Source organism: Macrosteles quadrilineatus, unplaced genomic scaffold (genome assembly GCF_028750875.1).
Source record: "Macrosteles quadrilineatus isolate MER2022 unplaced genomic scaffold, UCM_ALF_1.0 Scaffold_4__1_contigs__length_99947679, whole genome shotgun sequence".
Classification (NCBI taxonomy): domain Eukaryota; kingdom Metazoa; phylum Arthropoda; class Insecta; order Hemiptera; family Cicadellidae; genus Macrosteles; species Macrosteles quadrilineatus.
Genome location: NW_026542597.1, coordinates 13,312,796 through 13,597,025, shown reverse-complemented (window position 1 = coordinate 13,597,025; position 284,230 = coordinate 13,312,796). Strand labels below are relative to the sequence as shown.

General features: G+C 35.1%; 12 protein-coding genes across 20 annotated transcripts in view; 5 read left to right on the top strand and 7 right to left on the bottom strand.

Annotated features, from left to right (window-relative positions):
* Positions 1–23,919: 23,919 nt before the first annotated feature.
* On the bottom strand, positions 23,920–72,767 carry LOC128991901 (putative sodium-dependent multivitamin transporter). Of its 4 annotated transcripts, none has more exons than XM_054415173.1 (12): positions 72,274–72,767; positions 35,909–36,030; positions 32,809–33,030; positions 32,207–32,431; positions 30,770–30,885; positions 29,468–29,572; positions 27,638–27,775; positions 27,140–27,314; positions 26,580–26,804; positions 25,902–26,071; positions 25,452–25,650; positions 23,920–24,780 (listed from the first exon to the last, which is right to left on the bottom strand). In XM_054415173.1, exons 2-12 carry the CDS (start codon positions 36,023–36,025, stop codon positions 24,724–24,726), a joined length of 1,749 nt encoding a protein of 582 aa, XP_054271148.1. In that variant the 5' UTR covers positions 36,026–36,030; positions 72,274–72,767; the 3' UTR covers positions 23,920–24,723. The 4 variants fall into 4 exon arrangements, with proteins under 4 accessions (XP_054271148.1, XP_054271150.1, XP_054271149.1 ...); XM_054415175.1 differs by lacking the exon at positions 72,274–72,767 and adding an exon at positions 42,258–42,306; XM_054415174.1 differs by lacking the exon at positions 72,274–72,767 and adding an exon at positions 37,248–37,574.
* Positions 72,768–76,623: 3,856 nt separating this feature from the next.
* On the bottom strand, positions 76,624–83,234 carry LOC128993314 (U6 snRNA-associated Sm-like protein LSm6). 2 transcript variants are annotated; one of them, XM_054417131.1, is made up of 3 exons: positions 83,215–83,234; positions 78,723–78,829; positions 76,624–76,824 (listed from the first exon to the last, which is right to left on the bottom strand). In XM_054417131.1, the coding sequence occupies exons 2-3, from the start codon at positions 78,811–78,813 to the stop codon at positions 76,673–76,675; spliced, it is 243 nt and encodes an 80-aa protein (XP_054273106.1). In that variant the 5' UTR covers positions 78,814–78,829; positions 83,215–83,234; the 3' UTR covers positions 76,624–76,672. The 2 variants fall into 2 exon arrangements, with proteins under 2 accessions (XP_054273106.1, XP_054273105.1); XM_054417130.1 differs by lacking the exon at positions 83,215–83,234 and adding an exon at positions 81,362–81,447.
* Positions 83,235–83,259: 25 nt separating this feature from the next.
* LOC128991785 (facilitated trehalose transporter Tret1-like) lies at positions 83,260–92,087 on the bottom strand. Its single transcript, XM_054414972.1, has 3 exons — positions 92,006–92,087; positions 85,196–86,343; positions 83,260–83,304 (listed from the first exon to the last, which is right to left on the bottom strand). The coding sequence occupies exons 1-3, from the start codon at positions 92,064–92,066 to the stop codon at positions 83,260–83,262; spliced, it is 1,254 nt and encodes a 417-aa protein (XP_054270947.1). The 5' UTR covers positions 92,067–92,087.
* Positions 92,088–92,658: 571 nt separating this feature from the next.
* On the bottom strand, positions 92,659–94,931 carry LOC128992494 (facilitated trehalose transporter Tret1-like). Its single transcript, XM_054416086.1, has 2 exons — positions 94,836–94,931; positions 92,659–94,124 (listed from the first exon to the last, which is right to left on the bottom strand). Exons 1-2 carry the CDS (start codon positions 94,894–94,896, stop codon positions 92,782–92,784), a joined length of 1,404 nt encoding a protein of 467 aa, XP_054272061.1. The 5' UTR covers positions 94,897–94,931; the 3' UTR covers positions 92,659–92,781.
* A 5,612-nt stretch (positions 94,932–100,543) lies between these two features.
* On the top strand, positions 100,544–111,481 carry LOC128991784 (facilitated trehalose transporter Tret1-like). Its single transcript, XM_054414971.1, has 4 exons — positions 100,544–100,589; positions 107,992–108,224; positions 108,908–109,068; positions 110,349–111,481. The coding sequence occupies exons 1-4, from the start codon at positions 100,544–100,546 to the stop codon at positions 111,355–111,357; spliced, it is 1,449 nt and encodes a 482-aa protein (XP_054270946.1). The 3' UTR covers positions 111,358–111,481.
* A 3,082-nt stretch (positions 111,482–114,563) lies between these two features.
* Positions 114,564–133,889, bottom strand: LOC128991783 (facilitated trehalose transporter Tret1-like). The gene is made up of 3 exons (XM_054414970.1): positions 133,798–133,889; positions 123,814–123,971; positions 114,564–115,981 (listed from the first exon to the last, which is right to left on the bottom strand). Exons 1-3 carry the CDS (start codon positions 133,887–133,889, stop codon positions 114,591–114,593), a joined length of 1,641 nt encoding a protein of 546 aa, XP_054270945.1. The 3' UTR covers positions 114,564–114,590.
* On the top strand, positions 120,814–142,033 carry LOC128992714 (facilitated trehalose transporter Tret1-like). Of its 3 annotated transcripts, none has more exons than XM_054416433.1 (3): positions 120,814–120,842; positions 133,824–133,942; positions 139,497–142,033. In XM_054416433.1, exons 2-3 carry the CDS (start codon positions 133,888–133,890, stop codon positions 140,828–140,830), a joined length of 1,389 nt encoding a protein of 462 aa, XP_054272408.1. In that variant the 5' UTR covers positions 120,814–120,842; positions 133,824–133,887; the 3' UTR covers positions 140,831–142,033. The 3 variants fall into 3 exon arrangements, with proteins under 3 accessions (XP_054272408.1, XP_054272409.1, XP_054272407.1); XM_054416434.1 differs by lacking the exon at positions 120,814–120,842 and adding an exon at positions 132,140–132,207; XM_054416432.1 differs by lacking the exons at positions 120,814–120,842; positions 133,824–133,942 and adding an exon at positions 138,270–138,339.
* Positions 142,034–143,995: 1,962 nt separating this feature from the next.
* LOC128992188 (facilitated trehalose transporter Tret1-like) lies at positions 143,996–156,585 on the top strand. The gene is made up of 3 exons (XM_054415648.1): positions 143,996–144,079; positions 146,953–147,077; positions 154,970–156,585. The coding sequence occupies exons 2-3, from the start codon at positions 147,026–147,028 to the stop codon at positions 156,295–156,297; spliced, it is 1,380 nt and encodes a 459-aa protein (XP_054271623.1). The 5' UTR covers positions 143,996–144,079; positions 146,953–147,025; the 3' UTR covers positions 156,298–156,585.
* Positions 156,586–158,412: 1,827 nt separating this feature from the next.
* Positions 158,413–181,517, top strand: LOC128993578 (uncharacterized). Of its 2 annotated transcripts, none has more exons than XM_054417554.1 (13): positions 158,413–158,735; positions 160,259–160,393; positions 162,743–162,790; positions 163,488–163,675; positions 164,812–164,932; positions 166,499–166,752; positions 173,054–173,167; positions 173,812–173,972; positions 174,821–175,026; positions 175,970–176,210; positions 176,528–176,661; positions 177,613–177,868; positions 181,053–181,517. In XM_054417554.1, exons 2-13 carry the CDS (start codon positions 160,272–160,274, stop codon positions 181,155–181,157), a joined length of 1,950 nt encoding a protein of 649 aa, XP_054273529.1. In that variant the 5' UTR covers positions 158,413–158,735; positions 160,259–160,271; the 3' UTR covers positions 181,158–181,517. The 2 variants fall into 2 exon arrangements, with proteins under 2 accessions (XP_054273529.1, XP_054273530.1); XM_054417555.1 differs by having other exon boundaries at positions 158,413–158,800.
* A 9,097-nt stretch (positions 181,518–190,614) lies between these two features.
* On the top strand, positions 190,615–269,670 carry LOC128992154 (regulating synaptic membrane exocytosis protein 2-like). Its single transcript, XM_054415592.1, has 23 exons — positions 190,615–190,919; positions 200,973–201,177; positions 206,747–207,350; positions 210,824–210,993; positions 222,445–222,667; positions 227,822–227,998; positions 233,303–233,439; positions 234,337–234,467; positions 235,121–235,286; positions 236,646–236,732; positions 237,500–237,660; positions 239,977–240,103; positions 241,335–241,432; positions 242,683–242,845; positions 247,394–247,469; positions 248,314–248,539; positions 250,082–250,200; positions 251,010–251,171; positions 251,646–251,796; positions 260,443–260,654; positions 261,708–261,847; positions 263,712–264,358; positions 268,881–269,670. The coding sequence occupies exons 1-22, from the start codon at positions 190,747–190,749 to the stop codon at positions 263,916–263,918; spliced, it is 3,915 nt and encodes a 1,304-aa protein (XP_054271567.1). The 5' UTR covers positions 190,615–190,746; the 3' UTR covers positions 263,919–264,358; positions 268,881–269,670.
* Positions 269,671–272,887: 3,217 nt separating this feature from the next.
* Positions 272,888–279,150, bottom strand: LOC128992013 (S-formylglutathione hydrolase-like). 2 transcript variants are annotated; one of them, XM_054415349.1, is made up of 6 exons: positions 278,973–279,150; positions 278,125–278,195; positions 276,041–276,228; positions 275,499–275,688; positions 274,599–274,818; positions 272,888–273,138 (listed from the first exon to the last, which is right to left on the bottom strand). In XM_054415349.1, the coding sequence occupies exons 2-6, from the start codon at positions 278,193–278,195 to the stop codon at positions 272,956–272,958; spliced, it is 852 nt and encodes a 283-aa protein (XP_054271324.1). In that variant the 5' UTR covers positions 278,973–279,150; the 3' UTR covers positions 272,888–272,955. The 2 variants fall into 2 exon arrangements, with proteins under 2 accessions (XP_054271324.1, XP_054271325.1); XM_054415350.1 differs by lacking the exon at positions 278,973–279,150 and adding an exon at positions 278,699–278,710.
* A 4,915-nt stretch (positions 279,151–284,065) lies between these two features.
* The window catches only part of LOC128992140 (probable arginine--tRNA ligase, mitochondrial), a 16,671-nt gene continuing 16,506 nt past the window's right edge, over positions 284,066–284,230 (bottom strand). Inside the window, exon 9 of the mRNA XM_054415573.1 lies at positions 284,066–284,230. This exon is cut by the window's right edge and continues 107 nt beyond it. Coding sequence (XP_054271548.1) covers positions 284,187–284,230 — 44 coding nt within the window. The 3' untranslated portion in view covers positions 284,066–284,186.

Genomic DNA, 284,230 nt, shown 5'->3' with positions numbered 1-284,230 from the left:
GCTTTGTGTTTGCAATGAGGGAGGACACAGTTTGATAAAATTTGCTTCTTTAAATTTACAGTATTCTATATTATTACACATCTACCATCGCCATAATGTTCTACCACTTCACCTTATAGAGAAACATAAATTATCAAATATTTTCAAAATATCACACATTTTTCATGAAATTAAAAACATAGGCATAATTGTAAACAATCCTACTTTAACAATTAGTTTTCATTGTGTTTCACAGTAATAGTGCAAAAAATATAGTGCTGCACCCTGTTGGTAAATGTTATTACTTTTTAATGCTTTTCCATAATCATAGAACCAATTTTGTTGGTTGAAACAGCTGACTAAATTCTTTATACCCTTTAAATATGAATACTCATAAGGTTAACATGGGGAACTACAGAGCCACTGGGGCGGAGCCCGAAAGGATTTTTGAGATAAGAATATGCGTATATGGTAATCGGGAATGTGAGCTATCATCATACCAAATTTAAGCCCAATCCGTCCAGTAGTTAGTGCGTGATTGAACTTCAAACAAAAAAACAAACAAACACACAAACTTTCACATTTATAATATTAGTAAGATTAATTTAGCGAACAACAGCTGGCCAATGCAATTGACAATATAGTTTTGTTTGTTTACATTTTTGTTTACTTATTTTATTATTTACTTTTATGTTCTTAAAAGAAGTGCGGCGAATGGACAGTGAAGCTACCTATTTCTAGCTGTTTGATACAAGTGAGTGATTAAAGGTGTTCGAAACACGATGAATATGAGATTAACACACCATATATATTGTTCGTTCCAAGAGGTTGTCACCGATCTTTAACAGGTCACAATTTCATTGAAAAGTATTAAAGTAAAGTATTAAAGACGCCGTGAAAGAGAGCTGCGAGTTCAGGTACAACCGTACCCACCTCGGCCATCTTAGGACGTAAGGTATGAAGGTTCCACTGCTTTTAACATCCTTTCAGATGACAATTTATCGTACTTGGGCCATTTAAATGAAATGTAAAGTCAAAGTTGATTAAATTAATTTAATGATGGCTTCTGTTCACCCGTGAATTTGCGGGTAGAACCTCTTGTTATAATTATAAATACTAGTGTACATGTTGCTCGAAATCGAGCAATTGCAAATAAGTAAAGAAAGTAGTTACAGTATTTAAAAACCAACAACTTATTAAAAAATTAAAAAAGTCATAATTTCCGATGAGTTTAAGAGACTCAACTCATAGATTACGTACCTATCAGTATCATATAATCAAAATGTTTTTGTAAATATTTTATTATTTTTAAAAAGCTGATCTGGTTTTTTAGTGTATTCTACAAATCTTTCCAACTTATAGCCGCATTAGGTTGTCCATGTTGATCTTCGTCAATGATAATGTAGTCTGCATGGTACTACCCATTGTCGCCAGTACGTTTACAAATTTCAGTCATTTTTTATAGTGATAACATTTTATTTACATTACTTAAGAACTGCTTGATTTTCTGCATAACCTCTCTGTCACAGTTTTATTTGCTTCAATTGGCATTTCTTTGGCTAGTTACTGTTATAACGTAAATTATATTTACCTGAAAAAATGCAGAATTGAATGACCTAATGTTGTTTAAATGGTTTTTTTGTTTCCCTTAAATGTGAATGAAGCAAATCCTTCAGTGAAATTTTTATTACGGTTTCTTGGATGTAGTCATATTATTTTAAAATCACCTGGCTTTTATCAAAACATATATTTAATGTCCTTGCCGTACAGATTAATTCAGCCTTTGAGTGTTTTCCTTTGCCAATCATCATAAAGTTAAGTCCACCCCGTCAATTGATTTTTATTTTTTGGTAAAATATATCAAATTGCCCAGGCTCTCTCGATTTTTTACACTGTAATATGTACGAATGTAAATTTAAGTAGTGAATATTTAATTCAAACAAAATCAGTAAATTTACTCAATGCGTTTCGATGAATTGAAAAATAAATAACAGAAATTAAATTATACAGCTGATCAAAATGTAAACAATTATGTTCTTCATAAGGATAACATGGGAACTTTCAAAGCCACTGGGGCAGAGCCCAAGGGACTTTTTCAAAAATGTAAGGCCAGTTTGCAAATCTACGCGACACGCTCTTTCCAATGAGACGTCAATGGATAAAATCGGTTAAGAAATGTCGGAGGAGTTCAACCGACAAAGTTTCATGTAGCGTATTAATTATATAGATTAGAATCACACAATGTAAAAATATGCTACACAATGTAAAAATTGTAAAGAGCAATAAATAAATAAATTATGTCTCGTTGGTAGGGATCATATTGGATTTCAAGGATGGGAAAATAAAAATTCACTAAACACATATTTTGTTGATGAAACTAGTGAGTTATGAGCCTATTGAATCTTGTAATTAAAACTGACTTTATATAACAGTTTATCACATTAATTTAACTTAACTTTTTATTGGAAGTAATTATTTTTAAAAGGCCTTTTGCAAAAATATTACATAAACAATAAACATTTGTATTCGTTACAACTGAACCTAATAAGGCTTTTAGAAAATCATTTCTACCAGTCATGTGCTTCTGAGGCTACTTGCTCTCTAAATGTTGTGTCAAACTAAGTAACACGGTTTACTGAGGTAAAACAAATCGGAAGAATTAAGGAAATTTATATTATCAATGGCTGATATAACATTTTTTCAAAGTACATTCAAACGGAATTATAAAGTTTTTATACTCAGTTACAAAGCACTAATAATAAAAATGTTATAAATTCAACTTAGTGAAGTTAATCCATCAAACAACCTTTCTAAAGGGATACTCGAGTTTACAACACTTGTTGTGACAAGACTGACTTGTCAGTTGAGAGACTTCTGGTCAATTGTTAAGCGACAAGTCTGTTTAAGCCACTTCCTGTCAGTTAAGACAACGGAGGTCAATTGAGCCAAAGTTTCAACCGAGGAAGACACAGTCTATTGTCGACAGCTGGGTCAGGTCTATTAGTCAAAGAACAGACTATAGAACCTTGTCTATTAGTCAAAGCCGATCTTCACTAGTCCATATCGTTTTGTGATCAGATATTCAGTATTTGATTTGACTTTAGAATAATGAAGTAGACTTTTCATCTATGAACCAGCTGTTCCCAAATTTTTTTTAGAAATTTTCCAATAACAGGGATTAAGCTATTACCGTAGGTCTCATAGTACGACCTAGACCCATTTTTATGGGGTAAAAATAGGGGTTACTCATTTTTTCCCTCAAAATATAAACATTTTGTTTAGTCTGCAGGTTTGCTGTGGTGGGGTATTTATGTTGGATAAAAAATTGAAAATGAGACTTTCACTTAGTTTTGATACTTTTAGGTTGAGTAACCAAAAATATGCTAAAGTTTGCAATGAGTTTGGTTCTGTTACAAATTTGCATATGCGACTGAGAAAAAAAAACTGTAATTGATCGCAGAACATTCTGTCGATTTTTAACTCAACTGTGATTATTTTTTTACTGGATTCAAGTTTCAAATGGGAAAGAGATATCACAGTCAAATGTGTTAGTTAAAAGGGATTTTTAATACATTTTGGTAAGGATTAGGTTCATACTTAAAATTAAATTATTAAATAGTTTTATACATTTCAATTTTTCCATTGAAATACCAATAATTGCAATCCAATTATATTTGCGGAAAATGTGCAATATATCTAACATTATTACAGTAGTTATTGATTTATTTACTGAAAAGTCCAAAATAAAATACTTTAATAAATCATATCTGTATTGAATCGATAAACTTTCAACCTAATGAGCTCGTTTTCTCGATAAAGTACTAATTTTCCTGTTAAAACGCGTGAGACAAATACTGCAACCACTGAACGTTATTTGGACGTTACTGAATAACACAGGTTTATTTCACAGGGACCTGTAATATAATTACACATCCTTTGGTAAACCTTCACAAGGAAAATGTGTCATAAATTATTGTATAATTTATGTCTTTGAAGAAGAGTGGCATTGTTACCACTACTTAACTTTGCCTCAATGTGTCAACCTTGTTAGAAATTGTTTGCTTAAATAGTACTAGTAGGCCTTCGTGCTAATAAAATTAAAATACGTATTACAAAAATGGATATATCGACTTCCATACTTAAACTCGTCCAAGGCAGTGGATATAGGCTATAAAACCCCCGCCACAGCAAACCTGCAGACTAAGCGAATTTCCATTAGCCTGATAGGATTTACACTAAAATGCCTCCTTAAAAATATCACATTTTATTCCCTATTTAAATAGAATTAGTTTAATGAGTACTTAAGTTTGGTGCAACGGGGAGGGTATTTCGTAAAATCTTAATAGTTTAGTAAAAATTGAATTTACTTTTAAAATTCGATCAAAATATGTTCATAAACAAGCAAACTACATCAGTTGACTTATTCTCCGTAAGAATAACATGGGAATTTTAAATTTACAATTTTTGGAATTTTCTCCGTAACCATTAGGCACACAATAAAGCTTCAATATACAAAATTATTTGTTTTTACACTTTTGTACCAAATTTCATCAAAATCGGATCATTTTTGCTCGAGTTATCGTGCTAACGGATATATTTTAACCAGTCATTAAAAATTCAAATTACAAACTACTTAAGTAATAAAACGATCGTCGAAAAATCTGTTATTTGCTATAAAATTAATCAAACTTATCAAACATTTGCAGCAACTAAAATGTTGTTTTAATTTGCAGATTCATAACATTATTTAATAGATTTTTAACATGAATTGAATTTAATATTTAAAAATTATTCATAAATTTTTATTTGTTACCCTTTTTGAAGTAGTTAAAAAAAACTTAGTTTCATACTGGTTTAAACAGTATCTTGTATAACTTACGTAAGAGGATAAACTAAGTTGAGTTCATAGAACATACATTATCAAACTTAGACTTACTGATGGAGTTAGAAGCACTTAGTTTGTACCAAAGTAACTTCTTGTGTTACTTTCCGAGATGTTATGGCCTACATGGAAATTAAAACAAGTATTGATTTTATTCCATTATTTTACACAACATGACACTATTCAATAAACTAATTTTTATATTTTTTTATATTTTTATTATACATAACAGTGCTTGTTTTGTGTATTAAGATATTAATAAGTATACAATTATTAAACAAAATAGTTTCATTAAGCATGATATGATTTAACAAAAAAACTACAAACAAAATAACTTTTACAAGGATTACCGAAAGAAAAAATGTAGTTTGACTTTAATTTTCATAAAAAATTTGCTTGTACGTAACACTTATTGCTTATGTAGGTGTTGCAATTCTTGTGTTAAGGGTTTGATTTAGTTTTATTTTCAATACATTAAAAACACTTTGAATTGATATGGAAATGTCTTGTTAATTGCAATCACAGTTTGTGTTTGGGAAAAATCGTTTAAGGACAAATATTAGTTTGAGAGGGTATGTAAACATAAATTTAGTACATAAAATAATGTACTATTTTGAACTCGTAAGTCAATGCCTTTGGGTATATGCCACTATCAATAAAACTGTTTATTTTTCATTCCAATCCAAATTAACGTAGTGAATTTACAGGTTTAAATAATAATAATAGATATTGTAATAGTTCTTACAAACTCTCCTAAAATGTTTATCATGAACTCATGAACTCCTAAAAAATCGCAATTAAAAAACAAAAATTTAGCTTTTTCTAATTTATTGCTTGTATCTCAAATGTATAAATAAACAATTATTAATCTAAATAGAACTAATTCATTTGTTATATAGGTTAGGAATAAAAAGTAAATATATTTCAGTAAAACCAACTCATAAACTTATTTTTAATCATTTTACTTTGTTCTCAACCCTGGACCACCGTACCAGCAATACATTTTTTCTCGTAATTGCTTCTTATCCAAAAGAAGTATTGTTGCAATTTGTGAGCTACAAATTGCCAACTTCAGCTGCAGATTGTTAGTGATATTGCTTTTATCTTCAAATTGTGCAAAACTATGACTAAGTAATGCAAACTTATTCCAAACTACACAATAGCACATTCAACATAAACTTTAACTACACAATCATAATAAAAACTTAGCTCCTTACTAAACAGTCTATCTCAATGGCTTTAATATTGAATGGTTTAGTTCATAATTAGTTCTTCAATTAATTGCGTATGAATATCATTGTTAGTTTAGGTAAATTAGTTAACCAAAAGGATCAATTTTTTAAGCGAAAGATATTCTTATTCAAAATTTAATTCAATCATATTACGACTGCTCCGTCTTATTTCAGTTGGTTTCGTATGCATGGTTCGGTTTATTTATGACGTTTATATGACCTTTACCGCATGAAGTTGTACTAACTTAAGTTCAATACTTAGTTCCCTTGAGCCTAAAGTCACTTTTCTAGCTTAACCCTGAATTACAAAATAATATGGATGAAAAACTCGGTAAATTTAAGTATTTAAACTTAATGAATCCCGAAACCTTTATTGGTTTGGTCATACTATTTTGCCCTAAGTTGTGTACATTTTATACAATATGTTTAAATTGCATGGTCTGTACATTTTATACACTGTAAGATATGTAAAAATATGTTTAAATTGCACGTAATTTAAATTACGTTGACCTTAACAATTTTTTCTATAACTTAAACTCGAACGTCTGAATAAAATTAATGGGGTTGAGATATTTTGAAATATTTTGAGATATTTTGAGATAATTTTATGTACCGCATAGGTAGGTAATGGATTATTAGAATTGACCACATAAACTACAGTACATCGTCAAGATATGAACTGGTTTGATATTTTATAAACAGCCACCATTTATGATTCTTACACTCTAAAACAATAAATTAGGTAACTACATCATTTTTAACACGTGCCTGGTTAACACTTGGTTTATACGCAGCGTACCTAATAATCCCCTAAAATATATTAACACGCATTTTTTACTAAAATATCATTGGGAATTGCTCCCATTTAGCTGTACATTCTAAAACTTGTTTTAATGAAATTTACTTACTTCATAGGTATTTATAAAATGAATGTTAAGAAACTGCCCAAACCACGTTTACTATCTAACGCTAAAATTTCTTTAGTTAACATCATTAATATTTATATCCCAACTATAAAAAGGGGTCAACAATTTTTCCTACCGGTATTGAACCCCGCAACCTTAGGATTTGAAGGGAAGCACTATTATCCACTCGTCTCCTCAAAAAAATACAGAATTCAATTTATCTTCGCTAAAGAGTTGAATGTGTCAAATATCTTGCTGTCAATTTATTTGTAGTTTTATAAAATGGTATACACAATCAAGTAAATATATATCTCAAATATTTAACAACTCGACGTTCGTTTTAAGCTCGATTACATTGAAGTGCGGTGATTTAAACTTGAAATGTTTCGTACTAAGGTAGATATTTCAGTAATTTTTGGTTTATCAATATGTTTCATCTTACATAAAATTAGTTTACAAGTGTTTGAATGCCTTACCGTCGTAGACACAAATGAAAGATAACCAAGCCTTATTTCTAGCAAAGAAATCCACACACACTGGCACGCTATACATCCAACGTACACAAATAAATCTATAAATGGTTATATTTAATTCATATAACACTACCTTGCAACACCCCGACGAGTAAAAGTCCTGAAGGTATATTGAGAAGCATCTCGTTCTACCAGATCACCACAGTATCCATGTAGAAGATAGAAAACACGTGATCACCACGGCGCTAGGCTTACAGCGACGCTATAGATACGTACACGCCGCGACGCCACGGTAGACTGAGGCGGTGAAACAGCGCGCCGCGGCGCTACGGGGAGAATTACCCTGCAGCGGGGGATTGCGTGGGAAATAGGGTATTTTTGTATATGTGTATTCATTTGAAGGTGACGATTTTTTGTCAACAGTGCTGTTTACCAATTCAATTTAAACAGCTGGTTTTTGTAAATTGGGATTGCTATAGTGGCATTCGATATTGTTAAACCATATTCAGATACAAGGTTTTAAACGCAACCCAAATAATTACAACTACAGTGAGACACGTTTTACAACAAAATAGCTCATTGATTGTATCCCTGCTGTCTTTACTTAATTTCTGATCAGCTAATATGCATTGTTACATAGTTAGTTATATCTGAGGTTTAGTGTTAGTTTGAAATCAACTATGTAAAGAGTTGATTATATCGTTGGTTGAAATTTATTGTCAATAATATTCATAGTGTTTTTACAAGCTCCAATACAGTATGCATTGTAGGTATAGTTTTTTTTGTTTACTACTGATCCGGTTTCCTTAGTGCATGTCAATAAAAGTTGATTTAGTAGATACTAAAATCACACCTGGAAAATTAAACCTTTTTTTAACTAATGATTTACTATTATCGTACTCTTCTAACCCTATGAGCTTACGAAAACGACATGTGGAGTCTTACAACATGCCTAATAACACTAAACCTCATGGATAACTATGGGAAAATGTACACAAGGTGATTGGTAATGAAGTAAAACAAAACAGGGATGACAAAATAACCTTGTTTTGTCATTATAATGTGCATCACAGCACTTTTAATTTGCGTAAAAAAGCACCCTTTTTTGACTAGATAAATCCTTACTTAAACTCTCAACGTAGGCTACAGTTTGAGAGTTGTTCCCCATTCCCCAGAGCCCTCAATCAGAAGGACCGTGTCTGTCTACAACGTTTTTGCCGATTTTTGTCCCAACTCGTTACGTACTTTGCCTTGTGACCAGACAAACTTGCAAGGTTTAACAACGTAAGCACTTACAAAACTCGGGAATTGATTGCGGTAAACATTTTGTTTCAGTAAAATGTTGTACTGATACATTTGGAGCAAATAGGAGCTACAGTAGTTTGTAGTTTTATGTAAGACTAGAGGTCGTTCAGTGGTCGAAAACTCGACCAAAAATATGTAATGTATAAGACTTTATCTCTATTTTCAACCCCACGCTGTAAATAAAACGTGATTGGAATTTCTTCCATTTATTTTTATTTTCTGTTTATATTTCGTTGTTATTTTGTCACCAGCATGGCAACCCTATCAGTCCCATGTTATTTTTTTAATTTTAAATTTATTTTTGTGTTTATTTTTTAGCATATTTTAATTTATAAAGGGATTCTGCACATCTACAAAAAATATCTTTCTAAAAATATACATAGATTTTCCCTACGATGCACGCGAGCTGAGAAGAAAAGGTTTTAAAGAATCATGCTTGCCTAATAATATATAGATTTTTTGTGCTTATTAGGCCTATTTAGCCTATTTTAGTTTATAAAGGGATTCTGCACTCTCATTGCCATTGACAGTGATGTAGGCAATTGTATAGGCTTTTCTTTTTATCAAAACATACCTAGGTATCTATAAACCATATACAGTAAGTGTTTACAGGATATAAGTGTTATAAATGGTTAATGTGTAGTAAAATCTTCAGTTTCTACGATAGGGGAGGAGACTCAATAAAATAAACCTTTATTGAGACTAACCGGGTCATTACAAATGCCTACATTGGCTCTTAAGATCAAGTATCCTACACTATTTTATAGTTTATGAGGGTAGATAGTTTTATCTCCGGCCTACTTAGGACCATCATTGCAACACCATGGTTTTAATAGTGGTTTAAGATGGAGTTAGCTTTTGTAGCACTATAATGATCAGTTCTCATATATGAAGCACATGCAATATGGAGCATGTACAATTTATGTTACACTAGCTGTACCCGCGGGCTTTGCCCCGTTTAACTTCTTAATTTTCAAGATGATCTCGTTCGCATGGCTCAATCACGTCCTGGTTGAAGTTCGTTCGCTACGCTCACTCACCTTTAGGTTGGAGCTCGTTCGCTGCGCTCACTTGCCTTCAGGTTAGCTCGTTCGCTACGCTAACTCGTCTCCAGATTGAAGTTCGTTCGCTACGCTCACTCACCTTTTGGTTGCAAATTAGCTGTTGTCATAAATTAAAATAAATAATAGTGCTGCACCCTGTTGGTAATCATTGTAACTTTAATGCAATTGAACATCATAGAACAGAACCAACTTGTTTAATTGAAACAGCTGTTAAGATTCATTAATTCCTTTTAAATATGAAAAATCATAAGGCTAACATGGGAAACTCCAGAGCCACTGGGGCGGAGCCCGAGAGTCCGATCAGAATAAAAACAACTTAGTTTTCCTATTTAATGCCTAAAGAATCAATGTACCAAATTTCAGCCTCCTAGGTAAATGGGAAGTGGGAGAATTAGTGATGAGTGAGTGAGTGTGTCAGTGAGTCAGTGAGTCAGTGAGGGCTTTGATTACAGTAAATTTGTAAAGATAAAGTTAGATAGCTCACAAATCTGAATCAATGACAAGTAATTTATGTTGTTAGCGAATTTCCCATGAGGAAATAAGCTCCTAGACCTGGGACTGATTTACTTATTATTTGTTTTGATGTCCCAGAGGGCAAAATCACCATCAGTTCAAGTTCATATATGGATATAAGTGCGGGTATGTGTCCACGATAAATTGAGTAAAGATTATCCTATTTTGAATAAATCCTGTACTATTGTGTTAATCTACTTTAACTCGATCAAGGACGAAGGAAGTGAACTAGCAAGATCGGTCTACAGGAACCAGGGATTTATGGGGTAAAAATTAGGTTTTCCTTCTTCTTTCTTAAACATTTTGTAGAGTTTAAAATCAATTAATTTAGTATACTGAGGAGTTTTTTGTGTGCCTAAATAGTTATGAAGAGAATTTTTAACTACTGTAAATTTAAGATTCTTATGTTATTCTTACGAAGAATGGAAACTGTTGTAGTGATTTTTTTTTCATTACTTACATTTCAGTAAAAAACAAACGGTACTCATTAAGTTATTTAAATAGAAAATAAAACTTAAAATTTTAGGGGAATATTTGATTAAAAATCCAACCAGGTAAATGGAAACCTACTCAGTCTGCAGGTTTGCTGTGGCGGGTTTATTTTTCATTGCGTCATTACAATTCAACATGACGTGCTAAAAAAGAATGTATCCAACAAGCACTAAAAGTAAGGACAAAATGGTAAGCATTAAGTATTACACTTTCCAAAACAAGAAATGGAAATCGTATTCCATTTCTTGTTCCATGTTCTCATAGGTGAAAACTTGACATGAACACGGACAAAATAAAAAATAAAATACAGAGGAAGACGATCGTTCGTATTGTTAAATTATTTAATAACACAAAGCACTTGGAATATACGGCGCCATCCTTGCCGCTCCTTACTTCTAGCTGGAATTGAGAGAGGTTTTGTATTTTACAATCGACATGTTGTGGAGTTGAATAAAAAAACACTTGTACTTTGTCGCTATTATTTAAAAAAAATATTTTTTGAGCTATAGTTAATGTACAGGATGTCCCGAAAAACCGTTTCAGGATTTGCGCATATATTATGATTCCTCATATTAAGAGAAAGGAAAGATTCGCATGTCTGAAAATGCATAACCAGATATCAGCCATTTTGTTTTTACACGAAATAGTATATTTCTTACCTAGGGCCGAAAATGAGGTTTTGCCGGCTTGAGATAGTAAGTTCGAGACGAAGTCGAGAACTTAAATCGATCGAGAGCTGCAAAACCATTTCGGTCTGTGGTACGAACACAATTTTTCACCACACTATACCCTATTACCACTATTCACCACTATAAAAATGCACACTGATAGTCAACACAACTACAACTTAAGGTTATGTGAAGAAATCATTTGAGGAATCAGCAAAAATAAAAATAAATAGTTGCTAGGCAACGGTGACAATAACACAATTCTATTGCAAGGCTATGGATTTTGATTGTGTATTTAAAATGCATTCATGTTTTAAGTAAGTAAGCGGACAGCTGATTTTGCGGCCCCGAGCTGTAAAAACCTGCTCGGTCCCCAAATTACGATGACAGCTGGCATGGCCAGCAAAACTTAACTTTCAGCCACCAATTATAATAACGTATGTAATACATCCAAAAACATCATAGTGTGGTGAAAACAGCTTTATCTTTAAATTTTTCCAACCAATTGTTATAAAACTTGGTATGTTTATCATAGTTAAAGAGATATACAGAGGGGGGCAAAAGTAAGTATACAATAACAAAACATTTTATAGAAAATGTTTATTAATTCATACAAAAACCAAACTTCCAATGTATTTAAAGAGTATTAGCATTGAGTATAATACTCAATATGGTATTAGCAAGCCTAAATTAACTCTTAAAAATGTTGTACTTGACCAAAACACTCATTTTCTTTTGTGTTTAAACGTTATACCTTCACAGTCATCAACCATAAATGTAATGATAATGTAATGATGATGCATTGATTCTAGATACTAAGCAAAGCGGGAATGCATAGTTAATTTAATCAATAACCAAAATACTAATATCATTGCTTTGTCTATTGTCTCATAAAAAGTTGTTGCGAAAATCTGCACAAAAAATTTGGATAAAACTATACTGTAGTACAAAGTAGAAATTAATAAAACATATAAGTATAATGTGGATATTATTTATAAACTTAAAGCTTATGTTTATAAATCAAGCATTCTGATAATCCATAAAACAAAGTCCATACAACTAAAATCTAACGATCTAACAAACAAATATTTTTTTTTAAATTCATTTAAAATACAAGAAATTTTGTTGAGGGATAGATAACTGTATTGATTTATTTTTATTTTTTATTATTTATACCCAATCGATTAATATTTTATAGCCAACTTAACATTTTTGGGTTTATATTACCAGTTACTATATCTAGATAAAAATTAAATCGATATTCTTGCCGTAACATTCAGACATAACTAACATTCGAGGGAAAAATAAGAATCGTAAACAATATGAGTGGCTTCATAAAAGTAGTTTATTGTTTCTCAAAGTGCCTTGGCAGTTTATATGAGGGCAGAATAGTAGGGAAACATTTTGTGGGCTGGATTTATGTTTTAAGTGTATCTTTTCTATACCGTGTACTAAAGGCACCATAGTTACCTATATTTTACGTAATTATAATAGGTAAATTAAGTTATTAATTATAGTAGGTATATATTATAATTCAGTAGATAAGATGAAGACCTATAACTTTGTCGAGAAAGTGTGTTAATTTATGAAAAATGTATGTAACATGTAAATAGAAATTTTCAAAAACGAATAAGAAATGTCAATACTTTTCTTGACTCTTGACATCTATTTCCTGATGCACAAATGCAATAATTCAACCCAGCATAACCCAATCACAACCTCTGTCGCAATGTGTGTATTTGACGTTCACTTGCTGTTGATTACTCATGCCACTTCAAAATGTATGTTATGTAATTTCCATACTGTAATAATTACTTTAATAATTGAAAACTCCAACAATTACCAAAATCACTTTAGTATGTTTTAATTTTAATTACCATACCATGTGTAAGATCCAAAACAGGTACTGTATTGCGAACACAACAAATCACATAGCCTAGCCTAAAGAAAGACAAAGAATAAATATAATATGGAATTTGGCAGAAAATTTAAATTAATAATACACGTTTTTATTTAATTAAAAATAGTAACTTTCCTTGTAATGAAATATAATTTTTAATTGTTGTACACATTAAACATAAGTGATTTTTAAAATAAAATCCCTTTTTTGTTGCATTAGCTTTAGATCAATTTCTTTGATTCAGACAGTTTACTTAAACCATAGATAAAAAATGGAGTATGTTTTATCTATGCTTAAACTAACAATAATACATGTAGAATTCTATCAAAGTATTATAAAAATATCTGTACAGAAAATATTTTAATATAATCAAAATTGATTAATCATCATAAAATTGTGGATAACAAGCAATATTGTTAATTAAGTTCAGCTTAGTAATCAAACATAATTATAAGCATCAAATGAAAATGTGTAGAAGCGTTTGTCTGATAGTATACAATTGTAGCTAGCAAGCAAGAGAATCATATAAAATCTAATTTTATTGCAGCTCTTCCCACTTTCAAGGAAATTTCCCGTTTTACAACACACTCGATTCCAGTGCAATGTAAGTTAGTAATTGTTGCTTTTGCTTGTATTTCAAACATTTAGACATAACCTTTCATTAACATTGTATATCAGCAGATATGTAGCCAGGGGATTAGGGGCTGAAGCCCCCCCCCCCCAAATATCTAAGGGGGGAATAATTATGTTTTGCAACTGCAGAACTGCATATCTTATTGTAAAAAATCAGTCATCAATTTTTTAAGGATCCTTACCCTAATGAATTTGGCTACTAAATAATTAAATAATTATTCATAAAACAAATTCAATAAGCACTTAGCCTATAACAACGTTATACGATTTTATCTTCATCAATTCCCATATAAATAAATAATAAAAATGCCTTTGTTTACGAGCGTCTTTCGGTACAAGAACTGTTTTACAAAGCAACTCATGTCAATATAACTAACTTAAAAAATATACAACAATTATGATACAAAAACAATGTGTATGACAAAACAAAATTATAGGACATATATAGCAAATAATGTCTATTTGACATAAAAATAAGGTAATTGACATCCTGATAAATCAATACAATCATATTGTCGCTAATTCTTCAATGGAATTTTGCACAAAAATGTTTCCTTACTATTTACTAACCAAGTAACGTATTTGCATTAGTATGATTATCAATACCCCAACTTTATAAATACACGTATGATTGTGTTGCATCATTTTCTAGACAGTCAAACAAGGTTTAATTGAAACTAGTGTTCATGTTGCTCGAATTCGAGCAATTGTAAAGTATTACAGGATTTGCAAACCAATAACAATCATACTAAGCTATCAACATTTCAACAAAAACACACCTACCTTCCCTGTAGCAGCAAACCTAGGTACTCATATTAAAATTAACTTAATGTTTTTTAAATAGGAAAAAATGACAATTTTCAGGGAATATCTTTGTAGAAATTAAGCCAGGTAAATGGAAATTCGCTTAGTCTGAAGGTTTGCTGCGGATACACAATTTTAATAACAGCAATGATTGTAGAATCTAAATTATCACTTATTTCCATGAATTTATATAACAATTATTTCCTGTAAAATATAATTACAGCAGCTCAAAAATATTGGACAGACTCGGTCAACAAATGACGTAACTGAAAGAATCCAATACTAATGACATTAACATATAGTTTGATAGTTCCATTTTAATCAATGTTAAATTTTTACATTCGGGCGAGTGACATATTCTATTTATGTTTATGATCCATACCGTTCCTGTTCTAATAATCATGCAGTATTTAATATATTTGGACCAGCTGTGTGGAATTGTGAAATCAAAATTAATTTGACAGTTAGTTCTGCTTGTTTACATTTTTAAATTTTGTGGGTTTGTTCTTTGTTACTATGGATACCATCAATAAATATTTCACTTTTAATTTCTGACAACAGTTGGAGTTCCATAACAAATTTTGTTTCCCATGTTAATCTTATGGATAAATACGAAACTTTAAAGGGTCCCAGGGCTTCACTCTCTAATTGTTTCCCTAAAAAGAAAGTTTCCTGCACAACTTCACGTTACGCTCTTTCCAATGACACCAAAAACATGTCAATCGGTTCAGTAGTTTCGGAGGAGTAATTGTCACAAAAAACCTGCTTGCGTATTAAATAAGTACTAGAGGTCGTCCAGCGGTCGAAAACTCGACCAAAAATATGTAAATGAAATTAAATGAAAAAATTAAAATTATATGAAATGAAAAATTATATATTTATTCAGACAAAGTTAGGGCCACATGGCCGTTTCTTACACTATGTCATGTACAGTGTAAACCCCACACTGTAAATAAAACATGTGATAGGAATTTGTTTAGATTTTCTGTTTATATTTTGTTGTTATTTCGTCACCAACATGGCAACCCATAACTCCCATGTTATTTTTTTAAAGTTTTCAAATTCATTTTTTGTGCTTATTTTTTAGCCTATTTCAATTTATAAAGGGATTCTGCACATCTACAGGAAAATATCTTTCCAACAGTATGTGTAGATTTTCCCTGCGATGCACACGAGCTGAGAAAAAAGGTTTTAAAGAAACATGCTTGCCTATTAATATATAGATAGAAGATAGATAGATGAGAACCTACAGCGCCAAATACAAAATAAATCCTGTACCAACAAATTCCATAGCTTTTAGTGCCAAAAGTACAAGACATAGGAAAATTTGTTGCTGTGCGATTTTAAACAACAAATCCGATACCATAGTATTTATTCATAGCACCAAATTATTTTACCGAATCAAAGTGTTAATGGCAATACCGAATAACTTAGAAATTCTATTGTACCGGTCGGTATATATTATTTTCATTTACAATTCTCAATTTAAAGACAGTAAGAGAAGAAACATCATTTGGCGGCGCTAACACGATGTCTGGCTGCAATAAAATAAAGTCCTTCTACACTCGGATGAGCCATTCCGCCAACTTATACTACCACTTGTCTTTATATCGTACACCGAGCCTTGGAGCACTAGGTAATAAGTACTATAAAAGTCTTTTGGGGAATCTAAACTAGTCGTTGAGTATTGCAAGGAAACCTACATAAATGTATCTCAAATTATCATTGCTACTTAAGTTTATTCAGCAATAGTGTTTTATAACTGTTTTGAACGTGATTAAAACCCAGAAGATACAAGGCATCTTTCACACAAGTCACTCTTTAGCCGGAACCATTTAAAAGTTACAGATTTTTAAGGATACTATAGTTGCTCTGCCTGTGCTTTGCTACGGGGTGAGAATACAGGAGAGAATAATTTGGTTTTTAAAAATCTACGGAAAATATTATTGAATTCTGATATTTATTTACTGTGGGTGTTATGCTGAATTTGTTTGTTTTGTATCCAGCCCAATACTTGTTTTATATTAAATCATGTGTTGTTTGTTTTTACACATGACATGACAACATGTACGGACATGACACAAAATATCTTGACACTTGACAAATTCCACTATTGAAGTAAGATTTATTAAACAGCTGGGTTGGTAAATTTTCTTCATAAGAAATACACATTGGGATTTTGATGGCCTGTGGGGCAAAGCCCTAGGACTTTTATTACAGGAATTGGTGAAAGGGGGCATCTACTCCAAAATTACCTACTTAATTTTGGCTGTTTGTAAAAATCCCACCATTATTAACAGCAGATTTAATTGTTTCATAGAATATTTCATACAATCACATGCTAAATCGGGGGCTAAATCTTTAGTGTGACTTTGAAATACAGAATCAATCAGTACAGTTTAATTTTGTCTTGTGGCGAAAACTTACCCCTTGCTTTCCAAGGTATTCTCCATACATGTTCATGGTATTCTCCATTGAGACACATGTTTATGGTTAAATTTTGTGTCAAGGTCCACCAACCTCTCAAAAATGACAAGGGATGCAGAAACCATTTTAAAAATAAATATGGGAACCAGGAAGATTTCCTTAGTATAGTATGAATAAACGTTGAGTACAAAAGTCATGGAATTTTACGACATAAATAAATTAAAATCCCAATGGTGCTATGAGCATGCAGCTATATAAAGCTGGTTATGACACATATATCTTGGATTTGGCAGGCGATGCGAAGCCTCATGTATAAAGTTGGATGGATTCCATAAAACATACTTTATTGATTCATAAAACATACATTTTATGTAGCTACAATAGTCTATTAAATAACTCACAATTCTCTAAATTCCTTTCCATAATCTTCAATATATTTTTTTTTGCCGAGTATAATCAATAAAAGATTATTTACGAGATTGTTTCAATGCAAGCTACTACTAAGAACACTAAAGTATCATGTGCAATATGTATACATGAATTAAAATATCATCAGTAATAGCTCAGAGTATTACTCTGAGGTAATAGTAAACAATTTCAATACTTTTCAGTATTTATTTTTTTCCATAAGCCAGAACATTTTGGGAACCAAGAGATTCCTTCAAAAGTTTTAAACTGAATTGAAGCATATCTAATCACTCTTATATCATGTAGTAAACTGTGATATTATAGACAATTGTACTACACTAAGTTTAATACTTTCAGTTTTAAACTAAAAGTTCAATTAAAATAAACATACTGGAAATGATTCTTTCCCCAATGTAGGTTATTTTACGTGGTTTGACGTTTTACTGAGACGTCAGCTAGAGTCAGTCTTTTTGGTCAAATTTGTCTTTTTAAGACTAAAATCCAACAAGACATGAGAAGTTTAATCGAGGTATTTTGAGTGACAATAAATGTTAGTTCCTAAGTAAATACATTTTGTATGTATTTTAGGAAATCGCTCATTTTGGATGGTTAAGATAAAAAATCTATATATTAATTTGAAACTGTTTTTCTTTGTGACAGCTATTTTGAGAGAACGGCTGGGCGTAGAAACTCGGTAGAGGTGTCTAAAGAAAGGTCCTGGTCTGTAGATGAGCCATCAAAAGAGAAACATGGAGAATTCCCTCGGGGCTCTGCCCCAGTGGCCTTTAAATTCCCATCCCTTGTTATTCTTATGGAGGAAAACAAGGTTTTTGTCACAGCTAATTTGAGAGAACGGCTGGGTGTAGAAACTTGGTAGGGGGGCCAAAGAAAGGTATTGGTCTGTAGGTGAGCCCTCAAAAGAGAAACTAGGTAAATTTCCTTGGGGTTCTGCCCCAGAGGCCTTTAAAGTTCACTCAGCAATTTTGTTTACATTATGACCATATGGATAATTTTACACTACTTTTAATGAACCAGCTGTTTATATTAAAATTGTATTCAAAGGTCTACTGAAACTGTCAAAATTAAATGTTTACATTATTATTTATGATTTTAAATTGATTCTCCACTGTATGGCAAGTTTTTTATAGTTTCAACAAAATGATGAATACGTTTTAAATGTTTTGTTCAAAAATCTATGCTTTATTGATCTTAGAAAATTTTAAATTATGAAATAAGTGTGACATATCATTTTCAAAGGAACATATAATTATTCCTTATCGGGTTAGCTTATATATATTGTAAGGTTGGCACTTGCCTTTTTTTTCCTACTTTCAATCACCATTTATTTTTGAATTCAAGAAAGAACACCAGAAATTCATTTATTGGTATGAAAGTTTTCGATAATCGGGTTGAAAATTGTGTCATAGATGAGTAACTTACGTTGAGGATGAGAGCTGTGTGTAAGTTTTGGAATAGACTAACTACGGAGTATGTTTCATCTATGGTTTTGGTGAAGTAGGTGAACTAATGTCAATTCAGGTATTTAAAAAAAATGTGTAGGCCTACAGGGTTTTTACTTTGATGTACACATGTAGCTAGGTCGAAAAACGCATCTAAACCTCACTACATACACATACAACACATTCGGAAACACAACAGTGTCATCACATCTCATCGCATTTGCATAATTTGTTACCAAGGCTGGACTAGGTTATGGATTTGGTTCCACAAATGTTCAAGATTTGTGATCAAATTTCCTACAATTATGGTTCATTCCATCCACGAAAACATGCACAGCTTTATGTGGTCGGTATGGCCAGGCAAAACTACCCCATAAGTTAATGAATTATCAAGTAAGAACAGGATGATTAAATACATGGGTCGATGTGGCAAGAGAAGGAATTAAAATTCCTTAGATCGAAGTAAGAATGTTACTGCTATCTGGAAAATCAGATATTTTTATCAAATACAAAAAAAAAAACTTATTTAAATGCTAAAAAAATTCTGTATTTTTATGACCAAAGATGAAGATTTACTTATAAATCTGGATACAATCTGAATGATTTTTCTAAAGCAGATGGAATTAATTAGTTGTTAGTAATAAATATTGACTCTTTCCGTAACATGAAAGACTAATTATATGAAGGAACTCATTCTCCCATATAGTGAAAGTGGCTTTGACATGAAACAAACTCATGGACAAACAATTATAAAGACTCCTAAAAAACCTTTTGGGCAACCTAAAGCCGATTAAAAGGTAGGAAATATTGTGTTAAACGAATTCAACAATCACGTTTTTTAGGGAACACAATCGTCATACTTATTATTATGCTTATCCTCCCTTCATTTAACTAAGATTTTCATGACTTCACTCTATCTATCGCAGTTAGCGATTTACATTAAAATAAATTTACATAAAACCTCAAGATTAACCGTCGATTTCGACGGGGTTCCACTAGTCTATATATTAATTTGAAACTGTTTTTCTTTGTGACAGCTAATTTGAGAGAACGGCTGGGTGTAGAAACTCGGTAGGGGTCTCTAAAGAAAGGTCTTGGTCTGTAGATGAGCCATCAAAAGAGAAACGTGGTAAATTCCTTTGGGGCTCTGCCCCAGTGGCCTTGAAATTCCCATCCCATGTTATTCTTATGGAGGAAAAACGGGGTTTTGTCACAGCTAATTACAGAGAAAGGCTGGGCGTAGAAACTTGGTAGGGGTCTCTAAAGAGAGGTCTTAGTCTGTAGATGAGCCATCAAAAGAGAAACAAGGTAAATTCCCTTGGGGCTCTGCCCCAGAGGCCTTTAAAGTTCCCTCTTCAGATGTGTTTACATTACGACCATATGCATACATTTACACTACTTTTGAATGAAACAGCTGTGAATATTTAAATTGTGATTTTCTAAATTTGTCAAAATTAAGTATTTGCAATGGGTTTTTTTCTGATTTTAAAATTGATTTTCTTCTGAATCGTGCCATGTTTTGCAATATAATGTTCTATTACCAAATCAGTGGAAAATCCTAATATCACAGTAACTCTTAAAATTATTTCTTATGGTGTTAACTTATATCTATTGTATGGGTTGGTTTCTGCCTTTTTTACCACTTCTTGGAGATTACACGTAGACGATATTCTTTGGCATATTGCATCTGTAGTAGACGATACTTGGTTGGAGTAATTTTTAAAATTACAATGGAAAAAAGTGAGAAACACTGGACAATTTTATATACTAAAAATAAAACTGAATTAACACTGTGCTACATTTCTTGAGCAATAATTGAAAGAGCCGATTTGCAAACAATGGAAACAGGAAAGTCATAGAACACAACCAAGTACAGTAGGAGAAATAGAAATAATGTTTGTTTTTTTCTTTCATTTATAATCGTTATTATAGACAACTTAATGCGGCTATGAGTGGGGAAAATTTGTAGAAAACACTAAAAAACCAGGTCAGCTTTTGAAAAAAGATAAGATATTTACAAAAATGTTTGATTATATCTAACTGCTGTGTACATCTTGAGTATTTCCATAATCTTTGAGTCGACTCTTATAAAGTCACTGGCAATTATGACTGTTATTCGGTTCAAAAAAACGCCTGTAATGCTTCACAATTAATTGCTCGAATTCAGCAACAGGTAGTATTATTGAATTCTGATATTTATTTACTGTGGGTGTCATGCTAAATTTATTTGTTTTGTATCCAGCCCAATAATTGTTTTATATTAAATCATGTGTTGTTTGTTTTTACACATGACATGACAACATGTACACATGACACAAAATATCTTGACACTTGACAAATTCCACTATTGAAGTAAGATTTATTAAACAGCTGGGTTGGTAAATTTTCTTCATAAGAAATACACATTGGGATTTTGATGGCCTGTGGAGCAAAGCCCTAGGACTTTTATTACAGGAATTGGTGAAAGGGGGCATCTACTCCAAAATTACCTACTTAATTTTGACTGTTTGTAAAAATCCCTCCATTATTAACAGCAGATTTAAGTGTTTCATAGAATATTTCATACAATCACATGCTAAATCGGGGGCTAAATCTTTAGTGTGACTGTGAAATACAGAATCAATCAGTACAGTTTAATTTTGTCTTGTACCTGCGCAAACTTACCCCTTGCTTTCCTAGGTATTCTCCATACAGGCTATTGAGACACATGTTTATAGTTATTTTGTGTCAAGGTCCACCAACCTCTCAAAAATGACAAGGGATGCAGGAACAATTTATCAAAATAAATATGGGAACCAGGAAGATTTCCTTAGTATAGTATGAATAAACGTTGAGTACAAAAGTCATGGAATTTTACGACATAAATAAATTAAAATCCCAATGGTGCTATGAGCATGCAGCTATATAAAGCTGGTTATGACACATATATCTTGGATTTGGCAGGCGATGCGAAGCCTCATGTATAAAGTTGGATGGATTCCATAAAACATACTTTATTGATTCATAAAACATACATTTTATGAAGCTACAATAGTCTATTAAATAACTCACAATTCTCTAAATTCCTTTCCATAATCTTCAATATATTTTTTTTTTGCCGAGTATAATCAATAAAAGATTATTTACGAGATTGTTTCAATGCAAGCTACTACTTAGAACACTAAAGTATGAGGTGCAATATGTATACATGAATTAAAATAGCATCAGTAATAGTAAACAATCTCAATACTTTTACAGTATTTATTTTTTTTCATAAACCAGAACATTTTGGGAACCAAGAGATTCCCTCAAAAGTTTTAAACTGAATTGAAGCATATCTAATCACTCTTATATCATGTAGTAAACTGTGATATTATAGACAATTGTACTACACTAAGTTTAATACTTTCAGTTTTAAACTAAAAGTTCAATTAAAATAAACTTACTGGTAATGGTTCTTTCCCCAATGTAGGTTATTTTACGTCGTTTGACGTTTTACGTTTGAGACGTCAGCTAGAGCCAGTCTTTTTGGTCAAATTTGTCTTTTTAAGACTAAAATCCAACAAGGCATGAGAAGTTTAATCGAGGTATTTTGAGTGACAATAAATGTTATTTCCTAAGTAAATACATTTTGTATGTATTTTAGGAAATCACTCATTTTGGATGGTTAAGATAAAAAAATTGATTCTTTTGTTATAATTTGTAACTGGTTAATACTTTAAATTTGACAGTTCAATTACAATTTTCAATTATTGTTGTTTTGAAAATGTTTTTCAATACAAAATTCTCCCTATACTACACACATTTAAAATTGATAAGAGCTTCTGTATAATGCCTGGCATAGCTGAGTTGGAAATATTACTCTATAATAAAACATTTCTCTTCCTTCTCGCCCGGGACAGAATGTTACGATGTACTCCGGTTGTATATTCCAAGCGTTTTGCGTTTGTGAATTATTAAAACCAAGACACGATCTACTTTCTCTGTATTTCTTTTGTTTTTTTAACAAGAAAGTCTGCATTTGAATTTTACATGATCTTGTTTATTTGCAATAACACTCACTAGTTTGAAAATCTTTGAATATTATGTTGCAAAATTCTTGTAAAATGTTCACTTGTTTAGGTGATATTAGGGGAAATATTTTAGTTAGTATAAAGAGTGGTTGGGAATAAGTGAATATGCAAAACAAAAACCTGTATCAGCAAACTAACGCATTCTTTCTCCCATTAGCCTTATGTTAAAATTGAACACCTTTCTAATTAGTTTTAATAGGAAAAACATCATAATCGGCAACCAGAGGGAGTAACTATGGGTTTTTATGGGGAAAATCACAAAATTGCAATAACTTTTGCACCAAAATGGGGTGTGTACCATTCTGTTTAGAGTTCAAATTACCATAACATACTAAATTTTAATCAAAATCTTTCTAGCCTTTTTTATAAAAATTGAACTTTTTCTTATTTAAGGGTTTTTATGGGAAAAATCACTATACAAAATTTAAATTTAAAATAATTATAATAGCCTGGATATATTATGCATTAGTACTCAACTCATAAGCCAAGTTTCATAAAACTAGGACAGGTTTAGTCAAAATTCTTGTACACATCCACACACAGACGTCCCTTTGAAAACCATCTTTTCGGTTTCAGGGGGAACCAAAATGGATATTTTCACCCAAAACTAAAAAAGTTAACAAAAATAATGTTGTCTCCATTCTATGTATAAAAGCAATCGTAATACGAGTAATTTATCTGTGTGATAAGGAAAGGCATGGATTATAATTCATAACGAGATGTACGAAAATATATATTTATTATAAACTCAAATGCATTGATAACAAAATAAAAAAAATTACAATGTTAGCCTATAAAATACTTGTGCATAGAGGCCCTTTCATGTTGTGAATAAAATACTAAAGTTCCTTTGTTCATTTAAGTACATTTGTGTAACAACAATAACACAAAAACCTACTCCTTAAAAATTGTTTACATAACCTAAGAATTACACAGTTACATTTCTATAAATACATTTAACTAAAATTAACAGTATTCAGCTCAAAGACCAATAGTTTAAAAATGCATTTGTACAAATAAACTTTACATGTTCAATGGGAAATTCATAAATTACCTTATCTAATTTCTCGTTTCAATTGAACCACGATCACACAATTTCATCAATATTGCAAATTAAATTACCCATTCAATCAACTTGTACAATCAACAACTTTCATTTCAACTGCGTCATTATTAAAATAAAATAAATTACTAAATTCATTCCATTACCAGTATTAGCACAACACTGCCACTAATTGCACATGAGTTACGGTAATACCAGAACCAATATCAATAGCCCTTATGTTCGGAACAATTTTTTAGATCACAGGTTAGTAAAACTGTTACAGGATAAAAATGCAAAGTACGGCCTTACTCATGGACGTAGGGCAGAGCTCCAGCCGCACTCTGAGCAAATGGAGTATAAATCACATACTCTGAACTTTTGTAATTCTCTCATCCTACAATCCCCCTACCACAACCATGTCGTATAACTAAAGAAATGGAAGACATCTTGGAATGACTTGATGAACAGGTGAATCATGTGATCATAAATGCACAGAGAATGTATATTCTGCTTCCTTCTTCTCTTCTCTGTTTGATTTCTGAAAAAATAACACTTTTGAAAACATAGTGTTAAGGTAGGGGTAAAAGGGAATGTTTTATTAACAATTTTTACACTCCGCATATAATGTTTACCAAAATCATGTACAGTGTTTACTTTTTTATATGCCCCATATTCATCTTAGAGTAAGGCTCTAGCACAAAAGTGTTGTACACATGACTTCAAGCTAGTGCTAGAGAGTAGGAGCATTATCACTGAGAACATTATTGAATGGAATGGCTAGATTTGAGCTTGGGACCTTGGGGACCAAGTCCTGCGCTCTACCACTAGACCAGCTTGCCCCCTATAAAGTTTGATTAATAGCAACATTGACTTTTCACCAAGATAATGGAAAATGACCTTGATTTCGTTGTGACTGCCGGAAGATTTTTGATACGTTTTAACTTGAAGCAATAACAGGATTGTCTTGAATACACTTGTTAGCAGTACTCGATTTGTGGGGGAACGCGGTGAAACGGAGTTCCATTACCTCTATATCGGGAAGATAAAAATATTTAAAAGGTACATAAATAGGTACAAATCACAATAAATAGGTTACAGTTCCGCGCCTCATTTTTCACCAATCGAGCGCTGCTTGTTAGTATAAAATATTGACCAAACTTAAACAATTTAACACGTTAAAACAACAGAAAAATTCTCAAGGTGCCTTACCATGTCTTTTTCAAGTTTTTTGCGTCTGAGATATTTTGCGACAGGAGGTACAAAAAGATCAGGGTTCAATTCCCCAGGGGGTCTTCCACAGGCTGAGGCTAACCAGCTGACTACCAGTCCTACCACCATTGCAACACCAAAACTTATCACAATGTAGTACAAGTAGCTCACTCGGTACAGGTAGAAGTATTCCGTTGGCCTAAAACATTGAAAAATCATGGTATGTGTGGATGTAAAAATAAATACTCAACTGCTTTTATTCATTGGGGTATTAGAGTAGTTGGCATCATCAAATTGTCGTATGAGGTTTGACCCAATATTGCCATTTTTTTCTTTTAATTTAGGTTATAAATTTGACTAGCCCCTGGAATCAAATTTCCCTCTCTTGAAACAAACTCTTAATCAACCGCATGGCCTTTGGTGATTAAAAGAGATAAAGATTAAACTTACTGGCTTGTGGGGGTGACTGTGGCAGCTAAAACAGGAGATGCAGCGTAGATGGTGAGGTTAGTAGAACACCCAGCGGTGCTGAGAGGTAGTGTATGTAGAGGAGGCTTCGGACCTCCAAACCCTAAGAGTAGAGAAGAGACTAAACCTACCAGTAGACCTAGGACTGCACCCTGCAACATCAGAGACACAGTAGATTATGAGGTGAGTAGAACATAAATGAGTTTACAATTTTGGAATGCATCATGCACTGTCAGGGTCCATGTGTAATTTGCTCTAGTGTGAATCTAACTCCTAACAAGAAACTCAGCTGGTTTTGACATTGCAGTACATCAAAGCAATCTGAAGAGTCCCATTCCTCTATTTATACCGCTGCCATCATTCCTCTGAATTGTTTCTTTCGGAGGACCTCTGCTTGTGTCTCACATCCGAAATGAAGAACGGAGTGGACAATGGACATCAGCACCTGCCATTTGCCACCAGTCCACCAAAATTTCTCATCAACTTGTTCAAATTGGATTCAACCTTTCAAATTTCTTGTTGAAACTACAACGATAACTTCACATCAATAACATGTGTTTAGGTCAATTATACCTGGTTTGTGAAAGCATGAAAAGTCTTTGGGCATACTAAAGACCAACACTGCATAAGATTGCAAACATTGCTCTCAAGAACACTTACCGGTTCATTAGCACAAGGACAAAACATGCCGAGTGTGAAGATTGCCAGAAGTGGTCCTCCCACCATGCCAAAGATGGACAAGGATGCTTGCAGCACTCCGCCCAGCAGACGAGAGAGGAACGCGACTGCTATGCATATCACTCCGTAGGTGAGAGCCAACATCTTGGACAACTGAGCGCTGTAGGCTGCTGGTACTTCTTGGCCTGACCACAACAAGTAGAGAGGCTGGAACATACCTGACATGAGACAGCAGCAGAAGTAGAATTGTTCCTTTTAGTGATGTGTCGAAACCCAACATTAAGATGAATTCAAATTGGAGTTTTAGGAATCAATCCTCAAATCTGATATTTAACTCTTTACATGCAAGAGATTATCCCATGAAATGAAATTGAAAACACTTCAAAACATTGTGATATTCCGTATTCTCACCTGAATATTATCCACACTTAACACACTTGTACTTTTTTTGTTAAAAGATAAATGCAATGTATTTAAAAAGTTAAAGAAGGTCGCATAAAAACCTGAATTGGACTGTTAAAAATTAAAAACAACCCACTCACCTTGATATAGTCCTCTAGAGTGACGGCTGCCAGAGAGTTGAGACATGCAGACACTGTGCTGAGAGCTGCAGAGAAGATACCAGCCACAAATAGACCAGACAGTCCCGTCACATCTCCCATAGTCTCCACAACAAACAGCGGCATCAGCTGATCCCTGCTACTGATGCGGCCTGAACTGCAAAAAAAGTTTGCATGCTTTACTGTTGTGCACTTTCCAAATAGCAGATTTTCTCGAAGGAAACCCTTCTCTGGTTTAATAATATAACTGATTTAAGAAGAAAGCTGAAAGATGTTTTTGAACTGTACATGATATGCATTATCTTCTTATTTAATGCTTTTGCCAACTTACGGACTTGATGTTCGTGTAATACAAAATTACTATTAACGGTTATTGTCTAATTTCTTATGCTTAGGATAAAACCAGTAATCTTTTGATTATTCTTAGCAATATGTTATAAATCCTTACAGAACAGAAGCTAAGCAAGATCGTCCACTTACAGTACAGGATCACAGTTGTAGTACTTTGAGTATATGGCCAGGCCAGAGAATGCAGTGCATCCAGACAACAGGATGAGTATTGGAGTAGAGATCCACAGGGACCTCACTGCTGTTTTGTAGTCCTTCATGGTCATGTATCTGAAGTGAGAAGCAAGCAAATATATAACGAGGTAAAAAATACATTAGTCAGTACAGTGGATTCTATTTTGTCAACTAATTTGCAAATTTGTCAACAGGATTTCTGCTCTGCCAGATTTTTGGAGTAACCTCTAAATAAGTCATTATAGAATATTATAGAACAGGTGAACAATTGATTCAAAGTTTTTTTTACTAACATTCTACTCCTTCTGCAGAAACACCCTTGTGGGGCTACATATAAAATAAATTGTGTTTTTGTATTTGTGTACTATCATTGACTATTGGAAACTGAAGTAATCATAGCATCTATATGGAGCTGTCGTCAATTTCTGATTGAACATAAATCTGTGAGCCAGTCAGAGAATCTAGCTAATGTTTAAAATCCTATTTACATCTTATTTTTTGTTTCAGACCAAGTTGATGGGTCATAAAAGTTCTATAGCTCACATAATTCACTCCATTAGTTTGACTTGGTAAAAAGGTTTGTGTATTGGATATAAAATAGTAATTTAGATCAACACAATCTGTTGGTGGCTCATATCAACTACGACAATTTTGATAAAAAAGCTGGCAACAACTTTTAACATGCAGATGGGTTGTCTAGTTGTATCAATAGTCAAAGGTTATCAACTGACTGCTAATATTTTCTTGGATAAGTTAGTCGTGTATCTATTCTTTTGACTTTGATCAGTCCCCATTGGCGCCGACTTACGAGCGTTACTTGTACGGCCGCTGCAGGCCCGGCGGCCGACTTATGAGTGCCGCTTGTGTCACCGCTAGGCAGCGCCATTAGTTATTTAGTTATTATTATTTTTCGCCCTTTTTGTTTCTTCTTACTATTATAATGTTTATAAATATCTTGCTTCTTGATTTGCGTATTTACTCATTTATAACAAACAATAACAAACAATTTTGTGTTGCCATGGAAACCACATATCACCAAAAATCAGCTGCGGTAGGGTAACAAACAATTTAAAAAAATGTTATTACTTATAAAAGTACACAACTTTTAATTTTTCTACGTAGGGAATTGATTGAACTTTATAATAGTAGTGTTATTTGGTGTCTGGATTAATCTTGGAATTTGTATATCAAGTTTACTTTCAAAATATTGTTTTAAAAATTTTTATTTTTATAATCTTTATATATATATTTTTTTTAGTTAAGAACTTTGACTATCCAATTACCACTTTTCTGTAGACAATTTTACTGTGAACAAAATGGTGAAAGAATTATTAATTTATTGCCTAAGGTTTTCTTTCTAGCAGTTAGAGTAAAAGTCTACAAATTCGGTAAAATTAATTGCCGCCAGAGGGTGCTGCAGGTAGCGCATTAATTCCTTCCCCAATGGGTTAATAGTCTCTTTAGCTTGATGCCAGAGAATGGAATATCAGATCCAGATGCAAGATTATTGGGGTTTTGGAAGTTGTTTAGTCATCAGGATGGGATGCATATCTATCAGCATTCTTGTAATCTCTCATGGTCAAATAATATGGCTAGGTCCCCTCTTGTATTGCTGGTGCATGAGCAAATGCAAAATTTATTTTTAAATAAACTGCAAAGTGTTTGATTTGTTTATATTTTAAAGTTCAACTCCTCTCTAATTATATACAATGAATTAACTGATTGTTATTAACAAAAATACTTGCTACAAATATCCATCAAATGTCTTCCTTTCAGTACTTGACTCACCTCTGTACTTGCGTCTGATTGACAGCGTAGAGAGACAAGAAGGTGAAGCCTCCACCAATCAGCAGAGAAAAGTACGTGAGCCTCACGGTAGGGTCTGGGTTGATGCTGAAACATCGGCTACGTTAGACTGGACTCTGGACTATCCTACAGAAACAATTATTTTATCTATGTAGTAGTGGATTTGCCTGACCACATAGGACTTGTGTGCTGAACGTATCAAGGGGTGAGCTGCTAAGGTACAAGAATTAACTATGTATTTATGTAGGCGTTGAGATGTAAACCCATGACTTGGCTATCTTGGATTAGTAGTTACACTACAGACTGAGCCACCAACTCACCAGTCTAAGGTATTGAGTTCAATTAGCTCACCTGTGGAAATCCACAAGTTCACAGGCGTATATGTATACCACAACACCGATATTTCATCTTCAGACTTCTTCGGAGGTTGGTGAGATATTGAACACCATGGAAGTACCCTGATCATTTCAATAACTTTCCTAATTATTTGAGCAACAAACGAATAATTACAAAATTTCAGAGTGAATATTTTTAAAATTTACAGTTCATCCAGTTACCTCTGCTTGATTTTAACTATTATAAATATAATCATTGTCGTATGGGAAAACTCCGGATTGCAAAGAATAACTAATGATAGGGGTTTAAATACCTGATCCTGGCAATCCAATTGTTGTATTCCACAACTAGTTTCAACCTAGGAGGTCATCATCAGGTGCTTACAAGGATGATGACTTCACATGAAGGTCATCAGGATTGAAAGTTTTTTACACACATACACAAAAAAAATTAAAAATTAAAACGAAGAGCGGACCGGTGTTGGTAATGCGGAAGTTGAGTCTAGTCTAGACTGTAGGAATTTAGGATACATTGTCTCTCCCCTCCCCTCCCCTCACCAGTATTTCTATTATGGTGTTGTAGGTAATGTTTGAATTAAAATAAAGTTGGTCGTTAAAAACATTATCCTTATCTGATTTGAGATTTGAAGGCTCTATATATCTCGAAATTCTTCCAGGGTGTTAATTTTAAACTTATCTTGTACCCTATGTACAATTTCCAAGTTTTCATTAACGCTGCTGTAATTATGCTGATATGAAACAAGATGACCTCCTAGCAGGTCGAAACTAGTTGTGGAATACAACAATTGGATTGCCAGAATCAGGTATTTAAATCATTATTATGTTATTATAATCAGCTGATATAAACAAATATAATAAGCAACAAGCATTTCTCATGAAAAAAACAAAAACTTAAAAGAACAAAAAAAATTTGGGTGCTGATGCTTACTTAAAAAACTGTATTCGGTCTCCCTTCTCAGCAATCTCCCATATCTGACTGAGACCTCCTTTCTGCTTTGCTGCTGTGAAGATTATGCTGATCACTGCTGCGAACATTAGCAGCGACTGAAACATTATCACATCAATAATCATCAGTTCAGTTTCACAAGTATGGCAATGCTGACAACACACACAGTAGAACTTCTTTAATCCGAACTAATTGGGACTGGGGGTTGTTCGGAGTAGTGAATAGTTCGGATTACAGAACATATTGTTGTTCTTGCATAACAATAGCTAAAATGGATCGTAATTGTTTCGGGAAAAGTGAAAAATGCTTTATAAAGTAAAATACAGTGTTTATTTAATACAGTAGTAAACATAGTGAATAAACAGTACTGTACATTAATAGAAACAATTACGTTGCATATATAAAAAAATACAGTATACAATAAAGAACTACTGTACTGTGTATAAAGTACAGCAATTAGGTGTTTGAATTAGTGGACGTTCGGACTACGGGGGTGCGGATTAAAGAGGTTCTACTGTATATAATAGTTATTTGTGCAACCAGTGAGCAAAGGGAGCAATTGACTCACTCGAGAGAAATACTTACTCACGAGCCGTAGGCGAGTGAGGAATAATTTCTCGAGTGAGGCAATTGCACTTTGCACTCGAGTTGCACATTATATTTTTCCTACAGTTACCATAAAACAAATAAATTGGTAAACAAATATTTTTTACACAGAAGTGAACTTTTAATATTACATTTAATGATACAACAGTACAACAGCTGACCAGCTGATTTACAACCAGTGCTAGCTGCCAACGTATTTCGCGCGCATGAGACCTCGTCTGCATGTTACGCGCTCACTATTTCGTGCCTTAACGTTGCAAATCTGGAGTGAGTGAGACAAAGTAATTTAGAGTGAGACAATGTTAACATGTGTTAACATGTGAGACATTGTTGCTCACTGATGAGCGAATTGGCCATTTTGCTTTCTCAAATCAGTGAGAGAACATGTACATTGTTAGGTAACTGTAGGAAAAAAATATTTTCCTATTGTAAGCCAGCTGGCAAACACAAATTTAATTTTTTGCAGATTTCATTGTCAAGTGATTTATGTCAGATTGACTGTTCATCGCTCGTACAGAAAGTAGTAGCTACATTTGATGACAGCGGATATAAACTATATAATTAATTCTCACACTCTAATTTAGAACCAGGGAAAACTATAAGCCAATTTTCTCTAGCTCCAAATTTTCTTTCAGTTTTCAATAGCTCTCGATCAGTTCTCCATTTGTCCACTCAGCAAGCTAGTGTTGACATTATTATATTTCTATTACTTAAATCAGCTGTTTTTATTATTTAGCAGTCTAAAAGTAAAAATGTTATTCTGTATATGGGTATTTTTAAGTCAAATGTTTTTTAACAAATCTAAAACCGTACCTGGAATACATCTGTCCATATGACAGCCTTCATTCCTCCCAGTGTGCAGTAGAACATACACACAGCTCCCACCAGTATGATGGAGATGTTCTGATTGAGTCCAGTGAGAGCCTCTAATGCAATGGCTGGAGCATACACCACAATACCCATGTACAGCACCATCTGTAGTGAGTACATGAGCGAGGCACAGGTACGAGCCTTGCTGCCAAACCTCAGGTACAAGTACTGCAAAGAGCAATCAAACTCATTTTTACTATTGACTGCACTAGGCCTACCTGTATTTTTTTAACTAGATATATTTTGTTGATTTAATTTTGTGTAGTTAACTACACTATTGGCATTTTTTACAATTTTGCAATAGAAATGTCAATACTCTGGTCTAGGTTTTCATCCAACATTGAACTTTTGTTAGCATCATTTGATGGCCCAATGACAATTGGCTTCTATGTCTGGTAACAATTGCTTAGTATCAAACCATCAACACTGTAACCACTCCACTCGACTACCGAAACAATTAAAATTATCACAATAAAGGACCATATCTAATATTTCTGGATTTGGTAAATAAAATAAAACACAAACCAAACAAAAACAAGTCATACCTCATAAGCAGAGGTGGCTTGCAGCTTATAGAAGACTGGGAGGTAGAGGTAGGCGGCCACTGGAGTCCACAAGAGGTACGCAAAGTTGATGATAAAGAAGAGAGTGCTGTACATGTAGATTTCTGCTGACACTCCTAACAGGGAGATGGAAGACATGAAACTAGCCATCAAAGAGAAGGCCACTGGTAACATACCTTGGTCCTGGCCTCCTAACAGATACTCCTGGACAAGTACAAGAAACATGTGTAAAATAATTATGTTAAGTTAATGGGTGAAGAAAAGAGTTCTGTACATTTAAATCTCTGCTGATACTCCAAGTTGGGAGATGTCAGTATCTTCGAAAACTCAAAGAACTTAGTAAAGCATGCAACTTTAACCCTTTGAGTGCCAACGTCCGGGGAACCGGACGTTTTTAAAACGAGCCAAAAGTGCCGACGTCCGGCCGACCGGACGTTTTTAGAACGAGCCAAAAGTGCTAACGTCCGGCTGACCGGACGTTTCGTAATGATCGAACAGTTGTCATAACAACCGAATGGATACTCGGATTCTTTTAACCCATATATTAACATTGAGTCGAAAGTTACTAGATGCAATACATCGATTTTCGTTGGTCGAAATATCGAAAATTCGATTTTTACGAAATTTTAACCTAAAAATCGCCAGATCGCGCTTGGCATTTTTAGCGCGACCTTCAAGAAAAATCATCGGCATTTTTTGAGCGTTACTTTTATTTCTCGCCTGGCACTCTAAGGGTTAAACATATTGAACCACTGCTAATGAAAATCGTAATGATTTTCTCCAGATTCCTGTCTTCTAGTTGCCAGTTGATTACGTGAATATACCTCATTAGTAAGCTTTATAAAAAGTTTGTCAAGAAAAGATATAGCCTTGGTATAAGAATCAGCCTCTGAGATTATTTCATAGCCTATATGTTGTAGTCCACAAAGCTAGTTAGAAGTTTTAGTTGATCATCTTCTGCAGCACATAACTTATTTCTTCCATGAAATTCTTGAAAGTGGTTTTCCAATGTTTCCACTGACGATCAGAATGGACGGGTCATTAGTGTCCAAAGATAGGCACTCCGGCTTGAAGAATTTATCCATTTAGATTTCTTGGAATAAACTTGAATAGAAAAGATAGAATACAACTTGTATAGAAGAACTTGTAATAATATAGTTAAAAGATTAAGTTGAATAAATTGTTATGAAAAGAAATGTTTAGAAACCAAATTTATATGGTTTTATTCAACTTAAATCAGCTACATTTGAATTGAGAGAATTAATACAAAACTGTAAACATTGGATACATAAACAAAAACAGTCTTAAATAAAACAGCTGAAGAAATATTTGACAGTACAATAGAAATCATATTACATAACACTGTGCAGTAAGTAATGCCACACGTCGGCTCTGGACCCATGAGCGGGCTTTCAGCTCCTTTGTTTGCCCACTTGTCAGCTCCCTCATTGCCAGCAATACCCCTTTGTGCCCTGGAACCCAACTAAGGATGATCCTGTTGCTCATTCCCAGGGCTTTCATGGCCTGATGACAGTCCCATACAGCCTTGGAGGAAAAGTCAAAACTGTCAAGTGCCAATAGTGCTGCTTTGCTGTACGAGTTCATGTATAGGCCTACAGTGTGGCCTGTAAGACCACGCTTCAAACACACTCTTGCACACTCAGACAGGGCAACAACTTCTGCCTGGAATACTGTAGCCATTCTTCCGAGGCTTACGCAAAACTGCGCCTTCGGCCTGACTCTATATATTCCAGCCCCCGTGCCCGTTGGCTTTTTTGAGCCATCCGTGTACCAAGTGATCCCCCTTTTCATGTATTCAGGTTCACTCTTGTCCCAGGCATACCTGTCAACTTGGTTTTTCTAGATCTGTGATCTTCACCATCCTGTCTGGTAGCATTTCCAAGGTGTTCATCTACACCTTGTCCACAATTCTTTTGTGCTCACTGGAGGCATTATACTTCCAGTTGCCACTGCAAGCCATTCTGTAGGCTGCCATCCTTGCCTCTCCTTTCATAATAATGCCGAGAGGTGGCAGGCTTAGCAATACTTCCAGGACTGTAGTTGGAGTGCCTCTCATGGCTCCTGTAGTGCTAAGGCATGCCACTCGCTGGATCTTTTCTAGTCTCTTTACAGCAGTAGTTTGCATTACCTTGGTCCACCAGACCACCGAGCCATACACCATCATCGGTCTTTTGCTACCCTAGTGTATAGCCAGTTAGTCATTTGTGGGCTTAGACCCCAGGTCTTCCCAACAGCTTGTCTCAGCATCATAAGTGTGGTCTGAGAGCGCTGCGTTATATGTGCCAAATGGCTGTTCCAGGTGAGCTTGTCGTCCAGCCTTATTCCTAGGTACTTGAACTCCCTCTTAACCTGGATCTGATTACCGAAGAAAGTTTGTACTCTAGCGATATCAACATTTCTCTTCCTTGTAAATGGTACCTTTATGGTCTTCTTGCATTGAGATCGCACAGGAGATTGTCGACCACCAGGTTCCACAGATTAGGTGACAAGACGCCACCCTGTGGACACCCTCTTTAAGCATGACCTCTCTCACCAACTTATTCTTGGTGGAATTAACATCATATTATCTTTAGACTTAGGACAAAACTTAGCTGAGAACATCATTAACGACTAGGTACCTGTATAGAGGGATGAAAATTCCACAAGTTTTATATCATTAGCAAACTAAAGAAAAAGGATTTTGACAATGAATATGGAGATCTCTTTATGTCATGAATGAATATGCAGATCAGAAAATATCTGATCCCTACCTATACGCCATTCAAGATTTTTTTTTCATCATAGGCTAATCAAGAAGTAGGTAGGTACTCTTAACATGGGTCTGCTTTTCTTTGGATAATTTGTAGAAAATAATGACTAGAATATAGGGCTATTGCCCCTACAAGCCACTAGTTGGAATATAGTTTATAAAGAACTATCAATAAAATAAATCCGTGGTACAAGAATCAGATTTTTTAATGTAATAAAAATCCTTTTATTAACAAAGATTTTGCATGACATTTTTTAAACCTGATACTGAGGACTTGACTTTGTTTCGTCCAATAAGTGTATTATTCTCTACCTTGTTTGTTTTTTGCCGGCCACCCGTCAGTCTAAAATAGATCCCAATAGAGGCAGACACGGACAGAGTAATGGCCAAGACAACATAATCTGCCCAACCCAGTGTCTTAGGCTCCATAATACCTGCAAAAAGCCATATATATATATATATATAATAGACTGGCAGATTTTTGTGAACAGAACTATTTTTGTGAACAGAACTCCTCCCACATTTTTAGTCCGATTTAGACGATCAAGTAGCAAAAAAATGGCCTTGATTTGTACTTTTGCAAAGTAGTTTTCATTTTTTGAAATCTTTATTAGTTTGGGCAGGATCCTCATCAAATTTGGGTTTTCTCCCATAAGGTTAACATGGAGGTATCTATTTATTTAATTGGAAACTTTGTCTCAGCTAATTTGAGAGAACGGTTGAGTGTAGAAGCTTGGTAGAGGTGTCTAAATAAAGGTCTTGGTCTTTAAATGAGCCATCAAAAGAAAAACAACGTAAATCCCCTTTGGGGCTCTGCCCCAGTGACCTTTAAAGTTCCCTCCCCAGGTTTGTTAACATTATGGCCATATGGATAATTTTTCAATACTTTTTAATGAAACCGCTACAAATATTTAAATTGTATTTTAAACAACACAAATAATTAGTCCAGGATCTGAAGGGGCTTGAGTATGCATGGAAAGGCTGACACAATTTTATTTCTGATTGTTGTTATAGGCACTATAGTGATCACGAAAACGCATGTTGTCGCCCCCCAGCGTGGTCGACATCCCATGGGGGAGGGGGGCAATATGGCGGGGGGCACCGTTTACTAAAACGCCTATAACTCGAGAACTATTCTAGGTAGAACATTGCATTGAACGTCAATTTACTCATAAAGCTATGATCTTTAAAAATGTTAATCTGTTGAAGTTCGTATCTTCAAATCTTTCGTAAAAACATAAACAAACCTGTTAAAACAAATAAAACATAAAAACTCTATCTCCGTTTGACATTTCCGCTTGACTCTAGCGCTACCTATCAATGAATTCTACAACTCTTACTTCTAGTTCCCTATATCTCCGCTAGGTACAGCACTTTACGGAACCTCTAATAAAAACAACAACTTCTATTTACAAAATCTGTTGGTTTTTTAGTTATTTTACTGTATATTGAAATGTGTATACTGAAGTGTTGTTGTATGCCTAACGGTTGCGGAGATAATAAAAAAAAAACGTTAAATTCAAAATGCCCATGTTATTCTTACGGAGAATTATTAAGCTAATGTAGTTTACTTATTTATGGATACATTTTAATGAAATTTGGCAATTTTTTTATTTTATACTAAGCTATCAAAATTTCAATAAAAACTCACCTCAATACCTTCCTTGTAGCAGCAAACCTAGGTACTCATTAAAATTAATTGAAGGCCCCACTCTTCGACCATTTTTTTAAAACTATGCATTGAGGGATTTTCATTGGCACAGAAGTACACTATGATGACTGACGTGATTAAGGAAACTCCCTTTGAAGTTCTTACTACATTTTACGTTCTTACGCACCGCCTCAACACACAGATATTTTTCCTCAAAAGAAAAGCGTAGATTTAATTTGTATTACAATGATGAAATTGCGGAAGTATTTACCACAAAAAATCCACCAATACGATTTTAATAATATTTAAAGGTTCATCCAAAAGAAGAGAAACCAGTTAACGTAGTAATAATAAATCCAATAGAAAAAAAGGTAAGGGAAATATTATTTATTCATTGAATGATCAACCATATTTTGTAACTATTTCCCCAACTTCAGAGTTGATTATGTTCCAGACAGTTTTCTGAATATTCTGGGAATTTCCAATTTTTTTTTTGAAATATCTGTGTTTAGCCTTATTTAATTCTCTTTTATAAGTAATCTTTTCCTGGTGTAAACAATCTTTTAAACTAATACTTTTTTTACTACGATATTCCTTAGTCAGTTGAATAATATGCTGTTGCTTCATCTTCTTTAGTTATCCATGTACGTTTTTTATTTCTCTTTGTAACCAATTTTTTTGGAAAAGCCTGATCAAAATAGATAGAAAAAATTTAAAAAAAGACATCATACTTTGTTTCCACGCTGGAATTATAGACATCGAACCAAGATTCATTGGAAAGCAATTGTGTAAAAAGATTAGTGTCTTCTAGAGAAAATTTACGCAACTCTTTTTTAATTGGCAAATTTGCAGTTTTCATAGAATTTTGGCATTTTACTTTTAATAGCTGTCCATCATGGTCAGATAAGAAAGTAACCAGACCTTCAACCATCTATATATATAATACGCTAAGCCGATTTTTGTGAACAGAACTCCTCCCTCATTTTTGGACCGATTTTGATGATTAAGGTGTCAAAAGAATTGCCCTGATCTGTAGTTTTGCAAAGTGTTTTTCGTTTTTTGATATCTTTATTAGTTTGGGCAGGATCTTCCATCAAAGTTAGGTTTTCTCCCATAAGATTAACATGGGGGAATCAAAATATTTAATTGGAAACTTTGCCTCCTCTAATTTGAGAGAACGGCTGGGCGTAGAAACTTGGTAGAGGTGTCCAAAGAAAGGTCTTTGGTCTGTAGATGAGTTATCAAAAGAAAAACGAAGTAAATTAGCCTAGGGCTCTGCCCCAGAAGCCTTTAAAGATCCCTCCACAGATTTGTTTACATTTTGGTCAGGTGGATAATACTTTTTAATAAAACAGCTGGTAATTTTAAAATTGTATTTTAAACAACACACATTTATTGGGAGTTACTGAATTGTCCAAAAGAAGTATTTGCAATGTTATTTTCTTATTTTAAAATTGATTGTCTTTTGTATCATGTCATGTTTTGCAATATAAAGTTATTTTACGAAATCAGTGGAAAATCCTTTTATCACAATAACTCTTACAATTATTTCTTATTGATCATTTTAAATCTATTTTACGAGTTGGTGTCTGCCTTTTTAACACCTTATTTTCCTTATATTTTTTCACAGTGGCCTACATTACGGACCATGGCCCACTGGGTTGGTAACATTATTGAAAATAACACGACATTTTAGCTGTAAAAATGGCCCAATGAGTAAATACTATCTAAGCAGCTATTGTCATGACTGAAAGATCATCCTTTTAAACTAGATCACATCATCATTTATAAGATACGTTGATTAACAATGCATGTAAACATCAATATTTACGTAACAGCCAATTTACATTATTTTTAGCATATGAATGAGGAGGCCCCTAACAGTTCAAGAATAAAAGCCAACTTCACTTAAAGTATATTCAACTACACCTAACATTCCGTAGAGAGATTATATTGACAACTTGATGTAACTGATAAGGCTGAGACAACTTACTGACATCCCCCATATCAAGGACAGCTTTAACAGTAACCTCACAACCAATTTCTTAAAACTGTGCTAGAGGGTTATTCATTGGCACAGAAGTACGATATGAACTGACGCGACGTGACGAAGGAAAAATCAAACTTGCACTGTAACGGATGTACCTCCCTTTGAAGTTAGAACGTGTCTTCCCAACAAACAGATTTTTTTTTTTTTCAAATAAAATCATAGATTAATTTGCATAACACTGATGAAATCACGGGAGTGTTTAACTACAAAAGATCCACCAAAACGATTTCAATACTAGGTATTTAAAGGTTTTTCCAAAGGAAGAGATACCAGATAGCATACTCACAACTCCGATGACGTACAGTATGGGAAATATTTTATTCGTGGAATGATCAAAAATATTTACTAACTAACGCAATTAATGGCATTATTGTTTTTACACTCATTAATATTCAAACAATGCTAAATGCTCAAAATATGTATAATTTCACTCAATTTATCGCAGTTAGATTAATTATCGTAAGCCTGGAAAGTAACCGTCGATTTCGACGGGTTTCACCTAGTTTAAGTTAGATAATTTAATATTTTTATCAAAAAGTTATCTATTGCTGTCTCCGAACTCTTGTTGGGAAATCGACAAGGTACCTCATGCTTTTTCTTTCTAACATCTGTTGTAACAATCTATGTCTGCTATCCAATACTAAAACACTAATATTGAGGTCACCTGCTACAATTATCTTATCTTACTAATACCATAGACAAAAAGAATGAAATATAGACTGTCAGCCGTGCTGCGGTTGCCATGGTTACCATAGGTTCCGGCGCACACCGCTGTAGTTTACGTAGCGCGTACACCGTAACTACCGTGGTGCTCCAGGCGGTGTGCGCCAGAACCTATGGTAACCGCAGCACAGCTGACGGTCTATATTTAATTCTTTTTGTCTATGCTAATACTGTATTATAAATGTTAAAGTTTGTGTGTTTGTTTGTTTGAAGTTCAATCACGCATAAACTACTGGACGGATTGGGCTGAAATTTGGCATGATGATAGCTCACATTCCCGATTAACATATAGGCATATTCTTATCTCAAAAATCCTTTCGGGCTCCGCCCCAGTGGCTCTGTAGTTCCCCATGTTAACCTTATGAGTATTCATACTCAAAGGGAATTAAAAAATTTAGTCAGCTGTTTCAACTAAAAAAGTTGGTTCTATGATATGCAAAAGCATTAAAGGTTAAAAGATTTACCAACAGGGTGCAGCACTATAGTTTTTTTTTGCATTTATGAAAACAGCTAATTTTAACTAGGTAAGCAGCAACAAAAAAACTGTGATATGCAATAATAACTGTCAAAGTAGGATTGTTTACAATTATGTTTATATTTTTAATTTTATGAATGCTTTTTTATATTTTGTGAATTTTTGTGGTGAAGTGGTGGAACATAGCTATGGTAGATGTTTAATACTATAGTGAACCGTAAATTTAAAGAAGCAAATTTTATTAAAATGAGTCCATTCTAATTGCAAACACAAAGCTTTAGTTGAGTATAACTGCAATAAGCATTTTATATTTATATGCTAACCCCGTACGAAGGACGGGTATTCTGCTAGTAGTTTTATCATATTTTTTATTAAAATACAATAATTAATTAATAGCTATTTACCCTACAAGTGTAGTAAGAGCGTTTTTACATCACGCAGGTGAATGTTGTGCAACTAGCGGAAGCGAGACTTTATTACCTTTGGATAGAAAAATAAGGAAAGATTGAAAGTCACAAAATTATATCTAAGATATAATTTACCAATACTTATGAATGTTGTGAACAATTTGAAAAACTTGTAAATAAAAAATGTATATTAGCATTCTAAATCCCAGACAATTACCTATTTATTTAATATTTACTGCTGAGTTTGACACGTTAATATCCGTTACTATCTTGACTATTTCTCTTCTCACATATTCAATCTGTTCGATCGATGTTAAATTTTTCTGTAAGAACCCCTCAAATTCACGAAACTCCTGGACCAACTTTACTTTTTCTAAATACAGCGTTGTATCATGATCTTCGGTGTAACTGTGAGGTTCAGAGGCAACATTATCTCCTGCTTCTCCGTTGATTTCTTGAACGATGCCTTCTTCTATCACCACTTCATTTTCTTCTATCACCACTTCATTTGAGATTATGTCATTGTCTCCAATTACTGCAACTATAAAAGCGTTCTCTTCAACATGTGTTTCTTTTATTTTTGATTTTTCTCTTTCTCTTCTTTCTCTCATCGCTCGTTTGTACTTTTTACCACATCCGAGACCTCCAAGGGATATTCTCAAGTACTTTGGATCTTTTTCGTGACCCACATGTACTGGTAAATATTTAACAACAACACTGTCACTTTCTTGATTTACTAACATAGCGGATGGACAGAATCCATTTATTTTACATGAACCTGAAGACTTCGGTTTCCTGACATTAGAACCTTTACTGACATAGTTTCCACTTCTGTTACAAATGTAGAACCGGTAAAAATCCTTCTCAGACTTACATTTTGACATGTAATACACAGCATTCTCTTGTTCAACACTCCTTTTCCACAGCTTGAAATCCTCCTGAGAGTTAAAAGTGTGTGTTTGCCAATTCATCACTATGTTGTGCTTTGTCTCAAAATGTTTGTAAATTACTGATCTCCTATTTTCATATGAAATATACTCACACAACGGACATTTCCTCTTGGTATACTTTTTTGTCCCGAGCATATGCTTAGTTTTTTCATGGTACTCGAGGGACTTCAGGTGACTAAATTTGGAAGAACACATTGAACATTTAAATTGTCTATTTGGATTTTCGTTTTGGTGTTTCTTCATTAAATGACGTTGCAAATTACTTTTGTAAAACGTTTCGTAATCACACTGATCACATTTTAACTTGAGCAAGGATTTACTGCTGTCTACATTGTGAACAACGTCATTGTGCCGTTGTAGTGAGCTTTTCTGATTGTACTGTTTTCCACATGTAACACAAATTACCTTCTCTGCTGGTTCCGCAGGCTGGCCAATGGTGTGAACGTTGTGAATGCGTTTTATATGACAGTTACAGTACTTTTGGTTCATAAAATCCTTGCCACAGATGTAACAAACTGGTTTATCCGCTCCACTCATCTGCAACCCAAGATGAGAGGATGAATAGACTTTATGCGCAAGTAAAACAAAATGCTACGTTTCATCAACAAAACTGAGAAGAATATGATTTTCAGTGCAGAATTATTCACATCAAAAATGTTCGCAAAAAAATTTGAACTTTGAATATATAGTCCATTGGTGGTAGAGTGATATTTCTTGACGCTTAAACTAATCAACAATCAGAAAATGTATAATAATCATTGGGTATAACATAGTATTTAACATCAAGAATCATGGTAAACAGCAAACACACACACAAATACAAATTGGTAAAAGAATCATAAGTCTAATCTATTTACAGGTTTCCTAACGCGTTCAGGATTGCGTCGTGGTGGACTTTGACAGGTGTTATTACTATTACTACTATCACTACTATGCATAGCTGATTTTACGCACGCGGATACGGGCATAGTACTACGTATAAGGGAAGGGGGGGGTGACTTCCTGGCTGGTGGTGTAGGTTTAGATCGCCGCGCTGGAGAAGCGGGGAGTGACCTCCTACCATTTGCTGGGGTGGTTGCCATGCCAACCGGCTTGCTGACTACGTCCTTGGCGGGGGAAGAAGTACAATGCCTCTGGTATTGCGGCGTTGCCAACTCTGGGTCTGAGCTAGCGGATGTAGGGGTTGCCACGTTTCTATGTACAATATTTTCAGCAAAACTCGTATCTCTGTGTAGGGGACTGTTATTTAAACCGATCAGCTGATCTATGTGACGCTTAGTAACAATGCCTGAACTTAACTCTATTTCATACATAACAGGACTGATTTGCTTGTGTACGGTACCCTGTAACAATTTGTTGTTTGACCTGTAATCTCTCATTAAAACAGTTTGACCTGGATAAACTATCCTAGTACTCTTTGACTTAAAACTATTTTTACATTCTTCTTGTTTCTTATTTACAAAATGTGTAATGTTTGGTCTCAATAGATCCAAAAGAGTGCGCAGTTTCCTGCCAAACATCAGTTTACTGGGTGTTTCATTGGTAGTTGAGTGAACAGAGTTTCGATAATCGAACAATATTCTACTCAAGGCTATGTCAACATTTACATTGTCATGAAAAGCTCGCTTTATTTTGTCTTTAGCAAACTTAACACTGTTTTCAGCTTGCCCATTACTTTGAGGATGGTAAACAGGACTGAATGTGTGTCTGATACCTTTCATTTCCATGAAATGTTTGAATTTAGCTGACGTAAATGGAGGTCCATTGTCAGAGTGTAGATTAACAGGTAATCCAAACCTACTGAATAATTCTCTTAAGAACTGTATAGCTAGTTTTGCGGAAGTTGAACTAACTTCATCTACTTCCAACCATTTTGAGTGAGCGTCAATAACGATCAAATACATTTTATTTTTGAAAGGCCCTAGGTAGTCAACATGAATGCGTTCCCAAGGAGCGGATGGGTAGTGCCAAACGTGTAATTGGCTTTTGGACGGATTGTTCCGTTCCCGAAGACAGGAAGAACAGCTGTTAGCTATGTTGGTGATGTGTTCATCAATACGCGGCCACCAGACATAAGATCGAGCAACCAACTTCATTTTCACGATGCCTAAATGGCTAGAGTGAAGCTCTTTAAGTACATAGTCCCTTAAAGTTACTGGTACGACTACTTTATAACCCCACGGAATAATCCCAAATTCAACTGTCAGTTCATTCTGTCTTTGGAAATACGGAGCAAGTTCTTCGTTTCCCTCTGGAATGACATTAGGCCATCCGTTTACAATATAACCATATATTTGACTTAAAACTGGGTCTTTCTGTGTTTCTGACTTTACATGTTCAAATGTCAAAGGTAATGAACTCTCCTGTAAACAATGTAAATAAGTACCTTGCCACGCTAACTCATCAGTAGCATTGTTGTGATTAAATCTCAACGGCAATCTAGATAACATCTGCGTTGTTTTGATCCGATTTTACATATTATTATTGAATGTCAAATTCGTAACCGGACAAGAAGAAAGCATATCTTTGCATGCGACCAGCAGCAAAAATAGGCAATCCCTTTAGCCAAAAATACTTAGAAGTGGTTTGTGATCAGTATACAAAACAAACTTTCTCCCATACAAATATTGATTGGATTTTTTGACTGCAAAAACAATAGCAAGAGCCTCTTTTTCTATTTGTGAATAGTTTCGCTCAGCTGTTGAGAGTGTGCGTGACTGATACGCTATTGGTTTCTCTACGTCATCTGGTGAGACAATACTTAACACGGCGCCTAGGCCTACTGAGCTAGCGTCTACGGCTAATTTTAAAGGTAAATTGGTGTCATAATGAGCCAAAATAGGAGTATTAGAGAGTAGCTCTTAAAGTATCTTGAAGTTTGGATAGGAATAATAAGAAAAGATTGAAAGCCACAAAATTATATCTAAGATATAATTTACCGATACTTATGAATGTTGTGAACAATTTGAAAAACTTGTAAATAAAAAATGTATTTAAAAAAGAGAGGGAATGCTTTTGATACAAAAAATAAAAAATATCATATACACTAATAATTATATACACAAAAATATCTATGAAACCACAAGTATTAAAGCAAGTGTGACAAAGAAGAAAGTGAAAATAAGTATCCATGAGTATGAAAAAGCCTAGCATGAGGTGCAAGGCCTAGATTTTAGTTTGATTTGATTGTAGTCTTAAGGCAGACATCAAAGATTAGCAACAAAGATGACACAAAAACCAAACTCCATATTAGCATTCTGAATCCCAGACAATTGCCTATTTATTTAATATTTACTGCTGAATTTGACACCTTAATATCCGTTACTATCTTGACTATTTCTCTTCTCACATATTCAATCTGTTCGATTGATGTTAAATTATTCTGTAAGAACCCCTCAAATTCACGAAACTCCTGGACCAACTTTACTTTTTCTAAATACAGCGTTGTATCATGATCTTCGGTGTAACTGTGAGGTTCAGAGGCAACATTATCTTTATCTGCTTCTCCGCTGGTTTCTTGAACGAGGCCTTCTTCTATCACCACTTCATTTTCTTCTATCACCACTTCATTTGAGATTATGTCATTGTCTCCAATTACTGCAAGTATAAAAGCGTTCTCTTCAACATGTGTTTCTTTTATTTTTGATTTTTCTCTTTCTCTTCTTTCTCTCATCGCTCGTTTGTACTTTTTACCACATCCGAGACCTCCAAGGGATATTCTCAAGTACTTTGGATCTTTTTCGTGACCCACATGTACTGGTAAATATTTAACAACAACACTGTCACTTTCTTGATTTACTAACATAGCGGATGGACAGAATCCATTTATTTTACATGAACCTGAAGACTTCGGTTTCCTGACATTAGAACCTTTACTAACATAGTTTCCACTTCTGTTACAAATGTAGTATAAATCCTTCTCAGACTTACATTTTGACATGTAATACACAGCATTCTCTTGTTCAACACTTCTTTTCCACAGCTTGAAATCCTCCTGAGAGTTAAAAGTGTGTGTTTGCCAATTCATCACTATGTTGTGCTTTGTCTCAAAATGTTTGTAAATTACTGATCTCCTATTTTCATATGAAATATACTCACACAACGGACATTTCCTCTTGGTATACTTTTTTGTCCCGAGCATATGCTTAGTTTTTTCATGGTGCTTGAGGGACTTCAGGTGTTTAAATTTGGAAGAACACATTGAACATTTAAATTGTCTATCCGGATTTTCGTTTTGGTGTTTCTTTTTCATTAAATGACGTTGCAAATGACTTTTGTAAAAAGTTTCGTAATCGCACTGATCACATTTCAACTTGGGCAAGGATTTATTGCTGTCTACATTGTGAACAACGTCATTGTGCCGTTGTAGAGAGCTTTTCTGATTGTACTGTTTTCCACATGTAACACAAATTACCTTCTCTGCTGGTTCCGCAGGCTGGCCAATGGTGTGAACGTTGTGAATGCGTTTTATATGACGGTTACAGTACTTTTGGTTCATAAAATCCTTGCCACAGATGTAACAAACTGCTTTATCCGTTCCACTCATCTGCAATCCAAGATGAGAGGATGAATAGATTTTATGCGCAAGTAAAACAAAATGCTACGTTTCATCAACAAAACTGAGAAGAATATGATTTACAGTGCAGAATTATTCACATTACTTACCTTTTTTTAGCGAAATTACCTATAGGGAAAGAGAAAATTGGAAGGCCTGATATAAACACATGTTAAAAGTCTTATTTACTTATTCCTTTTTATTTTATTCAACCAACATAGTTACCATGTAACTCCCTTACGGCCAATGTAAAAATTTTAAATTTTCAAACGAGTTGTGTAGCAAAATACAAATTTGCCTGAGGTAGTGGCTGTCTTCAATCGCGTTTTTTGGCCAGAAATAAATTATTTACAACATTTGAAGGAAATCGTCGAGGCTGTTTTCAAGATGTCTTTACAAGCACACAAGCATACATGTACAAGCAAATATTGCTATTGAGTATAGGATATGTGTGTGTGTGTCAATAAATACAATAGCTTGAGTAATTTTGGTCTGATTTTGATGAAATTCTGCATGAATGTGTATAGAGCTGGAAAAACCTAGATGAGTTTGCAAACTACCAAGAATGGGTCATGGGAACGAGGTGTTATGGAGTTTTGAAGTTTCTCAAAAATTGGTTTTAGCGAATTTCCCTATAGGGAAGTAGCTATTACCGAAGGTGGCACGGTAAGACCTAGGCCCGGGACCGATTTACTTTTTCATATTGATGTCCCCAGAGGCCAAAAACACCATTCGTTCAAATTTTTATATATGTATATATATATATATATATAGATTTATATATATAAATATACTAGCTGAGTACCCGTCCTTCGTACGGGGTTGGTATACAATGCTTATTGTAGTTAAATACTCGTGCTTTGCATTTGCAATGAAAGAGGACACGTTTTGAGAAAATTTGGTTTACTATAATCTACGGTATACTATAGTTTATAGAATATAAACCATAGCCATAATGTTCTACCACTTTACTTTAACAATAGAAAGAAGTAACGTTCTCACACTCAGGTTTTTGTTGCTGCTTGGTTCAAATTAGCTGTTGTCATAAATCAATGTATAAAGAACTAATGGTGCTGCACCCTGTTGGTAAACCGAATAACCTTTTAATGCTATTGAATATCACAGAAACAAATTGTGTAGTTGAAACAGTTGGCAAAATTATTTAATTCCTTTTAAATATGAGCGAGGTGTTAGCCCGTCCTACGTACGGGAATTCAGTAGTCAGTTAAAACCGTGTACAATTCAGATCGGCTAGTTTACACATATAAAGACAAAGTTTCTTGCAGTTTTAATGTGAAAAATCATCTTTTACACAAATGTTGTGTGACCAAATATGTTTTTCTTCCATCACAGGCCTATCCGATAAGCATTTTAAATCCGATAATTTTACAATAAAACAGCAATTCTGCAATTTTTACGATGTGAAAAGCGTTGAAGTGAGATTTGCAGCCGATTCGCACAGACGCACACTGATTATAAGTAGCCTACAGTAGAGAGAGTAATAGTCAATTGAGAAGTGTATAGACCTAGTCAACGATACCCTTCCATAGCATACCTGCCTCTTCTATAATTATTATCACCACAATACAACTACTATACATAATTTCCAGTAGGTCTGAATAGAAACAACCTAAAATAAAACGATAATCTATATAAATAAATATCCAATAAAATTCACAGTACACTTAATTTAGCTTTGGTGTCTTAACATCAAAACTAATCGTCACATCTATCCTTTATATCAATTTCACTGCATTAATTGCCAAATAAATAAGCGTAAACAAAGAAAAGTAAAAAACAATAACAGTTGAACAATAACATCTGTTTGGTTCAAATAACATTCATTTGAAAAAAAGAACTGGTCACATGTAGTAGGAATATAAAAAGTAGGGATGGACGAGATTGGATTTTTAGTTCGAGACGAGACGAGATTTTTTATTTCTCATAAAATTTCGAGACGAGATCGAGACGGGATATCCCTTCTCATACACAACGGGAAATGCACGTTCAAAATTTTTACCTGATTTTGTAACATTGTTAGATGACTGTTTAAATACAAAAATAATGATAATAGGCAAGAATATTTACAATCTTTTATTAAAAACATCAGCAAAAATTTTTTTTTATTAATCACGCCTAACTAATTAAAAATGCCTACGATTAGAAAACAAAGTGATATCAGTTAGGATAGAGTTCAACTTATCCTAAAATAAAATAAATCATCAAATAAAAGCAAAATTAGTTTTTATAAAATAGTTACTTGTTTTGTCTTTTTATAGTAATAAAACATTCCTCACACTGCTTACACTTAACAAAACTTCTCAAATGTTATTAAAGTAATATTATTAAAATAATAAAGTAATATTTACATTTAAAGAATTAATTAAATGAGAACGCCTTCGCAAAGGAAACGCAACTACAACACGCTCCTGTATTGCGGGTATTGCATTGACTTTCTGCAGGCGTTTTTAATTTTTTTTTTATTTTTTATTATTATTCTCGTCTCGATAAAAATCTCGGCCAAAAAGAAATCTCGTCTCGTGTAACGAGATTTAAAATTTCCCGAAAATTTCCCGAAATTTCGAGACTTGACCATCCCTAATAAAAAGTAAACACGCTAGTAAAGCTAATGACGTAATTGTCAATGTTTATTATCCATACCGTTATCAGTTCTATCCTTGATAATTATCCACCCTCATTGAATAAATGTGCATCGTAATTTCCCATATTTGTTAATTTAAACTATAATATATTCATAGTTGAAATAAAAGTGATATTTTCACGTTTGGGGGCGCTGATATAGGCACCCCCAAACGTAACCACAACTGAACACGATTTCATAAAAGGATGGTTTGTCTAATTGCAGTATCCTAGGTTAATGTTGACGTTGTGTTCAATCTATGTCATCCATCTGTTTATCTATGTATAAAACCCGGCTGAGGTTGTGGTAGTAATTTAAAATCGTGTTTCCTGATTATTCTTTATCTTCTTTTTATGACATCAATATTTCCAGGCCTAATCAAAACAAAGTTAAAGCAGACAAACATTAATTGTAAACAAAAAGCTACCATGAAGAATTAAAACATGTAAACCTTGTTATTTATCTAATCTCTCCTTGAAAAGTGTAGCAGTAAAATAATTTGCATTTATCCTTTTTTATTAAGACTCGTGTACATAGCCTCGATTTGTACTGTGGTTTAATTAATTTTGGTTAAAACTGTGGTATAATTATCTCTACTAATCTTACTTATTTCCTATAATCAATGACAAAATAAGAGTAAATAAAATAACCTCATAGTTCCGTAGTTTATATTTAACCAGCTGTTAGTTAAAACGAATTATATTGCTCTAAAAAAAATCGAAGATTACAAAGATTGCTTTAAAAAATAATTTGAACATCCTAGTATGTTACTATGTATATTTAATAATCTGTAATCCTAAGAATTGAACGTATCAATGATTAGCATTACACATAGTATAAATAAGTCAACCCTAAGTATGTCTTTACATTTTTATCCAAATGCTGAATTTGTGACACAAAAGCTAAATGTTTACAGTTGTTATGTTAAGCAAATTATTTTATGCCAAAAGCTAGTTTAGAATCTTAGCGTCGGCTGCTAGACTTTTTCAAAATTAAAACTTAATTTCTAAAAAACTGGGGCCCTAAACTAAAATTATGGCTTCGACATTCCCTAGTTCTCAAAATTATCTTTATTTCAACAAAAAAATCATGAAAATCCGTCAAGTGGTTGATTCAGAATCGTGAAATAAAAAAACACCGTTTCGTTTTAATATTATAGATACTCATAAGGTTAACATGGGAAACTCTAGAGCCGCTGGGGCGGAGCCCGAAAGGATTTTTGAGGTAAGAATATGTCTATGTTAATCGGGAATGTGAGCTATCATCATACCAAATTTTAGCACAATCCGACCGGTAATTAATGCATGATTGAACTTCAAACAAACAAACAAACAAACAAACAAATAAACAAACAAACACAGAAACTTTCACATTTATAATATTAGTATGATATATATATATATATATATATATATATATACGTCCGTGAACGCAATAACTTGAGTAATTTTTGTCCGATTTTGATGAAATTTGGTATAAAAGTGTAAGGCGGGATAAACTTGAGTTCACGAACCAGCATGATCGGACCATGGGAACGGGGTTTTACTGAGGGTTTAATGGGGTGAAAAATGGTTTTTCTAATTTTTGACCCCCAAAACACAAAATTTTCTAATTTCTCTCTAAATAATTTTAAAGAGCTTAAAAAACAAATAATTTAGTATATCAAAGTGTTTTTATACGGTTATTGGTAACGGAGAAAATTAAAAAATATGTAAATTTAAAATTCCCATGCTACTTTTATGGAGAATATTGTAAAATGTTGTAGTTTGCTTGTTTATGGATATATTTTGATCAATCTTGGCAAATTTATTTATTTTATACTAAGTTATTAATATTTTCCAAAAAATACACTTTATTAGTTTCTTTTTGGCAGCAAACCTAGGTACTCATTAAACCTAATGTTATATAAATAGGTTTGGTTAAAAATCTATTCAGACAAATGGAAATTCGCTTAGTCAGCAGGTTTGCTGCGGCGGGGGTATTTTCAAACTTTTCCTCTCAAAACATGTAAATGTCAAATTTCTATCACATCCGTTGAGCAATATTGTATATTATAGCATTGTTGTGCAGAAAATTTCAAAAACTGTAAGCTACATTTAAAATTTTCCATGTCATTCTTACGAAGAAAAACAACTGTTATAGTTTTCTTGTTTATGGATATATTTTGATCAAATTTATTTCATCCAAGTATACAGGGTGTCCCGGAACTCTCTACCAATATTTTAGGGCATTGCTCCTGGGTAAGAAACATACCTAAATATCATATTTAAATTGTCCGGAAGTCCTTAGTTACTCACACAGCCGCCATTTTGTTTTTTTTCAGTTATTATTTTTTTTCTAAAGAATGGTTAAACATACAAAATGGAAACTTTGCACAAACATTTATAACAACTAGACAAAGCTACAAAAAAATTATGACGATTTTTTTAATTCACAAAACAAAATGCCGGCCATTTAAAATTTTTATAAAATCAACGGTTTTTGAGTTTATTAAGAAACAAAATTTTAAATGGCCGCCATTTTTTTTTATGAATTTGAAAAATCGTCATAATTTTTTTGTAGCTTTGTCTAGTTGTCTATAATGTTTGTGCAAAGTTTCGATTTCGTATGTTTAACCATTCTTTAGAAAAAAATTAATAACTGAAAAAAACAAAATGGCGGCTGTGTGAGTAACTAAGGACTTCCGGACAATTTAAATATGATATTTAGGTATGTTTCTTACCCAGGAGCAATGCCCTAAAATATTGGTAGAGAGTTCCGGGACACCCTGTATACATTTGATCAAAGAACACTTTTTTCCTTCCCCGTAACAGCAATCCTAAGCACCGATTAACATAAACTCCTTAACCAAATCATATATCATAAGCACTGGTCTAATGTTATTTAACACACTCACTCCCGTGTGGAGAGAGACTTTACATACAGAGGAGTGTGACGGCTGGAACTGAACCTACTAATATGGAATAAATAATATGTCTTGTTTATGGCAAGTATTTTAATTCAAATCCAATCAGAATTTAAACTTACCTAGTCTGCAGGTTTGCTGTGGCGAGGGTAAGTTACAACACATCACTCACAGGCAAAATGTATTTAAAAGGCATAATTTTAAATGTATCTCTGTAGATACCTAACTGGGTTTGTCCCATTCAAATGTTTGACTTAGTTTTAGAATAAATTGGTTTGGATGAGCCAGTGACCGAGTTTACTGCTATAAAACATTATTTCTTTTCTTATACAAAAATTTTCAACAACACCAACTGAAAGATATGTTATTGTGAACGATGACTTCTTTTATGTCTAAATCACAGTGTGGAAAACTGAAAGAAGACATTAAACTTCTATAGAGGGTTGCCACCTTTGGTTAGGGAAATATTAAGTCAGTTCCCCTTTCCCTACAGAACTAACACAGGTAAAAGGGCCCAAAGTTGAGACATACTCAGTTATTCTTTTTTTACAAGTAAACTGGTTACAGCTGGTTTGACAGATAGGATGTCTACTTCATTATTAAAATCAATGGTTATATACCCCCGCCACAGCAAACCTGCAGACTAAGTGAATTTCCATCTACCTGCCTGGAATTCCACAAAATTATTCCCTTAAAATTGTCAGATTTATTTCCTATTTAAATATCATTAATTTTAATGAGTACATAGGTTTTGCTGCTACAGGGAAGAAAATAGGGGTTTTTATTGGAATACTGATAGCTTAGTACGAAGTAAACAAAATTTCAAAATGTCTTTAAAATATGTCCATAGACAAGCAAAGATATAACAGTTTATTTAGCCTATTCTCCATAAAGAATAACATAGTAATTTTAAATTGACACTTTTTTGGGATCTTTCCCGTAACCATTAGGCATACAACAATGATTCAATAACTAAATTATTTGTTTTTTTTTTTAGTTCTACAAAATAGTTTGGAAAGAAATTGCAAAATTTTATGTTTTCAGGGTGAAAAATGAAGAAACCCCATTTTTACTCCATAAAACCCCCCATAAACCCCTGTTCCCATAGTTCAATCATGCTGGTTCGCAAACTTGTTTGAATACATGTAGGTTTACACCTTAACACCAAATTTCATCAAAGTCGGATAATTTTTGCTTGAGTTATCGTGCTAACTCGGTCCCGGGCACAGGTCTTACCATGAGACCTACGGTAATAGCTTATTCCCTATATGGGAAATTGGCTTATAACACTCAAGATATATTAAATACAGCATTTTGAACATGGAGGTTGTTGTACGAGAACTAAATCCTTTAACTAAAATTTTATTTTAAAGTGCAACTCTATAAAGGCACCTTGTATCAACTTCCACCCTAGCTGACCACATTTGTTTAAAGGAAGGCCACCTCCTCAGGTATGTAGGCCTGAAGTCCTCATAAGTTAGATACACTAGATCAGACCAAGACAGGATTAAAACCTTTAAGACTGCTTGGCCAGGTAGACCTATTGAACCCTCTGACTGCCTAGGGACTTGGAAATGGTTTAACGCCAAGGTTAGTCCCAGATAGACCCAGTTAAGAGACAGGTTTCATTATACAGACTGTAACAACACTGCAACAAGCCCCAAGTTGTTTTTAACTTGTTTGTAGTTCTTCTACTACAAGATTGTATCAAAAAGGTCATGTAGGTTAAAAATAGTTTAAGTACACGTCTCACTGCAAGATTTATGGAATCTGACACATTAACATTTGGGGCTTAAAGGGTTTTGAGGTTATGTTTAATATGTAAATATAGTTAGACATTTTTGAGACTTAATTACAGCTTTGGGTAGGAAAAATTAGGAAAGATTGAAAGACACAAAATTATATCTAAGATATAATTTACTTGAATGTTGTGGAAAATTTGTAAACATGTAAAGAAAAAAATGTATTTAAAAAAGAGAGATTAAAGCAAGTGTGACAAAGTAGAAAGAGAAAATAAGTATCCATGAGTACGAAAAAGCAAAAGAACAAACATCGTGAGGTATTAGTTTAACAAGGCCTAGATTTGAGTTTGATTTTATTGTAGTTTTAAGGCAGACATCAAATATTAGCAATAAATATGACACAAAAACCAAACTCCATATTAGCAATTTTAATCTCCGACAATTACCTTTTTATTTAATATTTACTGCTGAATTTGACACGTTAATATCCGTTACTATCTTGACTATTTCTCTTCTCACATATTCAATCTGTTCGATTGATGTTAAATTTTTCTGTAAGAACCCCTCAAATTCACGAAACTCCTGGAACAACTTGACTTTTTTTAAATACAGCGTTGTATCGTGATCTTCAGTGTAACTATCAGGTTCAGAGGCAACATTATCTATATCTGCTTCTCCGTTGATTTCTTGAACGATGCCTTCTTCTATCACCACTTCCTTTTCTTCTATCACCACTTTATTTTCTTCTATCACCACTTCATTTGAGATTATGTCATTGTCTCCAATTACAGCAACTATAAAAGCATTCTCTTCAACAAGTGTTTCTTTTATTTTTGATTTTTCTCTTTCTCTTCTTTCTCTCATCGCTCGTTTGTACTTTCTACCACATCCGAGACCTCCTAGGGATATTCTCAAGTACATTGGATCTTTTTCGTGACCCACATGTACTGGTAAATATTTAACAACAACACTGTCACTTTCTTGATTTACAAACATAGCGGATGGACAGAATCCATTTATTTTACATGAACCTGAAGACTTCAGTTTCCTGATATTAGAACTTTTACTAACAAAGTTTCCACTTCTGTTACAAGTGTAGTATAAATCCTTCTCAGACTGAAATTTTGCCATGTAATACACGGCATTCTCTTGTTCAACACTCCTCTTCCACAGCTTGAAATCCTCCTGAGAGTTAAAATTGTGTGTTTGCCAGTTCATCACTATGTTGTGCTTTGTCTCAAAATGTTTGTAAATTACTGATTTTCTTATTTCATATGAAACAAAATCACACAACGGACATTTCCTCTTGGGATACTTTTTTGTCCCGAGCATATGCTTAGTTTTTTCATGGTACTTGAGGGACCTCAGATTACTAAAATTGGAAGGACACATTGAACATGTAAATTTTCTAAGTATTTTCGGATTTTTGTTTTTGTGTGTCTTCATTAAATGACGTCGCAAATTAGATTTGAAAATAGTTTCATAATCGCACGTATCACATTTCAACTTGGGCAAGGATTTCTTGCTGTTTACATTATGAACAGCGTTATTGTGCCGTTGTAGAGAGCTTTTCTGACTGTACTGTTTTCCACATGTAACACAAGTTACCTTCTCTGCTGGTTCCGCAGGCTCGCCATTGGTGTGAACGTTGTGAATGCGTTTTATATGACGGTTACAGCACTTTATGTTCATTAACTCCTTGCCACAGATGTAACAAACCGCTTTATCCGCTCCACTCATCTGCAATTCAAGATGAGAGGATGAATAGATTTGGATAGAATTGGAAGGCCTTTTATAAACACATGTTAAAAGTCTTATGTTAACTTTTTTTTTTTATCAACCAACATAGTAACATGGCCAATATTAAAATTTTAAATTTTCAAATGAGTTGTGTAGCGAAATTCAAATTTTCCTGAGTTAGTGGCTGTCTAAAATCACGTTTTAAGGCCAGAAACAAATTATTTACAGCATTTTAAGGAAATCGTCGAAGCTGTTATTGAGATTTCTTTGCAAGTATACCAGCATACATACATGTAAAAGCAAATATTGCTCATATAAGAGTATAGGATATGTGTGTGTGTGTCGATAAACACAATAGCTCGAGTAATTTTGGTCTGATTTTGATGAAATTCTGCATGAATGTGTAGGGCTGGAAAAACTTAGATGAGTTTGCAAACTGCCAAGTCTAATGGGCCATGGAAATGAGGTGTTATGGAGTTTTTAAGTTTCTCAAAAATTGGTTTTTTCAAACTTTTACCCTCAAAACATGGAAATGTCAAATTTATATTAGGCCTACAGCTAATGAGCAATTTTGTCTAATATATCATTGTTGTACAATTAAATTTGTTATACAAAAATTTTCAAAAACTGTAAGCTACATTTAAAATTGTTTATGAAATTCTTAAGAAGAAAAAGAAAACTGTTTCCATGTAATTCTTAAGAGGAAAAAGAAAACTGATATGATTTGCTTGTTATTGGAAATATTTTCATCATATTTATTTATTTCATCTAAGTATATACAAGTTATAAAAAACACACTTTTTCCTTCCCCGTAACAGCAATCCTAAGCACCGGTTAACATAATATAAGCACTGGTCTAATGTTATTTAAATAGGGAATAAATAATATGACTTGATTATGGAAGTATATGAGTTAAAATCCAACCAGAATTGAAATTCACCTAGTCTGCAGGTTTGCTTTGGAGAGGGTAAGTTACTCTACTACACATCGCTTACAGGCAAAATGTATTTAAAAGGCATTATTTTAAATATCTGAAACATACCAAAATTCAATTAAATTAAAATTATCTACAATGCAGTTGTTTGCTTGTAATATTGAGCAGAGCTAGCGGAGACTAGGACGGTGGCAACGTCCTGTAATCCAGCTACTAGGTCACAAATTGTGGATTTTTATAGGCATGCACTGTGGATACGATACTCCCTGAGTGGATTAACGTCCGCACTAGTGAGTACTACGACTATCTGCAGCACTATCCTGATAATAAGACCCATTTGTTAATACCAAGGCAAAAATGTGGTTCGGATTCCACTAAAAACTGTAAGTCCCTTAGTTACCATTAGCTGTGTGGGCTATTAATTAACAGCTGTGTCTAAGGAATATGACGGCCTTAGTCACTAACAAGACTACAAGATCGCGCCACTCATATTACACTCATCTCCATTCATACTTGGCTTAAAATACCTACTTTGTAAGGTCACCATTTCATTGAAAAGTATTAAAGTAAAGCATATTACTCCAATAATTTTCTAAAGTAAATGCTACATCTGTTTCTTGTAAATGAGATATATACTTGCAGTATTCAATGTCAATGGTATATTTGATTCACATAAATGGAATTTCCATTTGCATTATCCAAAATCAATCATAAGTCTGGTTCATGTAAATGAATTGTCTACTTGCATTATCGAATGTCAGTGATATTTGGTTCGCATAAACAGAATGCCTATTTGCAGTATCCAAAGTCAATGGTACGCCTGGTTCACTTAAATGGAATGTCTATTTACAGGTTCTAAAGTCAATGAGTTTGATTCACGTAAGTGAATTGTTTCCTTGCAGTATCCAAACTTAATCGTACAATTGGTTCACGTAAATGAGTTGTCTACTTGCAGTATCCTAAATCAATGGTACACCTGCTTCACATAAATGCATAAATGAGATATATACTTTCAGTATCCTAAGTCAATGGTTAATTTTTTTTTTATTCACGTAAATGGAAAGTCTACTTCCAAACTCAGTGGTAGGTCTATATTTGGTTCACATAAATGGAATGGCTATTTGGAGTATTTGAGTCAATGGTACATCAGCCTAGTTATGGGGACCCTTATTATTGGTTATTCATTTTGTGGTAAACTATGCTCAATGATATTAATCCAATTGTTATTCTCTTTTTCTCTCTTCGGCATTTATAATGTGCTATTTTAGATGATTCGTTGACTAACATATGTTTCGACTCTTGTTTACCTTTTTATTGTTATCCTGCAAATAATCATGATGACCAATTAATTCATAAGGCCCATGTTAAATTTCTAAAAGTTTAAATCCATGTAGGGAAAAGCTTTGTGGTCCGATTTGTATCATTTCAGATCTATACCTTCCCGTGGTTGGGTAATGTGACTGTGTTAAATTTTGTGCAGATCGCTTCAGCCGTTGTAAAACAAAAAGCAGGAGTGTAGTATACACGCATCGCTCTGCTCAATAAATTTAGAATATATACTTTGATCAGTAGGGAAAGAGAAGTAAATTACAATTCATCAAATGAATTAAATAGTTTTGTTTTTAAATTTTTTGATATTTAATTCTGTTTGTATGTCCTTCGGAAGTTTGTTAAGGAATTTTGTATCGGCGTATTTGGGTTTCTTTTCAAAAAGGTGCAATTTATGAGGACTTAATGCTAAGCTGCCTCGATTTCTTGAATGTCCACTATTGACAGGGCCTTGCAAGCTGCGAGTTCCCACTGTGGGCCAGAAAGGCAGGGTTACAAAAGGCAAAATAAAAAGTTTTAAAGAGAACTAAAGATGAAGACCACATTAGCTCAACCCCAATATCAGGGTAGGGTGCGACAAAACGGCAACTTGTATGGGTATAAATTGACCCTTGATCAGCTGGCTTTAGCGGTAAAAGGAGAGGCAATGAATTTTTACAGGAGAGGCAATGTACAGTGTACTCAAATAACGCTTCTATGGGAAGCTGTCTAAACCGATCATATGTATTGTGGACGTGCCGGGAATCGAACCCCACCCTCCAGCACCAAAATCCAACCACTAAGCTAGCAACACCCCCTAATGTTATTTAAATCGGGAATAGATCTGACGTGTATTACAACTAATCCGTGTATTTTATCCTGATTCTTCCATGTTAGTGTCACTATAAACAGATGCTGAAGGATGAAATTCTGGCCACCAACATGTGTAAGGCCTTTTAATCAGGATTGTTTGCCTTATGGAGTTCATTTACATTACAGGAACAAAATATTTCTAGAATTATTTACTAGTTGGGAGTAAAATGTAAATCGTAGGAATCGATAATTGTACTATGAACACTTTAGATTAGCTTAATAGCAACAGTTTTTAAAGATACTATCACAGTTAAGTGTCCATGTTATTTGTAACATGTTTGATAAAAGAATTTAGCAATACAACTGTAATTGTATTCTCCAAACCGTGTGCGCCGGAACCTATGGTAACCATGGTAACTGCAGCATGGCTGACAGTCTATATTTATTTCTTTTGTCCATGCTCTTAAGCACGTGTCACACTAGGCTGCTTGTCAGCCGCTAATGACCAGCGTCCGTGGGACCTCGTAATGAATACTTAAGTGATTATTGAGGATATGTGAGAACTGGTTTTGAAAATGCAACAACTCAACTGTAAGCTGCTTCTTGACGTTCCTACTACTATGATGAAACGTCCCACAAGCAGGCATAGTTTTGGAATAAATTTAAGAAATCAATAACCTGCTTCCCGACCACTTAAGCTCAGTCATTTCTACGCTACAAATTTCTACTTTTAATCGCCTAGTTTAAAGCTCAGTTCTTGTCGCCATTTCGTGCTTGGGTCCTCATAAACCAGTACTTAATCCATTTTTAAGGATGTGTGTGAAAGAGAAAGAACTTTATTTAAAAATGTTAACCGCGAGAAGAGGCGTTAGTGGACCAAGCCTTGCATACCAAAAAAATAGAGCAGTTAGGAGCTTCTGCATGCCGGTTGCAAAAAATAAAAAAGAGGAATCAGAGACATAGGCCTATAAAAATGTTTTACGAATGTCACCACATACATTCCAAGAATTGCTAGAATTATTTAAACCTCGAATTAAAAAAGGAAAAAAAAACACACACACACACACACAGGTGCTTTTGTATAAAATCGAGTTGAAAATTATCTTTGGTTGCCGCTGGCACGCTTCTAGAGGTGGTCAGACTACGCAGCTGACTGGCACAGCGAGTGCGAGTGATCACGTGAACTCTAGTCGCCGCCGCCTCACTACCAAAAGTTGAACATGTCCGACTTTGCCAGCCGCTGACAAATACACGCTGGCTGGCAATGTCAGCTGCGAATGTTGTGGTCCCATTAAGCTGACAGTAGCGGCTTCTTTCAGTTTGCCGCTGATGCTAGCTTAGTGTGACCCGAGCTTTTACCTAGACTATCAGCTACGTCAGAAATTTTTGATTTAATAAACTTTTTAGAAATTGACAACTATGAGAACATTGAAAGTTGGGCAAAGGTCAATATATCGGTTGGGTACCTAAAATGGTAAAACCTGGTGGACTTTCACTCATGATCTGTATATTCAAAGGAAGCATGTGACTATTATTTTTATTAAAGTCGTATGTTTTTATATTTGACTAGTTAACCGCCCGTGCTCTGCCAAGGGAATATTGTCAGCAATAAAAGACATAATAATTAACAAATAGCCTACTGTTTATCTTTGTATTTTATTTAGGGGCTGCTTAATTTATTACATGAAATAGAACTGATAGTTTGCCTGTATAAACTATTTTATGTTAATCAAACCGATATATTAGTTTAACCAAATGAATGGTTAATATTAATTCGAGTTTCACGAGTGTACATGTTGCAAAGTATTACAGGAGTTATTTCAAAACGAATAACAGTCATAGTTACAATGAGTTTAAGAGAGTCAACTCAAAGATTACCGGTGTGTAACTCAGACCATGTTTATCTTCGTTATTGATAAACCTGCTGTGGGGCCAGCAGGGTGTTTACTTGGCAAAGAAAAGCCCTGAGGATCATGTTTGATATACCAAATAAAGTCAACTGCAAACCTTTCTTTATAAATAATAATATAATGACACTTTCAAGTATTTATATTTTTAATAATTTAGTCTTTGTTAAACAAAACATTACAAATTTTACTAAATGCCACTCAATACATAACCACTCAACTAGACAATCAAACAACCTGTACATCCCACCAGTTAGACTTTCAAAATTCACAAAAAGCCATAAATATTTACAATTACAACTTTTTAATAAACTTCCCATTTCATTTAGAGAAATTGATAACATAAACCTTTTCAAATCAACATTATCAAGATGGCTAATTAGCAAAGCCTTTTTTTCTATAGACGATTTTTTAAACACAAATAATTACTCTGAACTCTTAACACTATTGGCCACTAGGAGGCAGCCTGCATGACCAAAAATCTTTTTATAAATTTCCTGAATATTTACAAATTGTTTAGTTTTGAAGCATTATTTACTTAAGTTTTGTATAAATTTGTGTAAAGCATTCAATCTTAGAATTTTAAATTTAAATATTTAGGCCTGTATGTACAGTTTATGCAACAAAATGTTCAATGTTTCATAGGATGATGTATAGATTTAAGCATGATGTCACATTTGTGTCCTGACTTCTGACGTTGTCTATTGTAATTTTATGTTGCTGAATGACAATAAAGATTATTATTATTATTATTATTATTATTATTATTATTATAAACCTAAAGCATTCCGGCCGGTTTTCTCCTTCTCAAAATGCCTCGCTGTACAGGCAACACAGGTCATTGATAGAGGGCCAATTGAGAACGAAAAGTCGTTTTGGGGTAGTGTTAGGGTGCATTTGTAACCTAATAGTTGAGATTGTCCAGGGTCAAGTGCTGACTGTGAAGGGGACGATGTCGAAGTTGGACAACGTTAAACGTGGACTACGATAAAAACAGACACCGCCTCAATCAGACAACGATAAAAGCAGACAACGATGAACCTGGACACATTCAAATGTGTCCAAGTTTAACGTTGCACACAAACGACGAACCTGGACACGTTTTAAGTTGTCCAGTGTTGGCGTTGCACGACATGACGAAACTGGACACATTCAAAAGTGTCCAAGTTTAACGTTGCACGCAAACGACAATCCTGGAAACTTAATCTGTCCAACCTTATCGTTGTCCGCGTGTGTCGTTGTCCAACTTCGGCGCGGTCCCCTGTGATGAGTTAAGCCTATTACGCCACTGTTCTGTAGCTGCGGTCGTTATCACGATTACACCTCCTGTCTATATGTGTCGTTTCGTCACGTCGGAGGCATTTAAAAGAATAAAACAACAAATAAACAAATTATAGCTACACAAAACAACGATAAATGCACAAATTTAAGTTACGATCATGCTAACACGATCCGTCATAGCGACACAAAACATCGATAAATACACAAATTTAAGATACAACCATACTAACACGATCCGTCTTGGGGGTTATGTTTACACAAACTCAAATAGTAAATAAATGTACTCAATGCGTTTCATTGAATTGAAAAATAAATAACAGCAATTAAATTATACAGCTGATCAAAATGTAAACAATTATGTTCTTCATAAGGATAACATGGGAACTTTCAAAGCCACTGGGGGCAGAGCCCAAGACACTTTTTCAAAAATGTAAGGCCAGTTTGCAAATCTACGCGACACGCTCTTTCCAATGAGACGTCAATGGATAAAATCGGTAAAGAAATGGCGGAGGAGTTTAACCGACAAAGTTTCATGTAGCGTATTAATTATATAGATTTGAAAAATAAATAGTAGGCTTATACGAACTGTGCAATGCTGATTACCCAAGAAGCAGCTACTTATGATAAGGAGATAATTTGTTCAAATATATTCCTGTATTCGTTGTTTTTTTTTCATTACATTTGTTGTATGGAATAAAGATAGTCACATACATACATACATGTAAATCACACATCAGCAGTTGGTCGCATTTCACGAATCTTTGACCCATTCTGTGAGTAACAGCAGTGTTTACATCGTATATATAAAGTTGGGCATACTTTGTTCAATGTTAGAGGGTATTAACGGTCCAATCCGATGGTAAAAGGAGTCCCGGATCTTAAAATGATATAGACTACCAGAAAGATGTTGATTCAAGTGAGACTTAGAACTCGCCATTTCAAATGCAGATTTGTATGATATTATATTACTCAAATATTTTTTTGTTTCTTTTGACCCATAATACTTTGTTTATAGTCGCTGTTGATTTTCCATAAACTCAAAATGCTGATAAGGAGCTCATTTTACCTTCTCCTTCCGACAACATAAGGAGAATAATTTATGCCTGGTTAATGATTACTTTTTCTTTTTCTTTTTGTACTTTTCACACCCTGGGGTTATTGATAAAGTTTTATAACGCTAATATTACCCGAGTCAACATTGTCATTAAACATCAAGTCACATACTTCTTTGCCAGAACTGAAATCGTAAGTCACAGTTTCTCAAGCAACTTCCCTGTGTACTTGAAAAAAAATATATAAAAAGTAGTTAGGGTATAGTTCACTGAATAATAGTAGTTTGGTATTCCTGCGTACCATATCTAGAGAAGGTAAAATTTGGTAGGTACTGCTGAACGTCAAACACTGATCTTGAGTAAGATTAATCAGTTACGATAAAATGTTTGTATGTTTCTGTACAACTTGCAAGCGGATTTCCCTATGATTGTTCTGGTGGCTATAGAGAATAAATTATATTGATCAAAACAATAAGATTCCGTCCCCTACTATGGGTAGGCCTATTATTTCACATTCCATACTCAAACTTAAACACAATTACCACTTTCCTTCAGATTACTTCACAGGAAAACTAAAACATTTCAAAAATACAATATTTACACCAAAACATACAAATAATGATCAAATACGTTTATAAATAATACATTGTGTTATGAAAAGTTAACAAATACACTTTTCCTTGATCAAAAACGTGTGTTTATAAACAGAAACTCCTAGATTAATAATTACATACAGAAAGTGAGGTTATCAAAATAATAACAAATGTCTGACAAACATTAAACAGCTGACGAATAATTTATAAACTGTGTATTATATTCTTCAATAAGAATTGTATTGACTCGACCTTTGCAGGGCTGTAGGTCGTAGCCCTTAGAAAAAACGTAAATTCTAAGGAAGTTCGGCAAATCTACACACTATCCCCTTTAATTTGAGACATAAATCTTGTGTCTATATATAGAGGATAGTGTAAATATATAGCGTAAATATATACAAGATTATTGTCTTAGTGTTTTTACTTGATTAAATTAAACACTAGTTTTCTATTCTGTCTCAATTTAATTTGATATTCATGAGTTTTAGAGTCAATTCTACATTTAATATGCTTTCCCCTTTAAAACCAAACCTACATGGATCTTTATATCAGAGTAAGACTCAATAAAACACAAGAAGTTAAACTAACATGCTTTGCAACCAAGTCAATCAGATTTTAAACTACTAAGCTTCTGGGTTTTTTTACCAGTTAGTGCTATAGACTGTTTGCTGTTAAGTGACTGATCAAGCGGTCCGAGGCCAGCACTATAAATTGAGGGTTTAAATCCTATAGCACCACTTAGTTCACCGCTAAGTGCAACACATGAGGAATCCATCCCTCAGGTAGCTCAGTTTTGTGGTAGAGACACACCTAATACAACATTAAACCTCTCTGATGATAGTTGGCGAGATAGGTGGATTCTTTGATAGTCAAACCTTAAATAATGCACTTTCCTACTTTTAACCTCACCTTATGATACTGTGTATGCCCCTACCCAAACCTTGTTTGAATATTTTTGATTCTACTGTTTTTGAAATAAGAGAATGATTCATAAAGGCATTATTAAGTCAATGAAAACACAGAGCACGACAGGTCAAACAAAGAAAGGAAAAAAATTCATAGGTGGGCTCATTTTTGGATGGTTATAGATTAAATTGTAATATTATCCTGATTGTAATAGAATCGGCACTTACATAAAATCTGGTGAGAGTCAACCCGATTCAAACACGAAAATAAACTTGGCTACTTATAAATATTTTTTAACACATACTTTCACCAAGATAGTATCACTTTATACTCCTTCGAGAGGCAGATAATTTACTATCAGTAAGAAGTCGGTTATAAAAGGATAAAACAATTTGCACTTCAAACATAACAACCTATTGTAAAGATAAGTTCATCAATCTTCAAAATGTCAAGATTGTTGACAAAACCTGTATCAGCTACTTTCCTAACAATCAAACTGAATAGTTACAGGAGAACCTTGATAGTTCGACACTTTGTGGATGTCTAACTATCGAAATGTCGAACTATAGGGAGTAAATGGAGTTATACAGGAAAGTAAAAACACAAGTCTCATAGGCTACAGAAATTACCCAAATTTATTAAGTACTAAAAAGCTTCATAATTTGGGTTGCTGGAATTTTATCCCCATGGAATTTTACCCCCTGGGCAATGCTGACGTCACTATGACGTAGTAACCAGAGTGCTCAAAAGTTTGTTCGCGGGCGGAATTTCATCCCCGCGGATTTGGAAGAAAATAGATGGAGCGTTAGCAATAAAAACCTGAATTTTACCCCCTGTCCATATAACTAGCGTTTAGACAACTGATGATGTACGGGCCAGATTTATACGCCTGGAATTTTACCCCCCGGAATTTTACCCCCTGGCTGGATATAAAAGTTATTAGGAATGATTGATTTTCCTATTTCTGTTTGTATTTAATTGTAAACATTTTATTATTAAGTAACCTATCTTTATTTATTTATTTTGTAACCTCTTCTAAGTAAACAGAATTCGCTGTTTAATTTTGATGTTCGGGATTTGCGTTTGGGGCCAACTGTTGGTTAATAAGTATGTAAAATAAACTGAGTATCTTATTTAAATGATAATTGGGTGAACATTTCTTCGTAAAGAAACAATAAGGCATATTTTGTTATTGTTACAATATAAACAAACATTGTTCACGACGGTTGTATAATAAAACGTTAAAGAAATCTTCGAATCAATTACCATTCTGATGTTTGTTTATACGTCATATTAACCAAAAGTTAGCTTCAAAGGTCGAATCCTGATACTTGAATCTCAAAATTAAAATTAAAAACCTCTTTCATTAGTTAATGTTAGTCTACTTAATAATGAAACGTTTAATATTAAATAAAAACTGAATGAAGATAACTAACCATTTTCACTCATTTATATATCTGGCCAGGAGGTAAAATTCCGGGGGTAAAAATCCAGGGGGTAAAATGACGGGGGTAAAATTACAGGGGTAAAATTACAGGGGTAAAATTACAGGGGTAAAAATCCGGGCTGTACATTTTGAGCTTACCTCATGAAGGAGGTAAAAGTCCGGGGGTAAAGTTACAGCCCGTAAACTCTAGGTTTTTATAATTTGATGTGTTTTGATTAAATTCACAACTGTGAAAATATACGTTTAATTCCGCGTTTAATCCATCGAACTGATGTCGCGAAACTAAAAAGTTCGCAGCCGGAATTTTACCCCCTGGTTTTTGTGATGTAATGATCGCCCAGGGGGTAAAATTCCAGGGTGATAAAATCCGCCACCCCCACAATTTCACTGTTCATTAGTTAAGTCTCTAGTCAACAATAAATGACAAATTAATGTTCAAGTCAGCCCACATCACAATAGTAACCATTAAATATCACTTGACGAAATAGATCAGCCCGTGTCGAACTACAAGGAGTGTCGAACTATCGAATGTTCAACTATTGAAGGTTTACTATAATAACATTATTTTTAGGATAATTTTTGTTTTATATAACCTCATTTTTAATAGTGCCAAGGTCTTTAAACTAGAAATTGAAATACAATGTGCTTATTATTTTGGTTCATGCCTACCATTAAATTTCATCTTGGTTAGCTTATCAAATCATTAGAACTTTTTTACTCATTTTCTCTCTGGTTATCCAAAAAAGGAATTTTAGTTTTTAGATGAACATTAGACACACACTCTGATAATTGAAAAAGAAAATAGTATCTCGTCCTATTGGGAGATGGGTGATAATAAGGTGATTGGTTAAGAAATTTCCAACGGGAATAGGCTACAGGAAATCCACATCATGTGCATCGGATTAAGGTGAATTTTAACTAAGGCCTAATTAATTTGAAAGTAGGGATTTTAGTTAGTAAAATTAGTGAGTAGACTAGGTGGAGTCGGGGGAGGGGTGTATTGAATCTAAAAGAGATAGGTACAGGCTGAATGTTCGGACCAGCAAAGGGTACTTTTTGCTAGTACAGTACTTTGCTAACTCACTGAATAAAGGAGTGGTCTCAATTTCCAGGATAAAATATGAGTTAGAGTTGTAATCAAATTTTGTCAACCTCTGACAGAAATCTCAAACTGGTAGAACTTAGGACCAAGTAACAGGTAAAAATAGTAAAAAAATAATATATAACCTCATTTTAAAATGTGAAATACCAATGTTACTTTATTCATAAAGTTTAAAATTACAATGTACCAATATGAAGCCCTTTCAAACCCTACAAAATATGATTTTAAACCAATAGGTAGGCCTACAGTCAGAATTTTCAAAAAGTTTTAAAAGTAAAGCATAGGTTTGACATGCCTAATTTATTTGATTGTTGGTCGCAGACAAATATGTGTATCAGATGGTTTCCCCAGGATTTCATCTGGATCAGAAGTCAATGGTTGTATTGTTCTTTCCTTCAGTGGTTTTGACTTTTGACATTTTGAAGTATTAGCTCCAGTCAAGTTAACATTCAAATCAATGCGGTATGTAACTCCAGCATCATTGGATGTTACTTTCTCTCTTTTATTTCTAACCATGGATGAAGTCTGAGATTTGCATTGAGAAAGTTTAACGTACATTTCTGCTATCGGAGATCTTTTCTTGGACTTGTGTTTTTCAGGAGATTTGGGAATTTCTTTCAAATTTGAAGTTCCTTTAAATGAGGATAGTTTATGGTATTGCTTAGTTTTATGTATGTTTCTAAAAGTTGTTGGAGTAGTTTTATCTAATTTAATGTCACACTTTGAATTTTTATCCACGGATCCAAAACTAGTGGCTGAAATAATATGATAAGAAGAGAAAAAACTGTGCGAGCCAGTGCTACTAGTTGTAGTTCCTGATACACTTTCTAACAATGTTCCGCTTTCGGTGAAGGATGAAGTTAGATCGCTAAACGGGCCAATTGAGTTTGGTTGTTTACATGCAAGTTCACCACTGAAATACTCTTTTAAAATCTGTATCTGTTCTTTAATTGGCTTCAGTTCTTTTTCAAACTCTGCTATAGCCACTTCTAATAACCTACTTTCTTGAGCCTGATTTGTAGATTGTTCAAAAGAGCTGGAGACATCGCTATTCGCAAGACTGCTTTTTAAATAGTTTTGCAGTTTTTGTATGATCTTGTCCTCATCAATTTGGCTTTGGAGTGAATCATCATTGCCCTCAAGTTCACTGATGATTTGTTCAAGCTCCGATTTGAGGGTTTCCGACTTCTTGGAGCTTACAGATTTGAAACTGTCTGAAGAATTTGTCGTTTTGATGACTTTTTCTGGTATTAGATCAAAAGATAACAATTCAGGACAAGAATAGTCTATTTTCATTTTTGGATTGATAGTTATATTCGTTTGCACTTCACAGGAAGAATTTCTTTTGCTCAGTTTCCTAAGGAAGTTTCCCAGATTCAGTGCATTTTCAAACTCAGAGTCGCTCATCATATTAATTTTCATTTCACTAAGTGAATCAAAAACAGCCCTTGTGGGATTATCTGCCATTCCCAGAAGTGTTTTCAAATGTTCAAACTCATTCCAAATTCCATCTCCAACCATTTCATCTTCAATTTTACTGTTCAAAGTCACTCTGTTTTTCTCATTTTTACACCTCTCGTTGAAAACGATGGAGTATTTTGAGCTAGGCTTAAAGTTAGATTTTTGTTTATAATAAGCATCAGCACGCTTCTTTATATGTGGGTGAATCCATTTAATGACGTAGAACAGTGCCATACCAATCATATAACTAGCAAATAAAACATGGACCAAATCAGTAATCTTTTGTTGAAATATCTCTTTTGTATTGAATCCAAACATTGTAATTTGAAAAAGTAAAATTAAGTTTTTAGGTTTGATAGAAGATTCAAAATTCACTGAACAACTCAATGGATACCTAAATTTTGTTGTAAGGAATATGTTGTTTATTATTAAATTAATAATAAACATGGGCACAACTTGGAAAATAATGACATATGTTAATTACCTTACTGTTGGTTCAAATCATACCAACTTATGAGAGCCAATAAGGTATGGTATGTTATTTTTTGTACAACGAAATCATATCAATCAAAAAGTGTATCTTCTAAATCCTACTGGGTTTAATTTTACAATAAGCGCTACTTGATGACGATTAAGATTAAAGTGAATTTCAAGTTGCTTTATTGAAATTGTATACAAATAGATATGTAATGAAAGGAAATGTAGGTAGTATATCATACTAAAATGTAATAATATTACTAGGTGTACAAGGCAGCTGTCTGCTTGCAATATTGAGCGGAGCAACCTTATTAATCTAATATTCAATTCAGTCAATGCTAAATACAGTTCATGTAAATGAGATGTCTCCTTGCAGTATATAATCAATGGTACACCTGGTACGTACACATTAATTAGATGTCTACTTGCAGTATCCATAGTCAATGGTAGGCCTACGTTTGGTTCAAGTAAATGGAATGTCTACTTTTAGCATCTAAAGTCAATGGTATTATCTGGTTTGGGTCAATGGGATGACACTTGCAGTATCCAAAGTTAATGGTACGGTACGGTTCACATGAATAAGATGTCTTCTTGCAATGCAATATCTAAAGTAAATGCTAAATCTATAGGCCTACCTTTTCCAATTTTATTTTGGAACAGTTATGTTTATTTAAGAACACATCAATTGTTTTTGAGGTTAGTCAAATATATTTGAGAAAACATCAAAGGAAGTTCAATAAAATTTTTGATATTCAAACAATAGGACAAGATTTTATTTTTAAGTGCACAATTAACCAACTTATTAAGCTAACTGCCTCTTTTTAATGTTTATAAAAATGTACAGTATTGTGTTTGTATGTTTGTCATCCCCAAAAATAATATCTGAGATAACAGAGAAGCCGAATTGAAAATTCGTAAAAATTCAACCGTAGGAGTTAACTTAGCCAACAACCTCATATTCCTTTTGTTTGGAAAGAACAGGAGATTCTAGAAATAGGCTAGGCTAGTAATATAGGCTAATAATGATTTAGAATTTTTTTTTTTTTTTTTAGTAAAGTGAAAAGAATAAATAAATTTAGAATTTTCTTTTTAAAATTTCAAAAGCAGTCTGGGTAAAATTTTTTTTTACAGATTTTTTGATGGGAATTAATTATATAGATTTAGTCAACAATCTAATTTCCTACATAGAAATATATAACATGTTAGGAAAATATTTCTTCTTTGTAAGTTTTGTGGGCGTAACATAATAACAAACGGAGAACCGGAAAAAACTGAAAACCGTACAGTGTTAGTTTGTGTTGTATATTTATACTAATATTGATATTTGCATATTTGTAAAGCTAATGAAGTAAGGAATCCAAAAAAGTCATAAAAGTTTATGGTAAAAATGATTTTTTATTTATAAATAACTTAAAATAATGTTTTTATAATTTAGCGATTTCGTAAAAAGAAAATTCATAGTATTAGTAAAAAACTTTTGTACCAATGTTTTTACTTCAAACCAACATAATCATCTTGTGTAGTGTATTCAATTACATACATAAAAAATGTATAACACGTTAGGTAACAACTTTTGTTTTTAAGTGTTAGGGTCATAATGTACCGTAATATAATAAACGGAAAACCGCAAAAAACAACCGCAAGAAAAATACAACCATTTATAAACACAATTTCACACTATTCAGTAATTCATGTATAATAAAATGCATAAAGATTACTGTTTTATATACACACACACATTTCTCTAGCAATACGAAATAATAACAAATTTAGTAATAAATCGCAGATAACACGAGAGCGAAAACTCACCGGCAACAACACGCAATGGCGAATACAAGGCACTTTGTGTATGAGACCTTGACAGTGAGTGACGCACTTTCGTCATCTTCCTGAGAGAAAACGGAAATAACCCTGAGCGCAGTGCTGCCACTATCACAAGCTACATTTCTTTCCTCGTGCCGCGCCAAAAATTCATTTCATTTCTAATAGTAGTAACATTGTTATATACCTGCTACAGGGTTTGTTTATATAATAAAATGAAAGTTCAGAATGTGATCTTTTGAATGGTATATCTTGTTCACATCAGAGTTGATTATAAGCAGTTTTTGGCCGTTAAAAAAATTTGGCCCATACTATTGTATTACGCTGGTGGCCATTCTAGGCGTCACCATCGAGAGTTATTATACATCGATGGGCGTCACTGCAAACGAGCGTATTACGATCGTTGGCCACTGCTAGGGTTAAACAAATTAAAAAGTAGAAAATAATTTATAAATATGTGGAGAGAATTTTTCACATAGATAATATTTCAATTGGTGAAGATTTCAGTTGTCGTAAATTAGCTATTAAGCATGAACCCCGAATTTTTTTTATTCTCTCCACACTTTTATAAATAATTTTATACTTTTTAGTTCGTTAAAAAACGTGGCAGTATAAAAAGTTGTTTTTATTTATAAATTATTTGTCCATGAATAGAGCCAATGTATCACAATTAGCTTAATGGATTTTTATAGTATTTTTTTTATTTTAATAGACTACACTTCTAGGGCCCTGACAGCTTGTGAAGTCTCTACATGCTATTTTTAATAAGTTTTCTTTTAATAATATGATTGCTTAACTTAAATTTATATAAGCCACGTAGTTCTGTTGGTACTTTATCCAAATTGTGGACATTTATTTATGAGTTAGGTCTGATTAACTTACATTTTTATTGCCTACAGAAGATCTTTAGAAAATGATTAAACTTAAGTTAGGCTACTCTCTTTAGTGTTTTCTTCCCGTTACGAGACACGGGAAAGTATTGGCGGCTAGTCATAATATTATTTGATGTTACCGTAGGTACTTTTAAAATAAGGCGTTCACGAAAGTTTTGCTAAAAAAAGTCACAAGGGACAAGCGGTAACGGGTGTGCAGCTGTGCAAGTAAATTTTGGTTGCCTCACTTAACTGGTGAGACCTAGATGATGTAAATCTACTTTTATTACTACCGTAGGCTACTTCTATTTAACTAGGTATTTTCACAAGCAAAAATGGTATTGTTGTACAACCCGTTGTTCCCAAGGTCCAACGGATAATATGATAAGATAATAAATAATATACTGGTACAAATTATAGATATGATAATAAGAAACATAGGCCTAAGTTAAATTAGGCATAGGGAGTAGACTTTCCTAAGTGGGGCCAAAAACAACCGAATGAAAATAACTTATCATACTATTGATTATGCGATATGATATAAGGCTGCACTTTACTTGACGTCCTACACTCATTCGATTGTTTTTTTTTATTCGATATTTTCATTCGATTGTTTCATTCGATATATCGTTTGGTTAGTTAGGTTAGGTTAACCTTACCTAACTAACCAAACGATATATCGAATGAAGCAATCGATTAATCGATATATCGATCGATATTTTCATTCAAATGAGTGTAGGACGTCAAGTAAAGTGCAGCCTGATATAACTTAGTCCTATCGATTATTTAATTCAGTTAGTTAGGTCCGGTTAACCTAACTAACCAAATTTGAACTTCAAATTCAGTGTTGGGTTGTCGACTTACCTTTTTAGAAGATTTAATTTTTCACAAGTTGGTTTCTCTAACACCTTAACTTCCTTCAATCTGAAATCTCACTTTATAGGCCTACGCTGTCATTAAAGGGATTTCCAATATATGGCCTTAAGTTAGGCCTAGACCTAGGCCTATGCCTATTTTATCATGACAACAAATATAAATGTCCAAGTTGTAAGTTATCCTTCATAAATCATGTCAAGCTGAGCAAGGTAATCTTCAGTTTGATTACTTCTATAAAGTTAATCTGATTTGTAGTCCTATAGGCTAGATTGACTATTCACCAAGTAGTAACTTCAATGTTTGTTTACCTAGTTAAGGTTAGTTGTATTTCACTTTCAACTTTCCAAGTTGTACTTGTGAGATAACTGATTTTATCAAGGCTAACTATTAAGTTTAGGAGATATTACATTAATCTATAACTACACAAAACAATTAATTGTAACCTTTAACTTCTTGCCATCTTTCTGATATTATTCTCTATTATTTATGTTATGTTCTGTTTCCAACCAAACCCAACAAACAGCAAATTAGCCAACAACGACAACACCACTCTGAGAGAGAGTGAGAACTGAACTGAACTGAACTGACTGAAGAACCGAATGACAGAGCATTGAACCATAGGGGCATTAGGGAGTATGCTTAGACTTTCTTCAACGGACTAAGATTGAGTGAGTGAGAGTACTGAGCTGAGGCTGAGTGTGCTGAGACAGTGGCTGAGGCTGACTTGACTTGGGCACTGGCACTGAGCACTGAGCATCTGCATAGATTATAGCGCTAAAGCACTGCTGCTAAAGATATTTTAGAGTATTCATTCATATCTATGAGTTGTACAGTCATTTTAGCTCAGTTGACCATGGTCATTGAGTAGGGTTGCAACATTTTAACATAAAAAAATAAATAAAATAATATGCTACATTAAAAACAACATCGAACTAAAAAACCAAATCAAAGCTTCAAAATTTAACCCAAAAAGAATCACTTCAAGGAAGCAACCTTGACCCCTTCTTTTTATCAAATATAGGGGGCCTATGTCGATTTTTCTTGAAACCCTTCAGAAAGGAATGGATTGTATATTGTATGATTTGTGCCGATGACAAGAGTACTAATCCCTCAAGATCGGACCTTCTTTTAAGTCTTCATCACCCTGCGTTTTAGGGGTAAGGAGTTAAGGACAGGAGGGTATCTCGGGGTCACTATGCGCGCCTTTCTGAAAACATTGTAAACACACGACTACTAAGACACGTCCGTGAATCACCTGCTGCCGAGACAAGTTTTGTAAAAGGTTAGTAGCGCAGTAGCCTCCGACGAAAAATGATACTTTCGTATTTGTCCCCCGTTTCGGTGGCCGTTTTTCAACAGATTTTCTTGAAATTTTGTATCAATGTAGTTGAATAGTTATATTAGAGCTCTTTTTATACCTCAAAAATTGAAAATAAAAATAATTAGTTTTATCAGGGTTTAAAAGTGACTCAATTTATTTACTTTAAGATTTTTTGTAAATACTACTGTATTGATTTTCTTTGATATATCATGTATGAGAGCCCTAGAACTAGCATTAAATCTGTGAGGGGAAAATTTTAACATATTTTCTCAAATTCCTTCTGGAGCGAGGGACGTCCAAGGCTTGTTTGGATTGTTTTCGCAGGGGTGAAGACTCTCTCTCTTCTGCAACCCGAACTCAAACAAAGCTCCAAAAGATAAATAAAACCTAAACAAATCAGACCATACTGTACTACATTTCTAGGAATCCAGATGACAATCTAAAATAGAACTGCCATATATTTAATTACGCATGGATTATCTACACCAAATTTACACCCTTAGAAGAGTAACAACTTTAAAGACTCTGCTATAACCAAAATTGCTTACCACGCTCTTATAGCGAATCACACATGTCTTTAGAGGTATTATTGCCTGGGAATCTGCACAAAATGTGCAGACCTCTCCCAATCAATTTTCGTACTACATAAATAAGCAATAAGAACCATAAATAAGCTCAATTATCATAAGAACGTTACAAACGTTGCTTTAGAAGCATTTTGTTGCAGTAACATCCTTATATCTAATGAAGTAATAACACTCCAACAATAAAATTGGATCCTACATCAAAACGATTTGAAACCCATAACACCAGGAGGAAAAACGACCTAAATCTACCCCAACATAAACTAAATAAAAAACTCCAGAACCCCAACATATGGATGAGGTATAAAATTATACAAATTATTACCAAACCGCCTTGGAAAATATTCAAGATACAAGAAAATTCTCCATTTAACTAAACAATTTATCATGGAACGCCCCTTCCCTACAACTTTTGGAACGAATTGTTGGAAGATCATACCTACAATGGAAGACAATATAAAACAACTAAATAACTGGAAAAAAGTAAAAAGATTAGATTACTCCATTGAACAGCAGTAAGCAGTGATTGTGAGTTGTTGTTAGTACCCATACAGTCAAATAGTAGTACAGTTAGTAAAATAATGGATTTTTGGGCCTATCAATCAAAAATGCTGGTTCGATCCAGAGAAAAGTTAGTAGCTTTTTGATACTGTAGTTTTCATCTGGACCCAGCTCTCCCTGATCATTGGGCTTTTAAAACTAGCCTGGCTACTGAAACTAAAAACAACTCTTATGGTCAGTAACAAAGCTACACACACAGGCAGGTCATCTCACACCATTCTACACTTTGCGATTATATTAATGATAGTTAAAATTAATAGTACCAGGTGATTCAAAATGAATGACCCGGTTTTAACACTTTATAACTTTTATACTACCTATTAAACTTACCGCTATAAAATACACATCAAACGAAAAAAACAACTCAAAGAGATTATGCCTTCCAAGGGCACATTATTTAACTAAATCGATCCAGCAGAACTGTAGATTTAATTGTACAAAGTTAAAAAGTAGTAATCTCCAACTTTTTTACCACTAGAAATTTGGAGGTTGCTTGACGTTTTTGCAAATAACTTTTAAATGGTGAGGAAATCGACCAAAGTGGAAGGCAATATTCCGAAAGAGAATACAATTTCCTACAATCTACTATTATGCATTTCTTGAAAATACTCAATAAATGACGTAGCCTAATTTGCCTTAAAATAAAAAAGTGTGAAATTAAATGTTTGCTATGTCAATTTTTTACATGACATAGTTATGACTTAATAGATACTCACTCTCATGGGGTTAGTTTTCAAATTCCATAGCGCCACCTTAATGGGTTTCAAATTTTCTATGCAATCTGAGAACAACTTGTCTTGAATCCACATGAAATAAACTCATTGACATTTGAAAACTAAGTAGAACTCCCATTTGTATTATGTACCAGATATAGCAAATTTTTATATTATAGTTGAGCGAGTTCCTCGAGTGCGCCACTGTCAAAATAATAAAATTTGTTATCATAAATTTGATTGCATTGATAGTTGGAGCGTTATCATATTTAAATTTACAATAAGCAGGTCTTACAGTTCTACTTAATCATTGGCTTAATTCAACCATCTTCATTTTTATTCCAACACTGGCCTCAGCTTTATCAATGAATACAAGCCCTTTAAGAAGCGCCTTTGTAAAAAATTCTGGAAATATTTAAATTTTTGATAGTTCCTGCGGCGGCCACTAGGTAGACTATAGCGAGCCCGTGGCCAAGTTAGCTGACTGAGTGAGACAAAGAATCTGCTTAGAAAGAAAGAGAGATAGAGTAGCGAGGCTGCCATGTGAGCGATCGTAGCGGCCGTCACGCGAAGCTCATTTAGGCGGCAAAATTCCAGTCTGACTATTCTCCAGAAGCATTTCGCTTCTTAAAGGGTTTGTATTAATTGGCTTTAACAAGAGAATGGGATGTCAACTTTAATCATCTGTCATATGATATTTCCACTTACTAATATTTTGTTTCTCCCAACAGAGTATTATCTGCACAAGACACTACCTCATCTGTACACACCTGTAATATGGTGTTGGAAAAAAACATTTAGAAGAGACAGGAAGAATGACGGACCTAGCAATGACCCTTGATGATATCCATGGCCAGACCAATCCTTGCATTGGTATGCAAACAATTATTGAACTAATTGTGCTAAAGTTTTACATAAAGATAGCTACAGACCGACCCCTGTTTTGTTATTTAACAATAATGGATTTGATTCCGCAGAAATTAAATAAATCACTGATCTCTTAAGAAAATTAATTATTCAAGAAAACATAAAATGTTAAATATTAGATGATAAAAGTGCATCATTGTAAACAAAATCATTCTAATCCAAGCATTACAGAACTGTTCAACACAAAGGAAATTTAACAAAATATAAAAATCTTATTCTTTAATTAGCGGAAATAAATTGTACGTAACAAAATGAAATTCTTAAAGTAAAATGTTAAGACATTAAGCTCCTCTTCTTTTCTGCGTGCTGATATACAGGACATTATTTCCTCTGATGAAGGCATCTCCGTATTTGTTTTTGAGTTGGCCATTGACATACTCCTCCGTCTGATCCAATGCAATGTTCATGTATCCGTCGATGCAAGCCAATACGCCTGCAAAGAAAAATCATCGTTGAAATATTTCAAACTAGGTTTTCCTAGACACGGTAGTGGAACATGAAGTTGGCTCTGTGTAAGTGACTCATTGGGATTAATCAGTGACGTTAAGATTTCCTAGACACAGACTTTATCTCGGAGAGCGAGACAGTCCCTCATTTGTATACTGGGAGAGATGTGGTGAGATCAATAAGTATTTAGATATAGACTTTCTTCTTACAATTAGAAATGGAGGAGTAGCAGGAGTTGACTACTACATTTTGTGGAGGACTGAAACTGAGAAGTGACATATTTAAAACACATATAAATGAGGGAATGTTTCTTTACATGACAAACTTGGATTCAGACATCTTTCTGCACAACATTTTGTATTCTAAATGTATTAAATTGCATAACTATATAATAGAACCTCGAACAAACTCAGAAAGTTGTTTCTCTTTGCAGTGGCGGATATAGAACAGTCACAAGGGGGGGGTTTGGGAAAAATTGGTATAAACTAAGTCTCCAAAATAGCAGTTTTATACCATTAAGATAAGTTAGTGTGACAAATTTTCTTACGCAATGTGTATGCACTACTACTGTATTACATGCAGTAACTGCATGTATATAAAATATATATATATATATATGTGTGTGCCCGAGAGGGGGCAGTCGCCCTCTTCGCCCCCCCCCCCTCCGGATCCGCCACTGTCTCTTTGGAACACACCCTTGTGGTCCGTGGTGCACATAATATACTTAACACTTTTACCGAAAACCCGGCCTAACAGGCCTACAGGAATTTTCACAAACGCTTGTTTGCAACAATGTTTACTTGGGGAATTCCATTCCCCCAATACCTTTCCCCCTTTTCCTCCCCTACCTCTTGATATATTGTTTGTTAATTTTGCTTGGGTGCCGGGACCTTGACAGATCGTCTGTTCATAATATGACCGTCTCAGAAGCCCAGCGTTAGTGTATTTTAAAGCGGGATCTCACAGGCCCAGGGTTTGTTTTGTGTTTTTCTAAGCGGGGTCCATTGTTTTCAAATGGGGTCTCACAGACCGGGGGGTTTGGTTAGCGTCAGCCAGGGTAGGGTTTCGGTATTAGTGTTAACACCCTAGGGACATTATTAAATAAACCACACAAAACATGAACAGACGATCAACCACTAGCTATGCCAGAGGACTACTCTGCTCTTGGAGCAGAGGAACATGGAGGAGCAATTTCCGCATATTCAGCATAGGTCCACTGCGATTCTAGGAAAAAAGTACCATTTAAAATTACGTATGACCAGAGGAGAACCGAATCCCGCTTTCGTGCCAAGTAAACCTAGGTTTAGGGTATTGGTAAGAAAGTTAAAACTTAGAGATCGAGAAAGTTTTAAGTTGTAAATTTGTCAAACAAACATTCAAAGAGATATTTTTAGGCACTGAAGATGTTTGATAGGTGAAAAATATTTTTTAAAACAGCATACCTATAGAATAAGTTGTATCCAGCAAAACCTCCATATCAAATTTAAAATTCTGAAGACTCTTTTGGCATTTGTTCCGTCATGGACTTCTCTAATACAAGGTAGCGATTAATAATCAGACAACACCACATTCCCCTTTACTAGCCGGCCTATTCATCTAAGTCACTCCACGACTGCAAATGTGCATCACCACACAAATCAGCCATACTTTCTAGCCTATTCCATATTAGTATCTGTAGGGGGGACTTAATTTTACTACTACAGATTTTATTCAAAAACTAGCAAAAATTTAACTCAGTGACAGAATGTTTAGTTCTATCAATAGTCAATGATTCTATGCATAAAATATAAAATCATATGTTTAACAATGAAAATATCAATAAACTATGCAATATAAATAAAATAAATAATTAATGCACTAGGTAACTTAAGAACGCCTATTTACCTCGATAATCAACACCACTGTTAAGTTTCACTACAACTGGTCTTCCATGGATCTGCTGAATGAATTGAGAAAAAACTTCTTTACGGCTCATGTTGAATCAAATTTATCTGAAAAAGGTCAGTTTCATTAAAACAAACATTGAAGAGGGACCAACTACATTGTTACTTGTCTTGTTTTCCAACGTTATTTCAATCCAGATTTCCGTTTATGTTTTGAAATCTGCCATTGTAAAATCATTTGTATTTAACTTAAGGTAGCCTACCGGTAGCCTAGGCCTACTGATTTACCGGTAATGAATTTTCTTCTCATAATCTCCTAACCTCTAATAAAGCATCTTCTGGCCTATCCAAAACGTTACAGTATTGGAATGATTCCATTGTGCATTGGATCGTAACTTAACCCTCCAAAGGTCCATAGTTTAGGCCTTAATGTCCACCTATTTTTGGCCCCTTTGCAAGGTTTTATTAAAACGGATCTGAGAAGCTTAAAACAATGTTAATTCTAATGTTCTATATACCATTTTGTTTGGAAAATCATGGGCTTCAATATTATATATAAAACATAAGGAACATTTTTTCAAAAAAAATTTTTAGGTAAAAAAAATATAATTTCGAAAATTTTCAAAAAAAAATAAGTTTGCGCTCAATGAAATTGTATAAATTATAGGCCTATAAATATTTGAAAATAGCCACTTTGTTCTAAATTTAATGAGGATTACAAATATATAATCATATAGCGAGGTAAGTTATCAAATAAATAAGTTATGAGCGAAAAACGGATTTCAGTACATAGCGTTTAGCTAAGAATGCATAGCCTAACCATAGCTAGGAATCTGGCTGATAATTTACATCAATATCACTACCTACTTCTTCAGGATCATCAACCAGCACTTCAAAACCACTTAAATCTTCTTATAATGCACCACGTATATCACTACTTTTGATTTTTAACACTAAAACAATGATAAACATAATAAAACACATCAGTCATCGGTCCGAGGTTAAGTAACCTGTTTACTAATATGCACGTCAGCTGTCTGCTAACAATTACGATCGGCTCAGAGAACAAACAGCGCTTAGAGACAAACCTTTAGAAAGCTTAGAATCTAATGAAAAGAACGATACCTAACTCGATCCAGTTCAATCCGATTCAGTCAGTCATAGAGCCTTCGCCGTAAACGATGTTTGTGCGTCTTAAACTAGACGCGTGACCCTACACAAAGTGTGTTGTGCATCTATTTTTTGACGCGTGACCCTCGGAGGGTTAAAACTTTGATTTTGTTTTTCAGACACTTGACTAAGATTTTTTCTATAAAAAACTGGTTGTTTTTTGATTCAGCACTTAAGGATACTGTATGGACATAGGCCTAAATAAAAATTGAATATAGTTTGTCACGCTACTGAATTGCCTTACCAACTCACCACACTCAGCTAAGACTATAATTTAAGTGTATACTTAACAAACAGCAACGTTCATTCTTTAATTTACGTTGTAAAATAATAATGAAATGATATATTGAAACTTATATGGATGGCTTCAAAGAACAGTTTGATAAATAATCATTTAATAAGTTATGGCATTTACACTCCATGATGAGTTGATGTAGGTTAACAGACGGTATAGTAGTGATGATAACTTATTTCATTTCATGGGATAGGCCTACTAAGGATTGCTAAATATGTTCATACCTAACTTAATGTTTCTAATAGTGTATTTATACATGGTTTGTAGACAATATACGATTTAGTGTGTTTCAGTTTAGGCCTAAGCATTGACTAAGTATTGGATACTGAAGTAAGGACGTCCCATCTATATGGACCAGCTGTAGCCAATTTTTTGTGTTTTTTTTTAAAGGACGTAGTAGTGTGAGTCAGTCACAGAATATGTGCAAGTGACTAAAACTCTATTTTCTAAGTTAAGTTACCTTATTTTTTGTTGCTGGCAAAGTTGATGGGTCATAACAGTTGCTATAGCTCACAATAAGTCATTCCATTAGGCTAGTTTGAATTGGTAATAAAGATTGTGTATTCGACAGAAATTAGTGATTTAGATCAACGCAATCTGTCGGCAGGAGGCTCACATCAACTACGACGATTTTGATAAAAAAAAACTTACAAATTTAATATGGGGATGGAATGTTTAAGTTAGTTAAGCTTAAGTATTAATAGTCAACAGTTTTTTAAGGCTTGGCCTATCATCTTTGTAAAAATAATGATAAAAACTTCAGTAGGCCTACTTGAGTTGAAAATTAAGCCGCTTTACTTACACTAGGCCTATAGGAGGCCTAACTTAAGAGTTACCTAAACTTAAGTTAGGCCTAAGTTAACTTTTACATTTTTGTTTGTTAAACATAAAAACGTTTTAAGAATGACAAGTGCCGACTTTGGGTAGGCCTACAGTTTTTTAACTGGGCTATGCTAATATCGATTGAAACTAGGTCTATGGATTCGATTAGTAAACCTTCATGCAATTTTTTAACCACCAGCAAGTTTGGTTGGTTAGGTTAGGTTATGATTGTTTTATTTTATAATAGATATATTAAAAATATCGATTATTAATCAATATTTTCAATTTGATAGTTTCAATCAATACAAGCATAAGTTAGCCCAGTTAAGAAACTGTACCCAATTCTAACTTACCTTTTAATAAATGTTTGAAGTCAAAATTAACCTCACTTCACTTCGCGAACGATTCGATTTCGATTACAATAACAAACAATACAGTTCGCTGTAAAAAAACACACAAAGACACAAAATAACAATACTATAATATAATGCCGGTTTTGCCGGTACTCGCCACTCGGTCGGTATCGGTACTGTTGATACATTTTTTATGTTGATCTTGTTCCTTATGATGTGTTCGAGGCAACGTTGTATGTCATGTAGTTGTAGAAATTTAAGCTTAAGTACTGAAAGCGGCATTGTTTATGGAGCCTCATCCTTCAAAATAACTTCTGGATCGACATCATACAAAAAATACGTATGATGCTCATAGCAGCACCATACAGAATCACAACGGAAAAGGAGTGTCGTAAGTGCATGCAAAATAATATTGGAGGATATTGAGACAATGTCATATGAAAATTGCGTTTTCCCAACTGTTGACCAATTCAGTAGTAGTGCAGAAGGAATGGTACTTGAATCACTTCGGGCCTTTATGGAATGCTCAAAAAATAAAAGATCAGACCAAAGTAGAAAAAAAGTTGATTGCCATAACTGCTCTGATCGCTGCGATTCGCCCACGATCTTTTATGTCTTCTCTCCTGCACATGTGTTTCTGTATGTACACAGAAAGTTTTGGTGTAAAAACCTTGTTCAACTGCTCGCGAGTTTGTGGTTCAGTGGATCCACACAACAATTATCAGCTCAACAGCTAGAGCTATCACTCGTCTACCACCCTAAAAAGCCTGCTCCACAGGAAATATTTTGTCAATACGTCTTCGACAATGCCAATTTTAATATGTAAACCATCGGTGGATTCAATACTTTCCACAGCATGGGTGGTATGCTACCCCTGCTTCAGCTCTAAACAACGAAGCCTCAGGAGGACAAGAAAGTCCATAATGCATCATCTGCCACTGAAGTAGGCCATACAGGTGCCCTAGATCTAAAGACATGGGATGGTTCAATGAATGCACTTCAACATATTACTCTGCTTGACCTGAACGAGATCTACGCACTCCCAGCCGTTAAATTGACTTCAACAATGTTTACCACCAGTTGGTCTCTCATCATCTTCCAGCCTTCCTCTTTCATCACTTTTTACTACAACTGTATTGAATATACGAGTATTTACTACATTTATTATCAGTTTAAATTCCTTGATGTAATATAAAATTATCACTTTACCACAATAAAACTAGTTTTTCTGAAAGTTTTTTTTTATACCTTGTATCTCGTTAAGTAGGTATTGATTGTAGGTACAAAATGCTTTTTGTTGAAAATTTAATGCTCTTTATTTTGTACATTTACACTTTTCCTCTAGATAGCGCCGTTTTCCTAGATATTTACAGAAAACTAAAAAATGAGCATTTACAACCCCCTCCCCCATAGCTCATTCACACCCCACTGGTCAGGACTTTTAGTATGTTGTTCAGGAGGGTCTTACCTACAATTGTGCAAAAATCCGGGACTACATGATTTTTTCCCACTCATTTATCTTTGTTGACTGGGCTATTACAACCCCACTTGCGACGTTGCCATTTCGAAGGACGCGGCATGGAGTTAAAAGCGGCCGTGACCACAAGAATACATTAATATAGATTATGATCATTCGTTTATGGGTCTGATGATGATTGGAGTATCAAATTAAAATCGATCGACACTTACAATATTTTATATGTATTCACCGTAATGTGAGTCAACAATATAAGTGTAAATACATCATCAAGTGTTATTAGACGTATTGTTTTGTACTTTCATCCCATTCTTAAGCAAGTCGATTACTGTTTTAAACATAATACAGTATGTTTAAATACTTTGACTTTACTAACCTACTTTAACGAACTAATAGATCGGAACGGAACAGATTAACCCGTCTAGTCATACCTGGATCTCGGCTCGAACTGGCACATCGTCTCGCTCTAGCAGGGGAGGGGACTTGGTTACCTCCCGCTATCTCCGCGTCCCGCCATCTCCGTGTACCGCTACCTCCGAATTTCAGAGTGACCCCTATAATCCTCGGTTACTTCCTGCGTTAAGATTTTCCGTCCAAACCTAACCTAACCTAACTTAACTTAATTTAACCTAACCTAACCTAACTTAACCAAACATAACCTAACCTAAGCTAACCTGACCTAACCTGACCTAACCTAACCTAACCCACGGGTTAAATTTTCATTAAATCTTCCATCCACGGGTCTTCGCAGCCGTGGATGCAATGACAGCTAACAACGCAGGCAGTGATGGGATTATAAGGGTCACTCAAGAATTCGGAGATGGCGGGACAGATTTGGGTTCGGAGATGGCGGAACGCGGAGATAGCGGGAGCACACGGGGGACTTATCTCAAAACTCAAGTTCCAAAGTTCACTAATTAATTGTCCTTTTACATTGTCCAAATAATAACTTAGGCTAAATCTCTTCTTATTTACAACAATTAATATCGACGTATATTATCAATGATGTAACCACGGCCACCTTTAACTCCAGGCCGCGGCCATCTAAGTGGCAACGTCGCAAGTAGGGTTGATACTGCTAATTTGTTTGGAGGCAGCTAATGGTATTAATTTTTTAAGAATATGAAAGCTTTGGTTTCTCAATTCAGTTTTCTTATTTGGTGAAATGTATCAAATTGCCCAGGGTTTCTCACTTTTTCCATTGTAATATGTGTAAAAAGCCAAACTCAAATGATTAAATATTGAATTCAATAAATATTTCATTCAAGTCATTAAATGTATGTAGCAATCGTTTCTTTGAATTACTACTTTGTTAACAGCAATAATTTAACTATCCAGCGGATCATAATGTAAACAAATAATGATAACATGGTATTTTAAAAACCAACTGGGGCAGAGCTCAGGGCCTCCAAACAAAACAGCTGTAACAACACTACATGTGACGTTGCCTCTTCGAATGCCTGGAGTTAAAGGTGGCCGTGGCCGTGACCCTATAGTGCGAACCTCTTAGTTTTTGAGCAGTATAGTGTCATTTGCCCCTCCCATTCAACAGCGAAGAGGGAATATCAAGATCATATTGGACACGATCATAAGATTATATTGTTCTACGTCGAAAGGCGACAGCGAAACAGCTTACTACATATGATTACAAAACATGGAATTCATTGATACTTCCCAGATTGCCTGTGCTGTTTTAAAACAGTGCAGTTTATTTAACTATCAATTATCACTATATCGAGTAATAGGTAAATGTAGTCAACTAATTATTTACTCGACTAAACTTATCCCAGGTTTGTGCATAAATGATCTTTTTGTTGTGCACATTTATTATTTTGAAAAATGGTATACATCATGGTGGAAGGAAAAAATGTTTTTTCCTTCCACCATGGGTATACATAATATATATTGGGGGTAGCTTAAAAAAATCCAAATGGAGTAAAAACTAGTTAATTTTCATATGGTTGCCATTTCAGTTAAAAGTAATAATACAAAAGTTATCCAAAATAAAATTGAACAAAAATAAATTAGACATACATTTACAGTTTTTAAACTATTTAGAGATACACTAAACATAACAATTTATTTAGTACACATAGAATATGAAAACATAGAAATATGTTTTTAGTAATCATGCATTACATTTCAATAATATTAACATTTCATTTAAAAATGATAGTCAAACTGTGACAAACTTTTTTTGCTCATCTCTGTTCTAATTTGAACAAAAGATTTACTTTCGTTTCGGGTGCAAAGAAATAAAAGTAGACGGAGCCGAAAAACAACACGGTAGAATAGAAATAAAAGTTAGCATACAAACCTATATATTCTGTAAGTGGCAAATACAAGGCTAAACTAACCCAAGAAAAGAATGTAACATTGATAGTTCCAACGCTGGAGGCTAAACCTCGCATGTTGGAGCTGATAAGTTCCGATGTGTAGGCTGAACAGACAGGGTACATGCCAGCTGTACAGAGGCCCGAGTAGATCAGGATACTGACGGGAGCGATCCAGCTAAAGTTCGAGACAACAACTGTCGTTTTAAACAACAAGAAGAAGTATGTACCAGTAAACGCTTGGCAGATCAAAGAACCGATGCAGGAGATTAACAATAAAGGCCTTCTCCCCAAAGTGTCTGTTGTGACGGACCCGACTATACCTCCTATCAGCATCACTACCCCAAACACGATGGTGATCACATCTGATGGAATCGTTAGGTGCGGAACCATGTCAAATATCTTTGTCGCATAAACCATAATAGCTCCTGTCCCACTTGTGATTCTCACACAAGTCAGCACAAGCAGCATGCAGAACGCTTTTCGATCGATGGGAGTCGCCACTATGTCCTTTACGCTGGCTTTCTTCTGATTTTCTTCCACGCTAATTTTCATCTGAACCATCTCCTTATCTATTTCTTCTTCCGATTTGTCTCTGAACCACATCAAAGTACTCCTCGCCTTTTCTACATTTCCCATCATCATGTAGTAGTACGGAGTCTCTGGCTGGAAGGCGAAGATGACGATGAACGGAATGTTGACGGCTAGTGTGAACCACGTGAACGCTCTGTAGCTGATGAAGGGTCCAACGGAGTAAGAGATCAAAAATCCAACCCACCATGAGTTGAAGAACAAACTCGTTATAACTCCACGGGTCTTGTCTCCGGCTATCTCGCCGAGGTAGATAGGAGCTGCTGTGAACGCAAAGCCCATTCCCAGTCCGTGAATGGTTCTAGCGATTCCCAGCATGAGAGGTGTGGGGAAGTAGAGGATGATGATCCAGCCCAGGATATACACAGGTCCTGTGGCGAGGATGACGGGTTTGCGGCCGATGTAATCACTGACAATGCCCGCTGGCAGGGGACTGAGGAAGTTGCCTAGTTCTATGATGGAGACCACCCAGGACATCTGAGTGGGGGTGATGTCTATCTCGCTGCCGGGGCTGAGCAAGTCTGTCAAGATGGGGGTGATCCAGCCGTACATTGATCCCGAAGCCACCACGCTCATGCATGCTGAAACACACCCGAGTGAGATATAAGTAGTTAGGGTTGACGTTGGTGGCTAAAGGATTTTAAAGGATACATTACAAATATATAATGTAAAAGAGCACCATATTTTTAACTCTTCTATTAAGTTAGATACCGGTTTGTAAATTAGTGTGTTTTAACGAGTAGTTACGAATGAATCCGTAGTTATAGCAATGGAAAATAAATGTGCCACATCAAACAGTTTTGTTTGTTGATTAAATTAAGTGGATAATAATCACTGGGATTACTAGGTAAACAATTAAATATCACATCACTCGGCTGTATAATGACAGCTATTGTTTGGTCGCCTTGTTGTTTGTCTTTACGACCAACCGATCTGACACCATTGCTTTATATAATGCTCATAAAGAACAATTGTGACACGATCGCATTAGATTATGAAATCTCGAATTGTTTCGGATACACTAATCAACTTTTAGTTCCCTACTGTTTACTATACCGTAATTTTAGAGTGTAAGTGTAATTTTAATACCATGTTTCAACTTGCAGTATAAGCAACGACATTCTTTAAAAAAAAAAACCCTCCATGAAAAGTAACTTAATTATTTTTTGTTATTTTTTTGTAATTTCCCATTTAGGCCTAGGTAATAAGCTACCGTAGTTCTCCCGTAGTTAGACCCAGGACCAGTTTACTTTTACTTGTTGATGTCCCCAAAGGCCAAATAAGCCATCCGTTCAAATTCATACATTAAATAAGCTATCAAAAGTATTTTTCCTACAGTCACCCGACAAAGTTGGCTTTCTTGTACTGTTTATAGTACAGAAAGCTGCTAATTGCTGCATATTTATACTTTGCCGTACGGTTTATACTTTGTCGTACGGTTTATACTTTGCCGCACATCAGGATTCCAACGAAACGACACAAAACAGCGTGGTTCTATTATGCACGTAATCCGTGTACGCTTGGAAATAGGTTGGCAACACTTAAAGATAATAATACTATGAGCAGCTAATTGACTATTATAACTACGATTTAACCTGTCATTTCGTGTTTATAGTTTCGGTATTTCTGAACTTTCTGGACTTTTCTTTTAAACGTTTTTAAAACATTCCTACGATCTTAATAAACAACAAGAAAATACATTTAAAGCATTTTTGTAGACGCGGAAACCACTTCAAATTACAAAAACATCCGGAACTATATTCTCAAAACGCGGAGCACATTTCTTGCCGAGGAAAAATAGCGGAGTGATACGGACCAGGTACTACTTTCTCTAGGCCACCTATTTGTGTTGCGAGCTGAACCTAAAAACGTGTTGTATAGTGTTTGAAAGACAATAGTTATTTGTGTAACTAGTGGTGAAAGTGGCACTTTGCTGCACACGAGAGCAATGTTTACGCACGAGCCGCAGGCGAGTGTGGAATGATCTCGAGTGCAGCAAAGGCCTTTTTCACTCGTGTTACACATTATATTTTTCCTACAGTCACTATAAAGCATATAAATAATTAGTCTTTCAAACACTATGTAACACGTTTTTAGGTTCAGCTGGCAACACAAATGGTGCCCTAGAGAAAGTAGTACCCGCGGTCCATATCACTCCGCTATTTTTCCTCGGCAAGAAATGTGCTCCGCGTTTTGAGAATATAGTTCCGTAAGTTTTTGTAATTTGAAGTGGTTTCCGCGCCAAAAAAAAATGCTTAATAGGTATTTTCTTGTTTATTAAGATCGTAGGAAGGTTTTAAAAACGTTTAAAAGAAAAGTCCAGAAAGCTCAGAAATACCGAAACTATAAACACGAAATGACAGGTTAAATCGTAGTTATAATAGTCAATCAGCTGCTCATAGTATAATTATCTTTAAGCGTTGCCAACCTATTTCCAAGCGTACACGGATTACGTGCATAATGGTACCACGCTGTTTTGTGTTGTTTCGTTGAAATCCTGATGTGCGGCAAAGTATAAACCGTACGGAAAAGTATAAACCGTACGGCAAAGTATAAATATGCAGCAATTAGCAGCTTTCTGTACTATAAACAGTACAAGGAAGCCAACTTTGTCGGGTGACTGTAGGAAATAGTTATTTGTGTAACTAGTGGTGAAAGTGGCACTTTGCTGCACACGAGAGCAATGTTTACGCACGAGCCGCAGGCGAGTGCGGAATGATCTCGAGTGCAGCAAAGGCCTTTTTCACTCGTGTTACACATTATATTTTTCCTACAGTCACTATAAAGCATATAAATAATTAGTCTTTCAAACACTATACAACACGCTTTTAGGTTCAGCTGGCAGCACAAATTCTAGAGAAAGTAGTACCCGCGGTCCTTATCACTCCGCTATTTTTCCTCGGCAAGAAATGTGCTCCGCGTTTTGAGAATATAGTTCCGTATGGTTTTGTAATTTGAAGTGGTTTCCGCGCCTAAAAAGAATGCTTTAAAGGTATTTTCTTGTTTATTAAGATCGTAGGAATGTTTTAAAAAAGTTGAAAAGAAAAGACCAGAAAGTTCAGAAATACCGAAACTATAAACACGAAATGACAGGTTAAATCGTAGTTATAATAGTCAATCAGCTGCTCATGGTATTATTATCTTAAAGTGTTGCCAACCTATTTCCAAGCGTACACGGATTACGTGCATAATAGAACCACGCTGTTTTGTGTTGTTTCGTTGGAATCCTGATGTGCGGCAAAGTGTAAACCGTACGGCAAAGTATAAACCGTACGGCAAAGTATAAATAAATATGCACCAATTAGCAGCTTTCTGTACTATAAACAGTACAAGGAAGCCAACTTTGTCGGGTGACTGTAGGAAATAGTTATTTGTGTAACTAGTGGTGAAAGTGGCACTTTGCTGCACACGAGAGCAATGTTTACGCACGAGCCGCAGGCGAGTGCGGAATGATCTCGAGTGCAGCAAAGGCCTTTTTCACTCGTGTTACACATTATATTTTTCCTACAGTCACTATAAAGCATATAAATAATTAGTCTTTCAAACACTATACAACACGCTTTTAGGTTCAGCTGGCAGCACAAATTCTAGAGAAAGTAGTACCCGCGGTCCTTATCACTCCGCTATTTTTCCTCGGCAAGAAATGTGCTCCGCGTTTTGAGAATATAGTTCCGTATGGTTTTGTAATTTGAAGTGGTTTCCGCGCCTAAAAAGAATGCTTTAAAGGTATTTTCTTGTTTATTAAGATCGTAGGAATGTTTTAAAAAAGTTGAAAAGAAAAGACCAGAAAGTTCAGAAATACCGAAACTATAAACACGAAATGACAGGTTAAATCGTAGTTATAATAGTCAATCAGCTGCTCATGGTATTATTATCTTAAAGTGTTGCCAACCTATTTCCAAGCGTACACGGATTACGTGCATAATAGAACCACGCTGTTTTGTGTTGTTTCGTTGGAATCATGATGTGCGGCAAAGTATAAACCGTACGGAAAAGTATAAACCGTACGGCAAAGTATAAATATGCAGCAATTAGCAGCTTTCTGTACTATAAACAGTACAAGGAAGCCAACTTTGTCGGGTGACTGTAGGAAATAGTTATTTGTGTAACTAGTGGTGAAAGTGGCACTTTGCTGCACACGAGAGCAATGTTTACGCACGAGCCGCAGGCGAGTGCGGAATGATCTCGAGTGCAGCAAAGGCCTTTTTCACTCGTGTTACACATTATATTTTTCCTACAGTCACTATAAAGCATATAAATAATTAGTCTTTCAAACACTATACAACACGCTTTTAGGTTCAGCTGGCAGCACAAATTCTAGAGAAAGTAGTACCCGCGGTCCTTATCACTCCGCTATTTTTCCTCGGCAAGAAATGTGCTCCGCGTTTTGAGAATATAGTTCCGTATGGTTTTGTAATTTGAAGTGGTTTCCGCGCCTAAAAAGAATGCTTTAAAGGTATTTTCTTGTTTATTAAGATCGTAGGAATGTTTTAAAAAAGTTGAAAAGAAAAGACCAGAAAGTTCAGAAATACCGAAACTATAAACACGAAATGACAGGTTAAATCGTAGTTATAATAGTCAATCAGCTGCTCATGGTATTATTATCTTAAAGTGTTGCCAACCTATTTCCAAGCGTACACGGATTACGTGCATAATAGAACCACGCTGTTTTGTGTTGTTTCGTTGGAATCCTGATGTGCGGCAAAGTGTAAACCGTACGGCAAAGTATAAACCGTACGGCAAAGTATAAATATGCACCAATTAGCAGCTTTCTGTACTATAAACAGTACAAGGAAGCCAACTTTGTCGGGTGACTGTAGGAAAATAACTATTTCGTCATACTGCACCAAAAACAGCCGTTTCGGGTTTAGTATTTATACTCTCTAGCTCTAGGGAGTAGCTATTGTTGTAAACCCAGTTGTAAATATCGATTTAACAATCGATTGCATGTATCAAAATTATGTATTGATTGCTTAATCGATTGCAGTTCATTATTTCATTATTGTAAATACTTCGACATCGATAGTATAATGTACACAAACACAATCTTAAATAGACGACACGATTGAATCACTTACTAAACAACTGCTTGTTTCCAGTAGCAAATTAAATTGAAAACGAGTTGGAAGAATTTTTTGAAGTAGAAATTGTCTTTAAATGAAAACTATTTAAGTTTTGTAGCATAGTTTGTAAATAATGGTGCAATATGACGAAAAATGTAGTTAATCACAGAGGCAAAAAGTGACTTTTCAACCCTCACTCATTTTCATGGGTCGATGAAATATATACTACAGTATTTCTTTGATCACATTTATATTCTACTTAGTATTTGCCTTTAATTTTTTTCTACTAAGCTATTGGCATTTCAATAAACCCCCTATTGATAACCTTCCCTGTTGCAGCAAACTTTAGCCAATCATTAAAATAAATGTATTTTAAATAAAAAAATTTAAAGGGATTATTTGAGTGAAAATCCAATTTAGGACTATGGACATTCACTTAACCTGCATGTTTGCTGTGGAGGGGTATAAGATTAAAATTTACCGTTCATACAAACGCATTTTGTTTTGTCGGGAACACAAATAATAGTTAAATACAAGTTAATAATTCGACATAAATCAACTAAAGTACTTATTTAAACTGTTACCATCGGTAAATTAATGGAATTTAATTGTGTGTTTTCAGGTACTGTTGATAATTTGTTTTAACAATTATCGAGCCAGTAGTGAGTAACACTAACAAACAACGCAGATTTGTTTATAATTGCAGTCAAATCTTTTCTTACATCTGAATTAATTTTACAATCTGTTTAATTCTTAGAACAATAAGTAAAAAGAAACTTGAGGGTCAACATGAAGTGACAACAGTGCAGCAGCATCTGCAAATGTAGCAACTGTGATATTGGGGACCATAGGGATGTCTGGTTTGTATATCAAATAGCAAGGGGCCAAGGACACTACCCTGGGGTACTCCAGGAGTGCATTAATCTGAGTTCAGATTAAGAACTTTAAATTTATTTTTCAATCGATTTGTTTGATAAGATTTTGATAGATAACACAGGGAATTAGTCAAACCTTAAAAAATATTTTTACTAGGCCTACAAACAGTTGCAACTATAACTGTTAAGCGGGGTTTTTAGTAAATTTTTCACCCCCTTCAAATGTTTATATTCAGCTCACTTTTATTATTACGCACTTATTAATCCATCCACGTGAAATAGGAATGCCAAACTGTGTGTTTTACCTGAAATAGCAGCGATATACTGGTTGAGAAGACCTTTAGAGACGATCCTCTTAACAGCCATCTACACTCAACACTCTTCAACGTCAACTTCCTAGAGTGTGCTAGTGTTCCTCGTACATGCATTAGCATTTGGTCGACATCTGATAGCGTCAAGGTCGGATAATTCCAAGAAATAATGCAGATCCTATACATAATGCCAACTGAATACATCATAGTTGCCACCCACGAGTGCTAAGCCTCGAATGATCATTTGGGGATGATTTGCTCTTACACTTAACATAGTCTGTTTACATACAAAACTGTAGTAAATTCCGTTTTACTCTCATTCTCATAAAGTTTAAGATACTGTTACTGTAGTAAGCTAGTGTTTCCTGGACTTGACCAATGAAAAATATGCATAGTGTTTTAGTTATGGTAATTTCTTATTTTGGTAAAAGGGTACACATATTTAGGAAATTAAAAAAATACGAAATGTCCAAATAACGTAAAACCTCGTAAAAACAAGTTCGTATATTTCAATACAAAAATAACACTAAAGTACATTTTTACAAATAATAATCATTTTATGTAATACCTATTTACAGTTTTGAAACAGTTTAGAGCTAAACATAAAAATACTGAATTATAAAGAATGAATTGCAAAGTGTTCAAAGGGTCATAATACTACCACATTATTGACATTTAGTCTATGTCATCACGTCCTTTATTTTACACATTTATTGAAGGATGTTTTAGCAAACATTAGAATTAGTTCGTCAATGTGAAATAAGGCCTACTTAAACACCATCGTCCAGATGTGACAAACTTTTCTGGCTCATCTCTCTTCTAATTTGAACAAAAGATTTTCCTTTCGTTTCGGGGGCAAATAAATAGAAATAGACAGAGCCAAAAAGCAATACGATAGAGTAGAAGTAAAAGTTGGCATACAGACCTATGTACTGTGTAAACGGCAAATACAAAGCTAAACTAACCCAAGAGAAGAACGTTACATTGACAGATCCAAAGCTGGAGGCTAAACCTCGCATGTTAGAACTGAAGAGTTCCGATGTGTAGGCTGAACAGACAGGGTACATGCCAGCTGTACAGAGACCCGAGTAGATGAGGATACTGACGGGAGCGATCCAGCTGAAGTTCGAGACAACAACTGTAGTTTTAAACAACAAGAAGAAGTAAGTACCAGTAAACGCTTGGCAGATCAAAGAACCGATGCAGGAGATTAACAATAAAGGCCTTCTCCCCAAAGTGTCTGTTGTCACAGACCCGACTATACCTCCAATCAACATCACTACCCCAAACACGATGGTGATCACATCTGATGAAATCGTCAGGTGCGGAACCATGTCAAATATCTGAGTAGCATAAACCAGGACTGCTCCTGTCCCACTTGTGATTCTCACACACGTCAACACAAGCAGCATGCAGAACGCTTTTCGATCAATGGGAGTCGCCACTATGTCCTTAACACTGGCTTTCTTCTGATTTTCTTCCACGCTAATTTTCATCTGAGCCATCTCCTTATCTATTTCTTCTTCCGATTTCTCTCTGAACCACATCAAAGTACTCCTCGCCTTTTCTACATTCCCCTTCATCATGTAGTAGTACGGAGTCTCTGGCTGGAAGGCGAAGATGACGATGAACGGAATGTTGACGGCTAGAGTGAACCATGTGAACGCTCTGTAGCTAATGAAGGGTCCAACGGAGTAAGAGATCAAAAATCCAACCCACCATGAGTTGAAGAACAAACTCGTTATAACTCCACGGGTCTTGTCTCCGGCTATCTCGCCGAGGTAGATAGGAGCTGCTGTGAACGCTAAGCCCATTCCCAGTCCGTGAATGGTTCTAGCGATGCCCAGCATGAGAGGTGTGGGGAAGTAGAGGATAATGATCCAGCCCAGGATATACACAGGTCCTGTGGTGAGGATGACAGGCTTGCGGCCGATTTTATCACTGACAATTCCCGCTGGCAGGGGACTGATGAAGTTGCCTAGTTCTATGATGGAGACCACCCAGGACATCTGAGTGGGGGTGATGTCTATCTCGCTGCCGGGACTGAGCAAGTCTGTCAAGATGGGGGTGATCCAGCCGTAGCATGAACCGGAGGCCACCACGCTCATGCATGCTGAAACACAGAGTGGGACATAAGACAGGAGTCTAAATTCAAATGTATCTGAAAATATTGTGAGAAAATGAAGAGAGTAATATGTAGTTATATTGCGATAGCCCAACATTATGTAAAGAGGGGGTTTTCAATGAATATCAGTTAGGAATAAACCTAATCATACCTAATAAAGTGGAAGGACAAACCAACTCAAACCATTTTGATTGTTGACGCATTCAAGTGGATAATAATTTTGGGATTACAACGTAAACGATAAAACTTCACACCACTATAAACAACGATATTCATATAAAACGCCTCTTTCTAAACGAATCTTGCTTTTGGTTTTCAACATTTCCTTGTAAGAATTGACAAACTCTCAGTTGGGGAACTCTCTTTGAGGTCAGTAATGAACAATAATTGCTAATATAGTAAAATCCAGAAATTAGTACCTAAATTAATTACTACATGAGTTTTTTGGATTTCTGATCATTTTTTTCTTAATTATCGAGCTAGTGATGACTGACAACAAGATACATATTGTTTGGGTTTTCAATCGAATGTTATACATATTTTGAACATTATTTTGCAGACATGACTGTTTTTGATACGCGCTTCTCAAAACCATTCGTTTTCTCTTTTCTTTTAATTAAATATCATCCTAAAACCTTCATCACTAAATTTATTGTTACATTTTTCTGTCATTAACAAGAATTCTATAGTGTGTTTTACCTGAAATAGCAGCGATGTACTGGTTGAGAAGACCTTTCGAGACGATCCTCTTAACAGCCATCTACACTCAACACTCTTCAACATCAACTTCCTAGAGTGTGGTGTACCTCGCACAACACCCTAAGACTTGGGTCGACCACTGATAGTGTCAAGGTCAGATAAGCGAAGATCTATCATATAAATCCTAGACATCATGCCACCTGAATATCACACACTTACGGCGAGTGATTATAACATCGTATGATAACTTAGAGATTATTTTACACTTGACATTTGAAAATAGTCCATTGTCTCTTTACATGCGGGGAATGCAAGGAAATTGGTGGAAGGGACATCCGGATTATGGGAGTATATAATAACTTTTACGAAAATGAGGTAGAGGTTTTAAAACTATCTGAAGTAAGTGTTGCAATACTTCTCGATATATCTACCAGGAACGTATTTCCCTAACGGCGGACACGGTGGTTGCCTAATGTCTCGGCCTTTATGGGGGCTTTACTTTTGGCCTCATCAGAATTGTTTCTCTTGACAAATTTGTATCATAATGTGTCAGGGGTTTCAATTTTTGAGCTGAGTATTTATTTTTGTGATTGCCATAAGTGTCTGCGAAGATTCCGCACTTGAAAATCACTATGTTGGCGTGAACGGGGGAGAAGTACCGCCAATGAGCCCACGGAGGGCCTCATAGATTCTAAACACGATCCTGACATCTAGACCTTCACTTAGACTATACCGTACCTACATACGTAAAAAATATAAGATATGAATTGGCGACCGATTTCGACCAGTCACAGCGGCCATCAGGACCAATCAGAGACTGAGATAATCAAAATGGAGTTGCCGCTTTTGATAAGGGTAAGATTATTTGGTTACATGTGGGTTTGAGGTATGTCTAGTGAAGTTTTATAGTTTTTGTTTGGGTTTATGTTATTTTTAGGCTGTTTGTTTGTAGGTGAGTCAGGTAGGTAATTGTTACGAGGCTTTTTGTTTGATGGTTAGATGGTTGGTAAAGTAACACTGGGACACCTGTTGCCAATTACCAGCATCTCTGAGCCGTGGACAAGGTCGTGGTAATTTAGGACGTTTAGGTTGAAGTACTTAAAGAATCTATAAATTGTAGTACACAGTGGGCAGCATAATCTTGTTAATGTCCCATGGGGATGATGGGGTTCTAGACTTGAAACTTTTGGTTCGAGGGCTGTCAAGAGGAATGGATGAGCGTAGAGGTTATGTCTGCACGGTCTGCAGATGAGTCTGGGCATGATTGAAATGGAACCGCAAAGACGACAGTTGTTGAGGACACGGAATGCAAGGACTCGAATCTTACAACTTATAACCAACGCTTAGTCCCAACTTATAAAATGGCAACAGTGCGGTAGCTTTGAGACTGATAGTGACTTTTCCATTTTATGCACCGCATGTCTATAGTCACAAGTCCAGAGCTGTGAACCTAGGAACTGCAACTATTTAGAGGTTTAGAGATTAAAGGAATGGATTTAACAAGTTATATTTCAACGATTTCTAGCCTTCGCGCTAAAACCTACTTTTGTACCAAAACCCTTGCTATCCACTATGAGTGTAAACAATTCCAATTACAGCATTGTATTTTACATAATCCGATGTTATCGGAAAAAGGTATTAGTAAAAGAATATTTCTTTAGATAATTTAATCAGATAAATTCACAAATACTGAACAAACACTCGTCGAGCTAATGTCAAGTACCATGACTTACTTCAAGTAAACAAGTTCCGTGTTTCATGTACTTGTCAGGTTATTTTTATGCGATTGTTCAAGAATACTCATAAGAGTTTTTGTATTTATACAATTTCAGTCTTAGTGTTAAAACATCTCAGTAGCAAAAAGATGAACGGTTCAGTTATGGGCGATGTATAACAGTACTGACATGACTTTTTTATAAAGTCAATTAAGACTTTTTAGTATTAAATCCTATACTAAACAAAACAGTGCAACCCCCCATCCTGTTAAAAGTCTGGTTCAAAAGTTAATGCAACTTTTGAGATTTTACCTAAAGTTTATTAGGACTGTATACCCCATTGGTTTTCAATATTCTTCAAATATATGACTAAGGACAGAATAAAATAGTATGTCCAAACAATAACAACGTGACTAGACACAGAATAATGTGTAAACTCTTTTATTCTGTGATGTCCCTTAACCAGAACGTGAGTTTACAAAATTAGAAGTGTACTGTATAAGCTTTATACACAAAAGTGTATTAAAAAAGTATATAGATGAGTGGTTATGGTGCTCGCCTGATGATACAAAGGTCGCCAGTTATATGCTGAGAAAGGTTTGTAGCTTTTAAATGGGTTGTAACTGTACCCAGCTATCCTTGATCGTTTTAATAAAAGGTCCTGTCTGGCTAATGAAACAGCTGGTCTCAACTGGTAACAAAGATTCATAAGGCATCTCACTCCATTCTACACTCATCGTTCACTCATATTTGGGTTACATTTCGCACATAGACGGCGTCCTCCTTTAATGGCGTTTCTTAATAGTAACTATAGTAATACCAGAAACAAAAGAACCCTGGGCCGTTTCGAGCCGCGCAGGTTTGAATGGTACGCCACACCTACCTGCGCGAGCGCGAACCACGTGATCTTTTCGTTTCTGCGCAGGTTGTTTTGATCTTGGTATGTCTATAGTACACGTGTTTCTCGAATTCGAGCAATTGTCAAGTACCGGTATTATACAGAAGTTATCATTATAAAACTACAGTAATAACTGTCATAATTAATTTTCTATTAGTTTAAAAGACCCGACTTTAAGCGTATGTAACTAATTGATGTAGGCCCTACTCACGCTATTAGTGCTTTGAAAATAAACGCTTCTTGTACAAATATTTTAGTATTTTTTAGACCCGGCCTTATTTTTTAGTGTTTTCTACAAATGTTTCCCGACTTAAAGCTGTCACCAGTAAACATTTCTTTCATGTATTTACTGTATTTGATATGACATCAGGTATGTTTACTTTTACCTCTGTGACAACCTGGTAAGTTGCTGATAAGTTGCTTAGCATAACTGGCAAAAATGATTCATCTCTCCAAGTTATTGTGTACCTGGATTCCTTACTGTGAGACCAGGCCTCTCCTCTACTCTTCTCATACGTATAAGATTTCCTATTAATTGTCTCCTCCTCCTGTTTACAATATTTCTCTTTTAAACTCAAGAAATTTTCTGTTCTTCCAACAAAACTGATTAACTGTTGAGATTTGTCTATAACCTCCTAAATATTACAAACATCAATATTTACTCCCAAAAAGCTGGTGAGTTTCATTTTATATACAGCTGCTTTTGTTTTTAAATTTATTCAATGTAATTCTTATGGGGAAAATGCTACCTTTGAGAGCGTCTCGCGCCCTTAAGGTTAAGATTTTTTAAATTCTAAAACCTTAATGCAAAACTACGAATTGAGACGAATTATGTGACACCTCAAACGTTAAAATCGGTTCAGAAATAACGGAGGAGTTTTGTTCCCAAAAACAGCCCTCACGTATTAATATACGAGATAATAATACCCCCGCCGCAGCAAACCTGCCAACTAAGTGAATTCCCATTTGCCTGAATTGGTTTTCAATTATATCTATTTAATTAACATTAAGTTTTACGAGTACTTAGGCTTGATATACTTAGGCTTGATAACCCTTTTATTATTAGTTTTTTTAAACTCTTTAAAAATGTCTGGAGAGAGATTGGGAAATGTCGTGTTTTGAGGGTCAAAAATGAAGAAAAGCATATTGGTCCCGGGTCTAGGTCTTACCGTTTCACCTAAGGTGAATGCTACTTCTCTAAAGGGAATTCGCTAAAAACGGAATGCAATATTAAGAAAATCGAATGATGATTTTTAACAGTCGTTATCATAGATATCCGAAGTTTTTACCGATGGACAGATTAAAGGTAACCCACCAATATTAGACAAACAGTTTAAATTGATTTGAATAAGTGGTCTGCCGGACCTGTTGTAATTGCATTTAAACACAGCAACTTCATAATTTAGGACATTTCCAGTCGGGAGACCCACCCAAATAAAACGCGTTGCGAAACGAACTAGCTAGGTTCGAATTCGGGATAGTATAAAAGACAAATTTACAAGAGAGTAAACATATCGCATGCAAATTAAATTATTTCCGTTGACAGCACATACGCTAAAATTATGAATAATGAATGTACAGTATCTGAAAGATTCAATAGGGAGATGACGCTCTTTCGCACAATACATAATAACCGATTTGCTTCTTGGCTTTATTGATTTAATAAAAAACTGTTTGACAGCCGCAATTTGTATTTTGGAATGCCCAAACGAACCTTCGGAGTATAAACCCGTATAGTGACTAGAGTTTTCTATACTAAAAGGCAGAGAGAATAATTGTAGGTTACCAGTACTATTCTTAATATTAATATTGTGAAACTTTATTTATTTAAAGGTTGTAACCTTTGAGAGAAAAATCAATAAAGAGTGATGATGATGTATTAATAGGCGCACTCAAACGAAACTTTTCTTGAGGCAATACATAAAACATAAAGCACATAAAACAGGCGTCAGCATTTTGGTTATCATAGCAATGGAAAAAGATATATTTTAAATTATACTGGGCCTTAAAAAGTGCGTACAAAAAATACCAGGGTTTGGGTGTCAGTAATATTATACCACGTTTCGTAAATTAGGGGTGTTGTGAAAACCTGTTACTAGGTACGCCAAGAAATCTGACAGTTGAGTCAAGAATAAGATTGTTTAACAGCAAAATTAAGTAAAATAATTGACTAACTAGTGGCCTGTAGGGGCCATAGCCGCTAATTTAGACTACAAAAAAACATATATAAAAGGACAAATATTGGAAATATGTTTTTAAAATTAACAATTTTATGTTACTTAAAATTAACAGACTCAACTCAATTTCCAGCGTTCTTCTTAAGACAGGTTGTAAAACAGCTCCTGGATTCCTTTCACAGTTAGGCCCTACATGACATTCTCTTTTGCATTTCTTAATTCTGTTGAATTCCTGGACACTCTTCCACGTTTTGCAGGTCTTCCCCTACCCTGTCTAGCTGCTTCACTCATTATAAAACGGAAAACAAAAAAATTAAACAGAATTCATTTAAAAACATTATTTACCAACATTGACTTTCGGAATAAATGTAAACATTGCAAATAAATAAGTAACAGCTGATAGAATGCAGACGTTTTTCAGTCCCCATGCATTTCTTATGATGGATATTTTACGTTATATCTCGTTTTCTGGTAACTTTATGGGAATTCTGCTATTTTCCCGAGTCCCTGGGGTGAAGACCTTTAATTTAAGACCCCTCCCACTTTTCTGCGACTTACCGTACCAGGCGTCCACAATTTTCTGGTAAAAATTTGGTCTTACAGAATTATATATATAGATTTTGCAAAACCAATGATTTTTTACAGAGACGCCAACACTTTTGCCTCAAAACCTCCATTTACAAATCACTCCGATTCCATCTGATCCAAGCAATTCAATGGATATTTCCCATTGGAATAATTGACTAGTTACATTACTGGTACAAATTAAGTTGTGACATCACAAAAGCTTCACTTCCCAAGTCCAAGATCAAGGGAGTCTCGAGATGGGTTCCAATCAAAACGCGTCTCGGCCAATTGAATGTTCTCGCCGCAATTCAGTTGACATTGGGCCAATTGCTTGGAGTGTTGAAGACGACCATGTGGTGTCACGGGGAGGTGCGACAGTATGTGGCGGCGTTCACAGGTAGGGGACCGAGCTTGGCTTTGAGAAGGTACCTTGGTGTAATAGTGTAATAGTTAGTAAGCGGGGAAGAGCTCTTCTCGGGGGAAATCATTCGCATACGATAATTTTTTGATTAGTATTCACCCAAAAGCTATGGGGGAGGTGCGACAGTATGTGGCGGCGTTCACAGGTAGGGGACCGAGCTTGGCTTTGAGAAGGTACCTTGGTGTAAATCGTGTAATAGTTAGTAACCGGGGAAGAGCTCTTCTCGGGGGAAATCATTCGCATAAGATCATTCTTTGATTAGTATTCACCCAATATATGGTAATCCATAAGAAACTTTTCAAATATTGGATTGTAAACGCCTTCGTGTCAGCTATGATTATTTAGTTTACATTTGGTTGCTGTTTTTGTGCTTAACATGAAACCCCATTTCACCGATGTTCAGATTTCGATTTGAAATACATTTTCAGGGTGTCCACATTCTGGAAAGTCAGGGATAGTCATGGAAACAAATTCTGGTCATTGAAAGTCATGGAAATAGGCAAAAGGTCATGGGAAGTCATGGAAATCCCCAATGATGGATGGATTTGAAGGGACCTTTCAATGCTCTAGTCGGCCGTAACCCCGATTATTGTAGCATTTATCAAGATTTTTCACAAATATTCAACGATTCAATTTATTACAGTTATATTAGTTTATGAGTTTTGAGTTTGTATTAGTTCATTGTTGTACCTATTGTAGGCCTACTCCATTGTTATCTGCTATCACATATTTCAGTATTTTCTGTGAAATAACTTGTCCATGCAGTGTCATTCGCGTGTGTATGTTTTATTAAAATTTTTGAGTAAAGTTCGTGAGTCATGGAAATCAATGGTAAATGGTCATGGATAGTCATGGAAAGTCATGGAAATTAATCACAAATTTTCTGTGGACACCCTGCATTTTACTTTTAAATAATTTAACTGGCCTTCATACATTGATATGCTACTAGTAGGACCACGATGCACATAAATTGATCTTTAAGAGGTAGTGAACATGATACTTGCGTCTTCATTCATATTAGAGCATAAGATATAATCGTCGATTTTTGACACTGAAACGGACATCCCATTTATATACTATCCTTGATTTCATATTACCCCTAATCATCATGTTTTGCAAACCTCAGTAAAAAGACAACCTTGATAACAAGCCTTATGGAAGACTTGTTATCAAGGTTCTACTTGTTTGGGTTGTCTAATCCAGCGTTCAAAGCGAACTAGAAAGAAGAAAATAAAATGGAATCACTGTGTTCATTGTAGCGTTAACCAAATAAATCTGAAAGCTAGGCTTATTAAATCCTAACATCTTTTAGGAAAACAGAAACCTACGCAAAATCAAAGTTGGAATTCTTCTGTTTTATTGATATAAGACAAATGAATTTATAAATACTTTATCAAGGCATTAAAAACTGTTACCGACGTACAAATTTATTTACATTAACGCAATTCTGTAAAATGTTGAAATCCAATTGGAAATAAGAACGTAAGTAAAGTTAATTGAAATGTGTTTAGACAATTAGTTATTGCATTCATTGAACATTCATGACGTACAACTCAATTACAAATCAATTATCCACCCATTTAATAATAGTCTAGTCGAGATAAACTGAGTTTTAATTCTCAGTAAATAATCAAATGCAAAGTCCGTTTTTTCATTGCCGACCTAGATAGGATACAATGTAGTAGAGTTAAATATCCTAACCTTTTTGCGTAGACACTGATAAAAAGGTTGCATAAAATAAAAAGAATAGTTAAATTCATAGGATAAATTTTAAAACAATAGATCTACAATTAATTATTATTATTTGTTTAAAGACGTTTTTTCACTTTGTGATTTTAGTCTGGATGCTTCAATAATGATTAATACATTACGATTACATGCATAAAGTCTGATACGAAATTAATAAGTATTAACATAGACCAACCAACCACAAGAGCGTATGTTTTATATATCTATGGTGTTAACTTTCGAATTTCTAATCACCTATATCCTAATACAGGGTGGGGCAATGAGAACGCCACAATTTGTTTTAGCTGTCACATGTTAATTGTTGCAACAACGAATGATCAGCTGTGCTTAAAACATCAATTAAACTATGCCATTTTAGTAAATATTATGCCCGAGGCTATTAACACTGAGATTTTGATGTGCAAACCTATTTTTAAAATAGTGGTTCTTGTGCAAAAACCCAGAGATTGTTTGGACCACATTCCATCCTTGGTCAACATGGCTCTGTTCCAGATTGGAAAACAATGGTGAACTGGGTAAAACTATTTAGGATAAACGCTTAAACCTAAAAAATAATCGGTGGGTGCCGCAAAACTCTTTGTACACCAGCAAATGTTGAAAGAGTGCGAGTCGCAGTAACTCTAAGTCCAAAGAGATTTGCCAAGAAGCTGTTGTTGTTGAAAGCTTTACGTTGGCTCCTTTTTTTGGACAGGGGGGGGGGGTTTCTAATAAGCTACTTGAAGTTCGAGGTTTCTCAAAGTCACCCCACAGATTTGCTTGAACCGAAGCTAAGAATTGCCCAAAAACTAAAGTGATTCCTGAAGAAATGCTGGAGGAGTATTTGATGGAGTTTTCAAGTGCCTAATGTCAAGTAGGACAAGGACGTCACTTGCAGGATTTCGTTCTCAAGAAATGGAAAAATGACTTTGTTAAGTTAAAATGGCAAAAGATAAGCTGTGTTTTGATGTGCTATTTATATCCATAGGGTGAATATTATTGAGTTTGTACTGCTTATAAATTGGGGCGCTTTCATTGCCCCACCCTGTATAAATAATTAATTGCAAAACTAATAAAGTTCATCCTGAAGAAAATTCAAGTTTGTCTGTTTTTAAAACGTAAAAATAACAGAAGAAAAACAACTAACTTAAAAAGACTTAATAAAACATAATTGTTTTATTAACATATAATTGGTACCGGTCCTGCTATAGAATTTTGTACGGCAAACATAGAGAATACCTTTTTTAATTGAACCACAACATATTTTCCTAGCTCGAGATTTATTTCTTCATTCACTCTAGAACTTTAAGAATTATTTTTTCATTCTAAGAACTTTTAGAATTGAGCTCTATCAAGGTTTTTCCTGAACACGATATGACAAAGATGGCATCATAAATAACAGTTATTCTGTGATTTTCCTTATAGGATAGTCCTTTTGGTAATATAATTACTCAAAAGACTATCAATTCTATGAATTCCATGCATATTTACAGAGCAGTTTCAACTCTTTTCAGTATGCGAGAAAATTAAAACTCACCCATTATCCTAAGGCACATTCAAGCGTCAGAAAAGGTTATTTTCAAGCTGAAGTGATCATTAGATAATCTGAATTTGTCACACCTAAACGTCCTACATATTCATGATTCACAGGATTGTCCAAAATTGCCTTAAGCCTCGTCCACTCCGTCAGATTTGTTAGCAATCTCATCCCTATTGCTTTTATCGTTTCTTAAAGGTACTTCTAATATTTTAGTTGTAATGATTTAGTTTTTTGTATTTTTGTTTGTTTTTACTATGCCTGAGGATCGTTAAAGTTGTTTTACGTGCATTTTGCTATGGCTGGGTATTTGCACCAATCGTGTGAAGGTGTTTTGATTCTACAGTTAGGTTTACATTGATTCACCAGTGGGTACATTGACGGGAAAATAATGAGATGATAGCGTTGTGACTGCGATCAGCTGGTTCACAAGCCAAGTTAAGAGCCCAACGATCATGGACCGCTGCTGGTCCAGTTTCGGACAATTTATGAAGCTTCTGATTTTGCTAAAGATCAAACAAGCCTTCTGAATACCGAGGCAAGCATTATTATTTAGCTTGTCATAACAGCTGGCTTACATAGCTTTATTTATTAAGCCTGACGATTTATGTTCATCCAGCTTCAAATCTATATGGTCTAGGTTCCCACTTATCTAACGTATAACATGGTATAACTCAAGTCCCTCATGTAATGACTAGTGGGGAGGCGAATGGCCAAAATTCCAAAGTTGGCTCACCCCGAAAGGTAACCGGGGAACACTATGCTAGATGATATTGTATAGTAGTAGAGATGATATTTTGACCGGTGTTCACTCTGTATGAGTGGGACTCTCTTTTCTGGACGCCATTTTCCAAAATGGCGGATGTCACTGTTTGATCTTTGTATAACTCGAGCAAAAATGAACCGATTTTGATGAAATTTGGTATAAACGTTTAAACTTACACTTATTCGAACGGGTTCACGAACCAGCATGATCTGACCATGGGAACGGGGGTTTATGGGGGTTTTATGGGGGGTTTTATGGGGTAAAAATGGGATTTTTTTATTTTTTACCCCCAAAGCACAAAATTTTCCTATTTTTCTCTAAACCATTTTAAAGAACTTAAAAAAACAAAGAATTTAGTATATTAACATATTTTTTACCTTTATTGGTTACGGAGAAAATTCAAAATGTGTTAATTTAAAATTCCCATGTTATTCTTATGGAGGATATCGTCAACTCTTGTAGTTTGCTTGTTTATAGATATATTTTGATCATACTAGGTAAACTTATTTATTTCTACTAAGATATTAATATTCTACTAACATTCACGCTTTATTAGCCTCCCTGTAACAGCAAACCTAGGTACTCGTTAAACCTAATGTTATTTAAATTGAATTAATTTAAAAACGAATCAGGCAATTGGAATCCACTTAGTCTGCAGGTTCGCTGTGACGAGGGTATTTTATTGGTGACAATTTCTTCCTATACCTAGTGGTTCCGGAGATATAAGCAGTTAAAGCTGGGGTTTCCTCCATGTTAATTAGATTGATCCGTTTTAACTGTCACCCTAATGTATCCCGTTGGGCCTTCGCACTTTTCTATATACACAATTTATCTTCTATTTTTAAAATAATGGACCTCAATACAATGAGACATTAAATTAACTTTTATTTAATTATTATCAGTTATTACAATAATATTTCTTTAAACATAAATTCTTTACTGTTTGTACTTAACTTTATTCTGTTAGTTTTGTAAAAATTTCGGATTGAACAGCGCGGAAAATCCTCATTCGAAGGGTTCGGCGGGTGCTAGCCACCCGCGGCTGTTGTAGCATCGCATTCGTACTGAAGTCCAGTCATAACCATCGACATATAAAACTAACTAATGTTATAGTTTTATACATCGATGGTCATAACTAAGCTTATACCCCTCTGATATGATATTCCTTCTACTTGCACGTAATTAGAAGAATTGTTACAGCCAACAGAACCGCATGTTGACATTTTTATGTCAGATTAATTTACTACAATCCAATTCTATAGGTTTTACACTAACACAGTGCAGTCTCTACAACTCAAATTAAATGGTGTAGCCTAATACAGAAACTAATTTTATATCGGTTTTAATAATTTTCTTGTAGTTTATTATTAATGTATATGATTTATTCATGTTGTAATTTATATGCCAAGCCCTTAACAAACACATCTTCATTTAAAAAGGTTGTCGTGTGATACTTCAGAGTAATCTTTGGACTGCTACAGGCATATGTAATGTGTTAGCATAGGTACGGTAGCTTCATGTACAAATTTACCGAAACAGAAAATTAACTAAAAGATTTCCAAATATGCATTTTAGTACAATTTGACCCACAACTTTATTTTTTTTTTATAAATTGGACCAACATTGTACAACGGGTTGTTTGTTGCCTATCCACCAGTATGGTGTAAAACGTTCTCAAACGCAATATCCAATGAATCTTATCTATCGATTTCGGTACATTGCAGTCAAGAATGTACTTTAAATCAGGCTGAGGTAGACTTGTCAAGGCTATTACGTAGAATTGTCAAGATTAAGAACAATTTAGGGCTTGTATGTTGAGCCATTTTCTATAGAGAGAGTGAAAAGCATAAATAAGAGAAGCAAATGGTAAGTAAAGAAAAAAGAGATGGCAATTGCTTATGACGATGGGTTAAATTCATGAGGTTTAATGATCAATAACATTTACTCATGTTTTTATTTTGTAATATTTTTTTATAAAAAGATGTATTTGTAAATAAGGTTATTTGTTTATATCAATGCTCACTCCGCTCATTTGGCAGACAAGAGGCCGCATACCAAGTATTTTAACGCATCGGGCGAATCTGAGATGTGCCTGATAAGCTAGATTTGTTATTATATGTCAAGTCAAAAGTGTAACGAAATAGCACAGGAAATACATTAGGATTAGGTTGACAGTTAAAACGGATCAATCTAATTAACATGGAGGAAACCCCAAATTTGACTGCTTATATCTCCTGAACCACTAGTTATAGGAAGAAATGTCACCAATAAAATACCCTCGTCACAGCGAACCTGCAGACTAAGTGGATTTCCAATTGCCTGATTCGTTTTTAAATTAATTCAATTTAAATAACATTAGGTTTAACGAGTACCTAGGTTTGCTGTTACAGGGAGGCTAATAAAGCGTGAATGTTAGTAGAATATTAATATCTTAGTATAAATAAAAAAGTTTACAAAGTATGATCAAAATGTATCCATAAACAAGCAAACTACAAGAGTTGACGATATCCTTCATAAGAATAACATGGGAATTTTAAATTAACACTTTTTTTAATTTTCTTCGTAACCAATAAGGGTAGAAAAATACTTTAATATACTAAATTATTTGTTTTTTAAAGTTCTATAAAATGGTTTAGAGAAAAATAGGAAAATTGTGTACTTTGGGGGCAAAGAATAAGAAAATCCCATCTTTACCCCATAAAACCCCCCATAAAACCCCCATAAACCCCCACTCCCATGATCAGATCATGCTGGTTCGTGAACCCGTTCGAATGAATGTAAGTTTAAACGTTTATACCAAATTTCATCAAAATCGGTTCATTTTTGCTCGAGTTATACAAAGATCAAACAGTGACAGTCCAGAAAAGAGAGTCCCACTCATACAGAGTGAACACCGGTCAAAATATCATCTCTACTACAATACAATATCATCTAGCACAGTGTTCACCGGTTACCTTTCGGGGTGAGCCAACTTTGTTATTTTACATATTTTAATAAATTTGCCTCCCCACTAGACGGCATCAAATTTGAAGTTGCCAAACGATTGGAAATCCTGTTTTCGTGATGTAAAATATCAGCTGATTCCTAATAGTTTTTCTTTTAGTTGTACGGTTGTACTGCTAGCCTTCTAATTAGCGTCTAAGACCTTGGAGCCAGGGGACGAGTTTGATTCCTAACATTTCCACATAATTTGATGGTTTGAACTACTTACCCTTAAAACATATTTGTGATGATTTTCCTTGTAAATGCCACTAGCTTAGACACTAGCACTAACATAAAATAACACTTACTCACAATCACATAAAATGTACCTCAAACTAAGAGCAGTAACTTTATCTCTCTGATTTCAGCATGCTTCTCCGTGCTAGTGTCCGGGTCGTGTTTTGGCTGGGTGACGCCCATCCTGGGTCTCCTCCTCAGCCCTGGGTCACCCATCCCCATGACCCAGGCCCAGAGTAGTTGGATGGTCGCAATCATAGAGGTCGGCAACGTACTCAGCCCCATCCCATCCAGCTTCCTCGCTGATCGCTGGGGGCGAAGACCGAGCATACTGCTTACAGGCCCGTTGTACTTCCTTAGCTGGGTACGTAGCAAATGTTATGATTGAATTTGGTCAAAGTTTTAACCAGCTATTGGGTAACAACTTAGAGAAATGGGGTGTGGATTTTAACTTTCAAATCCGTTGAGTATGTTTTAGCCTGGCAACTTTTCTTACACATTACTTCAAGCTAGCCTTAGATGATTGCGGCATCATTACACATTACATATAAAAATTCCATTGGTGATTGGCGGGATTTGACGCCGGGTTCTCTGGGACCAAATCTCCACCCTTTACCAGTAGGCCAGCTCACTCCCCATTGCGTGGGGTAATAAAATGCAACTGAAGTTGTAGCCAGTTTTGAATGAAAAGATCTTTGTTAAATTTCACCAGTGACAAAACGATTTGTTGTCAAATATTGTTTTCTCACTTGCACATAAATTCCTTTACCATTACAATACAAAATGAATCACCGTGAACATCATAAATCATTGCCAAGTCTGATCTCAGCCATTTTCCTTTTCAAAGTTTACAAAATGCTTTCAGGCAATAGTCAGCACAAGAAGATTTTGTTCAACACTTTTCACAGAATCACCTATCACTTCCTCTTTACATTAAACATCTCCCTTCTAAAATTACAAAACCTTAATAATACTTTTTTGTCATAACCCCAGCTATTATCGATGATGACGTCATAGCTATCTGTTTATTCAAACACATGTTTATAGCTGATCGTGATCGCGTGGCCTAGCATCCAAGCCCTCTACTTTGCCAGACTTCTCCAAGGAGTCGCCATGGGTATCGTGTTCACCGTCGTTCCTCTCTACCTCAGTGAGATCGCCAGCCCTTCCATCAGGGGATCCATCTCCAGCATGTTTCACAATTGTTGGTCAGTCAGGTTGAAGTTAGATACCAAGCAATAATCGGCATTTTTACCATTTTGTAAATGTTTACAGAAGCGGAGACATATCGTTAAGAGTCAAAAAGTCGTGTTTTGTTATATTCGTGAAATAGTTGGTTACTGAATAGATTTTAATCAAACGCACTAAATTGGATTGAAGCTATACAAGTCTCTGTTTTTTTCCTCTGACTGAACTTGACGAAACCCCCTGAAATCAAAACTAGTGAAAGGTTACCGAAAACATGGGCTCACATAGTAATGCCTGATGTGGTAGGTAATCTTCAACAAATACATATTTGAAATTATATTTGAGGAGTTTTTTTTTTTTAATTTACCTTTATTTCAACACACGTACAGACAAGTATACATTGAAGGTTTTTGGTTGATAGTTCCAAACCACTATGTTTTAGGTAAACTGGTTCTGTTATACAAGACTCTGCCAACTTTGGATAGGATAGTGCTAACTCACGTTACTAATTCAAACGAGTGGAAAGCACAAATTGTCCAACGAGCTTTAAATGTGTTTAAATTTACATTTTGAGCATAGACAAAAAGAATTAAATTTTTGTCTATGATTTTAGTTAGATCTTAACACTAATACATTTACAAGACTAAATTAATCCAATGCATAGAGATATAGATTTAAGTATATAACGTTACGTTACGTTTACGTTACGTTTAAGTATATAACGTACGGTATGTTCATAAGGGGTTTCTCTGTTACATTGCTCTTACATCCGCTATACTTATCCAATTTTTACGATTGAGGTGTCATTTTAGAGCTTATGATCCAGCGCACCTACGAATGGTAAAGGCAAAAGGTAATTTCCTTAATTGCTTTGCCCCCTCTTGTTTCAATTATTTCAAGAGTTAATTTTCAATGATCAGTGTTGCCGATAAACTTTCTTTATAAAGGTTTAATTATGAGTTGTAATCTGACAGCGAATTCACATTCAGATTGTAAACAAGGAGACAAGACGAAACCGTTTAAGAAAATTAGTTTGAAATAGGCTACGTTTTTGTTAATCAGCTACCTGATGCAAAAAGGTACTGTAAATCACTCTTCAGTCTTTATGGTGTAGATATAGATTTTTAAAAGTAAATGGGTATTGTATTATTATTCTTTCCTTTAAATATTGTTTTGGACCCTATTAAAATGCTCGATTTGGGCATGGGTCCCCTCGTCTTTACATAATTGTAGCATGTGATTGTTGATATTCTTTGTGCAAAATAAATACCATTCTGATTCTAACCAAATCTATTTCCAGGTACCTTGGTCACTTGATAGAATACTGTATCGGCCCCTTCCTCTCCTACCACATGTACACCTACGTCACCGCAGCTCTTCCGGTCATCGCGGTGGCCATCTTCTGGAACCAGCCGGAGACTCCGTACTACCTGCTGATGCGGAGGAACGAACCAGCTGCTGCAGCCGCTCTGGCCAGACTGCGGGGACGGTCAAACACCAACGCGGTCAACAAAGAACTGCAGATCATGATACAATCCGTAACGGCAGACGTAACCAACAAAGCATCTTGGAGGGACATCGTCTCAACATCAGCTGATAGAAGAGCCTTGTACATCGTGATAGGCCTTGGTATCATCAGAGTGTTGAACGGTCTGATAGCTCTGATGACGTATCCGACTCAAACATTCTCACAGATACACGCTCTGAACTCTGACAACTCTACCAAAATAGTGGCACCTAACAACATGACCATCTTGTTCGGAGTTGTTTTGTTCATTTCCAGCTTCTTTGTGACAATAATCGCTGATCTGTCTGGGAGAAGACAGCTGTTGATGTTTTCCTGTATCGGAGCAGGGGTGAATTTGTTTCTCGCTGGATGCTATTTCTATCTTGACACACAAACGGTTGTTGATGTCACGCACTACAGTTGGTTTCCTGTCGCAGTCATTGTTGTGTTCAGTCTGTTCGTTTCTCTAGGTGTAAGTCCAGTGTCTGTTATGTACCAGTCTGAAATGTTTCTCAGCAATACTCGAGGATTCGCTTCCAGTATTTCTGCCATCAACTTGACTCTCAATGCTTTCTTTGTCCTCAAATTCTACCTGGTGATCACCGATGCGTTAGGGCTGTTTTCCGTCTTCTGGATGTTCGCGACAGTGTGTTTTTTCGGGTCATTCTGGATATACTTCACCGTCCCGGAAACCAAGGGGAAGACTTTTGCTGAAATAAGGCAGGAATTGAACGCCTCATTGCAGAAGAATGGGAAGCCCTTGGATATTCCGACTATTGAGATTTCCGACGTCCACTTGTGATTTGGTTTTTTTGCAACAAAAATGAAAAGGAGTGCTGGTCATCTTTGCGGTTCTTAAACAATTGATGTCGTAATAGACTTTTTTAACATAATTTCTTGAAAAAGAAAACAGAGAAAAAGTCTATTCAAAAAGACAACTTGTTTCCTACTACCACTGATGAATACTATCACACAAAAGCTATATTATTGTATAGATTCTTTGTGGTAGATTCTTTGTGAGTGTTGTTTAAATTTATAATTTTAATCAAAATGATTAATCATGTAAAAATATTATGTACAATAAATTAATTGGGTTTTTAAAATATACATGATTCAATTGGTTATAAGAAAAATTCTGTTTACTTAATCTCCATCAAAAAGTGAGCACATGTATTTAAATTAATGATTAACTTGATTTGTTAAACAGTAACATTTGGTAAATAAACAATAAAAAATTGCATAAATCAATTATTTTCTACCATATGCTAACCTCCCAACTTAATTTTTGAAATAAATGACGGATCATTAAGAGTTTAGCTTAGTTGAAAATAAAATTTACGTTTGTAATCTTTAAGAATATACCGTACTACTTTTAACTGGTATAGGTAGGTAACATGAAATTTAATACATGTTAAAATTGATACGCGATTAAAAGTTTAGTCAAAATCCCGTATGTACTGACAGACATTCAGATAACTACGTATTTTTGCCACTCATTTATATTGAAAAACTGTTGGTCTGGATGCAGTGAAGAAAACGATAAAGGGTGACCAGTGGGTTTCAAGTAATTTTGTATGATGCCTAATCTATATAAGTAAGTATAAGTATAAATAAGTAAGTATCCCATATAGGATTTTTAAAATCCCTTTACATTTTACCCCATTCACTTTAAAAGTTTAAATTAACAGATATCATTATTTTCTGAATTTGTTTCCTTGTACAAGAATATTTATACGTATAATTTTTATTAACAGGTTTGGACAAGGAACGTTATTTCTTTACATTTCCAACTGCCTTATACTGCTGTTAAAAATACATAAGATAGTCTTAAGTTAAGTTATACGTTTATGCATTCTATGGTTACTAAATTGGTTACAATAAGTACCTATGGTTTTGAATACAAAACCAATATATTTACAAGACAAAATATTCTCGAAATTAAAAACCTATACATAAGAGATTTGGTTGATATTTTAAGTATTTTCCACAAATACTAGAAAAGACCCGGTATGGACCATAAATAAACAAATGACCTTTTTGGTCTGAAAGTAAAGATTATTTAACATTATTTAAATGGAACTATCTAATCCATATGTCAATGCTATTAGTATAGGATTCGAGCCAACGTTATTTTTTATGTTTATGATCCATACCGGTATTTTTCAAGTATTCGTGGTATTTTCTTAAGAAAAGCTCATATACCAGGCCAATATGAACAAAACATATAACACGACGTTTTTGTTGAATCATCAAGCAGAAGCTTATGTTATGCTGGTTTCTACAGATGTTTTTTGTAAACATCTGTTTCCAAACTCAGATGTGAAACATACTTTAAGTAGTACAGGTAGTACCTTTGACTACCTAGTACATTGTTTCCCCTTAAATTTAAAATTCCTTGCAATCTTTTTTGTCAAGAACGCGGAAGACCGGGATTGGTGGGGATTCCAAACCTGTTATCAGCTGAGAATATTAGTGACTTGAGGCAGAAAAGCTGAGAAAAACAGAAGATATCGCTCACGTAGTTATCTAAATGTTTCCAACCTCGCATGTTCCCAATAGTAGATAGCGTCCAGACACAAAACCAAGGTTGACTTTGTAGAAACCATTATGGAATTTATCTAGTGTTTTCACCCGCGTATTAATGTTGGTATAAATAGCTTGATTCCTATAAAACAAACCTTTGTCTTCCTCGGACCTTGTATTTAACTATGTAAATCATACTGATATTAAAAATTTGAACGTTTTTTTTTTTTTTTTTTTTTCAATCACGTATTGACTACTGATCGAGCTGGGCTGAAATTTGGCATGATGATAGCTCACATTCCCGAAAAAAACATATAGGCCTATTCTTATGTCAAAAATCCTTTCAGGCTCTGCCCCAGTGGCTTAGTAGTTTCACATGTTAACCTTATTAATATTTAAAATGGATTAATGAATCTTAACACTTGTTTAAATTAAACAATTAATTCTGTGATGTTCAATAGCATTAAAAAGTTATAAGGTTTACCAACATGGTGCAGCACTATGACAACTCTGTGATTGACAATGAGAACTGTCAAAGTAGGATTGTTTACAGTTATGTTTATGTTTTTAATTTAATAATTTGTGATATTGTTACTGTTTTTGATAATATACTTTTGCAAATATTTAGGTGCAGTGGTAGAGCATTATGGCTATGGTAGATGTGTTATACAGTACTATATAATACTGTACCGTAAATTTAGAGAACACAATTTTTAACCCGTGTCCTCTCCTATAACTGCAATAAGCATTTTATACTTATACACCAACCCCGTACAAAGGGCAGGTACTCTGTTAGTTTTCATCATTTTATGTTTTCCTCAAAAAATGATTACTTAAGTTTGATTCTTATCAAATACATTCCAATAGACAAACACTAAAATAAGTAATTGGTAATAAGGATAAGTAATAAGTAGCAAACAAATTACTTAAACAATAATTTAACTTAAAATTTCTCAACCATCCCGAGTATATAATTTTAGCTATCCTCTTTCATTTTAGAAGACATCGATCATCGCAGTTAATTTATAACATAAATTTGAATTTCACAGAGAATTTCGTAATACAATATGTTAAATTTCGTTACAATTTCGTCTCTTAAGATTTTTAACCATAATGGTCAAGTTATGTTACATTTCCACACACGTTCTTTTACATTATATTTATTTGTATTATTCCATTTTGACCAATGGTTAGGGAAACGATTCTATTTTGAAGTCCATAGGTGACAAATAAAATACATGGTTTATTAAAAAAGTTTGTATTTATCACAGACGGAAACTTAGAACTAAAAAAGAGCACAACGTAAGTACAAAAGTAATAAAATGTATTTACAAAACTACATAAAACGGACTTAAATATTAAGTTAATAAGCTTCCAAAGAGCTGCTACAAAACACGCCTTCAGCGTTGACCCATTTGTAAAAAAATACATCACATATAGAGTTTTGATAATTACTAAACAAATATACTGAAAATATTACTACTATATACGCCGATGTTTGCGTGAACAAGACTAGATGTACACCGACCTATAAACACCTTCGTCCATTTCCCTGATTTCCTTCTGCTTCCTCCTCATTTCAGCGCTCTCCTGCAACTCATTCTGGATGTCCGACAAAGTCTTGCCTTTGGTCTCGATGGCGATATAGTACATCCAAAAAGCCCCGCAGAAACAAACAAGAGAAAACCCGAGATACAATACGTCAAAACCAACGGTATCGGCGACCACTTGGTAGCCTTTGAGTGATATGAAGGCGCTAATGGTGAAGATAAGAGTGTTGATGCTGGCAGCTACTGCTCTAGTGTTTGCGGGGAACATTTCTGATCTGTAGGTCATTGCTACAGGGTCGAGACCGAACGCGAGGAAAAGACAGTAGAGGACGAGAGCTAGAGGACAAATCCAGTTGAAAGCGCGAACATCGATTCCGGTGCGTTCGTCGAGGAAGAAGTAAATACTGACTGCAAGATGGCTGAAGGCGCAACCCACCGCGGAAATCATCAGAAGAGGTCTTCTACCTGTGATGTCTGTCAGAGCCGTGCTGAAGAAGCTGGAGAGGAAGATGACGGTTCCCATCACGATAGTGATGACGTCTGGGGACACCATGTCAAACCCGGTGCGAGCGAAGAGTTGAGTGGAGTAGGTAGGGATGCACACTGAGCCACTCATTATCTTCACCACTCCAACCACATTGACTATCAATAGAGCGTGTCTGTCAGCTGTGGTAGCTACAACGTCCTTCCAACTAGCCTGGTTCGCCATCTCTCTCTTCACACATTCATCGATGGACTCCAACTCCGACATGACTTCTTCCGGTCTTTGCTTACCTCTCAGCCAAGCCAAACTTTTCGCTGCCTCTTTCATCTTGCCTTGCATCACCAGGAAGTACGGAGTCTCCGGTTGTCGAAGGAAACACACGATGAAGATCACAGGAAGAGCAGCACTGACTGCGTTTAGGATTCTATACGAGACAAAAGGTCCGATACAATACTCGAGGAGAAACCCGAAGTAGAAAGCACTCTGGAAGATACTAGTGACAGCTCCGCGGAACTTCGGACTCGGTATTTCTCCAAGGTACATGGGTACGACGGTGTACACGATGCCTAGAGCGAGTCCTTGAAGCACTCTTGCGACGCAGAGGACAGTAAGAGTTTGGGTGTTCATGATTATGATCCAGCCGATGATGTAGAGCGGGCCTGTTGCGAGGATCAGCGGCTTGCGACCGTAGGTGTCCGCCAGGAAGCCGGCCGGGATAGGGGTCAGAAGATTGCCGAACTCCAAGAGAGAGATCATCCAAGAGGCCCCGACTGAGGTCATGGGAACAGGACTTTCGGGACTCAGGAACGTCAACAGGATTGGAGTGACCCATCCGAAACAAGACCCAGCTACCACAACGCACAGAGCCGCTAAAACAAAAGACATTGGTTGGATTAATTATAATAATGTATTTAAATACCATTCTGTTCAAGTAAGAAACCACACTAACTATTGCATTACAATATTAACTAAAATACCGTATAGCTCTTTTGTGTTTTCACGTGATTGGAATTTAATTTTTTAAAGGAACAGTCTCGGATAATGTTACATACTCATTCACGTCAACCAGTCAACCTATTATTAGAAAGCATACTTTAGATGAGAATGTCGTACGGTTTCCAAATCAACCCGGCCAAGATTGAATTTGGTTTTATCTCGCAAATCCTGTTAGCATAGGAAACTGCAAATCAAAGAGTAAAAACTTGTAAAAACACTTCATTGCAGGGAAGTTATTTTGAACCTAATATCAAGAATAAAGTAATGGACCTAGATGTTTAATGATTACACCAAAAATATTTTCACTGATTGCCCTTGGCATTAAATAAAACTCCCGTTTGAAGTGCTAAAAGTTAAAATATCATGTATATTCAACATAATAAAGCATCAAATAAAAAACATTTCTATGATTCACCCTGAATATAATATAAGGAAGAGTTTTATTTGGAGGATGCTCATTTAACGCCTTTCTTTTGTTTTCAAACGTTTTTTTTAACAAGAAATTTATTTCCTAAAAGTCAGTTACTTCATGAGAATTTCTTACTTGTTTGGAAATCATTGCTCTGTTTTTTTGACGTGCCACTGTCTTGTATAAACATACAGTGCCAGAATAGACGTTGCAGCATTACGTAATAACTTTGTAACATGTTTATTAATAACACTAACTTTTTATAGATCAGGGACTGCTAAAATTACTTAGTCTCTCTTAATTTTAAATGCTATGATTGATACATTTAACAATAAAGAGTTGGATTTTCGGTTTAGCTTGGCTAAAAAGTAGCAAATGTAATTGACAGCACAATCTGTGGGAGACTTAATTCATCTACTATTTGTGCATGATTTATATCATAAAACTTGCTAAAACTGTTGACTTTAGGTGTACAGTCGATGCTTCAACTTTAAAAACATAGAAAGTCTAGTTGTATACACAGTCAAAGGCAATGCCTACATGAGCGGTTTTGTTTTTTCATAAAAACCTGCTTTAAAAAATTTGTCAATTTATAAATACTGTACAAACATTAATTTATGATAATCATGAAATGTATCGAGGAATAGTTTGTTATTTGTCATAAAATGACACAGTCATTTAGAGCTGTATATTTTAAATGTTAAAAGCAAGTTGTAATGCAAACTAAAATTAAAATAAAAAAATAAATTTTAATTTTTTATTGCTTGTGATTGAAATTAGTAGGCATTTAATCGATATTCTAAAAAATCGAGAAGAAAGCTCACTAAAGGGCACACCGTTAACTTTAGATATTATTAACTATATATTATTAATACTCCGGTTACAATTAACTTTCATTTAGAAAGTTTTAACAGACTAACGAACAAGCGAATGGAGCGAAGCGAGTGAATGATCTACAATAGTTTCGGTGCTATCTTGGGCATTTTGAATCAGTCCAAACTAGATATTAAGTTAGATTTCTGTTTATCTAAATTAGGGTTCTATTTTTAACATGATGCATCACCTCAGAGTAAAAAGAACAAAAGTAATAGCCTCCATTATAGTGAACAGATAAAAAGGTTTGCACAGATAAATCTTACAAACAATCGGTTTCTTGTTTTAAGAGAAGAATTGATGTCACAGGTTCATTGAACTTTCAATACTACATGGAACACCGTCATGTAAGGGAGGTATAATTTAATAAATGATAATCCACGGATGAAATAGCCGTTGATGTCAACGTGTGGATATCGTGTTTGTCCTTTTTTGATCCCAGAAACTAATTTTTCCCCTTGGAAATAAAATCGGAAAGGAACCTACTTCTGTAAAAATTACGGTTAAAAAGTTATTGTAAATTGTGTTATTTTCCCATGAAAACCCCATAAAATAAGGACAAATAAGATTATAGAAAAAATGCCGGTTTTGATTTAACATAGTATGTTATAAACCTTAAAATGTTGAAAGTTTTTTAATTTTTTTGAAATTTTGATTTTTAATGGGGTTTTACCCATAAAACCCCATAAAATATCGGGAAAATCGGATTTTCTCGGAAATGGCCTGAACGATTTTCTAAAAAATTTAGAATGTTATAGTCCTTTAAATTCTGAACAAAATCATACAGATCCCATTACCGTAAAAATTACGGTTCAAAAGTTATTGTAACTTATGTTATTTTCCCATAAAAAACAAAAAACTGATGTTTTTTGAAAAGCTAGTTTTGATCAAAATTAAAAAGTCATGGTCCTTATAATTCTATAGTTATTTGTGTAACTAATGAGCAAAGGGAGCAATTGACTCACTCGAGAGAAATACTTACTCACGAGCCGTAGGCGAGTGAAGAATGTTTTCTCGAGCGAGGCAATTGCATTTTGCACTCGAGTTGCACATTATATTTTTCCTACAGTCACCCGACAAAGTTGGCTTCCTTGTACTGTTTATAGTACAGAAAGCTGCTAATTGCTGCATATTTATACTTTGCCGTACGGTTTATATTTTGTCGTACGGTTTATACTTTGCCGCACATCAGGATTCCAACGAAACAACACAAAACAGCGTGGTTCTATTATGCACGTAATCCGTGTACGCTTGGAAATAGGTTGGCAAAACTTAAAGATAATAATACTATGAGCAGCTGATTGACTATTATATACGATTTAACCTGTCATTTCGTGTTTATAGTTTCGGTATTTCTGAACTTTCTCGAATTTTCTTTTAAACGTTTTTAAAACATTCCTACGATCTTAATAAACAAGAAAATACCTTTAAAGCATTTTTTTTAGGCGCGGAAACAACTTCAGATTACAAAAACATACGGAACTATATTCTCAAAACGCGGAGCACATTTCTTGCCGAGGAAAAATAGCGGAGTGATACAGACCGCGGGTACTACTTTCTCTAAGTCACCATTTGTGTTGCCAGCTGAACCTAAAAACGTGTTGTATAGTGTTTGAAAGACTAATTATTTATATGTTTTATAGTGACTGTAGGAAAAATATAATGTGTAACACGAGTGAAAAAGGCCTTTGCTGCACTCGAGGTCATTCCACACTCGCCTGCGGCTCGTGCGTTAACATTGCTCTCGTGTGCAGCAAAGTGCCACTTTCACCACTAGTTACACAAATAACTATTTCCTACATCTATACTATTATAAAAAAGAGGTGGTTGCTGTATGTGTGTATGGGAAAAGTAAACTCGAAAAATACTGGTCGGATTGGGCTGAAATTTGGCATGATGATAGCTCACATTCCCGATTAACATATAGGCATATTCTTATTTCAAAAATCCTTTCGGGCTCCGCCCCAGTGGCTCTGGAGTTTCCCATGTTAACCTTATGAGAAATGGAATTATTGAATCTTAACAGCTGTTTCAATTAAACAAGTTGGTTCTGTTCTATGATGTTCAATAGCATTAAAGTTACAAGGATTACCAACAGGGTGCAGCACTATTATTTCTTTTACATTTATGACAACAGCTAATTTGCAACCAAAAGGTGAGTGAGCGTAGCGAACGAACTTCAACCTGGAGGCGAGTTAGCGTAGCGAACGAGATAACCTGAAGGCAAGTGAGCGCAGCGAACGAGCTCCAACCTAAAGGTGAGTGAGCGTAGCGAACGAGCTCCAACCTAAAGGTGAGTGAGCGTAGCGAACGAGCTCTAACCTAAAGGTGAGTGAGCGTAGCGAACAAACTTCAACCAGGACGTGATTGAGCCATGCGAACGAGATAATCTTGAAAATTAAGAAGTTAAACGGGGCAAAGCCCGCGGGTTACAGCTAGTTTACCATAAAACAAATAAATTGGTAAAGAAACGTGACATATTTTTACACAGAAGTGAACTTTAAATATTACATTTCATGGTACAACAGTACATCAGCTGACCAGCTGATTTACAGCCAGTGCTGCCAACGTATTTCGTGCGCATACGACCTTTTCTGGATGTTACGCGCTCACTAGTTCGTGCAAATCTGGAGTGAGTGAGACAAACTAATTAGAGTGAGATGTCTCACTGATGAGCGAATTGGCCACTTTGCTTTCGCAAATCAGTGTGAGAACATGTACATTGTTAGGTAACTGTAGGGAAAAAAATAGTACAACACCCCATTGTTGTAAAAATTACGGTTCAAAATGTATTGCAGCTTTTGTGATTTTTAACAATGAAATATCATATTACTCTCACTACTTACCCATGATAAAGGTTGTTGTCAAGGTTATGGGAGAAAGTATGTGTCAGATTGCTGATTCCGTTTATTTTACTGATGACTATTTACATGGTGTGAATGAAACGTTGGTATCGAAACTATTTAGTAGCTATGAGTAAACTCTATGAATATAAGGCACAACTAATGTAAAAGATGAAAGATTTGTTCACAAAGGAGCTTTATATAGTTTTATTATAACTAAAAGGAGATGAATTTACGACAGGCCACATATCATCATAGTGTTTTATCAATCAAAATTGTTTTCCATTGAGCTAATGAAGTATGTTTAAATCATCAATACTTAGCGTTACAAAAAAAGTACAATTTTAATTAATTATGTTTTTTATAAATTGCCTTTGCGAAAACCTTAATTTCTCCTGGAATAGTGTTATTTTTTTAAGACACCCCCAACTACAAACGATATTTTGCTATCGAAGTTTTGTAAAAATCGAGTGTGAAATGTTTTTGTACAGATAATTCTTATCAGAAACCATTTTCCGAATAAGTTTTGACCTCTGACCATCTCATGATAAGGTGATAAGGAAAATCAGCCCCAGTAGCGTTCCGTCGACGTTACTCGCTGCACTACAAGTAAGTTTTACTTTCTGCTATGTATGATTAGTACGATGATAGTAATTTGTGTAATTAGTGCGCAAAGTTACAATATGACACTCGTTTATTCAACCGTTCGTAAAAGTTTCTCAAGAGCGCAGCAAAGATTCTTAGCATGAATTTCACAAGAAATTTTTCCGATGACCATAAATGACGTAATGATTCATCCTCATTGTTTGTAAGCCTTTTTACACGTAAAGACAACGAAGGTACTTTTGGGTCAGGGGTCAGGGTCCAAAACTTCTTTCCGAGGCAAAATGAATCCTGTGTAATACCCATTTATCTTTTCAAGATTATTTTTATAGATAATTTATTAGGTGAATAGAACTACTAATTTAGTATAAATTTGTTGATTTTATTACTAGACTATTAAGAGTCATTTCCTTCCTTTATCAGGTCACAGTTGTCAAAAAGTAGCTTATTTAAAGTACATTTTCAAAAAAGGTTTAATGTCTTAATTACAATCTGACTGTGGTTAAAAATTCAACTGAAGGAACAGCTGTCAAATTAAAATTCACACTATTGAGCCAATATAAAGAAAGTTGGTTAGCATCACTATCACTGGATCTTTTAAAATACACTCTAGCAATAAATTTAACGTGCGAGGTGAAGCCCTTAAGGAAAATACCTTTGTTATTACTATTCACAGGTGCGCTAGATCATACAGTACGTTTTAAAAATAGCACCTTGATTGTAAACATTTGTTAAGAATGACGGTTGGATAAGGGATAGGGAAAACCCTTACTCTACTAAGTATGTAGATTTATAGTGGCCTATACACTTGTTTTGATTCATTTTGTAAAATTAACTTAGCATTAATCACTAAAATAATCATTTTAATTTTCACTAAATTGACTATAATAAAAATAATTACACCTTTATACGTTGTTGACATTAGAAAGCTTGTCAACAATGACAGCAAAACAGCTGATCTACGGGAATTTACAGCCAGTGTTGCCAACTTTTCACGCGTACAAAACTCTCTTGGCTGTAAAATGCTTGTGTATAATGTTTGTAAATTAAAAATTTGAAGTGTGAAGATAAAATGCATATTAACAGGTATATGCGAAAGAGTGTAGGGTTAGAGTAAAAACTGGTACAAATGAATAGGCTACATTTCATAAGAAATTACCGTGGATTTTAAGGTTAATGATAATTTGAATAATCTCATTCAAATACTAATGATGAGTTCTGTTTTATTGCTCGTAGGATAGAACAATAGAATCTTAAATTTAATTATAGAAAGGTAATTGGTAGGGTAAATATTTCGTTCAGTACCTCCTTACCAATCAATTATCTATCATTAAGATGGGGACGCCACCTACTAGGTAGGTGCCTTTAGTAGGTAGTGCACCTAGTAGGTGGGCATTTTAACCCAACTTAAAATAATCAATCATTACTAACAGTCATCGGTTGGTTACCAATATCTGACTCCCAAACTCTAGTAAGCATCTTGAAAGCATTAAATGTTTTTACATTGATTAACCTACTTATATTTAAATAGCCTTGCGGAGTTAACGATGAAAAAATGCATCGATTTAGTGTCTGGGAACGCTAGTGCGGTTGTGGTGTTTGGACTTCGGTGCGGGAGACGGCTTCAATTCCCGGCACATCGTCAAAACTTTAATGGGTTTGGACCTTTTAAAAGCGTTTAATCTCACGTTGACTTTAATTGAAAAGGCCCTTGGCGTAGGAAAGAATTACAAGAAAAAACGGGCTTAACCCAACTCTGCGCGGTGGTCAGAAACATGTCAAAACCGACTGTCCAACTCCGCGCGGTGGTCAATTTTGGCTCGAACAGCCCTGAGGGCTATGGGTTTGTATTTGAAGTATGAAATTATTATAAATGTACATAATTTAGAAATGTGTGAAACCACAGTAACAAATAAAATAAAGTTAATTAGTAAAAAATAGAATACTTATGTTTGATTTGAATTTACCTAACATTAACCTAACCTAACCTAACCTAACAACCTAAACTAATCTGTCACATGTATAAAGTAGCTATGAACAAATAAAAGTGTAACATTACTTTAGGGGACACATAGAATATTTTATATTAAACACTTCATATCTCATACGAAAGCACAATAAGGTAGCATAGATATTTTGATGTGGCCATCCCGCGGAGTTGGACTGGACCCTTCGAGGGCCATAAAACTTTTCCTTGGCTTAAATTTGACCACAGCGCGGAGTTGGGCTATCCCCCAAAATACTGTAGTTTTGACTAAAATTGAAGAGTTAAGATAAACTGTTTTTTTTTTCATGAGTCCAATTAAAAAAGCTTGACTGAAAATTGTTTAATTTTTACGATACTAAATAATAAGATAATATAATATTCTAGACTTAAATTAAGACTAAATTATACTATAAACGCTTTTTTTACAGAGTTGAAAATGATGTAATTTGTAAAAATTATTATACGAAATAAATTATTTGTTATTTGATTTGAAGAAGCAACTAAACCTAGTAATTAATTGATTTTGATGCAACTCCAAGGTATGTTATTAAATTATTTTGAAATCATATATAAGTAGTGTTTCGAAAGTAAGTAGGTCCACACTATTAAATAATACGAATTAAATCGTAGGGTTACAGTATTTTTAAACACAGATGCACTACTTATACACTGTAATGGATCCTAAAAATTTAAACTCCTCATAGAAATTTATTATTTATTATAAAAATTTCCTATTAGAAGTTTAATTTAAGAAAAGAATTTTGCAACTCGATTAAATTAAAAATTAGAGTAATTCGTTGTGAGACCGTTGGTTGGAATATATTATTGATAAAATAAATTCATAAAATAAACAAATATTTATGAAAATTAGAGTTGTAACTATTTTATACGGATCTAAAGCACAACATAATTCACAGCGTCATTCCCGTTGCGAAGCACTTCATAACAATATATTTAACACACAATTTCACACAACTTGCACTAGCCTACCTGCACTTGCAGCAACTAGTTGACTCCACCAGCCTGTAGCCTTGTCTTCCATTCTATGGCAGGTCCTGGGCTCCGCCACCGGTCTCCCCCTGGTCTTCAGTAATGACATGACGTCCCAGGGTGGCTCTGACGTAGGACTCCGCCCTCCGCTCTCGCTTCTGTTTACCAAGAATTAGAAAGTCGTTTGACTATCGGGTCACGCAGCTTGATAAGTGACTGGTGACACGGTGTACCAGCAAACATGGGGTTTGGTGGCACGTTTTACGAGGGCGACCGTGATTAGTTAAAAAGATTACTTTATGATTTTTTTTATTTATTTAACAAATGTCCCATATATGGAGTTAGATATTACCGTTGGTAATGGTAAGACCCAGGACAGATTTACTTATTCATCTTAATGTCCCCAGAGACCAAAAACACTATTCGTTCAAATTTTTATTCAACCCGTCCATAAATACGGAGTGATTTTGGTCCAATGTTGATAAAATTTGACATGAATATGTTGACATGAATATCAACACAACTTTGTTTTCTTCTCTTTAGTACTAATCTATGTACTCATTAAGCCCAATGTTATTTAAATAGAAAATTAATTTCAAACCCCAATCTGACATAAGGAAATTTGCTTAGTCTGCAGGTATGCTGAGGCGGGGATTTTGTTATTGTTTACGCAACTGGAATTCTTAATTAAAGTTTCACAAACGCTGTTAACGGAAAGTTGTTTAAACCCATCAAGTTTTTGTTGATTCTGAAATCTTACCTGTCCCTCCCGATCTTAGTCTTACACACTGAGCATAGTAGCAATTTTCTCTGAAAATGGTTATTATGTTGTCGTTTCCTTATGTTGTTGTTTGTTTTCGTTAAAACCTACATTATTGAACAATACCGAGGTAGCCCGATTTACGAATTGTTGATTGTTTATACGATAATGGGGCACAGTGGACGATCGGGATCAAATCCGTCCGATCGCGAATTTACTTTAAGCTATGTGATATGTGGACTAGCAGATCCTTTGTAGGTTGAAATGAAGTATCACGATAATGAAAATGCTTCTTTATTGAGGCGAACTTAGTACCGGTCCTATCTAACAGTTAACCTATATAATAATAGTAGTAATAATCTTAATGTACTACCTATGGTGTACCAATGATAAATCTTGCATAATGTTTAGTGTGTAAAATATCTAGTTGAATTTAATTTATTCAAAACTAGCTGTTACCCACGGGCTTCAACCCGTTTGACTTCATAAACATTAAAGCTATTGATTGGTTAAGTTAAGCTGAAATAAACAAAACAGAATACAGTAATACCATAGATAAAACGTTGTTGTATTAATAGTCAAAGATAAAACATAATCCCTGTATGTACTTCTGAATCCAATAGCATAGATAAAACATACTCCCAGTTAACAAAGAATCACAACTGATTTTAATAAGGTAATACATTTAAAGAATAACAAAAAAATAAGTACAGCTGGGGTATATTTAACATTAGGTATATGGAAAGTTCACTTTAGAAAGGAATTACGACCTTAAACGACAATTTATTAAATAATGGATAGTTTTGCGCAAGGTTTCTCGTCATGACAAAAATTTTAAATATATGGTTTATGTGGGGTGTGAATTGTAGTTTTCTCTAGTTCATGGGTACTTTGGGGTGTATATATGGATTGTATTTTAATAAATGGTTTTATCTGAATACCCAGCTGATCCTAGTAACTAGGCTATCCAATCAACTCTCATTCACTTTTACCATAGACAAAAAGAATTAAATACTTTTACTCCTTAAAATAAGCACGTGATGTGTCAGAGTCGTAAAAATATAATCTTATCCAAAGAAAGACGTTTTTAAGAAATAGATTTTTCTTTGTTACACAAATAACACATGATCATTTGTAGAATGCAACACAAATAGTATTGTATTACAGTACATCTGTTAACAAGTCTACAAAAAATATTGTTCTGAGTAGTTTGAATAATATTTCTTAACATTTCCTCATTTAACATATTATCCACCGAGTCGGCCATCTTATTACGTCAGCCCATTCTATTTTAAGGTCTTTGCCCCAGGATAGTATAGTAATTTTAATCAGAGGTGCATTTTCCTTGTACGAAATACGTCACTCACCCTTTTAAATATCCCCTTCTATGTCTTCCCTTTTATTCCTTTTATTTCCTTTTATTTTTCTTTCACGTATTTCCTTTGTATTAAGTATTTATTCGGTATTCCACCCAAGCAAGATTAATATATTAAAATAAATATAATTATAACATTTAGCAAAATTAATGGTAATTACGTGCGTGGACTAAAAGAGATTTGTGGTTGAATCTGACTTAATAAAATTTAATCTAAACACTGTGTTTGTTCAAAATTCAGAAGGATAGTCTTTACTATTTTTATTTGAACTATTCTCTATAGAACTATCATTTAATCAATTTTAACTAATTATTTATTGTTGTCAAAACACCTTTGCGTAAGGAAAAAATTAAATTATCAAAGTAATATACACACTGTAAGTATACACGAGGAAAATAGACTTATAAGAACATGGTCCTAAAAGATGTATTTTTTTTATTTTAATAACTTAATGAAACCTATTTGTTTCAAACTTTAAAAAAACTACTTACTCTCTTCGAATCGAACCAGTGAGCACTATAACCACTCAGCTAACCAGCATCTAAAAAAAAAAACTACATGGAATTTCACCAACATTGCAATAAAATTACTCTGTTTTCATTGTCTACTCTAGGGTGTAACGTAGAGTTATTTTCGCCGGGTTGCAAACAGCGCATTTTCGAGAGCAGTTAGCACTTATTAGCACGGTAGGTCTACTGGTATATAACACTCTGTAGTCCTCTTGTGCAGTTTTAGTTCAGAAATGACAGTGGAAACGGTTAGGTCGACTTTACACTTGCAGGTGATCGGGATGGGGAGGTAAGCAACTGAAATCATTGACTATACACAGATTCTGTGTAAATAGTCAATGCTGAAATCTAAATGTTTGATTGACAATACTTTAATACTTAATACTTTACAATGAAATGGCGACAAAGTAGGTATTTTAAGCCAAGTATGAATGGAGATGAGTGTAAGATGAGTGGCGCGATCATAATCATACAATCATAATGATAACAGAAATTGTCATATTATGAAAATATTTATTACACAAAAAATATAATATTATAACTAGTGTATCTTACTAGGAACTAGGAAAAAAATATTTAACAAATTTATTTCATTTAGTTATTGTAAGAGCTGTACTGGATTTATTCTGGCATTTTCTATCATAAATATATTACATTTTCATTAAACATAACATCAGATTCGACTTTATACGATAGAAATTTGGTACTATAAAAAAACTATTTAACGTCGGCCTTTTATTGGACAGCATAATAAATTGATTACCCAATGACAAAAATTATATCCAGATCCTTCAGATTTCGGATTCAACTTTACGATGCCTAGTGCATTTTAAAGTGCATTTTTAAAGGCGAATATGTCTGAACGGATAGTGTTTAATGAATTAGATTAAATAAACTTCATTCAAAAAAAAATTCTCTGTATTTTTTTCGGGTGTTCTACCTACCTAACTTTTTAACGTCCCACATTCACATCCTAGGTCACTAGGTGGCCTGGAACTGTTTTATATTACTTCAGGCTAGTCCTTGAGGGTTGTGGCATTATCACATATGAAATCCATTGGTAGTTAACGGGATTTGAACCCGGGACCTTGGGCTCTTAAACCCCAGGTTCTACAACTAGACCAGCTCGCTCCCTAATTGGAGGTACTAATAACTGAAATGTTCAATTTGCGCACGGAATCACTTGTAGCTTTTAGTGTTTTTGCATCAGCTGATTCATATGCCATAACTAAAAGCCCAATGATCAAGAACAGCTGGGTCTAGTTTTGAGCCAAAATATTGTGTCTTTTCTTAGGATTGAACCGGCAGCTTTCTGATAGGCGAGCACTAACCTCTCAGCTACCCAACAGCCCAACAGTTTCATCGATATATTGTATCTGATATTCCGTTACAATAAGGGTCACAGTGATCAACTATCGCAATATACTACCCACTACCACGGTCTATGCCTCAAGAGTCCCCAAGACACTATGTATCACAGCCGAGTGACCTCCATGACCCCTGCGACCTTGAGCTCTTATCTCGTCGCGAGACGCTCCGCACGGTTGGTGAGACACTGACCACGTTGTCCCTTATCAGTGCCAGCCTTGTAGTGGCAAATGTTCAACAGATTGGCAGTTTGTAGCAGATGACGATGACGTCGGTTTAGAGCGTTGACTATGGTTAGACATTCCAATCCCATGTGTAGCTGGACGAAGAATGAAAATATAGTTGAATGTGGCCAACCACAGAGTATGTTGATGTTAATTTCTTATCTGTAGTTTACACTGATTTTCTAACCAAGCCGTTTGTAAAGACAGTGTTTTGTAAACAATGGAATCTGTCACGTCAACTGTCACAGTAAATTATTTTTGGCGCATACAGTTTTTGGTTGATGCATTAAAATATGTTATTTACAATTGTGTATTAATTAGTTATCAATTATCATTTGTGATTGGGACGCCACCTTGGTGCGTATTTTAATAATCAACCGGTTTCAAAAATTAAAAAAAAATTACATAAGCTTTATGGGTTGCCAAGTAACTATGTTGGTTGAACAAAATAACAAGGAAAGGGTAAACAAAAGACTTGAAACATGTGTTTATAAAAATCCACCCCCAGTGTATATTACAAAATACAGTACAAAGGGGAAAACAGTTATTACTATTGATCGAAGCTTTCACTGAAGATTATTCATTGAAATTTTCACTGAAACCTAAATAATGAAAGCCAAAATTATTTAAATAAAACGTGAGTTTCCTTTATATTGCTTTTACATCGAAATAACTATACCGAGCTATGGATCGGCCCCCCGGTGCTGTACATGAAAGATGTTATAATGTTGATCGATTTCGACCCAGTCACTCCGATCATCAGGTCCAATGTTAGACTGAAAGATATAGTTAACAATGGTGTCAACACGTCAACGTGATAATGAAGAAGTTGCTCACTAGAACGCGAAGTGATAAGTTTGTAAACAACAGATGTTATGATTCCATAGATGATTATTAATTATGGATATAATAAAGTACACAATGCACATCACTTCAATACACCCTACGTTTGTTTAAATAAGCTCATTTTTCAATATCTTACTTGGTATTATAATTATTTACCACATAGATTAATCATTTCCAATGGTTACATGCTATTGGAAATTATCCAATAGTCTTTATGTTAAATTTATGAAATAACACAAAATAAAAAAATCAACAAAAGACCCCACCCATCTAAACCGAAAAAATAGTTATATTTACAATTATGACATTGTGTTATCACTTGCAGCTCCGAAATGTTGTTTGGAAAAGTTTATGGAATTTAAAATATTTCATCATAAAGAAATTTCTTTGATAAATTCATAAGCTAAAAGATAGATATTGAACAACTTCCTGCATTATTGAAATCGCCTTTCTAGACGGCTTGTTTACTCAAAAGATCTGTGGTCTCTAGTTGATAAATAGTAGTTAGTAGTTTGTTTGTTTACAGTCAGGTAGTCCAGAGAGTAATAACATTTACATAGAGCTTCCATGAAAACAAATCCTACAAACAGGCACGCAGTTATTGATACAGTTTATCAGGGCTACTCATTGATATTTTGTTGAAAACATGTGTAATATTGACTCCAGTCAATAGAGCTGGATAACAATATTGTCAACAGCACTGCATGAAAGATGCAACCAAATCGTTTAAGTCATGCATTACTTCCTCATAAACGAATGAATCCCTTATACAACAAACGCCTCTTATGGATATTTTATTTCTAAGGAACAGCTGACGTCACGATTAACGTATGCATTCGTCTGGTTTTGTAAAGAGGGTAAAGAGTTTATGTGGTTTAGTAACGATTCCATGAAGTTTCACCAACTTTAGTAGTGTATGGACAAAATAAAACGTGTTTACAGAAATATTGCTCGACGTAAAGTCTTTTAATATAAGTGTAAAATTTGTTTTCAAAACATGAAATCATTTACAGCAGTCGACATTAGCATACTCGAACGTCACCTACAAGAAATACACATCAACAGGCTTCATATATTAAAATTGAATTGTATGTTTAATTTTACTATCAAAAGTCAATGATCACGTTGTGTGTACATTAGGGTAGGTTAGTAATACGTGAAATACGATTAGTGAATTGGAAAATTACTCAAAGAAAGTCAAAGCAGACGTAATTGATTGAATCTAACTTGACTAGTCAACTATACATGATTATTTTCTATTTGTAGAAGATTTTACATTAAATAATTCCATAGTTAAAACAAAAACTTTATCAAACCTATCAATATCAGTTAGTATAATTATAGTGTCATAGATAGTACCGGGGGACCGAGCCATGGCTTGGTATAGTTTATTTCGACTGTAAAAGCAATATATAAATGAAAATCAAGTTTTTTACAACTAATTTTGGATTTTATTATATTAGTTCCAGTGGAATTTCAATTTACTAAGAATACAGCTGTCCAGTGTCCAAATTATGCAAACTATAAAAAAAGAGTTCATACAAATTGTAAAACATTGATTTGACGCTAGTGCACTCAACACAAAACACTAATAACACAGTAATCTTCGCCCAATAGTTGCAACCAATGTTTATCACTTTGTATTTTTTTTTATTTTTATTTGCTAGTATACTGTGGATGGATTGTTATAAACACATGTTACAAGTCTTTTGTTTACTTTTTACTTCTTATTTTCTTCTACCAACATAGTTACTTGGCAACCTATTAGGCCAATGTTAAATTTTTACATTTTAAAATTAATTGGGTAGCGTAATACGAATTTTCCTGAGGTGGTGGTACTCATCAATCGCGTTTTTAAGGCCCTTTAGTTCCTAATTCCAAAATTTAGTAGCATTCCTTCTACTGGATTTCAATATATATATATTACAGACAGACATACAGACAAACAGACTTTGCTCGTATTAGACTATAGGATATAATAGTGTAAATGGTCCACAGTTAATAAGTGTATACACTCAACAGTACACAACTATGAATTATAACAATTTATATTTCCCCGGAGTTTTCAAGCTACTGGTATTCCTGAACTTTAATCAGCTGTTTAAACCTCTTATAAACATAAATCTAATTACATGTATGAAAGTGAAGCCCTTTCTCCGCCGGTTTAAAGCCAATGACCTTTGGCATTGACGGTGTTCCATAAATATACACTCAAGCTAGTCTGCCAAGTGTGCCATAGACTTTGAACCGGTAGTTGGTAGCTGTGTTTTTGTTTGGTTGGTTGGCAACACCGATTATGAAGATAATATGAATATTTGGGTTGGTAAGTGTTTGGACTTTGAGCGTGTGCGTGCAATTTTCAAGATTACTAACTTTTTGCAGGTTATTGGCAAATTAAATAAACGACTTTGTTGTAAAAGTATAAGTCTGCAGTAACAGCTGATTAGCATACACAAGTCCACATGATGAAACGTGTTAAAAGTCGTATAGTTTGTTATTATTAAAACATTGGGTGATAAAAAGTGTCATAACTTTGATGTTTCCCAGAGTGTTTTTTATTAAGGTGTCACTAGATTTTTCTTTAAATGCAAACAGTTTTATTATTCATTGTGTTTTTCGATAAATTATTTAGTTTTTTAGTCTAAATAATTCCTCCCCACAAAAAAAATAAATATCTTGTAGATATAGTCTAATTATTAGTTAGATGTGGTGTTTTTAGTCCATCGCCGGATTCCATACTGAAAAAGTCACATTGTAAAGCACAAAAAATAAAATTTACATAGGTTCACTTAATGGATCGTAACGTTTCTCTAATATTTTGCGTGTATAAATTTTAATATATTGTAAAATATGGCCAAAACGTTAGTCAACAAAAACACATTTTTATATCATTGGGATGCAAATTAAGGTTTTTCCGGTTAAACTATATTTTTGTTTCGTAAATTCTGACTTTTTCAAATACTTTTATAATAATAATTCTAAATTATTTTTAGTCATCAATATAACAAAAACATCATTATCATCACAATTTTTACTAGTTTCACCAATGTAAATTAAACTATGAAATGTTGGTTGACAGCTGCAGACGGCAGTAATTATGGCAGACTAACCATTTAGGTAATTACAATGTAACAACTTTTAGTTCGTTTTTGTAAAGAGTGGTATGAAGTTACTTTTTGTGTTGGTTTCATGTTTAACTACCAGTGTTAAGAAAGGAAAGGATTTGTGTTTTTTCAGACACTTTGACCGCGTTTACAAGATCTTTCAGGACGTTTTAGACCCTTGGCTCTGATTACGTACTACATAAATTGGTATGTTAACTTGGAATGGTTTTCTAGTTGTAGCAATTAATTTGGATCAAACAAATTTATCGAATTTTATATTTTAAAAGTATGTAGATTTTGTGTACTCCAGTTTATTACTATCGCTTTTTTGAGTGAACGAACTTATATTTTCTACAGTCACCTGACAAAGTGGGCTTCCTTGCACTGATTATAGCACAGAAAGCTGCTAATTTCTGCATTTACTTACTTATGACCATTATGACGCACTATTTTTACTTTTGCTGCAATATTTTTTCCCACACACCAGTATTTCAACCAAACAACACAAAACAGCGTGCTTTTATTATGCACGTAATTCGTATGAGTTTGGACATTGGTTGGCAACACAGATACTACGACTACGATCAGCTGGTGCAGCGTTTCTCATTTCGTTCAACGTTTGGATTTAACCTAATCCAAAAACCCAATGTACAATGTTTGAAAGACTAATTATTTATATGCTTTGTAGTAACTGTAGGAAAATTATAATGTGTAACGCGAGTGCAAACTATGCTGCACTCGAGAAACTTTCCACACTTGTCTACGGCTCGTTCGTAAACATTTATCTCATGTGCAGCAAAGTGTCACTTCACCCACTAGTTACGCAAATAACTATAGTGCATTAACTACAATTTAAACTGTCATTTTGCTACATTATAACGAAAATTCCGTGCATGAATTTATTAATACACACCTTTAAAATACGAAGGATTACTTTTAATCGGTTTTAACAAACGATTTGTAAGTAAAGTTATCTAATTTACTTTCCAAACAATTTCAACTTATGCAATCACTTTCATGCAATCACTCAAGGGTGATCATTTAAAAATTTCGTAGAATTATCAAAAAAAAAGTGTCCCATAACTTGCCCCAGCTGTTCCTCATCTTTGGGCTAAGGGAGGCTAATGAACCAGCTGATATTAGGCAGTAAAATAAGGTGCACAGATCAACTTTACATTCATCCTTCAATCTACACTCATCCTTCAATTAAATTTGGGTTAAATTACGCACCTAGGTTGCGTTCCCATCTCAATATCTCAATAAATGAATGAATGAATGATTGAGACGAATATTCGAATGTGTCAAACACGGAAATATGAAGTGAGTAAGCTTTCTAATTTGTCTACACAATATCAGCTGATCTTTGAAATGAAAACGTTATCGTTTTTCTTTTAATATCTGTAACTAAAAGTTTTTTTTCTGAATTCCGTTGCATTATCACACCAAAGAATTTTTACAATAAACTGTTTAAGCTATTTAAGATTTGAATTCAGCCTTCCCAAAAACACCTCAAATCAATCAAATACCCAAAACATTCTTTCTCAAAGTAGGTACTCTCTGGAAATACCTATTTTCTCTTTGTTGCTATGTTTCCAGATCGGATTTTACGTATGACAAAACTTGGATCGTTGGTGACAACAGGTAAATATTTTAATTTTATGACAATTTAGTCCATATGGCAGTGTTGTGCGATTGAATAAGAAGTTTCGCATAGAAAGACTTCTTGCGAGGAAGCTGAGAGTACACAGAACGACTACAGTAACCCCCCCCCCCAAGTAGATGTCCGCTGGTCTTCACTTCTCTGACCACTGGTCTGTCCCCAGGTCCGTGGAGGCTCGGAAGCCCAGCTGTACCCAGTCTGACCGGGTGCTTCTCGACAGTCCCGCCATGTGTTGTGGGCTCAGCCTTGCCACCTTGAGACAACTGTATGCCACCGTCTCAGGTAAATATACTCTTATACATCATAGCATATCGTATTACCAACACATAGGGCTTTTTCAGGGGTGGTCAACCGGTGTCAAGGGGTGAGGTCTCTCCGTTGCAAAGAATGTTACAAAATACTTGTTCATTACATATGCGTGGTAGTGACTCACACAGAAGTGTGCATTATAAACTAAATATAATTGAAGTGCGATGCTTTAGAGGCTTATACAACGGTATATACTTACCAGTGCGCAGTTCGAGGTGAAGATGAGTGAAGAAGTGTGAAATTGGGTGAGATTGTTCTTATGGTTGATTGTTGTTAGCTGTTATTGTTAGCTGATTGTTCTTAGATCCAAACCTGAACCTAAAGGAACGAGTCAGAGATCAAATCATTTTTCCCAATCACTATACCACGCCCTTTAACCTTAAGCATAATTAAGTAGTGACAGTTAAATTTTGCATTGGACAGTTTCCAATTAATTGTTGGCTATGTAACTTCCGGTACTCGTATTTAAACGAAATGTGAGTAAAATGCACGTTGGTTTTTTCGTTGGGTAACCTAACCAAACTTAACCAAAAACACAAGTACCGTACCGTGAGACAACTTTTAGTGACAAAAAAAAACTGATACAGTATAGTCCAAACAAACTAACAAAACTTACACAGGGATCGTAAAAAAATTGCAAGAAAACGTTTTATGGTTTTATTTTGTAGTGTTGGGTTTGCAGAATGACATACTAAAAGTTGCCAAAAATCGGTGCACGAGAAAACAACTAACACAATTTAAAATGGTGGCTTTTCCCAACATTGGACAAATTAAAAAAATATATTTCACATGCATTTTTTATGCACATTTTTCGAGATATTGACTTGGGACCACCACCTGTATTAATTAGGTGGTTAGTACTTCATTTTGATAGGGAACACGTTTTTGCTCGCCATCTTGGATCCGCCATATTGGACATAGATAATTTTTTTTCAATGTAATGATAGTGTTGTGACACATCATTACGGACTACATTTTTACACTGATTTCAATGCCGAAATCCGTTTTTCAATATATTTTTTTCATTTAGAAGATATACTCAAACGAAAACTCTCTCCCATACATTTATTATGAACGTTTTGTAGTTTGATATTTTTTTAAATTATTTTTCTTATATCTCCAGTTCTTCTTAACGCTTGCAGTCCGTGCTAGGCTTAAAATATTCAGTAATGTAAGGACTTTCATTTGAGCTCTTGAGTATTAAATTCAAACGAGTTAAAGACTAGCTACAAATCCCAACGCAATATTGAATTTAACTTTTTAGAAATAAGTTTTTATTAAAAGATTTATATCTCTGGTTGTTAAGGCGTTACCAAGTTATTTATTGTCTTTAATGAAATATTTTTTTTTATTTGTCCAATGTTGGGAGAAGCCACCATTTTAAATTGTGGTTTTAGTGGTATTCTCGTGCACCGATTTTTGGCAACTTTTAGTATGTCATTCTGCAAGCCCAGCACTACAAAATAAAACCATAAAACGTTTTCTTGCAATTTTTTTACAATTTTCTTGCAACTATATTTCTCTGACTAGTATGTTAATATGTCTGTATCCTTAGGATCGAATGTAAATTTCAAATGTGCATCATGTACAGTGTTACTGGTCGAAAAACCATTGCTTATGCAATCAGGGGTTTTCAACGAGTTTTTTTCTGTTATTTGGCTGTGTGGACTGTTTCTTTATATCAATAGTAAATGAGTGTAGAACGGATGGAGTACGTTCTTTATGGCGATATGCACATGCCAGTAAGGGATCGTTGTACACCTTTTAACATAACTTCTGGTTTTGTTCAGGCTCCTGTTCAGTTATTTAAGTTCTTGTTATCCATATTTTTATCTGTGTATTTATTTTTGACGTTTATAGCTATCAATCCCCTTACAAAACCTAGTTAACGGTTTTAGTATAGCTTTTTATCAGGCAAAGATACTGTTTTGGGTATGTATTCTGAACTATTCCTTAAGGTTAGTACTTACATTAGTCGTGTTTTAAGCTATTTCTCTGGCCTAGTAGCTGGAAGCACGGCGATTATCATAGTAACAACTGAATTCTAGTGGAAACAAGGCTTAAGTCATTTACATAAATGCGTTGAACAGAGTTTGAAAACAGAAGTTAAACTAGCAACCATGAAAAACATCACAATATTTTACTTGAATTCACGAAAACATCACCAACTGTAACGATAATCCCATCGATCCCATTGATGTAAACAAAATTGTATTATGGCCATCTGTTTTATCGTAAACAAATGTAAAATTGTAAAGTTCAGATGATTGACAACAGAATTCAGCAAAAACACTGAAATTTTTCAAAGCCTATATAACGGAGGGCGGGATATCATAAAAAATGCACATCTAGAGGATAAGAGCTTTAAATTGATACCCAATATGCCTATAAAAATAAATATTTCGGGGTCAATTTGTTGAATACAAAACCCCAACAAATTTTTTTAATAATATAGGTGTAAAGATTTTAGTTTTATGATGCAATGGAACCTTACCATTGTATGTTTTTGACCTTTAATGGGGTGTCCCAATTATTTTCTTTACAATGTATTAAATGTAATCTTCAAAATAAAAACAAAATGTCTGGATCAATATTTTTGTTATATTCACTGACAATTATAGGCCCTATACCATATTTTCTTGTACATAGATAATAAGAAAATCTGCAGATTCATATAGTTTTGGATAGTTTTTTTTTATATTTTATTTTAATATGTTAGGATACCAGACACTGTACTATGATACCAAAAGAGTGTTGCAGAAACATACAATATTCATCCCAAATCTGGCAAATGTTTGAGAAAAACTATAATATCATATATTTTACAATTTACACAATGCACGTTTTTCTCAGTAAAAATTATACAGCAGCCCATTTAATAAAACGTTTATTGCTGTATTAGCTTCAAACCAACAAAAATAGTCATGTTAAAGTTTAGAAACTGATTCAGGGATAAATGGGATTTTATGTTTCAACATGTGGGATATTTTATTATGAAGTGGTGGTAACACTGATGAAGAGTGACTACCGCATGTTAAAAGCACTAGAGAGGCGTGAAGGTTTATCAGACGAGCCTCTTTGTGGGATAAACTTATTGTTGAGTGCCAAATAAACACTTGGAGACACTTGAGTAAATCTAAAAATAAAATGATATTTCATTGGTGTAAATTATTCAATTTACCTACTTGTATGCCTTCTTAAAAATGGTATGCTGTGATTCTAAATTTGGAGTCTAGAATTGACATTTTTTAATTTAGGACATTGATTATGGATGCACTACCGTGTAGTACACATTTTATATTCATGTACTGTAGTTAGTTATACATAGTCTCCTATGATACAAGTCCGCAGGGGGACAAAAGTGGCAAAGCCACATTCTCGGCCTATCGAAACAGCTGTTTAACATAATGGAGCTTCTCCGTTTTATATGATCTATGTAGCTTTGTTACTGACTGACTAAGATCAGCTGTTTCATTAGTTGTTATTTATTTAAAGCCCAATGATCAGGAACAGCTAGCTCCAGTTTCGAAATATCAAAAGCTACTGGCTTTTCGCAGGATGGATCCACGAATACTAGAAAAGAAAAAAGTGTTGTGTAGTATTCGTGGATTGTTCTGACAACCTTTTAATTGTTATGCGAGCACTATAAGAAATCAGCTGCCCCTATAGCATGTTGCATTAATAGTACCGAAAGTGGCATTTTCCGGATTTTCCTGCTCACGCTTAAGTTTCATGTGTGAGGCAAACCGGACAAACCTGAACGCAGAAACATCAAATTTCAAAAGCGAGGCGAGGCCGAGAGCAGCAATAATTTAGCAAGTTCGTGAAAATCGGTTTTGGTACAAGCTATGAACTATACTCTTCGTCAAGATGCAATAATGCTTATTTCTGTCTACAATATGTTCAACAATGGAAAACGCTTATCTAAATTTAAAAAAATGACAGGTAAGGAAACACAGTATGCCTCTCTAGTGGGCAACACTGAACCTTATTCTATAAAAATATAATTTTCTATAAAAGCTAGCCTTAAAGTATTCCAATAACGGCCACTTCAATAAATCGCATTAAAAATCCGCAATTTGGACACCCACCTGACCTTTTGACCTCAAAGGTCACGTTGGTATGTTGGTGTAGGTTATGTACGACCTTGACCTGTTTGACCCTCTTGACCTCTTTACCGCCTCACCACACTCTACATTAAGTAGTTGCAGGTTCTCGAGATAGCGTTATCATTTACCGGCGGGTTTATGTTATCAGTTGTATAAATATTTGAAGATTCACTAGTCAACCTCTAGCACGTGGTACAATGCCGTTGCCTTACCAGTTCTTGACGCAGGGATTCTCGAGGCAGCTTCTAGCTTCTGTGTCAGGTACATATTTAAATAAAGTTTTCCCGTTTATTACGGGGAAATGTGAATATATTACGGGGGTATCATGAAATGACTCCATTTTATAGCCTAAGAAAGACTAAAGCTATACCAATTTCTTTAAACTTGACTGTGTGTATGCGATTCGGTGAAGACCAAGATTACAGTATTAGCTGCATACTCCGGAAAACTAAGACTACGATCAAGATATAATGTTTCCTGTTTTCACATAGCTTTTGAGAATTTCTTTGGGTATGAAACCCAACCCAACCCACTTGTAAGTAAAATAATGATGGTTCAAAATCCAGTTATGCACGATGTTGGACAATATTTTCCCTTAAGTAGTACTTTCACTATCCAATAGTCAATTTATTATTGATAAATTGACTATTGGAGAAAATCATGGTTTTACTAAACTCATACGTCATCCATCAAATGCCAATCTGCTCAATTGGATAATGCCAAATGCCAATATCCTTCAATCGAAATAGATCACCACTGACCATATTTTATGTAAATTTGCCGTCTTGTGAATTAACAGTATAAGCTTAAATATATGTTTTAGGTGTCATTAGAAGTATCTTCTATTTACTTTCCGTAAATTTAATTACAACAATGCTGATCCAGAAGTTATTTATTATCTTTAAAACAACTAAAAAGTGTTTGGCAGTTTTTATAACGATAAATTAAATACTCGTAAAAAATAAACAAGAAACCATCTTGTATTTCTTGTATTCTATTCAAGCCGGGTGTGGTTATTATGAGCTGTAGCTGCAGTTTTATTACTAATAGGTCTATTTACAAATTAAAATAGTAGTTAGCTGAAATAATAGTTTTTTTGGTACGGAATTGTCGTGACATCATTATTTTGTTGAAATACCAAATTATTAAGACATATTATATACCTGCCTGTTAGCCTGTATGTAAAATGATTGTATTTGCCGGTTCGAAGTCAGACGCTTTTTATGAGTCTAGCTAAGGAAACAGCTGGGCTTGGACACAATGAATCTGATTTCATTCTGCACTCATCCTTCACTCGTACTTGGGATAACGTACGGCCAGTTGCGTTCCTTATTAATTGGTAAAAATGTAATAATGCACATGTATTCTTAAAATAGTTGTATAAGATTACATTTTTTAATCCCCACTTTGTGTTGCAGCATGTCTCATAGTGGTGGCCTGCGGGACGTCCTTCGGCTGGATCGCCCCCACCCTCGTCAACCTGACGTCAGACGACAGCGAGATACCCATGACGTCAGCGGAGGCTTCTTGGATGATCGCCATCATAGAGGTGGGCAACCTCTTCTCACCCATCCCTGCTGGGCTACTGGCTGACAAGTTTGGACGCAAACCCCTCGCGTTGTCCACCGGGCCCTTCTACATCATCTCCTGGCTGATCATCCTCAACTTCAAGAACCTCGCGGCTCTCTGCGTCGCCAGAATAGTCCAAGGTCTGGCGATCGGCATTGTGTTCACAGTAATACCAATGTACCTTGGGGAAATCGCCTCCCAACACATCCGAGGAGGCATCACCAGTCTTTTCCAGATAGCTTTCTACTTCGGGTTTCTTTACGAGTACTTCATCGGACCCTTCGTTTCTTTTGATGTCCTCGTCATCATCTCCATGCTCCTACCCATCGTTTTCATCGGCCTGTTCTTCCTCCAGCCGGAGTCCCCTCACTTCTACATCATGAAGGGGAGAGAAGACGAAGCAGAGAACTCTCTGATGTGGCTGAGAGGTACGACGAATGTGGAAGACGTCAAGGAAGAACTTGTGGATATGATTCAAACCGTGCAGAAGGAAATCAGCAATAAAGCGTCTATCGGGGACATCATAGCTACACCGGCTGATAGAAGAGCTCTGATGATCGTCCAGCTGGTCGGAGGTGTTAAGATGATGAGTGGTTTGGCTCCTATAGTTTCATACTCCACAGAGTTGTTCAGAAGAACAGGGTTCACACTGATTCCTCCGTATGTGTTAACAATCATCATGGGACTGGTGCTTTTCATCTCGGGCTTCTTCAGCACCGCTCTAACAGATCTGACTGGTAGAAGGCCTCTTCTTATCATTTCCACAATCGGATGCGCCTTCAGTCTCGGGTGCGTCAGTCTGTTCTTCTACTACTACGACCACAGCGATTACGACCTCTCCGAGTATACTTGGGTGAGCCCGGCCTGCATCATCCTCTACAACTTGTTCCTAGCCTTCGGACTGGACCCAGTCTCTATGACCTATCGCTCGGAGATGTTCCCAGCCAATACTAGAGCAGTAGCCTCTAGCATCAACACCATCGTCTTCACCATCGGCGCCTTCATCACTCTCAAGCTCTACCAAGTGGTGGCTGACAGCATCGGTGTCTACTTCATCTTCATGATCTTCTCGCTCACTTGTTTCGTAGGGTCGATATGGATGTACTTTTACGCGATCGAGACTAAGAACAAATCTCTTTCGCAGATCCAAAAAGAGTTGACCAGAGTTACGCAAACATGCTGATCCGAGTGTTAAGGCTATCGAGCTGTGTTAAAGTTAACAATCTTCCAAGTAAGATTTCATCTCATAAGGTCTGTGATGTTTTACCTGAGAAATTTCTTGAGTATCTGTATTAAGACTCTTAGGGTATTAGTAATCAACTTTATTTTCCTACAGTTGCCTAAGGAATTTGTTATTTAGCATTGTTTGTAACATCCAAAATATATGATTTTCCGCACTCTTTCACTTAGCACTCTCATATTTTCTCTGAATAATTCTTAAATCAGCTTTTGATACTGTTATTGTTTTTATTGCATGTGTTGATATAATTATTTTCTTGATGAGAAGTAACAAAGTTAAAAACTACCTTAAAATATACATACTAAGTTTAAAATGTATTATTATTATTTCATGGTAACTGTAGGAAATGATGAGTTTAATTCTAGCACAAAGTATCTTTGCTTTGAGAATCTATTCCAAGGAATCAACTCCTGCTGCAGTTAGATTAAAAGTGAGAGCAATGAGGTAGGTACTTTGGGTAATATTTACACACATAACTATTTTGTACCAACAGTTTTATACCAACGTGTTCAAATGGAATATTTGTCTACCTAAATGATATTTTAAATTCAAAGTAGGTTTTATTTTAAAATCTAAGTAGTTCCCCTTAGCAAAGTATAACAATATATCCCAGCTACATATTTTTACTTTTTATAAAACCATTTGTTCATATTTTTACTGGTTGTTCAAAATAGAATGGAGTGTACTTTAAATGTATACGAGAGTAAATGAAGTAAATACTGTAAACGATATACATTGTTCAAAGAAAGTTACTCTTCAAATGTATTTGTTTTTGTATCATAACAAGATATATGTTCTTAAAGCCCGTGAGTCAAGAAGATCGATAGAACCTACTCGGTCTGCGTATCCCATAGGATATGTACTATGAATACTTATTCCTACGGTAGGAGTGAGAATGGCCTTTTTTAAATGAGTTAGAAAAGGTATAAACGAAAGCTTCTTCAACTAATTGCCGAGTAATTTAAAATGAAAAACACACAACTCCATAATGTCTTATTACATTTAGTTGATTTTTAAATGGTTCTGTATAAGCAAGATAAATATATGTTATATTTTATGTACATTATTGTAAATACTTTTAGATTTAATACGTTTTATTTAATACGATAGCTAAATAAAATTTGTGCTTTAAAATAAAACATTTGAAAGCTGTAAACACGTATTTTGACTTTTTTGCGATCATGGTTTTGTCAAAAATTAACCCCTAGTGTTAAGTGTTAGTACCAGTACAACATATTTCATTTTACAACTGATGCCTAAATTGACGCGAGTTAAAGTTTTAACCATGGAGGGGAAGCCAAAGCCAAGAAAAGAGTATTGGTAGAAAATACACTTATGGGCTGTGAAACAAAACGTGTATTTGGGCAAAGGCTACTTCATTATTTTGTCAGCCAAAATAAAAATGTTATCTGTTTTTAAAGAAAGTTATTTGAAGAAAGTTAAATGAAGGCTTTAGTACTTTGCCATCTCAATGAAAGGTATCGTTTCATCATTGACTATACACAGAATAGACTTTCCATGAAGTGTAAAAATTTGAAGCAAAAGAAATTGTTCAATCTGTTGAGATGGTCTGCCAACTGATGACAATGTTATGTGTCAAGTGGTAAATCAATCAGCTGTTTGCTATGATACTGCATTGATTTTAATTATTACCAGATGCTGTACCCGTGCTTCGCAACGGGAAGATATTATACCACCCACGATTACTAGAAAGTATTCGTGATACCACCAAATCCAAACCCTTGTTATAAGTAGTTCGAGTTTATAAACAAAAAGCCACAACATTTATTCAAAACATAACTTACATTGTAATTGTCGTACTGTTTACATGAAAATATATCAATAACATTATTTTCATTACTTACGGTTATAGAATCTTTTTATTGCCATAATTATTGACATAGTTTTAGAATAAATTATCTATTACAAAGTGACTAAATAAACCTACCACATAGTTTTGTAAAACATTTTATTTTATTTGTTTGTATCAGCTGTCTGAAATTGTGAGTTAAGCATTTCGCAGTTCTGATTGTTTACATTGAAATGTCTACGCAAAGGTAAATATTGTAAATTATCTCATCTTTCCATGGAGACCAATTATTAATATTTACTTTTGAAAACCTCACATGAAAACTTTGGACATCCGAGGGGCGTAGCCTGAGACGAACTCAGGGAAGTAAATAGGCCTATGACATTCCTAGATATTTGGACCATCTTTGTGCTCATTTTTGGCTATATCGGTTTAGTATTTTAGTAGTGACAGCTGTTCCAGCTATCACCTCCATACAGACAGACACCACCTCAATTTTATAATAGTATAGATTTAACCCAATACACTAGTACCCTCTGGTAAGATGGTCCTGAACTTCATCTATTTTCTTGGCTTCAAATTTTTACGTACATGGGAAGTCTATTCTGTGTATATCACATTTAGTGGTTTCAACTATTGTAAATATTGGCAGTTTGTTCCAATATGTAGTAAAAATTGTCAAATGAATTCTGTTAAAAAATACAGATTTTTAAGTTCACATTACGACAAAGTTATTAGCCTTGGTTATATTAAACAGCTGATTGCAAACAAATAAACCTAGGAGATATCCATTAAAATAATCAATAAGTAAAATTTAGTTTAACCCCTAAAACCAATGGTGGGTTATCTGAATTTTACAGTAGATTATGTTAAAGGCCCGTATTTTTCTGTATTCTAACCCCGTTTCTTAGCACATCGATGTATACAGCTAAACATCTTTGGTATACATCATCGCATATATACATTTATATGTGACATATATACATACATACGCATACATACATCACGTATACATCATTGGCTAAGCATGGACAGAGCAATGGTTTACAGTTGAGGTTTTTTTCTTCAAACAAGAATTAGTTTGTTGAGACTGTGCATGTTTAATTCGACCTTGACCCCTTGTCTATGTTATCTAAATACAATCAATTAATTTAACATTCACTTTCGTTATCAACTGCAGAGAACTGCTATAACATATTATATTGCATAATTTTCATCTTCTTGTTTACATTAGGTGATGTAATATTGACGAAACTTCTATGGTTACTCAGCCGGATATAACGTAATAATATTATGGAATTAGACAATAGTCTGCAACTAGTTTTTTGTGTTGTGCCTGTTAAAAGAAGAAGATATCTGGCTTTACGTATATTATAGTTCAGGTAAGGTTTAGTTTATTATATGGTTAGCAAGTAAAAACATAATTGTTTACATACATTTCTTTCTTCTGTACAACGTGTTTTGCTAGTAAATAAGAGTTTCATGTTTTAGTAAACGTTTTATTATGCAATTTGCATAGGGTAGCATTTGTTTAATACAACTACCGGTAAACGTATAAGAGGTTATTAAAAACATTAGTACAAAATTCTAATACGAATTTACATGGAAAAAACTAGTTAAATTATTGTACAGTAAATAAATGCCCATTCATGCATTACACACATCCGATTATTTTTTCAGATATTATTTTTTCTTTATGTTATTTAGTAAAGGTTATACAGCATAATGTTTTACATATAAGACAAAACTTTCCTTTTACCTTTTTCACCAAGTATGTGACATATATGCAACATATTTTAAATATAAGACAACAGACATTTAACTATTCATCTTTATAAATCAGACAAGAACAGGAATCGGTTTTAGTTGGTACGTGAACCAAACAGCTAAGATCTCTGAACTATAAGTTATAATTGCAACACAAATACATTGTTAACTGTGTTTAAAACTGTTTTCTACTTTTATTGCTTTAATCGAAAATATGAAGCCAGTTTACACATCTATACACTTAAAAATGCACGTTTTAATGTGTAATACGTGAGGATAGGTAATAAACAAAAGCATAAAAAGTTTGTAGAAAGCCTATTAAATATTTAGCTAGATAGTTATATGTGGATAGTTGAATAGGTGGAAATACTTTTTTTAGAGTGGAATTTATTTTATTTGCTTTATTGTTCAGAAAAAAGTAAGAATCGATGGGTAGACTTCCAATCTGTTGGCACAAACAACCGAATGAAAATATCGATTATTCGATTGTTTCATTCGATATATCGTTTGGTTAGTTAGGTAAGGTTAACCTAACCTATCGATTGATATTTTCATTCGGTTGTTTGTGCCAACAGATACGGAAGTCTACCCGAATCGACAACGGTTGTATAAGTACTAAAAATATCCAATACTAAAAATCTTTATAGTCTGTTACAAATTTGACTGTTGGAAAATTATTGTATTTCCTTTGTTTCAAATTTTTAAAATTTTTTGCTGGCCCGCGTCATTGTAGACAATAAAACAGGTATTTTATGACAATGACAAATTGTTTATAAGTACTTGGTTACTTTCTTCAAAATTGAATACATTGCATGTGAAACAGTTATACAAAATGCTATATTTACTTATAATGTGCAGAACAAACAGGTATACTATGGAAACAACTGGCTCTAAAGATGCAGTACTAGGTGTTGTAGTAATTACAGTTAAGTCAATAGTAATTAATTCTTAACATGGCTCAAATTATCGAACCATTTTAATGCGGTCTGTTCTATTATTACTATTCATTTAGATGTGGGTTTTTATAAGCATCATACATATCTCAACATATTTTGCCTTGATTCAAAATAATCTATAGATTTTTTTGTGACATTTATTAAATTTCGTGTTCACTTTGACAATAAAGAAGAATAATTTTAGAGCAAGCCCGTCACTCGAAATCGAGCATTATACATGTAATGTAGAAAAGTAAAAACAAATAAATTAACTTTTCACTAAAACAATAACCTCTTAGTTAAATTAGCCTTTAGTCAATTAAATATTTTCATTCAATAATTGAACATTCTCTATTAATATTTATCAACAAATTAAACATTCTCTAACTTTGTAATACTCTAACCTTTACCACACTTAGGTAATGTGAGCTTTTATCCGATACATAATATTCATGGAAATCTTTCTGAAAAAAATTGTATGTTAACAAAAATCTTAAATTTTGGAAACAATATTATTATAAATTTGGTCCAACTCACATGATAAAGTTAAAGTAGCCATATAACATCGAAACGTGTAATTAATTATAGTTCGATAAGACTTGGAACATACTATAAAGATGGTTTTAGTCCTGCTGATTAAAAAGGTTATGACTAAAGGTCAATGTAATATGTTCAGCACGTTTGATGAACTATAATGTTATTGAAGCTAAATAGCTTGCTGATTTAGAATGTGGTTAAAACTTACCGATGTATTAAAATATTTGGGTGATTTTGGTTACGCAAGTTAGATCTATCACTAATTTCATCAATGCGATAAGAAATCGAAGTTCAAATTACCATTGTATTGGAAAATTGTAATTACTCTATTTAGGGTGGTCATTGCAGTAAAATATAGAATTGAACATGATAATGAACACAAATATATTCAAATAGAGATTTAACATAATTTTCACAACACAACGATGTTTTTAGCCGTTTAACAAACGTTAATTGGAGGCTGAAAACTACGTACGTAGTCCAGGGCCAAAATGTATGCTGTCGTCATTTGGGGGCCGAGCAGGTTTGTACGTCCCTAGGGCCGAAAATCAGCTGTTCGCTTATTCACTTAAAACATTAAAGTATATTAAATACACATCCATATGCATTCCAAAAGACTTGTTTTATTGTCACCGCTGCCTATCAACTATGAACTATTTTTTTGCTGATTCCTATATTTCTTCACATAACCTTAAAGTTTTAGTTGTGTTGACTAATAGCATTGAGTATACAGAATACAGTATTCTTTGTACAGTCAATGCTAATAGTGTGCATGTCCCTATTTTCTCTGTGTATAGTGTGGTGAAAAATGACGATGTAACAAAACAAACGGCAAAATCAGCTGTACATTTACAAAATTACATTTCCCAGCAAACCGTTCAGCAATTTATTCATTGTTCCATTCACAGTTCCTCGCTGGAATTCAAATCACAACCGGTTTACCAACACTGAGCGCTCTATATGCAAGTGATCGCATAAATATTTTGTAAGCAGACTGTGCTTGTTGCTTGTTGAAGGAATGCACATCAACTCCACTTGCCCTTTGATCTGTCCTCGTAGCTTCTAGCTGACAATGCCAGTGTTCTGAGGATGTTTGGAGTCAACAGGTCGACAGCCAGACAGATAACCACAACATTGGCAGGTACTGTTACTGTATAGATAATACATTAATAGAATCATACATTCCATCCAAATAAAACAGTTGGTTTGATTGAATTTGCAGTGAATGCAAAGTTTTTAGCATTTAAGTTCGTTGTAGGGTTAGTTGCAGAAGTATGGATATTTTTAGGTTGATTTTTGCATTTTAAGTTTTTAAAGATCTTCGGTTACCTCTGTTTACTGAAAAGGGCTTTAAGACCTGTTAAATATTACTAAAGTAGTATCAATATTTTAAAATTTTCAGGGTGGGTTGGTTACAAAAATAACAGTAACAAATACAAAAAAACAGTGAAAATAACAGTGTATGCAATACATAAGAATCATAACTTCTGCTATGGATAAAACATACTCCCTTAGTAGATTTCTCGTCCTTATGGATCAGCTGAAGAAAATGTTATTGTTAGTTCCATCCGGTGCACTGTAGAGGTTGTGTTTTGTTTACAAATTGTTTTTTTTGTTATTTCAGTCATTTAAAACCTAGTTTAGCCAAATGAAACGATCTAATCATAAACAATGACTCGTCCCCTAGTTATATAACCTAAGTAAAGCACAAATCATGAAATTGAACCTAAAATAATAGAACAAAATGTCGTCGACACTAGCCACCAGTGTCAGCAACAATGAAAGACAAGAAAAACGAGCTTCATATTACAATGGGATGAGAAGTCTACTTGTAAGTGTTGGTTAGTCTAAGCTTCTGTTTACATAAACAAAGTAAACTGCTGTTTTACTATTTTATTACAAACTAGCTGGCCCGACAGACGTCGTTCTGTCCTAATGTGTTTTATGTCAAATGCTCGTTCATTTTCAAGATGAGCTCATTCGCATGGCTCAATATGTCCTGGTTGAAGTTCGTTCGCTATGCTCACTCACCAGTGATGGTTGGAGCTCGTTCGCTGCGCTCACTTGCCTTCAGGTTAGCTCGTTCGCTACGCTAACTCGCCTCCAGGTTGAAGTTCGTTCGCTAAGCTCACTCTCCTTTTGGTTGCAAATTAGCTGTTGTCATAAATTAAAAAAATAATAATAGTGCTGCACCCTGTTGGTTAACCTATTCACTTTTTTAATGCTATTGAACATCACAGAATCAAATTATTTAGTTGAACCAGCTGTTAAGATTCTTTAATTCCATTTAAATATGAGTACTCATAAGGTTAACATGGGAAACTCCAGAGCCACAGGGGCGGAGCCCTTTTGACGGATCTGCACCAAACTTCACACAAACCATCCTTGAATAATGCTTAATAATGCCTGAAAGTTTCATTACAATATGTCGAGCGGTTTCGGAGTCCATAAAGGACAAACAAACATACATACAAACAAACATACATTGGATTTTATATATTTAAATACTAGGTGAAACCCGTCGAAATCGACGGCAAGGGGCCTCCTCGTTTATATGGTCGTGTGGCTTCATTGGCAACAAATAATGCAAATGAAATAGCAATGTGGTACTTTCAAATAGAAAAACATACTGTAAATTGGCTGTTACGTAAATATTGACGTTTACATGCATTGTTAATCAACGTTTCTTATAATGGATAATGTGATCTAGTTTAAAAGGATTATGACCTTTCTGTCATGACAGTAACTGCTTAAATAGAATTTACTCTTACAGCCAAAATATCATGTTACTTTCAATAATGTTACCAACCCAGTGGGCCACGGATGGCCACGGTCCGTAATATAGACCACTGCAAATAATTTTGTCAAGATAGGTACCATTTAGGCAAGGTTTTTGTGTTTAGATGTTATTAGACACGATAAGAGCACACTGAACTTCTTCTGCAGATGAATAAATGTTGGAGAAATATAAGCCGAATCATGAATGTCACAATGCGAGTTTGAGCATTTTGTAACTATATGAGGAGGTTACATCGTATGTTTTAGGCTGCTGCTCAGTGCACTTTAAGAATCTACAGTATTTTTTTGAGATAAATTAAATTATTTTTGTTGCTGAGTAGCGCTAGTAAACATGCACAAACCTTTTCGTTAGTCTAATAACATTCAAAGGTTCTCTAAGAGTTCAAGTTCTTATTTGTATACATATATATCATGTTTTCACTAAGCTGAATGAATACATCAAAGTAACCTCTCTGAAAAGTCTGCAGTAAATTGCAGTTTTCCAGCTAAATGACTTTCTAAATAATGCACATATTTCTACATAAATATTGTAAAATGTTTTATCTAGTTGCCGTAAACTACTATTAGTTTAACAAAATATGGACACGGCTCAAATGGCCACCGTGCCCTTCTGCACTTACTTGCATTATTTTGTACTGTATACACACTCGAAGATTTTCCCAAAGATTGAAAACCTGTATGACAATAATCTCATGAACCTATGATGATCTGTCTAGAATAATTTGATAAAATATAGGCAAAAGTGGTGAAAAAGGCAGACACCAACCCGTAAAATAGATATAAGATAGTTCAATAAGAAATAATTGTAAGAGTTAGGTACTGTGATAAAAGGATTTTTCACAGATTTCGTAATGGAAGGTTATATTACAAAAAATGACATGATACAGAAGAAAATCGCTTTTAAAATCAGAAAATAACATTGCAAATACTTCCTTTGGACAATTCAGTAACCCTCAATAAATGTGTGTTGTTTAAAATACAATTTAAAAATTAACAGCTGGTTTCATTAAAAAGTATTATCCACATGGCCAAAATGTAAACAAATCTGTGGAGGGATCTTTAAAGGCTTCTGGGGCAGAGCCCTGAGGGAATTTACTTCGTTTTTCTTTTGATAAATCATCTACAGACCAAGACCTTTCTTTGGACACCCCTACCATGTTTCTACGCCCAGCCGTTCTCTCAAATTAGTGTAGACAAAGTCCAATTAAATATTTAGATTCCCCCATGTTAATCTTATGGGAGAAAATCCAACTTTGATGGAAGATCCTGCCCAAACTAATAAAGATTTCAAAAAACAAAAAAGACTTTGCAAAGCTACTGATCAGGGCAATTCTTTTGACACTTTAATCGTCAAAATCGGTCAAAAAATGAGGGAGGAGTTCTGTTTACAAAAATCGGCTTAGCGTATTATACAGGGTGAGTTTTAAATTAGTTTCCCCCCCCCCTACTTTTTTCTACATTTCTTAAGATATCAACTCCGGACCAGGTCAGATAATTGTAAAGTAGTAAGTACTACATTTTGACTGGGTATAAATTTTTGGCCGCCATCTTGGATTCGCCATTTTGAAATGTAACAAATTAATTTAAATATGAAGGTGGTGTTGTGACCCATCATTTTCAACTACTTTTTATGCTGAACTCAATGCCGCAATCCGTTTTTGGTTATCAAGCTTTCTTGATGAAATATTAAAATGATCTTATTTAAAATTTCAATAATTCAACAACTAAACTTGCAAATGAAAAACTGATTGCGGCATTGAGTTCAGCATAAAAAAGTAGTTTAAAATGATGGGTCACAACACCACCTTCATATTAAAATTAATTTGTCACATTTCAAAATGGCGGATCCAAGATGGCGGCCGAAAAAAATACATCCGTCATAACGAAGTGAAAATAGGTCGACAATGAATGGTGGTGTATACTTATCTTTATCTAGTACTATTTTGAGATTAAGGTCTTAGTTTGTAAATGCACAATGTTAAAATGGGCTAAAAATAGAGTTATTAAAAGTCCTTATAACTTTAGAACGGATCAAGATTTTTAGAAACTATTTGCGGCATTGTAATCAGGGTAAAATTCCTGTTTGGAATAATGGGTCACAACCCTACCTTTACATTTGAAAAAAAAACTTTGTATCCAATATGGCGGATCCAAGATGGCGGCTAAAAATTTATACCCAGTAAAAATGAAGTACTTACTACTCCACAATGATCTGACCTGGTCCGGAGTTGATATCTTAAGAAATGTAGAAAAAAGTTGGGGGGGGAACTCATTTAAAAATCACCCTGTATATATATATAGACTGCAAAAGAACATTTGGATAAATGACATTGACCAAAGACTGCACTCACTCATTGTTAATGATTTTCCCCAAGCAAAGCTCGGTCTCCAGCTACTGTTTACGAAACGTGCTGCGTGCTGATCTTCAATATCATTGTGGTCCTTGAAAATAATGATATGATCTTATACTATTGATAGAAGTAGATATTTCATTCAAATCTTAAAGTTGTACATATTTTAATGATTTTCTTATTGTAGTAGAGTTGAGTAAACGACAAAGTCGTCTGATGTTAATTAAAATTTAAATTAGTTTTTGATGGTCCTTATAATTCTTAAAACAGTGCAGCCCTCCATTACTGTAAAAATTACGGTTCAGAAGTTATTGTAACTTATGTTATTTTCTCATAAAGCCCATGAAAAAACGAAAAAATTAATTTTCGAAAATAAAACCGTTTCTGGTTGAAATTTGTCTGTTATGGTCCTTTTAAGATTTTACCTATTAAATATCATAGTTACTCTCATCGCTTACCCATGATAAAGGTTGCTGATAAGCTGATGAGAGAAAGTATGTGTTAGTTGAAGGGCATATGTAATTTTGCGGGATTTTGAATGAAGTAATTGTATGATTAGTAGCGATAGATTGGTAATTACATGTAGAATTGTGTACTACCGGGTGTTTTGTCTGTAAGCTGGTGTATTCAGTCACCATCTTGGATTCGCCATATTGGATATTAATACATTTGTTAATGTAATGATAGTGTTGTGACACATAATTGTAAACTAGATTTTCACGCAGATTTTAATGCCGAAATCAGTTTTAAAAATATCTTTTTTTGTTTGGAGTTTTCAAATGAAAACTCTTCCCCATAAATTTCTTATGGACGTTTCATACTTTGAACATTATTTAAGATTATTTTTCTTATATCTCCAGTTCTTATTAACGCTTGCAGTTCGTTCTAGCCTTAAAGTATTCAGTGATGAGAGTAGAGCTACAAACCCCAACACAATATTAAATTTAACTTTTTGGAAATCTGTTTTTATTAAAAGATTTATATCTCGCGGTGTTAATACGTCACTAAATTCTTTCTGGGATCAAATTACTCAGTAAATGTTTGGTTTTAAATTTTATTAATCGCTAAATGAAATATGACTATTTTTTAATAAGTCATTGGCCTCTATTTGTAAGTTATTTTTATGTCAAAATTTGTCTTTAGTTAAATACATACAGGGCTGGTCATTTGTATTACAACAATTTGTTGGTGTAAGTACTAAGTAAATGAAGTGTGATGATGCATATACGAGGATCCAATTCTAAACATTGGCTTCCCAAAGAATTATTTGAATTTTTTCTAAAATAACCATGAGAAATTGCTGTATTGCGTTTAAAACATCGTTATTTTAGAAAAAGTTAAAATGATTCTCAAAATTGAATAAATTTACGAAAAATGTAGCTCAGTTGGCATTTGATTTTATTGTAATAAAGATACCTGTTTTGCGGAAAGATTTCCTTTGATTAAAACTAACTTGATTTTTGATTCGCTTGTGTGAAAAGTACTGGAGGGACCGAGCCATGGCTTGGTATAGTTTATTTCGATTGTGAAAGTTATAAAAATTAAACTCACGTTTTATTTACAACAACTAATTTTTGATTTTATTGCAAGTGAAACTTCAATTCATATTAGGCTATGGTGGAAATTTTAAGCAGGCAATCCACAGCACATTAATTTATATCCCCTACCACTACATGGAAATGATCACATTGCCATATCTGTAAACTTAATGCAAAATAGCTCATTTACGCTCTAGAGCGGGAATGGATCATTCACGCTCGCTAAATCAGCTGATTTCATTGTTGTCTTTTTTACACCAAAACTGGTAGGCAAATAAAGTAACCTAAAAAAGCAAACATAACCTAAATGACATTACATATATATATACCTATAAAGGTAATCTGTGTGTTATTATAAGCTTCGTGCAGCCATCTACAGTGTTCTCGTTCTTGAGCGGCAATGAAGTACTTAGCTCTTAAATAGCTATTAAAGTCAATGGTAAAAATCACTCGTTTATAATCGTCTATACTTGCAGAAACATCTGTTTAGTTTCTTTGTATAAAAACAGCTGATTGAAAATTTTTGTTTGGATTCTAATTTAGATAAAATTAAAAATATAATATTATTAAATACTTTCTGTTAAACCCAAGTTTGCCATTTGCCTCAGTGTACTTGTAGTATTTGCCTTAGTTTTTGGTAGTCGAGAGCCAAGTAAAATAATCAGTATTTGATAGGAACTATTTTCCCTTATATTGAGTAGGCTCTAATCTTCAGTGTAATCTTTGCTCAAATAGTAACAACTGATGTTTTTCCTTTTGTACTGTATATTGTAATTTGCTAGTTTACTGTGGATGGCTTTATAAACACATGTTACAAGTCTTTTGTTTAATTTTTTCTTGTCATTTTGTTCAATCAACAGTTAAACTACTTAGCAAGCCATAAGGCCAATGATAATTTTTTTAATTTTCTAATGAGTTGTGTAGCGAAATTTGAGGTAGTGGATGTCGTCAATCACGTTTTTTTGCCAGAAATAAAATATCGAAAGCCGTTTTATTTGTGCAAGCAAGCAAGCACACATACATGCAAGAAAACATTGCTCATATAAGAGTATAGGATTAAAATATAGAAAACAACAAAATAATCCCAACGTAAATAGGGTGAAACTATCCTTAACATTGTCTACAGATAATCATCCTTAAGTATGGTAAATCTTTAAGGACTATGTTTTATATATGATAGTTACTTCTGCAACGATTTCAATACTATGATAAGTTATGAAAACCCCGATTCTTTAAGTTTCAAATACAAATTTTTAAGTATTGACTAATATCACAGATTAATGCTTTCTCATGGGTATTGACTCTTTCAGGTTTGTTCAGCCCGGTTACGTAGGAAGGAGTTTGTTTACTATTTGTTTCTTGGTATTGTATTTGACTGGTATTATAACTCAAAAGTAAAACACAAACTGTTCAATTATCAATTAGGCTACCCTTGAAAAAAGAGAAACGCTCAGTTGACATCAGGGCTTAAAACATAGCAAACTTGAAACACACACAACAGATTTTAGATTTGTCAAGTCTACTTCCACTTTTATTCAAAGTTGACTCGGGCGTTTACCTCGTCTCAATGTGGTGCAATCTCGTCCAATCATTCTCCTAGAAAAAGTGGCACATTGTCCACGTAAAAACTTGACAATGTTACAAGCAAACCCTTGTTACATAACAAGAGTGACAGTTACAGTATTAAAAGTTTACATTGTATTGAAATATGCAAATAGAAACACATCTTGACAAGGACCTTTTGCATTTCCAAACTTGAAACGTGTTTAAGATCAAACCTCAAACCTTTCTAGTACAATAAACATTGACTAAGAACATAAACATCAATTGGATAATAACTTTAAACATCGTGGAGTAGGATGATGGAATCTTAGAATTGATCGTGATGAGCTAAAATAACTTAGCAAAATCTACCTTTAAATACCTTTGAAATGGTGTTGTATATAATTTTAGCTTTACACATCTTCTCCTCAAATATGCCCGGGGAGTAATTTTTTAACTGTTAAAATTATAATTCGATCCCTCAATTCTATACGTCCAAATCGTCCATTTGACGATTTATAAAACTAATTAAGTTAAAACACTAATGAAATAACTTAATAAAATAATAGAGGTAGGCTAAGATACATAGGTTTTGATAATGTGGCACTAATTGTTGAAAGAAGAACGTTCTTCATAATTTGGCAATTATTTTATAAGCCATTTTCATCATGTTTCGTTGTGTGAACACACTCCCCGTGATTTTTTTACTCTTCACAATTTGCAATGCATCTTATATTGCTCATCTTACTTTGTCGTGATGCTGTTCCTTCGTCATTTCTTATGTGTCCCGTGTGATGTTCCAGCATGCTTCATCATGATGTCGTGCGGGACGTCCTTCGGCTGGGTGGCTCCGTCCTTCGTCAAGTTGATGTCAGAGGACAGCGTGATACCAATGACGTCATCGGAGGCTTCTTGGGCCATCGCTATAATAGAGTTCGGCAACCTGTGGTCTCCCGTCCCAGCTGGCATTCTGGCAGACAAGCTTGGCCGTAAACCATTAGCGCTTGTGAACGGACCTATTAGTATAGCATCCTGGGTGATCATCATGTATTTCAAGTCTTTCCTCGCATTATGCATCGGGAGGATTCTTCAAGGCTTCGTGATAGGCATTGTTTTCACCGTAGTGCCCATGTACTTGGGAGAAATCGCCTCCCAGAATATAAGAGGAGCTGTTATAACCCTTTCTCAAGCCTGCTTCTGGTTCGGATTCGTCTACGAGTACGTCATAGGACCTTTTGTAAGTTTCGACACGCTTATACTCTTCTCAGTCTGTTTGCCAGCTGCGTTCCTTGTCCTGTTCTCATTCCAACCGGAATCTCCTCATTTCTACATAATGCGGGAGGACGAACTCAACGCGAAGAAAAGTCTGATGTGGCTGAGAGGTGCAAAGAATGAGGAAGACGTCAAAGAAGAACTGGCTGAGATCACTGAAAGTGTCCGCGAGGAAATGAGCCACAAAGTCTCTTTAGCTGACATCATCTCTACTCCGACTGACAGAAGAGCACTGTTGATCGTTCAAGTTGTAAGTGGTGTCAAAATGTTGAGTGGTGTTGCACCTATTTTGGCCTACTCGACGGAAATTTACCGAAGAACAGGGTTCACCCTGATTCCACCTTACATGATGACCATCATCACCGGTTTGGTGCTTTTCATCTCAGCTTTCTTCAGCACCACGTTGACCGACTCAGCTGGAAGAAGACCTTTGCTGATCATCTCCTGTGTCGGCTGTGCGCTGAGTCTTTATGTCGTCAGTGGATTCTTCTATGTGTACGAGTTTACAGACAGCGACCTCGGCGACTTCTCGTGGGTCATTCCATTGTGTATCATCCTTTACAATCTGTTCATGGCGTTCGGTCTGGACCCTGTCTCAATCACTTATCGAGTTGAGATGTTCCCTGCTCACACTCGCTCCACCGCTGCCAGTCTCAACACTCTCGTCTTCACAATCGGCGCCTTTGTAACTCTCAAGTTCTACCAAGTTGTGGCTGACACGTTCGGCGTGTACTCTATATTTTTCATATTCGCAACTTGTTCGTTCCTTGGTTCGATATGGATGTACTTTTACGCAATCGAAACTAAAAATAAATCTCTTGCTGAGGTTCAAAAAGAACTAACAAAAATGTTAAACTAATTTTAGGCATTAGCTTTAGTTTCAATTATTTCATTGTACACTTACAATGTTAATAAAACTGTACATTTTTTTTGTTTTTGTTATGTATTTAAGATTGTTAATCTAATTAATGCACGGGTGTGACATACCAAGAACGAGTGTGTTTCGTATTTTGTATTTCTAGTCATTATGGAAAAACACCTTTGATTTAAATCAATTTGAAATGTCATTGATAATTGTATCTCAAAGATAATGTTTTTGTCATCACCACCAAATCTTTTTTACTACCTTTGAATAAAATCTCATGTTTTCCCATATTTGTTGCTTACTGAAACCTATATTCAATATTTCCTAGTCAACCTGACTCATTCAACCTGTCTATAGACATTATGATATTATGACATTATGACAAAATGAATGACCCAGTTTTAACGCTTTATAACTTTTTATACTATTAAACTTACCGCTATAAAATACACATCAAATGGTAAAGCAACTCAAAGAGTTTATGCCTTCCAAAGACACATTGTTTAACAAAATCGATCCAGCAGAACTGTAGATTTAATTGTACAAAGTTAAAAAGTAATCTCCAACTTTTTTACCACTAGAAATTTGGAGGTTACTTGACGTTTTTGCAAATAACTTTTAAATGGTGAGGAAATTGACCAAAGTGGAAGGTAATATTCCGAAAGAGAATAAAATTTCCTACAATCTACTACTATCTGAGTAGATATTTTTTCAGTAGCCAATGCCGACACCACTTACTTCTAGGTTTTCTTTTCCTCTTTTATTTCCTCTTGAAACTGGTTGCAACTTGCAACACAAATAACGTAAACAGAGACCATAACAGTAACTCATCCATCGTCAAATATACAGGGAGCCACTTCACAACAGGATACATCTGGTAGTGGTTTGAGCTAAAGCTATAGAGAAAAGGACGGAACGTGTAAATGGTCCGCTCAACCTATGACAAAACGTAACGATTAGTCGTTGCAGACAAGTCGCTTTTTTTATCGGACCGTGTAAACCCGGCTAGCTAGTTTTTCTAAATGTTTAAATGGTGTTTGCAATCTGAGTGACGTCACAGCATATGACGGGAATAGCACACATGTTTTTTCCCTTCCACCATATGGGTTCCATCCACTCCACGAATACTACCTACTTGAACAGACACGGCATTGATCATAAACCAAACAAGCAAATGATGTTACGAACCCGATAGTAAACATTATAACATTGCTTAAATCGTTCTTAAATGGAACTATCTGAAACAAAGCCATTATGTTATTAGTATAGAATTCGGGCCAGTTACGTCGTTTACGTTTACGATCCACACTATTTTCTTTTATAATATTCGTGATTCACTCTAAGTAATGTACATTTCGCCAGCTTATGGCATTTTTAGAGGGTTTCTATAATTTTATTTATCTCCCATAACACTAACACTACAAACCCTATTGTCATTTTACACGAAATGTTTACCCTTGTTACTTGTATCGTGGTCTGGCCAAGTGGCCAAACCCACTTGAAAAGAATAAGGCTGTAGCTTTAAGCACCTTCGAATATTAAGGGTGATATCATTAAATATGTATACTGGTTTATTTGTAAATATAATAATCAATGGTGATATCAACCTATTAACGTTTTCGAATCAGCTACCCGGTACATAGCGTAACATCTCACAACAGTTGTGTGCATAGGTGCTGTTACTGAGCATTATTTCAGATTTCTACAATCAGACGTTCTTAAAGATTACCAACACAGTTTTGTCTTCCATAAACCTTTTTGTGCTCTTTATTCCTGTGCTATTTATTTATGCCTTTTCCAAGTTGTCAATGGAAATAAGTTTCTTCATGAAACTGTGGTGTTTGATGTTTAGAGTCTCGATCCACGGCCACCTTTCTCGATCTCTCTAGTCGCTCTGTTTCTTATGTTAGTTCGGTTCGATTGGGTTCGTTCGGTTCCATGGTGGATCGGTCGGTTCTGTATCCATCGGCCATCCACCACCACATCCACCCAGCACCCACCCACACCCACACCCACTTCACTTATTCAGTCAGTTCTATCTTCTATCAATGTCAAGTCAACTCAACACACAACTGTCAGTGCATTATTAGTGTGTGTAATAAAGTACTGTTACACTGAATGTCTCGTGATCATCTGTTTTTTGTTTGTTGTTGATTAATTTTGATTTTGATCGCGCTGTCAAAATAAACCCATTTCTGGATCAAATTATATTATTCGCCTACCGCGTTGTTCTTAATAACAAGTGAATAACCTAATAGCTAGGCCTATTCTGATCATGGTCGTGTAAAGTAAACAGTGCTGTTAGTAGCCTTCATAATTCTTAAATAAAAACATTACATACAACTAAATAATTATGTAGGTCTAGCCTGGTTGTTAAATGAGCAAAAATTACATTCCTTGTCTTGTCTCCTCTTTTTATTCAGCCAAAGAAGGTGAGTAGGGCCTGGACGCAGGATTTTTGAAAAATCACTGTCTTAAGCATAGCCTAAGTGAAGAGGTGAGTTAGGCTATATTTTAATATGATAAGCTTAACTTGTTCTAACAATCTGGGTTGGGTACAGTTTCTTAACTGGGCTACGCTAATATTGATTGAAACTATTGAATTGAAAATATTGATTAATAATCAATATTTTTAAATAGCCTATATCTATTATAACCCTTAGAGTGCCAGGCGAGAAATAAAAGTAACGCTCAAAAAATGCCGATGATTTTTCCCGAAGGTCGCGCTAAAAATGCCGAGCGCGATCTGGCGATTTTTAGGTTAAAATTTCGTAAAAATCGAATTTTCGATATTTCGACCAACGAAAATCGATGTATCGCATCTAGCAACTTTCGACTCAAAGTTAATATATGGGTTAAAAGAATCCGAGTATTTATTCGGTTGTTATGACAGCTGTTCGATCATTACGAAACGTCCGGTCAGCCGGACGTTGGCACTTTTGGCTCGTTCTAAAAACGTCCGGTCGGCCGGACGTTGGCACTTTTGGCTCGTTTTAAAAACGTCCGGTTCCCCGGACGTTGGCACTCAAAGGGATAAAATAAAACCATCATACACTAACCTAACCAACCAAACTTGCTGATGGTGAAAAAATCGGAAAAGGTTTACTAATCGAATCGATAGTTTCAATCGATATTAGGCCTAGCGTAGCCCAGTTAAGAAACTGTACTCGCTGGGTTTTTCTAGGTGAAGAAATGGAACTTTGAGAGTGGTTTGCGGAGAAGCAATTTTCCGCTTGTTCAGTGGCGGTCCACTCCACTTCTTGGTTACTATTTGGTGTTGTAGCCTAAACTTTTACCATTGCATTGATTCTTTTCTATTGATGTTCAATGGTGTTAACATTCAGGTTAGGCCTAACTTAGCTGACCAATGTGTTTGTAAAAATCGCCCTTGGTTTTATAGGCCTAGTTCCTGTATGAGCTGAATTTTAATTAGTGGTGAAACTATACTTAAGCTTATCAGACTCCATTAAATTACAGTATTGAACAATAAAAGTAACTTATAGATTTAATTGATAATAACACATTCTTCAATAGGCCTTATGTTGAGACAATTAAGTTACTGGGTTAATACAATGGATAGTTACAATGAATAGTTAATACAATGGATAGTTACAATGAATAGTTAATACAATGGAGTCGGATATCAAAGTTTTTCCAGATTTGTTTTATAGGTTACTTGAAACCAAAGTTGCTAGCCCTCAGATTATTAGGGAGTGTTAATGTCTTGGAATACAGTGCAAGAGGGGCAGGTTACATATCTGCAGATCCACCATAAGCCTTAAGCATATAACTTGGTGTTCTCAAAATGTTACTAGGTCTAAAACTATGAATAGGATTGGAAAAATAACTAATATAATGGCGTGAACAAGGTTTTTTACCTTTGAGAAAATTAAGTTAGACATAGGCCCTATAGAGCATTTTGGTTTTTAACTCCAAATTCTAACCTCTTTTCTAGATAACATTTAAACATGCTGTCCTACCATACACGTAGACTTTTGTACGCTTCTCTCATTCTTCTCATCATATACTCAGTTGTGCAGATATTTCGGCCGCCAAAATTGATCGATTTACAAGATAGAGAAGCCCAGCTGTAAGTAGAAGTTTCGATAGTTTTTTGGTATTACATTTCTTTTCTAAGCTCATTAATTCTTAAGTTCAGATGAACCTATCATGGTTTTTAACAGTTTAACAAGCATAGGGACCTTTTCTGTTAAGTACCTATGCAACCACCTCTAGCCTACCCATGTTTTTCAGGTAAAAATAGTACCGGTAAGTTACAGAATGGCTTGTAGGTCTACAAATTCTGTTTAGGTTTGGTTGGTTAAGTTAACTTCATTAAGTTAGAATCGAGACACTACCTAAAACTTTAATACATAGAAACCCCAATGAGTCTAACATAAATAGCAAGGCTGTTTTTGAATAAGGAACCTATTTTTTTCAGTTTATTAGTAGTTTGTATTAACACATTCACTGCTAATGATATGTAATACTTTTATAAATGGCTAAAAAACATAAACATTAACATGATCATGTTAATTGAGTGACAATATATCTTTAATTAAATAAATTTTATACTATAAATTGTGGATTAAAATATATTATGTAATTATATACATCATGTATTAACTATGATAGTGGTTTAAATACCTTATTCTTGCAATCCAATTGTTGTCTTCACAACTAGTTTCAACCTGCTAGGAGGTCATCATCAGGTGAGTACAAGGATGATATTACTTCATATGAAGGTCGTCAGTAACAGTTTTTTCACATTCACACAAACACACGACGAATAAACACATAGTGCGCACACATATACGGCCGATAAAAACATTTAACTCGACAAGCGGACCCGTGTTGATAATGCGGAAGTTGCGTCTAGACTGTAGGGTAAACAGCTGGTCAAGCATCACGCGCATTTTCTTATCGCTCGTCGGTTCCATTCCCATTGTCTCTGCCCTCCCCTTCCCTCTCCAGTATTTCTATTGCAGTGTTGTATATGACGTTTGAATTAAAATAAAGTTGGTCGTTTAAAACATTATCCATGTCTGATTTGACGGCTCTATATATCTCGAATTCTTCCAGGGTGTTAATTTTAAACTTGTCCTGTGACGTATGTAAAATTTCCATGTTTTCATTAATGCTGCTGTAATTATGCTGATGAGTAATTAAATGTTCGGCAAAGGTTGAAGTTTGTTTTGAGGTGGTCTTCTTTGGTACGTGCTCCTTAAAGCGTTTGGAGAAAGAGCGGGAAGTTTGGCCTATGTAATACTTATTACAATCTGAACAGTTGATTTTGTAAACACCACTTTTTTCATATTTAAGTTTAGTTGTATTTGGTCTTTCTTTCAGAAGTGGTCCAAGATTGTTTTTTGTTCTAAAGGATACAGTTATGTTATTTTTCCCCATTAATGATTTGAATTTATTACTAAGACACGAATTATAGTCAGCTGATAAGAACTTTTTATTTTGGTTCACTCTTTCTGTTTTGTTTTGGTGTTTCAAAATTAATTTATCTATTAACGTGGTCGTGTATCCATTGGAGACGGCAATGTGTTTTATGATGTTTATCTCTTCGTTGTAATCATCCGTGCTCATTGGAATTGATAACAATCTATTTACAAAACAATGATATGCGGCTAATTTCTGTGAAAATGGATGGTGTGAGTCTGAATGTATTGTTTGGTCGGAGCAGGTGGGTTTTCGGTAGATTTTAAACTGTAAGCTGTCATTATGTTTTGATATGGTAAGGTCCAGAAAATTAATGGAATTATTTTTCTCCTCTTCTAATGTGAACTTAATATTATTGTGAATATGGCACAAATAAGCATTTAGAAGGGATAGCTGTCTGTTGTTACCATTGAACATTCCTTAGTTCAATATTCCTTAATGTTGTTGCCTCTGTTCTTAAATGTTAGCTGTATAACTTAGTTATTATTCGCAATCCGGAGGCTACTCACACCACAATCATGTATTATATATCTGCTAATATACTTATGACGCACAAGTGCGTCATTAGCAGTGAACGTGTTAAAAGGCTATTTCGGTTCAAGAGATCTGCAACCGTAGTTTTTTTTTATGTTATTTTTATTATTGTTATCTTAACATCTTAAAATCTATAGCGGTACACTAAATATATATTTTTTTCAACAATAACTTAATTGTTAGGTAGGTGTTTATCATAACAAATAATTCTCAATATTCCTTAATGTTGTTGCCTCTGTTCTTAAATGTTAGCTGTATAACTTAATTTGAGTTCGGTTCTTGAACCAGAGATAACTAATAAAAATACTCAATAAAACCTATGAGTCTAACTTAGTTTATAGTTTACAATTACTGGTCTTAAGTTTAGTTACAAGTGAGTGATTGGTATTTTACTTTCATAGACCCTTTGAAATGTCTTTTGGTACTGAGGTGAAATATTTTTTACTTATTTTTTCAGAAAGCAAATGGCCAAAATGATTCAATCTGGAAGTAACAGTAAACTATGGTAAGTCTATAAATTCTTTATGTTAACAATCCCTTTGATCACATCATTCTTATGCGGTTTGCATTTTGTTTGTTTATATATTTTGCTTTGGCTGTTGGTTTTTTACTTTCTCCTCCTATACATGGTATATGGAGAAAATGTTGTTTTCCTCAACATTTTTAAATCTGACTTTTTGGTGGATGTAGCATATCCGTTTTGGGTATTGATATCTCATTTCATCCCCATTTCCAGATAAAAGATTTATTAGGATTTTTGTTTTAATTTTTTATAGGCTACTGCTACTCTATTGACTATTGCTATGTTACACCCTAAAATATTACCACAGCCAAACAATTTTACACCGTCTGCAAATCCTTCCTAGTTAAACCGGGCTACTACTGCGACCATCACAGATCGGACGTTCACTGGACTTGAACTCAACATTTTACAACAAAGATACTCACAATATAGAACTGCCAACAGTACAATTCTGGCTCGTAGTTGTGATCTAAATAGTGGGGGTTTCCCTAATAGGGCAGCAGGTTTGGATGCAATGATCTCATGATGCAGTGGGCGGGTAAAATCTGTAACAGGGAAAATCTGTTTATGTCCAATCATCTCTGTGACGGTTGCAGTGGGTGCCCTACTTTCTCCTATTCACATTTAAACTGAACGATATTTTCTTTTTGCTGATGCACATTTTTTTTTATTACTGCAGGAGAGGTGGACAGGCTTGTAGACATCCTAGACTGGAGGTGAACAGTTCAGAGATCATGAGGTTCATTAAACCTCAAGGTCCTCTGCAGTGTGCAGACGAGCCGGACTGGGTGACAATGGTGGGAGGCATGGCCAAGATCACGCAACTGGCTCGCGACAGATACGGCGATATTGAGTGCTCGTTCACAGGTATTACAGTGTTAACACAGTAAATGATCGTTTAAAATATGTTATGTACCTGGACGCTCTTTAGCAATTCCAGACAATTGTAGGAGTAACTTGTTTTGTCTTCTTGGAGCCACCATCAGCACAATGTTGTTTACTTACATTCACATGAAGATCGTAAAATAAACATTTAAAACTGACATATCGACACATATACGGCACATTTAAGATAACTGATCTATGGGCGTCCACATAACTTTTCCATAAGGGGGATCAGAGGGTCTTGATTGTACAGAATTGCTTCCAGCACAAAGGTGGTCCTCCCCCAGAAAATAGTTGAAAATAGTACAAAATGACTGGTTTGATTTTACGCATGTCTCACCTAAACTCCTTGGTCACATGTTTGAATTATTAACTTTTTATTTTTACTCCACAATCTAAATAAAATTAAATAAAATAATTTGGGGCCTCTAGCCCATATTGATGGACGTCCATGAACTAATCAGTTTATAAGGGATGACACCAACCCGGCAGGGTTTGAGTCCCGACGGCACAAAATTAAGCTTTTATTTAAAAAGTTGTTCATTAGTAAACTTTATGCTTGGCTGAATATAGATTTTTCTATTTGTAGAATAACTCTTTTTTTTTTTGTTCTAAAAATACAATTTTATTAAATACACCTGGTTGGATGACTGGTTACATTGCTAACATAACAATCAGAAGGTGCTGGTTTGATCCTGTGCCAGTAGAGATTTATGGCTTGAAACCAGATTCAGTAGTCCTTAGTCATCGTGCTTTATATAAACGGTCCTCACTATCAGGAACAGGTGGACTTGGCAGCGCAAATTTGAAGGTTTTGAACAACTTTCCTTCAAAAGCGTGACAGTATCTCTAAAAATACCTCAGGTGTTAGTATGAAAGTTATTAATTAAGGAATATCACACATCCCACACTTATCATCTATTTGTATCTTATCTGAACTACCCCTTGGTTGCCTCCACTTCTAAAAGTCTGATCAAGTGACAAAATTATTCTTGGTCCTATAACAAAAATAAAATAAATTCCAAACCGAACTTTCTTTGAATAAATTGTTTTATCACATAAAATCACAATTTTTTTCCATCAAAGATGTGAAAGTAACACACCTGGACCTGTTGCAGATATCACAAGGACTGATGATTTCTACACTAGGACTGGCATTACAACAACGACACATACAGAGTTTAATCTCGAGTCTAGTGATGTTGTGCGGGTCCGATGTATCTCAGAATCTGGCAAAAAGTGAGTAGTTTGTCAATTACATAACATTATGGATAAAGTTACTGTCCTTGTAACACTGTTGTTTCTTTTGTATTACAGCCGTAATGTTGCTTACACATTCTGATTGTTAAACACTTACAGTAGAACCTCGGTTAACCGGGGGCAGATCAATCGTGGCCAATAGATGCCTCTTAAGTTATGTTACATTATGCTCATTTGGCAAAAATAAACGGAAGCAAACAAAGAAATACTAATCGAGAGCTTCAAGCTCAAGCTATCCGCTTGCACTGAAACCTCAGCTCCTTACACATCTGTCTGCTGTGCGCTTACTATGCACAACCGTTTGTGATTGGCCGATTGGTAATCAAGGCAACTTAAGTAGCCTGTGATTGGGTGATTAGTAACCATGAAAACTTGTTGAATGTGTGGAGTAAGAAAAACCAAAGAAGGAATAGAAGAACAAATACCCCCGCCGCAGCAAACCTGCAGACTAAGCAAATTTCCATTTGCCTGATTTGATTTTTAATTAAATCTATTTCAATAACATTAGGTATAAAATGTAAAAATCGGACAATCTACCGTATTTATAGACCTATAGACAAAAAAGTACATCACTTTTATGATAAAAATTGAGATTTAGACTGTCTTGTATGACAGCTTTAAATAAAAATAATATTATAGGTGAGAATTTATTTTTTCCTTAAATATAACATGGAAAACAACATTTTGATTGATGAAAAAATCTGTTTACGTTTCTGCATTTGACATACCATACTTATAAAATATTTATGCCATTTCACTTAGTAACATCTTGAAGTCCATTTTATGCTGAATATTTGGTTTTTAATTTGTCCTGATATCTTAAAAAGTAAAAAAGTTATTCAACATCTAGTAAACAATATTTTTTATCAAAAACTCGGGTTTCACACAAAGATTGCCGCAAAAAAAATTCCGAAGGGAAATTATTTTTTTAATACTTGCATGACATTTCTATTGATACAGTTAACATTTAATAAAAGTTTCATCAAAATTACAAATGTTGAGCAACCATGCCTGTATGACTTGAAATGGATTGACCCGCTAACGTATCAATGATAGCATTACACATAGTATTAAAAAGTCAACCCTCTGTACCAGTATGTCATTTTGTTTTTATCCAAATGCTGAATTTGTGTCACACACGCTGAATGTTTATAGCTGTTACGTTGACAAATGGTATTATACGAAAAGCTAGTCTAAAATGTTATCGTCGGCTGCTAGACTTAAAAAAATGAAAACCCTATTTCTAAAAAACTGACTGAAAATTTCAAATTACCTGTAGACAAAGTTGAATTTTACATTTTCAATAATAGTTTAAAGACTCGTTTATTTTATGAGTACACCTTGTGTTAGAAGAGTGATTGGTTTGCACAAAAAAATGCATTCCACATGGGGGACCCTTTCTCTTAATCTCACTAACATCTAAAAATAAATTAAGTGTTGCTTAAGGTGATATCTATAACAGAATTATTGGTGTCATTTGTCCTTAAAATATTACCTATTCAAAAAGCCTGTAAAACCAGTGTTTCTCATGCTGTTGATTTCCAGGTGGAACAGTATTTTGGCTGGTATCCGCAATGACCAGGATGTTATGGATCGCTCCGGATGGCAGTCTCTTGCCCCGGACGCGTTGGGTCTCAACGTGCTCATGTTCGGTTTTGACTCTCTGTCGCGCAACACGTTCATCCGCAAGCTGCCTCGTAGCTACGCATACCTGCACGACCAGTTGGGAGCTACGGTGCTCGAAGGATACAACATCGTAGGCGATGGCACGCCACAGGCACTAATACCTATATTGACAGGTATGTTTCTACTGGGTTCTTTGTGTAAGAAATTGTTTAGGGTGGTTGTAGGCTTTGACCGGAGATAGAATTTTATTACATTTCCGTGTTGAAGATGTAGCCTTTTGTGTTTTTTAAAAAAAATTTGGGTGGTTGTAGGCTTTGACTATCAATAAATAAGACATTCCATATCTGTGTTAAAGTTGTGGCAACTTTTAACATAAAATATAGGTACTAATTGAGCCTCCGGATTTCTATTACTGATTTCTTTAGTAATCTAAAACTTACTAAGCTAAACTGATGTCAACTTATTGTGACTAGAGAACTTTTCGGCATAGCCTTCTCTAATACAAGGCCGTGGCATTGGATTTTGTGTCAATGTTTTACTGGCCTGCCTATTGCCATGGTAATAACAGTAATAAACCAAACCTGTAAACATAAACATTGCACAGACGCTCTTATGTACAACAGCTGTTTCAGTTGGCCGGTGCTGCGGTGTTGCCACTTTTGTCTCGCCGCGGCCTTGTATTAGGGGAGGCTATGATTTCGGCCATCAAATTAACAAAATAATGTTAGTAGTAGAGAAACATTTAGGAATTTGATACCAGCTAAATAAGAAGAATAACAAATTTGATTGGTTTGTAATAATAAATAAACAAATAATCATTCGTCATGGATAAATTTTACTATATTTTCATTTTACGACTCATATCTTTTATTTTTATCCTAGATATGAGTGCAATAATTTAAATACACATGTGTGTTTTTAAGTGTCAGTGGGTCCATGAATTGGGATTGTGTTATGTGATGGTGGAGGCCATCTGTTTGATGATAGTTTTGCTGCTTTAGCAATAAATGTCCTTGATATTAACAAAGTAGGAAGACAATTTATATGATTGTGCCCTTAAGAAAGACAAACTAGTTTAGCATTTTGCTAAACTTGATGTTAAACAACCCTTAATATTCTAATTTTGTTTTTTTTTATTTTCACATAGTTCCTTAATGTTTTGCTATAGGCCTACCTAGTGTTATGTAATAAACATTATTTTAAGTTGTAGATACATTTTTGTGTAAAAGGAGACTGTTGCATGTTATTTGGTTTCAGTATTGAACAAAGATTAGTTGTGATTCATATTTACGGTCTGAAATCATATGTTTAAATAATGCTGTTTTCTTATGACACATGTTTAAATTACCGTATATTGTTTACTTGATGAAATCACGTGTTTAAATTATATTGTTTACTTGATGAAATCACATGCTTTTGTTTAGAGTAAATTGGTTTTTCTGTTACCAGTTTTATCTTCAGTCTTTCTCGATAGATTAGTTAAACACTCTTTTGTAAAAGAATGGTTGTAAAATGTGTTAAATATGATTTTGTATTAATGTAATCTCATCTCTTATGAAGATGCTGATGTAAGCTGCTTAGCCAATTAGTTCGAGGTTTTTCACCTAGCTGTGCCTATTTACCTAGCATGTGCAGATTTCATGCTCTTCAATTTTCAATAAGTTATGCCTGCATTAGAGGTTTAGATTCATGTTTTATTAAGTTACTCATGGAGTTTTGTGAAACAATTTGGCTCAATAAAAGTACCTACTGAATATTGGTCACAAGTTCTTTTTTTTTCTTTTTTTTTCTTACGTTCATGTATGTGAAAATTTTACTAATAATCGTGTTTATGTGTTTTACTTGACACTAGCCTATTACCTCTAGATTTATTAAATATAATAGCCTATCTCATCTAGAATTATGATAACAAGCATGGGATTGATTTAGAAATTAAAGTAGTCCCAAGTTCGTACAACTTAAAATTAATTTGGAACTAAAACTGACCCAGATTCTTATACTTGTTTAACATTTCATAACAAATTTCACTTAAAACTCACTTCTTATCCTTATCAGTGTTATCTTTTAGTCAGAATTATCTAGAGCAGTGTTTCCCAAACTGTGTCCAAATATAAAGAAAGTTAGTCATAACTGGATTTTTGAACATTGACTGTAGAAATAAATTAGACCTGAGAAGGGTGAAGCCCTAAAGAAAATAACCCTTTTCATTGAAATTTGCAGGTGCGATAATTGAGCTTTAAAATGGCACCTCATTTGTAAAAATCGGTTAAGTAGAATGGCTAAAAAAGGGATGTGACGGAGGAAACCCTTATTGTATTACGTTTGCAGATTTTCTATGAATTATCGTTGCATATATTCATAATAAAGTGTCGAGAGCTGTGCACAAATGTAATGGAAGTTTAGAGGGAGAAAACTTGTTCTGATTCCGTAGCATTGTAAAATAGCTAATTTAATTTTAAAATATGTATTATGCAGAGGGTTTCCTCCGCTTGTAAAAAAAAAACCAAAAAAAGAACAATAATACGCAGTTAGGTTTTATGTACCGGTACAAAATAACCAGAGCCTTACCTTTTTTTATTCAGTTCAGATATGGTCTCTGGTAAATAGTAAATTTTAGCTTGATAATCGTCTATAGTTTTGATTCTAAAATAGAATGCGTTTTAGAAAAAAATATTTTTTTCTCAATTCGATGCTTGCAAGATGAAGGGGCGTAAGTACATATTATGTGTGCTTAAGCCCCTTTGTCAAAATGCAAACGATGAATCATACTACCTTTACCTTTACAGTTTTTATTTAGACCCGTATTTCTAAATACAATACTTACACAATAATGATGTTTAATTAATATTATTTGTTAGATGGTTTGCCGAAAATAAGCTTGGGAACTGCTGTTCTAGAGTGATTATGGAATACATCCATAATGTAGCAATGTTTAGTAGTAGTCTTTAAACGTTATTAGCTAGTTTTAGTATACCATATTCCTTGAGGAGACTGATCACAAATGTTATGCATAGATTTTTGCATTTTGTTTTGTGAATGAGCATGATTTGTGTTTTATTTTCATTTTGTTTGTTTCCCTGCACGTTGTTGCATTTGTGCTGCCGCCTCAGAAGTCCAGTTCATGGTAATGGTAAGTAATTTTATTGTTTTCATGGCTTTATGATTGCATGCATTTTGGTTTACAATCGTTAATTTTGTGTTTGTGTGCTTAACATGCATGAATGTGTTGTGAGTTATTGTGTCTTAAGTTAGTTGATGAAATAGTTCTGAACTTGTAAGTAATTAATTTTGGAGTAAATTTTACATTAATCTTTTACAGTTTGTCCTTCCTTAATATGATTGATCTTGTTATGAAGTTATACGAGCAATATTTAGATAAAACTGAGTCTGCATCACAAAAATAGTTAATAACTTTTGCCTGTATCATGGATACCCGTAGTAAAATTACAATCAACTAACTAGCTCCAAACCTGACCTTTTTGATATATCAATGTCAACTTTTTATTGTATAAGCTTGGTCAGCAACTAACTATAATTACATGTAAGGATTATGGAAATTTGTATAAACCATCTGAACCTGATGTTATTTTATCTTAATTTGGGCAAGTGAGACTTAAAAATAACTAAGTATTCTTGATGTTTAAATAAACAGAGTGGTGAACTAAAATGACGTTTACACAAGGTAAGAAATGACAATGTTTGTTACTTAAACTGATTTATACCTTTCAGTTTTAAAATCGATGAATCTTTTATACTAGTACTCTTGGAGATTAACAGGTATAGACTTATCTATTGATGTCCTAACAAAATATATCATACATTTTATAATTCTCAGGTTTGGAAAAATGGCTGCTCTTGAAAAGTTGACTACTTGAATCTGTAAAATTTGAATAAAAATGTAAACTGTTATTAAATCTTTGCCACAATATCATAACATTTCTGTGTAGTTTTATTTATTTTAAAATAAAAAAACTAATAACTTTTATGTGTATTTTTTTGTTTTGTAGTTCTCAATAATTTAATACATCTGTACAGTCTATTTATAATTTTTTTTTGTTTCTTATTATACTCTAAAAAATTAAAAGAAGGCATACTGTGCCGGTATAAGTGGCTGCGCTACTCTGTCTCTCTCTCTTTTTTAAGCCGATTCTTTGTCTCACTCTCTCTCACTCAGTCAGCTGACTTGGCCGCACACTCGCGATAGTTGTTTTTTTTTTGTTTTTTTTTCCTAGGACGCTAGACACAAGCCTGGGATTGTTTTTCACATTCCTTCAGGCTAGACCGAGGGGTTGCGGCATTATCGCTTAGATAAAATCCATTGGTGACTTGGCGGGGATCGAACCCGGGACCTCAGGGACTGAAGTCCCGCGCTCTAACCACTACGCACACTCGCGATAGTAGCGCCTTCGCTACCTAGCGTTCACCGCGGGAACTATTCAAAATTCAAATTTTCCCAGACTGAATTGTTTACTAAGGCATTGCGCTTAGGGTTTGTATTCGTTGGTAATAGCGTACAGTGTTGTAATAAAATGTTTTCAGTTTGTAAATAAATAAAGTTTCACAGCAATTCTGTGGAAACTCAACAGTTTCTTTTCCAAAGACTAGCGCATATTTTTATCTTTATTCACATTAGCGCTGTGTGGTGTGTTGCGGTGTTAGCTGTTCATAAAAATTCTCAGCTATAAAAATTAATTCTATATACTTTTAAATCTGTGTGTGGTGAAATGCAGTAGTAGATATGTTTTTTATCTAACAGTTCGTCACAATCAGTTTTATCAGTACGGTTTATCAGTTTCTCCTCCCATGTAGCTCTGATCACTCTGATTGCTGTGTAGCACATTTTTAAATCAGACCAGTATTATTTTTATTCATATTTAAGTACATATTGGGTTTCTTTTGCAAAGATAACCTCAGAAAGAGCAATGGCACTAGCACACATAAAATACATTTTGATCACCTCTGAACATAAATGCACAGCAAATGTGTTGCTGAGAATAATTTTGACCATTCACTTACATATGTTGTTTATTTTTAAATTCTTGTATAAAATTGTAAGTAATGAAGAATTATAAATCAAAACCAGTTGAAAATCCTCCAAAAAATTGTTTGTAAGAATGGTATTGTTTAAGACATGTATCCATAGCTATTCAGACTACCAGTCTTTTCAATATTATGTACATTCCTCTAAACGGCAGAGCTAAAAAATGTTGTTGATTTATCATCTTTATATTTATGGGGTTTTTGTGAACATTATCTATCACAATAATTAGTAAAAGGCAAATCAGAACAAGTAGACGGATTAAATAAATCAATATAAGTACACAATAATCCACAATATCCACAATAATCCTGTTTAAAAACGTAAACTTCCCATCAACAAAAACGGGCCTCAAACAAAGAAAAGAAGGACATCTTTTTCTGAATTCATACATAGCACAGTGTTTTAACTTCTAATTCTTATGTTGTTCTTATGTTGGCTTTATGTAAATAGTAGCACAAATGTTGGATTTAAAAAATGTCTAGTGGATAAAGGTGTATATATACAGTCTCAAATGCAGTGTTTCAGTAAGATAGTAGAGTTGTAATTTAGAAGTCGTAGCCTAGTGGTTGGTTGAGAGGCGTTTTGGTAGGTGAAGCAGCTTTTTAAAATTCAGTGAGGTCTTTGTGTTTAATGAAATCTATAGCTTTCCTTCATTAGTTTCAGTCAGTTTTAAGACTGTAAGTCTTAGGCTGTGTGCTTACTTTCAGAGCAATGAGTATTTTTAACTACAACATTTTACTTCCTGACAATTCTAATATTTAAAAGTCACTTATCAGTCAACAACTTGAAGAATTTCTAAATATACCTTCTTACATAGTCGTATATTTAGGTAAATGAGGTATAATACATAAACTAGGTATATGTATATTAGGTATAGGAGACTACTGATAGTAGTCAGTGATGGTCTTGAGAATCAGATCCACTTTTTCGTGTCAGACAAACTTGGCATTGGGATTGATTGGCATGCATATTCCTGTAATCCAGCTACTAGGTCAGGAATTGTGGATATTTATAGGGATGCACTGTGGATGCGATGCTCCCTGGTGTGGATTAACGTCCGCACTAGTGAGTACTACGACTATCCGCAGTACTATCCTGATAATTAGACCAATTTGTAAATTACAAGGAAAAAATGTGGTTCGGATTCCACTATAAACTGTAGGTCCCTTAGTTGCCATTAGCTGTATGGGCTATTAATTAACAGCTGTGTCTAAGGAACATGTCGGCCTTAGTCACTAACAAGACTACAAGATCGCGCCACTCATCCTACACTCATCCTTCACTCATATTTGGGTTAAAATACGCACATAGTGGCGTCCCCATCTTATTGATAATTGACGATATATGGACTGTCAAAATCTGAATTTTTGGAGCTACTCTGTAGTTAAGTATTGATTTACTTTGTTCCATTTTATAAACTCTTCGTTCTACAGGAAAGACAGAGTTGGAACTGCCAGATACTCGCAAGAGGATGGGAGACAAGGCTTCTTTTGTCAATGTTTATCCCTTCATTTGGAACGACTTTGCTGAAAGCGGATACGTTACAGGTATATTGGGTTTACAAATCTTGTATTAATAAGAGCAAAACCATCTAAATCTTAAATATGTATGTAACTTATTTACTAGGTGTAAATGGTTCATTTTAAAGTTGTTAGTTCTTTGTTTTAATAAAGAAAGGGCAAATTTTGCATCCATTATTTCCACAGGCTTGTTTTACTACTAGCTACAAACAAACCTCTAGTGCCTGGTTAAGGATTTTTTTCATAGCAGGTTTACCTTTGTGAAAAAAGAGTCCATTACGGCCCAAGAACCTAACATCTAGTACAATAAGTAAACAATTCCAATGTCACAGCATTTTCCACCATAGAAGGTTTGAGCTGATCACTAAACTTAGTGTAAAGCTGGAATTTGTCAAGTATAGGCTAAATATGGTTAAAGGCTTGCTCAATATGGTTATAGGCTAAATATGGATGCAAGTCTGCTGTTCTTGTTCCTACATAGACTCTTTTCCGTTCGAGTAAGCCTGAAATAAACCACAAATTTTTACATCTTCAATAGTAAGAACTTGTGTATTTAAAAGATGTTGATAGTTACCACCACCAGTTGTTACAGTTTAATTCTTATTTTAAATACTTGTTCAGAAATTTTAAATCAGTTTTGAGTTATCTCGTAATTTTGAATGTTCTTAAAGCGTACATGGAAGATACACCCTCCAATGGGATCTGGACGTATCGACTGAAAGGTTTTGACTCTCAGCCCACCGATCATTACATGAGGACTTTCTTTGTTGAGGCGGAGGGCGACTACAGGAAACACAAACCATATTGTATCGGCTCACTGCCCAGACACAAGGTTAGTATCATAGAAATTTGTATGCAGCCTTGTAATTTACCAAGTAGTATAGATGTGTCGAAACTAAAGCTCAAATTTAACTACTACCGAAACTTAGGAAACATCCTCTAAAAGTTCTGGAACTACTTATCTTAAACATTTTTTCTATGGAACTACTATTGTTTTTTCATCCAACAAGAGCGGGTAAAAGAGGCTCTTCATAAAAAAAAATCTCCTATTAGCTTACTACCAACCCTTAAATCATAGGTGAGCTATTGAAAAAAAACAATAATTTTTTAAACCTAGTTTTTTTACAGAATTGAGGGTTGTACCATTTTGTTTAGAGTTAAAAGGACCATAACAAATTAAAATCGTTAATCAAAGATTTTGTTGTTTAATTACAATTTGTCTGTTATTTATTGATTTTTATTTTCATAGAAAAATCACAATTAAAAAATTAAAATTTCCAATGAATAAAAAAATTCTGAACATACAATGAGTTAGTACCCACATACCAAATTTCTTGAAAATCGGACTACAGGTGTAGCTCTGCACAACCCATGCACACACAAACACAGATGTCACTTTGAAAACCACTTTTTTGGTTCAGGGGACCTGTAACGGATATTATCAATTCAAAACTCAAAAATGTTGATGAAAACAATAGTTTCCACATTATACTGAATTTAGGGGGGGAGTAAAATTTTATGGATAGGGACAATAGAACATTATAAAAATTTAACTATATAGTTAATATTTGTTTTAGAAAAAGACAAGGTTTTGTAAACACAACGAGATAGAAATGTAAGTGTCTGAAGTTTGAAAACCCGGTTTACAAGTTATGCAAAGAAAATATTTTCTGTTACCAGATTATGATGGAGTACGCCAAAAACATGTTTGTGGTGTACAAGGACAGGCCCAAGTTTGTGTTTGGGTTCCACGGAGAGATTTCCCACGACAACTACAACCTGGTTGGAGCGGCAGACGAGGACTTGCTGGAGTGGCTGCAGTGGTTCAACAACAACGGACATCTCAACAACACCATGTTGATAGTCATGAGCGACCACGGCCACAGGTGACTGGGTGTATTTGTTCTATTATAAGAATAGAACGAGATGCTTAGGGCTTAGGTGCAATATTTCCTTAGGAGATATAACATTTCCAGATCATATGCAGGGATTTCTTGAAATAGTTTTATTCTACTGCCGACTTAAAGTATTTTATTATATTTCAATATAACTCTTCTGAACAATGTTGCAAGTGACAAAAGTGAATATTTTCAGAAAATACAATATGTTTTGTCTGTGCCATTGCCAACAAAGACAGTATTCCACAGCAATTGCTTGTGAGTGGATTCAACCTATGTATTTAAAAAAGGATAGGCCTACGGTATATCCTTTGCAGTAGAGGATGTAGTTTGTGTCGTCGTTCTTTGAAAAATCTCAATTTCACTAAATATGTTGTTTGGTAGATATTAATGTATTTAAAGTTTAAGACAATTTGAATTATGAGAGCAGTAAAACTTCAACATGCATGGATCGTCTAGGGGGAAATTATTCATGATTGATATTTTATATAGTTATATTTTTAATGAAAGGTAGTAGTAACAAAATAATAAGATGAATACTTGCTATTTAAGAGTTTCATTCAATTACTTGAATATTTGCATGCTTTGTTTCTGATCGGAGGCCCGGAGGTTTTTTTGCAAACTGAGGTTTTCAACTTGGCAATTTCAAAGTTTTGAAAATTTTAAAGGAGGCTGTTGAAGAGTTTCATTGCTGTTGTGAAGCTCTTTAAGGACTTTGAAAATCTGTAATTGATCATGAATGTACTGCACATGTCATTGAATCCCTGTGGAGCAATACAATTTCCACTGTAACTTGGTTCTATAGCACCTATAGTGCATATGTTTCCACCAGTGGTTTGCCGAGATTTGCAACACACGCAGGCTAGTTAGAATTCCCATGTAGTCATGCTTCCACTGCAACAAGTTTCTATTATGTGTGTTTTCACAACAGGTTTGCCGAGATTCGTAACACACAACAGGGCAAGTTGGAGGAGCGACTGCCGTTCTTCTCGTTCGTCTTGCCGCCGTGGATGTCTCAGACACACCCTCGAGCGGTGGCGAACCTGCGGACCAATAAACACAGGCTGACCACGCCTTTTGACATCCACGCAACGTTGGCCAGCCTTCTACACTTCCCTCCAACCTCGACGCAGGGCGATCTCTCTCACCGCTCTCTCAGTCTGTTCCAAGAGGTACTTGCTATTACTTTCATAGTTACCGAAGTGGCCACTCGTACTTGAGTTGGTGCTTGTCTTATTAACAAAGCTTCTCCAATATGTTATGTCCACAGCATCATCCTCATCAAGCATCAACTTCTGAAATATAACGATATAAGTAATTACCCAAATTAAATAGATATTGTTAAGCTTAAATCATAGTATTAAATCATAATGTATTTTCAAATTGTTTGTACACTATTTCCATTTATTTTACAAGCTGCAATTTTAGAGTAAAAACACTATAGCAATCAAGGTTTTAGTATTCCCTAACCCTTGATCTGTTTCTGCAGGTTCCGCAAGAAAGGACGTGTGCAGACGCGTTCATAGAGCCACACTGGTGTGCCTGTCTGGAGTGGGAGAAAGTAGATCCTCAGAGTCACCTGGTCCACAGGGCTGCCACTACGTTTGTTGACTTTATCAACCAGTGAGTACCAACCTTACTGCTTACTAGCCTACTAGTCCTGTCCTGTCCACATCGGCGCCTGTCTGGAATTTACTTTTGCTGGAGTACTTTCTATTGGTTTAGCACGCTGGATACTACATAGTCTGTCAGCTCCTCATACCTGCATATCTAATGTATCTCTCTGCTACCCCTCATGTCTTGGTTATGGTACATATCCTGTGTCTGAGTGGAGTATCGCTTAATCCACACATTAGAGTCCCGCCATTCTGAACCTCACTGTTTTGAAATCTGCCTATTCCAAACCAAAGTTGAGAAATTATTATTTCTATTATTACGAAGCCAACATAAAATCGAGAACTTCTTCGGCAGTCACGGCAGCAAATACAAGAACATCTTCTGCGGTCGTATTACATTATCATGGCAGACGCTTTCTGTGATCTCTAAAAACAAAAGCTTGGTATGGTCACATCAAAATAGTAGCTACGTAAAAATCTTTAGAGATTGAAATTGTGAACATCGTCCTCGATTGTGATGATTAAATACTACAGAAATAAGCATATTCCGAAGAGGATTCTGTCCCAGTCAGATTGGAATAGCGGAACTCAAATGTATTTTATAGTTACAGTTCTGGTGTTTTTACTTTACGGTTATTTTTATGTTATTTGAGGTGATGGTTTCAAAATGGTATCAGTAAGGTGTTTTAACAAAAGACAAAGTCTGAAATATGTTTGGCAATAAAAACATTTTATTAATTTAATGGCTTTAAACATGTCCACTGTGGTTCTATTATTTTCCTTGTTCTGTGATGTTTTGGCCATCCAACCTCCAACCTTGTTCCAGCTAGTTTATGTTGGTTACTCAAAACTCTATTGTATTATTAAACATAATAATTGTAGTTTCATGCTCTGTGCCATTAGTGTATGCCTATTTGGTATAGATTTCTGGAGGAATAACAAATGTTTATTTGTGCAGATACAACGCGAAACACTCTACTCTGTGTTCACTGCTGAACCTGGAGGCGGTCCTCTGGTCGGCACGGCTGGTGCCATCTAGAGCTTTGCGCCGGTTTAAAGACGCAGCAGATCTGGATGGTTTTGTGCCCAACTTCTCCAGCAACACTCCGGTCACCATGGAAACCTATCAGATCAAACTGATCACACAACCCGGCAACGCGATATTCGAAGCTTCCATCTCACATCACCTTAAAGAAGATACATTTTCATTAAGGGTGAGTTTGTGATTATCAAAATACATTCTTGGTCAGGTACATGTTATTGTATTTTATGTTAAACTGGAGGATAAAGAGATAGCTAGCCTTAGAAACAGTCTAGGTACGCCATAGCACACACTTACTGCAGTGGCTCCACAAATCTCACTGCCTCCTCCACCCTACTGTGACTTCTGCCAAGTTGACGTTTGCACCCATCGTCCTGACGTCATTCAATTCTTGGTCAGTCCATCACAACTTCAGCCTTCCCAATGGACCTCAAGTTGTGGCTCTCCAAACTTCATACAGTCTTGTTCCTTTCTCTCTTCTTAACACATGCACTATCCAACTTAGCCATCTTGCTTTAACCAATGCAACAATATCTGGGTCAGTGTAATTCATTTTGTAATTTGTCCAAAACTCTTCGTCTACAATTGACAAACTCCCATAAAGGTCGAAGTGTTGTGCATTTTCTGTGTATGTTTTCTATGCTTACCTGGACTTTTTTAAGGTAAGCTAGCTGCTATAACTTTGTTCTAAAAAACCTGGCCTATAGCCTTAAACGTAACTGACAATCGTTTGATTTGTTCTAGAACAAAGAATTAAATTCTTTAGACAAAGCTGATTCTGATCAAGTAAATACACAAATAATTTTACTCGAACAAGGTGGGGAACATAAAATTTATTTTCCAGAATCACTGTAGCGTTCCTGTTTGTTAAGTATTTTATGGTTTATTTTTCTTCTAGTCTGCCTCCAACACATGTTTTTGGGTTTTTCAATATTTACATGTGATTATTGTTGTTTTTTAAAATAATGTTCTAAATGTTTAAGAAATACATCTAAATTTTGTACTCAATCATTTTTAATTTCATTTTTTTGTGATTTTCTCTTCAGTATTTAAGTATCTTAACAAGTTATAAGGATTTTCTCTCTCTTCAATACTAAAAATACATTTATTTAACCCTTAAGTTGCTAGAAAATTTTTTTGTAATCTTCCAAAAAATGTTAGAGTTATTTATTTATTTCGTCCGAAAAGTGCTAGGCTTGCCACGGGGGCAAAGTCTAGTGTGCAAGAAAAAAATCGGTAAAAATAAAATGTTTCATCTGAAAAGTGCTAAGGAACAATATATCGGGCCGCGATCATATGAGGAATCGAAAGAAACCATCGCTGTTTCGAAATTACAACCGAGTCAACCGATATGCTCATTTAAACTCACGTGATTGAAAGTCGTGCCGGCATGATATATCGTCGCTTAGCGCTTTTTAGATGAAACGTGAACAACACTCACGATATATCGTTCCATAGCACTTTTCTGGAAAAAGACTCACAACGATATATTGTTGCATAGCACTGAAAGGGTTAGCCTCAAGACAAGTAATCAAGATTAGAAAGAATTAATTCAAGGTAAATCTCTATTCCTATTCCATTACTCAAGCTTAAAGCTAAATTCTCTTCTCTCTAAATTTCCTAATCATTTCACTGTTGGTTGATGAAAATTAAGAGTGGCCGTGGTTTAACAATAACAATGGGATGTTTGTATTGGGGGCTTGAACTTTATTTTCATCGATCGTACAAAAAAACCTTCATCTTGATGCAATAAATGCACACTTCCTGCTGAAATAAATTCGCCATTCCTAAGTAGTGTAGAAACACACCATCTTTGATTCCCAGCAACTGTACGTAAAGGCTGTATCTAGGGTGAGTGCACCAGTGAATGACCGCTTAAGGTTGACTTTCTACTTGTAAACGACATGGGAAAAGATACTTCTAAGCTACATTGTACGGAATTGTTAAAATGTATTGCCCATTTTTTCCTGTACTTCCCGATGATACAACTTAATGTATTATGTTAATAAAAAGTATCGAAAAATACAATTTTTTGCCCATAAATCACAGCACCAGTGAATGACCGCATATTATATAACAATTTTAAAATTGTATTAAACCTCCTCCATTTCACCGAATGACCCATGTTCAAGATTTTCGCATCGAAGCTGTAAACCCTGTATTGAAAAATAACGATATCAGGGTCGTTAAAATATTGGTTCTAGTGAAGGATCACTTTTTATCTAGGAAATGACCGTAAGATTTAACTCGCATTCAAACTTTGGTTATAGTGTATCCACATAATTTCTGATGAGATTTTGTGTTTCCTAGCAACCGCTTACTCCATCAGAAAACATTGTCATTAATATCAATAAAGAAAATTGACTCAAATCCAGTTAATTAACGAAACGGTCATTCACTGGTTATACCCTAATTTGTGAACCAGTAACTGACCGGCTGTTTAAATATACGATTGGTTTGGATCTTTATCTTTAAATGAGTACAGAATTATACCTTAACATCTTAACTGTGAATTACATGTAATATACTACAGTTCCAATCAATAATTAAGGAACCATGACAAATTACAACCAACCATGTTTGTACGAGACGCCATAGTGGGAAGCTTAATAATGAACTGCTTTGAAACATCTAATTTTGTTTATGTTACAAAAGGATGGTTGACACTTTCTTTTTTAATAAGTCAAAGAGTGTATATTAATAAGACCTCAAAGTTACTTTTAAAACTGTTTGTGATAGACTAGGAAAAACAGAAAGCCTGATATGATGTTTTTTATACAAATCGGTCATTCACTGGGGGGTGGTCATTCACTGGTGCACTCAATATAAAATCCAATTTATGTTTGTATGTTTGTTTGTTTGTTTGTTTGTCCTTTATGGACTCCGAAACCGCTCGTCAGATTGTGACGAAACTTTCAGCCATTGTTAAGCATTATTCAAGGATGGTTTGTGTGAAGTTTGGTGCAGATCCGTCAAAAGGGCTCCGCCCCAGTGGCTCTGGAGTTTCCCATGTTATCCTTATGAGTACTCATATTTAAATGGAATTAAAGAATCTTAACAGCTGGTTCAACTAAACAATTCGATTCTGTGATGTTCAATAGCATTAAAAAGTTAATAAGCTTACCAACAGGTTGCAGCACTATAATTTTTTTAAATTTATGACAACAGCTAATTTGCAACCAAAAGGTGAGTGACCGTAGCGAACGAACTTCAACTCGTGATTGAGCCATGCAAACGAACTCATCTTGAAAATGAACGAGCATTTGACATAAAACCACATTAGGACATGAGGACGTCTGTCGGGCTAGCTAGTAGATAATAAAAATGTATGTACAACCGACAATTTCTTGTTACAGATAGAAGACGTAAGTCGTATAAATATGTATGGCTCTGCTGCTGCTTGCATAGAGAACACTCAAGAACAATTACGTAAGTTTTGTCACTGTAAAACCAAAACTTAGACTGAACGAGGTACTTTCAACGCACATGGTGGGTGATAACTAATTGAAGTACAGTCGATGATAAGGACATCGTTGGGTGATAATTTGTGATATCTAGACTGTTGAAAGGGTTTGTAATTTGTATTCTTCTTCAAACATTATGTTATTGTTTTGTTACTGTTTTTGTTGGAGAGGTTTCAGGGTGTTTTTGTTACTTTTTGTTGTATAAGGCCTAGTTATAATTCTGTAAAACACTGTTATCCTTAGTTGAATCGTCTTATGAATTTATTATTCTTACTAAATGTGTTTTGTATCGAATTTCATAATATTTTGTTATAGTTAGTCAATATGAACAGTATTTACTCAAATTGATCAAAACAGAATCAAATGATGACTGATGTGTATTTTATGTGTGATATTATTGTAATTAGTTGTAAACTAATCAAAATACGAACCAAGCCAATGAGAAATTGTGTTTTATTAACTTAAATTGAGTGCTTAACTAATAAAAAGTGGAACTAAAAAAATTGTTAATAAACTTTTTATATTTGTGTGATAAATTATGTGTATTTAACTGACACAAAGTCTTAATGATCAAAAGCACATTTTGGCTAAAAACAAAGACACTGCCATGGATTTTTTGTGCATCTTCTCCGGGAATTTGTAATGTGTTGAGCTACAGTCTAAAGAGTTTACTAAAATTGTGTTGTTTTTTTACAAGTAAGTTCAAACTTGTTTTCAAAATATCACTTCCCGAATTAGTAAAACAGGCCACAGTACAATGGGCTATTTAAAATATGAGCCACAGATCAAATATTCATTTACATATAAGTAATATTATTCAAACATTTCAATATAATATAATTCTTATTCGTGATAATAATAGTAAGATATTTATTAAGGTTACTTTGTAAACCATTTCAGATCATTGGTGGTTTTGAATGTTATAATGAGTTTTAAGAACAATCAACTTAAAATTTAGGTTCATTAACTCCCACCATAAATCCAACAAATAGTTTTAAAATTTTAGTTTGTTTTCTTGCTCAAATTAAACTGGTTAAAAATATGAATTTAGTGTATATGTATTTTTTCTCTTTTGCTATAATTGTAGTTAAACACAAATAATAATGATTAGTTAGTCAATAATTTATTATATTATACGCTTGTTAAAGTTACATCTATTTCCGTAAACCCATCAATTGTATCTGTAATTAGGTTATGACCAGAGAAGTAATAAAATACAGGGAAATCATTCTTGTAGTGACCTACTTTGGACTCTTAAAAAAATATTGCATGATTCTTTAACTCAGAAGTTGATAGGAACTGTGGTGTATTTTTACTTTTAGCGAATTTCCCATATTGGGAAGGGACTATTATGGAAGGGTAATACCCGGACGCGGGACGGATCTACTTTTTCATTTCGATATCCCCGGAGACCCCTTAGCACAACAATTTGAGAAATGTTGGTCCGATTTTGATTAAATTTTGCATGAATTTGTTAGACTGGAAATTAGGGATTAAATTTTTAGTTCGGGACGGAACGGGACGGAATTTTTATTTCCTTCCCGATTTTCGGAACGGGACGGGACGGGATTTTTTCCTGTGCTTAAAAAGAAAGTCTTGAGTATTGCAGTTACCAAAAAAGACAAACAAAATCAATTTTTACCATTTGTGGCACTGATCTATAAAAACCAAAATATGGGTTAAAATTTACAGGTATGGAAACTTGTTACTCGCGGTCACGGTGCAATTGTCAAAATGACTTGCGGTCACGGCGGGATCGTCGGTATGACTCCGCGATCATAGCCGATCGTCGGTATGACAACGCGGTCACGGCACGATTGTCGGTATGATTCGGGGCGTGATCGTCGGTATGACTCCACGGTCACGGCGTGATGGTCGTTATGACTCGCGGTCACGGCATGATCCTCAGTATGACTTGGCGGGTACGGCACGATTGTCGAAATGATTTCGCCTCCTGCGTTCGCGGAACTATCGTGAACATCTCTCGCGATAGCGTCATCATCGTCACTCGCGATGCGGCAAAATCGCCGACGATCGGATCAAATTCCCGAATCAAATGTAATCCCGACCCGAAAATCGTTTCCCGAAATTTCGGGACCCGTCCATCCCTATTCTGGAAATACTCAAATGAGTTCACCATGCAGCAAGATAAAGTCATAGAAAAGAAAAAGTTCTAATGGAGTTTTGAACTTAAACATTTTTTTTCTCAAACCCTTAAAACATGAAAATGCCCAATTTGCATTACAACCATTGTACTATAGAGCTTAGTATAATTTAGTACATTGATCCCTGTATTTTAAGCTTCTGAAATGTGATTTGGCCTAAGATTGAGATTACTAATTCTGTGTTTGCAACTTAAAATTAGCTCCAAAGTTCAAAGTAAAAACCAACTCAACAAGATATAATAAAGCATTTCATCTTCTTAGTATTAAGTTTCAGCTCAAATGTTTCTTTATTATCATCTTACGTTTTAGAAAAAGATTTGATAACATCCTACAAAACAGGTAAAGTAATTGAAAGTTACCTTCAGCATTTTTAACAATGAACTTATGATATTGTGCCATGTATGTAATATTCTTGTTTTGCTCAATGAATATTTTATTTTAAACCTAAGGCTTCCGAATTTAAGAGATTTCTTAGAATTGAATCGTGTGTCAACAACAGTGATCAAAGTTTGACAGTTATATAAGAAATCTCTGAAAGCTCATGAGAAAAAAAAGAATAGTCACCACAAGAGCACAGCTGATTTTACTGGTTTTAAAATCAGCTTGGTTATTTTCTTAACACCACTGGCTAAATTGGATACTGAAGTAGACACCCCATCTATATAGACCAGCTGTTAATATATTTGTTTATTAAAAATGAACCTAGTTGTGTGAGCGCTAGTGTCTAAAATTCTATTTGTTACCCTATTTTTGGGTTACTGACCAAGTTGATGGGTCATAATAGTTGCTATAACTCACAATAAGTGCTATAGCTCACATTAGTTTGACTTGGTAAAAAAAGTTCATGTATTCGGCAGAAATTAGTAATTTAGATCAGCACAATCTGTCGGTGGCTCACATCAACTACGACAATTTGATTTTAAAACTCGCGACAACTTTGATAAGTAGAATTTATGTTGTTATACATTACTGCAGTTGCATTTTTTTATAGCAGGAAATAAGTTAAATTTAACCATAAGACTTAATTATAAGCTAGTTAATTAAAATGAAAAAATGAAAAACAAGTATTATACAAACATTTTTAGGTTTGAAATTTTGTGGTATTCATCAAAAGGTGTTATATGAATTAGCAGTTTTATTACAAGGCTTAACCATACTCCCTTATAGATTTTTCATTCTTTTGTATCTGATAAAGACCGACTTCATGGTATGTTCGGAAAACAGCTGTCTGCCACCTGCCTAATCAAATGGGTTCCTGTACTACTGTACGGTAATAAACTTACAAATCATGTTTAAATAAATAATTTTCCCCAATCATAAATTTTACTTTTTCGCACCTACCTAACTTAATTCTCAAGATAAAATCATGAATAAAGTTTGGTACCTAATAACTAGTCTAATATTCTGAAGGCAGTAAGTGGTTTACAAACAAAAACATAACCTCTCAGAGACATAATGTGTAGTGATTGATAAGTCCTTAAATCGGTGGGAACATATTACCGATTTTGACAGTTTTTCTATTGTTAGGTTAGTTTAGGGTAATAATGGCAAAAATATTGTATGTCACTCAAAATATGTATACCGGAATTGTTTGGTACTACCGCACTTGACTATGTCTCCCGCAGAAACTACCACTCTTGTCTGGTAAACACCTATCTTCCAGACTAGTTACGTGATGTACTATAAAGAGTATAATTTATTTGTGGAATCTAGTTCGTCTACTGGTTTTATTACTCAAAGAGAAAAGCGTGTGTTTGAATTCCAGCAGAGTAGAGAAACATCAATGCACTAAAATGTAGCCGTACATGAAATACATCAAAACTACTTTTAGATTTTATAATAGGATAAAAATTCTACTTCTAGTATCCAAAGTCATTGGTTTTACAAAACTATTGGTTGTAAGATAATGTATCTTTGTTTTAGTTTCATTGCTACTCTCTAGAAAAAAAACATCATCTTTTTTTATAAAGAAATTACTCAATTTTTTGTCCATATTTCAGACTTACTAAATATTGATTTATTGAGTTCCAAACTCGGAATGAAAAATTAAATAAAAAAATTATTTGTATAAACTGCTCAAGGTCAAAGACTGCTTTTTTCTTGTGTGATTCCCTAAACTCTGTGTTAATTTACAATGCCGATAATGTATGGAATTTAAAAGTATTAACAATCAATTATTATTTCTTAGTGTTTAAAGCTATAGAAAGGATTGTGCCAAACAGACATGCTGATAAGGTTGGCAATGGAATGTGTATCTTTATGAAACATGTATAATAAAGGAGTAAGATGAATCAAAATGATGATAAAACCCCTGAATTTAAGAATGTACACAGTATTCTATATTCGTCATAATGTGTAAAGATTTAGCATTTATTTGTAATTATTTAAGTGCAGTATTTATTAATGTAGGTGTTGTTAATCTTTCACTTCTGCATATTTCCTGAAAAGTGTCTTTTGTACATAGTTATTTATTTTTTTTATTGTATCAAATAAATTACAGCGGTAAAAACTTAAATAAAGCATCGATCACAAAGTTCTGTCACAGACATGTGGACTCCTTATGAGTTGCCAGACGGGACCGAACCTCCGATTTACGTTGCTGTCCCCTGGCCGAGCTGGCCAAGAGACGTCTTAGACCGCTCTGCCAAAGATCAAACTAACAAAAAAATGAAGATGAGTCCACTACACAGAGCATAGAATATATAGAGGCGGCACTTTCCGTCTGAAGTGAAGCAGGCTTCTCGTACCAAGATGGCGGCCGGCCCGGTCTGCATTTTCATTTAAACCATTGTATTGTTACCATGGAATTCACTAATCAATATTTACTTTTAAAACTCTCGCTTCAGAACTTTGGAAGCCCGTGGGGCAGAGTCCCAGGTCAATATCGAAGGCGGTATAGTTCTATATGTATCCTCGGAGCTTCATCTAATGCATAAAGTAGCATAGAATAACACAGTGGTAATGACGCTGTGTTTTCACAGTTCCGAGCCCGTCTCTCTTACCAAGATGGCGGAAATCGGCTTCACTACTGGTATAGCTGTAGGTATAGGAGTGGTGACTCTATATTTATTCTATGCTCTGTGGTCCACTATCTTTAGTGGTCAAAAATTTACTCATTAGTCAATACTGAAGTGTTAATTTTGATTACAATAGAACCTCGATAAACAAGTCATTCTCAATATAAGTGTCATTTTCAAACAATCTTAATATTCTAGATTACCCCTAATTGCATGTTCTTGCTGACTTCAATAAGAAGACAACGTTGATTGCAAGTCTTATTTATTACGATCAGGGAGGCTATCGAGGTTCTACTGTATGATAACCATTAATTTACATTAATAAGTAAACTTATGTAGCCTAACAACCCTCGTATTCGCTAACTGAAAGTGTTATGTAGCTTTTCATCCTATTTTAGCCCTCCTAAAATTGATAAACAAAAATCTTATAAGAGTACGGTATAAGCAAAATTAGCATAAAACTTTTCAATATTTTCTTTTATTCAAATTACTATCAGTATTTATTTACATAATACTGTAAGTTATTTTTGCATTAGTTGGAAGCATTTTTATTTCATCTTTGTAATTGTAAGACTAAGTGTTCTCAATATTTTTGTTATAGTAACATAATAAAGTGTATGTAGTTTTTAAACTGTACTTTATTTATTCCTCATCAATTATTTCATACTAACCCCAACACATTGTCCGGTGTCATATCCCGACACATGCATCGCCTTGTATCTCAGTGATGTGAAGTAAATAAACAAAAGTGCTTCACAAACTTGTAAATAGTGACATTTATGTATTAATATCAAACTATAGACACTGAAGATGCCTCAATGGACCAAAATGTACATAAGTGACTAAAAGAAAAACATCATCAAGAACAAAAGGAGACAACCAAATAAATACCCCCGCCGCAGCAAACCTGCAGACTAAGCGAATTTCCATTTGCCTTATTGGATTTACACTAAAATGTCTCCTTAAAAATATGTCATTTATTCCCTATTTAAATATAATAATTAGTTTAACGAGTACGTAGGTTTGCTGCAACAGGGAGGGTAAAAAAGTGTTTTTTTTTTGTTAAATGTTTATAGTTTAGTAAGAAATAAATGCGTTTTCCAAATTTGACCAAAATATCCTATACTCTAATACGAGCAATGTTTGCTTGTATGTATGTATGCTTGCTTGCTTGCTTGCAAACAAGATCTCAAAAACGGCTCCGACGATTTTCTTCAAATGTTGTAAATAGTTTATTTCTGGCCTAAAAACGAGTTTACTGCAGTTAGAACTGCCAACTGAAAATCACATTTTTATAACATTAGTCTTATGGGTTGCTAGGTAACCATGTTGGCTGAATTAAATAACAAGGAAAAGGTAAACAAAAGACTTGAAGTTGTAGCATGTGTTCATAATAAGCCAACTACCCACAGTATACTAGCAAATTACAAATACAGTACAAAAGGAATAACATCACTTGTTAATATTTAGCAAAGATTATACTGAAGATTACTCGATACATTGTAGTCAAGTGCAGCAGTGCGAAGTCTGGGATCTGTTTATGACGATTAGATTAAGGTATCTGCAATCCTAAAATGCCATAGGAAGGAAAGGAAACAGGTCCTCGACATAGGAAGTGGTGAAGGAAGTAATAAAGGCAATCATAAAATGCTATGGGAATAGAGGGAAACAGGTCCGTGACATAGGAAGTGATGAAGGAAGGAGTAAAGGCGAGCAGTTCGGAGGGTGAGAACTGTTTATGACAATTAGATTAAGGTATCTGCAATCTTAAAATGCTATGGGAAGGAAGGAATACAGGTCCGCGACGTAGGAAGTGGTGAAAGGAAGTAGTCAAGGCGAGTAGTCCGGAGGGTGAGAACTGTTTATGACGATTAGATTAAGGTATCTGCAATCTTAAAATGATATGGGAAGGAAGGAAAACAGGTCCGTGACATAGGAAGTGGTGAAGGAAGTAGTCAAGGCGAGCTGTTGGAGTGTTGTTTATGACGATTATATAAGGGTATGGGCAATCCTAAAATGCTATGGGAAGGCAGGGAAACAGGTCCGTGACGTAGGGAGGGAGTGGTGAAGGAAGTAGTAAAGGCAATCATAATATAATATGGGAGGGGAGGAAAACAGGTCAAGTAGTCAAGGCGAGTAGTCCGGAGTGTGGGAACTGTTTATGTTGATTAGATTAAGGTATCTGCAATCCTAAAATGCTATGGGAAAGGAAGGAAACAGGTCCGCGACGTAGGGAGTGGTGAAGGAAGCAGTAAAGGCAATCATAATATAATATGGGAAGGGAGGGAAACAGGTCCGCGACGTAGGAAGTGGTGAGGGAAGTAGTCAAGGCGAGTAGTCCGGAGTGTGGGAACTGTTTATGTTGATTAGATTAAGGTATCTGCAATCCTAAAATGCTATGGGAAGGGAGGGAAACAGGTCAGTGACGTAGGAAGTGGTGAAGGAAGTAGTTAAGGCGAGCTGTCTGGAGCGTGGGAACTGTTTATGATGATTAGATTAAGGTATTTGCAATCCTAAAATGCTATGGGAAGGGAAGAAAACAGGTCCACGACGTAGGAAGTGGTGAAGGAAGTAGTAAAGGCGAGCTGTCCGGAGTGTGGGAACTGTTTATGACGATTAGTTAAGGTATTTGCAATCCTAAAATGCTATGGGAAGGGAGGGAAACAGGCCCGCGACGTAGGAAGTGGTGATGGAAGTAGTCAAGGCGAGTAGTCCGGAGAGTGGGAACTGTTTATGACGATTAGATTAAGGTATCTGCAATCTTTAAATGCAATGGAAAGGGAGAGAAACAGGTTTGCGACGTAGGAAGTGGTGAAGAAAGTAGTAAAGGCAAGTAGTATGGAGCGTGGGAACTGTTTATGACGATTAAGGTGTCTGCAATTCTGAAATGCTATGGGAAGGGAGGAAAACAGCTACGCTACGTTGGAAGTGGTGAAGGAAGTAGTCAAGGCGAGCTGGCCGGAGTGTGGGAACTGAATATTGATTAGATTAAGGTATCTACAATCCTAAAGTGCTATGGGAATGCAGGGAAACAGGTCCATGACGTAGGAAATGGTGTAGGACGTAGTAAAGGCGAGCCGTGTGGAGTTTGGGAATGGATTTATGTATATCCAATACTAAGACTGCTTTCAGAGTGAACTAATGATTTTCCCCGAGCAAAGCTCGGTCCCCAGGTACTGTTCATAAACAAGCAAACTACAATAGTTTACTTATTCTACATAAGAACAACATCGGAATTTTAAAATGATAGTATTTTGGAATTTTCCCTTTAACCATTAGGTGCATTATAACGCTTCAATATACTAAATTATTTGTTTTTAAGCTCTACAAAATGGTTTGGAAGGAAATCACTAATTTTTTTTGTTTTTAGGGTCAAAAATAGGAAAAAACAAATTTTTACCCCATAAACCCCTATTCCCATAGTCCGATTATGTTGGTTCACGATCTTGTTTGAATAAATGTAGGATTATACCAAATTTCATCAAAATCGGGTCGTGTTTACTCGAGTTTGCTACCGGACACATATGTACTGTATCATCTTATTACACATTTTGTCTTGTGCGAGTTTTTGCCACTTTCCATCAGATAAATTAGCTGGAAGGTGCTCCCCTAACAATTGAAACCTCACTCATCCTAAATTGTTTTTGATGGGTTAAAACTAGATAGGTAGCTGCCTTTAATTATTAGGCTTTCTGGCTTTTGATACATGTTCTGAGCTTAAGAAATATTATATTATATTAGATGTCTACGATGCCGGCTTACGACGGTTGTAGTAAAGCAATGATAAGCGTAATGAATGAAATGACAGCTGTCTTACTGATAACTTTCAGATGGTTCTTTAACCAGGGCCATTTACTAAAAGTTAGTAACCAGGTACAGATAAGGCCAAATTTGAATCCATCAAAAAAGGTTCTGACTTCTCAGGATCGAACTGGCAACCTTCTCTATTACCAGACCAGCACTATATCCACCCAGCTATTTAGCTATACGTATCATTCGTGTACAAAAAAGTCTTAGTCAAAGACAGTTAAAACAAGGCTTCTCCCAACCGAATCCTCCACTCATAATCTAAATTACGAGATCGAGATTTGGGCAATCACGCAGACACATTCAAGACAGATTTTCGCGGGTACCCGTTGCGTGGGTGTACAGGAAACTAGGTTCGTCGCTTCCCCGCGGCGGCGGCAGAGCGCAGCACGTTCATTCAAAGTGGACGTTTGCGCGCGCAGAGATCAATACACCCTCTGACGTCACTGTGGAGGAGCGCCCCCATTGGCCGACACAGTCGCAGTCCAGCTCGTCGGTGAATGGGTCCGTGTCGGTGGCGAAATGTCCGCGGGTTTTCGCTGTTGCGGTTGACGTTAGCGGTCGCGCGATGATGTAGCGAGATGCCTAGGGCTCGCCATGTGTCACGGCGATTGTGTGCCGACCGCGTGTAGTGCCGTAGACCGTGCTACGATGGCCTCGGACCCAGCGCTGCCCGACTTGTCGCACCTCACACCCGAGGAAAGGCAGATCATCGAGAACGTTATGCTGCGGCAGAAACAGGAGGAGGAGCGCGAGCTGGAGATCATGAGGTGGGTCGTAACTACCAGCAATACCAACATTACCAGCCACCCCACCTATACCACTACCGGCCTACCAGCGGTACCCGCAGATCGATTCGCCTGCAATCGTTTACTTATTTACCAAATTAAACCTTTACCCTAAAACAATTGACCCTGTTTAAGAGGGCCTCTTGAAACCACAAAGAAACATTGACTTCACACCCCATCCAATAGCGTTACATCATCTATTCATCTATTGATTTAGTTTCACACCAAGAACAATTATCGAATTACCGTCTCAATTATGCAATTTTACGTAAATTGGCTTGTCTCTGAAATAGGCTCTAAGACCCCTACTAATAACGCACGGTCGCTATAAATCTTTAATGAAACCACATGACCCACACCATGACCCACATTTCTCAGCCTTGGGAAGAGAAAGACTATGCTGTTATGTAAATAGTTTTTTGTTTTAATTCCTTATATCCAAAGTTCACTTTTTATGTCAACTACGTAACCCTGTATAGTTCATTCTTACCTTTTAATTTTTGATCAGTTTTGTTGAGTGCCCAATTGGTTTCTAAAATACAATCATTAGATATGAAATCCTATTAAACTGTGCACAACCGCTTTACAACGATATTAAGAGTGATTATAACATAAGACACTGTTTTGTGGTCTTTGGTGTCTTTGACAGTCGCAAGGCGTTACTTAGTCAATATGGCTACAGACGTGTGGTGCGGGACTAGCATATCTAACTATTGGAAGGCGCTTTATACCGTTTACTAAACAGTCGGATAAATGTTAAAGAATATAACGAGTTGTGCTAATTTATTGTTCATTTTACATGTTTGATTACCATATTGCTTACCATAAAGGATTCTTAAAGTCTTTGTATTGTTCATTAAACTTTCCATTTTAAGCATTTCCAGTTCAAACACAACAGTGATTACTGTGCTGTAGTAAGTTTAGTAAAGTAATTTAAGCTGTTGAGACAACATGACACGTTATGTGGAACTGTTAATAAACAGAGAAAGAAACACATTTTATCCATTTAACACCCCCCTTGAATCAAACGGAAATCCCCTTCTCCAGATTCAACATATTGGAACATACTCTCCAGGTTGAAAAATACTCCGTTTCAATCATAATCGTTAGAGGTATTTTTGTGAAAATACGTGTTTTCCGTTTTTATGGCTATTTATGGGAAAACCGTAATTTAAAAATCAAAATTTCAAAAACAAACCAAAAACACTTGAATAGACCATGGATTACTCACACCAAATTTCATCAAAATCGGGCCACAGTTTTAGTTTGTAGCTATATGAACACATCTACACAAACACACACTCACACATACAAACACACAGATATATCACTTCGAAAACGACTTTTTGGTTTCAGGGAAACCCGAAACGGATATTTTCTCCTTAAACTCAAAACTCTAACATTTTGACGACAACAATTATTCTCCGTATAGTTACTTAATAACTGTTAATAACGATTATATTAAGGTATCTACAATCCTAAAGTGCTATGGGAATGGAGGGAAACAGGTCCATAACGTAGGAAATGGTGTAGGACGTAGTAAAGGCGAGCCGTGTGGAGTTTGGGAATGAATTTATTTATCTCCAATACTAAGACTGCTTTCAGAGTGAACTAATGATTTTCCCCGAGCAAAGCTCGGTCCCCAGGTACTAGTGTTTTAACTGCAAATAACCAGCTGATCATAGCCATTGACCTCGTAGTAATCTTATCTATTCAACACTCATGCTTCACTAATTTCCACCTTAAAACTTCCATCCTAGTGTGTATGTGTCGTATAGTTCTAATCAAATCGTAGTACTACTTCCCCACGAATATTAGAACAGAAACGGTAAGGATCATAAACAAATTACGTGACTGACCCACCCGATTGTCTATACTAGCCGTAACAGCTGGTCTGCAAGGTTTTTTGACAGTTCTATTAAAATATTAATAACAAGTAGAACGGGTACACAGCTAGTTGCAATTAAATAAATAACAGCTGATTAGAATGCAGACGTTTCAAGCGTGGGGGGGGGATTCGTGCTGGGGTCCCCCATGCTTTTCTTTTGGTGGATATTTTACGTTATATCTCGTTTTCTGGTAACTTTATGGGAATTCTGCCATTTCCCCCGAGTCAATGGGATCAAGACGTTTAATTTAAGACCCCACCCACTTTCCTGCGACTTGCCAGACGTCCACAATTTTCTGGTAAAAATGTTGTCCTACATAATTATAAGGATGTCATGTTTACTTTCGTGCAGTGACATCAATTGTTTATGTTTTTGGTCCATACTGTTTCTGTTCTCGTATTCGTGATACCTACTTCTACTTCCTAAACATTTTCGACGTTTAGCCTAGACGCAAGTAAATTTAATATTGTCTCCAAAACTTAAATCTTCCTGGGTAGGCCTAATTTAATTTCACTTTGTGCTAAATGCTAATGAATGCACCCCAAAATTCATTTTTTATTTATCCTGTGCCACCTAGTACATTTTCCGAGTTCGCCGCATCTGACAACACGCATTTTTCAATCCGTTTTCCGTTTGCATTAGTTGGAACAACCGCCTGCTCTACTTCTCTGTTCGGTACTCTTTTGTAACACCACAAAATAAACTTGAAATCAAATTTAAAATGTATTTGGGAGGTGAAGTTAGGACCAGTCATCTCTACCACTTAACCTCCAAAACATAAATAAGATATTAATTTTACTAATCTTACTAATATTATAAATGTGAAAGTTTGTGTGTTTGTTTGTTTGTTTGAAGGTCAATCAATCACGCTTTAACTACTGGACGGATTGGGCTGAAATTTGGCATGATGATAGCTCACATTCCCGATTAACATATAGGCATATTCTTATTTTAAAAATCCTTTCGGGCTCCACCCCAGTGGCTCTGTAGTTTCCCATGTTAACCTTATGAATATTCATATTTAAAGGGAATTAAAGAATTTAGTCAGCTGTTTCAACTAAAAAAATGGTTCTATGATATGCAAAAGTATTAAAAAGTTATAAGATTTACCAACAGGGTGCAGCAATATTATTTTTTTGCATTTATGAAATCACTTAATTTGAACTAAGCAGCAACAAAACTGTGATAGGCAATGAGAGGATTGTTTACAGTTATGTTTATGTTTTTGATTGCATGAAAAATTTGTGATATTTTGCAAATTAGTATTAGTTTATTTTTCTATATTGTTTAGGTGAAGTGGAAGAACATTATGGCTATAATATATACCGTAAATTTAAAGAAGCAAATTTTATCAAACTGTGTCCTTCCCCATTGCAAACGCTAAGTTGGAGTATAACTGCAATAAGCATTTTACACTTATATTCCAACCCCGTACGAAGGACGGGTACTCTGCTAGTCGTACTAATAGTTCAATTTAATAAATTTGTATAATTTTGAGCAAAATTATGGTTAACGTCATTGGAGCATTAGTAATATTTCGGTACTGTTAAACTGATTCATTTGACTCAAGTAATCTTACCAACATCAAAACAATAAATCTAACACAACAAACAGCCCATGAATGAAGACAATTAGCCGTTCAATCCGAGCTACGCACTAAACTACAAAAGTTTGTTAATAATTTATTTAAATGGGTTACAATAGAGAAGCGGCACTCTAAGCTGTAGAATTTGAAATCGTGGAAAACATTAATGTTATGCATGAATGCTGTAACACAATTTTTGAACCATTTGCTTCTTTAAAAACACGTAAAGGTATTCAAGTTGAGCATTATGTCATCTTTTTCTCAATCTGGATACCGGTTGGCCTGGTTTGAAATTCCAAATGCCAATGTAACTTGTTTGATCGAGACTAGAACTTTGGTTTCTTGAAAGAAGTGAGGTATTACTTGTATTTGTGTTTAGTTCATAACATCATTGGAATGGAATTTGGATAAATTAGTGGACATTCCACTTCTATGGAACATTTAAATGAGCTACAGCATAGTTGAGTAAGTCTCCCATAGAGGTCGCTAGTCGCTACCATTAAAATTCTATTTTCCCTTAACTTTCTTTATGCCTAACAGACCAAGAAAGTTGAGGTTGTATTCTAAAATCAACGAACATAAAATACATATAGTTGTCTGGCGAAAATAAAATGGCCACGTGACATTTGTTTACAAGATATTTTGTTTGGATTAAAATTGTCAGATTTTGTGTTTATCATATTTGGAGAAAACGACAACAACTAAGTTTAAAATCTATCCGTTAAATTGGCTCATTGGAACAAAATCAAAACTGTAGGCCTATAAAAAACAAATTATTGATGTATAAAACAAATAAATACCAATATGGACATACGGAGTGCAACTTTAGGGATTGGCTAGTACCTCAATATAGATATTATCTGGCCAATCGAAAATGCTGAGGAAGATAACCAAGGCACCTTGGTACGTAACCAATAGAACACCTTCATGTAATACCCACGAATACTGGAAAAATACCGGTATGGATCATAAACATAAACAAATGACGTTTTTGGCCCGAAAATAAACATGATTTGACATTGCTTAAATGGAACTGCCAAAACATATGTTCAATGCTATTAGTATAGGATTCGGGCCAACAACGTAATTTGTTTATGTTTATGATCCATACCGGTATTTTTCTAGTAATCGTGGTAATACCTTAAGATACCCACAGTCAAGGACGAAATCATGACCTTAAGTGAAATATGTTTCAAAATTAGAATCTCATCCAAATCATTTAGCATTTGAACTTGCTCAATAACGCAGACACGATTTATAGACTTGAGACGCTCGGATTCTCGACCGACCCTTCATATTTTTGTATTGCAAAGTGGTTCATTGAAGAATATTTGTTGTCGACAGTGTTAACAGTTATTTGTAATACTCAAACGTTACAAAAAATGTATTGTATTGCACAGCTTTTTCTTGTTCATATTAATTTGTAGAGCAGATTGTAAAGTAAACAATTAAAACAAAATGTGTTTATGAAGGATGTGCCGTTGTGGAAAGCGGCTGAAGGGAGCCTCTCGCGATGAAGATGATGACGTCATTGTTTCTCGAGACTCGCGTAATCAAATTCGTCTGCTTCTTTCTTTGCTGGCGTGTGATGTACAGCCATCGGTTTTCGTGGCGTAGTGGATATAGTACCAGGCTGATGTGCAAGAGGTATCAAGATCAAATCCCATCGGTGACACATAACTTTTTGTCAAAGATTTTGCTTAGAATGCCATTTCTTCTTAACTGTACATCTTTTGTTAGAATTTGAGGCATTTATAATTTTATTTTATGAACAGAATTTTACCTTCATTAGATTTTTTCATTATCAACAAGTTTGGTTTGTTAGGTTAGGTTATGACGTAACTGCCGGTGTGATGACGTCATTGTTTTATATTGCTTCATCCAGGTCATGCTGCAGAATCCATGACGTCACACTAGTGGATAGATTTCATTGATAAATTCATTGCAATTGGCATTTCTATATGTTTTAGGTAAATAAACAAGCTGGCTGTCTGTAAGATTTTAATAATGGCAAGAGTTTAGTACAACGTACAACTATCCACCACTGTGACGTAGTAATTGAAGTTTTTATCGAGAAATTTCACATTTTAAAATCAGTTCAATACGAGTTCCATGCAATATAGGGGTAATTGCATGGAGCGAATTGAGCTGCGTAGCTTTGTAGCTGACTTGACCAGCTGTTAATTTAGCCAGGGACATTTTTTAAAACCCCAATGATAAAGGACAGCTGAGCCCAGATTCGAACCATCAAAAAGCTGTTGAACTTTTTCAGGGTCGAACGGTGACCTTACCAAGGAATTTTTTTAAAGTTCTTACTTCACTACCTAATTGGTTTTCAAGACCACCCGTTATTTAATCGAGCTAAATCATCCGCTCCTTTTGAAATTGATCTTTAAAGTATTTTTACGAAAACATGGCGTTTCTGTTTACTTTTGTACATATGTTTGTTATTACGCTCAAAAATTATTATAGTCGCTTTAAAGCATCTTATTTTCTCCATCCGCATTAATTTATCCAAAATTATATCAGTTTTACAACAATTAAATTTTCAAGCGTACAAAGTTTACCGGCCAGGTCGATAAGTAACATAAATATATATTTTATAAACAAAATTTGTGTACAAATAATATTTATAGTTTACATACCTTTATAACATTTTTCAATACTAATAATGCAACTATTGCAACGGATAGTAAAGCAAGCAATAGTACCGCAATATGAGTGCAGTGTACATTGCATCGTGGAAAATGTAGGCAATCGTCAGAACAATTCACCTAGTTCTTTATTAATTTTATCACTTTTTGTTGCTCTTACTATTGCTTTTATTTAAAACGCCGTTTGTCATTAGTCGTTTTATAATATTGAATCAATACAGTTTCGGTCGGCATAATTAGAGCAGCACCTAATGATTGGCGATGGATAGATGAATTACCAGCGTAAAAATCAATGGTGTCGAAACCTAAACTGAATAGAAATAAAAGGTATGGCTATAAGGAAGATGAGAATATACATACAAACCATACAGAAGATAAGGATGGTAATGTAAAACCACCAAAATGACTTGTGGTTTCAAGTAGGCCTACTCAGATGGCTCCTTCTTGGATGAAATGGAAGCAACAGTGGAACTGGTACTACACAGCTTCTGGCCTTGATAGGAAATCAAATGCAGTACAGGAAGCATCATTTATGTCTAGTTTAGGCCCATATGTTATAGATATATTATAACAGTTTTGATTTCAGGGATGATGAAGATATTAAATTAGATGAAGTTGTTCAAAGATTTGATAAGTTTTCTGTCGGTAAATCTAATGAAGTATTTGATCGATTTTTGTTCAACAAAATCGCCCAAGAAACCGATCAAAGTTTTGAAGATTTTTGTACAAAATTCCAAGCTAATTCTTGAAATTTTTAGCAACTAAAAACAGTTTGATTAGAGATAGAATCAAAAATATGCCAAGATCTATAGAATCAAATATGCCAATAGAAATTGGCATATCAGATTCTAGCTTAAGGGAAAAATTATTTTCTACTGAACCTTACTCTAGATTATGCAATTAGTAAGTGTAGGGCACATGGACAAACTAAGAATCAACTAGCAGAAATATCCGCTGACAGCCCTAAAAATGTTAATATCGTTAAAAGGGATGATTCTTTTGTTAAGTTTTGCATGCCCTTTGGTTTGGTATCGGCCCCTGAAGTGTTCCAGTATATTATGTCAGACTTGCTCAAAGGAATTAAGAATGTAGTGTTCAATGGATGATTCAACGCATTCACAGTAACAATTAAAAAGACTTGCAAAAGATCACGAATGAATTATCATTCCTATGTATTCTGATACAGTTTCTCGAATCAGAACAAATGTTGGAAAATGCAAAGAGCTTTCTAAATTGAAGGAAATAATGTGGAAAGGATGGCCCGAAGAAAGAAGCACTGTTGACAAGGAATTGGTCAAATATTTCACTTTCAGAAAAGAAGTAAGTTGCTATGATGGTCTTTTGGTTTAAAGGAAGCCGTTTGATTATACCTGATGAAATGAAACTTAAAGTGTTGCAGAATATTCACCATCCTCACAAATTTGTTAAAAGGTTCAATTAATACAGCACGTGACTATATTGTGTATTGGATAAATATGGAAAGAGATATTGAACAATACGTAGCAAGGTGCAATGTATGCAGCAAATCAACGAGATAAACCTCAAGATGTGATCCTTCAAGAAACAGTACCAGTGAGGCCATGGCAGTTATCGGAGTTGATGTTTTTGAATGTGGAGGTAATGATTTCTTAGTAATTGCTGATAGTTACTCAGGATATTTTGAGTGTGAAAATCTAAGGAACAAAAGTAGCATCACTTCAAAAGTAGCACTTAGTTACACACCTAAAAAAGTACTTTGCAACTCATGGTATGCCAGATGAACTAAGAACTGATGGAGGACCATGTTTTGCTTCTATAGAATTTACTAAATTCGTATCCGAGTGGAAATTTAATCATAGAACTTCATCTCCTCATTTTACCAGATCCAATGGGCTAGCTGAGAGGTATGTCCAAGGAGGGAAAACAAATTGTCGAGTCAAGAAGAACAGTCCGATATTTATTTTGCACTTATTCATCACCGTAACCTAACACACCAAGAAGTAACATAGGTTCCCCAGTTCGGCGACTGATGAGTCGGAGGACAAAGACTCTTCTTCCATCTACGACCAACAACCTTATTTTGATGGTCATAAAAATGTTTAGCTAGAAAATTTAAAAGACGAGAGTTTTTACATGTGAAGGAGGGATGACTGTAGTAGTTAATCAAGGCGTATACGCCTTGGTAGTTAATATGTTAATAACATGGGCTAATTGTTCAACATATGTTTTGTGTTATTGTTACTTTCTCCCCCTATACCATAGTATATGGAGAAAGTATTGTTTTCGTCAAAATTTTCGAGTTTGAGTTTTGAGTGGATATATTCGTTTTGGGTCCCCCTGGACCCAAAAAAGTGGTTTTCGAAGTGATGTCTGTGTGTGTGTGTGTGTGTGTGTGTGTGTGTCTGTGTGTCTGTGTGTGTGTCTGTGTGTCTGGATGTGTACAGAGCTAGGGACTACACCTGTGGTCCGATTTCAATGAAATTTGGTATGTAGGTTCTAATCCGTGGTATCTCCAGGCGTTTTTTTAATTTTTTTGAAATTTTGATTTTTTATGGGGATTTTCCCATAAAAACCCATAAAAAACTGAAAAAATCGGATTTTCTCAAAAATGGCCCGAACGATTTTAATAAAAATTTAGTATGTTGTAGCCCTTTAAATTCTGAACAAAATGGTACAAATCCCATTTCTGTAAAAATTACGGTTCAAAAGTTATGGTAAATTATGTTATTTTCCCATAAAACCCCCATAAAATAACGAAAAATAGGATTTTAGACAAAAATCCGGTTTTGATTTAACAGAGTATGTTATGATACTTACAATTTTGATAGTTTTTGCCATTTTTTAGAAAATTTTATTTTTAATGGAGATTTTCCCATAAAACCCCATAAAAAACTGGAAAAATAGGATTTTCTCAAAAATGGCCCGAACGATTTTGATAAAAATTTTGTATGTTATAGTCCTTTACATTCTAAACAAAATTGTACAAATCCCATTTCTGTAAAAATTACGGTTCAAAAGTTATGGTAAATTATGTAAATTATGATTCATTGCTTTTAAATGCGTTTTTGCCAGGCCCACGTCTTCTCTCTTAGATATTCTTTTATTGCACCTCGTTCTTCCACGTTAAACATTTGATCAGATTAGATTGGAAGTCATGACAGACGAGCATGCTTGGGGCAAACAATATTTTCGTGTACTCTCATTTTAATGTCTCTTTATTACGGACGTCAGAAGAAGAAATATGACTCAGCACTTGAAGCTAAGGATGAGAAGTAACCATTAATGCAACATTTACCATAACTAACTAGAGGATCATACTTCTTAGTTTGCGCACTGCTAAGGGAATGAGGTAAACAGTAAACACTTTTCAGCTACAGAGAATAATTGATACAAGGCTAATTCACAGATATCTTAAAAATCTGCTCCTGAAAAAACAGAAACGTATGGAAATTGTCTTGATGAGAATTGATGTGACGTTGAAAAAGCTCATGGAGATGAGCTACAATCAGCTATTACTACACCTACCTATTAGAACATTTTCGTCTGGTAAAGGCTACCCTAATTGCTGCTATGTTGGAATTAGTACTAACATCCTTTATCATTTAAAAAAGAGGATAGTTGCCTATTCTAACATTGTATCTGACTGTCCAGTCCACATAGGCATCAAGCTTTTAAGTAGAACATATCCAGCAAAGCAAGTGGTAAGCTGGTTCAGTACAAGAGTGAACTGTAGTGATAAAATTTCGTGATGAGCCCACGCGTCTTCTTCCAACTGAGCCACCTAAGTACTTCATCATTCTTTAAACGGTTCTTAAACGTTACTGTTCTGGCTATAGTGACTCCTGGACTATAGTTACACCTCTTACAACCTACTATAGACTCGTGCTCGTATTACATGCAGCAGCTTAACGTTTATTTTATTTTGCAGGCGGAAGCAGGACGAAGTAGAAGTCCTGGAGGAGACGATCCGGCAGCGTTCTGAGCAACAGAAGAAGGCGGGGGTTGAGCTAGACGCTACTTGTCACATCTGCCTCAAGACCAAGTTCGCGGACGGCGTCGGTCACATGTGCAACTACTGCAACATCCGATGCTGTGCAAGATGTGGCGGCAAAGTCACTCTGCGCTCCAACAAGGTAAACACTTTTTATTAATGATTTCGTAGGCTATTTTCGAAAAGAGCCCGTTAGGTTAGTTTGTTTCCGTTTAGTAATGTTTGGTGTAATGATAAGGTGGCCTAGGCCTTTTTGAAAATTAGCAAGAAAAACAGCACACGAATACAAATTGACGTATTTGTAAATTTGTCTCAACATTTCACCTTTTGATTTTGTAAACTTTACCTCGTATGTCATTATCATCAACTAAACTGAAATAAACTAAACTAACCTTACATAACAGAAAGTGCACTGTGAAATAATGGTGGCCTTCTTATTCAAAAGATGCAATTTGTAAATCGTAAATGTGTTTAATATTTAAAATATCGGAGAACAGCAAACTTCTACTGTATAGATAATGGGTTATGTTTCGTCATAGACTAACCAACACACACAGATTTCTCATCCCATCGTAAATTTTGAAGCTCGTTTTTCGTGTCTAGTTCATGTCCGGTGACGCGGTGATTGCAAGTGTTAGTGTTGACGATTTTTTTCTACTATTTTAGGGTTAATTTCCTGGTTTGTGCTTTACTGTCTGGTTATATAACTAGGGACGAGTTATTGTTAATGATTAGATCGTTTTATTTGGCTACGCGGGGTTTTCAATCACTGAAATAACAAGAAACAAATTGTAAACAAAACACGACCTCTACAGTGCATCGGACGGTACTAACAATAAACTTCGACTGATCCATAAGGATGAGAAATCTACTAAAACTACGTTTTATCTATTGTTTAGTCAAGTCAATGACTGGTTAGCTCGATCGTAAAATCTATGGCGGATAAACCGACGTATTTTGCCTGGACAGAGACGGTTAATCCGTTTATAAACCGCTTGTTTAACAGAGGTATGCGTAAAGTGAAACCAAACAAGTTCCAAAATCGAAACGCATGAGTGAAAACAACATTAGTGTGCGTATACACCCTCTGCGGTTGAAAGTTTCAAACAAGGTAAAACGCTGCACTCACCAGCTGATTGGGTTAGGTATAGTTATGACAGTCCATTGCGGAGGAATTTGATTACTTTGGACCTCTGATGTTGGCCTGCGCGTCGTCAGTGTCAGTCAGATCATATTGTGATAGTTACCAGAGGTAGGCTTACATCATAGAAGTCTTGTACTGCCTTGTCATCCAAAGAGGTATTTTACCTTGTAAGTGTCGCTGTTTAGTTTTAAAAACTTTTCAAACCAAGTTATCCTTTTAAAAGGTTATAGATGTCAATTGTTCTCGAAAAAATGTGTCGATTTTTAGTCCTACTGAGTTTGTTCCCTTATCATTGGACTTCTAGATACTGAGGTAGATATTCCGTCAGTAAAGCTGTAACCAATTTTGTATTCAAGAAGAACATAATTTAACTACTCACAGAACGCACCACTGTCTAAAGTTGTTTCTATCTTAGTTTTTATTACTATAATTGATTATGTGACGGTGAAATAGTTAACAAGTAGTCCCGCTACCGAAAACCTAAAGAATAGCGAATTTTCATTTACTTGGTTGGATTTTCACAAAAACAGTCTGATTTTTTTCTATTTAAATAGCATACATATTTAGGTACAATACTAAGTATCTAGAGTACTTAGGTTTGCTGCTACATGGATGTCTGTACGTGTGTGGATGTGTACAAAACTACAGGTTACCTCTGTGGTCACGTTTGATTTTATTTAGTATGTGGACCCATGGTATCTCCAGGCGGATTTTTCATTTTTTTGGAAATGCAGATTTTATTAGGATTTTCCCATAAAACTCCCATAAACAACAGAGCAATAGGATTTTATCAAGAATCAAGAACAATTATCTTTGAAATCTATAGTGTGTCATGGCCCTTGCATTCTCAAATGCTGTACATATTATAGTTCAAAAGTTATGGCGACTTTTTTTTTTCCTCATAAAATATCATAGGTACTACCACCGCTTACCCATGATACGTTGTTGACAAGCTAATGGGAGAAAGTATGTGTCAGATTGCTGATGCCGTTCATTTTAGTGGTTTTAGCGATTGTCTGGGAATTATATGATCGTTAGTCAATTGCGTGAAACATTAGTAGATTTTTGATGATTCAACACTGTTCCCAGCTGTCCTTGATCATTGGGGCGTTTAAAAAATAATCCTGACTGAAAAACAGCTGATCTTAGTCAGTACGACAAAAAGCTACACAGCTTTACAACACTCATCCTTTATCCATTTGAGTTCTAAATACACCCAGTAGCGTCATCATTTTAATTGGCAATAATCTAATAAGTTAATCTTTGTAGTGTTAGTATAATTATCTACTCTGTAGTAACATTGCTTAGTAGAATTGAGTTTCGTTTAATTCGAGCACAACACTCACTTTCTTTGTAGGACCTTAAAAATCCGTGCAAATATTTTTCTTGTCCTATGTACAGAATAGCGCTTTCCTACTCAGCCCATAACATGGTCAAATAAAACAGTATTCACCTTCTGTAATTAATCGTGACTTTTATAACGGCAATCGGACTAAGAGTTCGAATCAACTTAAGATACAATGCGAATCTATTTATTATTTAAGATAATTTTTGTAGAGTATGCAGTTGTCTGTTTGCAATATTGAGTGGAGCTAGCATATTAATCTAATACTTTTCCAAAGTCAATGCTACATCTGTTCTTTTGTAAATAAGATCTATACTTGCAGTATCTAAAGTCAATTATGAACAGGGTCAATGATCTGGTTCATATAAAATGTATTATTCATTATTATTTCTCGTTTAGTGAGAAATCTACTTGCAGTATCCAAAGTCAATGGTATATATTTGTTTCACACAAATGGAATGTATATTTGCCCTATTTAAGTTCAATAAAACGCCAGGTTCACGTAAACAAATTGTTTACTGCAGCATCCAAACTCAATGACACATTTGGATAACGTAAATTAATTTTTTACTTTCATTATCCAAAGGGTAGGTCTGGTTCACGTCAATGGTATCTTTGGTTCACAATAATAGAATTCCTATTTGAAGTATTAAAAGTCTGCATTATTGGTACGTCTAATTCACGTAAAGTGAATGTATACTTGCTGAATCCAAACTCAATGGTACATTTAATTTGCATAAATGGAATGGCTATTTGGAGTAGGCTATGGTGCATTAGCCTAATTCCGGTGACCCTAATTATTGGTTATTCATTTTGTAGTAAATTATGATCAACGATATTAATCCGATTGTTCTTCCTTTTTTCTGTACTAATTTGTAATGTGTTTTTCTTAAAATTAATTGTTGACTAATGTTTTTACTCTTGTTTACCTTTTTATTGTTATCTTGCAAATAATGCCATGGCGACCAACTAACCCTCAAGGCCCATGTTAAATTTCTAAAAGTTTAAATTCACGTAGGGATAAAGCCCTGTGGTCCGATTTGTACCATTTCAGATGCATACCTTCCCATGATTGGCTACTATAATTGTGCTAAATTTCGTGCAGATCACTTCAGTCGTTCAGGAGGAGTATTTGTAAAACAAATGTAGGAGTGTAATAGAATAAGAGCTTCGCTCAATAAACCATTTTTGATAGAATATGGGTTACTTCGAGCTCAATACAGTATCATTACCAATACTTATCGTTACAACTCGTACAATTTTTCTCATCCTGTGTAAAGGAAACTTGTTTATCCATCCATTTCTTGTGTTCATCCCGTTGCTCAAGATCTAAAATATCATTGTTCGTGCATGAATTGCGCCAAAGAGTTCCTTGATTGCGCCAAGCCCTCAAAAGGTCCCAAAAATGTTCCTTAGTTGCGCCGAGCCCAAGCCAGATAGGGGTGAGTTGCCGGCAGAAGGATTGTCCTTGTTTACGTGTCATCCAAACCTAACCTATCCTAACCTAACCTAACCTAACCTACTCAACTATACAGTCAAAAGGGCCGCTACTTGGTTAGTACTTGATTACTTGGCTAGTTAAGGAACGTATTGGGTGGCTCCATGGATTAGTTGGCGCAATTCAGGAATACCCGACTACCTGACTCAGGTCAGTTGGTGCAATTTTAATGCTCGCCCATATCATTAGGTCTCAAAGTAAAGCCGAGTTAACTTTGGCCATGTAAACTCATGTCAGTGAAAACGTAGACCTAGTAAAACTGGAGATGGAGAGTTTTAGTAAGATGATGTACTATTACTATTGAACTTAGTTAACCCAGATCCATCGGATCGAAAGTATAGTCAATTCCAAAGAAATTAATCATACTACACGCGACTTCAATCACATAGGGGTTTGACACTCTGAACAAATGATAAGTTACGGACCTTTGCCCGTATTCTGTCTTATGATAATTAAAGAGCTTTAATTGTCAATGATAATAGTCTGAGGATTAATAGTTTCGGGTCATAGGACTTAATGTCAAATACGACAACAAAATTATGGTTTTCCAAAATCCGATACGTCTTCATCAATGAACATGCACATTGCACACATTTCAATACACGCTCGGCCAGCCAAACTAGAAACGCGGGACAAACCGATGTAGGCTGCATGGCGGCCACGACACAACTTGTGTTTGTAGACGATTGACGATTTGTTTGCGAAATAAATTTAGCAAATAAATTGATATTTAATTCATATTTTTCAGAAAATGTTGCTTTAGACTTTTTACATAGTGCAATGGCAAATATATTATTTCATATCTTACTAGTTTTGGCTGAGTTTTATTTTAAATAGATGAAACTATCTCAGTCTTACGTTAAAATAAAATTGCATTCACCTTCTTCGTTGCCAACCGAACGTGGAATTCGCAGCAATGTCAGAGGCAGGGTGAATGGGCAGAATTACGTCAAGAACCCCTCCTCCCCGCACTCCCAACCACTGCCTTATCGATTGTAGCACAGCCACTGCCACTTGCTGTTTACTCTATCGCCGTACCATGAAGGCTGTGGCCTATGTTACCATTACTGTGCATAAAAAATGTATATACAAAGTCTCCGTGAGAATCTTTTTTTCCATTTTTGCGTTTTATTGATTATTTTTTCGTTCAACACCACTTAAATTTTTTATGAATTAAATTGACACATACACTCTTTAATAGAATTCGATCCAAATCCATTGAAATAGTCTTGAATACTGTTTTTTGGGAGACGTTCGAGACGCTAACCACTAGCTGGCAACACATCTAATATAAGGGAAGGATCGATGTGGGAATTTTATCGCCTTGAAACCAGAAGGTCGTCGGTTCAATCCCAAAGATCGGCCGTTTCTTTAGCCAGGATTATTACACGACGCCCAATTATCAAAGACAGAAGGGGCCAGTCACAAACCAAGTTAAAGGGTCTATTGCTAACCTAGTGGTTGGCATCTCGGACTTTGGTGCAGAAAGAATGGGTTTGATTCCCTACTTATCCACAAAAGATTTAATGTGCTTGGACAGTTTTACCCTAAAAGTGTTTGTATTACCTTCTTTAACAACAGATTTGGCGTAGTTAGACAATACAAAAAAACAATCAAAAATCTACTCACTGTAGTTGGTGAACTTTTGGAAGTGCAATTATCTTTTAGCAATTATCTTGATCGAATTACCTTGTTAAATAACTAACCAGTGAATTTGTCCCCAGGTGATCTGGGTGTGCATCCTCTGCCGCAAGAAGCAAGAGCTGTTGAGCAAGACGGGTCAGTGGATCAACAAGGGAATGTCAGCTGGCGACCCGATCATGCGACGTATCGAGGCGGATCTGCAGCAACAAGACAAGCGGCCCAAGCTGGAGCGAGCGCACTCTGCCGCGGAGAAGGAGAACCAACCGTTGCTGCAGCGGTCTGGCTCGCAGCTGAGGCGACAATACAGTCAGCAGGACGCCAGCCGCGAGGAAGAGGCGCGATACTACCGCGGAGAACTAGAGGGTCTGATGAGATCACACCAGTACGCGACGATGACGGGCGGCCGCGGAGAGTTGAGGAACGACTCGCTCAGCTCCGAGCAATCTTCCAGCATGGACTGTGCGCCCGCGCCCGCTAGTCGCGGCGGAGCCATCACCGTGCTGGTAACCGGCAAGAAACACAAGAGGACCGGGTCCGCGAAAAAACAATCCGGGAGTGGAAGTGGGAGTGCGCGCGGGTACCATCAGACGCCGCAACCGCCCCAGAGATCGTTCTCTAGCTCGGACGACGAACTGAGGTCCACCCCCGACTGTACGAGCTGCGAGGAACACGACAGTGAGAAAGGTAAGGGTCGCAGTACATGATACTTGTGTGACTAGGAGAGTGACAGTTAGGATTAGGCTACTTTAAGTTATAATTTTGAAGCTCAATCAAACTACTTTTGCCAGTTTTCTAAACTGTTTGTACTGTAATGAATGCTACTTTGAGGCGTAATGGACGTCGAAGATACGTAGGATTTATCCAAGAGATTATTTCGGCCAGTTTCCATCACAATTTGGAAAAAAAATAAGTTTTCAAGGGAATCGGACCTCGCTCTGAGGTAAGGAAGTACCGACAGTCCGACAATATAGCAAGACTAGAACACAACTCAGAAAAAACTAACAAGTACGGTAATAATCTTGTCATGTTTTAGGTATTTTCTCACCTGAGGACAGTTTTTCTTTTACCAATCGTAGTGGAAAATCTTCAAACGATCTGTCGTATAACTTTAACTTACTATCTTCAAAAATGGACTTCCAAAAAATAATACGTAGGTACTCACGAAAACCTTCCAAGGGAATAATTATACGTGAAGTGGATATCAATTAGTTTACCTGAATATATGAACTAATTTGAAGGGACTTTAAAGTAAAATTGTAGCTAGAATATTGAATGTTTCTTCAAATAAGTTTAAGTCTGAGGCCATCAACAATAGTATATGCTCTATTCACTCGAAGAGAATGTTTGGAAAATTTATTTTTGGGAAGTCAAGGAATACGCCTACTTAGTTTTTGAAATCAAATCTGTACATCTAACTGATTAGGTACCAGGAAGGAGAGAAACTTTTTTGAACGCTAATGATAGAAACCTCAATTCGTCTACTTTATTAACTTAAAGAAGCTGTATCCCTGCGAATAAAACCTAGAACTTGTTATATACACCCACTGTTTAGCTGTCATTTAATTTTAATTGCAAAGCCACCCATTTGCAAAGGATCCAGATTCAAGGAATCCAGGTCTTTACTATCCCTATTGTTATCTTTCTAAAAGACGAGTTACCCAACGAGTGTGATGGCCCAAGCCTCCAGATCTCACCTCAGAGACCGTGGATATACTAGAATAGATAATGTCCCTTACCTGTCAACAAAACTGTGGCTATCAGTTTTTGACAGTGTTAAAACCCGGTGACTTACAAAACTCTACAGGGAACCAAACGACTAAAGTGTTGTCCTCAAAGTATGTTTCAAATAATAGAAAACACAAGGATATTCTCTTTAACGTATAGGATCTGACAAGTGAGTTTTCCTTAAGTAATATTTAATCATGTTTGTTCTTGCAGTCACCACGCAATTCGCAATACGTCATCGAATCGTAGTATCCTATATTTCAGGTCGAAATTACTTTGCAGAACACCCCAAGACAACTACAAACAGTTTGGTAAACTGGCACTTTTTATAGCTTAGCTTAGTGTTTTCTTCATAGATATTTTACCCTTAAAAGTCTGATTTAGGTATTTATTTGTTTTAAAGTTTTGTTTAATCGGTTAAATTTATTCAGTGACAGTCATGCAGCGAAGTTTTGAACATTAATACATCTAATTTTGGTGCGAACATATTGACCAACGCAGATGATACTAACATATATGTATAAGCCTACCTATATATTACTAAATATATTATCTAAGACAACATCCATGACTAAGTTAGTTTTTGAATTGATAATGTAAATGTATTCGCTAATAAGTGTAAATGTATCAAATGATTGACTTTTTTCAAAACACAGGTGATCTCGACACGTCTGAAAGAGGAGACGAGCGACTGAAAAAACAAGCGATTTTAGACGAAAAGATTAAAAAATTCCTAGCGGTGAGGACATGTGCAGTTTCAGGTGGCAGTGTGCTTGATGTGGCATGGCAGCGCTCTCTTCGCCGGTCTGGATTAATGTGTATTCTTCTTCTTCTCGAACAACCAGAGGCAGTCAAACCTTGAACAGCGCCTCAGTACTTTCCAAATGCCATACTATACGATATTAAATTAAGCTATTCCAGCGTAACAAACAATCAATTGTTGTACAAACTGAATGGTTGATCCAGCAGTTGTGTTCACACTAGTTGATTTGATTTTTCCAAGGTTTAAAACAATTAACCTCTTAACGTCGCAGGTTGCAGGCTATTTGATTTTGGCTATGTGCAAAGTCATTTCACATCATAACATATATGAATAATATTGGTTTCTATTTAAAGCACTCAAATTGAATAATGAAGATTTTGAGTTTGAATAATCCATATAGTTTACCTTTTTGACAGTTTCTAGAAGCTACAGCTTATACATTGTCAAACACATTAATCCAGGGCCGAGCTAACTCTTGTTTCCTAGATTTAGGTCTTCTCTGATTCGTTTTTACTTGCCTAAACGATTGATGTTGGTAAAATATACATTTTTAAATATTTTCAGTCTAACTACAGTGCTACCAACAACAATAGTTGATTTGTATTCTTCAATAATTGGGCATTTCTTTGCTTCTGAATTGTCACTATACATTAGGCCTATAAAGACACGGAATTAATTAATACTGTACTGTCCGAAATCTTATGTAAATGTAGATTCGATTTTAGTTTATGTTTTCATGAAAGCACAATGTTAAATTAAAATAATGTTTTCGTTACACTATTTTGGCTTTGAAACATGACCACAGCAAGTTGCAGTCAATTGTAAAGAACTATTGGACACTATCCGATGAAATGTCTTTTCCTAATTAGTTCATATGAAGAGTTCGACCTCAAATTTAGAGTCGCCTAAACAACTCTATACATCATCATCAATCACATACGTATAAATAGAGAAAAGATTAAATTGCATGATAGGCCTAATTTATATTCGTATGTGATTGTAAAACATCATTGCCTAAGTAGCATAGGTAATAGGTAATATTGTCCACTTTGCGTTTTTTATGATTACATCACGCATGAACAACACTATGGTCATTGTACCATATTTGCCATTTTTGTACCATATATTGCTTGTAGTTCGTTCATTTTCATTGGAATATTTCAACATAGTCTTTTTGGCGATTACACATTTTACCAACGTTTATAAAATAGAAGTTTCCAACAATAGTAAACGTAAGACCGATGGAGACAAAATTTTATTGCAACCCTGCAATCGATATCATAGACAGAAAGTTCAAAAAAACATAATTTTCTTTTATCTTATTTTCTAAAGAGGTTGTTGGTTTCTTTTATTTATACATTTACCCGTTCAAATAGGCCCGCTTCTGTTTGCGAACAGTATCCAGCAAAGCAAGGGGTGATCCGGTACAGTACAAGATAAAATATAAACACCACCTTTATACAATACGGTAAACTAATAACATTTTAAATGAAATTCGAACCAACAAAAACAAAGAAATGCCCAATTGATCGTTGCAACTTGAACTTTGACTTGCCTTTCCTTCGGTGTTCTTTATATGTGTTTGGTTGTTGTGTTTCCTTTTGTCTCTTTGTCCCATCCTTTACCCGTTCTCTTACAACGAATGACTTCTCCCTCGGTATGGATGGAGTCGTCAACGGGTGGCACCCAAGGGACACCCCTCGGGAGGTCAAAGTCACCCTTATCGACACCCGAAGACGCAAGAAGACAGTCAGGTTCGACGGTCCTCAAACCAAGGACTCGGGCATTGACACATCCAGCACGTTCACATCCAGTGAGGATTCGAACAGCGCGCCCAAGGTATACTGTAGTGGCGTAGATAGCTCTGCTAGCGTATTGCTGCACTTGTAACGCTGAACATTGTGTAGAATCATAGCATGGGAGGTTCGGTAGCTGATTTTAAAGTGTACAGTTAAAAAGTCATAGACTAACAAAAGTAGACTTATCATACCATTGTAAATTTTGAAGCTCGTTTAGTCTAGTTGATGTCCGGTGATCGCTAGTGTCGCCAAAACTTTTTTCTATCAGTTTAGGGTTACTGTTTAGTTTTATAACTAGGGTACCAGATATTGTTTTGTAAGAAAATAAAACTCTTACATGAAAAATCTCAATAACAAAAATCGAACATTCAACAATTCAACTCTACCAATTATTATTCGCCTTGATAACCAAAATATCCAAAACGTAAACATAAACAAAACTATTAAATCAGCTGATAGCTCACAACTACACGCCCCCGTGCCACCCGTGTTATAAAAACAGATAATAAGAAAACTGGATGATGTTGTTCAACACTCCAACTGTTTTTTCCTTCCACCATGCCAACGATAGGTACTACGGCCGCCTTTTAAGGTGGCCGTGTAGGTACTCAGGTAGTAAAAGAGGTACATTTTAAAGGCATTGATGAAACCTACATTTCAAAGGTTATAAACATTGTTTGAAGATTTTGTAGTTACTACCTTTTTGCTTTTAAATCTTCCAGTGTATATTTTTAAAAACTCTAATTGACTATTCAGGTGTTTAGCTCATTGAGGTTTTATTATCGTTAGACGTTGGCCATAAGCTTATTTAAGAAGTCCACGATGGATTCCTAAAAGGAAATGACCAAACTGTCCGAAAAGAAAAACGTTAAAAACAATATATCATATTATTAAAATGATACAGGAAAACTTGTGGTCATCGTTTAAGGTCATTAAACAAATAATAATATAGGCATTTGGGACATCAAAATGAAGCTTAGAGTGTGTAGATCTGACGAAAAGTTTTGGTATGAACGAATTTCTTAGGGCTGTGCTTTATACGCAGGTTTTCTAAGTGCTTCGCCTTACATGCTTAAAAAGCTTACATTATCTATATATTAATAGGCAAGCATGTTTCTTTAAAACCTTTTTTCTCGGCTCGTGTGTATCGTAGGGAAAATATGTAGAATCCCTTTATAAATTAAAATAGGCTCAAAAATAAGCGCAAAAAATTGAGTTTTAAATTTAAAAAAATTAACATGGGTCTTATGGGTTGTCCTGATGGTGATGAAATAACAACAAAATGTAAAGAGAAAATCTAATCAAATGTAAGAAATTTCAATCACATGTTTTATTTACAGCGTGGGGTAAAAATGGAGAAGAGTTTAGTAGAATATTGCTCATAGTTTTATTTGTGATTGCTATATTAAGTTCCAGGAAAAGAGGCTTGAAAAAAGTAAGAATTAGGGTAAAACATATTTCTTTTTATGAAACATCAATACTAAGTAATTGATTTTATCACTACACTACGGTATGTTAGATTAATTTTGAGCGTTGGCTTCAGATATGAGTATGGTTTTGAAAGTAGGGGACTAAACTTTTCAATAAGTTTATCTTTTGAATTTCATAGAGGTACAGTATTTTTAACACACATCAGCAGCGACACACACTGCACACACACAGCACACACTGCAGCACACACTGTTCTTGGGTGCCCCCCCCCCCATAAAATTTAAGAAAAATAGTTTTTCTACACTAAGTGAGAAAGTTGATTTTTGTTTTTAAGTAATGAGTAACTATATATAGAACTATTTACACATAGAAACAACAGCATTATTCTCTCTTGTGTCCTCTTCCCGTTTCGAAGCAGAGATATAGCAATTCGTTAGCATAGGATTGAAAAGAATCGCTCTTGTTCTTATTTATTAGTATTTAGTCGGTATATTCTCACTACTCTGTCTTTGTTTGCCACTTTAGAATATTTCCATCAAATATGAGTGATAAAGTGATTTCATCAGTTTATAATAATAAACTGATGAAATCACTTTGATAGAGCCAACATAAATTCGGAAATTGATCCATCGATTTTCTATACGGTTAGAACCATCCCATTTGGGATACTAAAGTAAGCGTCCCATCTGAATATGGACCAAATGTAGCAACATTTTTATTTAAATTGAACATAGTGGATTGAGTCACTCACAGGTTGCGCTTCCATCATCATTCTATTTTACTCCTTAGTCTTTGATATTAAGTTAGTTTATGTGCATACATACGTATCCTTCCCCGGTCCGGTCATCTCTGAGTCTGGGTGTTAATTACGCATCTACATCTTCTTTTGTCCCTCAATAAATCCTCTTCCTCAACATACTGCCACTGCCACTGCACTCCTCTTGCTTCCACATCTCTTCTCACCTCGTCAATCCACCTTGTTCTAGGTCTTCCTCTTGGTCTTCTTCCGTTCATGTGAAGCTCATACTTCATTGGGGGGGGGGATTCTATCATTTTCCATTCTATTTCAATCTCGACTTCTCTACTCGTTCTCTCATACTTTCTTCAACTATTCCTCTTTTAACTCTTCATTCATAATTCTATCCACTCTTGTTTTCCCTTTAATGCCTCTTACAAATTTCATTTCCTCCACCTGAACTCTACCCCATACCCTCTGTTATATTCAAAATGTGTGCACCATAGGTAACTATCGGTGTATAATAAGTTTTATACATACTACCTTTTGAAGTTTTCGTATATCTTTATCCCCGACTAGATGGTTAACACTGATAAAATCCCGCACCTTTCCCCAGTCTAGCCGTTACCTCTTGTGCCATTCTACCATCGTTCGATAGCACCAAAATATGTAAATTGGTCAACTAACTTGCGGTTCTTCCTATACTTTCAAAGGTTGTTCCAACTCTTCATCCCTTAACGATTTAATGATTGACAAGAAGATGTAATTAAATTACAAAACTAGGTTATGTTACCTGTTGTATCGCCCAGTGATTCTGTTCTTGTAGTTGGACTCCCGTGGTTTCGAAGACTTTATGCCTTCATTGTCAAGTCTATGTGGATATTAAATGTCAGTAATCCTCTTCAACCTGGACGGTGTGAAGATTCGTCGTACGAAACACGTAACAGGCAAACATTAAAAATGTATAGGATTACTTGGTGGTATCAGGTAAAAATTTAACCTGGTTATTTTACCGTAAAATAACCTATTATTGTAACAATCTAGAAATTCAGAGGCTACGACGCACAATGAAATTGTAATTTAAGCGTAGTATGAATAAACAAAAAATAATTTGCATCGTCATACTTTGTCACTGGCTTCACTTTTTTTTTTAAACTGGCTGCTTCAAGATGGGAATTAGATGTCACATCAATAATGAAAGGGGCTGGACTTTTTTACGTCCTACACTCATTCGAATGAATATATCGATCGATATATCGATTGTTCCATTCGATATATCAGGTTTGGTTAGTTAGGTTAAAACCTAATCTAACTAACCGAATGAAATAATTGATGTTGCGAATAATCTATATATCGATATTTTTTATTTAATAAGTGCAGCCATAGTGAAATGTAGTACCTTATATTGCCACAAGTTAACTGTGTTATTTCCAGGCAATTTTGTTCTTTGATGCGGTTTTGTATTTGAAACCTTAATGTTACTCAAAAGAAGGAGTATAAAGCCGGGTTTTCCTAGGCGCGTAGTCGGCGAGCGGAGAGAGGAACGCGGAGAGCGGACTCCACATGTCTTAGGCAATTTAATGTTACTGTTTTCCTAGAAGCGGAGCGGAATGCCATGTTAATTTCAACTCCGCTCTCCGCGTTCCTCTCTCCGCTCGCCGATTCCGCGCCTAGGAAAACCCAGCTTTAGGCAATTTAATGTTACTGTTTTCCTAGAAACGGAGCGGAATGCCATGTTAATTTCAATTCCGCTCTCCGCGTTCCTCTCACCGCTCGCCGACTCCACGCCTAGGAAAACCCAGCTTAAGGAGGAAATCTGAAACGATTATACACAATGTTCAGCCCTAGTTAGAACACTTGTAGATAGCGCCACATGACGGTAGATTACATCATGCCATGCTATACAGTTTACGCTGCTTCCCTGAAGTAATTATTAGAAGCTATCGTTACTCGTATTAATTATGTGTGTTTAATAACAACTATTCCAGTGATTGTTTTAGGCTTCATACTGTTAACTAGCAGAGTACCCGTCCTTCGTACGGGGTTGGCATATAAGTGTAAAATACTTATTGCAGTTATACTTTAACCTAGCGTTTGCAATGGGGGAGGACACAGTTTGACAAAATTTGCTTCTTTAAATTTACGGTATACTTTAGTATTATACATCTACCATAGCCATAATGTTCTACCACTTCACCTAAACAATAGAGAAAAATAAATCATTAACAACTTGAAAAATATCAAAAATTATTCATGCAATTAAAAACATAAACATAACTGTAAACAATCCTACTTTGGCAGTTCTTATTGCCTATAACAGTTTTTTGTTGCTGCTTAGTTCAAATTAGCTGTTTTCATAAATGAAAAAATAATAGTGCTGCGCCCTGTTGGTAAATCTTATAACTTTTTAATACTTTTTGCATATCATATAACCAATTTTTTAGTTGAAACAGCTGACTAAATTATTTAATTCCCTTTAAATATGAATACTCATAAGGTTAACATGGGGAACTACAGAGCCACTGGGGCGAAGCCCGAACGGATTTTTGAGATAAGACTATGCCTATATATGTTAATCGGGAATATGAGCTATCATAATTCCAAATTTCAGCCCAATCCGTCCATTAGTTAATGCGTGATTGAGCAACACAAACAAACAAACAAATACACAAACTTTCACATCTATAATATTAGTAAGATAAGGTGATATAAGGTTAAAATGCTCTCCCAAAAATAATTTGAATCTAAAACTCTATAAAACTTGATTTTTGGCTGCTAATAATCTAAGTAGATTTTAATGAAAGTATAAGAAAGCATACATAAAGTAGGCCTGCCATATTACCAATTGAGATGTTTGCGAAACTGGGTGTGTTAAACCAAAATATTGATAATGTAGTACAGAATAGAGTGAGATGATCAGAGATTCCCCAAGGTAGATTTGTTATGAACTATAGAAAGTTTGAAGTAAAACTTTAAAAATGGTGGGTGAATTTTAACGGTTTAAGATAAAACGAAACGACGTGGTGGTTAATTTATTTTACAACAATTGCACACATTTTCAGAAAAAATATGAAATTAAAAATGCGATATGTAATTGTATTATTTTGTATATGTTTATCCACGAATATTGGAACCAAAATGACATGGATCACAAAAATAAATAAATTACGTTACTGTCCCGAAAGTAAACAGGGTTGTCTTATTATAAAAATGTATCATGAATCTGTCAACGTCCACATTACATGGCGAGATTATTAATTTATTGAAATGGTCAGATTTTGTGAGATTAAGATCCGGGTCAGTGACGTCATTTAATTATATTTAGGGTCCGTACCGTTTCTGTTTCAATGTCCCTAATGACAATAACCAAAGAATACTCTCAGGGCATGATAATTATTTGCCTGGAGCAAATCTCGGTCTCAAAGTACTACCTAAATGAATTTTGAAGATACTACTTTAGGGTATCCATTTAAAACCCACATTTTCCTAATGACTTCGCGTATTAATTTTACTTTGTGTAATACCAAGTTAACTGTGCGAATTATAGAAAAATTTTGGTTTATTTACTCCTTGTTAATCCGTTCGTAATATATTTCGATAAACATTTCTAATTGACAGGTTAACAGAAACTTTATGGTTGGCAACCACTTGGTTGGGTCTACATATTCATTTTTCTATACAGCATTCCAAATTACTCTTTGAGTAAGAACAATGTGTATTTGGTCACTTTGCTAAAATTTATTTAATAAGCAAATTTGCGCGTTTTTATTGCTTGGTTGTTTGGTGAGCGGAGACGGTGCAAGCCTGGTTACACTACGCCCAATTAGGGCTGGATAAAGATCACCAAGACTCTCATGTTAATCACGTGCATCTTGTGGAATATCACTAGTCTTGTGATGAACAATATCACTAGCTTTAATGAAAACGAATGATTGACATAGCCATTTTATTTATAAATCTAGCTGTGAAATATTACTGAATTAAGTAAAGGACAAACCTAATATTATGATATGAATGTATTTAATTTGTTGTCCGTGAAAATTAAGTAGTTGCTTATTGGGCGTATTAGACCAGTTCTAGCGTAGTTTTCATTGGAAGAAGCACGGCAATTTGATTTACTGTAGGCTAAATTAAAAATGCTTCCGTAGTAAAATGCAGCTTTGTTTGTGCATCTGACCAAAGCGCTTTTTGTAAAATGTTATTTGTAAGTGTAGATATGTAATATAGTAAAAGGCACCAATTGACAGACAAGTCACTTGGCCGTCAAACGGGATTACCGAGCAAAAGGCTTGTCGGAAATGTAGTTTGTCGTATTTATTTAATTTACAATTACAGTTAACTGGCTTGAAAGGAACTTGTCAGGCAAAAGGTGGCACCATAGTAAAATGTACATAATATTGCTTTGAATATATCTCTCTCATTCATAATAATGATTTGGTAAGCATAATCATCACAGGTGTTAATTTTATACTTAATATTGGTCTCCTTAAACGTTCCAATCGATCTATTTTTTCATATTGTACAACGACTACTAGAAAACTAGTAATCGTGTATTGTACACTTAATGTTTTTTTTAAGTTTCACAACTCGTAAACTGTTGTCGTCTGTTCAAATTCAGTCATTACAGAGCCAACAATTGCCTTCAAATAACTAGTACGTATACCCAAACAATGTTAACTAAATTCCATGAGATTCTATATCTAAATTAGTAAATGAAGATTGAGTTGAAGATAAATCCAGTAATACTGCACATCGATATTACCAACATCATTTTTAATAATTGTATTTTCTGGAAGGACGTATAAAAATGTATGTAAATGTAATTAACACCTATTTTATTTTACGTTATCATTCAAGCGAGGAAAGTTCATTTTGAAGACTCCACAGTTTGTGATTAAATTAAACATTAGGTTGATAAGCCACAATGTTTGTAAAAACTAGCCTGATCAGCTGTTTTCAACAAACAAAAACCTCAGAGAGAGAGATCAGGTTGGCCTTAGTTCAGAGAACTGTTGCCAACTTAAATAAAAAGCCTAGAACTGGAGCAATGAATAATCAAACTAATCCATAATATTTTTTAGGATTATAATGCATAAATTACGTAACAGAAATATATAAGTTTTAATGTTCATACGTAAAAATAATACCAGAATGAAAAACAAACATAATAATAAGAATAATGTAAATGCAGGGCGTTTCAGTAATGATTTGGAAGTTTTAACTAGTTGTAATTTGTTTTACACTAAACTTACTTCATAAACGATACATAAATTACATTATACTATGCGACATAATGTGAAAAACATGTCATACAATTCCGGTCAATACCACTCCAATCTACTTTCTCCCTTTGCTCATCGTCAGGCATATACAGTATTGTATCAATTTATACGTGAAGATGTACCATGTAAGGATAATAATAAACAAACAAAACAAACTGCGTGTGTTGCCCATTAATTTGACTATTTTACCATTTAAAACGTTTGGTACAATAGAGATCTTAAAGGGTAAAACACTGATACTACTTTTAAACACCCTTGGCTGAGTGGTTATAATACTTTCCTAACATTCACGAAATCACCTGTTCGATCCGTTTTGATCATAACTGAGCCCAGCTGATAATCGGGCTTTTAAATGGTCCTGTATTAACAATCAGCTGATCTTATTCAGTACCAAGCTGCACAGGTCATCTCAATTCCATTCTACACTTATGTTGAATTCTTATTCACCTACGCACCTAGGTGGGTTGTAGCCACAAAAGTAATGATTCGTGCTCTGCTCACAATGAAGTAAAATTAAAATATCCTAAATGCATCTGATGATTTGTCCACAAAGTGCGAAACTGCCTTCCAAGCAGGATTGCTCAAATTACCCATTTCCCCTGAAAGCATGTGCCTTTTAGGACTTATTGTATGGAATATATCAGGAGCTTGAAAAAATAAGTCAGTTGTAGATTTTAAGTCTATCAATTGTGTATAAATATTTGTACCCACGTATGTTTATGTGGTTTGTTCAAGATAAGACAAATAGGAAAGTCTTTTGTTAGGGAATTTTATCAGGCTATGTCTGTTATTTACCATCTTTGTGTAGCTTATTATCAGTTGTCAAGTTCATTTAAAGATGTAAAAATACTCTGAATATCGGGAGATTGATTTTGGATACGACAAGTAGACTTGACTTATATTATAAAATCCGGAAGCCTATGTTGATGTTTGTTAGATGTTCGGAAACACTTGAGTGGATTTGTCGATTTAAGTTTTTTTTTTGGGGGGGGGGAATTTTTTCGTTTATTTTTTACCCTACAACATTAGAAAACGAGCAATAGTTTGTGAGTAATCACCTTAGTTCGTTCAAAGTAATTTTGTGTTGGTGCAGTAACAGAAAACAATCGGTATACATCAAAATGTACTCGTCATGTACCAGATGTCAACATAACCTCTTCAGTTGGTCTACAAGGTTAAGGAATTATGTTTAACTGTAGTTAGTTGGTTAAATAATTGAAACCATTACAACGAATGAATATTCTTACAATATTTGATAAGGATTCTCACTGGTCCGATCCCCTATTCCTCTCCCCCGGTCCGTTCCAACTTTCCTATTCCCAGCATGCGCATGGGCATCGTAATATCTGTACTACTGTATTTACTGTTCGCATTCCCTGTTATAGCTTACTTCTTACTTGCTGTTTGGCTTATACTTGTGTAACTCATGTTAGATGTACTGTGTATTATATAAGTGAATAGTTTTAAATCAGTATTTAAGCTTGTCCTATAATATTAGTTGTGTTGAGGTTAGTTTGTTCATTTTTAAGAAATATAGTTACTTGACATTATGTACTTTGGCTTTAAATTAATTAAAATAAAAAAGCTGCTTTAAGTATTACTGAGGATTAGATTTGCAAAGATTTTGGCAAAGTATATTTTGTTGTTTGAAGATTATTTGTAATGCTAATTGTTAACGGTAGTCAAATTTGGAAACTTAATTTGTATTCTAGATAACAAAGTCGATGCATAATTTATTTTTAGCCATTTTAATGTTTATACTGTAGAATATTAACTAAGTCGTGGGTCTTTCTTGTCTGGGTTTTATTGCAATGTATTAACTTTGATATGGTCAAAGCTATTATGGTGTGTTAACATTCTAAAATGCCTTAGTTAAACTAACTCTTAATCACTTGCGATGCCAATAACCATAATACATAAACAATCGTAATTGAGTGAATCAACTTTTGTCGTGATTATTATGTAAATGCGAAATGCGATGGATTTATGAACTGCATTTTTATGTACCAGTATTCATCTAAATCTTAAAACAAGTAATAAAAATAAAAATTTGCATACATATTTACATTCAAAACAGATCAAAACTCTTTAACACAATAGAATTTAAGCTAGATACTTAATTACTTTCATACTTTTTGGCAATACAAAATAAATTTTTCAAATAAATTATTATATCTAATTAAATGAAAAGCTCTGGTAGGCTATTAAGTATGACTATGAGGTAATATAATCTAATCAGGTGTTGTACATTAGGTTTATTTGAATTGGCAAATGTCACCTATTGAACAATTTTTATGTAACACATCAAAGATAAGTTTACAAATATTATTCTAGCATCAGCATCATTAGCATAAATGTTTGTGTATCTTCATAATTATTTATTATTATCCATTAATTATTATTGAAATTGTATCCTACGATTTGAAAACCATCCTCGCAAACAAGCTGTTGTATTTTGCCATGCAAAACGTTGAACCTGATTGCATTCTAAATTTTTTAAATAATAATTTAATAAATAAATGTTAAAAATAATTTCGAACATCATTCAACGAATCAAATCGTGAAGGAATAATATGTTGGACATTTGATTGATAACTGGCCATATCATTAAATTGCACTATAAATATGCCCCAAAAAGAGGCTTAAATCAAATGCATGCAAGAGACAATTTTTATACTTTTAAAGACTAACTCCCCTAATACAATAAGAACTTAGGAGACGTTTCTATGTACTATATGATTATATTCTAATTTTCCAACTATTCATTTTTGAAGGATTAACCATAAATTTAAAATAGTAAAAATCATATTAAGCACACATGTTGCCGTATGTAGTTTAAATTTCTCATCCATCCAAACCCGAAGGAGCAATGGGGAAATTCCAATAATTCAAAAATAAACTTTATAATTACAGCATACGTGTATTCTGTTACATACATATACTGTAAGACACAAAGCAACAATGCTCAACGGTTTAGCGGTCTGCGAGTTGCTGGGAGACTGCCAGCAGACGACGGCCGATGCCCGCGTATTGATTGTAGTCCATTCCCGCCAAGCAACTCTCCTGTCTTGCAGCATTGCGGGGCCCTAGGCTCTTGCCAACAGACTACGGCTCGTATATCATAAAACCCATCCGACCGACATATACAGTAACATTGTGCAATTCTGGATTCATTACAATTTGTTTACGAACAGTTTGATTTCTTAATTCAAACCATTGCATTTTTTGTTTAAATTGGTTGTAAACATATTTGCATACACTGAAACCCGTCCACTTAATTTTAATGCAGAGTATCATACAATTCTTCCAACTCTAAATTAAAAAAGTACTTTACAGGCGAGAAAAACATTGCTAGTGGTGACTTATACATTTTTTCTTCAAATATTTAATCATATTCTGCTTCATAAACATTGGGATCGTTTCCAAAGATTAATCCAAGCTTGTATTTAGCAATTGTTATGCAGTAATTTTTTAATTACAGACTGTTAAAATTGTCTCGCAGTATTTAAAAGTTCTTTGTTTGATGTGCACTACTGTACCACCGTGTACCGCCTATAGTAAATCAACCACATGTTTCATAATTATTCAATGTTCTATGTTGGCAATAAGTAAATATCAATCATATGTTATTATTAATAATTAGAGTGTTAAATAAGTTATCAACAACATTAGACATTTTGTATCAACCAATTATGTATTGTAAAATAAATCTTTCCAAATGAAGCAACCCTAATCAATTATCAAACTCAACTAAATACGCGTGCATAAACAAGGCCACGACGCCGCCACTACTAATTAAAAGTTATTGTGCTATCTAAAGACGAAATAGTTCAAGCTGTTGCCGTTCAAAAGACGAATCCCATTCCTTAGTGTAACACCACATATATTCCCCTTCTACACAAGTATGTCAAAGATTCATGTGAAATTTTTAAATCGACAAGCACATTTTCCGAACTCAAATTTAAACAAGAAAGACCCAAGACGATCAAACTGATTCAGCCACCACTGTATAACTTATGAGCTCCTGTCTATAAAATTGCAGCATCCGTTGTCATGGCAAATATCCAAGGACAATACTCGAATGACGGGTCACATGATCCTGAAGAAGACCCAGCGTGCAGATGGTGGAGGGCCGTCCTCTTCCACGAGTATCTTAGGACTGAAGGTGGTGGGAGGACAACTTCTACCAGGGGGCGGCCGGGGTGCAATAATTGAGAAGGTCAAGAAAGGCAGCACGGCGGACAAAGAGGGGCAGCTCAGGCCAGGTACTGTATCGTGGTTTTTTATTCTTCTCGAACTTCTCAAAAGTCTTCAGCTGAAGTCATTCAGATTCATTCTTTGTGCTTTTGTCCTTGTTGGTGTAAGTAGACGAGGGAAAAGTTGGTCAACCAGAAAACCAAAAATCACCGGTTCATACGAAAATATTGAATTATTTTTACAGTTTTAATCTAAGCGGATTATCTTTGAGAGATTCATCAATAATCCGGTTCACAGAATTAACAACAACATCTATCTGGCAACATAAATACCCAAGGTACGAGGGTAGTGACCCCTGTGTAAAATTAACTGCATCAATTGCCTGATGTGCTCGTCTGTGTGTATGGTGACTAGTTGGAATTGTTGTACAGGACATTGATGATAGGCTAAATAGCTCAGTAACTGAATTGTTATAATGTCCGTCTAACGATAAAAAGATCACCAGTGTGATTACGAGAAAAGTCTTTTGCTTTTTGATCGTTTGAAACAGGATCCAGCTGTATTTGATCACAGAACTAAAAGCTGTCTTTTCCTAGCGACTCGATTGAGCACGTTAACTCGGCGTGCGTCGTGCTCCACGGTTGCCGTTGCCGGAGCCACTTAACACTTTAGCTCTGCGTTCCATCAACCACGCTGTTCCTGTCCGCGCGCGTTCCTTGACATAATCACGCAGCACGTACTACTAGGGTGTACTAGTATAGTAGTAGGGTGGTTACTGAAGCTAGAGGAAAATGCAGCTTGAGAAATGCTCCTGCCGAAAAAACGAGCTACATCTATATATTATTGTGTATTACGTATTACGTTGTTCTTACACACTCCTTGCATTAATTAGTATAAAACCCTGGTTAATAGTAGCATAATCTCATAGTGATCAGGTATCCGAAAATGTTCAGGGATCTTTGTGGGCTAGAACCTAGAAAGTTGGGTAGTTCTCTTTTTAAATAATATGAAAAAAATGTTTTTCCCCTTTTGATTATCCATTCCAAACTTTATTTTACCGTTTAGGATTATGGTCCTCAACATAACCTAAAGGCATCAAAATGTTTAAAGAAATATTTACTCTGTGGTTATAAAGGTCAGGAAAGCATCCAAGCGGATATTGGCAGATCAGAAACCGGGTAAACAGAGATGTTAGTAGTTTGCGTCACAAGATTAGGTTTCAACCGCCGCCGCCGACTGCATTGGAAATGCAAAAAATACTATTTAAAACATATCCAATACGACTTATGGTTTGAAAACAATAGATGGATGCAGTAAGTAGTCTAATAAATAAAAACATAGATTTTAGAGTTTGAATTTGGGGTTTAAAAAATTGCTTTTTATTAAATGTTTAGCATTAAAATTGCTGCCATCGTGTAAGAGCTTCAAAACAAACAATGATGTATGTTGCGTTGTTGTAATGGTTAAAGTTGCGGAGTAATTAAAAAAAAATACTGTGCATTTGTAAAGGAAACTGCTATAGTTTGCTTTTTATGAAAATATAAAATAAATTTAGCAAATATATTTATTTTTTCCTATACTGTTAACATTTGATCAAAATACCCTTCCCTTCCCCGTAGTAGCAAACCTACTGTACTGTACTCGTTAAACCTATTGTCAATTACTGCATAAACATGACTTGGACATAGAAATATTTTAGTCAAAATCCTAACAGGAAATAAATTCGCTCAGGTTTACTGCGGTGGGGGAGTTATCTTCGGATGTAATCCGTCACTTTTACAAGCTCACTCGACTACGACAACCACACTGTGAGTGATCAAAGAGTTTGAAATGATCGTCCCGAGAAGACATTGATCGTTGACGTCAGACCACGCACTTACAGCGATGACGTCTTTCATGTCTGTCCTCCTTTCGGCGCAGTAATTGCATGGTAATGTGCAAGCAGGACTTTTCAAAAATCTGATAATAAAACTGTAATAGTTTGAGAAACATACGTCAGTCAGTGAATTTGCCAACTAGAAAAGTGCCTCGAAGAGGAGTAGGGCCTATTCTTATACTATCAGGAATATACAAACGAAACACGTACCGGTAATATCAATAACACACCCTGTTGAAAGAAATCTCGTTTTCGATTAAATTAATAATTAAAGAGCGCTGGCTGAAAAAATATTTTTTTATTACTCGATGGACCGATGATTTGGATTTTAACCAAAATTCGACTTTTTGTCTATGTGGTATGTTTTACATCGTGAACCAAATAACACAAACGTAATCCAGATTTTAACATTACCTACACCGTAGATGCAAAACTAATTATTCAATTGATTGGTAAATACAATTTTCCAACAATAACACTTAATTGTTGGCAATTCCAATATTCTGTAAACACAAAAGTATTTATAACGTGAAATAAACCAAATAATTGTATTGCAGAGGTGCAGAATCGCCCTTCCACAGTGGTTAGTTATGTAAGAAGATTTAGGTCAGAGATTACAGAAAACTGATACTAGACATCAGCACCATCTCTGTACCCAGCGGCGAACTACTAGCGTTGCAGTCATCCCGCCACATTCAAACTTGTGTTTCCAATAAGGTTCTAAAGTCGAAGTCTGCTGCATTATTTCCCACATTCTCTAATTTGCAGTACGATTTTGATCTGTACGAGTACGAGTACCTATAGATAAAACATACTGGAGTATGTTTTATCTATGCCCATAATGTTGAGGTTACGAGATAATAGTCGTAATACATTACAAAATGCCCTCATGGACAATTTCGTAATGAATTTAATTTCTTAACTCTGTTTTTCGAGGGACTGAGGGAGGCGTACATCTAATATATAAAATTCTCGTGTCACAGTGTTTGTCTGCAAACTCCTCCGGAACGACTTCACCGATCGTTATGAAATTTGGTGTGTAAATTCTGTAGGTATGCGAATCGGACGTAAACTATTTCCCGTTTCGAAATTCTTAAAAGGGCTCCGCCCCAGTGGCTCTGGAGTTTCCCATGTTAACCTTATGAGAAATGGAATTAATGAATCTTAACAGCTGTTTCAATTAAACAAGTTGGTTCTGTTCTTTGATGTTCAATAGCATTAAAGTTACAAGGATTACCAACAGGGTGCAGCACTATTATTTCTTTTACATTTATGACAACAGCTAATTTGCAACCAAAAGGTGAGTGAGCGTAGCGAACGAACTTCAACCTGGAGGCGAGTTAGCGTAGCGAACGAGCTAACCTGAAGGCAAGTGAGCGCAGCGAACGAGCTCCAACCTAAAGGTGAGTGAGCGTAGCGAACGAGCTCTAACTCAAAGGTGAGTGAGCGTAGCGAACGAACTTCAACCTGGAGGCGAGTTAGCGTAGCGAACGAGCTAACCTGAAGGCAAGTGAGCGCAGCGAACGAGCTCCAACCTAAAGGTGAGTGAGCGTAGCGAACGAGCTCCAACCCAAAGGTGAGTGAGCGTAGCGAACGAACTTCAACCAGGACGTGATTGAGCGATGCGAACGAGATCATCTTGAAAATTAAACGTAACGGTACTTTCTTTCCATCGGTCTGTCTTAGGGGAAACCTATAACTTAGGCGATACGAAGTTCGCCGGGTCAGCTAGTGTTCTTATAAAAATATATCTGGAGGAAATGTTGGTAAAAAGAGTGGTACTTTTAACAAGCTCACATGTGAATTTTCACGATTCGAACTGGCAACACTTGATTTCATCATTGATTTTGAAAAGTCAATATTTAATACAGTACACTTTCATAACAACGATGCTTTGTGAAATTATTTGAATCCACGAACACTGGTGACGCAGGACACAACCGGTTACCGGTACTGTACTACTCCAATTCAGTCTGGAACTGACTTGTCCTGTAGGTAGACTGGATGCAGACGCGAAGGTCTGGGTCTGACTGACTCTGAACCGAAATCGGAGCAAGATCAGATTGTAATGAAATGAAATGAAGTGATTAACAAAACAAGTAAGTAGTGATAACGATAATAGGAACCGATTTAACCCAACCGGAATCCGGAATACCGAATCGAATCGAATACTAATGGCGATGGCGGTGAATATGAACAACGTTATGTGCGGTGTTTGCGAAGTTTTGTGTTTTGTCGTTGAAATTTGTGAGGTGAATAAAATAAGATCTATTGGACCTCTTCGTTAAACGGCATTTTCAACAGAGAAACGAGAAACTATGTGGTTTTTGTAACATTTTACCCTTGATGAGTTTCCGTCCTTACAAGAAAAATAGGCCTATCCTATGGCTGTAAGAAGTGCGACCAAAAATGTGTGTTTATTGTGTAAAAGTGCCAAAAAATATACAAGGTTGTAACAAATTTAGGCCATAAAAAGTAGGCCTATTTGATGGAAAAAATATTTTAACCTGAAAGAACACTTGGAAGAATAAAGGGATCAGAAGCACAACATGACAACCGTGCTTACTTCAAATATCAAGCAAGTACAAGTAATAGCTGAATCACAGATCTTTGTAATATAATCTACACTTGGATGAGTTGTCCCATTTGACGTCTAGAAGCATTGATCTACCCATTGTTACTGGCCATTGCTTCCTTGTGCAGGTGAAAAGCCAATAAGCCAACTCATAAACACCAAAATATGACAACAGTCGCAAGTAACTGTTGGAGGGTGGGGGTTGGGGACAGTTTAATTACTTAACAAAGGATTTCAGCTCCTGATGATTTTAAGGTACGATGCAATTTTTAATCCAGGATCGTTATATCACACTTGAAAGGCAATGGCGGGAGGTGATAAACTACAACTCGAGGTATCACACCAGGAGAATCCACTTTTTAGGTTATCTTGCAGAATGTAATATGCTTAAAATAAGATATTCTTTCTCCAGAAGACTTCATTACTGTACTATTTCCAGACCTTCTCTGAGGTTTACATTCAACCTACCGACAGTAACTACAAGTCTGTGTTTTGTTAGATCAAAAGTTTGTTTAGCTTAGTATTTGAGACTTACACCTAATTTAATAATTCTATTCAATTTAATGCCACATTTTGTTCTAATTGTTATTGTTTACATTTTGATTTTTTCACTCAATTTCAAGGATCTGTGTGTTTAGAGATTGTAAGGGCGCTATCCATTCTGAACAATTTACCATCATTCTTTATGAACATTTTTGATCTTGTTCCTGAGAAATCAATTTTTTTCAATCGTCGTCTATTGTCTAATCAACAATACCTTTTTGTGTGCAGGTGACGAGGTTGTCGAGTGGAACGGGCGATCGTTGCAAGGCAAGAGCTACCAGGAAGTTACTGACATTATTGCCGAGTCCAAGCAAGAGCCGCAGGTGGAGCTGATAGTGACTCGGCTGCTGCCCAACAGACGTGGCCGCGGCCAATATCCCCCCTCCCCCACCACCTCCCACAAAGGTTAGGCTTGTTATATGTTGTGTGTAGGCCTTGGTAACCTATATGAAAGCAATGATTTCAAAAATAAATTTTGATATGGTAGTTTTGTATTCTTTGAAAGTTGGCCTCTTAGATGATTACCCTCATCAAATTAAATATGCCGTCATGTCATGAACTCCAAGGGTTTTTTTATGCAACATATTGTATTCAGGACAACGGAATGCATCCTACTACGCAATTTTTATTGTTACAGTATATCCAATTTATAATTTTTTCCAAAGTGTGATTAGGGATCTACTCAGTAAATATCACTATAACCATGGCAATTTACCTTTGACTATTAATTGAAAGAAGTAGACAACCTGTTCCCGATGAAAAAAAATGAACACGGCATAGTTGACGTAAGCTACCAACACAGAGCGCTGATATAAATGAACTAAACATTTTTCTTAAATACCTACGCCAACCTAAATTTACCAAGCCAAGCTATAAATATAACTCATATATATATATATAGCATTATAGTACCGGTAACTTCTAACTAACAGTGGCTAAATTTAGATTGATATATAGAACTTTAAACTGGAATAGATCCTGTGAATGGTTAATACAACTATGTTTTTTTATATACATTACAGCTGCTCCATGTAAATAGGATGTTTACTTCATTATACCGTACACAAGACAATTCGTTTGTCTACTGAAAAATGAGTGATTTGTATATTTTTCTGATATAGTTGGTAAAAAAAGCTTTAAAATGACACTTCATTTAAAGAAATTGGTCAAGAATTAAGGAAGCTATGGCCTACCGACAAAAAAGTACTTTAGAAATTATATAAAGAAATATATATAGATTTTAGGAAATTGACAGGAAAGCAGGCTTACCTTTAAATAAGTCCATAGAGACACATAACACATCACAAAATTAAAAGTAGAAATTTTCGTGGTCACTGACCACTTTTTCAACCACTGGAGATTGGAGAAAATCAGATTTTCTCCAATCTCCAGTGGTTGAAAAAGTGGTCAGTGACCACGAAAATTTCTACTTTTAATTTTGTGATGTGTTATGTGTCTCTATGGACTTATTTAAAGGTAAGCCTGCTTTCCTGTCAATTTCCTTAATAATTCCTGGCAAATGCCCTATCTTTTTATAATATATATAGATTGTTATTTAACATTTACTATCGACTTTCCAAGCTGATGCTTGGGTTGCGAAACTGTATTTGCTGACGACTCGGCTTATGTTTTGATCAACTGTGCAAGTGTATCAATTAATATTTTTGGAAGGCATGGTAGTCTTTGATCATTGTCATAGTTCGTTGAAGATTATCTCGTGGAATAATCCAATTAAGAAAGGTCACTGAGCTTAGGTACGATTCTTCCTGGTCACCACCTGAATGATTGATCAGGGCTGATTGTTTATGGAAGAATAATCAAAGCTGTAGGCTCTTAAACATTACTGCTCGAAACTCATCTTAGTATCAAAGTGATCTTAATCTGTCTTTGTAAAAGATTTGAGTAGGTAATTGGTTAACTGAAGGCTTCAAAATGTACATACTTATTTACTTTTGCATTGCTTGTGTTATTTGTAATTTTAAGTGTTGTCTGTGCCTCACACCCAATTTGAATTTATGGGTGGATAGATTAACATAAAATATTAACTAAACATACCCTCTCGTAGATTTGTGAGAAACATTATGCATCAACCGTGGAGGAAATATAATTACATGTTTCTGCCCTGTAGCCTCTCAAACTCTCTCTCTCTCTCTCTCTATATATATATATATATATATATATATATAGTTCTGTTGTTTGCTAGGACTTATTTATGTTATCTAACTGAATTTAACATTTCAATTATTGCTTGCCATTTGCTACAATAACTATAAAGAGTAAAAGATTTACCCTAAGAAAATAAAACTGTTTGGTCTAACACATTGTAGCATCATAGACATGCAACACAATCAAATCAGACTTCAAGTTTTACAATATTTAACAAGCAAATGAGTAGGTTAAATAATTGGGATAGTGTAGAACCGAACAGTTCCACGACAGTCCCACCCGGGCAGACTCCGAGTCTCGCAGAGCAATCAACCTAACGTTAACGCGATGAAAAATTTCTGATTTTCCAAAAAAGTTACCCTATTGTGAGTATTGTATCAGATATGCGGGAGTATTTCTACTAAAAGCGGGAGAGCGGGAGTGGACATCAAAATGCCTCCCGCAAAATGCGGGAGAGTTGGAAGGTCTGTTTTTGTAGACCTACTCTATTTATTTGATATGATACTTGTGCCAATAAAACTGATGTTTGCACAGTACAAAACTAAAATTTTACGTTAAGATTGTGTTTAGTTTAGACACAAACAAACAAACTATATTTTAGACATTGAGGCACTTTTTTTTCAATTCCAATCTCATTGCCTACTGAAAAAATTTCTAAATTTAATTTATGGATGTATTTTTTCAGTAGTTGTAGTCGAAATAATACATTTTATTCTTGCCAAGTAGCTTAGATTAATTTTAGGCCTATCAAAGTCATATTTTAATATATTTTTAAAATAATATTGTAGGGTAGATATGTTTTAAACTCTAAATGCATGTTTTTCTGTTAATGTAAAAGCTTATTCTATCACAAAAGGTTAAATTAAATGAATTGTCTCTTGTATTAAGATTTAAGGTGCCGGTAGTAAAAAAAAATGTATACACGATTCATACTTTTTTGTACATTTAATTGGGTATATTTCAATGGCAAGGTGTTTATGTAAGAAAATAAGAAGAAATATAATATATGTTGCTTCAATTAATTTACTTTTCTATTCTAACTGCCCTTTAACTAATTTAACTTTAAAACTGTGTCTTGGTTTTGTTTGAACAAAAACCATGAATGCTGTTTCCTTTTTACAAGACTTGCCAAATCATACTACGGTGTCAAGAAATCTTGTGGTAACAACATTATTCATATGTTGCTATTAACACTATATTATATCTATATGTGAACAGTATCGTTTCTCTTTGATAACCAATATCTTAGATAATACAGTTAGTTAATCCATAATTTATTTGTTGTAAGAGCTACAAAGCATATTTATTGAGGCTCTACATATTGAAAGCTGCTTTTATTTGGCTCGCAAAAACTAGTTGTTTCTTTGCTAACATTTGCTGCTTTCAGATTCATCGTACTTTGCCATTCCTTACTCCCTCCCGTATGTTTTAAGTATTGTTCGCTACTCTATTCCTTACTGAAGTTCATTGCGCAGTAACCTTTAGTGTATTTTGCAGGTATCACCGTAGTTTCAATACCAGCAACTTCTCTTAACCTTGACTAACGCTGCTTTTCTTTTTCAGCATTCCAAATAATTCCATGTTTAAATAAGGATTCATTGGATTCAGTTTGTGTTGTATACTTGCTGCTTGATTGGCTGGATTGTGACATTTGATTTAACGCTGTTGTACAAAACTGTTTTCCTTGAATGCTTTAATTGTATATTTACAAAAAGTAATACTTGTAGGAAATTTTGGAATTGTTACTGTATACAGGAATCTAACAAACTTGACACTTGGTCTTGAATAAGTTCTTCATAAGTTTGTCGAAATTATATTTAAGGTAAACGCTGTAAATTCTTCTCATTAAATTCACTATATCTTTTGTTACATTTTCAAATAATAACTAAATTAGTTCAGTTAAATCAAACTCGTACTTTAATGTAAACAGAAAAACTAATACAAACAAAACAAATACAAAATAACAGGTGATCATTAATTCACATACACATATGGTCAAGTCAGTACATCAGTTAAACACATCAATTCTCCCCTCTGAAATGTTTTGGTAACGTTATTTCGCATTTGAGTAGTTGTTCAACATGACGCCTCCAGACAGTTCCATCGTCCATTTGTACTTTATACAGAAGGTTGCTTTCCCTTTCCAATATTCTTCCAAAACACCACTTGTCTTTTGAGTTTGAATAATTTCTCGCTTTTTATCTGTCTCCCTCCTTAAAATATCTTGTTGCTTGCTTCACATGTTCAGTTTCTTGTTTACGTGTAGGATGTAAAAGAGCTATGTGTGTTCGAATCTTCCTGCCAAACATCAAGGAGTATGCATCACAGCCAGATGAATTTGAGGTTTGACAAAACTGCATAAGCATTCTGAAGAGTTTGAAGTCTATCTTTCTGCCTTCTTCAACTGTCCTTTTAATACAGCTCGTGCTTTCTTTAGATTATTCAACTCTTGTCCGTCCATTCTTCATTTTTCTTGTCGCGAATGTTACATTTTCAAATAATAAGTTAATTAAATTAGTTCAGTTAATTCAAACTCATACTTTAATGTAAACAGAAAAACTAATACAAACAAAACAAATACAAAATAACAGGTGATCATTAATTCACATACACATATGGTCTTAAGTCAGTACATCAGTTAAACACATCATCTTTCAATTATTGAACGTATTAGTGCAGTAGTAGAAACTTGTTTCTTGTCCGTGCTGGTGCCCAGGCCTGTGCTTTGCAAGTGATACGCTTTGGGCTCAAGAGACAATTGCACCCCTCTCTACTTACTTTGTGTGGTAATCTTTCTCTTATTTACGCCCCAACAAACCGTAAACCTCTTGATTCCCTGGGCCCGAGCCCATTTATTAAAGCGGCCCTTCTGGTGCCTTGATTGACATTGGATGAGTTTAAATAATTAGAAAAATGAACCGTCCTGATAGAAGGAATCTTTCTGAACACTGTGATTGGTAGCGTGCTTTGTTCGAGACCAGATTGATTTACTATCTCAACGCAGTCACCAATGGTTCATGTCTCCTACACAGCAACAACACTTCACTGTCTTTAAGTGTCCGACCAATTTGGTGCACCGACCAGTAGAGATGATGACGGGTTGTTGAAATTTTTACAAACAGTCACAGTAAACGTTGTAACTACCAACATCATCTATTTACCCTTGAAAAACTTGTATTTTCTTGTAGGGTTAGAAAATTCTTCTTAATGTTTTATCTGAAAATCAGTTTTTCAGTCAGTTCTAAAACAATATCCTAACCATTCTGCGTTTTATCCCTAAAAAATGTGTTGCTACTCAAGTTGTTAGCGTCTCGGACTTTGATTCAAGAGGAACAGGTTTGATTAATGCTTGTTCACTAAATCTTGGATGATTTTCCCTTCAATCGTTTTAGTTTCATGCATATACAAATTGCCACCGGTTTGTGCAATAACATAAATAAAATAAACAGAAATTTAACCCTTGCTGGGATACAAGTGTCATGTTTGTTGGATTTTGCTTTCCCTGTTTGACTGTTTGGTGTAACCGCTGAGATGTTGTTTCAGACACCTACGAAGGCGGAGGTCGCAAAGACAAGCCGAGTGTGTTGGTCACTTCCCCCGGGTCACCGGAGCTACATGCCTCCTCCAGGTCACACCGCATGCCTGCCTTCACCAACAGCAGCGTCGGCGGCCGCATACAGGTATGTGTTTCATCCGTGATTTAAATGTTCTCTTTATTTCTTATTTTGGTGTTCATCTACGTTTTTGGATTTTTTTTTAGTTTTTTGTAAGGGAATAGTCCAGAGCCTGGTTTGTTATTATTTAACATCAACCTTTTGTTATTAATTATTGATGAAGCTCTATCTGGCTGCCACCAAGACCCTAGCCAGATAAGGATTTGGCCAGATAAATTAACCTATTATTATAAAAAAAAGGGATTCCTGTCATTGGTCTAAACATCCCTACAGAATGGTCATGCTTCAGCTCAAATTGAATTTTGTTTAGCATATACTGTACTCATACAAGTTAACTGGTTTTATTGATTCCTCAATCCTCTTCAATAAAATTGTCAACATACCTCTTTGTTAAAAATTTGTTTTTGGTGATGGTAGTTTTGTTTAGTTTTTGGGACTATTGCAGAATCTTTTCATTACAATTAGCGAACAAAGTTTTTACATTTTTATAGGATCTGGAATCCGACCTCTGCTTATGTTTTTTAAAGTACCCTAAACATAACTGAAATAGTATTCAAACTCAGCCAAAGCTGGAAAATCACAAAAAAATATAGACAACTTTATATAGCATAAGTACAAAATTAAAAAACAATCCTGAAAGAAAACCATAGATAGGCCTAGTTCAAATAACAAAAGCAAACATATAGACATGTCAGCATAAGATGGTGGCTCCAAATTGGGATATCGTTTGGAGCTGTGGCTTGTAGGGAAGTAGGGGAGTGAGAGTTTACAAAACCATGGATGTGAGCGCTAAATCATAGACTTGAGCTAAGTATACTCTACAGCACCGGGTCATATCTCCGTCCGGCCAATGGTATTGTCTAAGAGTATATTTTCACGTAGTTATATATTGTTGTATCACAGGTGAAGCTGTGGTTTGACTCGGGTGCGCTACAGCTGGTAGTGACACTAGTGTGTGCGGCTGGTCTGATGCCCCGGAGTAACGGACAGCCTCGCAACCCCTACGCCAAACTCTTCCTCCTACCTGATAGAAGGTATGAATTTGTATCGAACAGTAGAACCTCTTTCAACCAAAACTCGTGTCAAAAATAACGATACATTAAAATAAAAACACTGGATGAACAAAGAAAGTCATGTGACCAAACAAAGAGATGTGGCTCAGGGATCAGGGTTAAGATATTTACGCTCTATAAACTATAAACACTATCCCCCTACGGTAAGATGAAACAGCTGGACATTCTGAATTTTAAATTAGAAAAGTAAACAAAACAGGTAATCAAGTGCTTTATCGCGTTTCTTTTGAGTTTCATGGTTTGAATTGAAAATCTAAAGCTAGTTTGTAAATCTGCACACCCAGATGTGTGATGCAAGTTATGTAGGCGTATGTTAGTCTTCAAACAAAAAAGCCTTATCGGGAAGAAACTTGCCATGTAGAGTATTAAATATATATAAATTTGTCAATGTTATCGTTATCGTTTTGAGGTAGTTTATTGCTTATTTGAAGAAAAGTTTCCATAGGATCTTGGAACTTAGCTTGGATCTTTATTAATATTATTGTATAAAACTCATGAGCTAGCGGTTACTCTGATTTAGGACATGTTAGAGTGTTCAGTCCCTGGTAATCCACAAAATGTTAGAGTTTTCAACCAGTATTTTGTACATAATTAATCATTTGTGTGTGTTTCAGTGAAAAATCTAAAAGAAGAACAAAAACATTAGCAAATACAAACGACCCAAAGTGGAATCAGAGTTTTGTCTACTCGTCGATCAGAAGAGCGGATTTGAAACTCAGAATAGTAGAGATCACGGTGTGGGACTATGTGCACTATGGGACCAACCATTTCCTGGGAGAGGTGGGTTCACTCGTGTTTTAGGAATTATTCAGAAGAAATAATCTCCGGAAAAGGCCAACATTAGGATGGGATATCAATGATTTTTTATATCAGCTAACTTACCTAAGAAAAGAGGTCCAGGTTGTTAAAAACACAGATAAAAAGTTCACAAAACAATAAATTTGATATTTCATCCCAACAAGGAGATTCTTCAGAAGAAAACTTTGAATACAATTACCCTTATTATTTGACAATTACACAATTACAATTAGAGTTATTATTTGACAATTAAGTTATTATACAATTACTTATTATTTGAATACATCTATTCCCTCTTAATATATTCCTAAGCAAAGGGCTTTTACAAAAAAAAACCCCCAATGTTATGTTTTGCGACCTTTTATTGCATATCTATCCTTTGGATTATAATTTTCTCTAGCTCAACCCTCAAAATAGCAAACTTTTCAATATAATTCCTTATTTAGTCACTAGCTTTCTTTAAAAATATTACTCATTCTCCGATAGCCATTACCAACTAACTGCCTCCGTTTCTGATCCTGTACATACTCTTGATTGGCTCACAACATTCGGACATCTTTAGGTATTTCATCTTTCCATTTTTTTTTTCGTCCAGAGGGTCTTTTTACATCATTGGTTTCTTATCATGTCCGTTTTACTATATCTTATCACATGTCCCTCCTCTCTTTGGGATCATCTTTTTTTCAGTCTGTTTTAGTTTTTCAACATCATCATCTTGTCTGTTTTTTGCTTCAGCAACTGCGTCTGGTGCTTGAAACAGATTCCTTCGTTCCCTTTTATGCTTGATTCTCGATTCTCTATCTAATTTTGTTGATACAAAGATATTACTGGTACTGTATGTATAATTTATTTTTAAATATCACTAGGTTTTCTCCATTCCTATATCTCAAAACTAAATACCAATTAGTGTCAAAGTTTGTTATTCAATCTAATATAATGTAATGCCATGATGTATCAGTTCAGTACAGTCAAATTTCATTATGTTGGGTGTTTATGCTCATATAATGAACAGAAAAACATTTTTCACTGTAAGCTATTATATGTTCATTAAATGCATTTTCAATAGTACAGTATAGTACTGATTAAATACACTCTACATAATCAGGAAATACAATTTACCTTGTCCTTTTTTAAATTAAATTCTATTCTATTGTGTTTCGAGTTTCGATAGTAAGCAAAATTTTGTTTGCATAAGTAAATACAGTGCTCTGACTGTGCTAAAACCAACCGATTCTAAATCAAATTTTAAAATGCACCTTAATCAACAACAATAGAAAATTTTTCAACAGGTTCCAACATTTTAGAGCAGTTTATCTTAGAGATTTTTCAATTTTGTTATAGGTTATGGTAGAACTGAGTGTGGCACTTCTGGACAACGAACCTGAGTGGTTTCATCTTAGTCCACACGAAGAAGTTCTAATACCACATGTGAGTATTAACTTTACTGTGGATTATCTCAATTCATTAATTATGTTTCTGAGTTAGATTTTAGATTAGACGCTGACACTCGGTGTAAAGGTGAAGAATGGGAAGATTACTGAAGGATGAGTCTTGATTGAGATTATAGTTCTGTTTCTGACCAAGATGGTTCTGATTCTTTAGCCTGGACCATTTATAAAAACCCCAATGTAGCTGGGTCCAGTTTTGAACCATCAAAACACTTTGGACCTCTCTCAGGATTAAATCAACAACCTTAGTTCTTAGAAACATTTTCAATATTTTCATCTTTATTTTGGATATTGATCTTAAAGCTGTCAAATAGGCTGTATTCTTTAGAGACTAAAAGATTGATTGATTATACAATAGTTTTTAAATAATAGTCCCTGTTTTATTGAAGACAAATATTGAATTGAATTTGTCAGTCACGATAAGCGAATAGCGTGTACTTGTGGACCACAAGTATATACATGAGCTTCTAGCCCAATTAGTATATATACACGAGAAATCTAAATTTTCATTAATCTATTCATGATCCTATTTCTTGTTTTTCAAAATTGCCGTTAGATCAAATCGACACTAGTCCAATTCAATAACCAAAAAAACCTAAAATCAATTATGAAAGTAGCGCTTTGGTTACATTCAGAGTTAGATTGACAAACAGGCGCTCTATACTTTTTTACAAAACTGTTATGCCTGAAAAAATGTCAATCAGTAGGAACATTTTATTAATTTAAACATCTGGAAATTTTACGCAGGCGGTTGAGGATGTTGACATTGCTCTGACGCCCACTGACCACCTGTCGCCACCGAGCACGACGTCACGCCTCTCGGACTCCGACCCCTCTGACCTGGACGACACACGGGAGAGGAGAGTAGCGGACGGAGCCTCTGTCAGCAGTCTCGGTAGCTCTGCCAGGTAAGAGGAACAAGAAATACAAATTGTTTGAGATATTATTGCGGACATTTTTTATTACACAGGGTGTCTAGTAGTCGGGAAAATCGGGAAAGTCGGGAATTAATATTGAATTTCAAAATGGTCTTGAAAAGTCGGGATTTAGTCTTAAATTTGATTTCAAAGTCGGAAATTTTCATGATTTTGCCGCGATCTTCGTCTTGCGTTTACGTAACCGCAAAAGCCAATGATGATGTCTACACGGCCTCGGGAAATGTTCACGATTTTGCCGCGATAGTGGACGACGACGATGACGTTTCCGAAACCACGAGAGACGACGATGACGTTTCTGTGACAGCGGACGACGACGATGGCGTTTCCGTGACTGCGGGAGACGACGATGACGTTTCCGTGACCGCGGGAGACGACGATGATATCTGCTCGGCCGCGGGAAATGTTCATGATTTTGTCACGATCGCGGACGACGACGATGACGTTTCCGTGACCGCCAGAGATGACGATGACGTTTCCGTGACCGCGGGAGACGACGATGATGTCTACACGGCCGCGGGAAATGTTCATGATTTTGCCGTGATCGCGGACGATGACGATAACGTTTCCGTGACCGCGGGAGATGACGATGACGTTTCTGTGACCGCGGGAGATGACGATGACGTTTCCGTGACCGCGGGAGACGACGATGATGTCTAAACAGCTGCGGGAAATGTTCATGATTTTGCCGCGATCGTGGACGACGACGATGACGTTTCCGTGACTGCGGGAGACGACGATGATGTCTACACGGCCGCGGGAAATGTCCATGATTTTGCCGTGATCGCGGATGATGACGATAACGTTTCCGTGACCGCGGGAAATGACGGTGATGTCTAAACAGCCGCGGGAAATTTTCATGATTTTGCCGCGATCGCGGACTATGACGATGAAGTTTCCGTGACCGCGGGAGATGACGACGATGTTTCCGTGACCGCGGGAGACGACGATGATATCTGCTCGGCCGCGGGAAATGTTCATGATTTTGCTGCGATCGAGGGAGATGACGATGACGTTTCCGTTACCGCGGGAGACGACGATGATATCTGCTCGGCCGCGGGAAATGTTCATGATTTTGTCGCGATTGCGGACGACGACGATGACGTTTCCGTGACCGCGGGAGATGACGATGACGTTTCCGTGACCGCGGGAGACGACGATGACGTTTCCGTGACCGCGGGAGACGACCATGACGTTTCCGTGCCTGCGGGAGACGACGATGATGTCCACACGGCCGCGGAAAATGTTCATGATTTTGCCGCGATCGCGGACGATGACGTTTCTGAGACCTCGGGAGACGACGATGATGTCATTGATGTCTACAAGGCCGCGGGAAATGTTCATGATTTTGCCGTGATTACGTTTCTGTAACCGCTGCAGTCAATGATGATGTCTAAACGTACGGTACGTGGAAGATTTCATGATAAAAAAACCAAATTTGCTATTTAGAACTGTTTATTGCTGCATTATTTCTTTACTTGAAAACACCACATTATCATAATAGTACTTTATGACAAAGACAGGGGTTGGTGTAGTATTATTCAGAAAATTTGGTTAAGCTATAAAAATTGTTATCGGTATCAAGAATCGAGAATCGATACATTTTGGTATCAACACCCACTAATTGTTGAAAAAACTAGTCTTGAAAAATTTGGAATTAGTCTTGAAAAGTCTGGAATTAGTCTTGAATTTTGTAATGGAAATAAACTAGACACCCTGATTACAATTAGAGAAAAAAAGTTTTCCTGACATTTGGGATCTGCATTGCGATCCCATCCTCAGGTAAGAAAGCACTTAAAACATAACAAAATTAGTAACCAAACCTAGCCAAGAAAAATTACGCAAAACTGAAAAAAACAAACCGAGGAGGCAAAACAAGGAACATCAAATAGGAAAACAATCAAATTCATTCATTTTGAGAGATGGGTCTCGCTTGAGCCATCTTTGAGTCATCTTGTGTTGGCATGACCATTGTGTGCTGGTGCTCTCATTCTCCAATAGGAAATAATTTGAATTAATTTTAGGGCCTAAGGCATTTTAGAGGACCATGATTACTTTACATTACTTTCATACATTACTTTACCACAGTTCAGACCTTAAGCACGAGACCAATATTACAGATCTCTGAAACAGTTTCAATTTTTCAATAGCACATAAATTGGATTAAAAAAAACTACTGCAAACTAAATATCACATCACATTATGTTTCTGCATCCTGAACACTTTTTACAATTGAAACATAAAATCTCAAACTGAATGATGAGTCTAATAAAGACATGTGTTTTCTAGCCCTCCTCCTGACGTAGAGATGGCAGAGAGACATCGGTCACGTCGAGACATGTCGCCGCAAGGGAGAAAACGAGCCACCGTCGTTCAAGTTAAACCTCACACACTCCCCTACGACTCACAAAGAAGAGTAAGCCTTATTCTTTAGACAAATTTAGTTTTTAAGTTACCTGAAAATACTGTTCAATCTTAAAACAATGTAGCCTTCACGTATTACAGAAATATAAGGTTTGAATTAGAATGGAACTTCAGTCATAGTTAAGCCACTCTGCACAATCGTCTGTATCATCTGTCCTTCCCAGGAGAAACCTGCTGACGACTTATATCTTCTGGTTTTTAGCGAATTTCCCATATAGGGAATAAGCTATTACCGTAGTACTCATGGTAAGACCTGGACGCGGGACCGATTTTTTTTTCGTTTTGAGGTCCCTAGAGGCCAAAAACACCATCCGTTCAAATTCATATATATATATATATATATATTTATATATTTATATATATATATATATATATGTGTCCGTCAGCACGATAACTCGAGCAAAAATGATCCGATTTTGATGAAATTTGGTACAAACGTGTAAACCTACGTCTATTCGAACGAGTTCGCGATCCAGCATGATCGGACCATGGGAACGGGTGTTTACGGGGGGTTTTATGGGGTAAAAATAGGTTTTTCCCAATTTTGACCCAAAAAACATAAAATTTAGCAATTAATTTCCAAACCATTTTGTAGAGCTTCAAAAAACAAATAATTTAGTATATTGAAGCGTTATTATGCGCCTAATGGTTACGGAGAAAATTCCAAAAAATTGTAAATTTAAAATTCCCATGTTATTCTTATGGAGAAAATGAAAACTGTTGTAGTTTCCCTACTTGTTTAGGGATATATTGATAAAATTTGGCAAATTTATTTATTTCATCCTATACTATTGACATATGGTCAAAAACACTTTTTACCTTCCCCGTAGCAGCAAACCTAAGCACTTGTTAAATCTAATGTTATTTAAATTGGGAATAAAAATATGTCTTATTTATAGAAATGTTTTAGTAAAAATGTAATCAGACAAGTTGAAATTCGCTTAGTCTGCAGGTTGGCTGCGGCGGGGGTATTTTAAATAGCTTTGTAATTTTGTCTATTTCTACGACTTTCAATTTTTTTTCGAAAAACAAAAAAAATACAAAAAATTCATAGGAATGTTAGCATTGTTTTACGAAGGGCCACAATTGACAAATGACATCTGGGAGACAAGTATTGACATGCACTAACTTGCATCAAGTGGCTTTACATATTTCTGACTTGTTCTGATAGGGACATATCTGATCCTTTTTTTTCAATCTAACACATTATTTGGTGTCTCTAGGGAGGCAGCAGTCAGAGATCCCACTCTGCTGCACCTCCTCTCGAAGGTCGGTCTCGCTCTAAGAGTCCTCACCGCAGCCTATCACCTCCTGAGTATCGGTAAGTAGTTGGAGGAATTATATAGATGGTGCCTGTAAGTGTTGGTTGGATATAGTCCTAAAACATATATTCTATGCTAAATACCTTTAGTAGTTTGGGTATTACTTATTTTGGGTCATAAGACCCATGGCTCCCAAAACTATTAATTCCCAAACTACTGTTTTAAGACTGAAGACGGAAAAAGGTAACCTATCATATTTTCGTACTAATCAGTCTTGATGGTAAGAATTTTACATGTAGTCTTGTTGATGATGTAAAAGTACTTCTTTTCATTCAGTTGACATACTCTAACAAAAACTACTTTGAACTTTGATAGTAGCCAACCCTTAATTTGAATATGTATACTGAAAAATATATAGGTTTAATGATATCAATAGAAAACCGATTACATTGACATGTTGGAAATATCTTTTGGAAAGTAAGGTGTTTCTCAAGTGGCTTGACTGACATCTTCATCTCCGCCTCGGCAAGTCACTGAGCTTTTCTCTTTAAAACAAGGAAGGACAAACCCTCGGGCAGTAACCTTCAACTGATATAGTTGACATTGGTATCCTCTATGACACTATTTGTGTTTGCAACCCAGCTAATGTAGATCTTTCACCAAAAATTCCAAAGTGACTTCCTAAATGTACCTCAGGTTTGAAACCACCCCAGACTTACATATGAAACAATCTGTAGGCTTCAGATTATCTGAAACTTAATATATGTTTGGATGTGCAATAACTGTTAAATTTAAATTTAAATAATTTATTGGTGAGCATTGTATGTGTTAGGCCTATTCAATAAAAAAAAAACAGGCATTTTTTGTTTACTTCCCGTATCTGTTCCCAAGACGGTTTCTGTTACCAAGACATTATTTTTCATATCATCAGCAACTTGCCGTTTTTTTACCCCTTGCTATTCTACTTTTAATGTGGCTTAACCTTCAGAACATTACCTACTCCTGATTTATGTTTTCTTGCTATTCTTACTTTTTATATTATTTTTTAAAATGAAGAAATATTCCGGTGAAAAACAATGACAGTTTAACAGTAGATTCTTACTTGTAAATATCATTTAGTCTGCTAAGACCTTCTGTTCTGTATCCTCTGATGAAATTTTTAACTTAAGACAAAAATTGCAGTGTGAGTCTAATAAGAAACGTATGGCAAAGTTGGGTAAGATTAGCTCACTGCAATCACAAAAATCGTAAAGATATTGCTATTGCTTTTGAAAGACTACTTTTTCACACAATTGGTTTTCAATTTCAGAGTATACCAGCCGAATGTAGTGCTTCCATCCCACGCGTATGTGCCTCGCTTTTCCTCCAGATCAGCCACCGCTACCCCGATGACGTCTCCCAAGAAACGTCAACTGCCTCAGATACCCCACACAGCAATGCTCAGAGAAGCTCTCCGCGAGAGAGTCACACAGGTCTGTTCTAATTTGTGAATTTTGAGTTACCACTCAACTCGAGATCGAGTATTTGGATAAAGTCAAGTACTCTCCCACCCCTAGAATTTTGTCAAATCGTAACATGAATCTTAAATTGATATTTTGTTTATTGAAGACGGAAGATAAGTACTTTGAGGTGATTTTAGATAAAGAATTAGGCCTACATTGAGTTGTGTAGTACTTGGGTTGGATGAGATTATACTTGTAGTTCCCGGACGAGATATTCCTTTCTGATTTTTCGGACGTTAACAAAAAAGGATTTTTCTTTCCTGCAACAAGAAAATCTTTTTTATATTGAAAAATCTTTAAATTGACCCAATTACAAACAAAATACATAATTAGCATTTATTAACACTGTTTTATTTCATCAAAACATTAATCCTTGATCGCAGAACTATCGTTATTGTTCCTCACAATCCCAGAGACATCTCTCGTAGTAATAGTTGCAAAATCGTGGACATCTCCAGCTAACGCAGGCGCTCAAGTTTGCTATTGCAGTAAAATGGCTAACATTTGTAACAAATTTGGTTCTGGCCTGGGTAAATTCTGCGTTTAATGTAATCCTGACCAAAGATCAATGATATTTTACCAGAAAATTTTCCAAAAACTTAGGACCTGTCTATTTATATATTTAACACATCTATTTCGGTGATAAAATGTAGTTGCTGTTGCAACTAGTTTCAGTTCACATGGAACAATCTTCAGGAATCAAATGGGGAAAATCATTGCTTCTTTGGAACATTATCATAAGGTTGTAAACCAGTACAGTAGACTCCCTCTCGTTCGGCCTCGGTTGGTTCGGCCTCCGGATGGTTCGGCCGGCCGCCTGGATAGAGTTTTTTTTTAATTGTGTATCTATAAAACGGAAGCAGATAAGAATCTGACTTCCGTTTTAGCTCTAGTTCACTGCACACGTGTTCACTGTTCAGTACAGTACCGGACGTTCGTGTGTGTACATTAGTTGTTGTGACTTTGCTTAGTGAACTGATTTAATTGTGTTTTGTTAACTGAACTTTAACTTATAAGTGACTGTACGTACTTTACATTATTATGAGTGCTAAACGAAAACGTACATTTGTGACAATGCAACAGCGGTTGCAAGCTCTAGAGAGAATAGACAAAGGTGAATCGGTCCAAAGTATTTGTACAGATTTGGGGGTTGGTAAAAGCACCGTGAATGACTGGCGTCGAAACCGAAAATCGATCGAGGATTTTTGTACGCAGATTGAATCGGAAAAAGCTCTTTCATCACGTTGCACTTTAAAAAAACCTAAAAATGAATTGGTGAACGATGCTCTTTGGGTGTGGTTTATGCAGGAACGAAGAAGGGGAACGCCGATCAGTGGCCCTATCTTAAAGGAGAAGGCGGTTATCTTACATGGGAAACTTGGTGAGGAGGGGGAATTTGTCGCAAGTGAGGGATGGCTTTCCCGTTGGAAAAAAAGACACGGGGTACATTTTCTTGGGGTGTGTGGCGAAAAGCTGTCGGCAGACCCTGCTGGTGCAGCTGAGTTTACAAAGAAATTTGAGCAAATTATTGCTGAGAATAACCTAAGCCCGGAACAGGTTTATAATATCGATGAAACAGGGCTGTACTATAAACTCTTGCCACGGAAAACATTTGCTGCAGCAACAGAAATGTCTGCCCCTGGGTTTAAGGTCAGTAAAGATAGGATCACAGTGGCACTTTGCTCCAATGCTTCGGGTACGCATAAATTGTAATCGGAAAATCAGCAAAACCGAGAGCATTCAAAAACTTGGACGTATCAAAACTACCAGTGTACTACCGGGCTCAGAAGTCTGCTTGGATGGACTCGTATTTGTTTAAAGAGTGGTTTATTAGTGAGTTCGTGCCTAAAGTAAAAAGTCGTTTGATGAGTTTAAAACTCCTTGTAAACGCACTTCTTGTTCTTGACAATGCGCCTACCCATCCGGATGAGTTAGAATGTGATGGCGAGTCTGGAATAAAACTGTACTATCTGCCCCCCAACGTAACAAGCCTCCAACCAACAGCCAATGGACCAAGGGGTAATAGAGTGCTTCAAGAGAAAGTATCGTCGAAAGCTTCTTTCAGAAGTTTTGTACAAACTGGATAGTGACGAAAACACAGATCTTATCAAAGTTTTAAAGACAATCATTACATTTTACATTTACATTTGTTGTCATGAGAGCCGAAGCCCCCTGACTGCTTACCCGGTACCTATCCTTCAGGACATACCCGGGCCCCATGATGTAGGCCGAAGCTTACGCATCAACCTTTAGCACATCATGGGCGGATGACTTAAGGTCATCAGGCTCGCCGGCTGCCGAAGCAGACCCTTCGGAAAGAGGGTTGCCCCTCAATCCTAACCAGGGATTCCGGCTGCTTGTTTAAGCGTCACTCCACCTGGGTTCCACTAGGTCGGAACCTAGAGGTCCATAGTAGAGCGCCCCGACGCATTTAGTGCAAGCAACACTCGGGACCTATCTAATCCCTGACAGGCAGAACCCGCCATCAATAGCCAGGAGGAAGGGGACCATCAGCACGCTGACGGGGGGAACCCCAACCTCCCATTTACACCGCTGCCCGATCGAGGCCTGACCCATTGCTGGGAACCAGAGATATCCAGAGCGATAGATCCCCAGATACCCCTGGCGGGCTCGGACCCAGCACCCGATCTACTTCATTTGCCCGTCAGACCCAACATCACTGCCAGGCCATCAGGGTTTCCCAAAAGGAGGCAGGTATAGAAGTGGGACCCACCCGGATGAACCTATCCACCAGAGGTGGCGACACCCTTGACTCAATTGAGGTTCCGGGAAGAACCCCCCACACTCAAGATAACCATACCGTCCGTGCTCAGAGACAGGGATAGGTTTGCATAAGTACCTACAAACCGTTGCCCTCACACTGCGGAAAGTTACGTTGCCCTTGAGTGTCCCCGTGAGCTGCGGGTACTTGCCCGTTTTCACCTCCAGGAAAGGTTACTTCCAAAGTCGAGGATTTGCCCACTGAATGCTGGTCGCACACAACAAGCAGGCCGAAGCCCAAAGAACCACAGACACAGGTAGGTTAGAGATTATGATGTACTTCCATCTCTCCTAGAGCTAAACACCCCTCCATCCTGGATAAAGGAATGTCACTGGGACCCGATGCCCAGTCGACCATGTCTGTGGCCAACTTGAAAATGCCGATACCAACACGGAGCATTTACCTCCCCTCTGGGGGCTAGGTATTTCACCTCCCAGGACGAGGCTACTTCCAAAGTCGAGGATATGCCTCACAAAATGTCAGTCGAACACAACAGGTAGGACTCAGTCACAACCACAGTTACAGGTAGATGAGGAGAGGCGGAATTAACGGCGTCACTGAGAGCTAAACACCCCCCCCCACCCTGAATGGAGGGAATGTCACTGGAGGCTCCCCCTAAGGGGCTGGCGCTTACCAGTCGTCCATAAAGACAATCAACATGAAGGACGTGATTTTCATGGTAGCGAAGGCCTATGACGAAGTACAACCTTCAACATTAGTTAAGTCGTGGAGAAAGGTATGGCCGAATGTTGAAGAAGTTGTTGCAAGTGAAGGCAATGTTGTTGATGTGCACAACCTTGAAAGTGAAGCAGACGACCAAGCTTACATCCTAAATAATTTACAGCAATTGCCTCACAGTGAAAATGTTGAGCTTGAAGATGTTTTGGAGTGGGTAACTGTCGAAAAGGAGGTGGACAATGAAATTTTGAACGACAAAGAAATCGCTTAATCAGTTTTACAGCGTCAAGAAACCCAAGAAGGAGAAGAAGAAGAAGGTGGCGACCGTGATGAGGACGACGAGTGTAAAATGAGTCACGCAGAGGGAATGGCAGCCCTGCAACTGGCTACAACCTACATCGAACAGCAGACGAGTTCTACAGCAGTTGACTTAATGCTTTTTAGAAAATGGCGTGACTATGCTAGAAAGAAATCAACTGAAGAAAAGGTACAGCGAAAAATTACTGATTTCTTTTAAACTTTGTCATTACAGTGCAGTACTGTAGTTTAAACATCATTCCTGTAAAATTTCAGTGTTGTGTGGATTCTTTTTTATTGTATTTAGGCCTACATTATTTATGTTTATTGTGTGTGAAATAAATGAATAATGTCAGTACAGTGTCAAGTGTTCAGTACGTGTTTTTAAACAATACCAACATTTCTGAGGGTAAGTTTAAAATCTACACTTAGCCTAAGCCTAGTCTTATTAATTAGGTTTAGTTTAGTGTATAGATCCCTTATACTGTACAGTAAGTCCATTTACGGCAGAAAAAGTAGTCTTCTTTATATATCATCGGTTAGTTCGGCCATTTTTTAGTTCGGCCGGTGGTTCGGTCCCGAGATGGCCGAACGAGAGGGAGTCTACTGTATTGTTGATTTTTGTCAAGCAAGTTTATCACCTTAACAGATCCAACCTTAACAACCTAAGGTACAACCTAATCCCATTAGTCTTTTAACTGATTACAGAGTGTCTTTGTGTCTAACTCTTATGGGTAATTGTCCCTCTGTTGTGTCAGCAGGACATGGAGGAGCGAGCACATCTCATGAAGCAGAGAATGAGGCAGATGCAGTCTAGAGGGTCAGCGGGATACACAGGTAACATTAACTGTACACATTTTTATTTTATACTCGAGGGAACCTGAGAGATTTTACACAAAAATTAGACAAAAAATCTAACAAATTGATCAAATTATCTCCATAACTAAGTTGAAATAGGAGTGTTGCACGAAGTTCAAATGTCACAACGTTTAATGATATAAGTCAGTGTCACGACATTAAAATATAATTTTTGAGCTGTCTCACAACGACCAATATTATTTGACTGTTGCACAACGTCCCAATCTTATCATGTCCAAAAGTACAGTAACTGCAAGAAACACATAAGCTTTGGACGTCATAAGATTGGTCGTCGTGCAACAGCATTTTTTATACTCTTAAAAACTTAGCAGTACCACGTCCAAAGCCGCTGCCAGTTGCTTTCCAATAGCTCAGCGCTGTAGCGCGACGTCGAGAGCTCCTGCAAGGCTAGATTAGGTTAAGTTAGGTTAGAAAGGTTTAAAATGTGGGTAACAGCTAGTTTTTCAAATAAAAAAATCTTATGTATGTACATAGTAACATAGTTTGTTTTTTTTTAATTTGACCTAATTTAAAGATAAATATAAAAGAAAGAGTTGATGAACTTCCAACTTTGATTTGCTTTAATTCTCCATTTATTTTATTGTGGGTTGAAGCTGAGACTTAATCAGGCATACTCGTCTACCATCTATCGAGTCAGTCCGTTTATTCCTCAGTTCCAGTCTCTCAGTTCTAGAATTGATAATGTGAACACAATGGCTCATATGAACGGGTTCTTTAGTCAGTATGATCAGAATAACTCGTTTGAATCGAAATAACCCTGACTGAACGATTCACCTTTATTTCAAAGTGTGTTATTTCCCAGGGAGCATGTCGAGGCACTTCACCGGCCTGTCTGACAGCGACCTGCCGTCGTCTGACATGGACAGGCCGTGGGGTGGCCACATCCCCGGCCGCACGATGACGTCACTGGACAAGGATATCATCGGGACGACGGACCTGGGCGACAGCGACCTTGAGAGTGTCGTCAGCATCACTAGCAGTGCCTTCTCTACACAGAGCGAGCGACCTCGCGGCTCACGGGGCTTCAGGTATACCACTACTACAAATTCATACATTGCCAATACAGAAGTCTAGCATGTAAAAGGCTCTGGTATATAACAAGCAAACGATGTAGCACAGCTCTGAAAGCAATGTTACGACAAGTTTTGTAATGTTTAGTTTACATAACACACTAAAATTTAGGATTTCTGTGAGGACAGCATGCTGACCTAAATGCGGGTCTACTCTGTCCCAAGAAACACAACACTTTACACTATACGCAAAAATTAAAATGTCTTTGTTACTGCAGCATTTTAATCTAGGAAGGTTTGAGTTGGAGAGATAGTTGGACCTGAAGACATATCTTCACTTGGTCTTCAATTCTTAGGCTGTGGAATCCTAACATAAAGATTTACTAAACGTATCTTTATATCCATGAACTTGGAATAATAAATTAGAGTAGATTCATTGTAACAATTCATGAAATTTACTATTCGTTTATTATTGTTCATTGAATCAATGTTTAAATGATTTTAGGAAATGGTCGTGGAGTATACATGCTTGTGTTGATGTTAATATCAGTGAGAACTTTTTAATTCACACAGAATACTTATTTTATTGACTGTAAAACGAACCATTCACTAAACAATCAGTAAAGTTTAACTCGGTTAACCCGATTCCATCTTCCTCACTGCTTACTTTCAAAATAACACTCATTGATAGCCTCTTACCTTTTGTAGAGATTATGAATCATCATTATACTGTGGTAAAATATGGTGATCCCTGCAAAAATTGCTCAAGTGAGTTTTTACTTATTTTTGTTTCAGCACTAAAACGCGAGATTCCTTTACTGGTAGCCCTAGTACTTGTAGTTTGTGTAAAGTAAAGAGTTGTGTAAGCAAACCGTTGTTCCGTAGACAGAACTCACTCCCCAACCCGGGTATCTCACACCCTGTACGAGTAAGGTTGATCTGTGATAAGCATGCCTTGCATGAGGCTCCATATTGCAACGTGCTGCAATCGGACAGTGACGTGTCTAAAACTATTCATGACGACGACGATTCGTTTCACGAAAAATACTTGGAAAGTTGTAAAATTGTTTCAAACTGGGACAACAACTTTAAAGACATAAACTTTGACTCAGATTGTGACTGTTCTGTCCCGGTTTGCACGTTGAACGACACGTCAAGTTCCGAAGAACTGGCGAACGAGAAACCACTAACGGTGTTAAAGAAAACCAGGTTCAAACTCGACGATTGGAGACGAGACTCGGACATAACAGACGACCTTTACGAAGTCGTGGACAATCAGGGGGAAAGTGAGATGAACGTAGAAAACAACCAACCAGGTGTGTGCAAACCCGAGGAAAACAAAAATAGCTCTGAGATAAATTGTGAAGACGAAAAAACAAGTGATAACGTTAAAGTAGAAGTTGACCACCCTCCTGATGACACTCTCCTCAGCCCTTGTAAGACCTCTGACACTCCCACCCCAGACTCCCCCAGTCACAAACGTATGTTTCTCAGATGTAAATCACAAGTTGAAGTTGAAGTTGAACCCTCTGTCACCCCTCCCTCTGCTTTGCCCCCTAGCGACTACGGAGAGCGATCTCACACGACGGTACAGCCGCCACCACAAGGGGGACACAACAAGAGGCCGCCGTTCTCTAGAAGTCTCTCGAACGCGGACGTCCAACCAGACGAACGTGGTGGTGAGTGTTCCGGCATCGTTGAGATTAATAATTTCAATATTTATTACTGACAGTTAGAAGAAAGAAATGTACAATTGTTATGTTAGCCTCAGTTGAGATATGGTAGTGTATGCAATTATTAATTATTAATGCATATCAAAAAAAAATAATGAAGTAAAACGTCAGTAGTTATGCACATTCTCCAAATATGTATTAACTTTTTTAATTGAAATACCCCTGCCGCAGCAAACCTACAGACTAAGCAAGTAAAGCTGTAACAGACTAAATAATTAACACTCAGAAGTTATGCAGACTGTTTGTCAAAATAAAATACTGGTTAAAAAACTCACCTGTTTATGGGGTTTGATAAAACTCACAAAAATTGTAATAATAGTATCAAGTCTATATATTTAGTAGTCAAAAAGAGTCTTATAAAATTTGTCTTTTTACACCTTTGCTATCATTAGTTTATCATATTTATGCTATCATATTTATGAATTACGTTTACTGTTAGATACTGAATCCCATCAAACGGAACAACTGTAGCCAATTTTTATTAAAAAACAAAAATTTTTGATTGAGCCACTCACAAGAGTGATAATGGCTCTATTTTTCCTCTCTTAGTGTTGCTTCCTGCGATAGGAAATGTAGCCTAGATGCTATAGTTAACAATAAGTAGTCTATTCAAATCAACTTGGTCAAGTTGATGCGTTTGACAGAAATCAGTACACACTGCCAGAGGCTCAAAACTGGCTACAACTTAGACATGGGAACAGAATGTCTACTTGAATCCATAATCAAAGATGTTGATCAGTGTTTACCTGTTGCAGACGGAAGTCTAAGTGACACAGCCGTCAGTCATCATCACCATATCAACGGGTCTCGCCGCAAAGCAGCGTCGGGCAGCGGCTCTGGCACGACGAGCGGCAAACAGTCGCACAGTCAAGGCATGGGCAAGAAGAGCAACTCTACCAGCCAACTGTCGGCCACAGGTATGCTCAGACCCACAGAGAATGCAAGTGAAAGTGTGTGTGTAATAGAGTGTGTTGGAGTAACTATATGGTCTCAAGTTGGAATTATAATGTACTGTAGAAATCATGAAACATTAAGGAAAACTGTTTGTAAGCTTTTCCAGCCTAACTGGTTTTTTAGGCTAGCAAAGTCGACTAGCAATTTTTCTTAGTATGTGTGGATGAAACATATGCAAGTTCTATCAAAAGTAAGATTTCCCAAGATTTTTTTTATTTGACTGCTGTTTTTTTTAATTGATCAAATAAAAGTCACTTTGGGATAAAGAATGAGATATCAATTCAGAAAGCCTTATTTTTTTAAATTACAAGTTCTGATATTCGCTTAAGTTTATAAATTATCTAGAGAGTATGGATGAAAGACTGCATACTCTTGGAAGGGTTTCAAGTTTCAATAAAAATGAACATGTTTGACAATCTCTTATTGTGTTGGTTCAGGCCGCAAACGTAGGTTAGGTTTCGGAACAAAAGGCAAATCGTCGTTCACCGTTCATCGGTCCGAAGAGGTGCTGCCCGACGAAGTGCGACATTTGATCAAGCAGGGTTCATCTGTGTCGAGCGACGGGGAGGGCTCGCAGGACGGAGACAGGTCCTGACTTGCACTAACACGTCCTGCCAAACAAACTGCAAACAAAGAGTAAACTCTCACTACCATGACCCAAAACTGACAAAACTGTTATAGTCCTCGCCACCCTAATTTGAGGCAGCCCAAGGCCACACTAGATATACGGCGTGCGGCCTTGGGCTGCCTCAAGTTAGGGTGGCGAGGACTATAGTGTGATGATTATTCGTTTTGTTTGATGACTTTTTTATAAAAAAAAGTAACCAATAGGAATTTTTCATGATGTTTGGTAGGAAAATAGTAATTTTTTATTCACGGTAACCTTCATATAATTCTTAAAAAAGTTCACCAAAATGTTTTTTTTTATCGATGTAGGTATATTTTTATTTTCAAAGAAATTAAACAATTAGTTTTACTTTTTCATTACCTTTTTTTATCAACAAATTTTAATTACTAATTTCATGTGTGAATATATTTTTAATTAAACATAACAAAAATCCTTCCTTTCTCAATCTATAAGTAAAAAAAAAAACTAATCTACCATCCGACCAAAAGTTTTTTTTTAGGAAAACTTCAAAATTATAGTTCAGTTAGATTAAAAAAATATCTACACTGAAATGATGATAATATTGATCACAATATTCAGTATATGAACATCTTTCATGACAATCTTAGTAAAATCAATAGAATTTATGATCTCAGCGTCTAATTTAAATGCCAAATAATCTGATCAGATTGGTCTACACATTCTCAATAATAGATTGTTTGCTATTGATTAACATTGCGGTTTTTTCTGTAGAGTTACAGCCAAAATTGTAATGTTTCAACTTGTTTTGTTTCACTAAAATCAATTGAATCCAAGTATGGTTTCAAATCATGAGTTTGTTTGCAGTTTATTGGTTTTTAAATATCCTTATAAAAGAATGAAGACCAATTAACGCGAGAGCGAAAATCTTGAGGGAAGTTCTTCAAATTTAATTGATCTGAGGACCAATTTTCTTTGTGTGTATCCGTGATTCGTTCTACGTACGTTTTCAGGTGTGAGTGGTTGTATTGTACAGTTTTCTATCATTGTGATGTGATCTGTGTTTGCGATTGACATTTCCAATTACTTTTTTTCTTCTTTTTACTTTTTTCCAGACGGTCAATTAAGGATGATTTCCATTTCTATGTTTCTTTTGTTAAATCAATAAATTGTAAAAACTAATTTTCCAAAAAATACATATCAATTTTTTTAAATTTAAACATTTAAAATTCATTATACATTAAAACTTTGTATTTTCTTTGATACTTGTAAGTATAAAGGTACACTTGAACCTACATTGAACGTTGTTATAAGAAATGGAATGGTTACCTGATAAACTTACTTAAAAAAAAAACGGTTCCAGTTGATACTGTTCATTATCAACATCTTGGAACTCTTTTCTTAGGTGAATTAGTTGTTTATCCATTCCTTCTTTCTTATTGTATTCATAAACCAAGTGGTGTTCCCCCCAAAAATGTAAGTAATTTTTGGCATTTCAATATTTGAAGAGAGTAAATATACTGTTACATATTGGTTACAGCCATTATATGCTCACTAAACGAAAATAGAATACATTTTCTTTAAAACCAACCCCAACTATAGTTTATTCGTTGAAAAAATGACTAACCTTTCTGTTCAACACTTTACCTAAACATTACAAATCTTGCCCTGTAGAAACTGGTAATAATCTATTCATTCGGTTCGGAAGTTAAGTTTTTTAAGTGTTTTTTGCATAGTTGTAGAATGTCCTGTTGTTGCACTTTGTCCATCTCTTTTATAAATTTTCTGATCATTTGTCAAATAAAATTTAAAAAAGCAGTTGTGAACAATTCTATCCGCAAATGTTGTATTTGTAATAAGATCTTTTTTTTAGCTTCTACGGCCAATGAGCAAACTCTAACTAACAGGGTGTCTATCAGTTACCGTACACAAACTAACTTCTATGTTCTATGTGACCCTTTTCTCCCCCAAAGATCACCTGCAATGAGCAGAGTTTATTCAGTTTGCATAAGGAAAATTTGTTAGATTTCAAAAATCATACGTTGATCATCAAATAAATGATGAAAGTGTATAAACATTTGTACAATCTCTTTTACATTCAATATTTGGTTTATGAACAAATATATTTTCTTTTCCTTTGTTACTTTAGGTAAAATATTAAACTGGTTTTAAAATAATACAAAATATAGTTTACCTAAACCATCCTGGTATAAGAAATACACAAAATTTACGCTGTACAAAAAAACTGAAATATTCCACTGTCACTGACAGGATTTTGAAACAAGCAAGTTTTCAACTAAAATTTCCCTTGGTCGAGACAGTGACATATTCTACGTTTTGTTTTTCTTGTGCCAGGATGGAACTTTTCCACTCAGGCAAGCCTAACTGCCTTTGTGCTCTATCTTAAGAGTAACAGAGCGCAACTAAAAGGCACACCAAAAATTACCTTTAGAGTTTTCAGTGATTCTGGTGACTATCATTGTAAAATCAGTGACTTTTCAGTGAGTCTGAATGTAACACGTTAGATTACAGTTGCAATCATTCAATGTTGGAATGTTATCTGTCGGACTGTCTGGATCCTCAATGTATCTGGTTGTTTTCCTCTTGTACAACTCCCTCGCCAGCTTGACTGTTTCATATCCTTCCCACTTTCTGTGTTCATGTACGTGTTCTTACAGGATTCTATCCTCGTTGGTCTGTATGCAATGCTCCTTGGCTCATGAACGTATCTTTAGTTTTGATCGGGGCAGCACTGACTACTGGATTTGGATTAATACAAGTGTGACAAACGAAAATAGTAGAGGCGGCTATAGGGTTTGAGTGAACATGTTTTGTGTTTTTCACTAGGATATTTAACCGAGCTTTTATGATTTTTTGTAAGATTTTAATATTTTTAGTGTAGGTTATGAATTTTTGCAATTTGAAACTTAGTTAAGGCTTTTTGCATTTTGATTGCTAGGAATACAAGTAATTTTGAGTGAATATTTTTAAATACAAAGTATGTTTGAGAATATTAAATGTCTTATTTTGAAAACATGAAAGAGGTTGTGTGCTCTTTCTGATAATTTTTACTGTTTTTTTTAACTTATTTAATGCTTTAAACTGTTAAGTATCCTTTTTCTAACTACATTTATTTTAATTCAGTTTGTAAAAACCTCTCAAATCATTTAAATTAACTTTTTTACATTTTTATGAATAAATATTCCGTTGTGTAAATTTATTGAATGAGAAATTTAAGTGTTGAAATATTAAATTGTTAATGATTGTAATTGCCCTAAAAATTCTTCTTTTCTGTTATTTAATGGCCTTGATTTAAAAAGTATAGCTCCAATTTTAACTTTGAATAAAATGAAGGAGATAGTTCCCCAAACTAAGATTAGAGATTCGTGCATTGAAAGTACTTGTATATTTAATTTAAGTTGAGGGTATACTAACATCAACTTGACTGAGATTTGAGCTGTACCATTGAGTTTTGGATACTAAAGTAGATATCCCATCTATATGAACCAGCTGTAGCTAATTTTCTATTAAAAAATAACTGCTGAATGAGCCACTCACAGATAATTGAGATAATGCTTTCTAAAATTCCATTTCTCTCTTCATTTTTTTATGACATAAACAATCGTATAGTTTACCAAGAAATGTTATTTTAGTTTAGCTTCTAGAGAAAAAATTGGCGTATTTGACACAATTTGAGTTTATTTACATCAGCACGATCTGTTGGTGCCTCAATTTAACCTCATTTATTTCTCTAAAACTGGCTACAACCTTAACATAGAAATGGAATGTCTAGTGGTTATCCATAGTCAATGGTTGTACATAGAGTTATGCTAGGATGAGTGAGAGAGTGAGAGTGTTACTCTGTGTAGAGGGAGGTCGACGGGGGGGATTCGCTCGCTCACATGAGGTCTCCCCCCTTCCCGTTCGTCAATCGAGCAGTCACAGCATTTCTAGTTCTGACGGCTCTTCGTAAGTAGGCCATCGGATCACCTCCACCCTCCCCATGCCAGCTAACTAATACAAACACTGTTAAACCAAATTGTAAACAAATAAAAATAATTAATGTAGACATAATGTAATAAAACAGTTTAAACATAATATTTCTAATTAAATTCACTTTTGATTTAATTTAATAAGTAATTTTAATTAGCTAAAACTAACTCAAGTTGCGTAAATAATTTAAATTTTATAAATAAATTGTACGTTATTTGTCACAATGAATTGACATATGTAATGGTTTTAACCCTTTGCAATCTGAAATAGGAACAATTTTAATCTTTGTCCAGCTGTATTGACAACGTTCTTTTGCACAGTTTGGTTAAATTTCACATTGGCCCGACTCAATTGGCCAGTGGTACTGCCCAACATAAAAACATTCGCTCAGCAACGTAGCTACTCATGGATAAATCTTGTTTTTCAAAAATTTGTTATGAAGTGGTAATACCTAGTGAGCAAACTTTTAACTGTAATAACTCAAAGTTGGTGAGAAGAAGTTTCCGATTCTGAGCAATACACAGAGAAATTTGGCAGATACAGCTGATATTGAAACAATTCAACTCTGTTTACGTCAATGACGAGGCCAGTACGACTGGCCAACTGAATGCCAAGGGTTAATATACCAACAATCACAATCTTTAAGTAATGATATAACTACTTCTAACAAACTATTAATCTTAATATGTGAAGATTGTACTTTTTCGCTTTTGAAAAACATACATAACATACATAAATTTGACGCTGTAACATTTCTTGATGAAATTGTAATAAAGAAATTGTCAATTGTCTAATCAGTTAACTGTAACTAAAGCAAATATAATGCATAAACCAGTGAATGTGCTAACACCTCAACTCCCACAATGTGATATCTTGGTGTAAAGTGGCTGCACTATCGTCAAACGCACTGTGTTCTTGTGTTGGTGGTGGTGCTATGAAGCATGATCTCTATGTTTTCATTATAAGTACTCGTACCTCTTTGTTTTCAATTTTTATATGCTATGTGGCATCGAACACTTCACAGTTGACCTCTCCGCAAAGCAATGTTTCTCGCACTGTATAACACTCACTATTCATTTGTGTAATCCGAACTTTGGTTTTGTAAAGATACCGACGTCATCATGAACCGCAAGACTTGGAAGGTTAGGCATGAGGTTTTGAACTGCCTAAATGGATATGGAAAACGATTGTGAGATTGAAAATGTTTAGAATAAGAGACATTTGAATTTGTATTTCTTATACACTTAGGATATCAAAAAGGGGTGATAAACATCCATACTAAACTGATAAAGAGTTTAACTAACTTTCAAAAAAGCAGTGTTCTCTATTCATTGGCTCTATGTTTAATCATTAGATAAGATTATTAACATAAAAAAATACAGTTACAATTTTAAATGAACTATTATATTATAATACAATGAACCAACCACATTTATATGGAAACTATCCATTGCACATAGCTAAAACTTCAGTCTGATAAATGCCTTTTTCGTTAACCCTTTCCATGTAACCGGTACATCACTAGATTTAAACAACAAAGAAGATAATCAGAAAACTAAATACAATATTTCAGCTCTAAAAAAATAATGTTTTATTCATAAAGAGAAGTGCCAGGGGACCGAGCATTGCTCAGTGGTGTTATTTTTGATTGGGACGTTGCCCAAGCCGCCACAGTTTTGTGCTAGGCCTACAGAAAATGTAATTTTGATTCTAAACCAATTAATTCCAATTATAAATCCACTCTTTAATAACATATTGAAATGTAGTATACCTAAATTAATAAAGTCAAAATAGTTATTAAACACTGAACATAAACCCTCCGAATACTCTATATGGTTTTAGTCTGGGAAAATTTAATTTCAAAGGCTAAACTTAAGTTTGTGAGAGAAAAAATGTCATATCCTCCATTTTTAGCTCTAGAGGTTTGTTTTATGTGCTTGAATGTTTTAGGCCATTTTATTCTCAGTGCGTAGAATGATTTACGTATCGTAAATAGACATACAGTAAATGAAACATAAAAATCACTTCCAGTATTAAATTGATTCAAATAAACTACAACTGTGAAAATTTACAGCTTTGTTGCTTCTGTGGTTTGACTTTTGTTGTTTTGCCTCTAAGTGTTGTTGCATTTTCTGTCGTACAAGTGTGGAAAGGCAGCAGAGAAGACTGGAAGGTTACTAAACCAGACAAAAAACTCGTCAAAAATGTATTCCCAGTTTTGTGAAGGTAGTGCATGAAATTGAACAGGAGTGTTGAAGTTTCCGGTAAACGATGTAGATTAAATCTTAACCCCGAAGCTATCGAACTCGATGACTACCATCTTGGCCACTAGCATCCACAAAATCTACGCTCAACTAGCACGTGAATGCACAATCTTTTCTGTCTATCCCTACGGAATTGGTCTTCATTCTATCTCTATCTATCTTTCTTTACTCTATGTAGTGTCTAGTATTAGTTAGCCTTAATATATCTAAAACATTTCTGTGTATTTTATTCTATAACTTGTTTTTGTGTTTTAGACATAGTGTATTTATAGTGCATTGGATCTGTATTGGTAATGTTTTACTATTACGTAACGCTAAGTTGAATAGGACGAAGTAAAAAATCTCGAAACTACATTGAATGATTAAAAGGATTTTTTTTAATTTGTTTAGTAAAAACTAAGCAAAACTTGCTAATTTGAACTTTTAAGATAAATTAACTGCAATTTATAAGTTGAATAGCATAAACTAAATTATTGTTGGAAGCTATACAAACCCTGGCTAAAATTTATTGCATGACAAATTTTTGAAAAAAGAATTTATCAAACAAAATTTTAATCTCCTTGCTTTTGGCTTCTGCATCCATTAAAACACTACTCACATGCAAATGTATGTTGTAAATTTGAGTCTAAATGATTCATTTACTCGTATGAAATGAAAAACACATATAGTACTATTGGAAGACAAAGATGAGAAATTTAACTATTCAACAAGGATTGTAAGAAGCAGAATATATAAACATAAAAAAACAATAATTTTATGTATATAAAAATTTTACATTCAACATTATATAAAAAGTTGTGTTAAGTATCCAACAAATTGCAATAAACAATTAAATGTAGAAATAAATTATATTAATCATACCTTAAACTCGTTGGTTCCACATTCTTGAATGTAATATATCGATGATACTTTTAAATTATTCATTTTATAAATCTTTTGGACATTTTGTTCAATATTTTTTATTAGTTTTGAAGTACAGTAGTCTGCACAAGTAAAACTTAGAGAAAAGGACATTTTCAAACAAAAAAATAAAATCATTAGAATATAGATGCTTCTCCCTTAAACATTAATCTGATTAAGAATAAGTAAAGGTTTGCAGATTTCCCTCTATCATAATGTATAATTAACACCTTAATTTTAATCTACAGGAAACCCCCTAATATCTGGCCTCGGAATTTCTGGTCCTCGGTTTATCCGGTCACATTCCAGAATCGGTACCAAAAATATTACCCATGGCTGTACACGTAGTCTCCATGATTTTCGCGTTCTTACGGTTTATCTGTTTCCTGTTCATATATATTTTTAGCGGGTTGACTACCCAGTTGAGCTACTAGATTCCCAAAAGAGACTCAAACACTACTTTGAACCAATCACAATAGATACGAATTATCATTTTAATAATAGGTTGGTTTATTCGGCCAGGGGCTCGGTCCCACGTAGGCCAGATATGAGGAGTTTTACTGTAGTAGGTTTGCATAGGCAACTGGCCTGACTGTAGTTTTGTTCAATTAATGTACACCATTATTTTTCTTGTAAAGTTTATTTGAAAGATTGCTGTACTATATACAATGACTGCCAGTTTATTTTGGAATCTTAGTATATAATGTACAGAGTAATAATACCCCATACTGGAGTGATTAGAACCACATCAAATGTGAGTTTTTACAAAAGCTGAAATTTAAGTTAACTTTAATTATTTTCCAAAACATCTTAAAACAATGTTGTGTAATGTGTTATGGTGTTGAGGGAGCAAGCTGGTCTAGTAGATGGGCACTGGGCTTTGGGACTTCACACGGGTTCACAGGCTATGATTTGGTTGGCTATGGGTTGGGACTAGATCTCGGGTTCAAATCCTGCCAACCACAATTGCTTCAGCAATGTGCTATTTCCACGATCCTCTATATTCAATTCTACGTTCAGTGTGCAGTACAGGTCTTACAGAAGATAGTTGTGCTATTAACATTACTGAAAATATCATGCGAGTTGTGTCAACTGAACTGGCTACTCAAAGGCACCAAAGAATTATTTAAGATTTATTTCCGTAAATGCAATTTACTACAATAGATAGATATTTCAACTTAGCAATTTGGATTTTGATTTACTTATAAGTCATAGTAAGTTGTAAATGTACCAGAAAAAAATTACAGTGTGTCAAGAGTTCTGATGTTTTTGGGACGGCTAGTATTGCCGAAACTTTGAAATACATGACTTACAGACAATTCATACCGCACAGTGAACGTAGAACGTATAGAGCTTGAAATCCTAAGATATATAGAGAGTAGAAAAATTGTAAAGTTTAAAAAATAAATCAATCAAAAAAGAACAAAACTACAGTCAGACAGTCTTTGTGTATTACCGGAGGAAAGTGTAACAATTGTTTGTGTGGGATAGTTGGGCGCCATCACTCAAAGGTTCAGACGGAGGTCCTCTGTCGGACTTTATCGAGGGGCTAGGCCCTGGACAGCTGGTGGGCCGGCAAGTCCTGGGGGCTCCGTCCTTGGGCGACATTCAGCTCAGCATGTGCTACCAGAAGGGATATCTGGAGGTGGAGGTGATACGAGCGCGAGGGCTGCAATCCAGACAGGGCTCTAAAGTGTTACCAGGTATGAGACAAACGTACTTCCATACATTTTAGTAGACTAACCTGAAAGAGAAAGAGTCCTCTATGGCGCAAAAATGTTACATGATCAACTTAGATGATTTCTCCGTCACTGACAGCTCTCTCCAAGTCTCCAAGAAAGGATTGAGTCGGAAACCTCGAAGCTTTCCAGCTCATTGGGTCCCATAAGACAGGATACATTCCCACTTCATAAATTCCTAAATACACTAAAAATCATACCTCAACTGTTGGTTGTTAAATATTTAAACCGCCTTCCAACTGGGACCCACCACCGTTGCCAACAGATCATTTGTTTGAAAAGTACACAAATTTTATCGTGCGATCTTTCTCAGACCGTGATTATTTACAGAAACTGCTAAACTCCTAATTTTGGGAATAAGAATGGCAGTATAAAGCTTTAAAAACCTACACAAATACCTCACGAAGGTTGGAGCACTGTTGTAATAGAAAAATCTAAGTCAGACATTCCACTTGAAATGCTGTTCGTAATATTGGAATATTCTATCTACTGTATATTGTTTAATGTTCTTGAGCCTGAATGAACTCTTCCCAATTTAGGAAAGACTCGTATAAAAAGTTCATAAAACCTAAGCCATTGTGCTCAATGTCAGATCCTTAAGATTTTTATTTTAGTGTTAACTAACGTAGTAGCCTAGAGGACATATAGAATCTATTTGTAACACTTTATAGCTTAAGAAAGTTTTAAGTGTTTGTGTCGTAATTGTAAGAGTGTGTTTTGATTTATATTCATTGTTATTTTACTAAGTTAAAAATCACTGCAATTAAATAGAACGATCTTGTAAACAACTGTTTTTCACTCAGTCAATAATTGTATGTACAGTACTTTGAGGCAAACACACAATATTGACCTACTTTATACTCCCTCCTTAGACTGGTTACTCAGTTACTGTAGTATTTTTCAGATTGTTATTTAGTGCTATAGCTTAGTGTGAGAAAGTACATTTTTACTTAATTTTTGATGATCATACTTAACCCATATGGTTGTGTGTGATAACAATATCATTTTTGTCCACAGCGCCTTATGTGAAAGTGTACCTTGTAAGTGGGAAGAAATGTTTGGCGAAAGCGAAAACAGCGACAGCCAGACGAACTTTGGATCCTCTTTACCAGCAAACACTCACCTTCAGGGAACCTTTTCAAGGCTGCATACTGCAGGTGAATGGCTTGATTCTGTGACAAAGGGTGAAACAACAGGTCATATTGTTTAAAGGGATGTTTCAGTTCTATCGTGAATTCTATTGTGAATAAACAGCAATTTGATTTTTTAAATTTTTGTTCGTTGATGGCGAATAACTAAACGGAGAATCAAGAATCAATATTTTTATTCCGTTAGACATGTACATGCATTTGTATACGTCAATAAGGTTGATTACATGCTGCAAAAACAAATCAGGCAAAAAAAAAATCAAATCAATCAATCAATCAATCAATAACTAGTGTAGCTGTTGCTCGAATTCGAGCAATTGCTAAGTATTACAGGCGTTATTTTAAAACAAATAACAGTCATGATTTCTGATGACTGAGGACCCAGTTACCATTACTCTGAATCAATTTAAACAGCAATTTGATCTATGATTTTTTAAATTTTTGTTTGTTGATGCCGAATAACTAAACAGAGTTGATTGTGGACCCAGTTACCATTATTCTGAATCAATTTAAACAGCAATTTGATCTATGATTTTTTAAATTTTTGTTTGTTGATGCCGAATAACTAAACAGAGTTGATTGTGGACCCAGTTACCATTATTCTGAATCAATTTAAACAGCAATTTGATCTATGATTTTTTTAATTTTTGTTTGTTGATGGCAAATAACTAAACGGAGTTGATTGTGGACCCAGTTACCATTATTTCGAATCAGTTGTATTTCTAAAGCATATTTTGACTTATTTCTGTAATGTTATGCTTTTTATAGATCTGTATTTAACTTAATCATTTGGCTCTCAACTTTGTGTATTTATAATTAATATACAGTAGAACCCCGCTAGTCCGACTGCTCACTTAATCTGACCGTGCCTCCACCAATCAATTATAATGTTATTATAGTAATATTGTGACGATATTCCATGGTTGTGTGAACATTATCAACGTATCCCGCAATCACAGCAAAGATTTTTTATCCCCCCTCCCTCCCACATTATCATGGAAACATCATATCAACCATTTTCCTTGATCACGGCAAAACCCTAAATATCTTCATCAGTAATGGAAACATCATCATTGTCTTATGCGATCACGGAAATGTTATTGTCATCTCCCGCGATCACGGTCAAAACTATGAAATCTCCTGCGATAACAGATCAACATTGTCTTTGGCCATTGTGGCAAAATATTTTACATCTCCCAAACTCACGGGTATATCATGATCGTCTCCCGTCATAACAGAAACTTTATGGTTTTTTGTTATCTGCGACTGTGGCAAACTTCTGAAAATCTTTTGTGATAACAGAAACATAATCAGCAATCGTGGAAAACTCCTGAACATACTGCTCCTCGTATAATCTGACCTTTTTACTTTTCTAGCCCATGGTCGCGTTTCCGCAGGTGGATTAGCAGGGTTTTACTGTAATAGTAATAGAGCATGAAGAAAGAGAAAGGTTTTTGGTCACCTTGTGCTGAAACTACCATTCAAATAACTTAAGGCTTATGGACGCTTCGTACTGGATGGTTGTTAAGAGTTCTCGAGACATTATTTTAGCTTGAAATAAAATGAAAATCCTTCTTTATTGAGGCAAACTTAGGACCCCATGGTCCTTCCTTACATTTAATCTCTAGCTCTTAGCTTGTGAAGTGCCTTGACCTGTTAATTGAAAACTAAACACAATTTATTTAGAAAACACAAAAGGTCTCTTAGGCAGATTTCCTCTGTATTGGGGAATTTTCCATACTTAAAGCTACACGATAATTATTAATTATCTATTATAAAGTATGTGTTTTATTTATATCTGCTGTGTGATTTTGTCTAATAAACGCACGTTTTATTCATTCACTTATTCAATTACTACTCTTGTTTGTTACAGGTTACAGTGTGGGGCGACTATGGCCGTATTGAAGGCAAGAAAGTGTTCATGGGAGTCGCCCAAATCATGCTCGACGACCTCAACTTATCAAATATTGTGATCGGCTGGTACAAATTGTTTGGGACCACATCCTTGGTTAGTGGGCCCCCTTCGCTGGGCCTCTCTCGACGCAGCTCCCTTGCTAGTCTTGACTCCATTAAGTTATAGTCCTCCCCACCCTTGTAGATAACTCCTCCGTTTTACGTTCTCTTTTAGTTTTTCCTATGATTTTCTCCGTTTACTTTTCATCTTCCACACTTTCCTGGTCCGTGGCAATAAAGTAGTGACGAGTGAAAAGTTTTGAATTGCTCCTTTAAAATTGTCAGCTTAAGACGAGATTTATAGTTTGCGATCGAGCTTTTGTATTAACGAGATTTAAAATATTAAAATATAAATAATCGCTACATCCCTAGATATGAGTTTTCAGAAAAACTGTATTTGTACAAAAAGGGATATATTCGAACCTGCAGTGCTTCTTGACTACTTTATAGTCAGTCCTGTCCTACATATCATGTGAATGAAAATATTTTTCACTTTTCTACTTTTTTCTTAGCTTTAGTTTGTCTGTTTAGTTGTAGACCATCACCGGGCTTCTTCAGCTGACCTAGGTAACTTGTAGTTGTGTTTGTATCTCTGTGGTGTAGTCTGCTTTACACATGTTCTGTTGTTGTTTATTGCTCTCTAGGTGCTTTGTTGTTACACACTGTTAGTCGAGGGAAACACAGGAGACTTTGGGATCAAAGACTTAAAACGGCCGACACACGACTCAAACTTCGGTCGATAACCTCATCAACTCAACCTCAAATGTTGTTTCAATTAATGCTAACCGTTGCAAATCTGGGAATTTAGAGATTCCAACGCCAAATGTTTAATCAAGGTTACTTTCTTGTTATTACTGGGTTATTATTCATTCAGTTTCAATACCCCAAGTGCCATTCCAACCTGACCTCGTATTTATGAACACAACTACTTCAAGGACTAGAAAAAATAAGTAGTTAAGATAAAATTTAACTTACGCAGCCATCGGGTGCTGCTGTAAAAATTTAGTCACCTCCTTCTTGACTCACAAACCATTCAATCAAATAAACAAGACAAGTGTCAAGTGGAGATCGGGCATCTGAATCCAGTACGGATCCCATTGACGTCCCGAGTTTCCTCCTATTTCAATCCCAAAATCTCCAGTGTCTGTTTACAGTTAGGTAGTTAAGTGTCATCAAGTAAAAAAAATAAAGGATTGTGGTTAGTTTCTCTCGAGGGACAAAAAAAAATTAGTTTAGCAATGGAGCATTAAAAAAATTCCAAAGTAAATTTTGGACATTATTGTTGTAGTTTTTGGAAGTTGGTTATTTCAACTTTGTTCGGTTCATTGATCACAAATCACGCTAAGTAGCTTGGGAAAATCTAACTACATTGAAGTATTTTGCTAAAGTATAGCTCCGAAAATAGGAGCTATGAATCTTAAAAAAGTGAATCTACTGAATAAAAAAGTAGCTTCTAATGCAGACAATAATAAAAATAAATCTGTAGTAAATGGAAAAATCTGCATCAACATGCATCAACAATCTGACTCATCCATAACTCAATGTGTTATCAGCTTAAACATATTTAAACACAAATTTTGTTAGTATGGTAAACATTTACACAAACATTAGTGTTTATTGGAAACAATAATTAAAGAAACTACTCACTTGGAAGTTTAAGATAAGCTTATAATTATTAGCAATATTTTGTTTTATTGTGTATTCTGCATGAGTGTTAGTTATATTTTCACTTTACATTAAACAATTTTTGAATATCAGTTGCGTGTCCTTGTTTTGTGTACACAACATTAAGTATAACACTAACGATGACGATACTTCATTGTAACAATGTAAACTTAAAAATAAAAGTATAATTCTCATGAAAATGGGATTTCAACAAATTATTGTCAGGGATCAACTAATTCCTCAATTTGTATTAAAATTATCCATGATACGAGATATATACTTGTATTTTACAATGAACCTAGATTTGAAAAATTGTATGCTAATTGATAATTTATTCACTAAGTTAAAAGCCAGATACAAACAGACACAATTGTACTGAACAAAATAATATAATATACCACGAGGACAAAATTAACGTAGCAAAAAGCAACCATCAATCTGTTAGGTTAGCGCTGTTAAGAGTCCTTGGAGCCTAGATGTAAAACATCTACTAGCATGTAAAACAGTTAAAAGAACTACAAAGAAGATTTATAATCTCACTGTATAATAGATATTTAAATAACAATCACTCTGGTGTTTGATACAATATTTTGAGATGGTAAATAACTCTTCAGCGGCTTCTTGAAATTAACAAAATTAAAATTGCTCTTATGGTGGGCTAATCCAAGATGGCCGTTAGCTTCTATGGACTCCCTTGGAGATTAATTCAAAACTACAAAGAACATTTCAAATCCCACAGTATACTAGATATTGTAATTATAATCACTTTGTTCTTTGAACAAATATTTTTGGGCGATAAATAACTCTTAAGCAGCTGTTTGAATTAATCCAAGATGGCCGCTAGCCTCCAAGGACTCTTAAACATAAACTACAGTCCAATGTAACGTCCCTGAACACTCTAATCAAGTCATGATGTCAAATGCAAATGGAGAAAAGTGTAATTTAGCATCAAAGCAAAACTGTAATCCTAATAACAGAAATACCAGATTATTTGTTATACCTACTTCAGAAGCAATGTTTAAACAGTTCTGGTAATGTTGATGTGACCTGAGTAATTTTAAAACAAGTAAGCATTTTTTTGTAAAACTCAATCTTATTTCCAACATCTGTACTACGATTGTACACGATTACCGCTAACTTTACTTTTGGTTGTAAAACATATTTGTTGATAAAATATCGGTAAAAGAAATCAATGTGTATAAAAAACTCACAAAATGTGTGGTTTTTAAATTTGTACACTACATCTTGAGGTTGTTGTCTTTTGATGCTTTTCCTGTTCAGTATGCATGCTTGTCATTGTCCTTGCTGGAACCATAAAACTATTTTTGTCGAGGAATCTAAATCGGAGACTCTAAAAGTCGAGTAACTAAGAATTTTAATTCAATCTGGCCTCAATCTCGCCTAATCCCATGAAACATTTTACCTAATAGTTAGATACGGACAGTACTTGAAAGAGAAATAATGGATTAATCTACTTGTGAATGCAATAAAATGTTACATAGGTAACTTTAAAATTTTCTAAATTTCAAATCACTCATAAATTACTATCCACTATGCAATCACTGTAATTTTTATTTTGGCTTAGATGAGCATTGCCATTTTGGTTGGGTAGTTTCATAGTTGTCACTGTAAAATAGATAATTCCTTACTTCTAGCATGGAAAAAAGCATATTTCAAGAAAACAGTAATACGCATGCTGTATATAGAATTCTTAGTTAAATATCTACTTCTAACTAGACATAAGAAATAAATTAATTTTAATATGTAAAAATCATTAATATTCGAGTGTTTGGATTTGGAAGTATAAAAAGGTTTCTAAAGTAACTTTATAATTATTTTGGCAGATTTTGAATGGATCTAAACTATTTCAGGATAAACAATTACAAACCAATATCAATGGTAAAGTATAATTATAATAACTTGTATTATAGAAACCCATTGTGTTGTGATTTGTTTTTATATTGTTTTTGTTTTTCTTAGTTATATTTTGTTTGAATTAAACCAGTTCATAAAACCGGTGGTAAGTAAAATTGAATACCCTAATTATATTTCTAAGACAAACTTCTTTTACTACATGAAAAAAATACATATCTTAAATTATTTTTAAAATAATTAGATATTTAAATTGGAATGGTTATTAAATAAATTTCCCATACTAAAATGTAGCCGGACAGTAGCTGAATGTTCATATTATTTTATGTGTTAATTTGTGTTTTTTTTCTACTTTTATCATTTATTTGTTTGAATTTGCACAAATGGTTTGAAAATGCACAAATCTATGTGGTCACAATCTTCTTCTGAAGTGGGTAAGTTGTTAAAAGCCGTAAAATGTTAACCTACACTAGATTGTCAAGAATAACTTGACAACTGAATCAGATGTTTACCTGAGCTAATATTCATTTGTAGTGATTAGAAATGTGTAATCAAATTGTTAACACATATAAATACATAAATAAGGACACAACTTTCAGTCGTAGATATTAAACTGTTCTAAAGTCAACTTAACCATTTGTTGTAGTGTTTTCAAACTAATAATGATCATTGATGTTCCCTGAACTCACCTTCTCTTCTCCCTTCCTTATCCACTGGTATCGAATATATTCTGTTTATTCAACTAAATATTTTATGCATAATCAAACAAGATTTGTTTTGCGTAAACCAATTATGGTATTGTATTTTTTTATATTTTCGTTCAATTACAAAAAGAACTTCCAACTCCAATCACAAGAAAGGAATATTTTGGTAGGAATTCCGTTTACAATGGATACACATTGCTAATATAACAAGGCTTTCACTATTTTCTACAAAACCATTTATCAATCATAATGCTATTGAATTCAACATGTCAATATTGCCTTGGACTTGGTGCAAAACGTTTTAATTCATTATCCTTATAACAGCACACTCTACACACTTTTTACTGCCCAAGTATTTAAAATTATAATTCAATTAATAGGAAATTTTTCAAAAGTACAAAAGACTCCCTTTTGATTGGTCACCTCGAGCGCAAATTTTTACGGGTTATGTTAAAGATGCAGACCCTTACTGAACCATTGAATGTTCAGATCCAGTTAGTTTATTTTGTTTATTAGTAGTTACTATTAAGTAAGCACTTCAAAAACCAAACAATGCAACATCAACATCCATACATCTGAACAGGCTATGAATTGTTTGTGTCTTAACTCAACTCCGACTTAAAATATGTACCCCAGTCTGGCATGTCCTAACACTAAACAGATCAAAACAACAGGGAGTCTAGTACCTACATGAATTTATCTACAAGATCATATTGACCCTAGTGTTTATCATGAGGCAAAAGTGGTATTTTGTAATATTCTTAGCCTTACAACATCCAATTCACCAACACTTTTCTATTTACCACTTTGTTTTCCAGTGTTAACTTATTTGTATGTCTCTGTTCCAGTGAGTGTTTCGCTTACGTGTGACTCCAAAGAACGTTAGTGTGGTGCTATAAGTGCGTTTGTTGGTTTGTGGCGGTCAATGCTCATTTTTTTACATTTGACAAATATAATTTAAAATTTCTATTACCATTTTACCTTTAGGTAAAATATATAAATATATATATATAAGTAAATATATATATATGAAATTATACTACGAGATTCAGCAGCACACGGTGTCTCGTCACGTTGTACAGATAGGTTCTAAGTTATAAGCGATGTTGTGTACCATTCTGTTCCATGTTCTATGCGATATTGTCGTGGGATGTTGTAGACGAGGCCATTTACTCCCCTAAGGTGGAGCGCTTGTTGAAAGTTGTATGATTTTTGTGCTTTCTTTCTTGTCTTATCGAGCTTGATGATTTTAGCTCACTCTGGCGGAGCAGGTATTTTTTGTAGGCTTCCCTCCGACTCTTGTTATCCGTACGAAGTTAAGTCAAAGTAGAATATAGACTAGCTACTTATGTAAAACATGTGCAAATTTTTAAGGACATTTTTATACGCTATGTTAAGTTGTATTTGGAATTGTACAAATTTATGAAATAATAATTGTACATATTTCTGTTTATCAAGCCGATCTGTTTGTATCGTAATATTTTCTTTATTAGTAGCACAACAATTTATTTGTGAGATTGACATACGACCTGACAGATTAAAGCTATTTATTACAGATAGATTTCAGTGCTGGTAACGTTAATGGTTTGTTTGAAAAGCTTTAAATAAATCTACCACAAAGTACTATGAAAAATAATTTTAAAAAACTGAAATAATTTGTTTTAGTTCAAGAATACTTAAATGCAAAATTATTTTTTATCATAAGTACCTATGTTATAACCATATTGCTAGTTATGAAAGGACTCTTATGGTATTTATAGATAGCGGAAAAATTAACATAAGAATTATAATGGTTTAACCTAAACAAAAGAAAATGTATCAAATATAGTTGATAAGTAATGTCTTGTGACATTTTGGTTTCTGTGAAACCACTTAACACATACAAGTAAGAGCTAAACAAAGTCCTTTAGGAAATATTGAATAAAGCTTCAACATATTTTTAAATAATTGATGTACCTATTTTGTTTGTAAGTGATAAGAGCGAATATATTTCCAATTTGTAATTTAGTGTTTTCTGGTTAGCAGAGTATCAAGTTAATAGAAAAAATAACTTAAAATTTTTAATACAGTAGTTTAACATTAAATCATATAAAAGTGAAAATCCCCTGATTTTGAGAATGTTATTTGTAGGTCAGTTATTTATTTATTTTTATTTCTTACAATTTATATTTTATTGCACTTCCAATCACTTTTGTGTACTAATTTATAATTTCTTTTACTCCATGAAGTATTTCCTTTTACACTTTGTGAATGAATCATTGCTACCCCATATTGCTGAAATGTGCCTTTTTAGATAACCTCTCATTGTTTCCTTTATGTATTTGTGCACATAATTTGAATGTTAGAATTTGTCACTGGATGCTTTTACAACATTAACATGAGGTATTGAAAGTTTGTTTGATTTGCGTTGTTACATCTGCAAAGCTATCTTAGAATATGTAAAAAAACATAACTTTAAACCATGTTTGCTGACCTTTGTAACTCGCAGACATTTTTATAACTGCAATATTTAACTTTACGATTATCTTTACAGTAAGGAAACATGTATAATGATTGTACACTATAGCAAAGCTAAAAAATAATTTCTCGGATCAAAGCTAACAATAAATTGTAAACATGGCTTGACATCGTCAAAAATGATTATCATTTAGTATAACTTTAGGAAAACTCAACTTATCTTTTATACATATACAATTTTCATATTTGAAAGTCTCAAGCAGCTTTGAAATATTTCTTACAAAACAAATGATTAAATCACAAAATATCAATATAATGACTCATAGTTAATTTAATTCAATGAAGTGATCTATATTGATGTAACTTGAAACAAGTGAAGAAGTATTTTTACAAAACCTAGATTACATTTTGTATTTTTTTTACAAAAGTGTTTCTTACTACTAAAATAAACAACGTATCGTTTACAAATCCAGTGATCTTTTAACATTCAGTGCATCGCGGCCGGAGTTTTTATATACATGACAATAACAAAATGTTTAAAAGCACAGTTTCAATCCTAGTCACGTTCTTCATTAGCTTGTGAAATTCAAATTTAGGCTTTTCGTTTGCCTCTAAATTAAGTAGCGATATTTTTAAGGTAGTCGAAAATAGTCTATGAATTTGGCTTGTAAATATCTTTCGGGTTTAGAGATTGTGCTCAAAGGGATATTTTTGTTAGTGATAGCAGGGTGGTGATCTGTATCCATATCATGCAGAGTGTGCGGGCACCGTGTGCTGCTGAGCTCTAATGAGGGCGACAATACAAGGTCTTAGCTCTGCTGTACTCTAGTATGTATAAAGGCATTTATAAGTATTCAACTAAATAATTAAACACATTTCTGAAATATACTCTGAGTCTTCTCTTTCTAACCTATCAGCTTTAGTCTGGGTAGCTGAGTTGCGATCGCACACAAAACAGAAGCTCACTTGTTCGATATCCAGATGCTTGTAAGATGTACAGTAATGGTGCTATTGTTGGTGGCCTATTGGATTTAGGCATTATGCCATCTCAGAGGATGTAGACCACTACAAAATAAAGCGGAAGGTTTGCCTAACTATTGTTACCGAGTTATAAAAGTTTAAAGCTGTGTAGCTAAAGGTAAACCTGAGTGATTTTGCAGAAGCTCGGTGAATAATAATAATTAAAGCTAAACAGTAAGTGTCTTTTGAGTAGGCTAATTGTTTTACTACATACTCCAGTAAATTTTTTGGGTGTTGTGATTTTTTTAACCGACACGAGGTAAAATCCAGTTTTCCTAGCTGCCAAATTTGGCTGCACTCTTCAGGACACCAAACAGCTTATTATATTTGGCAATGAGTGATTTTAAACAAAAACATAACCTCTCTTAGATGATATGAATAGTGATTGAGAATAAGGATTTGTACAGATTTTTTATTGTTAAGTTTGCTTCTTAGAGTAGTATGGCATAAAACATCGTACGTCACTTGTCAAAAATGTGTTTACCGGATTTGTATGGTAATCCCGAACGCAACTTTGTCTTGCATGGGAATGACCACACTCGTCCAGTAAACACCTCAGGACTAGTAACATGGTATTATACTATTTTCTTTCTAGCTGCCGAATTCGACAAGTACTATATCATGAAAAACTAGACATTCACAATACCACAGTGTGTGGCGGCAAGATCCCTTACTCTACATTGCCAACAATTATACTTCAATACAATGAAACCATTCATATTTAACTTCAGGTTTCCAGTCCTCATTTTATCAGGCTGCTTTTCAGAATTCAAAAATAAAAATTATTTTTTTAATAGGTTGGCGGCTGTGCAACGTATTAAGCAAAGCAAAGCAAGAGGTGAACCGGTACAAGGGTGAACTGTACTGAAAAAGTAGTGATAGCTACCGTGATCCGGACCCACATCGCTGCCTTGGGCCCGAAGTCCTTGGCACAACCAACTGATCCACTGACTCAACAACAAAATGTACGCCTAACAACAAAAATGTATTTAACACATTACTAAGTCCTACTCTTTCCACTGCCTCACAGTGAATCAACTTCCATATCTAATTTTATCCAATTAGATACATTTTGTTCTTCTGTGTCCACCACTGCTATGTTTTAGTTTAGTTGGCAACATCTATATAACTCTTTTATTGTGTTTAGTGGATTTATTAATATGTGTTTTTACAACTAAAACGTAGAATTAGATTTTATCCTTTTCAAAATAGAATTAATCAATCATGTAGTATTATTCTGGGTTGAGTTGCCTTTTTCACAGTTAGCTAGTTGGTTTATGTTTGGTCCTGAGGTGGTCAGATAGGAGAGGATCTACAACAACAAATACTCTTCAACACTTTTCTAAGTGGAAAGAGGAATTGAATAACACCGATACAATTTAGTAAAATAAACAAGATATAATCGACAATAATAGACGCAAGGTATAATCTTAAAATATTAATTGGTTAGTTTTTCAAGTGTTTTGCATGGAATTCAAAATGCTCCTCGATGAATGATGCGACATAGAAGTAGCTGTGGTCGTAGCCTTCCCTCATTTTGAGCACAGCAGGTACCAGCGCATTCTTGCAAGCGTTCATGAAGTTTTCCGGCAAGAGTTCACCAGCTTTGATGTATTCATCATCAGCTCCCTTAAACATTTACATCACAATATCTTTAAAACACCATGTATTAAGCTGACTAAGTTATGTTGCAGACCATTTAAAATATAATGTGTACACATTTTTTTTATTTTGATGACAACTACATTATATTCTAATCCCAGAATGAGTAGAATTGGGTCAATTGGAACTTGCTAATAATTCTCTAATAATAATCTCAATACCCTCAATATAATCCAATATAATTGGATTGGAAATCAAAACAATCGGATGGAAAAGGTTTTTTTTTAAATATGTGAGAAAAGATTGTTATTATTAATAACTATAATATTATTTATAGTTATTTTATTGAGTCAAACTAAAGACCAAAGAAGCAAATTAAAATTTAACCATGTTAAACATGACTGGGACGGTGGCGTCGTCCTGTAATCCAGCTACTAGGTCACGGATTGTGGATATTATTTACAGGCATGCACTGTGGATGCAATTCACCCTGGTGTGGATTAAGATCCGCACTAGTGAGTACTATGACTATCCACAGTACTGTCCTGATGATTAGACCAATTTGTTAATACCAAGGCATTAATTTGGTTCGGATTTCACTATAAACTGTAGGTCCCTTAGTTGCCATCGACTGTATGGGCTATTAATTAACAGCTGAAACTAAGGAAGATGTCAGCCTCAGTCACCAACAAGACTACAAGATCGCGCCACTCATCCTACACTCATCTCCATTCATACTTGGCTTAAAATACCTACTTTGTATGGTTGCCATTTCAATGAAATGTATTAAAATACTTTACGTTGATCTTCTAAATGGCAAAATGGGTTTCTTACCCCTGTCTGTTGTCCAAACTTTCAAAGCAAATTCAATTGGTCGAACATTAAACATGACACAATAAATTAAATGAAACTCAAAAGAATATACAGTAGACTCCCTCTTATCTGGACTCCTCAGGACCGAGGCCAGTCTGGATAACGGGGTTTCCGGTTAAACCGACGTCCCCAAAAACTTATTAAAACGGACCGTTTGCTGTGATATTTGACTAAAAATTTAGGAGAGCATTGTATTTAGACACGTAATCACTGGTCTCACATCTTTCCAACGAGAACAGTCGTTTCAGTACCGCCACTTCCTACCGATCTAGTCCAGTTAAACCAATGTGCTAATAAAAATTGTCCGGTTAAAGAGATGTTATTTCTGCCAAGTGTAGTCCGGGTAAAAGGTGTCCTGATAAGAGGGAGTATATTGTATTAGCAAAAGGTTGTGACTGGTTGTGCCTGCAACAAATCCAGCACCATTTTGTTGACAACATTTTGGACTACAAACAAAAGTAAGTCTCCTGTTAAATTTCTTTCAATTTAATAAAAGTAGGGGTAAAGAAAACAGTACATAAATGCCACAGCCTTACATTACTTCTCAAAATTTAAGAAATGCTATTAAAAAAAAACAAAAAAGCAATAGATTAGAGAGGCAATAAACAGGCTACCTGATCAATGAGGATGTCAATGACGGGACCATCGTAAGCTGACACCAGGCAAGTAGCGTCGTATTGTTTCCAGGCGTCAGTGTCAGAGCCGAGGTAACCTGAAAGTGCATTTTTACCCCAAGGACTCACTGAGGGGTTGCATATGGGGGAGAAAGCCGACACCGAAGCGTACTTGTAGGGGTTCTTCAGTGCACAAATCAAAGCTCCATGACCTCCCATGCTAAAGAATTAGTTTTTTCATTAAAATTTGGTCATATCAAAATTGTGAACTTTTAATTACTTAATAATTTGATAGCCTATCCAAGACATTAATAGTGGCTGGTAAAATCAGAGGGAAATTTAATTGCATCCATGTTAAGGAGTGAAAGATAATGTGTTGATCAGTTAATCGTTACCATTTCAGACTGTTTTTCTGCTGTTAGATTTATTTACAACGATCATCGAGGGAAAAAATAGCTTTTGTAGATTTGAGACAAGTTTTAGGTCTTAACAATTTTTCATTGTCACTTTAGTTCATAAAGAATTTAAATATTCATAATGTAAAAACGAACAACAAAACTAACAAATTAAACTATTGTAGTCACACTACTCAAGAGATTTTGTTTTCAAATTTACACTTAAGCTTTTTGTAATAGATAACAGCAGTGCATCCTTTACTGTGTTTTTTAGCTCTGAAGTAGGGACGAGCGAAATTAATGTGATTACTACAGGTCTATTTTCAAACTTAATCATTAGCTTTTAGTAAATTATCTTGGCTAAAGAATCAGTTAGACGTAGGTAGTCAACAAAGCTTTACATAATTCATCCTACTCATATTACATCTTTCCCTTACGACGCACAACAGTGAGTCGGCATCGCTCCATTTATATGTTAACAACGACAACTGATAAAATCTTTTACCTGTGTCCCATGATGCTTTGTCTCTTCGGGTCTACAGGGAATTTATCAGCGATGACCTCTGGCAGTTCTTTGGTGACGTAAGTGTACATGCGGAAGTTTTTGTCCCACGGAGCTTGAGTAGCATCCACATAGAACCCAGCTCCGACTCCAAAGTCCCATTTGTCGGCTTCCCCAGGAATGTTGCACCCTCCTGTAGAATGTCTGAATAGAATATTTGGCTGTTTAAATTTCTAGATCTTATCCTATATGTTTGTGCATTCAGCTTGCCGAACAAGATTTTCTCGACAATTTCTCAAATTAATTAATTAAATCATATCTGTGAATTTCCCTGACCAAGACGACATTTTTACTATGTCATTCATAAACATTAATATTGATTTAGAATGAAAACTATCAACATTTAGCCTTTAGGCTAATAAAAAGATGGGAACTTCACTATCCTCATTGCTGCCCTTACGAATTGTTTTTACTCATTAATAACAAAGGACTGGATTAACAAATAAAGAATTTAACTTCTAGCGTACATAAAATAAACTCTTTACTTGGACTCGTGTCTGGACAGACCACTGCGATTCCATGTTTGGCCGCATACTTCTGCGCTCCGGCTTTCTGAACGAAGTTGAGCTCGTTACAAGTAAGACCAGAGAGCCAATAAATAACAGGGACATCCCCTGACTCAGCTTGCGGAGGAAGATAAATTGCAAATTTCATCTCGCATTTCAACTCCGAGCTAAAAAAGAAGAATGAGTTTTAAATAAATCAAGCTAGAGACAACAAAAATACCTAAAAAATAAATTACGTAAAGAATATTTTTGGTCAATTTGTCTACATAATATTAACTAAGTTTTTATACAGAATGATTAATTAATGAATAATTAAATTAATAGGAAGGTAGGTATAACAGGTTTTGCGCTCTTAAAGAATAGGCTTAGTCTAAGTTATTTTAGAACCTTAAAGCATTGATTTAACTTATTTTTAAAAACCTAATTTTAATTGACTGTTTGTTTACTCAATGTGTAAGACTTTTGAATGAAATGAGGAACTAGACTAACGATCATTTGACTAGACCATACTGTTCAGAATTACAAAATTGTAGATGCATTCTAGTTTTGTACTAAGTTAGCCCCCAGCTATTTTATGTTTTAGCATTTACCATCGATGTATAATAACTCTACTGGATAGCGCGCTAGGTGGTGGAAAAACGGTCCGTGCCCACCAGTCGAATTGGTGGGATACCGAGGCGGACGGGCCGAATGGACCTCTCTGTTTTACACAAACATACATTCACTCAACCTGCTCTGCTACACTTATTTGTTAACATAAAAATTTCAAATTTATATATTATTTTTCATGAAAACCCAGTGCTCAATACTATGTAGTTAGTTTTTACACTAACATATTTTTTATAATTTATTTAGGCAAATTAAGACAGATGATTGTTTTTTAACACTATTAAAAACATGAAATATGTAGTAAGCGAGGAACTTTTTTATTTTTTGGTCAGGAAAAAAATTCCTGCGGCAAAGTTTTAGATCAAAGTATGAATATTATTTTTTATTTGAAGCTTTTTTTGATACGGAGCCTACTTGTATCATTTTTAAGCGATTAAAAATAGGCATAAAATCGCTTTGCGCAGCATTGGCGCTAGGAGCTCGGCCGGCTCAGCATCAGTTTACGGGATATAGAAACTGAGTTTCTAGCATTTCATTATCATTATATTACATCAAATATGTCATTACATTACGAAGAATGGTAACTTAATTTACAGGCTTATTTTTATGCATTTTAATGCTTACCGGTAAGTCTATAGTTAGCAAAATTCTTTGAATCAAAGAATAAATGTTGGATTTCACAGTAGTATTTAATACCTAAGAAAATATTTTGTTATTATTTTACTTCAGTGAGAATAATGAATACATTTGAGATATTGGCATTAAATATCATACATTCATTTTATTTAGCAACATAATATTATTTCCAAACACGTTAATCACAGTATTACAAAGAAACATACTGTATTATAATATAAACAAAATATATATTCTTAAATGATGCACAGTCTCTCAATAATAATTGGGCTTCACCGAAGCAAATGATGACATGCATATGTGATCAAATAATTATTGTGATATACTTTGCTGTAGTTAATGTTCAAATATAAATAAATCTAACTCTTTTATATCACCACTACATTTCTTATGATATTTACTTTTGACACATAGTCTATAAAGTGTGAGCAAGTACGTAGATTAATTATATCTGCTTATAAAACCTCCTTAAGTTCTTTACAATCAATTATCCTCGGAATATTTCCACAAAACTAACATAGCAATACACGGCGAGAGCGGGCGCGACGCTCGCCACTAGGGTGACTCATGCCTTTATCCCCACTCCTCGCGGACAGAGCGAGGCAGCGACGGACCGTTTTTCGAGCCCTACTTCAACCTGAGCGCGCAATCCAGGGAGTTATTATACATCGATGGCATTTACAGCCTTTGTATAGGCAGGCCTACTCAGCACTACTTACATCGTGTTTCCAAAATTCTCTAAAAAACTTAAGTTTCAACAATGACGGTGGAAGGATTTTATAGGAGTTACAATCAATAAAACAAGTTTTAGAGCTTACCTATGATGGGAAAACACATACTGATGGCCCTCGAAGCTTCGATTACATGATACTTTAGTTACTGACGTCATCTGAAAACAAACGCATAACTTAGAAAGAAGCTACTAAAATAATTTAATAAACAAAAAAGTGACAATTGCCTAAAGTATAGGCCTAATATTCTCCAAAATAATCTTTTGCTTTATCAAACATAAGATGTAGCCTAAATCAGGGTGTGGTAATTCTGAGCAATTACTTGGTCAACCCCAAACTTTTTAATATTTTACTACGGTCATAAGGATGTTCTCAGAAATCAAGAAACATATAATTCAAGTCCTGCAAGGTTAGGTAAGGTTATGAATTAAACTAACCTAACCTAACATAACGGTACTGTCACAACTGGCCTTCCGCGCATCTCCCCCCCCCCCCCAGCCACTGTTATCGCGTGGACTTTGAACCTTCTTATTGCTCGGCAACCTGTACGGCCTTGCGGGGCTTGAATTTATATGTTTGTTGTTTTCTGAGAACATCCTTAAAATGACCGTGTTAAAATATGAAAAAGTTTGGGGTCGACCAAGTAATTGCTCAGAATTACCCAGGGTGTAATTTCTCCCGCCTGCCATAAAATTTTGGCAATGCCATAGACTAACTTAACTGCATTGTAATGTTTCAATTAAAATAGTGAACTATTGTAAGTTATTGAAACAAACAATTCTGTTATCATTGAGATATGATTGTTCATGGTTTAAAATATACTAGCCTAACTTACAGTGAAATTGAAAACCAGTTTTACTAGGGGTTTATCCTATCGGTAGGCCAAGGCATATTCCGGTACATTAATTTAGGTATGGTTAAGTTGTACTAGTTACCTTCAAGTGGATTTAAAATTCTATTACCACAGACAATATAACTCATACACAATTGACTACTCTAACTTGTTACTACAATGTCTCTTGGTTTGCTTTTATCTTCCTATCTTATCAATTTCACAAACTTAAATAGGCCTAGCCCTCTCCTCTACTAGCCTATTTCTTGTTTTTCAAAACAAAACTGAAAACGAAAAACTGACACCTACTGAGTGTCCCAGTGTCGTCAGTCACCATGTCCGTTCCCGTTGTCGTCTGCTTCTTCCTTCGTGGGGTCGGTGACCAGACCATAGAATCAGCATTCGGCAACCTCTAGCCATAGATTAAACATTATCCCTTGGCCTCGAACGCCGATACCCCTTTACGTCCCATAAGGTCGACAGCTTTTGGTTCCATAGCATCGTCATTATCACAACGTCGTCAAAATTTGATAGTGCGCTGGGATATAAAAATTATATAGGATGAGAGAAAATTGTTAAAAATGGAATTACTGAAAATAAGGGATAGCTTCAACTGGCTTAAAAGTTACCTCTACAGTAGAACAAAGTATTAACCAATTAATTGGTTAATACTTTGTTCATTGGTTATAATACACCAATTAATTGAATGTAGACACGGGGACAAAATGGTCCATGTTTCAACTCTCGGGCTAGGAGGTGGTGGTGGCCTTTACGGATTTCTTTTTGGAATTCAAGGATTCATTTGATCTGCATTTTCCTCTAATTCAAAAGACGGTACCGGTAAGCCCTATGGGCAGTACATTGTCGAGTGTGAATAGGCTAATAAACTTAAAAATTGGTACTCTACAGAGCTTGCCAATTTCAATCAATATATTTTGTCTGTGCGTGACTTGACCAAGTCAGATCCGTCCATGCTCCCTTATCGTGTTTGATATGTCCACTGAGTTTTTAAAAAAAAATCGTACCTTATATTGCCGCAATACTAGCTCATCTGTTCAATTGCTGCCTATTATAAGGGGATTTTCCGGAAGTCCTAAAAAGGGCAAGGACTGTACCTGTGTACAAAAAGAAGCCCAGAAATAGCATGGCTCGTTATGGACCTGTATCTCTGTTGCTAGTTTTTAGTAAGATCCTTGAGGGTTTAATGTTAAACCAGTTGTATGGCCACTTAGAGTTGCATGGTCTCCTTGTTCCGGCTCAGCATGGTTTCCGGAGAGGCTTTTCCACAGTCACCGCTGTGGACTCCCTCATACAGTTGTTTTGGACGCTTTCGAGAGGCAGTCTTCTACTGCTGTTCTCTTGTGTGATTTATCTCGCGCCTTCGATTGTATGCCGCATAATATTCTTTTAGATAAACTTGAGAGACTCGGACTGGGGGAGTTTGCACTCAGGGTGGTCCGTTCATATCTTGAAGACAGGTCTCAGGTGGTAAGCTGGGCTGGTGACCATTCCAGTCCGCTTCAAGTGAAGCATGGGGTCCCTCAGGGCTCGATACTTGGGCCTTTCCTTTTTATTGTTGCCATGAATGACATTTATTACAATGTGTCAAATGATGTGCTGCTATACACAGATGACACAACCCTGTTTGCTAGCGATTTAGATCCTGTAGCTGCTAATAGCTGTAAGTAGAATGTTTAATACTGCCACTGATTGGTTCTCGGGCAATAGACTAGCTCTTAACCAAGGGAAAACACAGGAAATCCTTTTCAGTCTTAGCAAGAATGTGAATAAGCAAGAGGCAGTAAAATTGTTGGGTTTCACCCTTGACTCTGAGCTTGGGTGGAGTGACCACATTGAAGCACTGTGCACCAAGTTAAATAGAGTAACTAAGACTTGCTTTTTTTGCTTTCTTTCAGGCTCATTTGTTTATGGAACCAGGCTATGGGGCCACTCCCCCCAGACTCAGAAGATTCAGTTGCTACAGAAAAGAAGGCAGTCAGGGTAATCTATAGGACTGAGTATCAGGCTCATTGTAAACCTTTGTTTTGTGAGTTGCAGATCATGACTGTTATCAACGTTTATATTTAAGTGAAATCACTTCCAAATTCAAAATTTAAAATTATTCTGAAGAAGTGGCTATTGGCAAACTCTTTGTATAAATTAGAAGATTTTTATGTTGCAATGAAGCATGGCCCATTTATTGTGGTACCTTAGAATAGGAATCTGAAAGGTATACTATTTATTTATTTTGCTTGCTTGTGCACCTGCATGGTTTTTGCTGATTTTGTAGTCTTTACTGAATGGCTAAATAAATCATTTATCATTTAGTTTTACTTTTACTTTCTCCCCTTAGTATTGAAGAGAGTACTGTTTTCGTAAAAAATATGGAGTTTGAGCTAGTTTAATAGTATACAGTATTAGTATTACGTTACTAGTCCTGAAAATAAGTGTTTACCGGGTGAGTGTGTAGACGGGTCCATAGCCTCCAAAAAAGCCTTCAACTTAGAACAAATTCCAACAAAAGGTTTTTGAACGGTTTTTGGTAGTAACAGTGTAGTAAGTACCAGGAAAAAAGTCTACCAAAATTGGACAACCGGAAGTCGCGGATTTTCCAAGATGGCCACCATTAGGTCCTCAAATCTACAAGATGACTGCAAATTCGTGGATTTATACTTCAGGATTGGCCGATTTCCACAAAAATTGGTAAACACGTCATATAGAACTATATTTCCAATCTTGAAAATGAAAACCAGACAGACAACGCAATCCAAAGAGTGATTTTGGGGATGTTATGTGCTAAAAAAATAAGGTTTTGACCTCAAATAGAAGTTTTTCAAATATTTTGTACAAAGTTTATTATAATTTCAAATTTATTTTTTCACCATTAGATTCCGCACAAAAAAAACAAACAATTTAGTATATTGAGTCTTTGTTCTGTTCCAATTTGTTACAGATATAATGATATATTGAAAGTAATAACTTTAGTATGTTTTCTTGCCGAGATAAACTCAATGTTAATCTTATGGAGAATAAGCATAAATGTTAATATTAATTTTCAGTAATCCTATATGGATAAGACTTTGTGTTCTGCTTCATATTATCTGTTTTAATATATTTTTTACAAAAAAATCCTTTTTTGGCAGTTACCATTGCGGAAAACCTACGTATTCGGTTCCTCAGTAAGAGAATAAGCAAAAATGAATTTCTTATTAGTCGGATATATAGAATGTAACCTTAAAAACATTGCAAGAAAACGTTTAATGGTTTAATGTTACAGTGTTGGGTGTGCAGAGGCGGATTTTCCCAACATTGGACAAATAAAAAAAAAAAAAAAATACCATATGCATTTTTTAAGCATAATTTTCTAAATATTGACTTCGGACCACACCGATATTTATTGGGTGGTCAGTACTTCATTTCAATGGGGAACATGTTTTTGGCCGTCATTTTGGATCCACCATATTGTAAATCTTTTTTGTTGTTATGACACATTATTATAAACTAGATTTTCACGCTCATTCCATTGCCAAAATCCGTTTTTAAATACCTTAATTCGTTTAAACATTTTGTACTTTGAAAATTTTGTTAAGATTATTTTTCTTATATCTCCAGTTGGTATTAACGCTTGCAGTTCATTCTTAAATATTTAATGATGTAAGGGCTTTCATTTGAGCTATTGATCATTAAAATCTTAGAGACGAGCTACCAACCCCAACAAAATATTAAATTTAACTTTTTAGAAATCAGTTATTATTAAAAGACTTATATCTCGGGTTCTTAATACGTCACTAAGTTCTTTCTGGTCTCAAATTACTCAGTAAAGAATTAGGTTTTAATTTTATTAGTCACTAAATAAAATCTGACTAATTAATACCCCCACCGCAGCAAACCTGCCGACTAAGCGAATTTCCATTTGTCTGAATTGATTTTCAGTTAAATATATTTTAATAACATTAGGTTTAACGAGTACCTAGGTTTGCTGCTACAAGGAAACTAATAAAGTGTGTTTTTTGAGTAAAATATTGATAGCTTAGTACAAAATAAATAAATTTGCCAAGTTTGATCAAAATATATTCATAAACAAGCAAACTACAACATTTGACAATATTCTCCATAAGAATAACATGGAAATTTTAATTTACAATTTTTTAAATTTTCTCCGTTACTAATAATCGAACAAAAATACTTTTATATACTAAATCATTTGTTCTTTTAAGCTCTTTAAAAAGGTCTAAAGAGAAATTGGGAAATTTTGTGTTTTGAGGGTCAAAAGTGAGAAAACCCAATTTTTACCCCATAAAACCCCTCGTAAAGCCCCGTTCCCATGGTCCGATCGTGCTGGTTTGCGAACTCATTCAAGTTTATCCCGCTTTACACCTTTAAACCAAATTTCATCAAAATCGGACAAAAATTACTCAAGTTATCGCGTTCACGGACGTATATATATATATGTCTATATATATATATATATACATATATAATATATATACATATATAATATATATACATATATAAAAATTTTAACGAATAGTGTTTTTGGCCTCTGGGGACATCAAAATCAAAAAGTAAATCGGTCCCGGGTCTAGGTCTTACCGTGCCACCTACGGTAATAGCTACTTCCCTATAGGGAAATTCGCTAAATACTTCCCTATAGGGAAATTCGCTAAATACTTCCCTATAGGGAAATTCGCTAAATACTTCCCTATAGGGAAATTCGCTAAAAATGAGTCATGCACCTTAATTGAATATTAAATTATTTGTATTTTGAAATTTGTCTTTAGTTAAGTACATATATCCCCAATTCTAATAATTCCCAATAATAATCTACAGCTTAAGTAAAAGTCAATACTTTGTCGAATTGTTTAAGATTATAAAGAGTTTAGGGAATTTTTTTTATTTTTTTATTGGGGTTTATGTTTTAAACTAAAGACAAATCTCGAAAAAAAAATTACTGTTAAATAAGACAGACCAATTTTAAATTTGTCACATATTATTTAAAAAATAAACCCAAACATTTACTGAGTAATTTGAGACCGGAAAGAACTTGGTGATGTATTAAGAACTGGACTAGTGTCACTAAAACTCCTGTAAGAAATACACAGCAGAACTCTCCCTACTACACAGTGATCGTGGTACAGTATGGAGTATAGGGTGTACTAAAAAGATTTGTTTAACTACAAGCTATTATTTAATGATTTTATGAGCCAATGCAGGAACAGTAGAAAAGTATTTTTCTCACAACATGGCCAGTGGTCTCTTAGCTCCGACATGAACTGAAACTATTGATAGCTTCACAACTTTGCTTTGCTCCGAGAGTCTACATCTCTGTGAGAGGTCTTAGTCCCAGAAGTTTCATGCCAC

Coding starts and splice junctions, on each gene's coding strand:
- LOC128993578 (XM_054417554.1), top strand. CDS start 160,272: ATGCTGTCCTACCATACACGTAGACTTTTGTACGCTTCTCTCATTCTT. Junction 166,753..173,053: donor ACTAATACCTATATTGACAG/GTATGTTTCTAC, acceptor TTCGTTCTACAG/GAAAGACAGAGTTGGAACTG. Junction 173,973..174,820: donor GCTCACTGCCCAGACACAAG/GTTAGTATCATA, acceptor TTCTGTTACCAG/ATTATGATGGAGTACGCCAA.
- LOC128992188 (XM_054415648.1), top strand. CDS start 147,026: ATGTTTGGAGTCAACAGGTCGACAGCCAGACAGATAACCACAACATTG. Junction 147,078..154,969: donor GATAACCACAACATTGGCAG/GTACTGTTACTG, acceptor GTGATGTTCCAG/CATGCTTCATCATGATGTCG.
- LOC128991783 (XM_054414970.1), bottom strand. CDS start 133,889: ATGGCGGGACTGTCGAGAAGCACCCGGTCAGACTGGGTACAGCTGGGC. Junction 123,972..133,797: donor ACAGACCAGTGGTCAGAGAA/GTGAAGACCAGC, acceptor CTTGGTAAACAG/AAGCGAGAGCGGAGGGCGGA. Junction 115,982..123,813: donor ACTAGTTGCTGCAAGTGCAG/GTAGGCTAGTGC, acceptor CTTTTGTTTTAG/CGGCTCTGTGCGTTGTGGTA.
- LOC128992714 (XM_054416432.1), top strand. CDS start 138,276: ATGCCGTTGCCTTACCAGTTCTTGACGCAGGGATTCTCGAGGCAGCTT. Junction 138,340..139,496: donor GCTTCTAGCTTCTGTGTCAG/GTACATATTTAA, acceptor TTTGTGTTGCAG/CATGTCTCATAGTGGTGGCC.
- LOC128991784 (XM_054414971.1), top strand. CDS start 100,544: ATGTGGTGTCACGGGGAGGTGCGACAGTATGTGGCGGCGTTCACAG. Junction 100,590..107,991: donor GTATGTGGCGGCGTTCACAG/GTAGGGGACCGA, acceptor CTCTGATTTCAG/CATGCTTCTCCGTGCTAGTG. Junction 108,225..108,907: donor CGTTGTACTTCCTTAGCTGG/GTACGTAGCAAA, acceptor ACATGTTTATAG/CTGATCGTGATCGCGTGGCC.
- LOC128991901 (XM_054415173.1), bottom strand. CDS start 36,025: ATGGAGCCTAAGACACTGGGTTGGGCAGATTATGTTGTCTTGGCCATT. Junction 33,031..35,908: donor GCCGGCAAAAAACAAACAAG/GTAGAGAATAAT, acceptor GTACTTGTCCAG/GAGTATCTGTTAGGAGGCCA. Junction 25,651..25,901: donor ACAGTCACCCCCACAAGCCA/GTAAGTTTAATC, acceptor TCAATGTTTTAG/GCCAACGGAATACTTCTACC.
- LOC128992013 (XM_054415349.1), bottom strand. CDS start 278,195: ATGACGTCAGTAACTAAAGTATCATGTAATCGAAGCTTCGAGGGCCAT. Junction 276,229..278,124: donor TATGTGTTTTCCCATCATAG/GTAAGCTCTAAA, acceptor CTTCTTTTTTAG/CTCGGAGTTGAAATGCGAGA. Junction 275,689..276,040: donor CTGTCCAGACACGAGTCCAA/GTAAAGAGTTTA, acceptor GACATTCTACAG/GAGGGTGCAACATTCCTGGG.
- LOC128991785 (XM_054414972.1), bottom strand. CDS start 92,066: ATGGCTGTTAAGAGGATCGTCTCTAAAGGTCTTCTCAACCAGTATATC. Junction 86,344..92,005: donor GTATATCGCTGCTATTTCAG/GTAAAACACACA, acceptor GGTGTGTTTCAG/CATGCATGAGCGTGGTGGCT. Junction 83,305..85,195: donor ATGTTACATTCTTTTCTTGG/GTTAGTTTAGCC, acceptor CTCCCCTGCTAG/AGCGAGACGATGTGCCAGTT.
- LOC128992154 (XM_054415592.1), top strand. CDS start 190,747: ATGTGTCACGGCGATTGTGTGCCGACCGCGTGTAGTGCCGTAGACCGT. Junction 222,668..227,821: donor AGAGGGGCAGCTCAGGCCAG/GTACTGTATCGT, acceptor TTTTGTGTGCAG/GTGACGAGGTTGTCGAGTGG. Junction 260,655..261,707: donor GGGCTCTAAAGTGTTACCAG/GTATGAGACAAA, acceptor TTTTGTCCACAG/CGCCTTATGTGAAAGTGTAC.
- LOC128993314 (XM_054417131.1), bottom strand. CDS start 78,813: ATGAGCCGTAAAGAAGTTTTTTCTCAATTCATTCAGCAGATCCATGGA. Junction 76,825..78,722: donor CAGTGGTGTTGATTATCGAG/GTAAATAGGCGT, acceptor TTTTCTTTGCAG/GCGTATTGGCTTGCATCGAC.
- LOC128992494 (XM_054416086.1), bottom strand. CDS start 94,896: ATGGCTGTTAAGAGGATCGTCTCGAAAGGTCTTCTCAACCAGTACATC. Junction 94,125..94,835: donor GTACATCGCTGCTATTTCAG/GTAAAACACACT, acceptor TCTGTGTTTCAG/CATGCATGAGCGTGGTGGCC.